At 40.9% G+C, this 288,358-nt stretch overlaps 3 protein-coding genes across 3 annotated transcripts in view; 2 read left to right on the forward strand and 1 right to left on the reverse strand.

The window, feature by feature from the left end:
* The first annotated feature begins 23,124 nt into the window (after positions 1-23,124).
* LOC149282158 (nuclear factor 1 A-type-like) lies at positions 23,125-161,284 on the forward strand. The gene is made up of 8 exons (XM_089498611.1): positions 23,125-23,151; positions 27,613-28,144; positions 99,791-99,856; positions 115,642-115,716; positions 126,376-126,493; positions 127,399-127,526; positions 151,744-151,922; positions 161,213-161,284. Exons 1-8 carry the CDS (start codon positions 23,125-23,127, stop codon positions 161,282-161,284), a joined length of 1,197 nt encoding a protein of 398 aa, XP_089354737.1.
* A 55,938-nt stretch (positions 161,285-217,222) lies between these two features.
* Positions 217,223-225,694, reverse strand: LOC149282159 (TM2 domain-containing protein 1-like). The gene is made up of 6 exons (XM_089498613.1): positions 225,666-225,694; positions 223,800-223,873; positions 222,337-222,445; positions 221,686-221,777; positions 220,762-220,835; positions 217,223-217,333 (listed from the first exon to the last, which is right to left on the reverse strand). Exons 1-6 carry the CDS (start codon positions 225,692-225,694, stop codon positions 217,223-217,225), a joined length of 489 nt encoding a protein of 162 aa, XP_089354739.1.
* Positions 225,695-230,232: 4,538 nt separating this feature from the next.
* LOC149282160 (inaD-like protein) overlaps positions 230,233-288,358 on the forward strand; it is a 69,042-nt gene continuing 10,916 nt past the window's right edge. Inside the window, exons 1-33 of the mRNA XM_089498592.1 lie at positions 230,233-230,285; positions 230,431-230,486; positions 230,569-230,750; positions 232,564-232,761; positions 235,728-235,867; positions 236,720-236,870; positions 238,038-238,166; positions 240,520-240,741; positions 240,998-241,097; positions 244,621-244,709; positions 244,993-245,134; positions 245,423-245,557; positions 248,507-248,580; positions 249,444-249,500; positions 249,770-249,904; positions 251,102-251,263; positions 252,925-253,053; positions 258,114-258,323; positions 260,334-260,615; positions 260,977-261,094; positions 261,242-261,374; positions 264,760-264,852; positions 265,537-265,714; positions 266,314-266,424; positions 267,250-267,315; positions 271,802-271,922; positions 279,275-279,471; positions 280,544-280,635; positions 284,618-284,690; positions 285,914-285,985; positions 286,545-286,607; positions 287,019-287,160; positions 288,048-288,169. Of these exons, the coding sequence (XP_089354718.1) occupies positions 230,233-230,285; positions 230,431-230,486; positions 230,569-230,750; positions 232,564-232,761; positions 235,728-235,867; positions 236,720-236,870; positions 238,038-238,166; positions 240,520-240,741; positions 240,998-241,097; positions 244,621-244,709; positions 244,993-245,134; positions 245,423-245,557; positions 248,507-248,580; positions 249,444-249,500; positions 249,770-249,904; positions 251,102-251,263; positions 252,925-253,053; positions 258,114-258,323; positions 260,334-260,615; positions 260,977-261,094; positions 261,242-261,374; positions 264,760-264,852; positions 265,537-265,714; positions 266,314-266,424; positions 267,250-267,315; positions 271,802-271,922; positions 279,275-279,471; positions 280,544-280,635; positions 284,618-284,690; positions 285,914-285,985; positions 286,545-286,607; positions 287,019-287,160; positions 288,048-288,169 (4,227 nt within the window). The remainder of the gene's footprint in view (positions 230,286-230,430; positions 230,487-230,568; positions 230,751-232,563; positions 232,762-235,727; positions 235,868-236,719; positions 236,871-238,037; positions 238,167-240,519; positions 240,742-240,997; positions 241,098-244,620; positions 244,710-244,992; positions 245,135-245,422; positions 245,558-248,506; positions 248,581-249,443; positions 249,501-249,769; positions 249,905-251,101; positions 251,264-252,924; positions 253,054-258,113; positions 258,324-260,333; positions 260,616-260,976; positions 261,095-261,241; positions 261,375-264,759; positions 264,853-265,536; positions 265,715-266,313; positions 266,425-267,249; positions 267,316-271,801; positions 271,923-279,274; positions 279,472-280,543; positions 280,636-284,617; positions 284,691-285,913; positions 285,986-286,544; positions 286,608-287,018; positions 287,161-288,047; positions 288,170-288,358) is intronic.

Here is a 288,358-nt window from a genome sequence, read left to right on the forward strand (position 1 = left end):
AAGGTTGCACCATGATATTGTATAATACATATTTACCGCTGGTTACGATGTAATTGTGCTCTGAGCCAATGAGCAGACGGGAGGTCCAGAGGGGCCTCCATAGTTTATCTCCACTTGGCGCTGCACAGGCTTAAAACACAGATTTCCAGCATATGACATCATATCCCGGTGTTCAGAAGACAGTGGGGGGCGATTGGACCAGCCTACTCGCAGAGGGGGTCTTGTAAAGTATTGTTACGTGACCCCATGGCAAAAGCATGACTGCTTGCCTAGTGTGTGCAAGCAGCTGGGAAGAAGACTGTAGGCAACATAAATGAGCAAAGGAGTGAGTATGTGTAAGTGTGTGTTAGCATGTGAATGTGTACGTGTTAGTGTGTGTTAGCATTAGTGTATTAGTGTGTGTGTTAGAGGGAGTGTGTGTTAGCATTAGTGTGTAAGTGTATGTTAGAGGGAGTGTGTGTTAGCGTTAGTGTGTAAGTGTGTGTTAGCATGTGAATGTGTACGTGTTAGTGTGTGTTAGCATTAGTGTATTAGTGTGTGTGTTAGAGGGAGTGTGTGTTAGCATTAGTGTGTAAGTGTATGTTAGAGGGAGTGTGTGTTAGCATTAGTGTGTTAGTGTGTGTTAGCATGTGAATGTGTACGTGTTAGTGTCTGTTAGAGGGAGTGTGTGTTAGCATTAGTGTATTAGTGTGTATGTTAGAGGGAGTGTGTGTTAGCATTAGTGTATTAGTGTGTATGTTAGAGGGAGTGTGTGTTAGCATTAGTGTATTAGTGTGTATGTTAGAGGGAGTGTGTGTTAGCATTAGTGTGTTAGTGTCTGTTAGAGGGAGTGTGTGTTAGCATTAGTGTATTAGTGTGTATGTTAGAGGGAGTGTGTGTTAGCATTAGTGTGTTAGTGTCTGTTAGAGGGAGTGTGTGTTAGCATTAGTGTATTAGTGTGTATGTTAGAGGGAGTGTGTGTTAGCATTAGTGTGTAAGTGTATGTTAGAGGGAGTGTGTGTTAGCATTAGTGTGTAAGTGTGTATGTTAGAGGGAGTGTGTGTTAGCATTAGTGTGTAAGTGTATGTTAGAGGGAGTGTGTGTTAGCATTAGTGTGTAAGTGTGTGTTAGAGGGAGTGTGTGTTAGCATTAGTGTGTTAGTTTGTGTTAGAGGGAGTGTGTGTTAGCATTAGTGTATTAGTGTGTATGTTAGAGGGAGTGTGTGTTAGCATTAGTGTGTAAGTGTATGTTAGAGGGAGTGTGTGTTAGCATTAGTGTGTAAGTGTGTGTTAGAGGGAGTGTGTGTTAGCATTAGTGTGTTAGTTTGTGTTAGAGGGAGTGTGTGTTAGCATTAGTGTATTAGTGTGTATGTTAGAGGGAGTGTGTGTTAGCATTAGTGTGTAAGTGTGTATTAGCGTGAATGTGTGTGTTAGTGTGTAGATTTGTGTAAGTGTGAGAGTGTGTTAATATCTGTGCCAGTGGGCTTGTTAGTTACTGGGGGTCAAGTGGCCAATGGGACTAGTTTCCTACAAAAATAAAAATAAAGTTTATTTCGGGTTATTTTCATTGTGAAGCGTTTAAGAATTTAATCAGTTCTGCATTCCACATTCCATGCGTGTTCGGTCGGAGAAATCCTTTCTTTAGGTTTGTAAGCATATGAAAGGTGGAGGAGAAAAACAGTCAAGTGGGGTCTCTGTGCCGAGTTTCCTGTCTCCTTTAATTAAAACAACAGAACAATGGGGGATCCTGAGATGGAAGTCCAGCCCAGATAAAGAGAATGAACCAAGCAGGGTTCCTATTTTCAGGATATCGTTTCCTTCATGCGTTACTTACAGATTAGCGAGTATCTGATCGCGCTCTCAGCCACGGACAGTCATTCTCACAAATGGCCACCTTAGACCGCAGTCATTCCTTCATACACGGCCAATTAATCCCAGTAATGGCTAACACGTTACAGTCACTCTCACCAGCCATTTCCATCCAATCTAGGATGCAGTCGCTCTAATATCCTTGGAATAAAAAAAAAAATAATAATAATAATAATTTAAAAAAAAATCTAAATAAAAAATCAAAAAACTATATATATATATATATTTATATTTATATATATATTTTATATATATATATATATATTTATACATATATATATATATGTATATATATATGGCTTTAACTTTAAATACCAGATGCCAACCTGGCTCATTTATTTATATAGCACCAGCAGACTCAGTAGCGCTGCACCTTACAGCTCATCTTTATTTTTCTGACTTGCATTGCGACGTCTTAGAAGTTGGAAAAGCAAATCCCGCCGATGCAGCCCTTTAAGCAAAAAATAGGATTTTTTTTTTGTTAGGAGGAAAAAAAAAAATGGCAATTTAAAGTCTAGCATCTTATTAGGAAAATGGACTAATTAGAGTAAATGGTTTGATTTCCCTGCCAGTTTCTGCGTGAAAAGGCTCTGCATAATTAATATTAAAATTGGTAACTCCGGAGGGAATGCGGCATAATTGCATACCATCTATAAACCGAAGGAACAAGTTAACTCTTAAAGGGACCCTATCACCTTCTGTGAATTTATAGAATAAAAAAAAAAAGAGTATACAAAGGTGACTACATTTTGTCAGCAGAATCAGGGGCAATTTCTGGTTTAGAGGGGCTCTGAGCAAAAACATTTAAGGGGTCCCCGAAGTAGCCGCTTAATCTCCTTCTATGGCAGCCCCACCAACGGATCCAAAAAAAAAATTGGGTGTATGTTTAACTTTAAGGCCATTGGCTGTCAAATGGCGAATGCGCAGCCGCCAGCTATAATGTGTTTTTATACTGGTGCAATCCGCTGCTCCAGTGTGGGGTGCTGTCGGCCAGTGACCTTCCGACATACGTGGGAACATCAGACAGTAGGCTAATCAGAACGCTCCCTCTCCTGGGGGAGTGACTTCATAAAGGGGTGGGGCTATACATGCACTGGGGCAGTCCTATCCACTTAAGGGGTGTGGATAGCCATAAGAGGGGATGGGCTTGTGGCAGATAGGAGTGGGAGGATAATTATACGAGGAGTGGGGGTCCCTGCCCCAGAGAACGTGGAGAGTGACTCAGAGACCCAGGGAAGCAGCACTTGACTCTGAGCTTCCGGGTCAAACTCAGACCTCTATAATATACATTTTTAAGCTGTAAATCTCCAAAATAATTACACCGATTGACAGACGAGTTAAACGAAGTTTTAATAAACAAATATAGTTGCTTTAAATGCTGGGACAGGCGCCGCTGCCCTTTAAATCTCGGCACGCGGGGGTCTGCAACACGTAGGGATAGGAAAACAAGACCAGGGATAGCGTTTGTGTATCGTGTACGATTACAACATGCGCGATCATGCAACAATACCCCAGAGTAGAAATAAAGCGTGCAACGTGTCCGGTATTGACTATGGCATCGCTCCAAAGAATAGGATTGGTAAAAAAAAACAACAAAGAACGGCAGCCTTGCAACCTCCCGCAAGTTCTTACGCCTTTTTTGTTTTTTAAAGTTGCGCTAAAACGTCACCGAGTGCCAGAAGCCGTAGTGTTTTGTTCCGCGTCCAAAACTTCAATAACTAATATTGACTTTAATTCCGAGTTTTGGATACCGTTTGTTCAGGGATGAAAGCTTCCTACCTTCCCGGCCTTAATCTGGCTTCTGTCTGCAATACGGCAAATACACTTATCTAGACAAACAGGCAAAATTACATTAAATGAACTTCAAATATGTCAACTTCGGATCAGGCAAGCCGTTTCCTTTCAAGGTTAGGGATATGTGAGGCTTGGGTGGGGGGGGCAGAAACATTTAAATACATAAAGGGATTTAACAAAGTACAGGAGGAAAGTTTATTTCAAAGGAGGAGAAACGTTACAACAAGAGACCGTAATTTAAAACTAAACGGTTAAGGGGTAAAGAAGTTTTGTTTTAAGAGGGTAGTAGATAAGTAGAACAGCCTACCAGCAGAAGTGGTAGAGGGTAATACAGTGAGGGGATTAAACATGCATGGGATAGACATACGGCTCCTGAATCTAAGATGAGACCAACGACTGATTAAGGTTTGAGTCTTTACAGCAGGAGAAACAGGCAACTAGACGGGGGCCAAATGGGGCCACTATCTCTATTATGAATAGAGGTCGTACACTATTTAGTCACGGCCACAACAATACAAACATAAAAATAGTTTCTTAGGCTGTATATTTTATTTTTATTTTTTTTCGTATCATTCAGTGTTTTTTTGAAAAAATTATCAATTTAAAATATAAAAGAAATATTAAAAATTATTTATTGAAATAAAAAAAAGACAAAATAAACCCTACCCTCACCTAACGCGCATCCTACAACAGTTATCTCGCTTTTAAGATAAAAAATGATCAAAACTTTAACCGAATACCAGGAAATGTCAGTGTTCTAAACACAAGAGATAAGTAAGGATTGTGTTATTCATTTGGTTGCTCATGGTGACGGTTCTTAATATAACATATGTTAAACTTTAATGCTGATAAAAGCAGAAATCGCCTTCATCTAATCATTTCGCTTTTTTTAACGCCTGTCAGTGGATGTCAGGGTTCGGGGGGGGGGGGGGGGGAATATATTTTAATTTGGATAGACAGGTTTAAGAGAATGAACGTGCGCGGCATTTGGCCTGCTTCTTTGCGTTGGCATTTTCTCCACCGTCTAAGAAGGATTGTCCACCTGGTTCCTTGATGAAAACTTTGGGGGGGGGGCAGGAAGCGGGCTTTGGGGGTATTTAGGACCTTGTGGGAATTTGACAACAGATTTGATCTCTCTCTGTAAGACCAGCTTCTTCATAGAAACATCTGGCATAAAAAATGGAGTACGAATGAACATTTTCCGTTACAGCCGGCCATACTTAATCTTGAATATCATTCTATGTATTTATTGTGATTGTTAGAGAAATAATCTCCTTTTATGTGTTTTTTACTTTGGATTTTCAAGCCATGAGTAAGCTAGAGAGCAGACCTTTGACCAGACATCTAATGGAACCTCAGTCCAAGACTCACGGGAAGCTGCCAAATACCCATGACCTGGCCGGACTCATTAGGCAGTGTGGAATGGGGTGCTGGGACAGTGGGCTGGGGTGGTAAGGAGGGCCGGGATAGTAAGGTGGGCTACGGTGGTCTGAAAGTCCGGTCGGGGTTGTTGGACTGGTCTGAAGCTTTGGGTTGGGGAGTTCTTGGGCAGAGGGCTTGTGCAGAGCTTTTGCCACATGGGTCAGGGTTGGAGGTTCCACGTTAACATCATTTCCACTTATGGAGGGGACAGGGCATTGCCACCAAAGCTCAAGCGCCCCCCTCACCTTGTACCACCTGAGGTAGCTGCCCCTCTTGCCCCACGAAAGCTACCCAACCGAGCTCCATTATCTCGCCACCAGCTGGATATGCCCAGCCGCACGCCATGTGAGCATAAAAACATAATATCAGGTCATTTGGCTGCTGGCCTTAAAGTGACAGAGCCACCTCGTCATCCCCTAGTCCAGCCCTGGTCCAGTAGCAGAAATGACCCACCTTGTTGCCACCCTCCACCCTTTACACCACATATTATTGGTTTAAATTAGAATAGTATAGTGGAATATCGTCTTAAATCCAGCACAATTAGATCTTCTGAGTTAAATTATTGTAAAAAACGCGCCAGTCCTCGGAGAACCGGAATCCGTCCTGATTAAACATGACTAACGATGACTAACGTTCTGGTCTCAAACGCATAACCAACAAACTTTTACAGATCATCTGTCAAAAACAGTCAGATCAAACACTTTCATTTGTTCTGTTACTCAGATTTGGCCGAATTGCATAATAATAATAACAGGAAAAAAAAAATCAGAAAGCACAAGAGACCTGAAAATCGGATAATAATGAAGTCTTTTTTAGAGTCAACATTGTGTCAAACTCCGGATCCTGCCAAGATGTTTTAGATTTTCCGTCCAAAATTAATCATTTGTCTCCAGCTAAAAATATATGTGTGTTCTAGAATTATTTTCAAATTACATGATAACAGTGATGACAAATTCCAATTTATTTTTTTTTGGTTTAAAAAAGCCAATTGCTCCAACAACAAAAAATCACGTTAACCCTTTGAGTCAATATTGTAATATTAATAATTCAATATTCATTCTTTAAACCTATTAAACAAAAAAAAAACTTAGCTTTGGGTGAATCTGCAGCTCCAGAGCTCCATTGCTATGCTGGCTCCTCGCGATCCCGTTTCAGTGCCGCTGATTGGCTACTTAAGGCAGCCAATCTCTGGCGGGAAAGAGCCCCTATCTAAATCAATGGGAGTACTTTCCCCTAACACGTCTCATTCCAGCTGCTCGCATGAATCCTCAGCCCACATATAACCTTAATGCATACTATCAACCCCACAACAATGCATATAGAAGCATGGGACCGGTCCGTCCTTATTGTTTTATATAGCGCCATCCTATTCCACAGCGTTGTAAAATAGTTAAACAGGAAGCAACAAGTAGTGCATCACATTATTCTTATTTATTGTTTTAAATAGCGCCAACAGACTCCGCAGCGCTGTACAAAGTCCAGACATAACAATTAGTATATAACGTAACAAGATGACAGACAGAAACAACAGCTGAGAAGGGCATAACACACATAACAATTTGGGTTTAAAGGAACGAAAGGCAATCTAAAATCAATGTCGGTGGCTCAGGATCCTCAGGATGCTAGTGGGAGATAAGTGGAACAGCCTCCCAGCAGATGTGGTAGAGAGTAATACAGTGAGGGGATTTAAACATGCATGGGATAGACATACGGCTCCTGAATCTAAGACAAGGCCAACGACTGATTAAGGTTTCGGTCTCTACAGCAGGAGATACGGCAGGTTAGACGGGGGCCAAATGGGGCCGATCTGCCGGCAGATTCTGTGTTTCTATATAATTTTTAATGTACCTTCACACTTTGCGCATGAAGACATACCAATAAATACGTTTAAGTGCGACAGAACAGCAGAGCTTTATGTTAGGGCATTTAGGGGAATATTCTGTGCAATAGCCGGTTTTATTCCCCAATTATCAGTCCTATAAGGTTTTATGCAATTATCCATTTCAAATATCATTGTTTTTTGCCATCTGGATCGCAGGATTTATTTGGGGAAACAGTTCTAGATCGCGGAGAGAGTTGGACTTGCGTAAAACCTGCGTTCCATCCAAATTATCCCTATAATCAGTGACAGGTGCATTCTATCAGGGCGCATTTAAATAGAACTCGTCTGGGCTTTTAATGGCTGCATTTACATTGGATAATTAACGTTCCGTATATAATTAAGACAATAATACAAATATTCTACGAGAGGAGGGGCATTAACGCGTGGTATTTGATGTAAAATGCAATTTCTTCTTTAAAGAAAGAATATTTCACTTCTCTTGTTTTAACCCTGTAAGTATCCTTCTAAAACTAAAATATCTGTAAATATAAATAAATAAAATATATATAAAAATAAATTATATATATATATAAAAATAAATAAAAATATATAATATATTTATATATAATATATATATATTTATATATATATATATACTTAGACCCACTTTGTAGGTTGATCTGTAGCATCGGCATCATATTAAAAATAGAGTTTATTTTGTTAGTTTGTTTTTTTTGTTTTGTTTTATATATTTAGATATTTATTTGATGCCCCCTGGTGGTCATAATGAGCAAAGGGTGGGGGTTTTTTTCTTACCTAAGTCAATCCGGTTGGGCCGATGATTGCTTCTTCGCAGCGACATACGTCCTTAAAACGCGGAGTGCTGGGATATGACATCATATCCCGGCACCCAGAGGAAGGACACACTGCAGAGCGGGTGTAAGGCTTAGGCGGGTGTTAGGCGAGGCTTAGGGCCACGCTGAATATTAACACGTTTTTTAAATAAGAGAAAGCTGTGCCATTGCATCTGAAGAAGAGACTTCTGAGGTCTCCCTATATTTATATATATATATATATTCACTGTATGGTTCTGTACAGGTCCTCAGTACCATATATTTTTCTATGAGTATAAAATCAAACATGGGGCATTTTTATTTTTTTTTACATTTACACAAGTGCGCTGCGCGGCGTTGTCGGAACAGAGCTGCTATTGAAATCTGACACTGATGAATGTGTAGGTCTGAGCCGGCTTTCTTGGAAAGGCTCAGTTCCCAGTAGTGTGAAATGTGTCATTTATTTTTTCTGGAAAGATCAATCACGTTCTCGTGTTTGTTGAAGTTTCAGTAAAATATAAGGGGATGTTTCACCCCATCCTAAAAAAAAAAAACCCTCATACATCTGAAGAGCTGGATGTAAATGCTTGTTGTTGACTATAAGATAGAAGCCACTATGCAAAGCCGACAAAATTAGCTATCACTAAGGCCAGGGCTGGCCATCTGGCAAATGCCACGCACCTTCCAGATCGGCCACGTGACCATAAATACATAGAGTGCGGCTGCGCTTATCTAGCCATCGGCTGCGCTCACGTCATCGGGCAGCTGCTGGCCTTAAAGTGCCAGCGTCGCCCCGTCATCACCTATCCGGCTCAATCCTTTGTTTGTAACCTCAAAAGGGATCTTTTATTTTAGTTATCTGAATACTCGCCTACCCATGATTCTTTGGCAACTTTATGCACGAGGTCTCTGATGTCATTGGCAGCAAGTGGGGTCCAATGTTGCATACCGAAGTCACTTAGGACGGCCATTTTTCTGTAGTACGTGGTGGCATGACATCATCGGAGAATGGCATAGGCAGCAAGAGATGCCCTACAAGTCAAAAAGCCAGAGTCAGAGTGGCTAGAGTGTTCTATTAATGTTGGTTTTGGTGCTTGGTTGTTGTTTGGTTGGATGGTTCTTCATTTCAGATGGTTGTAATTATTTTGGATTATTCTGCCCCCGGTGCTTGGCAGCCCCGATCTGTCGGCCCCTCTTAAATCCGCACACACTTTCTAGAGTAAGGGACGTTCCCAGGCCTGGGAGATCCGCAGCTGCTCCCTCTCCCCGTGCATGGCCGGAGTCTGCCAGCAGAAGTCTAGGTTGCCAGGCGGCTAATCCGGTTCTGATAGACATGACCACAATGTAGTATGTTCTGACTTTCCACCCCTGCTCCTTGAATTGAGTCCCCAGGGGTGGCCGGACCCTGTATTTGTGAATGTATTTCCTGCTGAATGAGATTTAGCAAATTATTTAGGTTGGGGTTTTTTTTTTTTTGCAAAGTATTTTGCTTGAACGCCTCGGAAGAAGGAATCTTGTAGGAATTTATTCTTTGCTTTTGAGCTGAGAGAATGTAAACAGAAGGTCTTCCGGAGCACCGTGTTAAAGAAGACTTTTAAAATGAATGTATAGCATTTAGAATTATACAATCTTTCTTCTTTCCTCAATGTATATTTATATATATATATATATATATATATATATATATATATATATATATATATATATTCATTATTTTGCTGGGATTAGGAAACTGGCACAATTCCTCCTGTGCTACTGCGCAGTCACCTAATGCAATGTTAGGTGACCCCACTACACTAGTAGGCCAGGTCTGTTTGAAGAATTTGGACCAACCCTGGGGGCAGTTGTCCTCCGGCCAGGGATGTATTTATCCTGTCCCAGGACAGCACTCCGAGCCCCCCCGCTCCACAGCTGCCTTCCTCACTGTGGAAAACCAAAGCTCCTTTTGAAATCATGTATGGAGGCCTCCATTGTATGAATTGGCCGGATAGGGAGATCAAAGATCTCCTTTGTAATCGGCCCATTGAGCAGCAGGACATCGTGGGGGCCTGATAACTGCCAACCTGGAACTTTTTTTTTTTTTTTACCAATGTGGCAAAGGGTGGCAAAACTAGCATATAAATTAATTTCCTTAAGTCTTAAAGACTTCTCCTGTTTCTTCCTCCCCTGAGCCAATCAGCACCCACCAAAGAAGGACAGGTGATGACCATGCAGATCCCGAGAAAAGGAAGTTACAATTGCTGCTCCTATAGGAAAGGTCAGGCTCAACTAATAAGCACTGATTGGCCTGCAATGATCATGTGACAAGTGCAACCACTAAGTATGAAAGGTATTCAGAGACATGGTACTGAGCCTGCCGCTTGATATATTGAGTTTGGAGGATGGGGAAAGATTCCTAACAGGAAAAAATGAACACCTGTTGGCTCCATAAATTAACTGGGATTAAGGGTTTTTTTGAGCAGTACATGCGTTTTCATAACTATGTTTGGTATCATGTTCTATCTGTATGTCTAAATGTATCTTTGTTATGTATTTGTGGACCACCCCATATTTAAATAAAAATATGCATGTGATTGGCATATGGCTACTGAATCTAAGACGAGACCAACAACTGATTAAGGTTTGAGTCTTTATAGCGGGAGAAACAAGCAGACTAGAGGGGCCAAATGGGGCCGATCTGCCAGCAAATTCTATGTTTCTATGACCTTTTACATTTTGAAAATGCCAATACCCCATTTTCCCTTAGTTGTGACTACAGAAAAGACCTTTGTCCGTCACTATCAGTTTCCAGTTTAAAAGCCCATGGCTATCCAACTAACAATATCCCTGCTTCCCTCTGTCTGGTGTAATGTCACTTTTTGCTCACTCATCCAAATCCCTTACAAACAGATGCCCAACCGGACTAATCATCTGTTCTGCAAAATATCTGCAAAATATCTGCAAAATCAGAAATTTAAACAGAAAGGGATTTTTTCCAAAGGAATCAACTATTTTAAATATTTTGCATTAAACAAAATGAGCCCACAACCCCTATATTATAATAAAAATTGACCTTTTTCCCAAAAAGCAATAACATTAAAACTACCCATAGGGAAGGAGACATGGGCCCTGATTTTCAGAGCTTGCACTCTATAAGGGGTTGATAATTAACTCAAAGGGAAATTAAAATATATAGAGGATCTGGGCTTTATAAGGTTTAACTTAAAGGTATATTAATTTAAACACATTTCTTGGATAACTGAGCAGCACATTTGATTTGGCACTCAAAGAGTTACTTTAAAGCTACCAAGAAGCCAGTGAAAGTGTTAATGAATATAACATGATATAAAAGTATAACATTCTAACTAGAATTGGTGTTCTATTCTAAAACCACCTCCAAACTCACCACATCAACAGAAATGTATAGAAAATTATGGACAAAAGGCGATTTGTACATTATAAAAGTATAAATATATCCTGTCCTTGTGAATATTTGTCCAGTTACAATCCATAAATTTGGATTTTATGACTAATTTTGAGTAACTACATTATTAATGTCAAAAACTACATTATTATGAACTACAACTATACATCTATAATAATGACTATATTTTTGTGAGACTAAAAAAATCAAATATATATATTCACATGCTTAGTTCAGAATAGATATTTTCAAAATGTGCTTTAAATAGTTAAATATTATATATTTTCATTAAAGCCCACTTCCCACACATAAAAGGGACCTCATCTGTCAGAGGGCAAGTTGCAAACTGGCATTCATGGGGTTAAATAAAAGTGTTATTATTATAGACAAATTGTCAGAGGTAACCAAGCTCATAAAATGCAAGATTTATCGTTTTGGGTTAATTTTATTTTTTAAACTATACTGTTATGTGTGCTTTGCAAATTATATATTGTGTTTATTATTATTTTATCACTCTATAACTCGGGTTTGTGTCATACCTTTGGTGAATATAAAAATACTAGTATAGTATTAAAAAAAAACAATAATATTAAAATAAACAACTGAAAATGTGCTTATAGTGAATTTACTTAAAATCTCATGTTAAAACAGCTAATTTCTAAAAATTATTTCTAAATTCCTTCTAAAACTGGCTCTAATATTTTTTTTTACAATAATTATTTTCCACTGAATTTTTATATAATATTTATGTATTAGGAATTATTCCCCAGCTATCACAGCACCAAGACTGGATGATTGTTATTTAAATGTCCAAATCGATAGATCCAATAGATGGAATTATTTAACTGAATATTAAATATTCTGACTGCATGAGAAATTTAAGGAAAATTAACAGTATTTATAAAATTACTGGTATTTGTTTGTTAAAATTGAGGCTCTTGGTATGGATGCTACTTTGTAAAATATTGCACCATTATTATTGTTCTGTGTCTGAGACTAAATTTTTTTAAAAAAATAGTAAAAAAATCATGGCCATTTGCCACTGAAGACATTGCTCCTATATTTTTTAAATAAAATTATTGGTGTTGAATCCACAGGTATTTTTGTTCCTAATAACTGAATGGAAGATTAGGGACTCTCTTCCCGACATCAGGTCACCATTCCACCACCACCAAATAAAAACCAAATTGTAAGGGAGACCATGAATATTATGTAATCTAATTAATATGGCACTTTTTTTTGCTGATCTAACCTTCTTTTATAAATGCATTGGTTGCATAAAAATATTTTTTGAAAAATAAATAAAAAAAATTATGAATAAACAGCCTATTGCCATTTGCAAGGGAAAAAAAATAACTATTTTTCCAGTAAATTTGAGTATTGTGCAGAAAATGTGCCTTGATGTTATTGTCTCTCAATTTCATTATTAAGAACATTTTAACATCACATTAAAATGTAAACACTTTACACTTGGGAATGTTGTTTAAATAGTTATTATTTTGAATTTTGAGGTGATTCGTCCTCTCTACAACTTGATGTGATTTAGATGTGATACAAACTATATAATGTCAAAACTTTTTCACACATCTAATAAAGAGATTTCATTAATTGTATTTTTTTTAAAAAAATGTATTTAAATAAATAATACAATATGTAAAAACAAATACAAATTCTCCTTAGGAAAAAGTTGAATTACAAACAAATAATAAGGGAAATGTAAATGTCTTATTATCTCCTTAATTACTGTTTTCAATAATCATTATATCAATAAAATACAAAATAATACATTAGTTTCCAAATGTATTAGTGTAAATTATATATATTTTTTAAAAAACCATAAATCTGATACACATTATTCTAAGTTACACAACACAAAAAAAAAACATACCTCGTGTTAACCATTTCGGTTCCAGAGTTGTGGATAACTCATTGATATCACCTCTTCTGGCACCAAAAGGGTTAACGCGTTAATATCAATATGTAGTTCTATACAGGACAAGAATCAATCTCTAAAGTTTGCCTGCTCCCCCCCGCCCAAAAAAAAATACTTGAAACTAAAAAAAAATGTTTCCAATGAATAATCAATGTATATATATATTTCTAAATCTTCCAAAATCAAAAGTACAAAAAGACAAAATTTGTGCGATATTTCATAGATTTTTTTTATGATGTCCTTTAAGACAAATATATTTATCCCTTAGAAGCAAATAACTCTGCTCTACCCCCAGCTATGAATTTTTATATATTAAATGAAGTCATCCTGGCATGACACAAAACAGCAGTTAATAAGGGTATTTAAGTGACTTAGGGAAGTGTCACAAAAATATCACCCACAGCTTGACTTTACAGCCTTATTATGTCTGAGTCATCAAGTGTCAACCACAGCACAAGAGAAGCCACGTGTGGCTGTTGTGGGCAGGTTACCTTAACCCTTTCAATGCTTAGGAGTGAGTGATGCACTGGATTCTGACAACCTAATATTTGTATGCCTCACCCTGCAATACTTCTTTAAGATTATATATATATATATATATATATATATATATATATATATATATATATATACATTTCTATGTAAAAATAAATAAAATAAAGAGAAAAATGATCAGTGCTAGAATAAAAAAAACATATGCTACCTGGAAATAAATAATGTTTAATATGTATGTATATATAATTTGGATACAAAATGTACTTTGCAATCTTCACTCAGGTCAGTCCTTTTTTTATAGCACAGAGCATTTAAAAATATAACATTACAATATAATTGTGGTTAATAAAAATACTTTTAAAATAGTTTTAAAAACACAAAATGGAGACAGTTGTTTAGCTGTATTCATTGTCACTGTTTACACAGAGACATTATTCACTAAAATTCCCAGAATGTTCATGAGACCCACGGTCATTTTAGATAGGAATGGCTTCAATTATCTTTTTTTCTCTGGAAAGATACCTAATGTATTTTTATATGATAAGTAGCATTTCATCAAACTGATCTGCATGTATCTTCCAAACACTGAAAACTATTTTTTTTTAAAAAAAATGCAGTTTGAAATTATTTATTTTGCAGTTTCAAAAAAATTATTATAAATTCAAATGTAAAAAAAAAAACAGGATTTTTTTTAAAAAATTTTGGTTGCTTAAAATCCCAGTGCATGGTTCTCCTAGTGCTGAATTTCCTTGAAGTCTTTCCTTCCTGAGAAGGGAATGGAGGGCTCCCAGCCTCCCAGCTCTAGGCGTCCAGCAGGGGGTGGAGGCTCCAGTGCATTCCTGGGGCAGATGACTGCAGTGTGTGGATATTGCAGTCTTTCTGCCCTTGGAAGCAGTCACTATCTGCTCTTGGATCTGCCTGTCTGCCCCCCCCCCTCCTCCCCTGTCCACCAGTGACTCACTGCAGAGCCTTTAGCCTGTCTGATCCAGCTATGGACACGCTGAACTGGGAGCACTGGGAAGCAGGACCTGATTTAAGGTGCAGGCACCAAGCTCTTATATCTTCAGAGGCTCTGGACTCCAGCTGAAGACAGCAACAGCAGGGGTAATCCAGCCTTGGATCAGCCACCAGGGATTCATCCTGCCCCAGGCATCTAAACCACAGAGGTGCATCTACCCCTGGACCTCTGGATTCTGATCTTGAGGGATCCCAATTCTTCTTTTCCTTCCTTTTATTTTTGTGCATTTACAGCTTCAGGCCAAGAGACTTTAGCAAGCTGCAATATGTATCTGTTCATTTTCCCTTTGACTTCCAGCAGGGGGAAGAAACATCAGCTTCTCTGTTTTTTCTTTAGATTTTGTCCAATTTTGGAATGGTTTTAAAAAAACCCTGAGAATATAGAATATTTTTCTTTTTTGTAAAAGTATCTGCAAGGTGAGCAATAATATTAAATATTCATAGATCCACAGGGGTGCTGGAAATTGGGCAGGAAGGCGTATGATGCCTATATCAATTTACAAATTTTAGATTGATTTATTTTTCTTAACCACTTGACTTAATTGAAGTCGATATGCTAAATTGTTTTAATAGGAAAGATTAATCCAATAATTATGGTGACATATTGATGATTCAAGAAGTCACTTGTGTCTTAAGCTGTTATTGATTGGATGCAGACATACTAGTAGACACATGCATAAAATCAATGAGTCATTTAAAAGTCTTTGGACTTTGAAATATTACAATCCAGATTGATATCCAGAACAAATATAAACATTTTTTAATATTTAATGAAATATAAATATTACCTTCATTTTTTTTGTTTGTTTTACATTGTGCTACATTAAAGGGCACAATTGCAATTGGATTTTTATTTAAATCGTATTAATATGCCCTAATATCACATATATTAAATATTTCCAATGACCTTACCTGCAGGGCTAGTTATTGGTGGAATAATTATTTTTTTATTTTATTTTTTTTACATTTTTGTAAGACTTATATGTGCAGAAGGAAAGTTTATTTTGGAGCATTGGTAAATCAATACTTTCTAGGAATGATCAAAAGTGAGGTTCACTTTATTATATCATATCAAAGTGAGGTTAACTTTATTATAATTATTTATTAAAATAATTACAAATTTACATTGAAAGCTCTAAATGACAAGATGTCTTAAAGAAAAACTAATATATGACATGTTTACAAGCTTTACAAGTACTCTAGCCAAGGTTATACATACGTAATTGCTTATGGGTATTTTAGGGGTTAATACTATTTTGAAGCAGTATGTAATTATGAGAATTATGAAAAGTAGAACGTTTTCACCATGATGTGTGGCTGAAAAAAAGTTTTATATAACACCAAAGGGATTTAACTCTTTTTGAGCTATAGTGTGCAAAGGCTGAATAAACGGACACAGTGATGGTATATTGAATGGATTGTAAACTCTGTAGGTCAGACTAATTAGAAATATGTTTGATTTCTGTACTCAGTGCTCCTAAATCACACCATGATGGGGGGTTATTCTGCAGGGTGTTCAGAATATGAGTGGCTATATAAATTACTATATGGGGGGTGCAGGGTCTAATTCAATATATATATACAGTAAAAATTAACCATTAAACCAATAAACTATTATTTTCCCATCATGTTCAGCATATTTTCAATAAAATGAGTGCAAGCCAAAGTTACAATGTGTCTTATTTGATCTTTGTGGGATTTGGGGGGGGGGGGGGTAACAGCAGAATTTGCAACATTCAATAATTACACTTGGAAGGACAAAGTGACATTAAGTATCTAACAGTCTAAGTGGGCCTAAAAAAATTTACTTTTTGTAAACATAGTAGTGCATTACAGCCAAAGTGTGATTGAAATGCTAGGAAATCAGATTTAACCCTTTAAGTGTCAAGAGTTGTGAACAGCGGTTCCAATAGTGTTATTGGTCTCTGGCAATCAAAGGGTTTAGTAAAGCACCTTCAGTAACAAGGACTGTGACAGTAGTAAAAAGGAGGCCTATTTTTTGTTGAGGGCGATAGGCATTTACCTAAAATAATATGTTACCTAAACGTGATCAAAAATGGATGAGGACTTTTAACTCTCTAGGTGCCAGCGGTAAGTGACAAGGTGCTAATTTTTTATAAACTTTCTCAGGGAGAAAATCTCCACTGATTTATAACATAAAATAAATAATAAAATAAAAAAATAATAAATAGAAATAATTATGTCCAATTAAGTGTTTGGTATCCAGATAGGCCTCACATGGACCTGGAGAATAACTATATATATATATATATATATATATATATAGTGTTCCAGTAACTGGTTTGTGTGTAAATAGGGAACTGGTGACATAGACTAACTCCAAGAAATGCTGATCTGACATTATCTGGCCTGTATGTAATTTTTCTTAGGTTTGTGGCACAAAAAGAGAATTAGAAAAAAAACCAGTAAATTAGTTCACATGAACTTTACCCTGTACGGCGCACTTGAATACATTTACTCTTCAAAACAAAGTTTAATAACAGATAATAATTCTATAAATTACATGTAAAATCACTATAAGAAGTCAGGATTATAAAACATGTGTACCAACCCAACCTAAAGCCGGCACATGTAACAACTCACATACAATAATTCAAAACTCTTCCAACATGAGGACTTCATATATGTCACTAAAATCTTATGTTTTTATTCCGGTCACAGTAGGATCTTCACAGGTCCTGGCAATGAATAGTGCTGCATTTAGGAAATTGCACTTAATTCTACAAGGTTTCCATTGCATTGAATAATATTGACTACTATTATTAATTGATTTATATTGCGCAATCATATTCCGCAGCGCTGTACCACATGTTGCCCTACCAATATAGATAACCTCTGATTTTTGTCACCTGTAAAAATGCGTCTGTTGCCCTTTTTCTGGTTATTAGTGGGTTAATAATTGTGTCATTGAAAATAAGAACATGTAAAAAAAATTATAATAAAAGGAATAATAATAAATCATGCTAACATTATTATCAATGTTATTGTTTTACTTATTTATTATTGTCATTAATTTATTATTATTTATTTTATTATTACTATAATTAATGTTAATAATAGTAGTATTACTGATAAGCGCTGCGTAAATTGTTGGCACTTTATAAATAAAAGATAATAATAATAATACATTTTACTATTATTAAATCACATAACAAAATGAATGATCACCATAATAATAGTAATGATATAAAAAAATATAAATAAAAATATAATAAAATAAATAATAATAATAAAATAACAATAGCAAAAAAGAATAATAATATGGTAACCTAAGTAAAAAGTCAGCAGAGAGGCTCCCCTCCCCCGGCGCTGCCGCAGAGCCCGGTGGCCGTCCTGCCGGTGGCACTGCCTGCCTGCCTGCCTGCCCCGGCCGGAGCTGCCATCCCCGGGCTCCCATTGGCCGAGCCGCTGCCCCGTGCCGCCGCCTCGCGCTGCGTGCAAACCATGCAAATCGCAGCGATTGCGGAAATACACCCGGACGAGAAGAGATCGCAACTAATGCAAAGTGTCCTGGAGCTCACGGGACTTGCGAACCGAACCCAGGCCGGATCCCTCTGCCCAGACCTATAGATCCCACCCTATATATATATATATATATATATACACATCTATATATCACCCCAGAGAGGAAGGCACTGCCAGCCTGCCAGCCCTTCCCAGCCTTAATAACCCCCAGGAAGCTGCGCTCCAGCCTCTCTGCCTCCCCGGGGCGCAGCGATCCCCACTTTCTTTAAGGGTGGAAAGCAGTGAAGCGATCCGAGCTGGCAGCCTAAAGCCCCCCATGTTCTGTGCCCCACATGCATGACTATGGTATGTGTTGGCTCTCAGTCTTATCTTTGCATTAAGTACGTGTGCAGGCATGGGCTGTGTGTCTGGGGCTGGAGGGGAGGGTGTGTGTGGGGGGCGCTCATTGTGTCTTTAAGACTTTTGCTGTGTTTAGGGGAATAAAATCCTAATGCAATGTGTTTGTCATGGGAAGGGTGGCTCTGCTCTGCTAACCACCCCCTTTGGTGCAATAAGGGTTAACCTGTGCTGCTGCAAGATAAGGGAGGGTTTCCTTTCTTTCCAGTGAATCTGGAGGAAAAAAGAGAGAGAGAGAGAGAGAGAGAGAAAGAAAAAAAAATAATAATGCTGATCTCAGCAGATTTTTGCTGGAACCAAGCCTTGGGGAGGGAAAAAAAAGTAAAAAAATAAATAAGTTGGGTCTCTCTGTACAAAGCTGCACTCCTCCTCCTCCACCTCCTCCTCTCTGCACACAAAGGAAATGTCTAAGCAGAGCAGGGTTTTAGCCAATCAGGACACAGGGAGCCTGTGATGGATGAGGCTCTTATCCAATCAGATGGTGTGGGGGGTGGATTCTGAGGCATGCCAGGATTGTGTGGCAGTGGGGGTGGGGAGGGGTTATGGGGCAGTGTCCTTGTTCTCTGCATGGGGTAACAGATTTGCCTAAAAAGTTCTAGTTTAAGTGGAATCTGAAGCAGATTTGTGTTCTGTTTGGAGTTTGTGATAAGTTTTTGTTATAGAAAGTGGAGGGTTTTTTTGGGGGGGGGGAGTGCTAAATGGGGAGGAATAAACAGAAACATTCCACAAGTTTCCATGGTGATAGCTTCACATTTAGAACTTTGCCCCTGGATAGTACTAAAGTTGGTGTGTGTGTGTGTGTGTGTATGTATGTGCTACATTGTATCCAGTGTTTATTGTTATTGTATAATAATCTTAATTGTTTAGGATTTATGTTACATGCAGGGACAGGCGGCCTGTGGGGCTATTTCCACAGTGTAATAGAATTCTGGAATTCCGGGGCAAAGTGATGCAGTCACCATAGCAACCAGTGGAATGTTCCTGCTGATTGGTTCACTTTCATTACTTTGCACCAGAATCGCTTTGTATAGATACCCAGCTTATGTATGTAATATATTTTATCCATATTATCAGGAGGGAGTGTCAGGGATCTTTACATTAGTTATAGCCCCAAAGAGGGGCAGAAACTACCCCAATTAGGGGGCAGCCCAGGATCTTCATGTCCAATAATCATCATTTTTGCTATAGTGTTTTCTCCAGTTTATATTTACGCAGAAAAACAATAATAATAATAATAATACATATTAATATTATAGTGTGTTATAAATTACTTTGTATCCCTGCAGAGCAAGGCTTTTAATTAACCCTTGCTTGGCAATACTTTATACAAGACCCATATGAAATTTGAGGGAAATACCTTTACTTTGCCTTTATATTCGTCCATAAGGGAGTCCGCATGTCACGCGCGATGTGATGCATTTCATGAAGATTCCTGCTTGTATATTTTTTTTTTTACCATTCTTTACTTTTGGTATATTCTCTTACATTATATTATTACATTTCCATAGTTGTGTTGTTGCTGACATTTTTATTTAATAATAACACACAATAATGAAATTTGATGTAGTCTACCTGTTCCATGGGGGGCCAAGAGACCCCCTTGATGTGGTTTGTTGGGTATAAAGGTAAAAAAAACAAATAAGTAAATTATATATACATATATATATATATATATATATATATATATATATATATATATATATATATATATATATATATATATATATATATATATATATATATATATATATATATATATATATATATATAGGGGTCAGGAGTGTGATGTGATATACTTGTGCATTCCAGAGGAAGTTTTGTGCATATGGTGGAGAGTAAATGCAGGTCTGGGCAGGATGCCAGGGGCAGTATGTATAACACAGCCTGGGAAGGAGACATTTCCACCGGGCATTCAAGGCGAAACCTCCACATGACTCCTGGCTGATATAACTTTGTATTTCCACTTTAACAGCTCAATAAAATGCTACTCTTTGTAGATGGGGATTGATCAGTCCTCTCTCTCTCTCTGTTCTTCCTCCATTCCCACCAGGCAATTTGTTTTCTTTTAACTTTTATGTAACCCTACAACCCGGGCTGGGCAACCGAGACCCATCCAGATGCACCAGGACTCGAACGCTCAACACTCTCAGCCAGCCACAGGTCGCTGTAGGTGCTATCCCTTGCTGCACTACCTAGTGCTTACATTGTGATTTTCCCCTGTAGTCCCATCATTGTTACAAGTCACCCCCCCCCCTCTTTTCTTTATTGGCTGAAACTACCCGTCTCGGGGGTAACAAACTACCCCCAAGTCCTTGTACAGGATCTGTCTGATCTATACCATTCTGCCCCAATTCATACTGGTCTGGGCTAAATCCTCAGCAAATTAGTACATTTACCCCTATAGGTAATTACGAGTATACCCGGGAAAGCAAGTCTGGGCTAATAATCACCTCTGGTATATATGGATATATACAGTATATATACAGTATATATATATATATATATATATATATATATATATATACAGTATATATATATATATATATGGAGGGAGGTATATTATCACGGTTATTTTCTTTTATACAAGCCCGAGGGTATATATAAAAAGTAAATAATTGCATATAAATAATTACTGCCCTTAAATTATTGAGATGTAATACAAGTGTATTTATATTTCATTGTACAGCGCTGCAGTATATGATGGTGCCATATAAATCAATAAATAATAATGTACCTCTAGTTCTATATCTGGACTCCATTAAGCGCATGTGATCTGGAAATCCATGTTCGTGTAATATATTACTGTTATGGATTGATTTATATAGCGCCATCATATTCTGCAGCGCTGTACAATGGTATAAATATATTATGGGTATAGTTTGTGCTGTTGGATGGGTGATGTTGGGCTTTTGTATATTTCAGGCCGTGATTTATTTGATATTTTTTTCTGTGGTTTGGACAAAAGACACAATTGAAGCCAAAAACAGTGTCTTGGAAACAAGGGGGGCTAAAGTTAAACTGGGGTTAATATATATATAATGTATATATATTTATATAGCGCCATTATATTCCGCAGTGATGTACAAAGTCATATACACGTTACTTACAGATACTTCTGTTTTTTTGTGGATGGTTATAGCCATATGTTACGTTTACAAACAAAGCAAAAAACTCTCTTAATCAACTCAAAATGTTCGCACTGAATATTTTATTGCACATTTTAAAAAGATGCAGCTTTATTTCTGACTCTGTGTCTGGTTTGCAATCCCCCAGCTGGGTGAATGATTTTTTTTTGTATTTTACCCGTTGTAACTAACTTTTTTTTTTTTAACAAAAATACCGGTATATTTTTTAAATGTGAGGAAAAAAAAATATTTTTTTTAATTATTAGTGTGAATTACCCAAGGGGCACATCTTAAATATTTATTTTATTATTATTGATAAGGGGGGGTATAACGATGATACTCTGGGCCCTGCTGATACATTATTATTTTATTTTTTTTAGAACCTTACAAATGTAATTTGTTTGGGAACTTTTGAGGTGTTTATCAGGATATTTAATTAAATATTTTGAGAAAGCTAATGGCCTGCGCATGAATCCAATGAGGGATGTGATAACAGCTGCTCCTTATCTCTTAGCTCTGACACTCAGGGGTATTTTGGGATACCATTACTAGGTGACAGACACCCTTTGTGAGCCAGAAGCCACTTTGAGCATTACCGCCCTTAATATCAGAGGCAATGCACCAAAAATTCTGCACCCTAGGGACAGGCATTCGTGTCCCAACTAACACCAGGGTGTTGCAAAATATTACATGGTCAGTGACTGGCGAAGTAATTTCCTTGTTAAAATAATAATAATAATAGCATTTCTGTACATTGCAAAAATAAACAAAAATACATAATATTATTATTATTAATATTACTTTTGCCAGACCTGTGGATAGGAGTGTGTGTCTGAATGTGTATGCGTGTGCTTTGTGTCTATAACAGTTTGCACACTTATGCCTTTTTAACCCTTGCAACCCCAGAGACATTCCCATCCTGGCACAGAGTTGGTTAAAGCTCCCTCTTCTCCATAGATAAAATCCCCCATGTCCCCCACACAGTCCTCTTGCCCCCTGATCCTCCCCTCTCCCCATATATACATACACACACAATATATATATATATTGTGAGTAATACGGGCTTTTTCCTGTATTGATCAGTCCTTTTTGCATGATTAGGCTGGAAGAAGAGGAGGGCAGGGACAGGGTGGGTGAGAGGGAGGAGGAGGAGTGGGGGGGGCAGTGGGTTGGATGGTGAGAGCCCCTTTGCAGGGATCTGGAAAGTTATTCGTGCCTATAGCCGGGGCAGAGCTCGGGGTGGCTGGCTGGCTGGCTGCGGAGCGCTGTAGGAGAGCCCCCGGAGCGCACACGGGACCCCCCCAGTGCATTGCGCAGTGTGGGGGGGGAACTGGGCGGGGCTAAAGTTCAGCTCATGGAGCCGCACAGCGCTGGCTGCACTTTGCAGAGTTGGAAATGTAAAAGCCAGAAGCCAGCTTGACAGTTTTTTTTCCCTCTCTCTCTCTCCCTCTCTCTTTCTGTCTCTCTCCCTTTTTCCCTTTTTTTCCCCCCAAACACCTCCAAACCACCAAAAAATCCCCCCCTACAATTCTGCCCTCACATCCAGCAGGCATGTACTCTCCGCTCTGTCTGACCCAGGTAAGCAGCTGAGGGGGGGGGGGGTTGAATGGGGCACAGGAAGGGGGGTCTGTGGCTTTAAGAAGAAGAAGAAGGGGGGAAAAAAAGTAAGTTTGTTTCCTTTGGCTGAATTCTTGTTCTTGCTCTGAGACCCGCGGAAGGCACATGGCTAATGGCGTCTTCCTATTAGATCTTTAAGGCTTTTTCTTAAAGGGATTTTTGTGTCTTCCTGCCCTGTGCAGGGGTTGGTGGTGGTGGTGGGGGGGGTTCATCTTTCTGCTTTCTCCCTGTGCCTTGGGGTCACTGGTTATTTTTTGTGGGGGCAGTGGCTGTGTTTCTGGAGGGTGTCAGGGCTGAGATACAGAGCAGATACTCAACACAACTATACAGCTGTGACTTTATTGGCATGCTAGGCTTGAAGCCACTCAGTGCCTGTCTTCCTCCCTTCTGGCACCCAGGGGGTTAAAGAACGTTGCCGCTTCCTTGGCTGCATTGTTGTTACAAAGTAGATACATTTAGTTCTGTTTGTTGTTATTTGCCAGATCAGATGTTTAACCCCTTCCACGCCCCTAGAGATCTATACTGCACACATATCCAGACACAATGACATTGGCAGTGACACCTAATTGAGTGTCATAACTTGGCTAAGGCCAAGTTGAGTTGTGACAGTGGCTGGCTGTAGTGTGAATGCCTGTGTTGGCTGTATAGTGAGTGTGCATGTGTGTGTAGTTGTTTGCAGTTCTGTCTGTATAGTGAGTGGGTGCTGAGCAGCGTGTGTTCTAGGTGTTCAGTCGGCTGCGTTTTGTGTGTTGCTGACCGTTGTGTACTTGGGTGTTGTACAGTCAGTTTGTGTGCTTGCTGTCGTTCGCTGTGTGTCGTACTTTGTGCATGCTGTGTTACGGGTGTCGCACTTAAGTGTGCAGCGTGTGTTGGGTTGTGGACGGTGCCTTTGTGGTGATTATTGTGCAGTGTGTAGCAGTGCCTTTTAATATATAGCAGTAGTTTGTTGGCGTAGAGTGTATCTGTGTGTGTGTGTGTGGAGGGGGGGCTGTCCTTGCTGTCTCTCTGTTCTCAGGGCAGTACAGAGCTGTCTCTCTCCCCCTCTGGTCGCCGACACTCACGCAGGGAATGACTGCTTCGTGCAACTTTTTTTACCAGGCTGATATCACACTTTGTGGCTCCAGATCCGTGGTACTTTGTTTTGTTTTTTTATGTCTTTGCGGCGGGCGCTGTGGGGTGACAACCAGGGTGTTGAAGGGGAAGCGGGGGTGGTAAGTGGCCATAGATCAGGGGCGAGATGGAAGCATTTTTGGCTAGATCACGAGAGTGCTTTCCTTCCCAATCCATGTGTCGGAATACAGTACTTATTGTGCTGTTTGCATTTCAGATTTCGCTGCATTTCCAGGCACCGAATGCATGCAGCGAAGTCACTTTTAAGCCACGTTTAGCCTTTACATGTTGTGTTACGTGGTTATCCGGCAAATTATCGTGTTCCCGTTAGGCAATAATTAATAAAAAAAAAAAATTGCAGAAGACACGTTTGGGACTTTTATACGGCTTGTCGGATTATGAAGAATACTGTAGGGGCTTTTATGCTAATCTTAAATATTAGGATTATTAGGTGCAGTTTTTGATTTAACCGTTTGTGTTAAAATACGTATTATTGCCCGATGCATCTTCTTAGAATTGTATTTGTCTTAGAATTGCTGAGCCTAAAAACAAAAGGAATTAAAAAAAAAAAAAAAGGTTTATAAACAGAGGGACTTTAGGCCCAAAACTGTAATGTGTGTGTATATGTATATGTGTATATATATATATATATATATATATATATATATATATATATATATATATACAGCCCTGTTTTGCATGGTAAAGTTACATCTGCTACTCGCTGCTTAAGATCATTACACATTTTTACCGTATTATGCGTTAAAAACGTTATCCATAGTTTTGTGTGTCTTTTTTTTCTGTATACTTTCTTTGTTACAAAGTTGTCCTAAAACATTATTTTTTTTTTTTTTTTTCTTTAAATACTGTAAGCTACTGCAGGAGGTTGAAAAATTGCTGGGTGTTGTTGAGCTTGGTGTGTATCGATCTCTCTCGGATTTCTGTCCAAGGGGGCTCGGGAAAAAAAAAAAAAGTTATACCGACTTTGCTTTGTAATTGAACATGTGCTGGTTTAAAAATCTGTTCGCTCAAAGCCAGCTTTGTGTAAACAGAAAGTCAAAATGAAAATTCAGAGTCAGATGTTAACGTGTAACTTTGATTTTTAAAAAGCTCAGCTGGAATGAACGTAATTATGAAAAAAAAAAAATTATAATAATAAAAAAATTATATATATATATATATATAATAAATATAATATTCTGGATCTCTTATTTCTTTTTAAATCAGTAATGGAGTCTTGATCTTGCCGACACAGGGGGGTTAAACTGATACATCGTTTTCATTCCTGGAACCGCACGTATTGCGTAGAAGGATTAATACGGTGTACAAAAGTACAAGAATGAGCCTTGTTCGCGAAGTAGGACTGGCTATTTAAAATATCGCCGGAACATCCTCTAATGGAGGCCGAAATCAGACCACATTCCGGCCTTTGACATCTTTAAAAATGAGCTTTAGAAAATCCAGCTAAATGTAAAATTTCTGCCGAAAAGTGAGCGTGAGAGAACTATTACAAAAAAATAAATTAAAAAAGAAAGTTGTTTCCCCTAGCGATTTGTAATTTTATCGTTAAGCGCTGTGTATAACGTTATTAACAGTAACTTTCTATCGGGAGCCTGTAGTGGCGCATGTGACGTGTCTGTCTAACATGCTTATCAAACGCTCATGGTTTCGATAGTACAGATATTAAGGCCGCCTGAAAGTGAGCTCTGTGCAGGCGTCTAGCCTCTGCCTCTGAATAATTAATGTGTAAGTTAGAACGTATAGTTTTTTTTTAACGTCACTTGTAAGTATAAATATTCAACATGATTCCTTTGCTCAAGAGTTAGTCTCCTAGAGAGAGGCCCAACAATTAGAGTAAATCAGTGGTTAAAAGGATAACGGGTACAAATCCTAATTTGTGTAAAAAAAAAAAAAATATTAGTTTAGGGGCTAAGAAAATCATAAATTCTAAGCTCAATATTTTTTTGTTGTAAAACACGTCAAATAATGTGTATTCCGCTAATAAGTGTATAACGTAATCATACATCAATTAAAGGTATACACCACTCTACAAAAACAAAAATACGTCATATAATTAATATTGAGCGAACGTCCCCGATTCTACTTCAGCCTCCTCCACGGTAACTTTTTTTAAATAGAAAGTTTGTTTTTTTGCACCAAAATTCAGTGTAGCGCGTGTACTGCTACATCTGTGTTATGTATACGGCAGCGTACCTGTGCATATTATATATATATTTTTTTTATTTATATTTGGAATTATAGAATTTTAATAAGATGGGATTTTAAAGTTATAGGGAAAAACTTTTTTGCGTCCTCGGTTGAGGTCTTTTATATTAAAAACTTTTTTGGGGGGTGAAGGTCTCCTTTTTATATACGACTTTTAAATGTTTATCTTGGGGGATGGGCTTTAATAATCTTACTTTTTTATATTCCCTAAGAATTGAAATTAATCTACACCAGTCTAGGAATCTTGTGATGTTGCATTTCGACACTTCAATAAAATTTTAAAAAATCAAACCGATAATGTTATTTTTTTTAATTTTTTTTCTGATCACTTGCGCCACACTGCACACTCTTTAAAAAAGTTTTTTTCGCAAATATATTGTTTGTTTATTTTAAAGTCTATAATTAGAACCTGTATAAGAGAATGATCCTTATACTTTATATGCTTAAAGCATTTTTGTCTTATTTTAATTATTTATTATATTTTTTATAACTATTTAGTTCTATGTTCCCTGTTACCCAGAAAAAAAAATATTAATAAATATTTAAATAATATTTTAAAAAAAAGCAGCCCCTCTGATATTGTTATCAGTGGCCCTCGATAAACTTTGAAAAGCGTCTTTCGCATTTGTTGCTGGGATCGTTTGCGTGCAAGCGATAGAAATATATATATATAGGAGATGTTGTAATGATTCCCAGGATCCCCCTGTAATAAAGGTTAGCAGTAGCTTTTATAGCAATCGTGAAAGTTTTACTACCCTATTGATTTGTGGGGATAAACTCATCTTGTATTGCATTTAGTCTGCTTCTGATTTCCATTTTTTTTAATATTGATTGTTGGCAAAAAAAACAAACAAAAAAACTAAACAAAAAAAAAACATGTGAATGACCAATAAAAGGCCAGATCAAGTACAAATTGAGATCCCCATTTCCATTTAAAATCTTTGTTGATAATTTTTTTTAAAAAAAATCTTGAAATATTTCTGTTCTTTAAGGGATATTTTTTTACTCGGATTTTACAGAATTAATAATAAAAAAAAAAAAATTGAATATCTAATTTTTTTTCTATTTTTTTTTTATTTGTTCTAGGATGAGTTCCATCCCTTCATTGAAGCACTTCTGCCGCATGTCCGAGCCTTTGCCTATACGTGGTTCAACCTGCAAGCCAGGAAGCGAAAATACTTCAAAAAACACGAAAAGCGCATGTCGAAGGAGGAAGAAAGGGCAGTGAAGGACGAGCTGCTGAGCGAAAAGCCGGAGGTTAAACAGAAATGGGCATCCAGGCTCCTGGCGAAGCTGAGGAAAGATATCAGGCCCGAGTACCGAGAGGATTTTGTACTCAGCGTTACAGGGAAAAAACCCGCGTGTTGTGTTTTGTCCAACCCCGACCAGAAGGGCAAGATGAGAAGAATCGACTGCCTCCGTCAGGCGGACAAAGTATGGAGGCTGGACCTTGTAATGGTGATTTTATTTAAAGGTATTCCACTCGAAAGTACTGATGGCGAACGACTCGTAAAGTCCCCTCAGTGCTCGAACCCCGGGCTTTGCGTTCAACCGCATCACATAGGAGTTTCCGTCAAGGAACTTGACCTGTATTTGGCATACTACGTGCACTCAGCAGGTAAGTGCACGCTCGCGCATACTTCAGCTTCGAGGCTTTATCTCTAGCGGTTTTCTTGTGTGTATAAGGCTTTGTGTTTATATATATATTTTTTCCCCATTTGTTTGAACCCGGAAAAAATATAGTTTGGGGCCCAAACTTGGCCACTTGCCGCGGATATTAGGCTCTACTTGGCGCGGTTTTTTGTCTACAAAAATTTCCGAAGCTCACTAGGGTTTATAGCGCCTTTCGCCACCATGACGCGTTCCGTGTCTCAGGTTGGGTCGAAGCTGTTTGTTGATGGCGGTGACCGTTAGAAAACAAAGCGGATTTCCGAGTAGGCAAAGTCTGCTAGTTGATCTTTTTGCAATTAGATGTCACCTTTAACAAAAATACGTCAAGAAGGACAGAGATTGTCGTAGACCGACCACGCGGTACTCGGTTTCCATTGGTGTATCCGATCAAAGACGAAAGTCAGACCCCATAGGGTATAAATATATAACATATATATATCTTGAATGGTTATGAATGTTCTTAGAAGCTTAGAACCCCTCCAGAACCTTGAACCATAAGGGTTCCCCACCTGTGTAGACAAAGACGGGTCCTGTAAGAGCTTAGTATTCTGATAAATAAGATGGAACATGGAACCCGTACGCATTAAGTAGCCGCGTTTAATATTTACATGCACTTTTGCAAATTACAAGTGAATCTGTGTCCTTATTAGCGTTTTGTCATTGCGTAGAGGCCATATTCCCGCTAATTCACAGATTATGCCGTCCGGCGGAATTTTAAACCTCTTACTAAGAATCCTCCGTCCATCAATTGATTCCAAAATGTATTTCATTCCTGTTGTCCCGTCCCCCCGAGCAGGTTTACGCGGCACTAGGGCCGGTTACATAGGAATCGCGGCATGGATTTGGGGACGCGAGGGACTGGGCCGGCTTCACGCGTTCTTTCGGCCTGGCGTTCTTTGGTCTCTCGTACTCTAGATTAAAGGACCGCGTCTTTTCGGCCTATTTCTAACTCTGTTTTAACGTGAAATGCGCGTGTATTATGTTTTTTTGTCCTCAAATCTCCTTCCGGAATCCCTTGTATACGTTCTAGAGCTGCATGCCATAATTAAGCGGAACGTTGGGTGCATGTGTGTATGTTTGTATGTGTATGTTATGTGTATGCGTTCCATGATCTAAAAAGCGTACAGGCCAACTTTAGTTAAACCTTTTATCTCCCCTGCCTTTGTGCATAATGTGTACTCATGTAGTTGTCAGTCTGGTTTTAAAAACTTTTTCAAAGTTTACATTTCATAAGGAAAAGTAAAATGCAAACTATGCGTCAGAAACCGATTAATCCGTTCTCAGATTTAACCCTTTGAGCCAAACAGGGCCTGGCACGTAGCTTCCTACTAGGCTCCAAAAAAAAAAAGGAATTTTTAATTTTTGGCGGTTTGGTAAAAACCGTTATACGAGAGATTATTATATTCTGCGTTTGTGCGTATATTGTATTAAAAAAAGCTACTTATTTCATGAAATTGCTTTGTTAAATATTTAAGTAAGATATATTGTGATCTCTGGTTTTTTTTGGGGGGGGGGGATTCTAGAATTTTTTAGTGACTTATCTTTCTAGATTGTAAACCAGTTTGACCTGGGTCCGCCCTACCTTTCTTTCCGTAAATCCAATGTTTTACGTGACGCGCTTCTTATGTCCCCATTGTACAGCGCTTTGGAAATGACGGCGCTATATAAGTCCACAGGCAATAATATAGATCAATAAGTAATAATAATGTTACGTGGAGTCAGCCCAAAAAAATAGCTGGGGAATACCGTTTGTACACAAAGTCCGATGTGGAATTATCCAATTTTTTTTTTATCAACTTTTGCGTTTTTTTAAAGAAATTCTTTCTATCAGACGACACCTGGAAACCTTTTTAGCGTGGAATACTCTCTTTACTTGTACGAAGGGTTAAAAACAGGCACGTGGCGGGTCACGTTTAAGATGTTAAGGTCTTGACTTCTTGACACCAGGCAGTTGACCTTTTAGATAAAGTTTAACCTTTGATCATTAGTAGTCAGTCAACCACAAACTTCTGGATTTTAGCAGCTGTGGTGTAACGTTTGGCTAATGCGGAGAGACTGTCGGGAGGACTCGCCATTAAAGTGGTTTCATTTTGTCTCTGATCAGATTTTGGAAGGCTGCTTGGATTAGCGGGCTGACAGATGGTTATATATTTCACAGAGTTGTGTATTCTGCCATCTAAGTTATAAACCGAAGCCCTGGTACAGCCTCCTCTTTTCCCAATATACCGAATGGGAATAAATCCACAGAAATCGCCAAATTCTGCACACTTTGGGATTTACAAATAAGTAGATTTTACCATATTGACTATATATATATATATATATATATATATACCAGTATGTGTATATATATATATATATATATATATATATATATATACAGTTTGTGCATGGTTTGTCTCTTGATACAATGTAACACATAAGCACAATATGATAAAACAATTCACTGCTTTTGGCCCTAATCAGTTGCAAACTAAAACGTAGCAATCGCAATGATTACAAGGATGACATCATTTTTTATTTTTTTATTTAAACGGGTAAAAAAAAAAAAGTTTGATTTGCTTTCGAGTCTGCATGAAGACGCTAACGGTGCCGGAATAGAACACGTTTAAATATTTGCTTGGCACGAGTAATCGTTGGACGCTCACGATTCCGATGCCCATGTTAACCAAAAAGCGTTTGATTTTAATTTTTTTTTTTTTTACCCCCCAGCAGAATATTCCTTTTGTCCTAATTAGAATTTTAGCCAAACAAATACCCCGTTGGCCGAGTCGTGCCGAATTCCGCGTTCTGTTAGTGCATCGCTTCTGCGTTTTCCTCTATATAATGATATTGCAAACAGTGATTGGGGATCGTCCAGATGGTCGTCCTGGCACAGGGTAGAGAAAATCCTGCTGCCGCCAAAGATCAGGTGGGATTTTAGTAATTTTTTTTATGAAATATCCTATTGCTATATTGATTGGACGTTGATTGGAATATTTCGATGGTCCGTGCAGCGCGGGGAGCGAGCTAAGAAAACTACATTTTGATTCTAATAAAAAAAAAAATTATTAAAAAAAATATATTTTTCCAAGGCTATAAACAAGTACTCTCAGTTCGTGATTATATATTTTTGTCCTTTTTCATTGTTTCTCTGAAATGATCAGAAAATTAGGAATTACCCCAAAAAAAGAATGAACACGGGTGTGAATTGATTTATTTGTGTTCTAGAACCAAGCCGTTCTAGCGCGCAGAGATGTGTTGGATTGTAACAGGTTTAGTGAAAACTTTATATAAACAGTTATTGGGGGTTTATTCACTAAGCAGTGAGGTGTGATGAAATGACCTGAAAGCAGAGACAGAGAGTTTTTCTTTAAAATAAAACACTCAATCTCAGTTAACGTTGTAGGTAGTTATCCTGTCGCTTCCCAGGGTATCCGCAAACCCTGTAACATGTATGAGCAGTACCGGTCTCATCGATACACCGGAGCGCTTTCATCCAATGCTTTTTAACGCTTTTGAGTTGTGTATGTAATGCGCAGCTTAGCAGTTGAACGCTCGGCTTCCCCTGGCACCGAAAGGGTAGAGGCCAAATGGCTTAACCCTTTAGTTACTCTACAGTTGAAGTGTTGGAATGCGTTATTCTTGTTCCTTCTGGCGCTGTAGGGGTTAATAAACCCCATACATTTTACATGGACCCGTCTCAGACGGATCTGAAACCTTTCCAGTTCTGCATCAAGGCCTCAGTGTCTTCTCTTTTGCTCGCGTGGATACGGCAGCCGTACTGTACGTGCGCGAGATAAACACGCAACTTGATGATATTCAATGAAATTTTTAAATTTTGGTAAAAAAAATAAATAAAAATATGTGCCGTCCGTGTATTAAGAAACAGACGTTCCTTGTGATTTGGAGCTGACGTAATCTTATTTTTTGCCTTTTTTATATCATCAGTTCAAGTTACCAAATCTGTTTTGCTCTCTATACCCACGAAATAGGAGGCTTGTGCAAAAAAAACCCCACTTTTTGCCGGCGTTTATTCCCAAGCTATTCCAGGTGAATTCGGTAGCTTTACCCCCGTTATGCCCCCAAATGTCTTTTCATCAGAGAATGTTTGTTTAACCAACACGGCGGCTTCGTAGATAATCTAAAAGCTGCGATAAAAAGTAACTGTAGATTTTTGAAACTTAAACGTGAACTTTTTTTATGGGATTTATAGCCATGTAGCATTTTTTATATTTCTAAATGATCGTATATGGAGCCACGGTGTCTGTTAGACATCGATTTTTTTTCTTAAGCAAAGTAAATCGCTGCAACTTTTATAAAAGACAAGATCCCTCTGAATTTTTTAAAAAAAAAACTTTAAAATGTATACTATTCTATAGACAGAATGTCTGACCTATAATCTCCAATTTTATTATTATTATTATGATTATTGTTATTCTGTATATATAGCTCCAACAATTTCCGCAGCACTTCTTATAGTCCATGCATTAAAAGGGTCTGCCGAAACTAGAACTGACCGACTGAAAAAGATCCCGGCTCACGAGCTTACAATCTATAGAGAATGGAGTATAGAAATACGTAGGGTATAGAGCTGCCAAGAAAGGCTTACTAGAATAGAATTTTAGTCTCTATCCGTTTAAAAAATACATGGAAACATAAAATTTTTAGAAAAAAAATGAAAATAATTTCTTGTTTTTAAACCGTTACAGAGAATAGCGTGCGGGGGGGGGAATATTGTGGACAAAAAAATGAGATTTGTAGTCAATGAACAGGTGTAAACAGGTATTCCTCTAGTTGGGGGTCTCTTTACTATACATCATCGATATGCGACACTCTGCTACTTACTACAACTGTTTCTTAAAGTATTTTTGACAATTCAGATTACCAAAATGAAGTTGAATCTCTTAATATATTTAAATTTGATGACCCAGCATAAACCTAACAACCTCACGGGTTGTGGTGGGTTTGTGCATCTGTTCCCGATTAACGCACAAACCGACTTACGGCATAACGTTAGCACGAGTAGTACACTGTCGTATCGTCATCAATGGGTAATCGATCATCTAAGCGTTATTGTTTAGCTTAATTTATGAAACCCCACAGACCGCGCTGTTGATGTTCCGAGTACATCATTGTATTAATCTCGCTTTCCGAATTTTCATTTTGCGTCTCATCGTTGCCTTTTAACGATCCGTTACATGATTATAGAGCGATTATAAACACAATAAAATCCACAGAGATTATGGACCCAATGCCGTAGTGTTTGAGGGACACGTAGCGTTATTCGCGAAATGGTTTATAATACTTGGCGATCGATTAGATCACATCTGCTGAACAGCTAGAACATAATTTTGTTCCTTGGTCCTTAGTCACGTTTATACCTTCTATTCCAAGATATTGGATACTTTTTGTTCGGACGTTTTCTTCGTTTTGTCCTGATGGTCACGCTCAACAAGTATTTATTTAAAAAATGGCAAAATATGTAGTCAGGGGCCCAATTCTTCCTAAATGTGACCTTCTCAGTTGGGTTGTCCATAGAATCGAAGAGAATTTTTATTCTCGGTAGAGTTGTCCATAGGATCGAAAAAATTGTTGCCCATAGGGTGGGTGAGGGAATCTTCTTTTGGTGAAGTTACCCACAGACTTGGCCCCTAGCTCATTCTGTACATAGATTTGCTCACAAGGATTGGAGACATTTTTTTTTCAGTCAGGTTGACCTCAATAACCCGAGAGAGATCTTTTTGTCCAACTGAGTTGTCTTTGAGGTTCATAATAATGGCGTACATTTTTGTACAGTTCTTGTACAGGTTTTACGAAGCCGTTCTTCTTTCTGTAGAATTCTCCACAAAAAGTGCAATTTATTTTTTTCTGAGATTTGACCCTCATATCTTGACCTTTCAAATACCGCCACACGTAAATTGTACACCTCTTCTCAAGGAAGACCTAAAAAGCTAATAACCCAAGAACAATCCCCGTCTTGGAGTTCCCTTCCTTCTCCTCTTCCCACCATAATGTCTGCCAGAACCATCAATTAGCAGCGTAACAATAGAGAAGAACTTAATGGGGAGAAATAATCACACTGAGAACAACAACTTAAGGTGCATCTCAAATACTTATAAGTATGGTTTTCTCCATTAAATAGTAACTGCTTATCTTTAAGTGGCAACCATGCCCCAACTTCTATGTTTAATCCAAGGATATTGATGGAATCAAAGACGTTACATTTTAATGCCATAAATATATTTTAGCAGTTATAAAAGAAATAATTTATAGAATATGTTTTTTGGACATAATCATTAACCTATCAACCCTGCCTTTTATTTTACATTTTGGGGGTTAATTGTCCAAATACCAAACTATTGGACATTCCCTGAACTCAGCTAAGTTTGACGAAGCTTGCATTTTGTTTCTGTAGATGGTTGCAAATTTTCTGTTGCAGAGAGGAGTTTCAAGTAACTTTCGAGAAAGAGCCCTTTGTAGTCGGTTGCTTCCAAACAACACCACTATTGTTAGGCTTCTGCCGGTCAAAATGTCGTCACCGCAATGCAGTCATTGTGCAAAAAAAAAAAAAATGGAAAATGTCATCCCAGAAAATTTTGTGTGCGTGACACTGTCCTCTTGTCCCGGCTATTTTAAAAACGCTGGAGAATATATTTCTTGGGTGGTATCAATCTCTTTGAAGGTTTGATGGTCATAGGGTTGGTATCAGTGGGCCACCTTTTAATGGCCCATTTTTGTAATATTTTTTTTTTGTAATAAATACAAAGGAAAGAAATGGAAACAAGTCTTTGAAAACTTGGTTATGCCCAAAAATTAACCTACGTCCTAGAGACTCCAACTCTAGAATGTTCCCAACTATTCATTCTTCTTACTACTTCCATAGTCGAAACACCAACGACCGATCTGTTTTTATAATATACAAGATACAAGATCATGAAGTCATAGTAGATAACTTGGTTTGTGCAGCGTGTTTTATATTTTGCTAGGGTCACAAGTTGTCTGAGGATGGTCGAGGTTGATCGCTAGCTGTTGGATTCCCCTACCTAATGGAGTAAAGGCCACCATAGATGTCTTCTAGGCTCAGTGTCCAAACATGAAATCCAGTATCGATGAAAAGGCTTGTGGAGATGAGTAGTGCAGTTGGGTTTATAGGTTAAATACCCACCCCAAAACCTGTTGAAGCCTCACCACAGCCGGGGGGGGGGGGGAAGTAATTTGGTTGAATATCCAAGAACCAAATGCTGGTGGAGCTTTTGGAAAAAAATAGACCTTTTTTTTTTTTTTTTTGGTGACACACAAGATGAGTAGACCGGGGTTAGAAGAGTTGGTTGACATTATAGGACAAATTGCCAAGTAATTGGCTTTTCATTGATTTCGTTTCATCTTTGCCCTAGCGGTGGTGTTATCCATAGGTGGACGAGATGCTCAAAAACAACACATTTAGGCTTTTTTCTTTACCATTCAAAAAAGGATATTGGGCTTTGTGTGAGTCGGGCAGTTTTGCGAGACAGTTGGAAGTCCAGTAAGAGAAGGGTGTGTATGTGTATGTGTGCGTTTGTGAGAGTGAAACAAGACAGCTGTGATGGTCTGTTGGGAATTTGAGTGCAGATGGCGGAACTGGGGGTCGAAGATAGAAATAGCGTTGCCGACTAAGTAAATAAATAAAAACAAATGATTGTAAACGTCTCAAAGTAATAATGCTGCATGAGGCATGGACAGGATACGTGTGGCTCTTAAGTCGCTGTCCTTTACAACTCCCATTACCCTCAGCAGCCCTATAGGTAGCTGTCCATACCATTCAGTTTAAAAAAAAATCCTCTAGCTGTTATTCCAATTCTTAACCCGGTTCATGGTTCGATATTTTGTAGCCGTTGAACCTTTTAGGAAATTCTACCACCTGCATATAATGATACCATATACACAGACGCGGAACATATGGCTGAACCAGTAAAATGATATGGGGTGTTTAGAGTGATTTTTCAATATGCTACGTAAGGGCGAGAGATTATGGACATTCCATTGTGGAACTGCACAAAATCACTTCTATTCCTAGTGATGCCCTTTGTACGATAATGCTGTTTATGCTTGGCTAGGCGGCTCCTCGTAATATTTTCTAGTAAAAGACACATTTTGGGGATGACCCTCCTCATATTCAGGTACGTATGGATTCTGTATTAATCTAGAAAATTAATTATTGTATCATACTATCCAGAGCCTAACCTGACCTAACCTACCCGCTGGAGTCCGTGAGCGTTCCCGCTGACGTTGCAGGACACCCCCGATTTAAAAGGGAAATGGGCTGGGAGTGGGGTGGGGTGTGTTGGGACCCCTCTCCCGTGACCCGGAGTCTCTGGGCGAAACCCGCAGTGTTCCCAGGTTCCCGTAAGACAGATGAGTGTACAGATTGAATAGGACGTGGGCAGAGGTTCACGCCAGTCCTGCTGGGTCTCACAAGATGTGTCTGTATGAGTGGTTTAAGGCATTATATTTTTTTTAACAATGAAAAAAATCATCAGGAAGAACAAAACATGCATGATAGCCATAATTTCGCTTCAAGAGTCGGGTACTGGAATGAAACAGCCTGCACTGCATTGATTGTCCCTCTACATTCTTTAAATGAGCAGATACATTTCTCGGAACACAAATCGTTAACTTTTTGAATCCAGATTTGAGGCCTTACTGTTTATTAGGACTACAAAAAAATTGCGTAACATTCCAAGCGTGTACCCTATTTAATTGAATACCTGTCGATCTAAAAAAAAAAAGTAAAAACATACCAAGAATTTCATGTTCCACTTAATTACGTGCAAGATTCCTAACTGACATTTACACCGTAACTGGTAACATTCTATGCAGTGCCGATGTTTTTTTTAATTTTCTTGATAAATGCATTATGTCGGTGATCACAGCTATCAAAGAAAGGAAGGTCGGCTTCAATCCATGAGGTTTCATCCCCTCTTTTCTGTGACCTCAAGACAGCCTCAAGGAGGCTACACAAAGACCAAGCTCCATCTCCTCTTTTAGGAACCTTCTTGCGGATCGTGTTAACTAACTTTATTTTATAATATATTTACGTTTTAAGATTCTTTAGGGAAATTCCAAAAGTTCACTCACACTTTGATTCAGTAACACGTGTCCGGGCGGTGAGAGATGTGTGTGGACTACATAGTAGATATTCTGATAACGCATTAATTCTAAAACACGGTCTAAGTCATAAGCATGATAAAACTCTTTATTGTTTGGTATCGTCGATGTGGATATATTGATTTGCCCAAAAGTAATACTGGGAGACGGTTTTGAGGGTAAGATACGATAGATAGTGGGAAGCCTCTGGTTTTCATTGATCTAGCATGGCAAAGAGATTCTGTAACAGCAGGCTGTTGTTGTGTCTGACCTTGAAAATGACCTGGAACAATGGCCCCTCTATTCACTAGTGTTCTGTGTCTGATAACAGCATTCCTTTGAACAGCAATCAGCCTCCCTATGCATTGCTGAATGTCTTCATCTAAACGGTATAGTGGGAGGGCGGATAATCTCACTGTTTAATTACTGTTTTGCACCTTAATGTATACCCCTGGGGTATTTCCATAACCCTGGCCCCTTATTTCTGAAACCAGGACACCTGAACTAATCATTTTTTTTATAAGCTAATGCATGTTTTATTAAAATTACACTTTGGTGGGGATCACAGAATTATTATCTAATGGCATATGAGGGTAACAAAAGTTCTCTTTTTATCTGTTATCTAATGCATGTTGGAGTTAATTTTGTGTGGACTCCATTGCATTTTACTGCATGCAAATCAGTGCAGGCATTCTTTAGTTATTGGGGTTAGAAAATTAGACTTCTGTCTCATGTAACTCCTCCCCCCGGCTGCCTCTTCTGAAAACAGGAAGTGTTCACAGGTACACTTCCTGCACACTTCCTCCTATTGAAGCCACTGAAGCAACAGCCAATAGAAATCTAATACTAGCAAAACATTAGTGGTTAAATAGCATACATGCGATTGGCTTCTGCTGCTGCTATTGAAGGCGTCCTACTGAACAAGTACAAGAATCATACTGAGGTACACTTCCTGGTTTCCGTGGAGGCGGCAGGGGGAGGAGTTACTTAGACAAAAGTCTCCTTTTCTAACTCCAGTAACTGAAGAATGCCTGCAGTAAAATGCAAAACTCACCCCATTATGCATTAAACATAATAAATAGGGCTGGGGCGCTCTTTTATTTTTAGGTTGTTTTTTTGCCAGAAATGTTTTTCAATAAATAAAAAAAAAATATTTTCCAGAAAATAATGCGGATTTCAAATTGAATTGCAAAACAAAGTCCACTTGTATTCCTAATTCAGAACGCCAATTATCAGTTAGCTCGTTATGATTGACTGAGAAATATGAAAAAATATTCCCCCCCCTTATCATTACAGATGGCAAATAGTTCTAGTAAGCAAAAAGTTAAAACATATCTAAAATAATCACAGAAACTTGCCTCCCTTTGCCTTTTCTTGCAATCATGAAATGTTTTTTTTTGGCGTAGATGGGGCATTTCTGTTCCCCATTATGCTGCGAGAAATGATTTACGTCCCAGGCTGCACCAAATCTTATAATTTTATTCTAGAAATGTGTTTTGGATATTCTCATACAATGGAACGGCCTCCATAGTTGTGACTTAAAAGTTGTACACTTTATTGTACTTGGTGCACACGGTGGGCTGAAATGTATTTAGAATGTAGGAGCCAGAATGATGATTTTAGAAGCCGGGTTGATTATTGTGGAATAGTTAGGAAAGGATATATAAAATGATTTAACAAAGTACAGGAGGAGAGGTTTATTTCCAAGAGGCCGTAATCTAAAACTAGAGGTCAGTGACTTCGATGGAATGTAAGGATGTTTTACTTTACTGGGGTGGGAGATAAGTGGAACAGCCTCCCAGCAGAGGAGAAACAGCCGGACTAGACGGGGGCCGAATGGGGCTTCATGAAGGGAATCGGCCAAATGATAGAAACAATGAGGTTTTTAGGAACACCTGAAATATATTATCTCATCTCAAGTCCTGGAAATAAAGCGCCGCTGTAACCAAAAATAAACTTTACATTAATCAACAGAGCATGAAAAACGTCCCCTGTGTTGCGTTAACGTCGTAATCTTGACATATGACGGTTTTATCAATATTTGCAAAAAAATATTTGCGCAAACATTTCCTGTCTCTCTGTGCTGAGACGATGACGGATCCCAGCATGCATCCGAATGCCAGTCTCTGATTGGCTGCCACGTAGCAGCTTCTTTGCATACAGTTTTGTAACATTATTATAACTGGTTTAGGAAACAGGAAACAGGAAGCAGGTTAAGATGATTTCCAGCAACTGCTGGCCAATGGCTCAAATTATTATTATTATTATTTATAATATTATTATTATTATAATTATAATAATATTATTTTCTGGCAAATTCTGTGTTTCTGTTTATGCAAAAAAAAAATAATATAATTTTAAGAGGATGAGGTTATTGTTTTATGTACATGAAGAAAATTATTGGCTGTCAATAATTACTTTCAGAGATACGAGGAACCGCCAGCACAGACTATATGTTCTAACTTCACAAGGAACCAAATTCTTTGCTTTAAGAGGAAAATAATTTATAGGCGCTACTTTCTTTTTTTTTTTTTTTTTTCTTCCCACAGCAAAGTATAGAATTATGTTTTAGTATTGATCCGCAGAGACGATTTGCATTTTATTCATACCATAAAAGTGCTTTTAATGGAGACATTCTGGTAATTGAATCTATACAATGTTTAACAATGGAACCATCATTTTTAATCCTCCTTTGGATTGCAGAATATTGAAACAATTTCCGAAACAATTGTAAATTTAGAGGTAACGATACTGTTTGCCTAAACTGCGTTCGATATTTTTTTTAATATTCCCCGCGTCGGGACGCCTTTAGAGGACGATCTGTATTTATTTGGTTAAAAAAAAAAAAGCTATGAGAAGAAATATTTCATTACATTCAGTACAGCAGGAGAAGTCAAAGTAGTTTTGCTAATTAAATTCAATTGCTATCCATTAGACCGGTGGAATGAGATGAATCCACCATACAGCTGACACAGCACAGGTATGCAATTTGGCTAAATGGTCTTTTTAGAGCCGCAGTAGAGATTTGACTTGTGCGTTTTAGTGACTTCGAATTTCCTCGCATAAAACGTCAAATAATAAATATTGCGATCTGAAGGGTAAAAGTGCCTGTACGGAATTCAGTCTATAAAAGACTAAATAATAATTGTGAATCACTATGAAAGTTTACATGGCAAGAAGATGACAGTACATATATATTGCATATAATTTTTTTATTATATTGATATATTTAGAAAATGTAATAATAGCCCAGCCGGGGCATGAATCTAGTTATATCACCGGCGGATAACACCGAGCGGATACGTTTGTCACCGATTACCCCTTGTATTTTATTCCTATTCTTATTGGCTATGATTCTTTCTTAAACAGCATTAAGCTGACATAGGCAATCGATGTCAATAGTAGACATGTTGGACGTGGAATTACACTCAAGGGGCCACAAACTTTACGCCAGGATGCCACGACAATACACACATACAAGGAAAATTTAACCCCAAAATGTTACTCGATTCCGACATTGAGGCCCGCTATCATACTGTGAAATAATAAAAAAAACATTATTTGTGGCAATAAAAAAAAAAATGTTCTTCCATTCTCCCAACGAGCTCCCCATATATTAAAACCGTTATTATGATTTGATTTCTTTAAACTTTTTTTGTGCATGATGATCTCAGACCGCGTTTCTCTCGCTTATTATTATAGCAGTGGGGAGACATTTTGTTTTGGGAGGACACGCCTCTTCCGCTTCCCCCCTCTGGAAATTACCACACTCTGGTGCTGCCTAGCGACGGCCTCAGGCCGCTTAATTATAGAGGAAATCCTAACCCATTAGTCAGTGAAATAACCCATGCTTTAACTAGGCCCAAATATTTGGACAGCCACGACTAATTTCAAATAAGACAAGGCCGTCCAAATATTTGGGCCTAATTAAACCACCGAAGGCCTGAGGTAAAACACCAGGGCCGTAGCGTGTAATCTGTAAAATTTTAGGGGCTTCTAAAAAATTTGATGACTATAGTTTGAAATTAATTAATAATTTTCCAGTTTTATTTTTAAGTGTAAAACACGTAAATGCATTAATAGTAACTTTGTGTTTTCTATTTTGGAGAACCTGTCCCGTTAGAATGTTTTTGTCTAGACTATGGAATGTTGAGGGTAATTTAATTTTAAGACAATTTACCTTTAAGTGTGTAAACGAGGGTTGTTTATTCAAATAAGGCCGGCGTGATTAATGTCAGGGGTTCCGTATTACCGAACTTTGATGTAGGCGCTCTTTGTGGAACCCGCATTCCCCGCTAGTTAGAGTGTGCGTGGAGTGCTTGCCGGCCCTATTCACCTCATTAGCATCTGAATTTCCATTCAGTGTTTAATGTCCGTTACAGCCGGAGCTCTTGGTTCTCGGGTTGTTTTTTTTTTCCTCCCCAATAAGCAGGTTGTAAAATGTCAGACTGTCACTTACAATATAAAAAAGCAAAAATGATGGTATTTGTAAAAATGTTATCACCTCATAAAAAAACTATTGTAAAGGCATGAAAGTGATCCCAGAATGCCGTGCCCGTAGGATTGAGTGAGTGCAGCTGCCGTAAGTAGCAGTCGTCTCGATTCCCACACATTTCACCAAAGGAGGGCCGAACACAAGTACAATTTAAGTTACAATTACTCTAATTAACATTCGATTTGCATAGATTTGCAAAGTCAGAAAAACAAAAAAAATTGCCTAACCCCTTTTGTCTGAAAGCAGGCCCCCCCCCCGTCCTAATAACATAGACTCTGCTCTCCATGGGTCTGGTGAAAACACACATATCCTTTTTGCAAAAAAACATGACTTTTTTAAAAAAAATAATATTTTAATTATTTTTACAAAAATGGCTTTTGTGGTTCCTTTCATAGAAAACCTTTAAAGATTTATTTAAAGGTAAATAAAGGGGTTAAAAAAATCCTTCTCGAGCATAAACCCCAGCGCTGCATACATTCAGAAAATCCTGCTGTTATCTTATTTTGTTCCAAAATAAACCCCCTTTATCTGCAGACCTGGAGGCCGCCGGTGCTGTCAGTCATGTGATATTTTGGGTCACTTTCCTGGCTCAAACACCACACTGAGCTGACGCTTTATGGCGATGCTAATGAAGTCCGTTCCTCCATAGACTTTCATTAGGCAGAGTGTCTGACTGGGTGATTAAGACCAGGCCGTACTCTTGTTTCCCACATTCTGTATGATAACGACTCAAGGTGCTTGCTTAGTAGATTGGGCCCAGATACTAAGTAAAAAATAAATGATGGGACCATTATGCGGTCCTATGCATGTTGCAATGGCAACATCCAGCTATAAGTCTTGTGCAAGAGTTCATCCATCTTTAAAACACCCAATAAATGGCATTTAACACGATTTAATACGCAAATGCAGCAAGACGAAACCAAATTCAAAAATGAAGATAAGGCTGCCCAAGAAAAGGAACGTCTTTGAACCAACGGAACTTCTTTTTTAGGGGTAGATGGTGCATCACAAATTTGAGAACGTGCCAAACGCAGAGCGTCCTGCGATGCGCTTCGTTGGGGGTTTTCTTTTAATTTTTGTTTTTTTTTGTTATTTCACATGCTGATTTGAATGTGTTTATTGTTTTTGTGCATGAGAGCATTCATAATGGGAATAAACAGTTTGTAACGGGATTTCACCGTCGCCTACTGTGAAAAAACTTCTTGCCGTTCTGTCTTTAAATTTCAAAATTACACAGGCTTTCATTTTAAATGTCACTTATTTATTATTATTATTTTTTTTCCCCATCAATCTTAAGAGTCGATGATTTGGTCCTTCATATTGTATGGGGCAACTGTAGCAGGCCACATGAGTCCTTTTAATGTAAAGTGGAACCATGCCAGTGGGCCTTCGCCTAGATGTCCTGGATATTATTCTCCCCTTTGGACTGTCTAATGCAAATGTCTTGGAAGATGTCAGTATTCGGGAAAACTTCTCATTTTAGTATGCATTTGTATGTATCCACTAGACAAACACCCTGACTTCTTATCATATTACCAGTGGTAAGCAATAGAATGGCTCGGTCTTAATCACCCAGCTGGACTCTCTGACTAATGAAAATCTATGGAGGAACAGACTTCATTAGCATCGCCATAAAGCATCAGTGTGGTGTTTGAGCGGGGAAAGTCACCCAAAATATCACATGACCGACAGCAACGACAGCTCCAGGCCTGCAGATAAAGGGAGTTTATTGGGACAAAATGAGATAAAAGCCGTTTTTTGTTCATGACTGACGCTCAAGGGGAATTTTTCTTTTCCGTAGGACTTTCCTGCATCCTAAAGGTTTCCAATTTATTATACTTTGTGCTCTTTATCCTCATTCTTAAAGCATGCAGCCCATGAAGAACCCTGCCTTTGAGGGTCATTCCACTTGTCTTATTTCGAGGCATTCCATAATTAATGGTGTGTATCACTAAGCAATACATAAAGTTGGTGGCAGGCAGCTGGTAGATCTCCCGATGTGTGTGAGTGCATCTTTGTCATGACTTGATTTGTGTCCAGTATACACGAGAAGAAGCTCAGAGAAACTTTAGACTGGAAAACTGAATTCAGCCAGTGGGAGAGGAGAACGGCGCCCTGCTTACTTCCCATTGGCTGCACAGTGTTCTTATTTGGAACACTAGTAAAATAAACTTTTACCCCAAACCTTTCATAGATTTGTTTCCTTACCCTTCATGTAGGTAAAGCAGAATTTGGTGCTAAAAACATCTTTCAAGCAATTAGTTTAATTCTTAAGGTTTAGCATATAAGTTAAAGTGCGTATCCTTATAATTATTATAGTGGCATCGAGCCACTTCTTCATGTAAAACCTGTTCTTCCCTTGTTGACATCTTCCTTCATCAGGTTTTAGTTTTTCCTAATGATCTTTTTTTCTCCAAAAGAAGACATATATTCAATATTTAACATTTTCTCTTTTATTTATATAAAAAAATGCAACTTTAAAACATTTTATGGCCTAATATTAGACGTGTAACATTTGTGACTGATATTAAGGGAATCAGAGCCATGCTACTCTTTGTGGAATAAATCCTGAAATTTGAACTTGTAGTGCCCACAAAAAAAAAAAAAAAGCATTGAATTTGTGTTTTCCTTAGAAACCTGAGCGAGAAATTAGGCAGCGACTTCACTGGTCAGATGGGAGCAGTAAAACTTTCCGTAGAAAATTCGTACTAAATTCATGGTAAAGGTTTCGTGTTTTTTTTTTTTTTCTTCTCTTTTATACTCTTTGTTTTGAGAACTCCAAGAGGGGGGGGGGGAATAAAATATCTTAATTTAGGTTAAATAAAAAGGCTGAGCTATCACGCTGTGTGCTGGTCTCAAGGAAAGCGGTCCTCGGATTTGGGAGCTCTGGTTTCATATATATATTTTAATCTGGAACCAGATATATGTGCAATTAGTCTGTAGCTACAAACTGTAATTCCATGCCGGGAAATAGCGTTTTAGATCTCAGAATATTTTGGGGGAGAATGGTTTTTTTTTTCAACAAACATTTTTATTACTTTTCCATAAACAAATAAGCAAAACGTTTTGGAGAGAAGAAGAAAGAAAAAGAAGAACCCCCAACCATGCTATCACCAATAAACCTAAACTGGGGAACCCTTCTCAACCCCCCCCCCCATTGTCCTTTATCCCCATTCCCAATTATTTTGGTGGCATATTGGTCGAATAGACGTAACATTTCCAACCAGTACCAGGCGATATATTTTAGGGACGTTTTTTACTTCCTATATTTTTTGTTCATTGTGGTTGTCCACACTTGTGTGTTTAGTGGTATCTTTTTATGTTTCGGGAAAGGAGAGGTGGTCAACCAGTCTGCGGCTGGACATGGTCTGGGGCCAAAACCGACCCCAGCCCGGCATACTGAGGCGCTCACAGTCCCATATCCTCGTGAACGTCTTTCTTGATGCTCCTCCTGTCCTGACGAGGTGAGCCAAGCCGTAAATGAGCTCACAGGTATAATGAGACGTGGGTGAAAAGTTTCTGCGTCCAGGTTACTTCGCGAGCGTTGTGACGTTTTTTACGTTATGTGACATTTACACACACAATGCTAAAGGAAGTAAAGGAAACCATCATCTGTGACGGGACGGCAGCGAGGGGATAGTCAAAGTTTCCACATTCCTCTTGTGGGCACCAATGTTCTTGGAGAAGATTAGCAAAAATGAGGAAAAAAAATATGGTGGTATTCACCAGTACGCCAATGGAAAGAAAATTAGTATTTTTGGTCAGGTCCCCTCCGCTGTGACTTTTAAAGAAAAGCACAGCACATTTTGTCTGTTTTATTTAATACACGGTAATATTTTAGAGCTTCGTGATCCAAGGAGGAATCTGGTTGCCTTTTGGGGTCAAGAATAGTTTTTTGCCCCCATGAGCGGCAAAATTTGACAAATCCTTCTGTTGGATCAAGAGTAAGAAGAATAGGTGGAAGGGTTGAACTTGACGGACTTGGGTCTTTTTTTTGTTCTGAATTACTGTGTTACTAAGTATCCAATTACTGGTAGCTGTCCGTCATTACCCCAGGTAAAAAAAAAAAAAAAAAGTGAATATCAGTCAAAAAGTTCCATAAACATCTTTAGGAATTGCTCATAAGTTTCTTTTTGCGCCATGTGCTGCATCTGAGCTATCGAAGGGTTAAATGACCCCCTACATGTCATTTCAGGGCTGGCGGGAAATTGGTTGATAGAAAGCAAGCTATTTTTTGGGAACTTTAGTCCTGGGAAAGCACTCTTACTGTTCACTGAGTAACTGTATCTCTTACTTGGCCGGGTTCCAAGCAGATGTCGAGTCTTGGAATGCTCCCATTCTACTTGTTCTTCGGGAAAGGTTCCTTTACAAGGAGTGCGTTTTCTTTTTTTTGCCCTGAATGTAGGTTCTGGTTAGAACTTCAAGAGTCAATAAGCCGATAAGTTGGAGAGATTCCTGTTTTTCAGGACTACCATAAAAAAATTAAAACAGTTTTGTTTATACAAAGGGGGTTATATATATGAAGCTGGTATCAGAATAATAATATGGTTTAAAAAATATTGCGCTGTTTTCCGTTTTAAAACAATTCTAATTTTTGCCCCATAATATAATGTTTTCAGGCAGCTGCATATCAGCCATTCTACTAAACACCCCTATTAATCACCTATAGAGAGACTCTGAAAGTCTATGGAGGAACAGACTTCATTAGCATTGCCATAAAGCATCAGCTCAGTGTGGTGTTTGAGCCGGGAAAGTCTCCCAAAATATCACATGACTGACAGCAACGGCGGCTCCAGGTCTGCAGATAAAGGGAGTTTATTGGGAAAAAATGAGACAAAATTAGGTCATTAGATTTGTCAAGATCGACCAACATTACTGTATACAGTCCTGAGGGGTTTTACTCTATACAGTGCTGGGGGGTTATATTACTGTATACACCACTGGGGAGTTATATTACTGTATACAGCACTGGGGGTTATATTATTGTATACAGCACTGGGGTGTTATATTACTGTATACAGCTCTGGGGGGCTTATTACTGAATACAGCACTGGGGTGTTATATTACTGTATACAGCTCTGGGGGGGTTATTACTGAATACAGCACTGGGGGTTATATTACTGTATACAGCTCTGGGGGCTTATTACTGAATACAGCACTGGGGGTTATATTACTGTATACAGCTCTGGGGGGCTTATTACTGAATACAGCACTGGGGGGGTTATATTACTGTATACAGCGCTGGGGACACCTTAATGTGATTCAGGGGGTTGCTCTTCGACCTGGTTTATATCAGACGGAACGCGCTGTGTCCAGGGTTTGCCGCCGAGCACTTTACTCACAGTATTGGTAAAAATCTGGCGTATTTGTTTCGGTTACGAGGTGCGCTGCATTTTAATAACTCAGTTGCTCCGAGTTCGAATGTCAGCGGGTCTTAGACAATAGAGGGCCTTTTGTTTTTGCGTTTTTCACTTGGCAAGAAGAACGCCGGCACTGCTGTTAATTTCCTGTCGATCTCTCATTCAGCTGCACAGCGAGGGCCAGGGAGCTATTGCTTTAAAAGTAAAAGAAAAAAAAAATAATAGTAATAAAATTCCCTCCGACCCAGGCAGGATATCCCGGTATACGTTTCACGTTCCTGTACAATTCAAAGAAAATTGTCCTTAAAGTACGGTTCAAAACGCTGAGTATATACATAGTTTAAATGCCCATTACCTTCGGAGTTCTCCTTCTTAACTACCGTTTATTATGGCTTCTTAATGGAGAAAAAAAAGACTACAAAACCAGATAGCAGATTTACACGGAGAAGGCAGGAAAAAAAGTTTTATTGTATTTTAACATTAAAAAAAAATAAATACATTTTTTTTTCCTTTCTGGGGATTCCTGAGCAGCTTAAGGAATTAAATGATCAGCTCAGTAATAATAATCCCTGCCCCCCCATTAATATTCAGTAAGGACATCCTTTGGCTGTGTAGTTATATATATGTTGCCCCCCTAGGAACCAAAACCCAATTAAAATAAATCAATTTAAATATATAGTTTAATAACTTGATAGAATTTTTATATTTACCTTTTTCATGTTGTTAGGACCCAGAATCCACCCATCCATCCCATTTAGAATCCTCCAACATTCCAAACGACCAAATATGGACATTTATTTTAGAGGGGTGTGGTCAGAGGCGTGGTAAGAAGGGTGGGGTTTTTACCAAGACTTTTTATATCACTTTGAGGTTGTAGGGATAGCGTAAATGTTTGCTAAATGGTCTTTTCGCCATAGCAACCAATGGAATGTTCCCGTCACTTGGGATTGAAAGAGTTCCTAAATGCTCTAATTACTAGACATCCCAAGAAATGAGTAGCCTTCTTGAGTTTTTAAAAAAAAACAACCCAAAAAAAACCTTTTGTAGCCAAAAAGTGAACGTTTTCGATCTTTCTCCCATAATCTAGCCCATGTATGACTCAAAAAGGCTTTTACGTATACTAACATACAAGATGGAAATTGGATTTCGAGAATTAAATTGCTTCTGAATTCTCTTTAGAGGAATGATAGGGTAGGAAAGGTGACCTTTTCTGAATATACTATGGATCCCGGTGAGGTTTGGTACTCCCGACTCTGTTTTCTGACTCAAAGTGCATGGGTCAAAATATCAATCCTGTAATGTATGATCGGTTAATGTGCTTTGTTTGAAGGGCCCGATATGGCCGAGTGCTTCCCGAATGTTCTGCTCCAGTAACTATCTTCTGAAAACTTTCTAAAATGAAAGGAATGCAGGTTTTTGCTCTGCGGCTACCGTGTGATCCGTAAGAACCGGAGTCAACCGATTCCAGCCTCGGTTTTTTTATTCATTAGCTGCAAGGATAAGCTTACAGTCAAACGTTCTTCTTGTTACTTACATTATTATATAGAATTATCTATTTAAAAGCCCTTGTTGGAACTTTAATTGAGTCTTGGTGGACAGAGGATTTGATTCCCAAAAATATACTATATTGTGGGTGTAAAATAGGTAATTAGTGTTATTGTCACATCCCCTCTTCCTTTACAGCAAAGATTGTTGAGCATAAACCCCAACGCTGTATACAGTAATAACGCCCCAGCGCTGTATACAGTAATATAATCCCCCAGCACTGTATACAGTAATATAATCCCCCAGCGCTGTATACAGTAATATAACCCCCAGCGCTGTATACAGTAATATAACCCCCAGCGCTGTATACAGTAATATAACCCCCCAGTGCTGTATACAGTAATATAACCCCCCAGCACTGTATACAGTAATATAACCCCCAGCGCTGTATAGAGTAATATAACCCCCCAGTGCTGTATACAGTAATATAACCCCCAGCACTGTATACAGTAATATAATCCCCCAGCGCTGTATACAGTAATATAACCCCCCAGCGCTGTATACAGTAATATAACCCCCAGTGCTGTATACAGTAATATAACCCCCAGCGCTGTATACAGTAATATAATCCCCCAGCGCTGTATACAGTATTATAACCCCCCAACACTGTATACAGTAATATAACCCCCAGCGCTGTATACAGTAATATACCCCCCAGCGCTGTATACAGTAATATAACCCCCAGCGCTGTATACAGTAATAACCCCCAGCACTGTATACAGTAATAACCCCCAGCGCTGTATACAGTAATATAACCCCCAGCGCTGTATACAGTAATATAACCCCCAGCGCTGTATACAGTAATATAACCCCCAGCGCTGTATACAGTAATATAACCCCCAGAGCTGTATACAGTAATATAACCCCCAGCACTGTATACAGTAATATAACCCCCAGCGCTGTATACAGTAATATACCCCCCCAGCGCTGTATACAGTAATATAACCCCCAGCGCTGTATACAGTAATATAACCCCCCAGCGCTGTATACAGTAATATAACCCCCAGCGCTGTATACAGTAATATAACCCCCCAGCGCTGTATACAGTAATATAACCCCCAGCGCTGTATACAGTAATATAACCCCCAGAGCTGTATACAGTAATATAAGGAGTTGCAGTGTTTAGTAGATCTGGGGGTCAGATAACAGAGCGAGAATCATACAAACGGCTGATATGCAGCTGCCTGAACACATTATATTATGGGGCAAAAACTAGCATTTTAAAATACAATATTTTGGAAAATGTATTTTTAATAAATGTATTATTTTTAATAGTTTTTAGCAAAACCCAGAACGTGAGACTCGCTATAAATTTGGCCCCCCCCCCCCCCCCGTAGTATCTGTAGAGACAAGCGGGATTCTAAGCGGAATTACGGATCCTTATTTTCACACCATAAAGCGCTGTCGGCTCTGTTTGCCAAAATATTTTAACTTGCGAATGATGTTTAGTAAACGAATTGAATGAAGTGTGAAAACAAAAGCCTGTAACCGACTCAGACAAAATCTTACATTTCTGGCCTAAAATAAAAGTCAATGATAAAAGTGCGTCGGGGGTTCCGATAATCGCTGTGTTTACGAATGACATTGCGCTCGCTGTAAGCCTTTGTGGCGTTGATACGTTGGGCTCTTCCCATTGATTAACTTAACCCCTTGTGTGCCGGACCCGTTATCACATACCGTTACTATACCTTGCGAGATCCATCATACGCTGGCACGTATATCATGTCGCAGATAAGAGCCTCGCCGCTTCTCTGTGTTGTGTCTCGCGTTGGGAAAGTGCGGACGCTGGCGAGTTTCTGAAGATATGTTGTGTATTCTGGAGCCGCGAGAGCAGAAAGCGGAACGATGACCGATAAAGCCGTGATTACGGTCCTCGCAAAGTTCAGGGGGAATGGATACAACCAAGCCTGACGCAGGATCCGAGTCCGTGTTGCTAAACGGAGAAAGGCGTCCCTGTGGTTCTTTACTGACTTTGGGTATGCGCGGTGGGAGCAGCCACTTTAACTTCCTGTTCTCATGATGTGCATGATTATTCCTCCCCACGCAGGCTCACTTTAAGGAGGAGAGATGTGATCCATTCATGCTAGTACAATTGCGAGTTTATAGAATTTGATATACACGTTTACGCTACCGTTCAAAAGTTTGGGGTCACTTAGAACTTTCCTGTTTTTTAAAGAAAAACAAATTTTGTCCATTAAAATAACATGAAATGGATCAGAAATCCAGCGCAGACGGGGTTAATGCTGTAAATGTCTATTGTAGATGGAAAAGGCTGAGTTTTAGTGGAATCTCATTATAGGGGTAAAGAGGCCCTTTATCACTCCCATCACTCCTGTGTTCCAGTGGCCCTTTATCACTCCCATCACTCCTGTGTTCCAATGGCCCTTTATCACTCCCATCACTCCTGTGTTCCAATGGCCCTTTATCACTCCCATCACTCCTGTGTTCCAGCGGCCCTTTATCACTCCCATCACTCCTGTGTTCCAATGGCCCTTTATCACTCCCATCACTCCTGTGTCCCAATGGCCCTTTATCCCTCCCATCACTCCTGTGTTCCAATGGCCCTTTATCCCTCCCATCACTCCTGTGTTCCAATGGCCCTTTATCAGTCCCATCACTCCTGCGTTCCAATGGCCCTTTATCACTCCCATCACTCCTGTGTCCCAATGGCACGTTGTGTTCGCTGATCCAAGTTTAAGTTTAAAAGGCTAATTGATGATTAGAAACCCTTTTGTAATTACGTTACAGACAGAAATGTCCTGGTTTTGCATGAAAACAGCTGAGTGACACCAAACCTTTGAGCAGCAGTTTATATTCCGTGTATCTTTGTGGTTGTTACATTGCATGCTCCACTTCTACCCTCTCTTAACCCTCAAAAGACTCAGCAATGTTTTACTTATGCCAGTGACAGTCAATAGTGGGTTAAAAAGCAAATGTCAAGCAATTGTTAACATTTAAACTGTTAAGTTATATATATATATATAAAATATATTCTTATGTTTTCTGTTTAAAAAATAAATAATGTGGATTTCAAGTTTAGAATTAGCATCTTTAAATGTAACGATGCTGGTGCTTTGGAGATATTTGCTCTCCTCTTTTTCCGCTGTGTTTTTTTAAACAGAGGGTCTACGGTCTCTTAAAAAATAGAGAAATAAATTAAAACAAAAACTCTGAAATATTTGTGGCTGCGGCTGATTTTGTGCCGTATTTATCAATAAATCAATGAGTAGAGGAGAAAAAAAGCAGGTCACCGCGAGGTCCGCTCGCCACCGATGGCTCCGTGGTCTATAGAAGGGTCTGTAGACGCAGATTATAACCAAAGGGTCAATCTTTAACTCTTGCAGGCCCACCAGGGGTTAACACACAAATAATTTCCTTTTGGATTAGAGATTGACATTATCTTTGAGCCCTAAACACCAAATAAACTTTGTAACGGTTAAAGCAAGTAGCCGTATGTCTATCTTATGCATGTTTATATCCCCTTCCTGTATTACCCTCTACCACTTCTGCTGGGAGGCTGTTGTACGTATCTACTACCATCTCCTAGTAACAGCCTCCCCTTTAAGCATCAGATTTCCCTGGCATACCCCGGAGCTGCTGTGTCTGTAGTGTATGCGAGTCGTCTTTATGTTGATTTTTTATGTAAGAATTTAATAAAAATTATATATAAAAAAGGATTTAAAGCGAGCGAAAGAATGGCGTTTGTACAGAAAATTGATGTTATTGATACAAGTTATCCCAACGTCCTTGACTTTGTAAAGTGGTTTCATTAGCATCGCATTCATGCGCGGCACAGAGTAGTTCATGTAATTAACTATGATGTCAAAGGATATTTGCTTATTGCATATGCAGCGGCGTTCTGCGCAGGGGCCGCGGGTTCTGCTGACACCGGAGGAATGTAAACATTTCTGGCCCGAGTAATACACTCAGTAATCTGATCAGAAAATGCAGATGAGCCCCACGCGCCCCACTTAGCCGACACTCGGATATTGAAGGAGGTGACCCTTGGCCCTGCTTTGAATTCGCCTGTTAGAGACTTACAAGGACCTCCGTCACGAGAGAGCCCCCCCCAGCATCATCACGATCAGAGCTGGAGAAGCCTCTTTATGTCACCAAATTGGGACAATTCCATAATTTGTTTTTTTTATATTTTCCTTCTAATCCAAAAAAAGGCTTCAAGAATAATGTATGTAATGGGCGTGCGTTTTTTTTTAATTCCTCCCCGGCAGCTCACTGAGGAACAAACAGCTATGTGGCCTCGGAATACGTTTCTTGCAATCGTGGTATACTTATAGAAACATAGAATGTGTCTGAAGACGAGAACCATTCGGCCCATCCGGCCGGCCCATCCGGTGTGAATGCTTTCCTTATCGTCTATCTATCCCATGCATGCTTAAACGCCTCCGCTGTACTAACCTCTACCACCTCTGCTTGGAGGCTCTTCCATGCATCCACTACCCTCTCAGTAAAGTAATATTTCCTGATATTACTTTTAATATTTGGCCTCCACATGTGAAAGTAAATATTTTTAATACCATATGGGGGGGGCTGCTTCCAATTTGGTGACGACGTATCTCTAAGTCCTCGCTGACGTTTCTAGGAACTCTCCAAGTTTGACCTGGGGTCTCGGGGTAACGAGCTGCCCCCCCTGGGTCTCCAGGCCTCCTTTCCTCTTTCCCTGTGGGCTACCGAGTGGCCACCTAATTCCCTACCTATTTAAGTTGAGCTAAGTTGATTGACACATGTCTGGCCCCACCTCCGCACAAAAGCCACTCCCCCAGAATGGCGAGAGCTGCAGGTAGTCTACGATCATTGATCTTGATGGCGTTGGCTTAGCCGCACTGTGAACAACTTGAACGTAATCTCTAATTGAATCACTTGGCTCGAGTCCAACGAAAAGAAAGAGTTTTTAAATAAATATGAATGAAAAATGTATACATTTTATAGATATTTTACTTTGTTGAGAGGGTGGTAGATAACTGGAACAGCCTCCCAGCAGAAGTGGTAGAGGGTATTAAACATGACTGGGATAGGCATACGTCTCTTGAATCTCAAACAAGACCAACGACTGAAGGGGCAGACTAGACGGGGGCCGAATGGGGCCGATCTGCGTCATAAAAAAACTGAATATTTTTGTATTTTGCAATTTGCACATTTTCAAGTATTTGCTCCACTCCAGTAATTCTGGATTACTCTACACGGTACGAGCCCTCAATCACTTCCAGACTGAAGAAGTGGAGTCAAGGAAAGGCTTAACTCTTTGAGAGCCGTTCCCTGCCTGCCCTCCACCTTTCGGAGTAACAAAAATAAAGTATCGCTGCCCTCTTTCCTTGTCTTTTGTTACATTTTTATATATTTACGGATCTTTGTGATAACATTAAATTGGACAGAATACACATGGAGGTAAAAGAGGACGGAGCGTTCACAGTGTGACGGGAGCCTGATGCTGGGATCCCCGACCCACGCATTTCTCACATAACTTCTTTACTACTTAAGGGATGCGGGAAGATTCTTTGATCCGCTAGTCAGTTGCTAACCGGCCCACAGAGCTGACATTTATATGTATATATATATATATATATATATATATAAGAAAATGTGTATATACTGTATGTGTAAATGTGTATATATATATATATATATATATATATATATATATTATGTGTATATATCTAAATATGTGTATATACTGTATGCGTATATGTGTATATATATATATATATTATGTGTATATATCTAAATATGTGTATATACTGTATGCGTATATGTGTATATATATATATTATGTGTATATATCTAAATATGTGTATATACTGTATGCGTATATGTGTGTATATATATATATATATATATATATTATGTGTATATATCTAAATATGTGTATATACTGTATGCGTATATGTGTATATATATATATATATTATGTGTATATATCTAAATATGTGTATATACTGTATGTATATATATATATATGTATGTATATATAAATATATATATATATGTGTGTGTGTATATATATATATATATATATATATATATATATATATATATATATATATATATATAGGAGTGAAAAATGCCGAAAACCTCATATTTCTTCATTAACGAAATATTTTTACGGCAGCTGGTAAAAATATGTCTTTAGCAAATTCCCCAAACTCTTGACCGTATACATTTGTGTCACAATGAATATATACATAGGCGAGGCTGCAAATTCTGGGATTAAAACAAGAATTTGAATGGCCGGGGGAGAAATTTGGTGTCTTAAATGTGTTATTTCATTTAAAATCTGGGGTGATCTATTCGGGCGGAATTCTTCCCACTGTACAACGCTAATGAATAGGATGGTGCTATACGAAATAATAAATAATGATAATAATAAAACATGCGCATTGGCTGTTAAGGTTGGATAGCTGTACGTTTCGGTTTTAAATTGAGTGAATTTTTCGGAATTTAGGGAGAGAATCACAAAAATAATTATATTTTAAAAATGTTAGATATTTAAAGTATTGTTAATTGTTGTTATATAACTTTATGTACTATTTCTTTTTGAGTTATCTTTTTTGAGTTACGAGATATTTAGTGTAATCTCAGCGAACCAAAAATTGCTTTTATTCATGTTTCGCGGAGGGCTTTTAAGAGCAATGAATTTTGAAACAGTAAGTGCCTGTGAGGTCAAACACTGCAAGGGTTAAGGTCTAAAAAACACTTTGAAATTGAACACTTTTTGGGTTGAATTAATATAATTTCTTCAAAGCTTTGAGTCCAGAAGTTTTCTTGGTCTTCCTAGATGTGTGAGACCACCCAAGAGCGCCAGGTTCCTACAACATCTTGGTTGTTCTTGAGGAGGACAGTAACAATAAAGATACTGTCTACCAATTCTAATTTGGAACGCGTTTTGGGGGTGAAACCTGCTGGTTTTTAGAGAGAATCACCGGACCCCAACAACTTCTGTGGAGCAAGGCATGGAAGATGTCTCCACACGTGTGTCCTTCTCCATATGGGTTTCTTAAGCGCGTGACCTTATGTGGCCATTCCCTGACCTTTGTTACTCATGGTTTGCTGGGTACAAAGCTAATTTATTGCTGTTTACCCCCCCCACCCCACCCCATCACCTATTAGAACCTAATCATATGGTCTATTGATCACGTGATTTATCGCTCGCCTAAAGAGATGGCAAGTCTTGTGGAATTCCGCAGTTCACCGCAGAGAACTTTGACCTATTATACAAACTGAAATAGTGAAACCGTCATTCAGTTACCGGTGACTCCAGCTGGTAGGTTTCCCGAAACCACAGGAGGGCAAAATCGGGGGCACTTTTTAAAAACCCACTTGACATCTATGCGCTTGTGTGCCACACGGCAGATCGCTGCGTATTACGGTTTCCCCCGGCCGCGGCGTCCTGTCATTGTTACGGTCGCTGTATGCATGGCATTACAGCGTGCTGTTTTGGTGTAAAAATCAGGCTATTCTGGCAATCATCGCAAGAAAACTATGTTTTTTTTTTCTTTTTCTGCATTGGTGGGAATCCAAAGATTGCGTGCGGTGGCCGCGATTCAGAAGGTATATTAGTTGACTTTTGTTATTATTTGTAAATCGCTCAATAAAAACAGCTAGAGGCACTCAAAAAAATAGAAATAGTGTTTCTTGTTTCTACGAGAACTGCCACGAGGTGTGATGGCGAAAGCTTTTGATGTATTTGTTCTGCTGCGATTTTGAAGCTTAGTAAATAGACTTTTAAATAAAGATCGGAAACGATGATTTTGTCAAGGTTTTGCTGAACTACAACTCATCGGGCCCACGTGGCAAATGCCTGCTGGGCCGGTGGCCATTAGGGCCACATAGTTGCCTTTACAGCAACAGTTCGGGACCAGCAGTGCGCGCCAAGAATGTTGCGAGAGCATGAAAATCATATGCGGCGGCAGCTGGCCATTAAATGGGAGGGCTGTAATCCAGCCCTGGAAGAAGGATGCTGGGAATTGTAGTTTGACCACAGCAAATCAAAACACGGTTGCTGACCTTGCTCCATTTATAATTCTTATCAACAGATGTGCATAAAATCATCTAAATGTCTAAAAAAAAAAAAAAAAACATTTTAAAAAAACAAATTCACAAAAAACAAACCAAATGAAAAAAGGTGATGCCGGCGTAAAATGTACCATCAATATTTTTCATTGTAAAGAGTAGTAGAAATTCAGTGCTAGATTGTAAGCTCATAAGCCAAGCCCTATTCTCCTAATGTATTGGTTCTTCTTAGACTGTAAATTCTACGTTTGTCAGACCCTTTAGATGTAGGGACTGCAAGAAATATTAATACTTATTAATATTAATAATGCTGTTGTCGATGGCTTAACTATATACCAATAGAAGGCACTGATTGGTTGTTTACGTAAAACTTTAAAGCTTCTTTAAAAGTTTCTGTGTTTTTAGCAATTTAACGAAAGAATAAAACGATTATTTGCCAAAAAAACTAGAGCGCGCAATTAATGTTTTATGTAAGCGGAATATCACGTTTAATATTGAAAATAGTTTTTTTTTATAGTTTCAAAATATTTGATATGAAAAAAATCCCCAAATGAATTCCATCTCCTGTATTTTATGGCTGGCATTTGATTAGATCCGAGTAAATTACGAAGCGTGAGAGCCGTGGATTTTTGGGATAAGTTCCAATGGTTTTGCCCTCGGTGTGTAAAGAAGGTGTTTTGCTACAAAGTGTCGCACTGCGTGTAAATATTATAGTTTGGCTGTTACAGAGAACACTCCCGACGTTTCCACGAACGCAGCGCACCGACAGATCCATCTTCCCGCTCACAAAGAATTTTGTCGGGTTTTCCCAGCGTTGCAATCTTTCATGGCGTTAGCGTGAGCGGCGGGTAAGACTCATTGCTGGTCATTTTTGGCCGGCTTCGAGGTCCCTGCCCCTCTTCTTTTGCTATTATAGATACGTTATTTAGTCATTTAATAAGAATTATAATAGTTAATAATTATGGCCTGTTCATGGTGTTTTTTTCGACGTGTAGTGTTAGCTTTATAAAATGCACTGTTCTAACTTAAAGCAAATGTCTTTACCGCTGCAGGGTATTGTTTACTCTTTGTGAATTATAATTAGAGCAGCAGAAGTCCTTTGTACATAAGATGTTATAGTCCGTTACCCTTCAGTCCGTGGCTCTCCCTGCTGTTTGAGGTTATATCTGAGTGTTATCAATGCTTACTAGGGCCGAATTAATTACAGATATCCGGTACAAACATTAGGCAGTTCACATATTGGCCGATAGGCCGTGTGATTTTGGGACCTAGATTTTGTATTAATGGATGGTTCCAGCACAGATTTTATTGACAAGGGGCCTAATTGTCGAAAGCCTTTTCACGGCAATGATCGCCACAACTAAAATGAAGAAAAAAAATCTGCAATTTCTACACATTTTCTGATTCCTTGCCTTGATAGAATTTCAATTTAAAAAAACAATTTTGCTGTATGCTGGAGGCAGCCATTTTTTTATGCGCTCCGCACTTCCTGGTTTGTCTCATAGCAACTTCCTGCTAAGGAGCTGCACAGGGAGCAAACCATTATTGCCAGTTTTAAGGAAACTACTGTATAATTTGATATATTCTGTTACAAAAACCCCGCTGCCCAAAAAAAATGTAAATGTTACAGTAGAGCTTTAATGAAAATATTATTTGCTTTGATGCCTTTGATATTATAAATAAAATCTTTATTGGAGAAATTATTATAAATAAATAAAACACTATAAATTAAAATATAACCAGATAAATGTGGGGTAATAATGACGGGTGTGATGAGCTAAATTACATTGTAACAACTGAGGCTCGTTGGGGGGGGGGGGATCTTTTTAGAGCAGATGTTTCCAGTAATATATTTAAGATGAAGGAATTGATACACGTCAAGACGCCCGCTTGATTGACGCAAGCTGTAATTTGCACCTTGCGTATTTACCCCAGCTGAACATTTGGCAGCAGCTCGATCCATTTGGATGTTAAATGTAGAGAGAATCGGGGGCACTTTTACGTAGCTTGATCCAGGCCCTCGGTTTGTCTTGGTTTCTATAGAAGCGGAGATTAGTAAGGAATGCGGAGTCTGGAATTGCGGCAACTCTGGGGTAGAACGTGGTATGGTTTAAATTATCCCCAAAGCAAGAAAAAGAGCATCACTCCCAGTAATATTTTGGAGGATCGCAGCCGAGAAGCTGGCCGGCTGGCTGTGGGTTTTTATTTTTCGTAGCGTACGACCGCCCTACTTTCCCGTTTCTTAACACAGGGAGACGTTCCGGGCTGGTTAAGACCAACCACACAGCTACTCGACTGACCACAAAGAGGAAGTTTGGCGGAGAATCTGCAGGATTAATGGCCGCTGTCTGTTAAACCACCACAATGGCGAAAGTTCCTAGGAGGATCTTTCTCACCGAGTTCTTTTGAAGACCGACTTCCCGCAGCCCGATCCTGTCACGCCGTACGACTATTAAAGCAGTTTGTTCGGTTCTAGAGTAGGAAGCGGATTGCTGAGGCGTACGAGTGAGACTTTTTTTTTTACTTAATTTTCTGAGCCTCATATAGTCTGGACCGGTTCGGGGGCATTTAATTGAATGGCACATAATTAGTCTATTATTATTATAATTAATTTTTTTTAGTAACGGTGTCCTGATTATCTTAATTTATTGCTATTTTTCTAGATAGCAGAGGAGATCTGGCAAGGGTGTTAGGGTGCTAATTGCCCCCTGAGCCCTTCAGCTTTTTTATTTTTTTCGTTTTACTTGCAGTTCCGCATACAGCCACCAGGGCTACAATAACAAGAGCTTTAGGAGGAACTCAGTCATTGACTGTATGCTTTCTGTGTTCCTTTGGAATAGCATCCCAGGTTAAATGTGGCCAGCTCATGTTCATCCCCGCAGAAGGTAAAATAAATCCCTCTTGGGTTGATGGTTCTAGAAGATCATCCTGGAGAACTTGGCCGGTCATTGAGAATTGAAGAACGTTCTATGTTAGATAAGGTTCTACTTTGTTGTTTATTCTTTTTTAATATTTGTCTAAGGTTCGCTTTGATTTATTCATATCCCCCCCAAAAAAGGATTCATAGGAATGTATCAATTCATAAGCCCTTCTTTTATAATGTGAACCAAATCTCAATCCATGCATGGGATCGGCAAACGGCTCCTGAATCTAAGACGAGACCAACGACTGATTAAGGTTTGAGTCTTTACAGCAGGAGAAACGGGCGACTAGACGGGGGCCGGATCGGGCCGACCTGCCAGCAGGTTCTGTGCCCCTCCACACTTCATGTTCTGTACTATTAAACGTTCCTATTAACTATTACAATTCGGTAACATCTCATTATGGGCAGAGATGCTAACCTTCCAGCCGGGGCGCTTAGAACCCGGTCGACTGAAAACCGAAAAAGGCAATGCTGTTTCACGCGAGCGCCGCGGACGCCGTCTGCAGTAATGAAGCTACAAACATTAAATGCAATTACCAGAAGTGCGTTGTAAAAACGTAATTATTTTTACATTTGTTCCGTGGAGCGACATCAGAATTAATTTTTGAATGAATATGCTGGGAGACCTAATTTATTGTCATTACCAAATGAGTCTGTTATTGTAATGTTCCCTCGTTTGAAGCCGTCGGGTTTATCTGCGCCACTTAAAATGGGATTTAAAGATTTGTAATGGCAGGAGCCATTTGCAAAACGGCACGGGGAGGAAAAAAAAATATGGGGGAAGCTTCCGAGGATTGCGATGTCTCTCCGAGTCATTAGCGGATTATCACTTCCACTCGGTGGAATCCTCCAGCACTTGGTATTAACGGGTGGTCTGACCTGTAACTAGCGGTCGCCGGATATAACTTAATCAAATTTGCTAATAAATGTATAGATCAAAAGCTAGTTTGAGCTAAAAATACGCCCCGGTCAGATGAGCTTTGAACCTTTTCGCTCGTTCTTGTCGTTTTTCGATCCAATAACGAACATTTCAAAGAACGGAACCGCCGGCTGGAATTTTTTTTTCGATCGATACATTTTTACTTTTTTGTGATATTAATGTAACTTTCATCCGCAAACAAAGTATTTTGTAACCGTCGAGAGCCTGCTTTAAATAGGACGGCAGACCCTGCTGGAACGTCGGGTGGGGGGTTGGGGGCCTCGAAATGTTCCCATTTTTCATTTTCTGGGAAATAGCTAACATTTTTCTGTGGAAGTCATACAGTTTAGTAGCTAAGGGATTAGGGAGGTTCATAGTTCATCGCAGCGAGAAACTAAGCAGAAATACCATTGTTAACATATTGAACCCTGTAGGAGAACGTAAGGGAGAGTGCGTGGATGCTTTAAGTCCTAGTAAACCCACACCAGTAATTGAATCTATCGATCATTGTCACGGATTTCCAATCTTCGACGCCTTAGCGTTAGTTCTCCAGAATGTTCCACGGCACTCCCAGTACTACCCACCCAAGAAGCACCGACGTAATGTCGGTGGATCAGCATTTGTTAAATAAGATGTACGGCGACATAAGCATGGAAGGCCGTGGAGGTCTCTTCTTTAGAAGTAAGTCTTAGTTGGTAACATAAGGACGTTTTACTTTATCGAGAGGCTGGAGGAAAATTAGAGCAGCCTCCCAGCAGAAGTGGTAAAGGGTAATACAGCGAGGGGATTAGACATGCATGGGATAGACATACTGCTCCTGAATCTAAGACGAGACCAACGACTGATTAAGGTTTGAGTCTTTACAGCTGGAGAAACGGGCGACTAGACGGGGGCCGGATGGGGCCGATCTGCCGGCAGGTTCTGTGTTTCTATCAGAAGTCTTTTTTATGACTTAAAAGGGGACCTCTGAGGTCTTGAAAGCTCTATTTCTTACTCTATGGTCGATGGCACTTTTAAAGTGCCCACAAACTTCATTTTTATACTTAGTGTCTCAGTATTTATACCCCTCTAGAGGTTGTCGAGGCAGGTAGCTCTAGAACGTGAATGAGACTCCACTAGAATGTAAACAGCCAGAAAGTTTCATTCAGAAAAAAATCACAGATTCTGGAAACCGATCAAGTAGCTGCGGGTTAGAAAGGGCAAAAACACTAATTTTTTTACCCCTCATATTTTGAAATAAAAACAAACATCTATCGCTCCCTCTTCTCCTTCCCTCTTTTCTCTCTCTCCCTCTTCTCTCTTCCTATTCTTACTCCCTCTTCTCCCTCTCTCTTTTTTTCTTCCCCCTCTCTTTTCTTTCTTCTTCTCTCGCCCTCTCTTTTCTCTCCCCCTCTCTTCTCTCTCCCCCTCTCTTCTCTCTCTCCCTCTTTTCTCTCCCTATTCTTACTCCCTCTTCTCTCTCCCTCTTCTCTCTTTCCCCCCTCTCTTTTCTTTCTCCTTCTTCTCTCTCCCTCTCTTTTATCTCCCCCTCTCTTTCACTCTCTTTCTCACTCTCTCTCTCTCCCTCTCTTCTCTGTCTCCCTCTTTTCTCTCTCTTTTCTTTCTCCCTCTTCTCTCCTCATCTTCTCTCTCCATATTCTTTCTCCTTCTTCTCTCCCCTCTCTTTTTCTCTCTGTAACTCACATCATGCCCAGCCGACCAGTTGCAGTTCAGCACTGCAGATCATGCAGGTAGGTTTTAGGTAACATTAACCCCGACACATGGAGACGGCCAAGCGCCTGCTCCTCAGCCGCTTCTTTAAGAGAAATGCGGACGACTATATAGCGCCGGCAGATTCTGTAGCGCCGTTATAATAGAGAGAATTAAAAATGAAACATTTAAACATTCTGAAAGTCCTGCCAATATGTGAATATATTTATTTTTTATTTATCCCCCCCCCCCCCGTGGCACGGTGCCCGCAGTTTAAGCTATGCAGGGGGTTAATGTTACAAAGCCATCTGCAATTTTGCTTTAATCTCAGTTCTTTCCTCTATCCAAAAAAACAGAGCCCCTGCAATAATAGAACCAGATCCTTCCTACATATCCCTTAACAGCGGGGATCCAGTGAGAACATTGTGAGAGTCGCGCATGCACCTCCACATAGGACAGAAATGCTTACAGGGGATTAAACTATTCCTACCCCTTTAGTATTTCGCCGGTTTTGTGTTGAGTGAAAGGAGCAATTTCACATGAAAAGAGCTGTCTGTCTGCCCCTCTGTCTCTACATACACATCTATGTATTAACCCATGCGCTCCCAAACCACCGTGAAGTGCCCACGTTTTTACCCCCACCAAAGTTTAAAAAAAAGAAAAAAAAAGCTTATTTCAGATTTAATGAGAAAATTTTGAAATCTTTGGGAAATCCTGCTGTACCACATTGGAATTGTTTTCTGATTATTATTATTATTTATTTTATGTTTATTATTATTTATTTATTTTTGATTTATAATTTTAATATTATTTTTTTAATATGTTTAATTTTTTGTTTAAGCAAATACTTTTTTTCTTTAAATGAATGCAATTGAAATGTTATGAATACGAACTCAGATAATAATAAAATCGCCGGTTTATAGTGTTTTTTTAGTGTTTTTTTTTTTTTAGTGTTTTTTGGCCCCGGTTTTAACTGGGTTTCTATACCCTTATGGAATGAGACTGTTTAAGGAAGATCAAACATATTGATAGGGCTGGGTCTAGCCAATAAGGAATGGCATCTCAGTGGTCTTTGGCTCCCATTTGCGGGACACTGCATTCTAAGTTAGAATGTTCACTTTTAGACCCCGCCCACTTGTAAAGGTTCATGCCTCTTTTGTATCGCAGTATTATTATGGCTTAAGTGATGTCATTTTACTCCTCCGATGACTTATAAGGATAAATGATTGTTACTCAGCTGTAAGGCTTGTCTTGCAAAGTTAAAATTTAAGCTAGAAGACGGAGGAGTGCATTACGAGTAAATATAAATAATTTAGCAAAGTCTATGAAAGGAAGAGTGATCGACACCAACGAGTGCAGAGGGAAGAGAGATAAAGTATCAATCAAACTGCAGTAGACGTCAGTCATTGAGCATCTGATCAATCATCTATCAGGAATTCACGTTGGACAGACTAATTGTTTTATCAATTATTGATGTTTTATTGAGAGATTTATGTTAAACAAAACACAATTTAAATAGAGCAATCCGTCAGACTGTCAGAAGACTCCTCTCCAAAAACTTCAGCTTAAACAGCTCGGGTTAAGTATTATGGGGGGGGGGGGCACTACTACAGTATGACATCCCAAAAGACAAAGGCTGTGATGATATGAAAAGTAGAATTAAAGGGACAGCTCTGGTGCCAATTTATATATATATATATATATATATATATATATATTAACTGACATGAGTTCTTTAAATAAATAGAATTGCAGAATTTAATTTATAAAGCCGTTTCCTGCTGTTTTTATAAACATTATCGGGGCTTTTAGGGCTGTAAAACCCTGTTATACCCTCATACCCAACAAACTTACTGAGTTCCTTGAAAAGAGGGGAGGCCTGGGAAGGAAAGAGGGACACGTGGATTTGAAGCCCAAAGAGGGACTTCCCAAACTGAACTGGGACACCGGGTTAGTACGGGGAAACTCAGGGGAGTGGCGTTGGACACGCCCACTTCCCCTCTAACAAAGGTGTCCTGTGATGTCATATCCCGGCACTCTACCTTTTAAAGACATAAGCGCTGGCGGCCAGTCTAGGCCAGAATACGCCACTGTACCCGACAGAATAGGCTTTTGCCCCGTCATCCCAATTTGTCCTTTTTTGGGATCTTTCAGTGTGCCGAGAGTGCCTGAGTGTTGTCGGAGTTGCTTGAAGCAGACGGGCTGCGCTGAGCCAATCGTACAGACCTGTGACTCTACTCTTCATTTTGAAGTCATTAGCCCTTTAAACAGAATTCCCAACCAAGGCTTTACATTTTTCGACGTGCAATTTCATGTTTTATTGATCGACTCTATTTAATGATTTTGAAACATTATCGTCCGCCGACCATCTGAAATGTATTTATTTATATAATCCCAGCGCTGGATAGACAGGGAAGCGAAAGAGGCCATCACTGGTTTACACAAGGTCACCCGGGAAGAATACGTTGCCATAAATTGTTTATACTCTTGGCCTTGATTGTATATTCCACTTAAGACTCGGGGCTTTGCTCTGATTTGATTTGGAGTTCCTGAAAGTTTCACAAAGTTCTTTTATTTTATTTTTTTTCTTATGTAACCGGAATGTTTAGGTCTGAGATCTAGAAGCGAGTGGGAAGGCGTGTAATGGGAATGTGCATTTTAACCCTTTATGGGGTGGCTGTGGATATTTTTAAGTGAAAAACCATGAAGTCCAGCATTCTAGTGAAAGGGGTGTTATGGGGGCAATTTTTGCGGCGGGAGGCAGCTGCTCAGCAGGGCCGTGCATGCCATGTTACGCGGCTCGGCAGCCGTAGAGCCCCAGCGTTCGCCACCTGCGCCAGGCACTGCAAGAGAAAGCGAGTGTGTGTGAATGTCATATACTTAAACATTTTTGTATCAATGCCCCTGTTATTTAGAGCTGCTCTACATTCACCCCCAAAACGTAAAAATCTTAAAACATTTTTTATTATTATTCAAATTAAATCTTAAATTTATTTTTTTTACGAATTAAGCATAGAAAAAAATATAATAATAATAATAAAAAAATAATGTAATTATTCCCGACCCCGATAAAATGTGATATTACCCAGATGAGGTGTGTGAACCAAAGTACCCCGAATTATAGTAATAAACGCATTCCCCACTTAAAAGGCAGCGATTTGGTCTCGCCATGAGAACGCCGCGTAATTCCCTCACTGCCAGACAATGCACTTTGCTGTTTATAAGCTCTAATTTGCCTTGGCATACAATTAATGCCCTGAACTGTGGCACTTTTCACACATACATATTTAATTACAACAGCTGAACAAATTACATATTTATGATGTAGGAAGGGGTTTGCCAGACGTATTCATTGGCGATGCATGCAGGTACAAGGTTCCCATCTGCAGGAGCATCTGGGCTCCAAGAGCTGACAATTATCCATTGTGTCTGGTTAAACCTGGAAGAGAACAGGCTCGGGATTAATCACTTCATCGCCTATAGCTGGGCATGTAAATGACCGGCTATTCTACGGCATGTGGGAAAAGGCAACCGGCGGCGGTTGGTTTGGGCATATTATTCCCCGGCTGGTACGAAACCTGAGATTTTCCCAGTAAATTAAGGGAATCCCCGGGGGGGGGGGGGATAGAGAAAAAAAAAAAAGAATTGTACAGAGCTGTGGATTATGATGGTGCTTTATAAATCTATAACAAAACATAACAAAAAGGGATTGTGTGCCACGTTTGGGGAATAAAAAGGTAATTTTAGCCCCAATTTCGCTGCCTCAATTTTTTGCACATTATCCCCCCCCCCTATAAAAATTTAGAAAAATAAGTAGTTACCTTAGTTAGAATCAGAATGATATTATTCATCATGTTAAAGCAAAATGATAACTTTCTAGTATATATTTATTATTATTTGTTGATTTATATAGCGCCATCATATTCCCCAGCAATGTACAACATATAAACAGCACATAGCACGTCTAGATTGTAAGCTTCTTAGACCAAGGTCCTCCTTACCTTTTGTCTCTGTAAGTCCAAATTGTTATGTGATGTCCTGTTGTACAGCGCTTTGGAATATGATGGCGCTATATAACTCAATAAATAATAATAGCGCATCATATTACAGTTTGGGCTTCCAGAAACAAAAAGGCAAGGAGCTTGCAATCTATACTCCAATTAAACAGATGCTTCAGCCCCCCCTCTTGCATTACCCCTATCCACTAGCTTTAAATTATTACAGTATTTTTATTATTATTATTATGTTTTATAATTGTTATATTTTTATGTATTTTAGTCTGTTATTTTTTCTGTAAAAAAGAATAAATTTAGTGACGTTAGAATACGAGGGGCGAAGGACCATTAAAATGTAAAAAAAAACCTTTAAATTAATAATATTACTGGTTCCCAAAAGCTTTCTAAATTTGAAAGCAATCAATATTTTTTTACAGCTGTCATTCCGTCTGAAACCCTTTTTTATGACGGAAGTTGATTTCTATAGATTTCGGATATTTATTACACGCTGAGATGTTTAAGAACAATTAGTGTAAATTACTTTCGAGCAAAATATGTTATCCTTTTTCATTTTACGACGGCGTTTATGGTCAAAGCGTTAATACTAGAAACGTTGTTGCCTGTATATGTACATGAAGCTGGCATCCCTACTCGTCCGAAGCGTAATAATTATCAAATGTATAAAAAATAGAGATTTTTTTTTTGCTTAACATCCGTCGAAATTTCACATTCGCCATCGCAAATAATTTCACGAGGAAAGAGAGAAGCTGCAATTAAGTTTGTTCATAAAAATGTAGGAATGTCATCATTTATCTTCCTTGTTAACTTGCTGATACGCATTCTGTGGAATGATGACCGGATACGAGATGATTCATTACGGGGTTAATAAGAGTTAGAATCTCGGTAATTTAAAAACACTGTGTTAATTAAGAACGTTTAATCTTGTATTTTTTAAAGGTCTTCAGCAGATTCTACGATATTTCATTTCTACCTAGCTGCTTTGGAACTCGTTCATTCATTCACGGCATCCAACATATTAATATTAAAAAGTTAAATAAAAATAAATAAAATACACAAACAGCCTTTCCTGGAGTAGGTATTGGATTAGAAATAACTCTATGATATAGCCCAAAATGCCATAAGGGTGCTTTCCCCCTGGTATTCAAAGGGTTAAAAGCTTGCAGCACCTAAAGGGGGTCTTTAAATTCTCAGAGCCTCTCGCCCCAAAAAGTGTGCATCGTATTCCCTGATAGGTGTATCGTTTTGAGTGTCTTTAGCAGTAAACCTGTTTCGTGGTATCTTGCATTTTAAGGGTTAAATAAAATGATTAATTGCCGCCCATAAAGCACGTATAAATTCACTATATTCTGTGAAACTCGTAAAATGTCTAGATTCGTTTCCCATTCAGTGCGAGAAAGAGATTCGGAGTAGTAACTCTCTCGACTATTTTTAATTTAGAACCTGACTATGGACCTTAGATTTTTTGGTAGAAAAGGTGCGGCGAAGTAATGAAGAAAATAATTACGTCTTCATTCTTTCGCTTTTGATCGTCTTTGGTGGAATGACGGTATTCACCAGAATTCGCTCCCAGAAACAACCTTTTCTCTAGATCCGCATCATCAGAACATAGTCTCGTTTTTAAGAACTTTGCTTCTTCTCTAAAGTTCTGGCTAAGCCAACTCTTTCCGAATAGACTGGGCGTCTCGCGAACTTTCTACAGATGGGAGAATTGGGAGAGAAAGAGCGAATCTCTGACTCTGTAATCACAGTTCAGATGTCTCGCACCAGACGCTGACATTTTTGTCACTTATATCTTGGCTTCTGTCGATGTCAGACTTGTAAAAAAGAAAATAAAAAAATCCAAAAATAAGTGAAGATGTGATTTCCAGAATCATTTCAACAAACGTAATGCCATTTTTTATTTTTAGAATTTTTTTATCGTACGGAATCATAAGAATTTGCATAAATAATTTTTGTAAGAAACGTATTCCTTGTTTAATGGAATCAACGTGTATGTCTCAATATTTCATTTCACTTGGTAAATCCAGGGGATCCTATGACATATTCAGTCATTTTTAATGTTCAGACCCCCAGGCTTCTATTGGTGGGGTTGTTGCCATGTCTGCCAATGAAATCACACCATCCGAATGACATACCCCCCAACAGGGAGTCCTTTTCCGGGTAGCTGCCCCTCTGTCCCGCAGATCGTGGACAGGTTAGGCCGTCTGTTGCCTCCCAGATCTCCATCGCAGCTGCCATGTGGTCTCGGCGCAACGTTCTTGCGCTGAGCGACTCAAGGTGGCTCTCTGTGTAAGGCTGAAGGGTGACCACTCCTCTAGCCCCACCCACTTCCAGTGCAGCCTGCCTCCTTCTGGCCCTGGGCCCCACCCCCCACAAAAACAGGTGTTCGGATTTTTGGTACGGATTGGGCTCTAGTCAAGAATACGGATCTACTCTAGAATACGGATTAACTCTAGAATACGGATAATAATTTGGGTCTGAAGTTTGTATTATTAGGATTTTCTCATGATCAGAGCAAATCGGTAAAGATAAAGTCTCCCCAGGACCCTAATAAACTACCGGACCCCCTAACTGCTAAAACACGGGTCCCCCATAAACTTTGGGCCCTGGGACCCTCGCTGGGTCAATGTTAAGGTAGTACTTGATTAAAACAATATAAATCCTTCAAATAATCACATGGATGATAATATCCATTGTGCCGTAAAAACAGACAAAAATACACCTCACGGGTTGAGGCGCCTTTATATAAAAGTATAAATATCATTTATTTTTAGAGAACAGCCGTTAAAACGAGCAGCGGGATTTATATTTTTCTGTAATTGTCAGATCTGCGGCATCAGAGCTAATCTGTCTGATGGTTCCTGACAATCTCGCTGGCAGAAGGAAACCTCATCGTGGTTAATTCCGTCTTGTTCAGAACGGGAACAGAACATTCCTGGGTGATCCTCTTTCGCATGATTCATGCCTCTCGGAAGCCGGGCTTGATACGATTAGGGTGGACTTCTGAGGTCTAAATCGGGGCTGGCGGACTGGTGACATCACAGTGGTTTATTGTTGTGACAATGTAACAGAGGCCAACATGTGATTATCTGCTGGGTTTTCACCGACAATCTGTGCGTTACCGGAAATTTATTAAGATGTCATTAGGTGGAGAGGTTTCTTTCAAGCAGTAGGTATCTCCTAAACCAAGCCCGGTGCAGCACCACCAGTCACCCTCACCCCACCGCCGTCCTTACCGCCGAGTCCTACATGACGCCATAGTGCGGAGCTCCGTCTCCCTGGACCTGCTGTCCCAGACCTGGGCAATAATAAACCTGTTTCTTAGATATTTCGGGGATCAGAAGGGAGATTGGGGTCTTATTCCTCAGGCAACTCAGACCACCGAATGCGGATGTTTGCGAGTCCCTGCTGAGAATCCACAGCGCCCAGTAGAAACATAGTATCAGCCAGTAGGCAGCCGTATGGTCCATCTGGTACCTTCTTGACTTCAGAAGGTGGAGCGGGGGTTTTAGAGAGCGAATGGGGTCCATGTTGTGGCTGGTTATGACCACCGGAGTGATACATATTAGATACATGTTAGACAACAGTTCTTATTGTCTTTTAAGTTATAACATCCTGTTCTTGGCCCTCGTGTGTCTCCGTTAGAAGGGATTTTAGGTTGGATTCACCTGAATTAAGGTAATCTGTGATGCTGTCCGTTTACGAAGAGACCGTGAAGCCTTTCGGAATGATATTTTTCGAACCATAAATTGAAATTATAAAAAGAAAACGCACGTGACTGTTCCTTTAAGAAGAAGCAGAACGTTGGCCTCTGAGCCGCATTCCGCTGGTTCCTAACTTCCTTCCTGCGTTTGTTCCAAGAGATTGCGACGTGCGGCTAACACCTCGGGCATCGTGGAGGTGAAGCGCCGTCCGGAGTGCGCGCTACAAAATAATCACAATAAAAAAACACTGTGTTTGTGGATTGATTTACGTCCGACGGGGACTCGAAGGAACATATTTAGAGTTAATGGTTAGCGGATAGCTTCCAGTTCTGCTGTGTTCATATATATATAGTTTTTTCCTCCCCGTTTTCTGGAGTTCTTTGCCAGAGAAGCCTGCAGCATGTTCCACCTCAGTACGTTGCAGCGATTTTGGCATTAAGTCGCTTTGCCGGGTTAGGCCGGTTTTTGTGGCCGGTTGCCACGGAGCTAGTAGCTTTTACAAGGTGGGGGCCGGTCGGCTTTGATTATTTGTTGCCATTCGTATATTTGGCCGGAGTCTGGAGTAAACGCTCTCGTTTTTTTGGATGTCGGTTTGCTGTTGTGTCTGGCAGCCACGGAAATATTGAACTTTAGCCAGGGTACAGAAGGGACTATTTATACATCGGAGCGCGGCGTTCGACTGGCCGGGGGCCCTTTAAGCGAAAGATCTGTTTGCGCTAGGGCCAAAAAGGACATGGCCCCGTTCAATCGCTCGCATGACACAGCGGAGCCCGACACGTCTGGCCGCGGCCATGTTAACCGTCCGTCCGGGGTGCGTGTGCCTTTAAACGCGCGGTCGGAGAGAGAGAGAGAGAGAGGGGGGATTTCCTGTTCTCCACTCCGGCGGCTTTCGTTTCTGTCGGGAGCGCTACGGTTAATGTTTTCCCTGGAACGCAGTCAAGTTTTTGACAGTGCCTGAGTGTATGCCGAGCTGTGAAATCAAGACAGAGAGTTTGTAAGAAATCTGTTTCTACTCAAATCAAGCTAAGGTTTATAAAACTCCAGCAGGGGGAAGAAGAAAAAAAAAAAAAATTGGGGAGGAAAAAAGGAGAAAAAAAGAAAACGTTACAAAAAAAAAAAGGTTCTCGGCTTCTTTCCCTCTACGCGCTCCATGTCCGCCATTTTAGGAATTCAACAAAAGGCGAAGCTTTTTAGTTCCTTACATGGCGGCTGTATCTACAGCAGTTCTGGCCAATCGTATAAACAGTGCCAAGTCACGTGACTTGCCACGAACGCACTCCCAGCCCTTTCCTTGTTCCTAAAAACTTTTCCTTACCTTCACAGATGGCTCTTTTTTTTTATTATTATTATTTTTTGTATTTTTTTTTACCTTGTTTTCCGACGCCAGATGCTCCTCGCTGAAGTTGTCTGCCTGACTGGCGTTTTATCCACCGAGTTATTTTAGTAGGTAAAAAAAAAAAACAAGAAAAAAAAAACCCACCTCTCCGAGCGCTTGAACTGTGTACGGTCTTTATGTTAAAATGGATTTCCCTTCTTGGCCACGGTCCAGAAGCAAGAAGCCGGACAAGAATAGCGCCTCTTCGCAAAAACACTGGTGGACTGGAACACTCATGGATTTGGATCCTGACCAAACCAGCCGAACGGGTGCCAAAATTCTACAAAATAGCACGTTATTGTGTAATGGGATGATCGCGATAATTATAGCACCCGGCTAGGTGTATCTTTAACCCTGGCGGCCCTAAGGAAGGCGCGCAACGCTTCTTATACGTCCCTCCGGCACTGAAAGAGTTAATAGTAGTGAAAGGCATTATTATTAATAAAAAAAATTGAAATAAAGCTTTGGAATAGAAATAGAAGATTTTTTATATAAATTTCTTTTTTACTGGTTTTTTTTTTCGTAGGTGTTTATTCTGTAAGAATGTTATTTTACAAAATTCCTACACAGGTATCTTTGACGGGTAAAAAAGGGGACAATCCGGTGTCCTTGACGGCCTCGCCGACGAAGAATGCATATAGATGTACTTTTGGAAAAATGTTATATGCATTTTTGAACCTGTAAAAAAAAGAAATAAAATGAATCACGGATTTTTAGGAGAAGGTCCAGAGCCGCAGCTTCCCCTCTACGGTCCCAATTATCACGCCAACGCTGGAAGAAGTCAGTGGCCGGAAAGTACTTTCGGGGTTTGTGTGTGAGTGTCAGGGTGTGTGTGTGTGTGTGTTCGCGCGCTCATTAGACTCCCTGGAACTCTCACGAGTTTGTGAGTATTGTGCAAAGATGAGTTTGGCCAAACATGTCATTTGCAAGCTGAAGAGCTGAGAGAGAGTGTGTGTATATTATATTATATATATATACAATTATATATATATATATATATATATAATATTATATTATATTGTGTATATATATATATATATATTCTAAAAATATTTAATTCTAAAAATATGAAATCAAGAGTTAAGTCATACTACATGTTTTAGACATACATATTTTGGGTGACTTTCCACACTGGGCTGATGCTTTATGGCAATGCTAATGAAGTCCTTTCTTCTATTGACTTTCATTAGTCAGAGAGTCCAGCTGGGTTATTGAGACTGAGCCATTCTATTGTTCCCCACAGGCAGTATGATAAGGAGTCGGGGGGTTTAGTAGATCGGGGATCAGATAACAGAGCGAGAATCATACAAATGGCTGATATGCAGCTGCCTGAAAACATTTTATTATGCAGCTTACAATTAATCAGAACTGATAGGGTTAAAACAATAACCCGAGGATAAAATATATGTGTTCCTTTTACATATTCCACGTACTTTCGAACGTCTCAAGAAGTTTCAAACAATTAAAAACCTGCACTGCTGGAATAAATGTTTTTCAATGAATTACAAACTTATCTTACTTAAAAAAATAATCTAAAAATATTTCTTTTTTTTTTTTTTGTAAAGTATTTCTTTTTCCTGGTTTTTAAAATTTATTGTCATGTCAGAAGTCTGGCCTGGCCTCGAGCAGTCAACACGAGCGGTATTAGAGTTTCAAAACCCCAATTAAAAATCTGCCACGGGACATTTTATGTTTTAGACCCGGAAAGATATACAGTTACGCATGTAATGGGATTTTTTTTTCTTTTTTTGGTAGTGGCGGTTTGGAGAGGGGCTGATATAGACTACTCGCAAAAAGTTAAAGTAAGCGAATAGGATCAAGCATGTCAAGATGTTTTTTTTCTGTAAAGGAAATTAATTTGTTTCCCCCCCCGCTTTTGATTTCAATAACGCACCTTCGAGCAGTAAATGTCTCATAAAGCGTGCCGCCTCATGTGAACTTGGCAGGGGTCTGGCAACGCAAAACCCGCTATGTGTTTTCTGTATGGGTTTGAGCGCCGGGCGAGTGTTTTAATGTTGAAGTTATTTTTTATTTTTATCATATCGCCCAAGTTCCCCTGTTCAATAGAGACAGTCCCTCTTTGGAATCCAAAGGGCCCTCTGGGGCTGTTTGCTTTCAAAATAAGTCAGTTCAGTTGAAGTAATGGTGACTGGTGGCAAAACTTTTCCTCCAATCCCCTCCATGACCTTCCAAAGGTGCCAGAATCAATCTTACATCAAAGGGGAGGAGTAATGTAATGGGGAGGGATCATAAAAATTCTTAATTATTATCGTTATTATCTTTATTATTAAAGATTCTGATAAAAGGATGCTAGGGTGGCTGTTTCTATGGTAAACACATAAGAGAGGTAACACTCTGAAAAGGAGTACCTTTTCGCACCTGCATCCTTCTGACGTTGTGATGATGTCACTGCTTCATTGTGATGATGTCACCTCTTCTTTTTTCTTCTGTGGCAAAGTGCCAGTGACCCCGTGGAGGGCACAGAGGCTCATATTTCTTAGATGCCCCTTTCAGCTTTCATTGAGCAAGCATGAGAGAAAAGCAGTAGAAAAATAAAAACTTTTTAGAAAGTTTTCAACCAAAACCCCCCAAAACACGAGCGCTGCGTTTCTTGGTTTAGACACAAGATGCAGTGTTTATAGAAAAACACCCAAGAAACCGTCTACATAGCCATGAATGATGCTCGGAATTTCCTACACAGATGTATCAAGTTTATTTTACTTAGTAAAAGCTAAGGGTGGCGTTCCTCGGTGACTCAGGGCGAAGCACCTGGTCACTCTGCGCCGTGTATATTTTTAGAGTCCCGGGTTTATTTTACATATATTGGTGGCAGCAGCTGCTCTTACGGCATTTTCCACTTGGCCGGCGATTGTTTTCGTTGGGCTCAGTCGCTTGACCGAGAAGGGGCTGAACCTGTTTGGAAGATAATGCGGGGGGGGTGCAGATAAGCCCCCCGGGGTCCGCAGCGATTGTGTGTATGGCCGGTGGCCTCCCTGTCAGGGAACTTGCGTTTTCGACAAAAACCACAAGCATAGTTTCCTCTAACCGCAGGAAGCCAAATCCGCTCCTCTCTCCCAGCTGGCAGCGAGCACCGCTCTCCGTCTGCAACTGCAAAGTCATTCCACTGAAAAGTGGGGAGAGCGGTGATTTACTCAGCATTACGCGATTAAAAAGTTATATTTCTTTGTGGAGCTAATGATTCCAGCAAGTTATTTACTTCTAGATATCCAACAAGGAGCTCTAACTGTTTTTGTCTATTTCTGTCTTTCCTTATCTCTTTTTTCTCCCCTTATTTTTACTTTCTCCTTTTTCCCATTGTTCTCTCGTTCAGCGTTTTTCCTTTCCTGATTTCCCTCTCTCTCCATCTTACTCTCTCCCTCCTTCCTCTCTATCTCTATAGTTTGTTCTCTGTTTTTTTTTCCTTTGCTCTCTCTTTCATTTTCGGTCTCTCTTTCATTTTTGTTTTATTCCTCTTTTTTAGTCTCTTCTACACTTTTAGTTAATAACATTCTTTCGGTTTTCTTCCTCCCTCTCTGTTACTCTCTCTTTATCCCTCACTGTCTCTTTCATTTTTACTCTGTCAGTTTATTTTCCCCCTCTTTTTCAGTCTCTTCTTCCCTCACCTTTTCACCCAACACTTTCAGTCTGTAACATTGTTTCTTTCTCTCTCTCTCTTTCTCTCCCTGTCTCGCTTTCTGTTTCTCTCTCTTTTTTTTTTTTTTTACACTCTCCCTCCCTCTGTACATCGTTTTCAGTCTTTCTTTCCGTTTTTTCCCTCTCTCCTACCCTCACCTTTTCACCCAACACTTTCCGTCTGTAATATGAGAAGGAGTGTGAGACATAGTACCAATTACGCAGTTACGTCTGACCCACAAACTGTGCTTTTGGAGACTTGCGATCCCGTTATAGGCCTTCCTGGATTCTGGGTCTATAGACTCGTTTTATTGGAGTGTTTTGATTTGCAATTTGTATTTAGCCAAAGTAAGTGATATTCCCAAAAGCAGGGGGGGAAAAAGTGGATTTCTCAGGGAACAGAAACAAACCCCAAAATAAATATATATATATATATATATATATATATATATATATATATATATATAATCCGCCTCTCCTGATTATGAGGGTATGTCGCAGGTCCTCGGCGCATGCACCGCCTGAGCGATCAGATTTGGGGATTAGACTAAGGATGTGCAATCAATGACTTTCCATCTGTGTTACAACTTTCATCATTCCTACTTTTCCTGGAAACAGAACACTTAACCTTAAGAAATGGGAACATTCTGTATACTGGCGTACATAAATACCTAAAAACTTACTGCAAATGATTTCAAAACGCATATATTTTTTTGGTGGGGGGTAGCGTTTTCCCTAGAAAATCAGAATGCCATCCGTGTATCAAGGAACCCCTAGAATCGACGGCTCGCCATTATTTCCATACCACGTTACGGAATGATTCCGTTTCTCCAGGTGCGTTCTGACGTTCTCGATTCTGCGACCCGGAGGCGCGAGGGCCAATTAATTACAAAGTATCTCTTTAATTCTTCACCTGCGGCGTTACGCAACAATACCGCGGACAATAAAAACCTTTACGCACGGAACAAAGGCGGTTATTATTTCTGTTCCGGCTTTTCGCTAACGCCTGGCGCTGATCTGGAAGGAGTACCGTAAGGGTCCGCTTGTAGGTTCTCCGTCTTAAGGATGGATTAGCGTCTATCACACCATCAACGCCAGGACTTAAATCCCATTTTACGGTTTCTTCGAGAACATCTGGAGTTTAAAACCAGGAACCTGTGTAAGACCAACAGATCTACTAACACCCCCCCACACACACCCCAACCTTTTTGTTAAAGCCCTGATGACCATGTGTTTTATATCCCTTCCCCCCACCATCTTTTTGTCCCATACGGGAATCTTTATTCAGTTCTCGATCACCTGGTGGAAATTATTAACATCTCCGAATAAAACCGAGACAGGAAGCGGTGTATACGGCTGAGCGCATGGAGGGCCTTTTCTTTCCACTACGGGTTCTCATGCCTGTTTAATCTTCCCTAATTATTTCCATATGTTAAAGATGAAAAAAAAAAAAACGTGGCCTATTCTGTCGTCACGATTGGTCACGACGAAGAGAAACGATGTGGAGAGGTAGTTGTGGGGGCTACGAAAACCGGGAATAAATCGGGACACCTGCCCGAGTACATAGAAATGGTGCATATTTGCCGTTGCCGTGGTTATACGCTTAACGGACGAGCGCTTTGATTTATGCGATGAAATATATTCAGTGGTATCGTTCGGGAAAGGCTAACTCTGTTATTTCTCTGGTAGACGTTAAAAACGAGCCGGAGTGATCCCCATTTCCATAATTTTCCACGTGGAAGAGCTATAATTCATTTCAGTAAGTTCATAGGTCTTTGCCAAGAATCTTCTTTTTTTTTTTTTTTGGTACATTAAAACCCAAACTTTGGATAAGGACCAAGTAGTCTATCGTTTTTTTTTTCTTCCTTCCCCCATATCTCAGAGTCTCTCGGTGATCAGGTCAAGTTTTTATATTAATATTATTTTTTTTTTAATTATTCTATAGATCCTTTTTAACATATAGAGTATGTTGAATATGTATCGAAGCTCTTGTAAATTATTTCGAGCCCGCTTTCGCTTGTCCTTGAGGATTCTCATCCATTCTCTTTGCTAAACGCACAATGGGTTTATTGACCTTTTCACGTAATAACTAATTTTTTTTTCTTTTCGACTTTACCAAATGGGTTGATGCCATCGTCAAAATAATTTAATATCCGCACAAGACAAACCTGTTATGGAATGCCTTCAATGAGTACTTAATTTAGTTTTTACACACCAATCACGCCAAGGTTACGCAACGTTCCCCCCATTGCAACAATAGAGTGTCCTGTATTACCCTACGGCATAAATAACATAAATAACCCCAAATCTGCATTTTTATTTTATTTGCTAAACTCTGTTTCTTAAATTTATTATTTGTAACCGATTCCTACTTAATATCCTATCGGTGTTTATGCGGTTTCGTTGATATATTATGTTTTCTCCTTGTAAGTTCTTACAGAGAACTTCATGGGGGGGGGTGGAGAGGAAGAGGTTAAATTGGCAGAAGTGAGCTGGTTTCAATTAGCCGCCATGTGTACGTTGAGAATTTACAATACCTTACATAACTTTTTCCTTCGTTTAAATGTTCCAGAGACAAGCAGAACGTTTACTGTAGCTCAATGAACAGTATGGCTCCTTTGTTGTAAGCGTGTGTACGTATGCGCGTGTGTGTGTATATGTAATAATTTAAGTTATAAACATATTTCTGGAAGGCTTGTGGATTCCGCCATGCCTTGGACTACATACCTCAAAAATCAGGCTTTCATTCAAGGAGTACATCTGTTATTTGCCTTTGGAAGTCTAAGGTTCATTTAGGACAGGAAGCCGCCCGCAGCGACGTCACATTTTCCACTATATGCTTTTGGCAGACGAGGCCGCTCTGTATGTATTGTAGCCTCACCTACCTCGAAACGAGTCATGGTTGGTCACGAAAAAAAGACGGGAAAGAAACCGAGGAGGGGGGGATGATGAACGGCAGCGGTCTAGATTATCGCTTCTAAATTATTGATGTCGTGTGGAACTATGATGTCATCTTGCCTCGCAAACCTGCATACCCTCGGAAGACTTTTTTCTTAGACCCAGGGCTCTTCTGAAGCTTTTATTCCCTCGATTGAGATCTCCCTGAGATTGGGGTAAAATCCCTGAGACTCGGGGGCAAATCCCAGCAGTTCCCAGGTATGCAAGTTCGTACGCGGTATATAGACCACCCTTCTTCTTATGTGAGAACTTTGAGTGCTTTATACAGCCCTGAACACATCATTATAAAATATCATTTTATATAGTTTTATCGATTCCCTAAACCTTTCCTGAAAATAATTATTTAATGATGTAATTTACGGCTCATTCATAATTTATGCAGGGAAGACTTAATGATCATGTGACTAAAAAAAAAATCTAGAAAGCTTCTTTATTGTTTGGGATTCAAATGACAGATCTGGCAATTTTTTGTTTAAGTGGAACAGCACCTTCAAACAGAATTTTTTTTTTCTTTTCGTTTTTGAGTCAAAAGATATTCTGTGGGGGTTTTTTTTTTAACCCAATTCCTCCACCTCGCCATTATTAAAATAAATAAATAAGAAATTGCGGGTTGATGTTGAACCATCTCCTCGGTAGACCGACGTTCCCGTCTCCGACAGCGTATCCGAGCTCCGTCAGCCTGTTTCTACTTTGCGGCGACGCGTTTGGAGGGCCGCTGCTTAATTGGAACCCTCTTTAAAACAAAAGTCCCACAAATGAAAACATTGTTACCGCTGGAACGTCTTCCCATTAGGGCAGGAACGTGACACATACGGGCTCGTTTAATTACAGCGTTACCCATTATAAGAATGGAAAGGCTGCAAACGGCGGCTTTTATGGAATCAGAGCGATAGTTTGTGTTTATCTTGGTTTGGCAAGTTAAGTCGTGTTTAATAGTTGGCTTCGACGTAAGAGACTGCGGTTTGCGGACAATGCCTCCGCACCCACTTATTTGCTGTTGTTCAGTTAGCGAGCAGTAATCGCGTTGCATAAATGATTAATGTGCGCATTGTTACACGGTTACCTTGGATTCCGAAGGGCTTTACGCGTTGGCTCGTACCGAAGAATTTTATTTAAAGGGGCCATTTAATGCCCCTGTCGCCGCTATTAAAGACAGATGCATTGGAAAGTACTCTGTGAGCACTTACCTGGCCTAGAAGTTGCAGCCCTGCTGCTGCAGCTGCCCTCCTGCTCCGTGGTCTGACATTTTCTTGACACTGATTGGCTCCTTGAAGCAGCCTATCAGAAGCAGGAAAGTGCTCCCACAAATATTGGAATCAAATAGCAGGTCTTGCATTGCATTATTTTGCCTAAAGGTTTTATCACCTAAAAACAACACATGTTTTAAGAAGCATCTATGGCAACAGCCAATAAGTGCCTGCTTTGTGTGTCACATGACAATTAAGTGTCAATTGTGTATTTTGGTACTAATTCACACATTTTATGTGTGTGTGTGTGTATGTGTGTATCTCTCTCTCTCTTTCTCTCTCTCTCTCTCTCTCTCTCTCTCTATATATATATAGATATATATAGATATATATAGATATATTGTAATCACTATGGTAACCAGTGAAACATACATATTAATTGCTCTTTAAGCAATTTGCCCCAGATTAGCTCTTCATATCACTTAGGCTAGGTTTCCACTTGGGTTTTTGTCCTGCATTATTTTCTTGATGAAAAACGCCAAGAAAACTCCCACTGCATTCTCCTGCGTTTTGGTGTTTTTTTTCTGGAGTTTTTTCTGGCGTTTTAGCCTTTCTGTGGAAATTGCTTTTTTGACCTTAGGCAGTTTTTCCAGCCTTTACACGTTGGAATTGTCACCCAGCTAAAAGGCATTCGGATAAATGGCGAGTATCTGCCCCCTGATGTCATTTCCTTGGTAGAGTTCTACGCCCCGGCGGACCCTTTTGTCTCTTTTCTGTGGTTTGTAAGGCGTGCTTTATTCCGAATGTCTGCTCCTCTAGGAAGATTGGCCCCAAATGATGCTGCAAATAGTTTGCTGTTGCTTTTGGCGCGCAGGATCCAGTTGATGCGTCGCGTATGTTTGTTTGTAATGGGATGTTTGTTCCAAATGGTGTAGAATTCAATATGAACTTTGTTTTGTGTGAAACTGTTTGTTTCCCGCCTATTTCTCGTAGGACGCACAGATACCGGGTCCATCCTCTGCATTGTAACTGGAAAAAAACGCCATAAAAAACGCCAAGGCAATAAACCCACATGGCTTTTTCATGGCGTTTTTTCTCTCCCATAGACTTCTATTGGAGAAAAACTCCAGAGCGTCAACACGCTGCGATTCTGAAAAACTGCCGCAGAGCCCAAAAAAGCAGAAAAACGCCAAAGAGGACTAAAAAACGCCAAACAGAAAAACGTGGATATGGCATCGTGCGATTTCCTATTGAAGAACAGCTAACATCTGGCTGCAGCGTTTTTTCACAAAAAAAACAATTGGAAACCTAGCCTTATAGACTAAGGGATTTAATGTTTTAAATCTTGATATTGTCAATTGTGCATAAAAAGAACATTTGTAATAATTTTTAATAATAAAAGTTATGAGGATTTTTTTTTTTTACTAACAAAACAAGTTCTGGATTTTTTTTTATTTTTTTTTTGTGTGCATACAATCCAGAAAGTCCGTTTTCATTGTTTCTGTCCTTTCATTGCTTTCTGCATAGCTCTGGGAATTCGTTTCTGTTGAGGACGGACACCTGTCTTGTTAAAGCCGATAATGAATCATAGACACTTGTACCTGGGGTTTGTCCGAGTGGGCCGGTTGTTTGTCTTGTCACATTGTTCTGCAAAAGGACATAAAGAGATCAATTCGGATTTGTTTAAACAAGTGCCTGTTACCGTCTCAAATCAGCATTTTCCCACGTACCCCTTCCTTTGTTGTTTTATTCCATGCCCATATAACTGGGGGTTAATTACACATTAATTCATTAATTACACTACTGTTCAAAAGTTTGGGGTCACTCAGCTGTTTCCATGGAAAACAAGGACATTTCTCACCGCAACAAGATTGCCAAAGGGTTTTCTAACCATCAATTAGCCTTTAGACTTAAACTTGGATCAGCGAACACAACATGCCATTGGAACACAGGAGTGATGGGAGTGATAAAGGGCCATTGGAACACAGGAGTGATGGGAGTGATAAAGGGCCATTGGAACACAGGAGTGATGGGAGTGATAAAGGGCCATTGGAACACAGGAGTGATGGTAGTGATAAAGGGCCATTGGGACCCAGGAGTGATGGGAGTGATAAAGGGCCATTGGAACCCAGGAGTGTTGGGAGCGATAAAGGGCCATTGGAACACAGGAGTGATGGGAGTGATAAAGGGCCATTGGAACACAGGAGTGATGGTAGTGATAAAGGGCCATTGGGACCCAGGAGTGATGGGAGTGATAAAGGGCCATTGGAACCCAGGAGTGATGGGAGTGATAAAGGGCCATTGGAACACAGGAGTGTTGGGAGCGATAAAGGGCCATTGGAACACAGGAGTGATGGGAGTGATAAAGGGCCTCGGTACGTCTATGAAGAGATTTCATTAAAAATCAGCCATTTCCAGCTACAATAGTCATTTACAACATTAACCCCATCTGTGCTGGATTTCTGACATTGTGTCTGGTGCTTTATATTTAAAAATGTTATATGTTGTGGGAATGTCAACATTACAAAACGCACAAATTAATAATATAGATGTGCCTTTAATATTCATATAATGGTGATTAAAAAATTTCTGGAAATGCAGGAACCATCTTTGCCACCATTTGATTTTAAGTGAGCATCAGGAATATTGAATGATTTCTTTGAAAAGTTACAATTTCCCAAACGTCCAATAAACTGTGTTAATATTGCATTCATTAAAAGCATCGTCTATATAGCACGTTCCAAAATGTCATCAAGGAATTTTACAGCCTATGGAGTTCATTTTTATTAGTTTTTTTTTATATATAAATATATATGTTTATATATAATTACATTTAATGAAGGAGTTGTAGGCAAAGCCAAAGGTTTGATTTTGATTAATATATATAAGGGTGCTTCAGAGTTAATTTTAACTCATCAATTGCAGTGCATTCTGGGAGATTTAGTGTTCACAACGCGGCCAGGAAGGCTTCGTCATGAGTGTATTGGGGCGTAGGCTATGCCTATGGGTAGCCATTTGTGGCTCGTAAGAAGAGCTTTGGCTGCTGGGCCTTCGTTGTAATATCCAGACACCTACATTTGGGTTAATTCTGTATTAGAATTCTGCATGACAGTGAGGTTTTTACAAAGGTGGGTCATTTAAATGCCCTAAATCAGAGCCGTTACACCCGTCCTTTTTTAAACAGGGATTAACGTTTCCCATTTTTTGGCAGAAAATGTGGAGATTTTTTCTTTTTTTTTTTTTTTTTTTTTTTTTTTTTTACACTTTTCGGTGCCATGAAACTAAATTACAGAAAAAATCAGGAAAAATGACAATAGCCCTGAAAAATAGGAGAGTCACATAAGATTAAATAATAGTTTACTCTGCGAATGTGAGGCTGCGACCTTTCATCTGCTGATGGATCGCTCGGGGTAAAGGTGTTGGCATTGTCTTGTAATTTTATTATACCCCTCCCTGACGAATAAATAGACCTCAAGGGCCTAAAACGAAACAGACTTGAAAAACTCCTGTGTTTCAATGGCCCTTTATCACTCCCATCACTCCTGTGTTCCAGTGGCCCTTTATCACTCCCATCACTCCTGGGTTCCAATGACCCTTTATCACTCCCATCACTCCTGGGTTCCAATGACCCTTTATCACTCCCATCACTCCTGTGTTCCAATGGCCCTTTATCACTCCCATCACTCCTGTGTTCCAATGGCACGTTGTGTTCGCTGATCCAAGTTTAAGTGTAAAAGGCTAACTGATGGTTAGAAAAAACTTTAGTAATTATGTTACAGCCAGAAATGTCTTTGTTTTCCATGAAAACAGCCGAGTGACCCCAAACCTTGTAACAGTTGTGTATGTTTGTTCTGTTCCGTTCGGACGCATGTACATGAGATGAAGGGCTGGGTTTCCTAAATCTGAGTAAATTAAACAAAGACTGTTGCAAGAGAAAAAAAAAAGAATGCTTTTTTGTTGGAAAAGTCCTTTTGCTGGATTTATTTTATTGATCATCAAGATTATATTTAATTTCTGGGGTGTTCCTAACTTTGCGACAACTCTATGTCATGGTTTATACCGAGACTATCATTTCACTGAAACTTTTTAATAATTTCAGCCGTTGGCCAGCAGTTGCTCAGTGCCAAGCTATGCCCACGCTGATAATGAACACCTCTCCCTTGATGACAGATCGGCCCCATTCGGCCCCCATCTAGTCGCCCGTTTCTCCTGCTGTAAAGACTCAAACCTTAATCAGTCGTTGGTCTCGTCTTAGATTCAGGAGCCGTATGTCTATCCTGTGCATGTTTAATACCCTCACTGTATTACTCTCTACCACTTCTGCTGGGAGGCTGTTCCAGCTAGGTAATTTTTTTTATCTGCTTCCATCTATGGGCCGACAAGCTTAATGTTTTTTCTATCATCGTAACGCTGTCCTTTCCGGCGCGGAAGGGGTTAGCCATCTAAGAAGGCTTAATGGGAAGCACAAAGCACTGGGAGCCATATGCAGTGGGCATTAAGCCAGCTGGTTACCAATATGCCCGGACCACCTGGCTCAACACGCAGCCAAGTATACCGTTCTCAGCAGCCTGTGCTAACCTTCAGAGGGTTTTTTTTGTGTGTTTCTGTAAAGCCCTAATAATGGCACCGCGTGCCTCCCGTGCCAGCCTTGCGTGCCCAGACAGACAGACGGACTGCGGATCGGCCCCTCTGCAGACATCTCCCCCGGCACCCACTTTAAACGGATTCCCCTTTTGTCTCGGGAGAGTTCGTCTTTGCAGCAGGAGGCTAAACTCTTTATCACAAGCAGCAGCAGAAGAGACCCCCGGCTGGCTGTCTGGGAGTTGGGGGTGAGGGGGGAGCTGTAACCCTATGATTGCCGGAGGGGTGGGCAGCATTGGCGGAAATGATTACGTAATAAACGTAACATTGTTATTATAAACATACAATGTTTATCCCCTTTGTTACATTTCCCAAAACGTTTATTGGAATGTTAGGGCAAGAGGTCATAATGTGTAAGTAGAGGCTCAGATGGAATTTAAGGAAGGTTTACTTTACTGAGAAGGTGGTGGATAAGGGGAACAGCCTCCCAGCAGAAGTGGTAGAGGGTAATACAGTGAGGGTATTAAACATGCATGGGATAGACATACGGCTCCTGAATCTAAGACGAGACCAACGACTGATTAAGGTTTGAGTCGTTATAGCAGGAGAAACGGGCAGACTAGATCCATGGAACAGGCAATCTTATAAGAAGGCCGCGTTTGGGGAGGAATAAAAGGGGTCTCGTTGAGGAATGAAATTCTCCTGAAATGTTATCTTATCGGATAACCATATTTTTATCTTAACATCAAAAAAAGGCCGCTTGTGGGACGAAGTCAGGTCATGGTGGAAGTCGGTGACTTAATCAGCTCCCGCAACAGATTGTCTGCCTTCAGCTTAAATTATCCTGGGCAGACATCCTGGCTGGTTGCAGCAGAAGCCTCTTAAGGCTCGAGCCTGAGAAGGCCAGTTTTTTGGCAGCCAATAAGTCAACAGCGGAAAAAAAAAAGAGGAGAGAGAGAAAGAAATTCTAGCTTTTCCCATCTTCTCCTCCAAAGACTCCTTCACGCGGGAAAATCAATAGCGGGATCGATAGAAGGTTTTGTGTTGTTCGGCGTATAACAGGAGAGACCTCTTTACAAACAGCAACCGGGTGGAGAGGGTACAGGTGGAATTATTTGTCTTTTTTACATATATTTTCTTTTAAATTTAAACCCTGCCCAATATTTTAAGAGGTGATTATAATATTATTATTATTATTATTAATTATTGTTTATTATTATTATTATTATTATTATCAATATTATTATATTTTTTTTATATACCGCCAACAATTCCCGCAGTGCTTCTTACAGTCCCTACATTCAAAGGGTCTGACAAAACTAGAACCGACAGACTGAGACGGCCCGATAGATTAGGGAAAGAGGGCCCGGCTCGGAAGAGCTTACGATCTAGAGGATTACGGTATATATAGTAATAATGATCGGCATGCAGTGAGAGGAATTCTCTTCATGCCTCCAGAGAAATAAACATATAAATGCACACCCAAAAATCTACACAAAAGTTTTTCAGGCAGCTGCATATTAGTAATTTGCATGAGTTCTCAATTTGTTATCTGAATAGAATGGTTTGGTCTTAATCACTCAATTGGACACTAAGATTAATGAAAGTCTATGGAGTGACGGACTTTATTAGCATTGCCATAAAGCATCAGCTCTGTTTGTGGTGCTTTTATTTACTCCGGAGCCTTATGAGCCGCGTAACTAGATACATACAGGTGACCTTTAGGGGGTGTGGTTAGAGGAGTGGCTGGGGGTGGGGCATTTGTATATCTGAGTTTAATGTATAAAGCCGTCTCCTGCTGTTTCTATACACATTATCGGGGCTTTTAGGGCTGTAGAATCCTGCGATACCCTCATACCCAGCAAACATTCTGAGCTCCTAGAAAAGAGGGGCATCAGGGGAGGAAAAAGGGGCATCAGGGGAAGAAAGAAGGGCACATAGGAAGAGTGAAGCCATTTTCCCGGCTGTATATCAGCCTCAAACTGCTAATTTTAAATAGAAGCGCTGCGCTTTTCCATATCAATCATACTCTATTAATTGAAAGGACGGGGTCTAATCTCATAAAGAAACAGGCAAACTCTTGGCTTTTCTCTAAAGTAAAAATATATCACTCATGTCATCCATTACTGTGCTATAATTATGGTAAGTGAAGCCAAGCGGGATCGATACAGCAATACATCAATACATATCGTCCGTTAGAGTACCGCAGTATACGTCACCCGGCCGCATATACCCCCCGTGAAAACATATATATTTATATATCTAGCCGTACAGAGGTTTCACCCTGATTTATTTCGCTACAATATTTCTTCCTGAGTATTGTCAGTTCAATTATGGTTAAATTCATTTATTTTGCTCACACTCAAAATTAACCACAATCAATCCATTAATTTCATAAATTATTCTCCCGAATGAAAAGAAAAGGAGAAAATTCCAATCATTTGATGCCGCCGTTAATTCCGACCTCAAGGTCAGGAACCCCTTAATAGTTTAAAGTTTATGATAATGAATGTTCATCTTTATCGAAAGAATGTGACCTATCATATCACAAATATTGCTGTAGGCTCCATAACCAAAAATGCTTAATTGTAAAACCAAAATTATTTAATTTTGTACCTTGCATCTAAATAATATAAATATATATATATATAATATATAAATATACCTGTGTATATATATATATATATATATAATATACATATATTATATATATATATATTATAATATATATATTATAATATATAAATATACATATATATATATATATATATATACATATATTATATATATATATTATAATATATATGTTATAATATAGAAATAAACCGGTATATAATATATATATATATATATATATATAAAGTGGCATTTTCTTGGCGGGTTAAGGAGACTCTTCAAAGCCACCCGTGGCTACAAAAAGAAACCAAAGATCAATGTATTTTTTTTAAATGTTATTTAAACATTATTAACCATATTATTAAACCTTATAAATCCCGACTTAATTCATTTTTGTAGAATGAAGGGTTAAATTGTTTAAATTTCACTGTGTTTTGATACTTTGTGACAATTTTTGCATTTGACAAATTATTTTTTTTTATCCAGGCCCAAGTCTTAAGGGACCTTTTTTTTATTTATTTTTTTTAGATTAAAATTTTATTTTTAAGATCTAAAACCTAGTTTCAGTACCAAAAAAAATCTACCAAAAAAAAGTTATATTATAATTTTGGTTATATTTTTCACTTTTAATTTTTTATTTTATGTCCGATCAAGGGATACAGATCCCGGTTGCGAAAAGTAAACAAAAGATTTTTTTATTTATCTAATTTTTTTGTTTACAGAACAGAATCTTCTGCCAGTTTTGTTTCATCAGATTTTTTTTTTTCCATCGTGTGATGGCTTTAACCCAGTTCATTTACTTTGGAGCAGCGACCGCTGCTAACGATGCGTTTTTTTTATTTTTTTTACGTTTACAAATCCCGTGTACTGACCGTTGGGTGTTTTTAAATGGAAAAGTTATAAAAATATTTTAGATATAAATAAAGAAAACCACAAATTCAATAAAACGCCGTAGATCTTTAAACAGGCGGAGATTTCATACTAAAAGATTTATACGTGAAAATTCCTCATTCAAAGCTTCGTATGTAACAGAATCCAAAAAAATATGAGGTTTTGTTAAAAAAAAAGTGTTTTACGTTTTATAACCTTATATATGATATCATTAATGGGTTAATTAACCTGTGATGATCTGGCTTTAAATCTGCATGTTATGGATGCCTATTAAATAATATAAAATACTCTTTAGAACATATATGTGGAAGGCTTATCCTTAAATTTGCCCAAAGCCTGGGTTTATTTTTGAATTTGCCCTATATTTAACCGGCATCTCGCTTGAACGGAGTCAGACGCTTCCGTGAGGCTGCCAGATGAATTCCCAAAATGGTTGCCAAGCTATAAGATGGCTGCCAAGGTCCGTACACGGCGAGCGCGTCCAGAGCGATGACCAACTTCTCTTCGTTTGTCTGTCAATTATTCCAAACGAGGAAGGTGCAGGACTTGGCATCGGCGAGTTGGCACGAAGACTCGCGGTGTCATCCAGAGACTGAGGCAGTTAGTGAGTTCGATTTGCTTCAAAGTACTTGGCAAAGGAACATTTGGGGAAATACGGAGCGAGAGGCGAAAATAGTCAGCGTCTCAGAACATGTCGTCTGCCGCCTGCTCCAACCGGTGAACGGCGCGTAAAGAGTAAACCGGTTCTCCCGGTTCCGGAGCATTGAAACAATATATATATACATATAGTTCTGAAGAAGAGTGTTCGCTGGTCTACTGGTTTTTCCAGATCTGTTTAGTGAAGAATTAAACCAAAAATGTAAAAGCAAATTAAGCCGCGGCACTGGTTTAATGTTAATGCAATATTATACTTTCATTAGTCAGAGAGTCTGGCTGGGTGGTAAGACTGAGCCATTCTATTGCTCCCCACAGGCAGTGTGATAAGGAGTCGGGGTGTTTAGTAGATCGGGGCTCAGATAACGGAGCGAGAATCATACAAATGGCTGATATGCAGCTGCCGGAAAACATTATATTATGAAAAAAACCCTAACTATTTGTAATCTGATACTAATAATAATAAACAAAAGAGATGATAAGATTCTATTGTTGAATGTGTTTGGAACCTTTAGGTAAGAAATTCCCACCCAAGAATTAACATACCGGGGAATTGTGATCGGGGAGAATGGAGTTTGCCCATTCTCAACCACAATAACATTTTTAGTCTTGAAGGTTTTTATTTTTATATTTTACACTATATTGATTGCACTCTTGTTGTGGTTATATGATGACACGCTGTAGTTCATCATTTTTTATGGACTTTAGTACATATATTTCTATTTCTATTTCTAAAAAAAACCCACTTAAAATATAGATTGATGATCATGATCAGAATAGTCTTGATTACGCATTTTGACCGCTTATTCTCATATTGAATAAAAGGATAATACAGCCATGTGTGCTAATTACGTGCATTCACAATGCTGCCCCCTAGAGGAGAGGTAGAGTAGTGAGCTGAGCACCTCCCAGTCCTATCCATTGGCTACTTATAAAACTAAAGGGGAGGTGCTTATCGTACATACAAATGATGTCTCTTAAAGCTACTGGGAGGCTTGGTGAGGGATTTTACTTCTTCTAAAAATATTGGGGAAAATAATAAAACCAAAAAAAAGAAATTCTGTTCTGCCAGCACTGACAAGCCTCATATGTGTTGCTACTTTCTGGCAGTTATTAGGTTAACCTTTCGATGTCAGGAAATAATGCAGATGGAGACAATTTGCTTCTGAAAATCCTGTGCAAAAAAAAAAAAAAAAGATAAAAGCCGGGGCATTTAGAGGTCATCTCATGTGAAAATAACGCTTATCACTCTGTAACCCTCCAACAGTTATGGAATCGTTGTATACATAATATGTTATAGATCTCAAGTTTCCCTATTTATTCTGATCAGTCCCCAAACCCCTGCACCCCTCCTCTCTGCCCTGAAGCCCCTCTTTTCTAGGAGCTGGGAATGTTTGCTGGGTATGAGGGTATCGCAGGGCTCTACAGCCCTAAAAGCCCCGATAATGTGTATAGAAACAGCAGGGAACGGCTTTATAAATAAAATAAAACACATTATTCATCTAAAATAGGGGCAAGATAAAAAAAAAAGTAATAACTCTTTTTTGACCATTTAGAAGGTTGAGGAATATGTATATTTAATATATATATATATAATGTTTATTATTGTAGATTTTAAGGATTAAAGTGGCCCCTTTTTAATTAAAATTTAAGTTTCAATTAACATTTAAACACAATACCCAGAAACCAGATACATCAATAGAAGAGCAAAAAGTTCTAGATATTTTACATGCATGAAATTAGATATTATGCGATCCCCTTAGTATCTTTACCATTCTTTTTGGTTTTAAATCAGACACCCTTAACAGCCGTGACATTTTTTTCCCCCTTTAAATAATAGGTTATTTAACAAAAAAAAAGTTAGTTTAATGTATCTGTTTTGTTGCTGACTGCTGGGATAATCGTGGCGTTCCGTGGCTTGGCAAAAGTACGGGGTCTCCTCCGAGGCCGCTTGCCAAAGCCTTTGAAGGGGTTGAGGTGGATTCTCTGCCAAAATGAGTCACCACTTCTTTTTTTTTTTTGTATTTAGTGTCCCTCTGCCAAAGCCTAAGACGCTTTCTATTTTCATTCTTATGGAGACTTCCCTTCCCACATTGTGGTTTTTCTTTCGCGGCCAGGCCACTTCTTTTGCCAGGGTAGGTGAGAGAGTGCGGCTTTAAGTCAAATGGCTAAAGCGGAGCCAAGACTCGGGGTTAGCCGTTCCTCCGCAAGCTGTTTCCGTTAATGAACATCTGAGCTCAGACCTGGACGACGCATACGGGGCTATTTTTCACTTTTACTGGACAAAAGTGACCCGAAATAATAATAGTAATAATAAAAAAAAATACATAAAGAGCGAACGTGTCAACAGGAAATTCAAGACAAGTCAAACGAACACAAAGTAACATTTTCTTTTTGGTGACCACTGAAAAAAAAAACTTTATTACCGGATAACTCGGAGTAGAAGCCAGATGTTTTTTTTAGTTATGTTCTCCAAGAAGTAAGAAAAGGAAATTAAAATAAAAAAAGCAACTCTATTGAAATGACTTATTTTTTTTTTTTTGATTCTATATGAAACTTGCTGATTCCAAAAATGCTGAACGCTCTTTGCTGGGTATGAGGGGATCGCAGGGTTCTACAGCCCTAAAAGCCCCAATAATGTGTATAGAAACAGCAGGAAATGGCTTTATAAATTAAATAATGTAAATAACCCCCCGTTCTTCTTTTTCTAAGTTCCTTACTCTGCTATGAATAGGTCACAAAGTCACAAAAAAGTCCTGATAAAGTCTCGCTCTCAGCCCCGCCTCTAACCACACCCCTAAACAAAAATGTCCTTCTTTGGTCGTTTGAAAGTTTGGGGAGTACACACATATGCCCTACAACATCTTGTTTCGGATTTTTTTACATAAGGATAGGTTTATTTAGTGAATATAAATGGTTCTAGTCAATAAATTAGTTTTTTTCTCTCTACCACTAACTGGTTAATTTTAAGAAATGCTACTTAAAGAGCGGTCTCCTCCGTATCGTCTGTTTCCTGCGCCGACTCTGCTTCTTTGTTCTTCTGCTGTATTCCTGTCCATCTGTATCCTGTCCGAAGGCTCAGCTGTTGTCATCGTCGGCACAATCTCTCTTTTGATGTTTGGATAAATATCAACACACTTGGGGTATCTGCAGGAAAGGAAGTGACATCATGTACTTTTAACCAAATTGGCTGGTTTGTTTTGGGGGGGGGGGTTACAGCTCCCATATCTTTAAGTCCGATCAAGTCAGGCATTGTGGTTGAGCCCTCAGTGGTTGACCCAACTCTACCCTTAACCATCGGGCTTAAAGCCAAGCCAGTGCAGCCCACGTGGTATGTCGTACACCGTGCTGCGTTTTCTTCTTAGTTAGAATATGATGTCATATCCCAGTTGGTGGCAGTGGAGGATGGTCGTGGGGTCGGCCGGGGCAGTCCCGATGCAGCACCCAATCTCAATACACCAGTGCCCCCCAAATCGTAAATGTCTCTGACCCAGTGACGTATTCTGGCCTAGGGCAACCAGGCTCCCTGACGATCCACGGGCCAGTTAGAGTAGAGATTGCCCCCCGATTACTGGCCCATAAACCCACTCAATGTCGGGAAATGACATAATCTGGAGCGGCTGGCGGCCTCTGCTCTGACGTGTAAGATACTTTTAGTCCTTGGTACCTTCGCTGCCTCTCTACAGACCCGGGCAACCGGCCGGCAACCAGTTGGCGCACAAAGCTTGGCGTTGGTAATTAATACGTTACTCGGCTAAAGAAATTTTTATGGACTGGAGTATGGATTTAATAAACAGAATAATTACACCATTCTGTTCCTTTAAATCACGGAGGTTTGATGTATAAAGGACAAGCATTAAGGTTTCTCAAGATTATGAAGGTTTTAATTAACATTTTCTGGAAACCCGGCCAAATAAAAGCTCCCCGTTTTGCTAGCGGTACCTTTTTAGCTTTCTGTTATAGTCCTTTTTTATTTTTTTTACTAGGTTGTCATAGCCCAAACTGCTATAATCTAATGATTTAAATGCTACGGAGCTCTGGAATCCACGGTTCATCCCAGCGGAACTAAAAAGGGGGTTCGCGCTTCCTTATTTGTTTCCAAACAGCCGTCGTGTTTGTTTTTTTTGGAGGGGGGTGATTTATTCGGCGTCGGTAATTGGGAGTGCGGTAAAGCACTGGAGTCGGAACAATCTCCAAATCCTTTTTTGTGTCTTAAAAGCCGCTCATCAAAAAGAGACAAACCCTAAAAAAAAATGTGACTGCTCACTTTTAAAGCGTCCTAACACATGGTTTGGGGCATAGAGCTGACCCCGCAACATCTGAGTCTCAAAGAAACTGTGGGAAATGCCAGATTTATGGCCGTATGGGTGGCTGGTGGAAGCTTTTCATATTTTTCTCTTCTTTCGCAGTCCTCTGTCGGGGACGACGGAGACTTTTGGGGATAGGTGTTAGCCAGATCCCAACAAAGCAGAAGGAATCGGTGTCCCGTCTATCCCTTGGGATCCACTCCAGTAAACAGCCTCCGGGTCTCTCTCTCTCGGTACTTCAAACGAGTGAAAGGAGACAGCATGTTGTCACAAATATCATTTGTTTGAGGTCACCTGCTGCTCCGGTTTCTCACGCCAGTCGATGAATCCTTCTGTGTTAATTACAATTCACAGCGAGCAGAAAGCGCGGACTCCTTTTTTTTTTTCTTTTTTCTTTTCTTCTTTCAAACAGGATTCCCACAGCCGGGATCCCAATAAAGCGTCATCGGGAACCATTCAATTATTTAACAAGAGGAAAAAGAACCGGCCGTCAACAAGTTTTAACCGTAATAAAAATCCGTTAACCTACCAAAAAGTGGCAGAAACGACGCAGAATGTGCCGGCCCCACTCGGCCCCCGTCTAGTCGCCCGTTTCCCCTGCTGTAAAGACTCAAACCTTAATCCGTCGTTGGTCTCGTCTTAGATTCAGGAGCCGTATGTCTATCCCGTGCGTTCTTCCTCCCGTGCGGTTCCTTTATAAGTCGCCCGCGCTGTAACTATGTTTCAATTGTTATTATCTTGCGTGTTATAGCCTCATACGTGTTATCGAGTCCAACCGCCTAAACATGTCTACGGGTCCCAAAGTACCTTCTGCCGTGAGTTGTTCAGTAACCGTAACGATCTCGCCGCCGGATAAATGTATCGTTGCGTCCGGAAACAAGATAGTAGCCAAATAAATTGCGGTTTTTTTTAAGGACCCGGAACCGTCGCTGTTCCGCCGCCTCGACAATGACTTGTGAAGTCTCGTGACACTTTATATTATTATTTCCAAACCGGCATGTGTTTCCGATTGAGTCGGCAGACTTTCTTTATTACGCGGTCGCTCCCATGAGATGAACTTGGCTCGGAGGGGGAATTGCGTTCTTAAGACGGCGGATGGAAAGATGGACGATGACACACGGGATCCGGACCTTGAAAATGATGAATGCTTCGTTAACGTGCGCACTCAATGCTTCACCACGGAGCCGTTCATAATTACGTATAAAACTAGGGCGTAAGGTGCCCTTTAAATGAGGTTTTAGTTAATTACCAATGATTTTTATTCATTTTTTAAATTTAAGTGTTATTTTTTCATTATTTATTAAGTGATTTTTGTTTATGAGCTTTGGCATAAAAATAACTATTTTAAGGGACACTCCAGGACTCAGCAACAATGAATCCATATTACAGATCCTTCTGTACTTCCTAAGGACTTCCTGGTTCGGTAACAGAGACAGGAAGTTTAGAATGTTGGGGAATGTTACTTCCTCCGGCCGTCATGGTTTATTTGATACTAATGTCTTAAAGTGTTGGATTATGTTCCGTCATTACCTTTTCCTAAAAAAAAATGGCGGTCATAGTTGTGGGTTGGCTGGGGTGGGGCTACAAAAGGGGCGGTCCTTCAAAAGGGGGTGGAGTCACTCCAGGAAGCCCGCACTTCACTCTTTGGACGTTGGCGTCGCGGGAGACACCGGCACACATGCCTGCTCCTTACTCACCCCGACACAAAACTTATGCCAGCACCGGCAACCCTATCCATAACGCTCCTTTAGCACAGGTGGGATGTCTCTGAACGGATATATATATATATATAAAGCTTGAACGTAAAACTAATCGTGACACTGGTTTTGATATATCTCAGGATCTGAGCATTTATCGAGGTGCCTCCAATCGATCGATGTCTGTAACGCTCCTTGTTATTGCTTCACGCCGCGCAGCCGTTCATCTCCGAGACCTTTAATTAATGGAAAAGAAAAGGCAGAAATTCTTGACAGTTTTCATTAAAGTCACGGCCAAAACGTCGGTTATAATTAGTGTTTTTACTCTGGGTATATAGTTTAATTCAGTTAATAACGAAACGTCTCATTAGTCTTGATACATCTTAATAGAAACATAGAACCTGCCAGCAGATCGGCCCCCGTCTAGTCGCCCGTTTCTCCTGCTGTAAAGACTCAAACCTTAGTCAGTCGTTGGTCTCGTCTTAGATTCAGGAGCCGTATGTCTATCCCATGCATGTTTAGTCCCCTCGCTGTAGTCTACCACTTCTGCTGGGAGGCTGTTCTACTTTTCTACCACTCGCTCAGTACTTTACATACGGAGCCAAACATTGGGAGCCGAGGATTATGGTCCAAAAGGATAAACCTGCAAAAAAAGTTGGGTTTTTTTCCATTTTTGGGATTATGCATAATTTATTGATGAATCTAATTCATCTGTTCATATAAACCGGAATCATACATGTCCGGTCAGGACCCGGCGGATACTGGAGTCGTTTCAGGAGCTGGCTGAGCATGATGGGAGTTTACGTCCCGGGGGAGCTGGTCATAAATTTACTGAATCTATGCTTTCCCAGTTTATATTTTTATTTATCGGTCTTCGGAACGCGAACCCCGGTTTACAAAAGTCCGAGCTTCGGCGTAACGATGAGCGATGGTTTACGGGCCGCGTCTCTGCGCGCCCCGCCGCGGTAAATCACCCCGTAACCATAACGATACTGTCTGAAAAGTCTCAGCGGCGTGAAATCCCGGCCTTTAGTTCTTTTGTGGTGATTATTATTGCCGGTAAAATGCTTCATATTCCCATAAATCCTCAGGAAGTGCTGAAGAGAAAAAAAGATGGGGGCGATTTCTGCGAACCGATGACTCTGCAGAACGAGGGCCGACACTCGGCAGCGGAATTATTCCACTCCTCGTCTAACACCACGTCCTTCTCCGGATGGGTCACGTCTCCCACCGGGGTCCCTCGCTCACGTCTTCTCCTGCAACACGCGCAGAAATATTCTCCGATTCTCTGTAATACGGCTTCTTCTGACCGGTCGGTCGCTTGAGACCGGAGACCGGCCCGAGGAATTAGCAAAGACCTCCGTTGATTTTACTTCTCCCTCGTCGATCAGGGGAGATCAGAGGGTCTCCCCAACTGGCCCCTGATCCCCACTGTGGCGGCCACCAGGGACAGTCCCTACTGGGTCTAGATAGTTGGCAGCTATATATGTAAATCACTAAGAGGCCGATCAAATGATCCAGCTTCCGACCGGCTGAGCCGCACCGGTTAAAGGGGTCCTGCCTTGCTCAGGGTACATTTAGAACCAACTGTGTGTACAGTTAAGATTGCATCTGAAGAAGAGGCCTCTGAGGTCTTAAAAGCTTCTAGGATTTTTAAGTTTTTGTGAATATCTGCCCACTAAATATCACAAACTTTACAAAACTCCAACATCAATTCCTGGCTACCATTAAAGAGTTAATATCAGCATATGGCCCGTGCCTCCTTATCTCATTTTAAAAAAAAATTAAAAATGTAAAGGCATTTTTTTAATTGGTTTTTCTAAAATGAAGCTGAACTTGTGATAATTGTTTTATTTATTTTTTTTAAATGCTAAATTTTCTTAGCAAAGGAGTTTGATTTGCTCATCGAAATATTCCCCGGCCTCGTCACAATATACCTCTCTCTATATATTTTAGATCGTGAAAGTGTTAACGTGTTAACGTTAAGTGTTAGCGGGCCCCGGAAATGATACAAATACTGGAACGTTTGCTCTGAATTAACCGTTTTAAACATTCGAGAGCGTCTTTAACTGGGAAGCGGTTCACGGCTATCACACTTTCTTTCAATTAATGTGAAATAACGGCGCGCCGCGCATGTCCGGAGAGCCAAACGCTCGTATCTGGAAATTGTCCGATGAATTTAAATGGCGGTTTAACGCGCCGAATATCTTTGCATAAATCACCATTGTGATGTTTTTTCCTGTAAGAGGATATCGAGTTATAGTAATAACGTCCAGCTTATGATTTGTAATTTCGGTAATACTCCCGGCAGCGGAGGTTTTAATTCACCTCTTTAGAACGTACGTAACTCATAGCTGCCAGGTGTCCCGATTTACCAAAGACAAGTCCCTCTTTGGGACCCAAATCCCTTTCTATGTGGAAGGAAGAGTTGAAATGTCCAGAATCCAATCTTTCATATTTTTAAGTTCCTAGCAACTGTATCCATTCGACCTCGATTCTGTTACCCTGTCTCACATAAGACTGCATACCTTCCAAGTGTCCCTGTTTAGCCTGGCCAGTCCCTCTGAGTTCCTCCTTCCTCCCCTGATGCCCATCTTTTTCTAGGAGCTCAGAGTGTTTGCAGGGCAGGAGGATATTACAGGGTTCTACAGCCCTAAAAGCCCTAATAATGTGTATAGAAATGAAATTATTATTATTATTATTATTATCCTTTATTTATATAGCGCCAACAGTTTACGCAGCGCTTAATACAATACATAAATTAAAGGGAAATGACAAGACAAGAATTGACAGACTAAGACAAACCGATACATTTGGTGGAGAGAGCCCTGCTCGCAAGCTTACAATCTAGAGATTCCGTGGATAAAATTCTTTATTCTGCCCCAAAATGTATAGAATTTCCAGTTCTAGATGCGTGACGTTGTGCTGAGTATTTTATAAACAGTGATGTGACGTTTGGTCTTTTCTTGTCCCAAAGCAAATCAATCAATCTTCCCAGAGATGTATTATTTTACGCGATTTAAGTAAATGGCACTTCACCTTTAATTTTTAAGAATCTAGAAGATTGAAACAAAAAGCTTCTGAGCGGCTGAGGAACACGGAGTGAAACGAGTCGGGGGCTCTTTGCGTTTGCTTCTCATTTCATTAAACAGTCTTTTTATTCGATGGTATAACCTGCGCGACCTCCGACGTGCCGTAACCCTTTCAGTGCCAGAATAAACGGACGTTATAGCGTAGGGCACACAAAAAAACTGTCTGCTCGCTCCCTTGGCGTTTTTATTTTCCTTTTATAACCTGTGATAAAATAAATGAATAAATACATTTGTAATTAATACCAATTTACAAAAGTTTGGGGAATTTCCAGGAGAATTAACAGAATTATTTTCTGCCTGTCCCTTTAAAGGGTTAAACCTCCGTAAAACAAGGAAGTCTATCTTTTTTTTTTTGCTTGGTTGAATCACTAAATCTTCAAGAGGCTTAAACATTCTAAAAGTAATTGATATATCAGCCGGATCTCAGGTGTTGCGAGGAGACAGGCATTCGCAGCCACCATGCACTTTTGAACTCCTTTTTTTTTTTTTTTTTTCTTCCTTCTTGATGGACTTTCAAGATTTCCAATTTTTTTTTTTAGACAATTTTATTCTTTTCTTACGGTTTCCATGTTTTCGTCGGCGCAGGCGATGATACCGTTTGGTTATTACATTCAGAATAGAAACATTTTATTATGTTTATAAACATAAGATGAGAAACATTGTAACATTCTAGAATGTCGCATTCTATCTAAAGCACAGAATTCCATTTTTTTTTTTTTCGAGCGCCCCGGCTTGACCCACCTGTGCCGAAGAATCCAGCGGGGGCTCTTCTTGCTTCCTTCCCTTTCCGGCTTTACCCCGGTCTCAGACAGTCGTCGTTATCTTGGTCGGAAAGGTCATGCCCAAATTGAATAAAAGGAATGCAGTGTGTTCCTGGGCGATGCACAAAAGGCAGTATTGACTTTCTTAATCCAGTTTGCGGAGGGGCGAGAGAATTAAATTAGATACCTAAGCAAAAGAAATCATGAGCCCTTCGACTAAAGATAAGAAGACGGCTTGTATTTTTCCTTTGCCGTGAGCTCAGGACTCCGGATTTTGCAGGTGTGTCACACGATCCGCGGCCTCCATTGATCAAAACCCTTGCCAATGCATATTTAATTAGCAAAGGGGCCGTGGATACATTATTGCTGCATTCAGTCCCATATTGAATGTACTGGCGGATTCTGCCAACCCGGCCGCCATCTCCCCCCTTCAGCCAACCCAAACCCCCTCCCCCCCCCCCCCCCCGGCTCGTTGTTTGGGGAGATTCTGCATTTTGTCTGAGAATCTAAAAGTTTCTTTTTTTTTTAGGTCACTGATGCATGGCGTTTTACTGAGTGGCATACAAACAAGTGAAAACCGTGTTTATTTAGTCTGGAAAAAGCATTGGAACAAATTAGATTTCACTCTTTTTTGAGGGGGATTTTTTTCTCTCGTTGGAAAGAAAGAAAAGGAAAAAAAAAATAGAAAATTCTGTATTTTTAAAGAAAAAAACATGTATATGGTCCAATTTTAAATTTAGCCGGATTGCTGGTGGCTGTTTAAATTTTAATATTGAATTTTTAATATAAAACTCAAATCTTCCTGCTGGGGTGTTTATATAATATTTATTGCACCAGTTAATAACAATAATAATAATAACAAGTTATTGGCATTTTTATAATTGGTACCTGAAGATCATTTTCTCTTAGTAAATCGGTAATAACAGAATAGTCTTCCGTCAACTTTTTTGAGTTAAAACTGTGCTGGGACAGGGAGACAAAATCAGGGGCTGCCCACGTAAACTCGGGATAGGTGGCACGTGTGCTATAGGTCTCATCATGATACAAAGATGATTTTCTAAATATACTGGCGCTGCTATTTGTAGGAAAGATTTTTTAGAACAGGGAAATTAATATTAAGTAAAAATTCTAATGAAGTCCGTTCCACCATAGACTTTCATTGGGCAGAGAGTCCTGGTGGTGATTAAGACTGAGGCATTCTATTGTTTCCCACAGGCAGTATGATAAGGAGTCGGGGGGTGTTGTCTAGTAGATCGGGGCTCAGATAACAGAGCGAGATAATTGTTTTATATTAAAATGTTGGAATAACTGTGAGCACCAAGAAGATTAAGGCGATAAAGGAGCTTTCGGGGATTCTTACGCTCATACTGGTGGTTTAGCAGAATTTAATGGTTTGGATGAAACACAAAGTATTCTGTGCTAAGTGATTATATTGATTTAATGGAAATGCTTCCAATATCGGTATGCTGTTTACATTAATTATGTATGGGCGGATATTAATTTATTCGCCTGATTACCCCGTGTGATTGGCTGCCTGCGTTGCTTTACACACATAGACCTCCAGAGGATACAAAAATAAAAGTGCGCTCCGTATATATATATTTATTTCTGTGTATAGAACGCATTATGTCACCGAAGCAACCTTTTCATTTACCGCATGGAATCATTAATTTATTTAAAGGCTGTCGGGGAGAAAAGCAGGAGATTTCACACCGAGAACCTCTTATTTCCCCCCCCCCCCCCCCCCCCCCCCTTGATCCTGTTCTCATGAACACAAAGTACGGGAGGGAAGTTTGTTTCAAAAGAGGGAAAATGTTAGAATAAAGAGACCAGAATAAAAAACTAGAGGGTCAGAGGATTAGATGGAATGGAAGGAAGCTTTACTGAGAGGAGTGGTAGGTAAGCGGAACAGCCTCCCAGCAGAAGTGGTAGTGAGGGAATTTAAACACGCATGACCTTAGTAGGTCATTTTATTTAACCCTTTGTGCTTGCCTTCTCTATTCGTCGTAACAATCACTGGACGGTCCTTTAATACATGACTTTTTTTTATATATTTTCAGATTCAAGTCAGTCAGACAGTCCTAGTCAGCCGAGTGAGGCCGATATAAAGGACGAGCCGGCAAACGGTAAGTCAACTCAGTCTAACTTTGCTTCTATAAATGGAATGTTTGAAATATTAATACAAAAGTCTAAGAAAATTAGCGATAAAAAAAAAAAAAAAGAACAGGATTTCTTCTTTAAATCAGAAATTCCAGAAAACACTTAGTTACATTAAAACACATTTTATGATTTTTCTCTCTTTGTTTTTCATATATATTTATATATATATATAATATTTTTTTATTATTATTATTATTTATTTTTTTTATTCTTTACACACAGAGCCAAATTTCTCAGAATTAAACTGAAGCCGATTTGGTAAATTATTCTATAAAAATGTGGATAATTTGTAACTCTCAAAAAAAAAAAAAAATATCTGATCTGAGGAGAAGTCCTTTGATTTAATTTTCGATGTGAGCTCTTCTTGTTAGTCGAATTTGCCTGTCAAGTAATCAGATTTTCCCAGAACTGCCTGCAAAACGTTCTTTGTTTTTTTTTGCAGATCTTAAATATTATCAGTCGGTACTAATTTTAATCCTTTTAAGTCATTTGTCCTAAACCGCGGTGTGATTTATCGCCTGTCACATGTGTTGCTGTCATTATTTCTCGACGCGTGGATTAAGATTTGGGCTTTTGGGCAGAAATTTGCATGATATAGGTTTATCGATGGGGGCAATAATTTCTATACATGTCGGAAAACAGGGAGGGACCCCAATAAAAGTGTCCGAATCGTTTTTGGTCCATTTGTATGTTTTTTCATGCTCTGAAGGGTGTTGAGGACTCATGGACCCCCTCCACAAAAAATGAAGTGTTAGAGCCATACTTGGGAATTCTCCAAGTTTTGCCCCGAGACTCCGGGTTCGGTGTCGCTACTCCGGGTCGCCACGGAGATACTCTAGGTCGCGGGAGCTACTTTGTGGAGCACCCCATTCCCCGCCCACTTCCCCTCTTACCATAACGATTTCCTGTGTGTGTGGGACCACCCACCGAGGTTAACGGGACCGCCCACCGATGTCAGGGGGACCGCCCACCAAGGCCAGCAAACAATATGAAGAGTCGCCGCTTGGTTCCGGTTGCCGCCATGTTCCAAAACCAACACGAATGTTTCTTTTTACGAGGAAAAAAAAAAAACGTCCGACTCCTGCTGGGTCTGGGAGCACACTGGACATTCATTCTTTGCGAACATGCGCAGCTCGGCGCACCGAACCCGGCGCACAGAACCCGGCTGGCCCTTTCTAACGCAGACCCTGAGCTCCCTAATCGAGGAGACTGTAAGGTTTTTCGTCGCATTCCATACCAGGTTATTTATAGCAGGGAATGTCCAGAATTCATAAGCCTTTGGATATCATGAGAGCTTTCCAAGTAAATAGCGAGCCGGGTGTCGCAGAGAACATGCGCGGCATTAACGGCCAGAGCCCTGAATGAACAGACTTACCCATACAATAGAGAGAGTGCCAGAGACGGAGTCCGCTCTGCGGCCGTGGGGTCGTACAAGTGAAAGACGCCTATTGAGGTGGCATCTTGTGGCACGGCAGGATTCCTGCGGTGGGCTTCGTTAGGTTGATGATGTGGCTCATATAGGGACAGTTTAATGTCACTGGCAGCTGCAGCTCTGATGCTGCAGTTGCCAACCTCCACTATGGTCCATGGTCTATGGTGATTATTGCTGCCACTGCTCTGTTGCCTGAAACAGCCAATCAGTGGCAGAAAAACACTCTCATGGAGAGTTCGCGGAGCCGGTGCTGGCGCCAACACGGCATATAGCTTGGGGGGGGGGGGCAGAAGAAGGGGTAAATGCAACGGGGAGGATTCTGCACAATCTGCCCGGTGCATTTGCAAGGAAGATGCCACGAACATTTAAAGGGACCACGCAGCTATGCTTTGTATTAAAGAGCCCCTTTCAGAGTTGAAGGACGCCCCTGTGTCTGACCTCCCCATGCGCGGCATCAGGGAGATCGCAGACGTTTGATTTGAGTTTTTTTGTTATCATTTTTATCATCGCCAGACTCTGACCTCAGACCTTTTTTACTAGTGCAAGACAGTGATACAATGTAACTCGCAGATCACAACCGCGTTTCATGTTTATTATTAGTTTCTTTTAACCCATAGTTTGCAGTTTGTGTAATTGCTAGAAATCTCGCCCCCGCTGCACATCGTCCCAGCGGAGTATTATAACTTATCGGTGAGCAGTGCCGGGGATCCGACCCGGAAACGCCCGCCGCACGTTTCAAACATTTACAGCGCTGAGGCCACACCCAGGAAAAATAGGCCCACAGCGCCCACTATAGGCCACAGATGGTAAATGCAGCTTAGCATTTTCTGTTCAGATGGTCTGCTGAGCTAAAAACGCTGCTATTAACTTAAAAACATAAAATCTGCTGGCAGATCGGCCCCATTCGGCCCGTCTAGTCCTGCTGTAAAGACTCAAACCTTAATCAGTCGTTGGTCTCGTCTTAGATTCAGGAGCCGTATGCCTACCCCATGCATGTTTAATACCCTCACTGTATTACCCTCTACCACCCCCAGCGCTGTATACAGTAATATAACCCCCCAGCGCTGTATACAGTAATATAACCCCCCAGCGCTGTATACAGTAATATAACCCCCAGCGCTGTATACATTAATACCTCCTAGCGCTGTATACAGTAATATAACCCCCCAGCGTTGTATACATTAATACCTCCTAGCTCTGTATACAGTAATAACCCCCAGCGCTGTATACAGTAGTATAACCCCCAGCGCTGTATACAGTAGTATACCCCCCCAACGCTGTATACAGTAATAACCCCCAGCACTGTATGCAGTAATGTCTGTCGATGTTGACAAAAACCATTTTTTTCTCATTTTTTCCCAATAAACTCCCTTTATTTGCAGATCTGGAGCCGCCGTTGCTGTCAGTCATGTGATATTTTGGGTGACTTTCCCGGCTCAAACACCACACTGAGCTGATGCTTTATGGCGATGCTAATGAAGTCCGTTCCTCCATAGACTTTCCTTAGTCAGGGTGTCTGTCTGGGTGATTAAGACTGAGCCATTCTATTGCTCCCCACAGGCAGTATGATAAGGAGTCGGGGTGTTTAGTAGATCGGGGCTCAGATAACAGAGCGAGAATTATACAAACGGCTGATATGCCGCTGCCTGAAAACTTTATAATAATACGGAAAGCAGCGCGGTATTTTTGAAAGCGTATTTTTAATCTGATATCAGGGATAAGGAGGTTTGGTGGGAGATCCGCGTTAAAGAACCCCGCACCCCAAACATAAAGCTCTTTTGTTCTTTTTACCATTACCTCGCCGCTCACTAAACGGGTTTTACTGCTTTTCATTTAAAAGACTGAACTTGCGAGTGCGTCTCTGAAATTCCTTTCAGCTTTTTATGATTGCCATAAACTCTCATTCTTAAGAACAACGTTCTAAACAGGGACAGCGCACTTTTAATTTAGAGACCCATCGTCCGTGAATGCGCTGCTTCGGGGATATTTGGTTTAGGACAAAAAAAAAAACATACGTTTTTAGCAAAAATTCACAGATTTGGAAACTTTAACGGATTTGTCCATACAGGTGGATGGCGAGGAGGAATAAAAAGAAGAAAAAGTGCTTAGCCAGCTGAGCCTCTTAAAGGGACGCTCCAGCCGTCATATAATAGCTGAGGGGTCCCTTTAAATTTTATGCGGTCCTCATTGTAGATGTTTGGGGGGGGATTCTGTAGAATTGGGTCAGCTAATACGTTAAATACTTACTGCCAAGGAGCTCCGCGTCTGGCTTGGGGAGAACTGAAGGAGCTTCAAGCAGCCAATTAGTGGTGTCAATCGTCAGGTGACATTGTAGGCATTCCGCTGCAGCTCTGAAGATGCAGCTTCTCTTTAAAGTAAGCATTTATAATATAAATATAATTATATATATATATATATATAAATATAATTCTAATATATATATATAAATAACATTCTAAATAATGCATATTAAGTTACTCGCAAAGTACTTTAATGTGCATTCTTCTTTGGCGAGGACATTAAACTGTCCCTTTAAATCAGAACATTTTTTATACGTGTCAGGATCTGCTGAGAAATAACCTGCGGACGAGTCGCTGCTTTTTCGGAACGGATTCCTCCAAATCCACAGCAGAGAAAGACTTGAAACCGTAGAATGTTATATCCGAGCAGGAGAACTCGCATGATTTCAACAATTATTTGTTTGCGGTCGGCAGTTCGCTCCGATAACCGCTACCTTTGTACAGAGCTTTTCTACGTAGAAACCTCAGTGTTTAAAGGGGGGTACGACGAAAAAAAATATTTGCGTCCTTAAGCATAACCCCCAGCGCTGTTTTTGTAATAACCCCCAGCGCTGTATACATTAATATAACCCCCTGGCGCTGTATACAGTAATATAACCCCCCCAGCGCTGTATACAGTAATATAACCCCCAGCGCTGTATACAGTAATATAACCCCCAGCACTGTATACAGTAATATACCCCCCAGCGCTGTATACAGTAATATAACCCCCAGTGCTGTATACAGTAATATAACCCCCAGCGCTGTATACAGTAATATAACCCCCAGCGCTGTATACAGTAATATAACCCCCCCAGCGCTGTATACAGTAATATAACCCCCCCAGCGCTGCATACAGTAATAACCCCCAGCGCTGTATACAGTAATATACCCCCCAGCGCTGTATACAGTAATATAACCCCCAGCGCTGTATACAGTAATATAACCCCCAGTGCTGTATACAGTAATATAACCCCCAGCCCGGTATACAGTAATATAACCCCCTGGCGCTGTATACAGTAATATAACCCCCCCAGCGCTGTATACAGTAATATAACCCCCAGCGCTGTATACAGTAATATAACCCCCAGCACTGTATACAGTAATATACCCCCCAGCGCTGTATACAGTAATATAACCCCCAGCGCTGTATACAGTAATATAACCCCCAGCGCTGTATACAGTAATATAACCCCCAGCGCTGTATACAGTAATATAACCCCCAGCGCTGTATACATTAATATAACCCCCTGGCGCTGTATACAGTAATATAACCCCCCCAGCGCTGTATACAGTAATATAACCCCCAGCGCTGTATACAGTAATATAACCCCCAGCACTGTATACAGTAATATACCCCCCAGCGCTGTATACAGTAATATAACCCCCAGTGCTGTATACAGTAATATAACCCCCAGCGCTGTATACAGTAATATAACCCCCAGCGCTGTATACAGTAATATAACCCCCCCAGCGCTGTATACAGTAATATAACCCCCCCAGCGCTGCATACAGTAATAACCCCCAGCGCTGTATACAGTAATATACCCCCCAGCGCTGTATACAGTAATATAACCCCCAGCGCTGTATACAGTAATATAACCCCCAGTGCTGTATACAGTAATATAACCCCCAGCACTGTATACAGTAATATAACCCCCCTAGCGCTGTATACAGTAATATAACCCCCAGCGCTGTATACAGTAATATAACCCCCAGCTCTGTATACAGTAATATAACCCCCAGCACTGTATACAGTAATATAACCCCCAGCACTGTATACAGTAATATAACCCCCAGCTCTGTATACAGTAATATAACCCCCAGCACTGTATACAGTAATATAACCCCCCCTAGCGCTGTATACAGTAATGTCGGTTGGTATTGACAAAAACCTGGTTTTGGGTGACTTCCCCGGCACAAACACCACACTGAGCTGATGCTTTATGGCGATGCTAATGAAGTCCGTTCCTCCATAGACTTTCATTAGTCAGAGAGTCCAGCTGGGTGATTGAGACTGATCCATTCTATTGTTCCCCACAGGCAGTATGATAAGGAGTCGGGGTGTTTAGTAGATTGAGGGTCACATAACAGAGCGAGAATTATATTATGGGGCAAAAACTAGAACTACAAAGGGAATCTCAATAGGTAGAACTCCATGGTTTCTTTTAGCTCAGAGCAAAGTGTTGTGCATCCCAGAAACACACAGATTTCCTGAACAATATTTGATGGGTTAAATTTTTTTAAACTTAAAAATATATATATATTACCTCTGGGAGATTCTGCAGCTCCACAGCTGCAGCTCCCTGTCCGCCGCAGTCTGTCATTACACGCCACTGAGTGGCTGCTTGAATCTCCTGCACAGCAAATAGCTTGGGGGGGGGGGGGTTTATATGGGGTGATTCTGCAGACCCCCCCCTCTATGCATTTACAAGAAGGACTTCAGAAAAATTTAAAGGGACCCCTGGCCTCTCGGCTGTTGTATGCATTAAAGTGAATATTCTGTCCCTTTAAATGGAGGAATCTTATTGGTTGCTAATATCGCTTTAATTCATATCTAAACTCTGTAAAACCTCTGAAACTGATGGGGGGGGGGGAGAAAAGCTTTTTATGGTTTTAAGACCATTTTTTTTTTTTTGCCCGTTGCATTAAAAAACAGTTCTTCATGCATTGCAAATTTCACGAGAGGAAATAGCACATCCTATAAATGGATTCAGGGCGTAATTGGATAGTATATTCGAGATGGAGCTCATATATAATTATGAGAATTTATACGCTATGTTAATATTAAGGTCAAGTATGTTGTTAGAAGTAAAATATTGGAACGTGGTTGGCAATAACCTTTAATATCTGTAAATCACGCGCAGAAATCTCTTCTATGCGTAGCTCGCCATCATTTTTTTTTCTTTCTCTAAAGATATTAGAGATCGGTCTGGATAGAAGAAAGTACCGATTGAGTTTATTCAGCTCATTCGGCCCCTGTGCTGGTTTCAGAATTCAGTGGAAAGTTGATAAATTGTTGCTTTTTAGTTTGTTGGGGTTTTTTTTTTACTTGATTTTGAAATTAGCTGCTTTGATAAGTGATTTTATGGGGAGAAAATCACGATAGCCTAGAACATGCTCATAAAAAAGTGGCATTATAGCGCAAGCTTAAATGTAATCGAAATGAAAGATATAATATCTTTCTACGGCTAACACGGTACCAACTCTCATATAATATCTTCTGGAATAGAATGTTACGTTACTGAGAGGGTGGTAGATAAGTGGGACAGCCCCCCAGCAGAAGTGGTAGAGGGTAATACGGTGAGGGGATTAAACATGCATGGGATAGGTCTGAGTCCTTACAGCAGGGAATGCGGGCGACTAGACGGGAGCCGAATGGGGCCGATCTGCCGGCAGGTTCTATGTTTCTAGAAAACGTATATTTCTTGAAGAATGGTGTGGCCAAAAAATTACTTTTTTTATTCATTCTGGCAAATTTATTATTATTTTTTATTAAATCTTGTAGCCTCAATCTTCCAATCAGGTGGATCTTTTTTTGCGCTTCCATTTTTTGCCCCGTCTTCCACGGACATCAGTTTTTGTTTTTTTTAAATATTCTTTTTGCGTTTAACCCCCTGAGTGCCAAAGGACGAAGCCGATCATTGAGTTGCTGATATACAGAATGGGCGCGGGATGGACGCGCTTTAGTGTGGCTCCATTTTTCTTCCAGCCGGCATTACCTCCATAAATGCATCTCCTAAGTAACGGTTTAAGTGGTGAAGCTGTGCGGAGTTTATTATTAAATACTTTGAAGTGTGGAGAGGGGAGGAAAAAAAAAAAACACAAGACATCTTCAATCTCGTTTAATGATCCTGGCGCCGTCTTCGGTTTGAATGCCTGAAGCCTTCTGGGTCGCAGTGGTCTGAGATCTTGTTCGATGAAAGGGGTTTATTCACTAACCCGGGATCCACAGGGGAAATGTAGCTTTAACACCTGAACGTCACTCTGCGTTATGAACGTCCGACCTCAGCGAGCATCTCCTGGGTCCGACAACCCAGCCAGCCCTGTATAATGTATAGTTAATATGGGGAGATTTCTGTACACTTTACAGGGCCGGCTCACCCCAGTGCTCTATAATTATTATTTCAATCATGTTGAAAAAAAAATGTTATGTCCTTTGTTTCTCCTCAACTTGAACAATTCAGGGATTTTTTTCCTAAGATGTTGGTGCGTTATCATATCTCCCATGTGTCCTGGCTTTCATAAGACAGTCCCGATTTTCAGGCACTGTCTTGGGTAGCTGCACATTGTCCCACTTTTGCAGGCAGTGGTGAGCATGGAGGGGTTGAGGAGATTATCTGATTTTCCTTGACCTGCCCAAGGAGCTTTAAAATGTACGGAGGTCTCTGCTGCTGCCTGCTCCCGACTCGGATAATGCCTACTTCTGACTCAGGTCCTGCCCCTCCTCACCTTCCAGCCACGCCCCCAATGCGGAACCTAACATATTAAGAGGGGTATGCGTTACTGTGTATTTTGTGTGCTGTCTGTAAAATCCACCTCCATTTTCACCTCCTTGCGTGAAAATGGAATGTTGGCGTTTCAGAAGGTTACCTTGCTTTTTGTCTTTGTAGCAAAAAAAACCCAAAATAAACAATCTTCGTTGGTATTCTGAAAAGCACAATCTATCTCCGTTCCTAGTTTTGCTTACGGTTGCACTTTTGTCCAGTTACTAAAATCTGTATCTACGCCGATAAACTCAATAAATGAGGCTTTCTTCCATTGAGTGATTCCACTCCAGATGAACGGGTCTTCCGAGGTCCGCTCAATAGATGCGTCGGCGTTGGCGCGGAGTAATGGAGAGATGAGGGGAAGCCTAATGTTCAAAGAAAAAAAAAAACCAAAGGAAAGAAAGAAAGGGTGCCGGACACCTTGTGAGAAGTAGATGAGTAGATAAAACACTTGCCTTTCACTGCTGGATACATAATTCAGGGGCAACTTAATGCTGAAAGCGAAATGCGCTTGTGGTTGGAGTCGGGTTGTTAATGCACGTTTCCACTCTTAATGGAGGATTGCATACAGAGTTTGTTCGTCAGCAGAGCTTTACATAAATATCAGATCCGTGTCGGGAATTATTAGAGATTGGAGATTTCAGATACATTAACGGGCAAACACAGGAATTCTGTCGAGTCTCTCACGTCAGCGCAAAAATAGGAAATTATCCCAATTGCAGAATTCGGCGCTAGTAAATTTTTTTTTTTTTGAATAAATAAAATATTTTAACAACATATACCGTATATATTTTTTTTTTGCTCGTCAAGTTTAGCTGTTCTGGACATTGATCTTATGGGATCTGTGGCAAAATATGGCAAAGCCAGCATAATCTGATCAATTTCCTTTGGCGACGTTGTGAACCTTCTTCTTTCCCTGCCCTTACAAAGGCTGCCCGGTCCAATCAGCCGCAATCAGCAACTTAACGATAGAGATAACTTAATTCAGATCCAGAGGCCAGGAAGTTGAGCTGACTGCTCACATTTTATACACGTAAGGTGGGTTTCTTACATATTTTAATCACGGGTTTATTTAGTGTATAGAATCGTAAAATTATCCAGAGCCTTATTTGTCTACAGATGGTATGGTCCATCAGGTTCCCACTGAGTGGAATCCTTCAGGATAACCCTATAAGTTGTTTTGGTTCGATCCACCCACGTTCCTGTGAGGAGATCCAGGAAGACCCGTCTGCCGGCAGGTATTCAAGGTTCTTCGGCCGACACCTGCAGAAGTCTGAATAATGGATTCAATTTAAAGCGTAGTTTTGGGTAACATTCCATTTCTGTGAAGAAACCAAATCACAGGTTGAAAGTTTGGACTCCTCTCTCGAGAACAAAGCCGATGACGTGATGGTGATTGGAAATAAAAATATTTATTATCTGTCATTAATGTCTTCAGAAGAATGTGGGAAGAAAATCAGAGATTATTATGCTGGGAAGAATGTTAGTAGTTCCAAAAAATATATATATATATATATTTTTTTTTTCTTAGAACAACAAAGATTTCCCTGAACAATTGCGTAAATATTTCTTTCTGTATAAAACACAATTTCGACAGCCAGAAAACATTCTTGCAAAAAAAAAATATATATATACAATGGAAGCAGCCATCATAACTGTTCTCGGGATCATCAGGATTATCTCTCCCCTATTGTTAAGTTACTGATTGTTTTTGATTGGTCCAGCCTGCCTTTGTAGGAAGGGCGGGGAGGGGGACTCGAGGACAGGATGGTGATTGGATAATGTTAATTCATCTTCCTGTTGCGGGTCTCAGATTCCGTAGAGTAAACTTTTAAGCTAAATAGTGACTGAAAAAAGGGACAATTTACCGGTAGTTTTGAGAATTTAACAATTCCAAAAGATTTGGTAACAAAATTTCCCTTTTTTAATTCCGCTCTAAGAATTTGGTGATTTAAGGGAAGTTTTCTGTGATTTTACTGGAAAATGTAAAATCTGAAATCTCTTTACAAACATTCGGTGCTTCCCCCCCCCCCCCGTTCTGTAATGAAGCCAATAATAAAACAATTAAGAGGAGCGTCGTTTTCCATCGTTTTCCATACGTTATTGATGTATCGTCTCCTTATAGCCGTTTGTTTATGCATGGTCGGGTTATTTTTGTTTAGTCTTCTGAATGGCGAGTTCCCGTCTCAGATGTGGTTTAACATATGACTCAATCCCTCATTAGCCAGGTATCTGGTTTCCCGAGCCGCCCCGGGTGATGTTAGGTCATTCCCGCTACAGGCAACGTAAAGAAGACGTTGCTTCGTATTTCTACATCGTTACTGAAACATAAATATTTGGGATGGCAAAGAGTGTATGTGTGGGGGGGTGGGTTCTCTAGACATGTCAGATATCCCCGCCAGACACATACGCAATCTATATATCTGTTTAAATTCCCCTAGTGTTGCCAGATGTATTGTGTTACATACACAGGCCAGTAACGCGGTCCCCGGCCCGGCCCGTGAAAGCCGTTATTCACTTCGGAGATTTATCACTCAGCTGTCGAGGGGTATTTTGCGTATTGTTTGGTGTAAATTACACAGATCCGACATATGATGTGTCCATCTGTCCCAAACTCTCTGGATATGTGTTTTTATGAGGCGAGAATGTCTAACAGGTGCCTCTTTTTGTTTTTTGGGTCACATTAGTTATGAAAATTATCTTTTACCCCAAGCGAGTGGTGAACCGGGGAGAAAAATCTGGAAAATTCAATGCTTTACCGGGTTTTTTTTTTATATGAAGCTAATATTGGACTCACTATTAGCATTTCTTGAGCAGGAAGCTGTGTCGAAACACAACAGGAAGTGAAGAGTGTTCACCTTAAATAATTCCCCCGCACCGTGCTGGCCTTTGACAATCTGCTAGGTGCAAAAATCTGATGCCTAATGTTATATTTATAATAAATCAATGAGTTCTGGATTTATTAGTTTTGTATTAGTGTATGCTTTCTCCTGTTTGTGTGTTTAAGTGCGATACAAAGAGGCAACAGGCTCCATTTCTGAACCAAATCGGCTTTTTTTTATGGTCTTAAACAGTTTACTTGAACCTTTTCTCAAATGGTATTGATGTGTGAGTATATATATATATATTTTTTTTTTATATATATTTTATTTTATTTTTTTTACCCTTTCCTGCCCTTTTGCAATATTATAATGGTGAAACCATAAACGGGTCTCGTGTTTCGCAGCGCACATTCTTGTTATAGCCGGAATCTACAGAACGGTTCTCGCCGTTATGAGATAAAGTTCAGGGAAAGTTCAGCTCAGCCTGTCCAGATTTTTAATGTCTGCCCGATACACGGCACGTCATCTCCAGAAAATCGACACGTTATGGATATAAAATCAGAATGTGAGTCAACCCAAAAGCTACAGATGACAGAGTGTGTGTGTGGGGGGGGGGGCTTGATTTATTTTGTTTGACTAAAAGTCAAGAGGTGAAGGTGACAAAGTAGGCAGAAGAACATCAACCATCTGTCCAACAAAGTCAATGCCACTTGGAAGTCAACCTGGTCCACGTTGGCGACCCGTTCTCCGCTGGATGATCTCAATTCTCAAACCCTTTATTTTATCGTCGTTTCTTATATTGACGTTTATATCAGTTAACGAAGAACCAACAACCCAACAGGGCATTTTATTTACCCCGTTTAATTTATAAAGCTGTTTCTATACACATTATCGGGGCTTTCAGGGCTGTAGAACCCTGCGATACCCTCATACCCAGCAAAAATTCCGAGCTCCTAGACAAGAGATACATCTGAGTGTAGGATGCCAATGAGGGGCTGTCACTCCTAATCAGGGGCACTTGGCAGGTATGGCGAGTAACTCAGTATCTCCATTTAAGATCCATATAGTAATGTATGGGTTTCGTTACTGCAGAGACGTGCGTCTTGTAACAACAGGCAGCCATAGACTATTAAAAGCCAATATTGTGGTGTAACAGTCATCGTGATTTAGTGTCTGACCCCATTCCCTGCTTTAACTAAAACCTCTTAGCGCTTCTATCACTGGGTCGATTTTTCACTCTATTCTTCTTTTTACATTTTTTTCCCTACTTTTCATGTCCATAACTTTTATAATTGTCACTTGTTTGGCAGAGCATCCTTGGCAACAACCAAGGAAAACATCTAAAATTTCTCAGCACCGTCCAGGTCTACGCTTTGCCAAATTCACATTCAGCGCAGAGAAGAGATATTGGTCAAAGGGAATCAAAATAAGCCTTTCTGTTCCTGACTTTTAAATTATAACATTTTCTTCATTTTTTTTGGGGGGGGGGGTTAGGATCCAGTCAGGATCATATTGTATGGAATTCATGATCGAAATTGTAACTCTTATAGATCACATAACAATGGTTATTTCTTTGGCTTTTCATTTACTTTTCATATTCCCCGTCTTTAGCCTGAAGGGTAAGAAGTAGAGAAACATTTCCATTTTTTTTCCATTCTGTTTTTATTTTGTTTGAATTCTAAAAATCAATTCTATAAATCAAAATCCTGAAATTCACAGCGGAATTTTCTGAATTCCCATACATTGCCTGGGAGTAGATATTTATTTCCAAAATATATATATTTTACCAAAACTACGTGAAGCGTGTTGAATCTCCTCTGTTTTGTTTTTTTTTGTTCTTTTCATGTTTTTTGGATTTTTCAAGCAGAATTTGCTCAGAGTCAGTTTTATTTTATTCTTCTCCGAATGTGTGCTCAACACAAATTTGATCGACGATCTTAACTTTGTTATTTGGGAAATAAAGTTTGAGTGTTTGCCATGTACAACGCTGCCTCTCCCTCCACCGCTAAGGGCCGTGCCGTAGAATGATTTAGAGATCTTGGTGGAGTTTCCAAGCTAACGTCTCGCCTTCGGGTTCAGCTGATATATTGGCGGACTGGAACGTGGGCGCGGATTCTGTTAGTTTGGGGCATTTGCAAAAAAATTTACAGATTCCATTGAAACTCTACATTTCAGCCTTGTTAATTAGTCTTGAGTTTTAGGCTTTTTTTAATTAACTCTTTGGGTGATGAAGGTTGAGAGATACATTGTTGCGGCTGCGTCTCATCATGAGTAACTCTGCTGAGTTGAGGGACCCTAACATGCTACTCGGGTCTTATTCCAGTCCTAATCTAGTTCTGCTTTTGGACCTTTTTTATTTTAACCCTTTAGAGGCTTTAGTGACCCCAGAATGTCCACATGGACCCCATATGGTACTGTCGATGGTTTATTACACATAACAAAAGTTGCTATTTAATATTTAAATATAAAATACCGGTACTTCTCCCACTTTATGTTATTCTTCTTCTTTTGGGAAGATGCTCCATCTCTTCCATTGAAGCTGATTCAGGTTCAGGTGGCCTTTGTAAGTTACAAACAATGATGTATTTTGGCACCAGGTTGACTAAGCTTAGGGTGGCCGGACCAAGGAGGCAGCAGCCCTTCTGCTGCTGCTGCTCATTGGGGCCATATACAAGAGAGATCTCTAATTAAACCAGTTCACATGCTAGTTTTGCCACATTTTGCCATAAGTCCCCAAGTGAAATAACCCATACAGGTGGCTGGTCGAGGGGGTGACTGCTTCTCTGCCAGGACTCAGTGACCCGGTTACAAGGGAGATTTCTAATTAACCTCATCATAATATGCCATCGATCTCAACATCCCTAAAGTAAAACAGGATTTACTTGCAAATTATTACCAAGTATGGTGGATATATGTAATATATAATATATATATGTAATATATAAGCAGGCATATTTTACTGTTCGATATTACTGATATATATAGATTTGATGCTTTATGTTAGTTTGGGGACCCTGGATTTGATGGGTGGAAGTGTTTTATCAATGACATGGGCAAACTTTTCTCTGTGACCTTGTGTAGGTTGGCAAAACATCCATTATTTCACCCTATTACCCCGTCAATCGGTGGGTTGGATTGCGAAGCTCTTTGTAGGAGACCACGGATCCGTGTGCCACATTCAGTTAGGCTCGCTTCCACTGCTTGTTCTTCAAATCCTACATAATCTCTCGGGGTCACAGGGCAGTCATCCGTGTATAAAGGTTATGCTGATTTCTGTTGTCAAATGCTGCCCTCTACGTTCTCCCCCCCCCCCAAAAAAGAGATCTAGCCCAAAATTGTGTTACATCAGTTTCATTGCTTTTTAGTAACGTGGCTTGCCCTGCATGGGTTAATTCATTATTATTTATTATTGGAGAGAGAACTTCAACTGTTTGGGGTCAGGTAGAAATGTCCTTGTTTTGAAAGAAAGGCATATTTTTACTAAAATAACATGAAATGGATTAGAAATCCAGCGCAGAAGGGGTTAATGTTGTAAACGACTAATATAGCTGATCTTTAATGGAATCTCTTCATAGGTGTTCAGAGGCCCTTTATCACTCCCCTCACTCCTTTATCACTCCCATCACTCCTGTGTTCCAATGGCCCTTTATCACTCCCATCACTCATGTGTTCCAATGGCCCTTTATCACTCCCATCACTCCTGTGTTCCAATGGCCCTTTATCACTCCCATCACGCCTGTGTTCCAATGGCCCTTTATCACTCCCATCACTCCTGTGTTCCAATGGCCCTTTATCACTCCCATCACTCCTGTGTTCCAATGGCCCTTTATCACTCCCATCACTCCTGTGTTCCAATGGCCCTTTATCACTCCCATCACTCCTGTGTTCCAATGGCCCTTTATCACTCCCATCACTCCTGTGTTCCAACGGCCCTTTATCACTCCCATCACGCCTGCGTTCCAATGGCACGTTGTGTTCGCTGATCTAATTGATGGTTAGAAAACCCTTATATATATATTTACAGTTAATACGTGATAAATAAGTATATGGAGAAGTATTTTATAATATATATATAAACACTGAATTAAAGATTTACGGATTTGTAAAGTTCTTAAAGATGTTTCTCTTCTCCTTTGGCGATTTCCCCAGCGTGGATCGTAATATATAGCGCCGGGCCGTCGCGAAGGGCTTTAAGAAAGGATGACACAAGGTGTGTTAGGAAGGCAGAGTGTTTAAGGCGGTTGTTTTACGCTCTTGTGTCGGCACGAGCCGAGCGTTACCGGCTGCCGTTGTAGGATTTCCCGAGGACTCCTCTGCCTCGTGGGTTTTTTGGATCCTGGTTTCTGGATAATCCCCGTCAGATGTGAAGGACTTTAAATCTTTCAAAGAACTTTGTGCTCCTTGAGGAGACCTGGACACCGAGTTTTTTTTTTTTTTTTATCCATTAAGTCATCTTGAGGAGGTTATCCAAGGTAACGAGTTATTAAAACCCGGGCGCCTGTTCTAGATTTGCCGTTGGGTTGTTTGGGTTTTAAGGAATCTTCCAGGTGCAGATAACTTTTTTTTAATGTTTCGTTTCTCCAAACCGCACGATGTCTGCGAAGCTTTTCTTCGGTTGCGTTTATAGATCCGATCCATTTATAAAATCGATAACCTTTAGGCAGATGAAGCGTAACCGACATGAGCAGTAAAATATTAAAAGGCTTCCTCTTCTTCTTCTCGTTTCAGGACATTCGGGATTCCAAGACAGTTTTGTCACGTCAGGCGTGTTCAGTGTCACGGAGCTGGTCAGAGTATCGCAGAGTAAGTACAAACCCCATCGAAACATGGAGACATCGAGTGTGACCGCCGATAGGAACCATTCGTCCCATCTAGTCCGCTGTAAAGATTCAGGAGCCATATGCCGATCCCATTCATGTTTAAACTCCCTCACTGTATTAGCCTCTACCACTTCTGCTGGGAGGCTGTTCCACGTATCCACCACCCTCTCAGATAGAACTTCCTTACATTCCATCTAAACCTCTGACCCTCTCGTTTTAGATGATGGCCTCTTTATTCTAACATTTCTCCTCCTTTGGAATTAACGTCCCTCCTGTACTTTGTTAAATCCCTTTATGTATTTAAATGTCCCCCTTCCATCCCCTCTCTCTCTCTCCCAAGACGGACATATTGAGATCCCTTAGTCTTTCCTAAACCATTCACCGTTTTAGTTGCCCACCTCGGAACTCTCTCCGAAATGTCCGTATCCTTCAGGAGACGGGGGGTTCTCCAGAACGTCCCCCAATCCTCTAGGTAAGGACCGTTAAGCTGCTCTGTGGTGCACAGAACCAAAACGTATTTCGTGTTGATGTCCCTTTAATCCCGGGGAGTTCGTGACCTCTACGCACACGCTTCAGAACGGTAAAATCGGATTTTTTTTTGGTTTCCACAATAAACGCTCTTCTTTGCTTCTGTGGTTTTATAAAATTTTTGTATTTAGCTGAACTCGGCAGAAATGCCTCACCGCAGCATGTAAAACACAATCTGAGGTTGAAGTGAAAGTAAAGTAGTTGTACAGGGGGTATGCTCATAAAGCAAAGGGGTCTGGATGCCCCCCGGTTACAAAATCCAGCCCCTTCAATCATTCCCCAACACCATTTTCATCTGTTTCTTTTTTAGTGGCTTCTTGAAAATTTTATACTTTGGGGTCACTAAGAAATGTCCTTTTTGGCAGAAACACACATTTTGTCCATTCAAATAACATGAAATGAATCAGAAATCCAGTGCAGGCGGGGTTAATGCTGTAAATGACTATTGTAGCCGGCTGATTTTTTATGGAATCTCTTCATAGGTGTACAGAGGCCCTTTATCACTCCCATCACTCCTTTATCACTCCCATCACTCCTTTATCACTCCCATCACTCCTGTGTTCTAATGGCCCTTTATCACTCCCATCACTCCTGTGTTCCAATGGCCCTTTATCACTCCCATCTCTCCTGTGTTCCAATGGCCCTTTATCACTCCCATCACTCCTGTGTTCCAATGGCCCTTTATCACTCCCATCACTCCTGTGTTCCAATGGCCCTTTATCACTCCCATCACTCCTGTGTTCTAATGGCAATTTATCACTCCCATCACTCCTGTGTTCCAATGGCACGTTGTGTTCGCTGATCCAAGTTTAAGTTTAAAAGGCTAGATGATTAGCAATTTCATTGGTTTCCATGAAAACAGCCCAGTGACCCCAAACTTTTGAATGGTAATGTACATATCTTCGGTTGAAAAAATACTAAATAGGAGCCCAAAAATCTAATAGCCAAGTGACAGAACGAAGATTTTTTTCTATTTTAATAACATTGGGAAATCTAGTCCTTTTCAGTTATGGCTGGCCAAACGCAGGGACTTTTTCGGTTTAGCCCCCCCCCGGCTTTTTTTGTTAGGAAGTCGTGTTCTGAGGCACCTGGCTGCGCAGGCATAATTCTCCGGAACGGGGACGGACTACTTGGCTTTAAACCGTATAAATCTTCGCTTGTTCGATTCTGCGTTCCCTTCATCCGAAGCCTTGGTGGGTAAAATAATTCGGGTTTGACCTTTAGAGGATGCTTAATGTCGTCGGCGTGAGTGACACAGCGCCGGCTGATCATTACCAACCTGTCAATATTCACTATGAGCAAAGAATTAATAGCACCTTTCCCATCCGGCCCAATTGATCAAGCCCCCATTGATCGCTCTTTGCCAGAATATATGACGGACGGCCCAAGCGTTTGAAGGTTCAGAGCAGCTATCAATGTCGTTTGCGCCGTATTTCAGCTGGAGAAACCAAAAACTACCAGCCTTGGATTATTATTAGCACCAAAACTTTGTGTTCTTTGCAAAAACAACAATTAGAAAAAACTTCAAAACTAAGTATAAATATTTCTGCTTCTGTCCATAAGATAGGGTAGAATTAAGTGAAAAAAGGATATTTTGATGCTTTTGCAAAATGTATCTTGATCTTTGGTAAATATGATAGTTTTCGCATATTATTTAAGTATAATTCGTAGCTAAAAAGTCTATACACCTTTAAACATTCATTCTCATCTTTTTATTAGCGGTAAATATGATACATTTATACTTTTAGTACTAGATTAAACTATCTACCAGACGAGGTGGACTCTGATTGGCTAAAATATCCATCTCGCTACTAAGTATTCAAGTAAAAATGTATTTTGTATCGGTTTGTCTTAGTCTTAGTCGATTATAGCCGTTTCAGACCCCTCGAATATATGTATTGTATGATGTGCAAGTAAATTGTTGGAGCTACATAGAAATAAAAGATGATAAAAATGGTAAAAAAAAAAAGTAATTATTATAATTGTAATGATAATAATAATTGTGGTATCCATGACCCCTGTCCTATGGAGTCCACTTTCCGCCGTTGTATTCTTTCTTTAAACACCCCTGGTTTCCATGGTAAAGGAACAATTGGATTATCGGTTGACCCGGATATCAGAATTCTACCCGCTTGTCTTGAGTGCCAAAGGTTTACGATACAGCAAAGCGATGGGAAAAGATAATCCACTGATACTCCGATGGATGGAAGAACTGTAGAGGTGCAGAGTTGGGAAAGTCAAGGGGAACGTCCATCCTCTGCCCCCAACACCAGCTGTCGACGGCAGCTTTCACCAACAAGGTGGAGAAACGAAGACTGAGTCCAAAACCATGTTCCGTGCCTTTCGGACCAACGTAAAGAACTAAAAGTGAAGCATGCGCAGCCGGTTCTAGACACTGCTCTAGAGAATGCTCTATTGTAATACTAGGACGGGTGAGGACGTCCGGAGAAGGATTTTCCAGCTGCTTAGCACTTTCAAGCAGCGCCGTAAGGGTTAAAGACTTCAGAATCTTAAATCCCTCTCTTGCGCAAGCGGGGTCACACCAGGATAAGCTAGAGGCAGATCACATTTGGTTCCTATTTAATGGGTTTGTGCTACGGATTTGTCTTTTGTTCTTTGACTCAGCAATCCCTGAGACATTATTCAGATGTGCGGCGAAAGGTCAGTAAAGTGCGACCTCAGCATCACATGACCTTCACTTAAGAGACGATCCTCGGGATCCACGGAACTATCAAAGACTGGATCTAGAACCTCTTTAGCTGCCTGGTCTAGTGGCCGTACGTATACCTTAGCTCAGTGCTAGCCGACCCCATGTGTGGCCCTTAATGTACTTTTTTTAGGGCCTCCAGCTTGCTTGGGAACTCCTTAAAGGAGAAATACACCACCATGCCCAAAGTTTTTTTTTAATAAAGCTTTAAGAATCTAAGTAATACCTACATAATCCTTTAAATCCTCTTAGAACTCTATTTTTACTCACTATGAGCTTTTACATTAATGCTCGCCTTCCTACAATCCTCTCTCTTTACCATCTTCCATTGTGACCTGGAAGCTTCCCACCTTGACTATTGCAACGCTCTCCCCAGCAGTCTATTCAAAGTAGCCTTACTCGACGCTCTTCTTCTGCTTCCCCGCTCTGTGAAGCCACCACTATTACATGAGTCCTAACATACAAAGCCCTCTATAATACTGCTCCCCAAACGTTTCTGCCCTCGTAACAAGATACTCCCCTCGATCTTTACGTTCTTCCCTGGGGCTAAGCGTTTTCTCCTCTCTTATCACCCCTTCCTTTTCCTGCTTATAAGATTTAATTGCCTAAAAAGCCGCAAATATAGTATGTGTGGTCATAAAAAGCACCAATTGGCAGCCTCGGATATAACCAAAGCAGTGTAGGATAGGAAGGAGTCAGCTCCAGACCCTGAGAATCTGCCCCTTTACCCTGGGATTGGGGCAAAGACCCCCAAAGTTCAGGATAAAACCCAGAGAGTTCACAGGTATGCCCGTCCCATGCATGTTTAAATACCCTCGCTGTGTTTAAGCGTGAACCTGTAACCTGTAAGAATAATTCCTACAAGTGTATAATCCTTAATGAGATACATTGTATCGGGAAATTACTCTTCGGTCTGATATGTGCCGCTACAAATAGGGGGGGGGGGATTCGTGTCTGGATATTAGCGAGAAAAAAAAGGCATTATAATAAAAAAAAAAAATCCCTTGCAGCCTGGGAATGAGCCATTGCAGTGACCTTGTCTTTTGAATGCCATTACACAATTCACCGGCAGTCCACTCAAACCTTGATCTCGATCAATATTCTATTAAAGCAGCCCAGAAAAAACTCTCTATAAAGTTAGCGGTTTAGCCGTGTTTATAAATGGAACGTGGCATAATTAGACGCTCAATAGAAGCCGAAATGAACACCGACGCGTTTCATATCCGTTGCCTTCCGCACAAAGAACTTTAGAACTAAAACAATAAGTTACCGTTTGTTTTCGCGAAATAAACCCTATTTTCACCCAATATTGCTTGATTTCACCAACCTCAGTATTTTTATCTACTTTGGAGACATAAAATAAAAAAGTTTATTAGCAACGGATAAATGTTTCTTCCGAACGCCTCATTTATTACATGTTTGAAAATATTCTAATAATAAAATTAATGCGAGATTTCTAAAAAAAAACAAAACATATATTTTTTTTCACCTGGTTTTATGGCAGAGTTTTATTTTAATCCTCGAGTAAATCAAACTTCGTAGCGATTCAGAGAAGGGAAAACACCATCTGGCTCTTTTTTTTTTTATTTATTGGATTTTCCCCCGTTCTTCATTTAATAAATTTGCAAAATTGCACACGAAAATTAGATTAGAGTTATTTTCGGTATTTTTTTTATTTTTTTTTGCCGGAATGGATTAATTACAGACGGACGAGCTGCGCGGTTTGCAAATAATATTGGGATCTTTAAATAATAACTAAGAAAAATATGTATAAATATAATTTAAAAAAAGATAATCCTGGTTATCCATTAATTGAAGTCAGCAGCAAAGCCGAGTGGTTACTGGAAAGCTATAATAACTGTTAACTCTTTGTATGCCAGGGGCCAGTGAGAAATCTGTTGATTACTCGAAATGTAATTAAATTAATTATATTTAAGTCATTGATTTATATTTAATAAATTATGTTATCATTAAATATACATACATAGGAACTCCCCTGGTTTGACCCGGAGTCTCCGGGTCACTTTCCGCTTTCTCCGAGGAGGGGAGCCGCGTTTGGCCCCCATCCACTTCCCTTCCTTCTCCTGGCTGATATTAAGGCTATGTCGCCTACCCCGGCTCCCATGTGTGGCTACCCCAGGTCCAGGATCCTCCATGCGTTTAATAAGAGGACACCACGGAAATTTAGCACAGCTATCGTATGAATCGGCGTGAGTATGGCCGATGGAGTGTCCCTTTAATCCTTTGTTGTATGTCGCATGGTTATTACTGCCAAAATGAGTTTGTAAGACCCTCCATGATATTGATACCCCAGACTGGGGGGTTTCCCGCTGTAAACTTGGGAATTAAGACCCCCCCTAATAACACTTCTGCCGCTCGACTAATTATAGAGCCCTGCATTGTGACGCGTCCGTCCCTTGTTTGATCTTTGAGTGAACTTTTGAGGTCTCTGTATCAAATGACCACTTAACGTGGTATCAGAACGAAGCCTTCATTCCGCAGAGGTGCCGGGAAACTATTAACCATGTAAAGGAGGACGCAACTGCCCCCGCAGCTCCGTCTCCCGCAGCTCCGTCTCCCGCGTGTCTACCCGGCGAGCGGTACCTAGCACCGATCGCTTGCAGAAGAACAAACACCTCTGGTTATTTTGACTTCGCTCCGTCAGACTTTATTCGCAGTAGCTAAGCTTATAGTTGAAGTGGAGGGGCTTTGTGTAGTCCTGCTAAAGGTAAGGGTTAATTTTGTCCTCTCATTCTGGAAGTTAAAGGGGTGCAAAATGCCCTCCCGTTACCTGGACCAAGGCTAGTAGACCCCCGTAGACCCCCATTCTCCAAGACCTAACATACACAATAAAACTCTGGGTCGTTCCGCCCAAAAACCTTCCGAGTTTCAAATGAATGGATTAAAAATTATGCTGCAAATCTTCCAAAAATGTATTTAATATTGTCCACCCCCCCCTTGAGATAAGTATTCAGGGGATCACAGGAGGAAGCGGGGGCACAAAGCGAGTATTCTATAGTCTGTATATAAATCCATCTATTACCTGTGTTAAATAATAGAATTGCTCTGTCTCAGTCACTAAGCAGGACCAGGGTTTTGTCACAATCAACCAACATTACTGTATACAGAGCTGGGGGGTAATATTACTGTATACAGCGCTGGGGGTTATATTACTGTATACAGCGCTGGGGGTTATTACTGTATACAGTGCTGGGGGTTATATTACTGTATACAGCGCTGGGGGGTTATATTACTGTATACAGCGCTGGGGGTTATATTACTGTATACAGCACTGGGGGTTATTACTGTATACAGCGCTGGGGGTTATATTACTGTATACAGCGCTGGGGGGTTATATTACTGTATACAGCGCTGGGGGGTTATATTACTGTATACAGTGCTGGGGTTATATTACTGTATACAGCGCTGGGGGGTTATATTACTGTATACAGCGCTGGGGGTTATATTACTGTATACAGCGCTGGGGGTTATATTACTGTATACAGCGCTGGGGGGTTATATTACTGTATACAGCGCTGGGGGGTTATATTACTGTATACAGCGCTGAGGGGTTATATTACTGTATACAGCGCTGGGGGTTATATTACTGTATACAGCGCTGGGGGGTTATATTACTGTATACAGCTCCGGGGGTTATATTACTGTATACAGCGCTGGGGGTTATATTACTGTATACAGCGCTGGGGGGTTATTACTGTATACAGTGCTGGGGGTTATATTACTGTATACAGTGCTGGGGGTTATATTACTGTATACAATGTAGGGCTGCAACTAACGATTATTTTAATAATCGATTAGTTGGCCGATTATTTTTTCGATTAATCGATTAATCGGATAAAAAAAAACAATATGCAAATTTTTCGTTTATTTAAAATAATTTAATGAACTGGATGTTAAAAAACAACTTAAAATTTACATTAACATTCTTATTTTGTTATGATGTAATAAAAAACAATATTTTCAAAGTACAAGAACCCAAACACAATATTTATGAAACAAAATAACCCCAAACATTCTGAAAAGAGGTGGACTATTACTGTTCAAGAAACTTTGCCCCAGCCCTGGCACTTTGCACCCAGCACTCTGCACCCAGCACTTTGCACCCAGCACTCAGCACTTTGCACCCAGCACTTTGCACCCAGCACTTTGCACCCAGCACTTTGCACCCAGCACTGGCACTTTGCACCCAGCACTTTGCCCCAGCCCTGGCACTTTGCACCCAGCACTTTGCACCCAGCACTTTGCCCCAGCCCTGGCACTTTGCACCCAGCCCTGGCACTTTGCACCCAGCCCTGGCACTTTGCACCCAGCACTTTGCACTGTGCCCCTGCACCCAGTCTCCAACTCTGCCCTGCACCCAGCCCTGCCCCCACACTCACACCCTGCCCCCACACTCACACCCTGCACCCACACTCACACCCTGCCCTGCATCCCCACCCCCACTCTGCCCTACACCCAGTCTCCCACTCTGCCCTGCACCCACACTCACACCCTGCATCCCCACCCCCACTCTGCCCTGCACCCAGTCTCCTGCCCTGCCCCCACACTCACACTCTGCCCTGCATCCCCACCCCCACTCTGCCCTGCACTCAGTCTCCTACCCTGGCCTGCCCCCCCACCCCCGCGAACCGCTCTGTGCGAATGGAGCCACTCGCACAGAGCCACTCGCACAGAGCGATTCGCACAGACATGAAGAATACTTACCTCCGGAACGCGTGACATCCGTCACGCAACTAAAAGAAGGCGGAGACTGCAGAGCATGTAGCAGAAGCGGGGAACGCTCGCGGAGGTAAGTAAAAGGAGCCGAGTGCTCCAACAACGAATCGATCACTCGATTAATCGATAACGGAAATCGTCGACGATTTCCGTTATCGATTATTATCGATTTTATCGATTCGTTGTTTCAGCCCTAATACAATGTGTTTTTTTCCATGTGACTTCACATTTAATGCATGTTTAAAGGGCCATTTTACGTAAGAACGTCTCATTGTTGGAGAAACGTCTCATTCTGTTGGGTTTCCTGCGGGAAGCGTCGGCGGATTGAAGAAGCTGCCATAAACTGGAAGCAGATCTTGTGATCCATTAGTAATTCTTTTGGTGCTTTTCATATTTAAGCCGTCCGGTGCCTCAACAGATTTATTTATCTCCGGCTTGGGCTTCATGCGATGAAGAAATCAGGTTTATTTGGTTGCGGGAATGTTTCATTTCTTGGTACGAGTTTAAAAATATCAGTTCAACGTCTCTATCGATTCCTGTCTGAACCTGGAATGAGATGTTCTCTTTGCCGCTTGCTACAGCTGCTGACTTTCCCATAGTCATAAATCTTACGGATTATGGAAATTTACATAATTTAATTAAATGTCACCTTCTTAGTGCGTGTCAGTAACAGGAGAGAAAAGCCGGAAGAATGAGTCTGTGGTGCCTACTGCGTGGATGACCTCCGAAAGCCCCAACATTTTCCGAGGGGATACAACCAATTTACTGTGGTCAATGAAATGGTTAACGAACCACCGTGCAAGTTACTATCCCATGATCAAATTTGGTTTGATAAGATTGATACCAAAGTATGTTCGTAATAGACCCTATTGTTGACCAAGGACCACTTCTCCTGGGTGGCTCTTCCACTTATCTCCCACCCTCTCAGTAAAGTAAAACTTCCTTCTATTTCATCTAAGCCCCGGACCTTCTTGTTTTAGATGATGTCCTCTTGTTCTAACATTTCTCCTACTTTGTAATAAACTTCCAACCGTCTCCAAAATGTCAAAATCCTTCTGGAGATGAGGTCTCCGGATCTGGAGAGAACCCAGGACCGAGAGCCACCCTACGTGAGTGCCGGGATCCACAGGGATCGCTGTGGATTATGGGAATTGTAGTTCAGGAGCAAGTGTGGCTCTACAGGTGGATTAAAACTATAAACCCGGAATGGCGATGCGGCTTACTCTAGAGCTTCTTACGGTTCTAATGTAGCTATAGAGTTGCCCGTCCTTGTTACATAGTCTACAAGGAGATACTAAGTAGCCATAGTCTAAAGAAGGGTAATGATTAATGTCGCGGAGAAAGGATCTGTTCTTACACAACAAACAAATAAAAATAGGCAGCATTTGTAGGTAACGGGCAGGTATAGTAAAATAATCAATCAGTTACATTGTTGCACGAAGCGTCATAAAACATCAATCAAGAAAAAAAGCATAGTGTTTCCAATGCTGGGACAATTAACCCTTTTGCCGCCCTGGTTGTTAGAGGGTTAATTGCGATTTGCTGAGGAAGCCTTGTAGTAGACACTGCAGAAACCCAGCGTGATTGATTTCCATTCAAGTCAGACTGACTGCAACGTGGTCATTTTTCTCAGCCATAACTGCCGGTACTGCAGCAGTCTGCTATCCGCAGGGTGTCTGAATTATAGCACTCGCTGTCCGTATTACCTTTTACACAAATTACAACATCGCTTTCTTTTTTTTTTTTTTCATGCAAATTCATCACTTTTACTACCTTTTTGAATCATCTATCAAAAAAAAATGGGGGGGGGGATTATTAATTTTAATTTATATATTTTTGTTATTTTATTTATTTTTTCATAGAAAACCACACAAAGGCTAAACATATCTTTACAAAAGTAGCGGATTCACGTGGAAAAGTCCCCTATTCATTAAGTAGGGGTTCCTCTGTAATAGGGGGGGTTCACTTTGTACTTTTTAACCCTTCGTTTCTGGAATAATGCAAGTATTGGATATGTGTTTTATTCTGGAGGTTATCAGTTTTTTGGGAGTTAGAATTAGAAGTTTCTGTATGTTACCCGTGTTTCCAACGTTTGCATTAAAGTATGATTAAGAAAAGACGGGATCCTCTCTTACAACACCCCTGACCAATAAATAGCAGAAATAAAAACACCCAACAAATTACTTTATATCTATATTCTTAATATTGTGCTGTTTCCTTTTTTAAACCAGTTATAGTTTTTGCCCCATAATATAATGTTTTCAGGCATATCAGCCATTTGTTTGATTCTCGCTGTTATCTGATTCCCGATCTACTAAACAAACCCCCCGACTCCTTATCATACTGCCTGTGGGGAACAATAGAGAGGCTCGGTCTTAATCACCAATCGGACTCTCTGACTATAGAAAGTCTATGGCAGGGCGGACTTTATTAGCATTGCCATGTTTTTTTCTCTACATGCTTGTATGAAATAGTAAATAACTGTCCCCTCTGCAGCTGGGGAAACACGATTACGGTATTGGATTAAATATAAAACTAATTTTATCCCCATAAAACTTTACAGCACTGATTACCAGTCTGATTGTAACCGGTTTAGAATGCTCTGCTTTATTGATGTAACCTGTTTTACAATTTTATTTATTTTTCTGTTTTATTTTTTTTCCCCCCTAGCACCCATAGCCGCTGGGACGGGTCCCAATTTCCCCATTTCGGAGTTGGATAGTTCTACATATTACAGTATGAGCCCAGGAGCGATGAGACGGTCACTCCCCAGCACCTCATCTACCAGGTAACCAGCAGAGTCTGTACCGGTCTAGACCCCCCTAACATGCTTTGTTCCTTTAATGTTTCCAATAATACAAAATATTTTATTATTATTACAATTTTAGATTTTTTTGAATATTTCTGTGTATAACAGTTCTTTGTTAACATATGCAGAGCTTTACAGTGGGTTCCTTGATGTAAAGAAGAGACCTCTGAGGTCACATGTTTTTTTTTTTATGTTGTCCCAATAAAATTTTCAGCTAAAAACTCAATTTTCTCTTGGGCTAATAATAGCTATTTTTGGTGGGGGTTTTTTAAAATACATTTTTGCCTACAATTAAATTGGGGCAGCCCCTGTAAGTATTTAATTGGTTTCAGAAGTGAGCAGGGATTGGGTGAAGTGGAAGTTTGCAAACCTTTTTTCCTTCGGTAGTAAGCCTAACACACTGCCATATGCATATACTTATTTTGCTTAATGTGAAATTCTTCTCCATTTCTGCAGTACACGCTTGCCCTTACAACTTAGGGCCGAGCATATAAACGTATCCCTAAGAAAAAAAATGTTACTTCCAGAAAATTAGAGACCCGGGTAGACTTAGTTCTTGAGATGGCCGTAATGAAGGCTAAATCTCCCCCCTCCTCGAAAATATTCACAAAGGGAGGATAATGGGAATGAGCAGGAGATCCTCCCACTGGGAAGCTGTATAATGCAAAAGAACATCGACGAAACACGGAAAAGTCAATACCATTCAACACTTTGAGTGCTCTGACCCTCTCGTTGCTGTGTCATCTGTCTCTTTATGCTGGTCATGATATCAGAGCTGTCCTCCTTTACATTGTTTGGAATGTTGTTTTGGAGGCTCGGGGATCCCTGTCATTAATGGTCAGAAAAATAGGGTCTATTTCTGCTTTTTTCTCCCTTTCTTTAAGTTCCACAAAGCGACTGAAGTCCGTGGAAGACGAGATGGACAGCCCCGGGGAAGAGCCGTTCTACACGAACCAGGGCCGTTCCCCGGGCAGCGGCAGTCAGACAGGCGGATGGCACGATGTGGAACCAGGTAATGATCGGCAAGGCCGGTGCTCACCATCCCTGTCTGTTTAAAATCAGAGAGTCCTTAAGGTCCTAAAAACCCCAAAACGATGATATTCACAGTTAGAGAACATTGTTAAACGTTCTCTTAACAGGCGACCCCCCATTTTTTGGTAGCTCTATGAATAACATGTGTGCTCAAGAGTTTTTTTTGATTCCCACTCTAATCAGTCTGCTTTCCCAGCCTTTGTGTGCGTTAAACACTGATAGTTAGGAGCCGGTTTTAGGTAGGCTTGGGAACTAAGCCAACGAGCGCCCTCTGCCCATGGGCATTTGGTCTTCCATGCTAGACATTCATAACTGGTATTAATATTTTTGGAATGCGTTGCGTATCAATCCCGATAATCCGACAGTTTATGGTCTTCTTCTACTTTACTCAAAAGATAAAAGAATCCAAGGCTTGGCCCCCCTCTTGCCTAAAACCGGCCCTATCATAGCATACCTAGTATCCTTGTTGTGTTTCTATGCTATTTATATATTTGCTGTTGTAAAGAATGACATTTCTCACTCATCTTGTTGTGACATTTGTTGTGCGTTTGTTGAAACATCACCTGTTATCTATAAGTGGTGGATGCTTTGTGTCTCGACACCTCCGGCGAGATAACTCCGATGCCGAGAATAATTAAAACTGGGAGATGTTCTCCACGCAGACAAAGCTTAAGTAGGAACATTTACAGAGGTCTTCCAAAGTAACCTTGTTCAATGGAAACACCACAAAACTTAGCGGAAGATCCTCATGGTGGCTTCACTACTCCATAGTGGCCCTCACAATATGGATTGTCCTCTCAGATGCCATAAAATGTACTCATAGGTCTGCGCATGTTTAGTGTCTTCCCGCTATGTTGTAAATGACCTCCAATGAGTCCAAGTGGAAAACTTGAACTTGGTTCCCTGTACAGCACCTTCTGGAATCTTAATTTCTCTTTCGAAAGAGAATCGGCCAACGGGTCCAATGAGCGAGTCCCAAGGCTATCCCAGCTCCAAGGTTCTAAATCATTCTGCTCCTCAATTTAAACCTGGCCCGATGTCTACATTGTATCATGTTCCTTGTGAATATAGAATTAGTTTCTGGGGTCTTGTTCCACACGAGGCGAGACCAGGAACAGATGTTTCTGTCCAGATTAACGTTTGGATTCATGGTACGGATTAAGAATCCATGGGATAAACACAAATCCATGTTCCCAAGATTGTAATAGAGACCCTGCCGCCAAATGTAAATAGGCAAGTTGCCTTCGTTATGTCCGTGTTTAAGAATCTAGAACGAGTAACAATTGTGTGAATTATGTATCGTCCACCATTTTGCAAAAAAAAATCTACACTTGGTATAAAAAAAAACATTAAATATGAACATTTATCAGACATAAATTGCATAATCCACCCTGCGTAATATTACTGTGGAAGTACCTTCTCTGGTCTAAGCCTCACCCGTATTTTATCTCGGCGTCCTTCCCCAACGCATTTCATTTTCAACATGGAAGACGTCCATAAGAGGATAAGGAAAATGACAGGTAAGAGCAAATCAATGCAAAAAAAAAAAAATTACATCTTATTTTTTGGCCTTTAATTTGGAATTAGCATAAAACCATTATTCCCATATGAATTCTGTTTGGTTGCTTTTTTTTATTATTTTTTTTACATTTTATTTCTGGAGAAAATGTTTCGGCACGCTCGTCTCAATGCTTCTGCAAATGTCTCCGTGTAATAAATATTTATATATCCCCAGCATGGGTGCGGTTGGCGACTTTGAGTAATAAGAAGGATTGTGCTTTGTTGTCGTATTTTGCATTAAATATTTAAAATATATATATTTTAAAAAGAAATCTGAAAATTCATCCTGTTAACACGCACATTGTGATCACTTGTATTGTTTTTCCAAGGACGAGTGGGGATGGGGGCAGAGGAGGGACATAATATATTGGTTTATTTTATTATGTAATTTATTATGTTATGTTTTTCATACGGGGTAGCAACCAAAACCTTTTTTTTTTTTGGAATCTTTAGGTTAATAATAAAAATAAAAAAAACACCAGCTCTTTCCAGACAGAGTTGGACCAAATTGGAATTATTATAATTTTTTATTATTATTTATTATTTTTTTACATTAAAGCAGCGCTGTGACCTGTTACAAGGATAAAAATGAATTTAAATAATTAAAATCATGGGGAAAAGTGGAGGAAGCTTTAGCCATAAGGGGGGGGTAATCCGTTTTAATGCCATGGTTTTGGAATGAGACGTCCGACAAGCTCATATAGGTGTGATGGTCAGGTGCCGACGTACTTTGGTCATATAATGCATTTTCAAAGGGACAATCAGGGTCGCTTTTGGCCTTCAAGTTTATCGCCGAAGTCCGTAGACAGGGGATTCTGAGTTAAGCTCCGGAGAAAAGGACTGGGTGACTGTGTGAATTCACTAATAATGCTTGTGCATGCGCCAGTTACCCGTTACTGAACCGTTTCGTTTATCGGCTACCGCCGTAAAGTGACTGTAAAAACACCCAGCGATCCGGTAAAAAAAAGGAGATCTTGAATACTTCTTTAAAGTGAATGTATGTAAAGGTATTATTCTATGTCCGCCTCTAGCGGAGGATTATAGGAATTGTAGTCTGCATGTTGCTTGCACCTTGATTGATGGGGAGGAATTATAAATACAGGGTACAGGAAGCAGGGTAAGGAAATATGTGAGTCCGTGCGTGTTATGTCACATATTCCAGATGTTGGATGACTCACGGAGTCGGGGTGTACGAGGGGTGTTATGAGGTCATCGCGCTGCAGGATAAACAGTCCTCCCGAAACACAATGTCTTGCCCTAAGTCTCAGACGCTTCTATATGAACTACCAGTTTTTCTGTGTTAACCATTGAATGCCCGTGGCGACGGCATTGTCACCCCGTGTCCCGATCGAAAGAGAATATTGTTTAACCCCCACCTGCTTCATATTTTTAGTATCGGATTACAAATACAGTTTCAGAAATATTGCGCTGTTTTCTTTTAAAGCAGTTCGAGTTTTTTGCCCCATAATATGTTTTCAGGCTCCGTTTCTGATCTACTAGACAAACCCCCTGACTCCTGACTCATACTGCCCGTGGTTAACACCACTCAGCCTGACAATATAATGACTCAGTCTTAATCACCCAATGTGACATCTGACTAATGAAATTCTATGGAGGAACGGACTTCATTAGCATCGCCATAAAGCATCAGCTCAGTGTGGTGTTTGAGCCGGGAAAGTCACCCAAAATATCACATGACTGACAGCAACGGCGGCTCCAGGTCTGCAGATAAAGGGAGTTTATTGGAACAAAATGAGATAAAACCAGGTTTTTGTCACCAACTGACATTACTGTATACGGTGCTGGGGGTTATCTACACTTCCTCTCCCTGCCACCCCCCCATTATCTACCCTTCCTCTCACCACCCCCCCCTGTACTTACCTTTCAGAAGTCCTGCGGTGAGTCTCCCTGCTCGGTCTGGGTGCCGGCTTTTAATGCTGAGCGCCGGAAATGACGTCATCTTCCAGCGCTCAACATTACAAACCTAGAGAAAGGGGTGCCCTCTCGCTCTCTTCTCGACTTTAAAAAAAAAAAAAAAAAAAAGGGCTTGGGGCGGCAAAGTGCGGCCCCTTCAAAAGTGCCGTCTGGAGCGGTTGCCCCACTCGGCTTCATTGTCGGGCCGGCCCTGGCTGGGGGTTATATTACTGTACACAGCGCTGGGGGGTTATATTACTGTATACAGCGCTGGGGGTTATATTACTGTATACAGTGCTGGGGGTTATATTACTGTATACAGCGCTGGGGGTTATATTACTGTATACAGCACTGGGGGGTTATATTACTGTATACAGCGCTGGGGGGTTATATTACTGTACACAGCGCTGGGGGTTATATTACTGTATACAGCACTGGGGGGTTATATTACTGTATACAGCGCTGGGGGGTTATATTACTGTACACAGCGCTGGGGGTTATATTACTGTATACAGTGCTGGGGGTTATATTACTGTATACAGAGCTGGAGGTTATATTACTGTATACAGCGCTGGGTGTTATATTACTGTATACAGCGCTGGGGGTTATATTACTGTATACAGCGCTGGGGGTTATTACTGTACACAGCGCTGGGGTTATATTACTGTATACAGCGCTGGGGGGTTATATTACTGTACACAGCACTGGGGGTTATATTACTGTATACAGCCCTGGGGGGGTTATATTACTTTACACAGCGCTGGGGGTTATATTACTGTATACAGCGCTGGGGGTTATATTACTGTACACAGCGCTGGGGGTTATATTACTGTATACAGCGCTGGGGGTTATATTACTGTATACAGCGCTGGGGGATTATATTACTGTATACAGCGCTGGGGGTTATATTACTGTATACAGCGATGGGGGTTATATTACTGTATACAGCGCTGGGGGTTATATTACTGTACACAGCGCTGGGGGTTATATTACTGTATACAGCGCTGGGGGGTTATTACTGTAGACAGAGCTGGGGTATTTTCCACGGCACTTCCTCTTTAAATTTCTACCTTCTGCCCATAAGCTGGCACTAAATTGAACCAAAGAAGAAAACAGAACCCCAGCCCGTGGCGCTGATATGATTTTCGTGGGGGGGGGTATATAGGGAGGAGGAGAGCGGCCGTGTAACCGAATCTCAGAATGACCTCATTGGTAACAGATGCAGCTCGTGAGGTTTGGACACAAAGCAGAGTGAGTGAGAATTCTAAACGTGTAAAAGAAGGAAGGGAGGCTTCGGGTTTACCTGGAGAATTCACCTTCTCGTGTGCTGCTCCCCGGACCTGCGCGGCACACAAAGTGACAGCTTGCAGCCCTACGGGGCCACAGAACAAAAGCTCTCGCTTTCACGAGACGTCCTAGAAAAGGAAACCAGATGCCGCCCGTTTATGAAAAACGTATTTGTTCTGAGGTTCTAAACACAAGAGCGTCTGCATTTCAGCATCCGTCACAATCCGTCTCCCAGTTAATAACGTTCTGCGTTTTCTCCGCAAGCGCTAAGGTTAGGGAGGCAACTTTAGGCTTGGAGTCAACATCTGCAAAGTTTTCTTATCGTTTGGTATTTTAAGCTTACTTTTGGTAAACATGGGTTTGTTTAACTTTGTAATGTAAGGAAGTTTTACTTTACTGAGTGGGTGGTAGATAAGTGGAACAGCCTCCCAGCAGAAGGGGTAGAGGGTAATACAGTGAGGGTATTAAACATGCATGGGATAGACATACGGCTCTTGAATCTAAGACGAGACCAGCGACTGATTAAATCTTACCCGTAAACCCTATGTGATTTGAGATTAACATGACCTCATATGCAAATGAGTGGGTATATCTGTATTTGCATATGAGGACAGCTTCATTTGAAATAGCTAAGGGAATGTTTAAGATTACGTGATGTTTATTCTCAATACAAATAAGCTGCATATAGTAGTAATAGTCAGATATAAAAAGGAGCATAGATACTAAAATTAAACGTCGCGGATACATTTGGAGCGTAATTATACTCCACACGTCTCGTAAGTGTTGACATGAAGGCCTCACACATTTTCACTGAGTCTTCACTAATTCCAACATGATCTAACGTGTTCTCCTCGAGGCGCTTGGCACAGATTATTATTTTTTTTCTGAAAAATACAGACAGAAAAAAATCCAAGAGAGGTCGGAGTGAACCGGAGTTGTAACGTGGATTTTCGCCCCGCGTTATCCGGTCTTTATCCTAGGGAAGGCTATCCAGGGCACTCCGTCTTCTGTGGGAGTGGCCTCTTAAAGGGGTGGGGCTAGCCCTAGACATCCTTAAGCGGATGAGAGTAGACAGGAAGTGGGCGGGGAACAAGTGTGGCCAAACACCACTCCCCTCCCTGTAGAAAGCCTAACCTGTGACCCCAGTACCTGGGGAAGAAGGAGGCTTCACCAGGAGACTCCACGTCTCACCAGTATAGTGCCAGGCGGAAGTACGCCATGGAGTTTCGCAAAGTCCTCCATAGGGTGAACGGACCGTATGGGGTGATCAGGGATTTTCATTTTCTCTGGTCCATTGAACAATGGCGCTGCAGGGAACCTGAGATCCTAAATAGGTGGTTGGCTGCTCTTCTTAGTTGGCCTCGGCCAGAATATGCCACCAGAGATCCAGGTGGTGGTCATAGGCGTCCTCGCAATGATCACGTTGATGGAATATATAACTTTTAGTTAACAGTCATGTCGATTGGACCTTCTGGGAGCTTGGGATTTGGTGGAACATCTTCATATGTACCCATTGACTCTGAGAACCTTTAGAATGTCTCCGGTCAAGACAAGAGAACACTAGAAGACTAAAGAAACACAAAACCACCATTATTTTTTCTTCTACTCTTCTTCTCCAAGAGGTTCTGTAGCAACTCCAAGGTGGACCTCCATTCCCATCTCTTACATTTAACCTACAATGGGGGAAAAAAGCATCTAAATGTCCAATTAAACCGACCCTGGCCCTAAGAAAGGATTTTGAGCCAAGTCTGAACGTTATCGGCTTTAAAACAACTCAGATTTTTTTGCCCCCCCCCCTTCCACTTTAGTCTTTTGCTTGTCTCTGCTTTTGTGTGTTTAACCCAAACTTTCGGATATTCCGCAGAGCATGCCGGTCATACCAGCCGATACGATATCTCATGAAGAAATATTTTTTTTGGTGATAGGGGCGAGAGTTAAGAAAACACCGAGGGTTTTACTAATTGAACAGCTAAATTGGGTCTGCCTGTCATAGAACTGTCAGCCTGCGTGACGGAAAGCAGAGAGACGGGGCCTAATCTGGGGCCCGATAAGTATTTAGCGTAATTAGGCATACACTGTGCCTTTTGTTGGCCGCGTTATTAATCACGGAGCATAATAGAACGCTGAACATCTCTCCCTTTTCCTCGCTATCATTCATGTAGGATCCATTTTGCAGAAAGCACTTTACCTAGTAATGCGCGCCGTGAAGTAAACATGACCTCGTCGATCAGTCCCCTGAGGCTGGTTGATTTAAATTTATTTCGGAGGTAATACGAGTTTATGGACGCCGTAAGGGTTGGATACGGTAAACGACGAGAATGCCATCGAAAGACGGAAGGGGGTTTCATTCAAAAGGCTTCTAACCTGAAATTTTAAAATATATATTTATATATAATTGGAGTATATGAAAATCTAAATCCGTTTGTCCCTCACAGGCATCCTGAGAATTTAAATTTAATTATTTTCCCCTATTTTTGTTCTTGTGAACCTCTAGATTCTGGGTAGGGCTGGCCATATATAGGGGCTATCCCCAGACAGCTTTCAGTGGGAGGGAACAGGGCGGAGAATATGGCAAAGTGGGCGTGGAATAGGCAAAACGTGAGGGCGGTGGGCGTAGTAACACACCAGGCCGCTGCACGGGACCCAGGGAAGTAGGGCTTCACCAGAGACTCTGGGTCTAGCCCAGGGAGCAGCACCCCCTTTTCCTCCCCAGCATTATGTAGCTTTAAGGGTATACATTTTAAGATATATATATATTTTTTGTCTCTTTTTTGGGAGTCGAGACTACTAATAAACCCACTTATTGCGAAACGTGTCAGGCCTTGTTGGCTTTTCTCGCAGGCTCGTTTATTAAGGCATTTCATGTTTTATGGATTAACGAAATGTAAAATAATTTTGCACATTGCGGCTTTTTAAATAATTTGATTTCCTTCTGCTGGATTCTATTTTTTGACTTTTTTGAGAGGAGGATACAATTAGCATAAAACACAGTTCTTTTTGCTCAATTCCATGCTACACAGAACACGTAGGGGGAAAAAACATTCTGCCCGTGCATTATTCAGAACTCCTAAATTCCAAATATTTAATCCTAAAAACAAAGGTGAAAATGGAAAATCTCCTTTTCCTGTCACAGGGATTTCCCAGGAATATTTTTCCCTGAACTCTTTCAACTCTTGAAAAGCGACATTTGTGTCCAACAGCGCTTTATATAATAAAAAATGCTACCCGTTGCAGTAATATCTTCTCCCCAATGTTCAGACGAATGAACATGCGGAACCCGTAACGTTTTAGGTCTTTTAGGGGGAAAAAAAATTGGTGAAAAATATTGCCCTCTTTCAGTGTATCTCAGCACCTTGTTGTCCGAAGATGAAGAACGTCCAAAACAAAAAAAAAACATGAATAATACGAGAATTTGTTCTTTTATCTCAAAATCAGAGCCCGAGCGCGTCTTCGCGTACCTTCTCGATGTCTAAAAGGCCTTTCAAGGAGAGGAATGGGGGCTTTAGTGACAGATGACAGGCAACTTAAGTAACAGGCCGAGGTTAAATCGGTTTATTTGTTGAGCGGAGAAGAGAACGCGGACAAAAGAAAGAGAAATTCTTTGTCATAATAAGGTTTTCAGAGAAAATGCTGACTGTGCCGAGCGCCGAATCCCGCTGACAGGACCTTTTGTAGTGTTCTTACATGATTTCACAGTTCAGGCAATTTTAGGTATTGAAAATATACCTCTTCTATTTTATTATTATTTTTTTATATTTTTTTGGAAGTGCCCCCTCTCGCACCCCGGCCCATAACATCTCCCTTGCTTTACTCTGGACTTTCTCGTCACGCTTTCCCCATCTGCGTTCTGTGAAATACCTGTCACATGAAATTATTGTTTACACGGAGCAGTCTCAACGCCGGTCGGGTTATGGTTAGTTAATGGGGGGGGGGGGTTTGTGGTTAAGCGAGATGGCAGATTTTGAGAACGGCTTTAGTGTACGGAATGTCAAAACACATCAAAACGCTCCGTTCCGCTAACATGCCGTGGCGTTACGGAGTTAAATAAAGAAATCTTTATTCTTTGGCACCAATAATAGGCTTCCTTGACAGCTGATTGTAATGGGACACATGTCCTGTCTGTAATCGTAATGTAAACATGACGTCTACACGCAAAACACGGTACGTGTGGATTGGCCAAGGGTTACCAGATGGCTTCTTTAACGAGAGAGAGAAAAAAAAACTATGGAGAACCACAAGAATTTTAACCCAGTCCCGCCATATTCGGTTAAACCTGGCCATCAAGAAAGGTTGGAACCTGAAATCATCAAGAGCTGAGAAGATGTCCGTTTAATTCCGCGTAGGTTCCGAATCAAACCCCGAGCATTCCAAGGTATTTCTGGATCTACGAACGTCATCTCAAGCTGGGATCCTCTAGAACTTGGGTTCCCAACCAGGACCTAGTAAATTTTAGTTGGCTCGTTGGCTGTCATCAAGTAGCTCTACTTCCACCCCAACCAGGAGAGACGAGTGTTCCTCAACTTTCGGAAATAAATACAACGTATAAAATGAAGAAACTATATCTTTAATGCCTAATTATTACATTTTCAATAGTTTTTTTGTAGTAGTTCTTGATACTTTTCATTAATCATCAGAAGTTTTGGAAAGTTTTGGAGAACCACAAAGGTAGAAGCTTTATTTCGCCCCACGGTTCCTCTCTGCCCTTTTTACCGACGCCGAGAGTCCCGCTACAAAATCAGGGCCCCCCTCAAATTTCAACGTGCAATAAACCCAAAACAAAGACATTTCTCCTTAAAATGTGATATGAGACTTTCCGGGGGGGGGGGGGGGTTGGGGGCATAGTTAGCTATTTCGAATCTATTTCAGACGACTCTTACAGATCTGACAAATCGCACGGCTCCTCATAAAACCCAAAATGAAGAATTAGGATGAAGCAATTAGTGTTTCTGCATTTTAAAAGGTAAACGGCAGCTGCTAAAAAAAAAAAAAAAAAGCAGTATTGAATATTTGTCACTCTTAATTAATTCTTTTTTTGTTCCCTGTTTGCATTACTTAGTATTAGTCCTGCGTTGTCATCAATTTTCATTAAATTGATTGGTGTGTAGGGCAGGCAGTCTGCAGATAAGATGCCGCTCAATCGCTCTCGCTGTTACATCTCAACATATTGTCCTGCCATCAATCTATCCGCCTTTTCTGTTTAACCCTTAACGTTTCAAGGGCCGTGCTCTGGTTAAATTAACCCCCCTTACGGCAATAGCTACATTTATTAAAACTTTTTAGAGTGTTTTTTTTATTATTTTTTTTATTTACCAGCGAGACAGGTAAAAAGATTATTTTATCACCCAAAATATGTGGCAGGAGTTGACGAAACTAGCATTAGGGGTAAAACAAATCCACTTTTTTTCCGTCCTGAAGTCCTCTTCCTTCTCCGATCGCCCACCTTTACAAAGACCGCCAGCTTCCATATCCAAACAAATGGGGAGGAATAACTTTAGCGGGGAGGAATAACCTTTCATATCTGGAGTACAGGACATTAAGATTGTTGCTCTCATGGGAAACTACATCCTGACACTTTTTAGATTGAGATAATTTATACTAGGATATTAGAAATGGGGGAAGAAAAACAAGTGTTATCCAATAAGAAATGTGCAGAGATTATCCGCAAGCGGCAGGTGCTTTTGTTTGCGTTTTTCTTGGGGTTTTTTTGCATAATTTATCATTTATTGATGATTCTCGTCTTCTGAGGCTCAGGTCATGGCTTCACATAGTCCACGCCTTTAAGGTTAGTGGTCGAGGTGGGGAAAATACATTGATGATTTCCTTTCTGTATTAATGACGTTATCCCCTTGGCTTTCTCCCCCAACCTGGCCTTGTGCAGATATATAACGTTTATAACCTGATGGATCCGCAGCTGGGTTTTTTTCACAGTACGATCTATACTTGTTTCTGTGATGGTGGGAAATTCATGTCCCATCAACATATGATGTTCCTTGGAACCAACATAGTCGTGTCCCGTTGTGAGATAACTTTTTGGGGCTTATTGAACTGTTTTCCGTGTCTGTTACTTGGCCAAATACAGAGGAGATTTGGATTCTTCAGTTGTTGCCTTCCGTCAGTGCTAATATCAGCTTTCTAGAGGTTTATTTATTACCAGAGTATTTAATGTGGTAGAACATTGGATGAGGGGTCAGTTAGACGGTACAGAACCCTGGAGAGAAGACACAGTAGGGGTTAAATGTTGCTGTGTGGGGTAATTGGAAAGATGATAGTGGAATACTTGGGGCAGATGCTGGAATGTTAGGAAAGTGTCGCATTTTAGCCACAAATACTACAGGTTTAAACATTGGTATCTTTAAGAAAAATGAAGAAGAGTTGGAGCAGACGTGGCGTGGGGCGGATACTTGGGTGCTCACTTTAGACCAACAGAGCAGTCATTCGTCATTAAAACTCTAGAGTACCCTCTAGAGGGCCATAAGAGTCACTTATCGCCCTAAATACTAAACCAAACAAGAAGACTGCAGTTTCGCACTAAAATTCAGTTTTTCAAGCAATTTCCCTACAGTTGGCTGAGCTTAATGGGAGTTGCTTTCCGAAAACAGCCAGAAAGAAACTGTTTTCCAACCCCACCCCGTCCTACAAATGACTTAGATGTGTTTTTAATCCAAACTTTTAATTTAATTGGAGTATATTCATATTTCACCCACCCCCTCCCCCCTCGTTTTTTGTTTCTTTTTATTATTTCAAATTTAAGCAATTACATTGTGTATCCGAACAAATGCGCTGACTCTCGGGAACGTTCCGCGCATACGTTATCCTGCTCATAACATAATGGACTCATTTGCTAGAGAGGGTGTCTGAGAAGCTTTTGTGTGACAATGTATCACACGGATAGGAGGTTGGCGAAGTGCATACGCGGCAGGATTACCCGCAGTTGGTCCCCACCGTGCAATCCATTGATTTCTCCACCGCCATGCAGCTCTCTGACGCAATCCTGGCGCTCGCAGTCTGCCTTCGACACCGATCGTGCATGCCCTGGAATGCCAAGCCGCATTACATTGTTTCACGCAGCACCCCCACTCTGATGTCCACTTAATGTTTTAAATAATATTTTTTTTTTAAAAATGGCAAATCCAATGCAATGTATTTTTCAATTTTTTTTAAAAGATTTTTTAATTTTCTTGCCACGTCCAGAAGAAAAAAAAAAAAAACAACGGCTTTTTAACTCGTTAGACATTTTCATCAACTAAAATAATAGGCTGTTTCTTTAGATGGTCTATTGCAGATCGATACAGACCCAAAAAGAGTAGATTTTAGCGCTAATTTGCGATCGGGAGGCCCCTCTTAAAGCTGAAAATCCTATCTTTTTCTATCATAGATTTTGTGCTGTTGAGTAAACCTTGGGCTTTATTTAGAATTATATATAATATGTTAAATATGTTATATACGCTTCTGGTTCTGCAGATAAAGACGACCCAAGGAACCAAAAAATAAATAAATGCTTAATTTCGTCTCCCATCATCAGATGAAATGCAGACCCCATAACCAGCCAAAGGGCCATGGGAGTTGTAGTTCATCAACTTCTGGAGCAAGTTGGCTTTCTTTTGATACAATTATAAAATATATACTTTTAAACCGCAGTTGAAGCAAAATATATATTTTTTTAATTTGATTTTCAAATTAACAAAAAAATAAAAAAAAAACATTATACGTGGCATCAGCGATCACGGTTCATTCCATGACTGTTCTCAAATCATCGAATGTGTCTCTGTTTCTTTGTTTTGCATGCAAACTGGATTTCTTACCGTACTAACTCTTTTTGTGTTAATTTGGTTTTACTATCTGAGGGCCACGGACCTTTGGGGGCCACATTCAACATGCACTGTGATTACTGAATGATATTAATTGCTTTTGCTCTGACTAACGCTATCTGTTCTTCCTCTCCCTCTTAACTCGCAATGATAACGCCGAGCGGTAATGGGTGTCTGTTTATTGTCAGTTTTTAAGCCTTGACTAGCGCTCTACTAAATATAACCGAGAGAGAGAGAGAGAGAGAGAGGGAGAGCGAGAGGGAGAGAGAGTCCAAAGTCCAGCAACGTTTTGGTGTAGAAGTGGCTAAAAAGAAAAAAGAAAAAAAACAATTAAAATAAATTAATTTATTATAGGTCTGACCAAATGAGTCTATGTCACTAGCCTGGAAAGGGTTAACAGAAAAGTGAGGTCACGTTTGTACCGTTTGTTAACTGTTTCCAGGGAGATAGACAAAAAAACTATGGTTTTTTTTTTCAAACCCTCGTTGTTTGATTTAATTATAACATGGAAAGTGAATTTAGCTTCCTTTTTAATTTTGCATTACGTTCTGAATAATGTGAGGCTAGAGCCGTCTTCTTCTGTTCCGGCATTGGATGTCCTCGCTTTACGGCAGTAGTCACCGAGTGATAGAAGTAGTCACCAGGAGAGCAAGTCGTGCATGGATTGGCATAACTTTAGGGTTCTTTCCTTCGTTATTTTTCTTTAATAAAATGGACCTAGTTTAATGTAATGTAGTTAATTAGAGATAAGAGCCTCAGTGCTAATAATAATAATACATTTTGTAGGGAAATATCCTAATATTACCCCTTTTGAGAATATACAAATAATAGCTTTTTAAAGCATTCATAATAATAATAATTACTATTTTTAACCTAGTTAGATAGGAGACGCCACCAAAAGTGTAATTTCCCTGCGTGATACAGTGTAGCGGATGGAGCAATAGAAGCTCTTCCAAGAAGAGATTCACACAAGGCTTGTCATCCCAACTGACCATTAAACCGTGCGATACCTAAAAACTGACAATAAGCCAGCTTACTAAACCTTTGTGCTCAATAATTATTCCTCTTGAGTTCTGGCTCTGTGATACTCAACCTTTTTTTTTTAAAATTCTAAAATATATACATAAAAAATATTATTAATTATAGTCATTTGGAGCTTTCAGCCTCCCCCCCAAGGTTAAAAGTTACAAGCGGGGGGGGGGGGAGTTATAACCGTCATACGTAGCGGTGATTCTGCAATAAGCGAACAAGTTCATTAAAATGTGATAATAGCCTAAAAAAACATCCTTTTTCATCAAATATATGTATCAGACCTTGGCGCTGATCCAGTATTTAGTACCGAGTCGGGGCTTTAATCGTTGGTCCCGTTAATGAATCCCGGCTCGGTCAGGGCAGAGGACGCTGGTGGCCCGGGCCACCCAGAGGTTGAGTATCATGGAATGAACCTGCTTTTGCACCCTCGTTCACAATGCTTAGGCTTTGGTTCCATGACTGAGCATTATTAAATTGCACTTATCAATCATTCTTACCAGGAATGCCATCGCCTACCACATTAAAGAAGGCAGAGAAGTCTGGTTTCAGCAGCCCCTCTCCTTCGCAGACCTCTTCCCTTGGAACAGCATTTACACAGCACCATCGAGCTGTCATTACGGGACCCAGAGGTGAGGCCTTACCCGAGGAGCCCCTCTCCCTTACCCCTAGCCTTAAACTAAAAGCTTCATACCGCCAAACCACCCGAGTCCCTTCTACTAGTCTCGTGATCGGCGGAGAACGTAGAACGCAGGGGCTCTGCCTCCCTCCTCGTTCATGGCTAGAACGGCTGTATCGATGTCTGGATACCCTAAATACTCAACGGCTCGATTCTCGGTGATTCTCCACCAAAATTCTGGATTCTCCTGCAAATGTCCCCTGAAATGTGTGTTGCATGAAATGTAGTTATTTTCAGCTGTTTGAGTGAATTCTGGAATCTTGTATTTTTGTCTATTACTTTGGCTAAAGTTTTTTTTAATTCTATGTTTTATTTTCATTTTTGTTTTTGCTTTTTTTTGTTATTTTTTTAAATATATATATATATTTTATTTTTTGTATTTATTCTGGCAGTACTTTGCCTCTTGATTATAGCAGACCCGGGCAACAGTTTTTTTTTTTTTTGTCTTGCATATCTTCCATAATTTACCATACTAAAAAAAAAAAAAAAAAAAAAAAAAAGTACTTTCGCCATTCACTTAATTAATGGCGTGTATCATATCCATGAATATTTTATTCAATGGGTTTTTGAAGTACCCCAAGACAGCACAACGGAGGGTAATAATGGATGGATGTAGCGTCGGTCAAACTTGTGGGCTTTTACTTTTATTTTAATGAGCGAGATTGTGTGGATAAAATGATCAATGTGCTTAATATTAAATGGAATGCTTCAGTACTTTTATTATTACCCGACACTCGGTCCTGGAGGGATCCAACTGCGTTATAAGCTTAACCACAGAAGAAATTGGTAGTCGCTCGGTAGTACTTGGGGTTTGTATATATTTGTTTTTTATTATTTTTATTTTTTTTCTCATTAACTCTGGGCCGAGCAACCAAAGTTTCCCCGCAATTCCCTAAATAAATGATAAATTAAATTCAATTAATCTAAATAAAATATCTAAATAAATTATATTAGGTTATTAAAACCAATTTTTTTTCGGTAAGATCGTAGCTTTGCCAAGGTTTAGAAAAATACTTTTTTTTTTTTTACGGGAGAAGCTGCCTGGGGTCGAGCAAAATTCAAAGAATTATAGCAGAAAGGCTCTAGGGGGTCTTTACTGACGTTATAACTGTATATACCACTAATTTAGGTGTCGCTAACTAAATAGCGACCCCTTCTCCATGAGCATTAAAGCTTTCAAGCAGAGCCCTCGTTACCTAACGTATCGATTTGTCTAGTTTTCTCCGAATTTTATTACATTTTTATTTATTTTAATTTATATTTATATATTTTTATTTTTCTATGTATTTTTTGTGGATTTATTTATTATTTAGCATCATTCATTTGGTTTACGCGTTTTTAGCGGGTTTTTTTTTTTGGTTTTTTTAAACTATACATCTTTGCTACTTCCGCCAATTATTTTCCTTTCTGTTTTGTTAAACCTTTTCTTTTGATCCTCTGCCTTGCTTTATGGTCGGAGAGACACCGCGATCTATAGGAGTCGGCTCATGGCGGTGTATGTTTTCGGCAGCAGTAAAGTGATGCAGCGCTCAGGCGACCTTATTAAAGTGATTAAAGTTGGCTTTCGCAAGCCGACAAACGCAAACCAGAGTAGAAATAACCTTAAAACGGGGTGTTTTCCAGAAATCTCATTCGATTTGGCGTGTGGTTACAAATATATTTTAACGCCATCTTTCCAAAGATCTGAAAAGCGAACCGCATTCTCCGCACGATGCGCGTTCTCTCTCTCTCTCCTTAAGACGGCATCGCTTTTAACTGAGACCTGGTTGTTAGCCGTGAGCGGAGACTTTGTACAGATGCCCTGTGAGGCCAAGGAAATGAAGTCACTCGGCCCGAGAGGGGAGTCTGATTAGCAGGCGTAAGCGTGACTGTGTGTAAACAATGGGCCAGGAAGCCCCGCTAGACTCCTCTATGGTGGTCTGGCCGCATGTAATCAGCGGGTGCCGCACATAAATAAGACACTCGCTAATCTGAAGAATCCAACCTGGGAAAACATTGTTCCTTTAGCAGCTGGAGCTGCTGCTGCTGCTGCTGATCGAATGTCAAATATTATTTTTTTCCCTGTTTTTGGACTCTTTCCCCCCGTGTTTTCACCATAAGAATTTCACATGTTCGGCCGTGGCGGCCAGATGAGATGAACGAAGGTGTGACCGGTAATGGAACCTTTACCGGCGGCGCTCTGCGTTCTATGAGAATCGTGTGAAATAATGATAAGCAACTTAAAAGAGTTGCTTAAAAGAACAAAAACACTGAACTTATTATTTACCTAATTTTTTTTAACTAAATATGAGCGAAGGGGCACATTTGTAGAAATACATCATTTATATATATAAAAAAAAAACTTAAATTTTTGTTCCACTCCTTTTTTTATTTTTGCAATTACTTCCCATTTCTTCATTGCTTCAAATTCGATTGGTGCTTTTTTCCTGCTAGATCACAGCTGAAAGAAACCCCTGCTTGAACACAGGTGACTCCATTTAGAATATCTAACCTCTTGGGAATAATGGGGTGTTATCGATCCTTTTGGCTGCCACCATTAGGAAGTCACTGCAACATAAGCTTTGTAATGGGCTGTGAAAGGGTTAATATTAAAAGTGTCTCAGGGTCTGATTATCAATTATTTTAATGTAAATTTTTCAATGTAAATTTTTACTCGTTTTACTTAAATGACGTAAAAGAACTATACCCCCCCCCCTCGATTGCTGGATTTCTATTAAAATTATAAAACAAGATTAGAAAAAAGTAGAAAGTAAGCAGCCAATCAGGAAGAAGGAGAATGCTGCAATCTGGGAAATATGTTCTGAAAAGTAGCTGAACTATCTAATCAGATGTTACTTTTTACTTTTTTATCTAAAATAACTTTAAATTGGGGGGGCATTTAAGTTCAGCAGATGGGGTGGTTTTGACCCTTTTATTATAGCGCCAATGATTCCCACAGCATTTCTTACAGTCCCTACATTCAAAAGGTTTCAGAAAACTAGAACTGACCGACTAGGACGAGTGGATACAACAGTTAACGAGGGCTCGGCTCACAAGCTAACAATCCAGAGGGAATGGGGAGTAGAAAAACATTACTATTATTTATTGGTTTATATAGCGCCATCCTATTCCGCCGCGCTGTACAATCGGTGAACAGGACATAACAAATAGTACGTAACATAACAATTACACTTATAGAAACCACATACGGTATAAGGAGGGAAGGGGAGACCCTCGCCTCATAGATGGGTCATCAGGTATGGGGCGCTATGAGACCCTTCCGTGTCTTGAATGCGGAGCCAATAAATGTTTTTATATATAAATTCCTGTAACATAAGATAAATAGACCTCTAAATTCAATAGAAACCTTTATAAAAGGTTTAACCCTTTCAGTGCGGGTATGCCTAAACAACGCATCCTTCATTCTTCCGGTGCCAAAGTCGTCTTCCCGAAACGCGAAAGCCTGAAGTGAGGTGCCCGGCATTGTATGAAGTACGTTAACCGGTTAAAATTCACGTTAAATTGTGATAGTAGAACCTATATGGATCGCGCCCTATAGTCCAACGCGTTTCACAGAGGTTTTTTACTTTCTTCTTTTGAACTAACATCGGGTCCCGTAAAGAGCCGTCGGAAAGCTAGCACCTGCCAGCAATAAAGCTGGCATTTATATTTGTGGAAATCAGCTTTTTCTTCAGATGACCACAAACAGTAAAAAAAAAAAATTATATATATATATATATATATATATATATATATATATATATATATACAATCTCTAAATCAGCGCACACACATCAAATAGATTATAAACTCTCATGACTGTAGTTAAAACTACTTAAAAACACCTTTCTAAGATGACAAAATTGGAGTTTTAGTCACATTATATGGCCATATTATGCTAAGCCCACCACTACGCCAAAGTACTCCAATGTAGGTGGGTCCTAACCTAAATACTGTTGCTTATATATATATATATATACAATAAAAAATAATAAAAAATAAATATATTTTCGCATGGATCTGTTTTCATGCTAAGTATCAGTTTCGGTTCTCTTGGAGTGGAACGGGCCATTCGCAGAGCTGGAAAGGGTTAAAGAGCCTGCGTCTCCTATGCTGTTCCGCAAGCCGTCTGTGGGCCTCTGGCGCCTAAAATCTTTATCTGCGTGTGTGGCGGGATGATCTATCTGACAGCTTCTCCGATAAAGCCGCCATGTACTTAGCCGCCCCGCTCGCTGTGCTTGGCTTTCTCGGTAAAGGGTGTACGCGATTTCCCCAGAGTTCCAACCGGCAACCGGATTCCCGGATGAGTTTATTTTGTTACCCCCTTTTTTTATATATTTAAAAAAAAAAAAAATATTAACCATTTCTGGTTTTGGAACCCGAGAATCAAGCTAAGTTAAAAAGTGGCTTTTTTAGATATTTATTTAGAGGGCGGAGAGCTTGCCTCCGAGTCCGTGCCACCTCCGTGCCACTCCGTTTCATCTCTAACATAAGCGAGGCTTCTGGTTGTCTTTGTTATCGAACGTTCTATATTCTATAATATTTTCTAGGAGTCTTCTACGCTCCGGACGATAAACCCTTTGAGGGTCCGAGTGACGGGATAATCATTTCAGTTCTTACAGGGATGAGCAGCACATCCGAGAACTTTACTCAACGAGTCGGGTGAAATTTAGTAAGAAAAGGAGAGATTATAAAAAGTGACAATATTATAAGTTACATTGTTACAAAAGTCAGTGGAAACAGGAGGATATCTTGAGTGGGTATTAATTGGCGCTCCCGAGTTACCTAGATTGTAAGCTCTTTGAGCCGGGCCCTCCTCACCTGTTTCTGTTAGTCAAATTGTTATGTTATATGTTATGTCCTGTCCACCCTATTGTACAGCGCTACGGAATCTGATGGCGCTATAACGAACAATAAAAATAAATTAAGAACTAGGGTTTACAGAAAACACTTTCTGTCTTACTCCACCTGGGTTGTGGATCCAAATTATTTTCTATCGAGTCCTTACAGCAGGAAAAGGGGGCCGACCAGAAGGGCCGAACGGGGGCCGATCTACCCTCAAATCCTATGGGGAATCAATCCCTATCGACGGAGATTTTGGTATCTATATACAAAAGGGTTACTCCCATCCATTTATTCCGTTCCATGGAGTCGCAGGGTTAATGAAGCCTCGCTATGCCATCTTTAAGAGGCAGAATGCTGCTTTCCAATTCGTTACTTCCTTGGGATTGCCTTAAAGTGGCCGTTTTGCCTGCAAGCCCTGCTTGTTCTTGCTGAGACATCACTTTTCCAACGCGGCGGGATCGCATGCGCTTTATAAAGCCCCAAATATTCTCTTTTAATCAATACGCATTACGCTTTCCTGCGGAAGCCGATTACACGTCCCTCGGATTAGCCCTTTTTGGTAAATGATGGAACGCGGCGTTGAATGAATTATGTTCTAATGATGTTTTCCCTAATGTGGCGTACGAGGCGGGCGCGTACAGACTTCCAGAGCAATTTGGATTCCCGCGAGCGCGCATGGACTCCGAAGCAAATATCTCCCCGAGGCATGTTTGCTTTCAGAAGCAAATGTTATTTACCATTTATGATCTAAAAAAAACCAAAAAATCTCCCGGCTCCTATATGCTTTATGTACGTTTTATCAACAAGTGTCCGCTTTAGAAGAAGCGGAGGTGCCAGACTCTGCTCCAGGCGTCTCCCATCGCCTCCGCGGACCGCGTGAGTCCCTCGGTGTCTCTTTTGCCGCATTCACTAACTCCAGGAACAAGAATTATTTTATATAAAAATATATATATATATATATATAAAAAATATAATCCAACTTTAGTTACCTTTTTCATTACAAGCCCAGGACAAGGATCGTTAGTCTTTGCCGTTTTCATCTATTTAGAGAATGTCACCTTGATAACCAACTCACCAAAGCGCATCGCTGGTCTTTTAAAAATGTAAATTTATGAAGTCCCGAGCTTTGCCTGAATCCGGATAACGAAACGCGTGGAAGCTGTAGGAACATTAATGGGGAAAGGATCCATCTCTCCGCGCCGTGTCCCGTTCTACGCGTGCCCGGGGCATTTAGAAGAAAAATAATGGCTTTTATTTACATTACTTATTTCATAAACCCATTCCTGCTGTTTCTATACACATTATCGGGGCTTTTAGGGCCGTAGAACCCTGCGATCCCCTCATACCCAGCAAACACTCTGAGCTCGGAGAAAGGAGGGGAGGAAAGATGGACCGTTCTTCAGGGCAAGCTGGCTGGACGGGCGTTTGGCTTCTTAATTATGTAAGCGTGGCAGCCTCTCAAATCCATAGAAACATAGAATCTGCCGGCAGATCGGCCCCCGTCTAGTCGCCCGTTTCTCCCGCTGTAAAGACTCAAACCTTAGTCAGTCATTGGTCTCGTCTTAGATTCAGGAGCCGTATGCCCATCCCATGCATGTTTAATACCCTCACTGTATTACCCTCTACTGGGAGGCTGTTCCACTTTACCTTTCAAAGGCTTCTAATAAAGAACAATGTATTGTTTTAATTAACTGTTGAGGTGCTGCTCTGGTAATTGTTAGAGTGAGAGATTGCCTGCGGAAAAAAGTGCAATTAAATAAAAGCCACGACGCGAATAATCACAGCTCCCCCGTAAATGCCGGAGATTTTCAGCGGAAGCGAGGAAATATTTAAGGTTTTTCTTTATTTGCCTGTAAATGGGAGGATTTGGGTTTGCGGAGTCTCTAAATGAACTGGATGCGCTCGTGCTGGGAATACGTTCCAAAGGCCAACGATCGCCCCGCTTCGCCTTGCGCAAGAGTTCAATAATTACTGGGAGAGAATATAACTAAACACTCCATTACAATAATAATTTGCGCACGGATAGATGGAAGGGACGCCCCGCTGGGTTAATTTCGCATTCCTGCTGCATGCGCATCCAAAGGCAGCTTAATTGAGCAATCTCGTTAACGCGGCCTGCGAATGAAGATCGTTCCGTGCAAAATGTTTCTTTACCTGACCCGCTAAATACCTTTCATATGAGATGCGTCAATAAAACCTCACCGGGGTTCCCTATCATATAATGACAGATCGGCCCCATCCGGCCCCCGTCTAGTCTGCCCGTTTCTCCTGCAGTAAAGACTCAAACCTTAATCAGTGGTTCGTCTTGTCTTAGATTCAGGAGCCGTATCCCTATCCCATGCATGTTTAATACCCTTGCTGTATTACCCTCTACCACTTCTGCTGGGAGGCTGTTCCACTTATCTACCACCCTCTCAGTAAAGTAACTCAGCAGGGGGGGGGGAGAAAAGGGGCATGGCCCTTTAAGAAATATTCTTGAAATGAAATGTTGTGACGAACCCAGCTGGATTAATTAGTTACCTTTCTTAATGGCTTTCTGTTAATTGTGCTTTTTTTTTCGCGTCTCCGTACCGCACAGAGTCGGCGGATCCCGTATGATGAGCTGCTAACTAATGGCTGCCATTACGGTATTCCCAGCAGGTGCGGAAACAGAGAATGTTTGAGTAGCTGCTTTGATCGTAGAGTCCAACGAAGTAGAAAAATTATTGTTTAGCGTCCGCCGATTATATTTTACATCACGCGCCGGGGGGGGGGGGGTCCAGCCTCCCCTAATAAGTTCTTCATACCCCCCCCCGATAAACACAGCGTTTAAAACTCTCCCCCCCATCAGCGGCATCAGTGACGCCGCCAATTAGCACTTTAATACGGTCAATGATAAATACGCTTAACGGGGTGGGGGGGGTTAGCGTGTGATCCCAGGTTATGCGACCCATCCAACACTGGGTAAAACCCACGCACCTCTGCTAATAATAAAATAAATTAATAATAATAATAATGGGTTAATACGGATGAAATGTGACGTTTTTGGGAATAGTTTCTCATGTAATTGCGCGCTGCCGTTCCTTCTGACGGAGAAACGAAGGATGAATATTCCGTCCGGATTACGGGGTTTTAGTGCAAAGCGATCGGTTTGTCAAAGGAGGGATTTATTAATTAACAGCTAAATTACTTTTAAAGGGGAAGTACGACCCCCATCCAACGGGGGGGGGGCATGGAGCTGCTGTTGGTATATACTGTGTATATATATAGCGCCATCATGTGTGTGTGTGTGTATATATATATATATGTATATATGTCTGTGTATGTGTGTATATACCGTGTGTGTATATATATAGATATATAGTGTATAATTTAGTATTTATTAAGCGCTAACATATTCAGCAGCGCAGTACAACTTAAGTATTAATTATTATAATTATAATTAAGTATTAATACATCATAAATACACAGTTACACAGACAGATACAGCATGAGTTGAGGACCCTGTCTGCCGGTGAGCCGTCGTCTAGCCTTATGACACCTAATACAAAGTTCCTGGCTAGAATATTTGGGCTCCTGAGCTGACGATCTGTTTCCAGGCGTTATCAGCGGGTATTCCGATACGTCTGTAGCAGCCGCATTGATGTCCATTTTACCAGGAGCTGCAGAAATCCGAAAAATATTTATTCTTCTTTTCTTTTTCCTTCCAAAATTGATATTATGGCAAGAACATACAAAAGCGGCCTTTTTTAACACTTTGCTTTCTGATTATTTTGGGGGGTTGGTCGCCCGCTGTTTCCCAGAGAACGTTGTTAAAGTAAAACAAATAATTGTCATGGCCGGGGCTGTTCGTCCAGACGAAGTCCTGCATTATGTATCGTCTCCCCCATCTCCTTTTTACCTCCGCTTGTGAACCTCATCGCTCTAAAGCTTACATCTCGCTGAGTCGGCACAGAGAGAGACGACATCAAAGAACTCGTCCACCGGTGGGGACCCGTTCATCATTAAAAAGAAATGAGCTGTGGACTCGGCTTTGCAGGGAAGAGGTTAAAAGGAAGCCCTATAGACAGTTTGGTTGCTTTTCTGAAACTGCATAAGTAAGGAAGTTTTACTTTACTGAGAGGGTGGTAGATACAGGGAACTGCCTCCCAGCAGAAGTGGTAGAGGGTAATACAGTGAGGGTATTAAACATGCATGGGATAGGCATACGGCTCCTGAATCTAAGACGAGACCAACGACTGATTAAGCAGGAGAAACGGGCCGACTAGACGGGGGGCCGATCTGCTGACAAATTCTATGTACCTTCTGCATGCCGTTAAAAATGTATAACGTCTGCTGGAAATATTGTAGCAGATTCTGTTAACGCCGTATAAAAAAATCACTGTAGTTCTATTATTCCAGACTGAATGAGAAGAGCGGAGTATGAAGGGTTTGTGGTATCGCTTTTGATGTCTTTACTTACTTTTTAGAAGAATTCTCTCTCTTGTGTGGATGACAAATAATTGTGTTTTTTTACTAAAGTAATTTTTCATCATAAAAAGCATGTGTTAATTTAAAAAAAAAAAAAAAAAAAAGTTCCCTTTTTGATAACTTCAAATATTGTGACAATGGTACATTCCAAAGCAATAAATATTGTGTATTGACTATGACAGTTTTTCCCAGATAATCGCTTTTTAATAAGTTTTGTAAAAATGTACAGATTAAAAGTGCTGAAGAAACGATATCGTGATTTATCACATTCATAGACCGTATGAGTACAAACTTTCATGCACGTTTTGGGTCTTAAAATTGGAACTTTGTCAAAATGTTTCCAGCTGAATGGAACCTCACGTGTCCCTCACACACTGATCAGAATTGTATCATTTTGGATTTCATTTGCATTTTTTTCCTGTATTTCTAGCTTTTTAAGCAGGATTTTCATGGTTATATTTTCCGTTTGTTGACATTGTGTTGTCCACGATGAGATAGAAGCCTCAAAAAGTATACTTGGGGTGTCTCTGTTTAAAGGGATTGCGGCCGGAGATGGACGAGTGACCGGGATGTGGTGTCTGTTTGAGTTTTTTGAGACCTTGAAGGTTCCATAACACGTTCTTCTTTCTTCTTCTTGTCTCTTACAGCGAGTCCACACGCTCCTCCATCCACCCTTCACTTTCCGACGTCGCCCATTATCCAGCAGCCCGGGCCGTACTTCTCTCACCCAGCCATCCGCTATCACCCGCAGGAGACTCTGAAAGAGTTTGTCCAACTTGTGTGCCCTGACGCTGGTCAGCAGGCTGGACAGGTGGGGTTCCTAAACGTAAGGAAACCGTTTTTACTACTAAAAGTATGGTTTATCACAGTGCTGTGGTTAAATAATGCATGATTCTGGGTTTTTGTTTGGTATTTGTGGCTTGAAAAATGAATCCGTCTCCTTTAGAATAGACAGGGATGATCTTCCTCCGTTCTGGATAATGTCCTCCAGGATGTCCCCTCCGGTTCATAAGAACTCCTGGTCTACTGGGAACTGCGGGAATTCTGTTTCTGTACATGTTGGGTCGAGATGCAAATGTCTGTGTTTTTCTCTGCCTTGGGAGTAGGAGATGAAGGGGTTTTGTGTCTTCCTCACGGTGGGCTTTTCTAACCCCCCCGTAGCACTACTATCGAGGGGTAGCCGATGGCGGAGGGGGACCCCTTTGGAAAACATTAGGTAGACTTCTGTTTTCCAGATTTCCCCTGAAAGCAGGCAAGTCGATTGGTGACGTTTATCGTTTGGTCTTGCAGTTTTTACTCGTTTCCCCCACAAATTGTCCATCTATTTGTGGGCACGGCCACTAAACGCATTTTCGAAACATTTTAAAATGAATGGACCTTTTGTCAAACCTGTAAAGCTCAATGTATTCTTCCCGGTTAAACATTTTTAAATGAATAAATATGGATTATATTAAATTGATTTGTTAAAAAAATAAATAATGCTTTGTTAGCTGAGCCCAATCTACTATAAAACACCCCGACTCGTTATCATACCGCCTGTGGGAAACAATAGAATGGCTCAGTCTTAATCACCCATTTGGACTCTCTGACTAATGAGAGTCCATGGAGGAACGGACTTCATTAGCATTGCCATAAAGCATCAGCTCAGTGTGGTGTCTGAGCCGGAAAAGTCACCCAAAATATCACATGACTGACAGCAACGGCTGGTTAGACTTTCATTAGTCAGAGTGTCTGGCTGGGTGATTAAGACTGAGCCATTCTATTGTTTCCCACAGGCAGTATGATAAGGAGTCGGGGTGTTTAGTAGATCGGGGCACAGATAACAGAGCGAGAATCATACAAACGGCTGATATGCAGCTGCCTGAAAACTACAACTGTACCAGAACACACGTGTCAGAGCTGATAAAGTGAAAGAGATTTCCACCTCCATAAATGAACGAACCGCTTTATCTCATAAAAAGTTAAACACCCGGATAAGCGGAACGTAGCTGGGGACGGGATGTTTATTCTACGCTACAGGATACAAAACAAAAACAACCATTTAGTGGGTGCATTCGGATCCTTCTTTCCTCTACTTTTTATATTTATGTAAGCTGCGATTTAATTAGAATAACGAGCTTTCATTACGGTATAAACGGAACTGAACCCTTCGCTGTGGATACAATTCTTATCTCTTATTTGGGTTGATAGGATGCGTATTTATACATTTACGTTACATTTCTTTCTTCCTAATCATGTCTGCCAGAAATCCACTTATAATTGCGCTTTCAGTATAGCTAGAAAAGCCACTAAGTGGCCCACTGTCTGAGTGAGAGGAGTGGGCGGGGTTTACAAAGACAAGATGGCTGTGCACACGCAGTGATTTTAAATTATTAGTATTTTTTTTTGTTTAATAAATGTGGCTTTTATGTTTGTACATCACGGCTGCGTTATTAAAACTAAGAAACAGGCAGGAAAAACATACTTTTAAATATCCTGCTTAACAAATCTTTGATTTATTCTATAGCACCGAATTCTTAAAACAGTTTGTACCCAGTTTCAGGGTGAATGTGCAGATTCTCAGCCTTAATTATATCTGGGCATTCCGATTGGTGCTTTTCTCACTGCGCTATCGCAGCTGGCATCCCTGCTTGAATACAGGTGACTTCATTCAGAATATCTTTACCTCCTGACAAGTCTTGGTTTCCATAAGGAAAGTTATTAGAGCCATTTGCTGCTCCAATTAGCGAGATCATCCAATGGAATCTCTGGGATAGGCTATTAAAGGCTACACGCACATATATACAGTATATATATATATATATATATATATATATACATTGTTACAAGATGATATTCAGAGCTATAAGTTGTCTGTAAATTGCCGTGTTTTCTGCTTTTCATGTTACATGTTTTTGTCATCTTCCGCACACGCATCGCAGATGATTAACCAGGGCCTTTTGCTTCTTATTTTGATAGCCCAACGGTAGCAGCCAAGGCAAAGTGCACAATCCATTCCTCCCTGCTCCCATGTTGCCACCGCCGCCTCCGCCTCCGATGGCAAGGCCTGTACCGCTGCCAGTGCAGGACACAAAGCCTCCGACGTCTACGTCCACCGATGGAGGATCCGCCTCTCCCACGTCACCGAGTGAGTAGCGATCCCGTCGCGAGATGCCGCCGCCGATTGGTGGTCTGTCACAGCGCCAGAAAGATCATGGCGTCTGAACTATGCATTGAAAACATTGGTCGCGTTAATGCGGATGAATGACAATTTAATTCAATGTAGAGGAATTAAATTCTCATTCATCCGCATTGATGCGCCAAATGTTTTCAATGCATAATGTTATTATAGGGCCTATAAACCCGGAGTGAAGGCTCTTACATATTATAAAAGCACTCAAGCTTTTGAGACCTCAGAGGTCTCATCTTCAGATAAATTCTCAACTTCAAGACTCCATCTTCTATTGGGCCAACATGGCCATATCTGTTTTTCTTGTTACATTCTACGCTGTAAATAACCCAATATTGGGTAATGCTGGGGTTAACCAATTAAAATAAATAATACTTCTGTGTTAAACCCCCCCCCCGATGTGTATACCACGGTAGCAGCCATCTTAACTTCACATTCTAAGGATCTGCAAGATTTTTCCTCCCCAATATGCTCTGCCCTATTGTTGCTATTACTGCTGGTTGGTGGTGGTCCGTGCGACCCTTGATAAAGAGTGAGGAGAGGCGAAAGGGAGGGAACTTAGGATAGGAAATCAAATGGAAATGGCTAGCTGTGCCACATTTTGCCACGGATCTCAGCTTCCACATCTAAAATTAGACATTCAGAGTCTTAGATGAAATGTAAGAAAGTTTTACTTTACTGAAAGGGTGGTAGATAAGCGGAACAGCCTCCCAGCAGAAGTGGTAGAGGGTAATACGAGGGGATTTAAACATGCATGGGATAGACATAAGGCTCCTGAATCATGCCCATCCCCCGTGACGGTGAAACTCTTTGGATCTTCTCTTCTATGAAGTTTCTTGGTCAGGTTTAAACTTAATGTCCTTTGGCTCGGTTCGCATCATTTATTTAGTAGCCTCCAAACCCCCCAAAGCTTTCATATTCCCTCCATCCGTGTAACGCGGCCGGAATTTATTAGCAGAAATACGCTGGGTTAAACCTGCAGAGAAGATCTTTTTTTTTTTCCCCCAAAGTAGAAATGAAAATAATAAAAAAAAAAAACTGACTTCAAAGACGAAGAAAGAAGCGTTTGTTGGGGAGAAAAAAAATCTTTTGTGATCCGTCCTGCGGGGAAACTGAACAAAAGTCCTTATTGTTTCTACGGAAAAACAGAAAGGGCCCTGTTCACGATCCTCGGGGGTTCGGGGTGCAAAGTAACATTAGTAACATTGTAACGCTGCGCCCCAAAACAACTAAATTGGACCCCCCCGCCCCCTGGTGTCATTTTGCTACATTCTTATAAAAATGTTGATTATTTCATAGAAACAGAGATCGGCCCCATTCGGCCCCCCATCTAGTCGCCCGTTTCTCCTGCTGTAAAGACTCAAACCTTAATCAGTCGTTGGTCTCGTCTTAGATTCAGGAGCCGTATGTCTATCCCATGCATGTTTAATACCCTCACTGTATTACCCTCTACCACCTCTGCCGGGAGGCTGTTCCACGTTGCATGAAAAGTTGTTTGAATGCTAGATGTTTCAATCACTGGCTGCCCAAAGTCCATCGAGACATAGCGTTTGGTAGCAGACAGGAGCTCTCTGGCAGATCCAGTCTTCATATTTGTCTCCTGCTTTGAACATCAACCGTTGCTTAGTCCTCAGCCTTGTCTTTGGTCTCAGCAGCCTTATTCTTGGCTCACAGCTCTTTAAAATCTGTACTAACCAGCAACAATGCTTTTAGACTTAGATGTAATTTAAGGAACTGTCACTTCTCTGAGAGTGTGGTAGATAAATGGAACAGCCTCCCAGCAGAAGTGGTAGAGGGTAACACAGTGAGGGCATTAAACATGCATGGGATCGGCATACGGCTCCTGAATCTAAGACAAGACCAACGACCGTTAAGGTTTGAGTCTTTACAGCAGGAGAAACGGGCGACTAGACGGGGGCCGGATGGGGCCAATCTGCAGGCAGCTTCTGTGTTTCTATGTAAGCACTTCATTGTAAAATTGATCCTGCCTGTAAATCAGGGTGAGAGGGTAACCCGGGCGTCTGTCACCTAATTATCCGTTCCTTTTCTTGCTATGAGCCGTTGCACGTTTCTCCCATCCGTGTCAAGGTGGCGCATGTTCAGCTCTCTGGGTCTCCGTTCCGTGGAAGTTGTTGGATGGAATGAACGCACGTTGTGATGATGTATTAAGTAGTGTTTTGGCCGCCGCATCACACGTTGAGAGCTGTGGTTTCATGTTATAAAAAGCCCCCGTATGCAGCCTCTTTAATGTAACATATTATCGAGGAATATTATTATTGGAATAATGTAGCGAGGGTCAAACACACAATTCATTAATTTGTGTTACTCTAATGAGACACAAACTAAAAAAAAAATCACAACAAAAACCTTCACATAATTTCTTATATTTAATTCTATTAGCCAGTTAGGCCTTGACTTATATATATATTAGTGCTTTTTTCTTTTTTTAAGAATTCCTTTTTATAAAATATTTGCACATGGCTTTAGTTTGTACACCAAAAAATTCAATATATTACCTAAAATGAAACGGCACAAATTATTGTAATTACTTTTACGGATATAATTAAAAATTCCAAAACTGAAAACATTCTGCTCGAAATTACAAAATTTGAAGACATTTTCAGTTTTTATTATAATTTCTCTTAATGTTAACCAGTTAGTCACCGGGCTAGAAAGCAGCGGGAAACACGTTACTTTCATGTATGTAAATGTAGATATGGAACGTAACATTCGAATGTCCTTTTTAACCATGTGTCCCATTGGCATGTGTTGATCTTTGTGATTCTTTGAGGCTGAAAGGGTTAAACCACTCATTATTATTATTTTTTAATTTCCAAAGAATATTTTCTCACCCTTAAAGCAAAGTTTTCTTTTACCCCATGAGCTTCCTCTTTATTCCAGACCCTCTTTTATCGATACATTCCGTGAAACTTTTATTTTGTTTTTCCCCGTGCCTTCTCAATAGCCGCGTCTTTTTTTTCCGCCGCGTCTCTTGTAATTCCCATCTTGTTCAGCGATACCGAAGTAGACGGCTGCGATCGGTGAGCCTTTTATTACTCCGTTGCTGAGACACCAGATCCAACAGAACAACTATGGAGCCAAACTGGTGCGTTCCGCGCCAAACGACGCAGTAAAAAGTTTGTGGAGTTATGAATAAGTTATAGTAATTAATGTAAAGCTTGTGTTGTCTGATTACAGGAAGCTCTCAGAATAAAAGCTATGTGAGAGCCGATAAAAGACGTCTCAGGATTTTTTCTATGCACGCTCTGTGTTTTAGTACCCAAAGGACCTTCCATCCTGGCGCTGAGAGTGATATTCTGATACATTCTTAAACATGTTTCTGCCGGTGTCAGAGGCGTGTTAGTGTTTTCCGGAAGGAGCCGCCTTCCTGTTAGATTAAGAAAAGACCCTACGCTATCTGCGATTACAAATCTTTAGTGTTTTTGTTTATTGTAGATTTTTTTTACAGGACATTTTTCGCAGGGAGTTTATTTTTTGGAATCTTCCTTTTTTCTGCTTGACGTGTTTCCATGTCACTGTTACTGTTGAGCGGCATACAGGGTTTTTTTTGTTCATATTTCAGGGTCACCCCCACCCCATCGTGACATAGGCACTAAAACCTCCACTGTGGATGTCTAACCATCTTTGTTAATTTGCTTTCCGCCCCACGTGTCACCATCCTTCTAGAACCACGCCATTGGCATCAGACCCCATGGGCGTATGCTGCCCTAAAACCCTCCCATACGTTGGCGTCAGACATTCCTCCACAAAAGTTTTATTCCCCACCACCTTGGCTTTATCTTCCCAAAATCTTAGGATAATAAGCCATAGTTCATGGGTAACAGTAAAGCTCATACTTGGTTTTCATGACTCGTCCCAAGCTTGATGGAAAATAAAAAATGGAGACAAAATTCGAAGAAAAGGCAAAAAAAACCCACAAGAGACAAAAAAAGATCTTCAGTGATGTTCATCGCCATCTGAGGAAATGAAGGACCCTGGTGGGGCTTCCCTGTTGGAGGGTTCAATGTTGTCAAGTTGGAGGCCAACTCCCCCCTTAGTGAGTAGACCCCAACATGCCTTTTTTCTATGTAAGCCCCTGTATGTATAAGGAGAAGAGCCCGCTCGGACGCATAAACCAGCTGGCTGTGTTTCTCTAGATTTACTCTTCTTGTCCGTGTAGTGAATGGTTTTGGGGTCAATAAGAACTCTCTGTCACCTTTGTCTACCAGACCTACATGAGAAAAAGTCAGGTGTCCTATCGTGGTGAAACGTAGTTAAAGGTCCACCTGCTAGATATCCATACGTTCTTCTTGCTGAAAATCCATACATCCTCTCGATTTATCCAACTTCTTCTTCTAAAACCCCCGGGGGAGCGTGCCATCTCCCTCACAACGAGTCTTTGTTAGAACATTCCATTGGGCCGTGAAGCAGAACTTCCTTCTAATGTTGCCCGGTCCTTCCCGAAGAGATTGGAAGCCGCAGAGCTGCTTCATCAACAAACGTCTTAAAGGAAATTGTTTTGTAGAGTCACAGATCCAAGCTCCCTCCCGGCTCCAATAATAAGGGGACAATTTCCTTTGGCAATTATCTGCAGTCTCTCTTCTGACCTAGAGAGATCTTAGATCACAATATTCTTTTTCTTCTGCCTTGAGAGCTTCATTTCTGTAAATTTTATGAATCTGGTAAACAAGCCGTCGACGATATTATGCTTGAAAAAGCGCTATGTGGTCTGCTGCTCTGTTTTGGGTATAAAAACCCCGGGTTGAGGGTTTATCCCCGTAAAGTGAAAGGCATAAAGTTACATTGTAACCAGTGTTATATCAGCCATATGAAATGATTAGCCTACTTAGTACTAAATAGTACCCCGGGCAAAATAGATGGTTTTTGTTGAGAAGATAACATTTCTCATTTCCATAAAAAAAAAAAAAATGGGATTTTTTTTTGGAGCAAATCACAATTTCTTGAGTGCCCAAAATGCCCAAAGCATAATGAGTTTCACAACAGGCAGACTGAAATGCATTGCCCTCTTTACGTTGAAGGTTCCGCCACCACATGTACCGACCAAAATAAAAAAATAGGTCATCAGCGAACAGCCAGAAGCCTCTAATCTGGAGACCTTTGACCTCCTCTGTGTCTCGAAACATCGAAAAACATTTTTAGATCAAACCTGAAACGAAATCATTCATTTTTCATTCGTAGCCATATCATGCCTTGGCAGAGGACAAGAGTAACATTCATTGCCAATCTAGGGAGTCGAATTGGAAGATCTTGGAACCACCAAGCCCTAATTAGCATCCATGGCCTCTGGCATAGTATGCAAATCAAGCCGTGGCCTCCCGAGCAGAATTTGTTTGCCAGAAAAGTTACTAAAAAAAAAACTTGCCGGTACAATATATCGGGGCTCACATTGTGTTTCAAAACATTTTTTAATATAATTTTGGTTGCCACCAGGGCCGGCCCAAGGCAAAATGCCGCCTGGGGCGAATTTTAAAATGCCGCCCCCCCCCCTTATCTACCCTTCCTCTCCCTCCGTCCCTGCCGCCCCCCCCATTATCTACCCTTCCTCCCCCCCCCCCCCTGTACTTACCTTTTTAGCAGTCCTGCGGCGAGTCTCCCTGTCGGAAATCTTCCGGCACTCAGCATTACAAGCCGGCACCGAGACTGAACAGGGAGACTCGCCGCAGAGGAGAGAATGAGGGCGCCGAGCGGGTACTGACCGCTTGGTAAGCGAAAACCACTCGGCGCCCCTTTCTCTCTCTTTCGCTTTTAAAAAAAAAAAAGTGCCGCCTGGAGCGGTTGCCCCACTCGGCTCCATTGTCGGCTCCATTGTCGGGCCGGCCCTGGTTGCCACGGTCCCTGAATTAAGATTTGGCCAACATGTGATGGATGCCAACGAGCAGAAGAGAGAGCAAGAACTCCGCTGGCATCTGCTCAGCTGCCTTATGGGAAATCCAACCCTGCCCTGTATGTAAATCAATGCCCCGGTACAACTTACAAAATGTAAATCGCTTGCCACGGAAAGGTCCTCTGATCCTGCGAGCCGCAGAAAAATGCAGCAATAACGCGGTTATTAGTACACTTTAGGCGGCGCGCGTCCATGCCGGTTCGGAGAGGTTCTCGGCACCTTGGACTCTTTCCAAGTTTGCAATAAAGGTTTGAACTTTAAATTGATTGTCGTGTCCTCCGCATCATTCTGAAAGTGCAGCCTTCTCAGAGACTCACGAGGCTTCTCTTTTATGTAATTTCAGTCCCTTTTAATAGCGAGACTGCGGTGTGCGGACTTAATTTATCGGGATAACCGGACTAAAAAACATAAAATACAAACCGCCGCATTGTATGTTAGGCTGAAACCAGCAACGGATCAAGTCAAGTCTTCTTTTTACATTTTTTTTGTTAAATATGGTTGATATTTTCAGCAGAAATGCCCCGAACTATTTATGAACAAAAGGATTTGGAATCTTCTGTAATAATTCGATTCCCAAAGCAGTTTTTTTGTATATTTGAACTTTTTCCCTTTTTTTTTTTTTAAATAGAGATGATATTCTATATTGTAAAATTTTGAATTCTTCCCAAACATTATCAAATTATTCGCTGTCTATAAAAAAAAAACATTTTTACTGTCGCTTTTACTGTAAATTTTTATGTTGCTCGATTTAAAAAAAATAAATAAAAATAAATAGTTGAATTCGTTATTAAACTTTTTAACCCCTCCAAACAAAAGAAAATGTATACATGCCGTGGTTGATTGGCAGCTGTAAACTTGTCATTATAGAACACATTCCGTTTCTTGATACATCGTAGAATGTTCATTATGATCGTATGTTACACGTGGGGTAGGAAAGACATTGTGGGCAAAATGCGAGTTGGAAAACTAGCAAATTTGTTGGTTTTTTTTAAAATAAAATTGGCATAATTCTCTATTATAATCCCTTTTTTTTTGCACGCAGCCTACTCAACGCCCAGCACTTCCCCTGCAAACAGATTCGTCAGCGTTGGACCACGGGATCCAAGCTTTGTAAATATCCCACAACAGACACAGGTGGGTGATCCGGAACGTTTCTTTATTCCTTTGCTGCCGTGGCATACAATCCAGAACTATTTATTCTGTGTAGATAGGAAGAATGTTATATAAAAAAATAATGTATCAACTATATTAAAAAACCCAGTCTTGCCAGTTCTTTCCATAGATTCTTTTGTTTATTTTTTTGTATATTGTTAGGGAGGTTTTTTTTTGGTTTTTTTTTACAAAAAAGTTATTTTTTTACTGGATAGTTCACGCTCACACATCACTGCTTCATGACACGCAGTCACCATCCCCCGTGATGGCGTCTTAATTGTACTTAAAAGGAAAATGACAGAGAACGTGCCCAATTGCTGATATTCCACCCGATATATCGTTGAGTAATGTTTTTACTTGCCTCTCTCCCTCCGTGGTTCTATTTAAAGCTAGGAGAATATTTTAGCTATCCCAAGTATTGCAATGCTTGGCAAGGACCTGTACCTTTTGACATAAAACCACAGGTGGGGGACTCGGCTCCTCATAAATCACTTGATTTGGGTCCCAGAGATAACCTCTCAATGTTCCTTTTATTTGTTTTGTGCGGTTAAATGGGTTCTTTATGTTCAATATATACAATAGTAGGATATTTCTAGCCTTCCTGAAATACCAGCTCATTAAGGATCCTGTTGCTTCCACTCCTGTCTGATACAGCGTTGGGGAGGTTCACAAAGTCTCATAAAGTGACACCTCTTATATATTAATATTTATCATATCATACAAAATTAATCACCTCATCCAAAATGGCGGAACGCATGCCCTACTGAAGTGTCTATAAAAGCCGTTCATTCCAAGTATACCTAGCATTATGCCACCAGCTCCATTTCAGCCGACGCACCTGTCATACTCTTGCAGGACCTTTACAAATCACTCCAGGTGTCTTCCTGTGACATCATGAATAAAAAAAACCCATTTTTTTATATGATTATATGGTCCAAACCAAGTTCTCAAGGTCAGAGAAAACTCGAGGGGCAGATTACTAAATTGATACTAGTTGGGTGCCAAAATCTCGTAACGCTTCTTGGTTGGCGGCTCTCGGAAACTACTTCAGACCTCCACGTTTTAATTTAGATTTTGAGAAACTCCCCATGGTGTAACATGGATAAATATCTGATTTCTCTCAATAATGTATTAATTCTGTTTACTGGAGTCCACTCTTTTCACCCAAAACGTAATCCCATCTCAGTCTCTCAGCCCATGCAGAGATTGGTGCCTAATGGATTTCCAAGCGCCCTCCCAACCCAAGTTTAGCTACCCCAAGGGGAACAATGGGGGCCGAACTCTGGGAATAGGGAATAGCTCCATGACTAATGATTCTGACATTGTTCTAGGTACAAAGTGTAGTGTTGAGGCAGCAACCACCAGCGCAAAGCTCTCCAAGAATACCAACTTCCTTGACACTGAAAATGCCTAGTATTATATAAAAAATATTTTCCAAAACCTTGATTCTTCCATCATTCCGTCGTTGTGTTTTTAGGGATTCCATCCTTCGGTAAGAGAGGTGGAAGAGAGTCTTGCGCAGGTTATAACTTTGCTGAAAGCGTCCATTAAGTGTCTCTTCTTATGATGGTGATTTAAGAATCTGGCTTTGATATAGAGCCCTTTTTTTTAAATGTAAGTTCCAAGAGCCGCTGTACGAGGATCCCGGTCAGGGGTTATAATTTAGTGAAGTACCAGAGGGGCGTTTAGTATTCCTAAAGCCTTTTATCCCACTCTAAAACAAGATATGCCCGTTGCCTTGATATATGATCTCTACTTGTGTTGCTTCTTATCATCCGCAAATCCGCCTCGATGAGAGCGCGCGAGGGAACGCAGGGAACTCTCCATTAACGATGATCTTATCCATTCATCAGTCAAGGACATGGCTGCTCGTTTTATTTGCTGTGTCTTGAATAAAGGTGGTTAGTTGTTTTTTTCTTCAAGGTGTAAGCGCTACGGCCCCAAAACCACACTAGCAGACTTTTCCACTAGTTTTGTTTTTATTTATTTATTTTTTACATTTTAACGTTTATTATTACAATTTTATTTATTATTTACAATTGTCTCTTGGGAATTGGGTATAGGGCACATAGAGGGTATATATAAAAAAATAAAATATATATATATATATATATATATATACACACAGAGAATATGATTTTTTTTAATAAAAATTTAAAAAGAAAAATGCTATTAATTAAAAATTGCAAAACAATGTAAATCATATCAAACTTAAAATAAATCAAATTGATGCAAATCATTTCAAATCAGTTGTTCAGGAGCAACCCCTACTCCAGACAACCGATATTTCTATATCGATTCCGCCATGACGACTTTGCCTGAGGGTAACATATCCAAAACTGACTATGTGTAACATATATATATATATATATATATATATATATATATATGTATATATATATATATATATATAAACAAGCAGCAGAATGGGACATACTCTCCATAACCATTTGACTCTCCAAAATTAGCATTTTTATTTTTGATCAACATCAACTTGTGCTGAACATTTTCTTCCTTATTGTATAGAATTTCTAAAAATAAAATATATAAGATAGATGATAACATGGCGGAGCGAGTGTCCATTGGTCTTATCACTTCCTGTGCACGAGAGAGCGATGTAACTCCCAACAGGAAGTGAAGAGAACAAAATGGCACCTTGTGTGTTTTGTTTTATCAATACAGGGAAACCTAAACATTTTTATTAACACCATTTATAAACCCATTCCTGCTGTTTCTCTACACATTATCGGGGCTTTTAGGGCTGCAGAACCCTGCGATACCCTCATACCCAGGAAACATTCTGACCTCCTAGAAAAGAGGGGGCATCAGGGGAGGAGAGAGGCGCATAATGGATTTGGGGCTCAAAAAGTTACTGGCCCTCATATATATAGGCAGAGAGCGTGAGGTTGTGCATCATTACCCTATACTGGGATATATTGGGATTATTACAAGGCTGTCGGACCACCATGCCAACAGGCTCCAAATGAATGTCCGTTGCTGTAAAGGGTTAAACGTCTCTCTTTTTTTGGCGTTTGTTTTACCTTATATTCTCCTTCCCCATTTAGCGGCCGGTCACATCCATAACAGATAATGGTGTATCAAATTAGTCCTCCATGCTACTGCATCAGTCTGCCAATCGATATATTGACCCCGTCTGTCAGGGAGCTCGGCGCGGTAACTGTTTCATCCGAGAAGAAAAAAAAAAGCCAGAACGTGTCCAAATAATGCAAAATAAATAAATAAAATATGATGCGCATCTCCTGGTCTGTTTTAGTTCTGCGTGTTTATGCGTTTACGCCGCAGAGAGCTCGGCGCTCTTAAGTTAATCAGCTGAGTGTTCATTATTTATCGCGGGCGCGTTAAAAAGCCGGCAACACTGAAAACATTGATCGGAGGCGATTCGGTCCAAAGCGCCATCTGTATTCCTCCCCTTACCCCTGAAGTGCTTCAGGGTACCATCAAATAATATTTGCTTGATTGACAGTAGAGAACCCACCCCGTCGATACAATTGATTTCTTTTTTTATAACGAGACGTGCGTTGGAACATTAATCACCGGCGCGCACCTTTTGTACAAATTTAATTCCACGATCCCGACCCGCTAATTATATTGTATAACTGGCGTAGGTCCATGTGGACATCTGCCCTAGCCAGAAGTTGAACAATTAATTGCATTTTTTTAAGCTTAATTAAGGGCTTCTCCATTTATATATATTTATTTTTTTAGGAAAAAAGCTATAAAACTATATAAAGCTATAAAGAGGATTCTGTAGGAATCTATTACAAAAAAACCCACAGAAATTTATTGAACTCATTTATTAACTTTATTTAATTTAAAATACTTTCTATGTATCTTAAGTATACAAGTTCTTCAACCTTAAATGGAATGTTAATGGAATGAATAGAATGCTGCCGATAAATAATGGTGTTTTCTCTCCATTAAAAATTAATTATTAATTTTTTATTTTGTATATTTTGGTAGCAAATACATGGATCAAAAGACATTTTGTAGCGAAAGAAGATTTGTTCAGCGGGTGGATCGGACTGATCCTTGTAAATACTACTTCAGTATATCCGGCGCTAAACCGTCTGTGTCATGATAATGATGATAACGTAACTTCTATACATTTCTGTACAGTTTGGCTTCTATAATGTATGGATCAAAAATTGCTGGAGCCAAGAATAAAAGACTCGTTGATGGACAGATGTGAGATATGTTCTCAAAAAGAATTTTGAGGATATAAAATTGTGCCTTTTTGTAGTAAGAACGGGGGGGGGGGGAATTCTTCCAGGTTCGTTTCAGAAAGCGTATTTTTTTATACATTTACGCTGCGTCTTTGAATGTTTTTATAACTAACGTAACCCCGTATCTGGAAATTGTTCCGGAATTCTTCCGAGGCTTTCTGGCCTGAAATGAACCGTGTGGCGCGTAGTGATGGGGGATTCAGCCGCGATATTGTACTGCATCGAATCCGATACCTTAAAGGGACGCTCCAGTCGCCCTATGCGTTAGTTAGAAGTGGAATGTATCTCGTATCTATTCATTAAAACTGGAAAATCTTTCATCAAGGATTTTATAACAAAGTGTTGGGGAGGCCGCAGTAATATACGCCGTATATTTATGTCCAGCTGTTAACCCTCTCCGGTACAGTGGACTTTTGCTGCCATCTCTGATAAAGAAGGCTGTCGGGATTGTCGTGTGTTCTTTCACCCCGTTCGTGTCAGCTGCCTCTTTTCACCGCAGTAGAACCAGGGAACTTTTTGATTCAGGAGTCGGGAAATTGAACCAAAAGCTTTAGAATGTTGGAGAAAGTTCTGCAGGTTCTGGTTTGGGAAAGTTCTGCGGGTTCTGCGAATGTTTGAGAAAGCTCTGCGGGTTCTGGGAATGTTTGAGAAAGCTCTGCGGGTTCTGGGAATGTTTGAGAAAGCTCTGCGGGTTCTGGGAATGTTGGAGAAAGTTCTGCGGGTTCTGGGAATGTTGGAGAAAGCTCTGCGGGTTCTGGGAATGTTGGAGAAAGCTCTGCGGGTTCTGGGAATGTTTGAGAAAGCTCTGCGGGTTCTGGGAATGTTTGAGAAAGCTCTGCGGGTTCTGGGAATGTTGGAGAAAGTTCTGCGGGTTCTGGGAATGTTGGAGAAAGCTCTGCGGGTTCTGGGAATGTTGGAGAAAGCTCTTCGGGTTCTGGGATTGTTTGAGAAAGCTCTGCGGGTTCTGCAAATGTTTGAGAAAGCTCTGCAGGTTCTGGGAATGTTTGAGAAAGCTCTGCGGGTTCTGGGAATGTTTGAGAAAGCTCTGCGGGTTCTGGGAATGTTTGAGAAAGCTCTGCGGGTTCTGGGAATGTTTGAGAAAGCTCTGCGGGTTCTGGGAATGTTTGAGAAAGCTCTGCGGGTTCTGGGAATGTTTGAGAAAGCTGTGTGTTTCTATAAAACAAAAGGAATTATGACATCGTTATGAAAGAAAAGCCTACGATGAGAATGAAGTCATTTCTTCGATGACCCTTTCTTAGAGTATCATCATAAGGTGGTCTACATTTTTATCATCGCATTATTTGGTAAAAGCCGCACTTGGGGGGAAAAAAAACATTCAAGATATCTGGAAACATTAAAATTCAAAATACATGTTTTTAAGAAAACGTCCGAACATCATTGTCCGTTAATCTCTTCCGCAAACTTTTTCTAACTGTATTTAGAATTAGCAGAAAAATTAAATAAAAGAAAAGCGTTTTTTGGGGGGTTTTTTTTATAAATCTTTTCTGTGTTCTAATGAAGAACGTCAACTCTGAAGAATGCCCCCCCTCCGCCCCGGCCTGTGTGTAACGGCTGCCGTCTCTCTTTTTTTTTCCCATGAAAAAGCAGGAAACTAGCTGTCCTCTGTAAAAAGATTTACAAAATGTAATCATTGTTGAAATATTCCCTTTGAACTGCCTTGACCACGGGGGTCTCTGCCTCCCCAAAGCCTGTTTTCTTTAGAACACCCTTACACCCTCCTGAGGAAGTTCAGGTACTCTTGTAGCGCGTCGGCTTTGAAGTCTTCAATGAATGAAAGAAAAAAGGAGGAATGAAAAGGCAACTGGTGATCAAGCAGAAAAAATACTCTTTAAGCCGACGGAATAGCCGGGTTAACATATCCTAAGCTGCTTTTAGAGAGGTTTTTTTTTTATTTTATTATTCCCCCCCTCGCGTTTTCCTGTGCTTTGTGTACAGTGGCGTTGTATAACATAAAAAGTCTCTGATCTATGTTGTATGCCCCCCCAAAAAAGGGGGGGGGTTTGCCCACTTTCTGTTTGGGCTTTTTTTTTTTCAACTCCTCCGTCTACCCAAAAAGCTTCCAGAATCCAGAGACATGTAGATAACATTATTATTTTTATTATTATTTTTTATGAAGCGCTAACATATTCCGCAGCGCGGTACAATTTAAATACAGGGTGCTTAACACATACAAATATACATTTAAGCAAATAGATGGAATAGGAGTTGTGGGCCATGTCCATGAGCTGCCATTGCCACTGCTTATGGCACAAAAATCTAATGTTCCTGGCAAAAAAGGGGGTTTCTGAGGACCCCGACTCGTGAGTTTACAATCTAAAAGGAATTATGTGGGTGAGGGGCAGAATATATACAATAACATACATAATATATACAATAATCCATAAAAAGAGGGAATTCATCCTTTGAATCCCAAAGACGCATTAGGACACGTTAAGTGGGTGGTAGGGAGGTTTTTGTCTCAATGGCAAAGATGAGAATTAAATTAAGAGAATGAGCTGAGAAAGTAAACTTTTTTTATATAGATAGTATAAAAAAATAAAATAAACAACCTTCTACTTTATCAAGCTAATGGGACCATGCATAATTAATATATAAATGTTAAGAGCAGCAGACGGGCACTTTGCCGAGGATTACATTTCAAATATTCGGCTCTGATAAAACGTCTGGTCTCGATACTCTGGCTGGAAAAAGGAATTCAGCCTTGAATCTTTCCCAGTCTCCTAAACCTTTAATCCGCTTGTCCTGGGAATCCGAAGGCACGAAGCCCACGCTTCAGGACACTGCTTTGTGTGGCGGGGAACATCTGGGTCCAGCTGTGGCAGCGGCCGGCCGTTTGCGTGGAAGCAGCGAATGGTTACAGTGTGGGAATCTTCAGGAGAAGACCCCGGAGAGGACCCCAGACATCAGGCCAAAGAGGACCCCAGACATCGGGCGGAGAGGACCCCAGACATCGGGCGGAGAGGACCCCAGACATCGGGCGGAGAGGACCCCAGACATCGGGCGGAGAGGACCCCAGACATCGGGCCGAGGAGGACCCCAGACATCGGGCCGGAGAGGACCCCAGACATCGGGCGGAGAGGACCCCAGACATCGTTCCGGAGAGGACCCCAGACATCGGGCCGGAGAGGGCCCCAGACATCGTTCCGGAGAGGACCCCAGACATCGGGCGGAGAGGACCCCAGATATCGGGCCGGGGAGGACCCCAGACATCAGGCCAAAGAGGACCCCAGACATCGGGCCGGGGAGGACCCCAGACATCGGGCCGGAGAGGACCGACAGGTGAAACATCTGGCTCGCTTGGACAGCTTGTACAAATAAGACTCCAAAAAGTTTTGTGTCCATTTATTTTGAATGTCCGAACGTAGGGAGGTCTCCTCAGTTTTCAAAGTCGGGGCACATGTACGTTGACCAATTTTGGGAATATCCTATTGAAAGGTCACGTTCCCTTTGTCCTGTGACCAGCCGAGCTCTCCGTGGCTAGTATTCCTGGCATGGCTGACTATATGGGTCATCTTTTGCAGAATAAAGATTAGCAAAATAAATAAAAGCAGTTTCAGATTAACTCTCTCTCTCCTTCTCATTTTCTCTTCCTCTCCTTCTCTCTTTCTCTTTCTCTGTCTCTCTTCCTTTCCCCCCCTCTCTCTCTCTCGCTCTCTTCCTTCCCTTCCTTCCCCTCTCTCTCTCTCTCTCTCTCTCTCTCTCTCTCTCTCTCTCTCTCTGAACCTTGGCTCATCTCTCCACTTTGCTTTATGCCCAAAGACTCTTCACCCTTGTAACCCTCTGACATCTGTCATGTAGAATTTCAATGTCTGCCGTCGCAAGATCGCATTTAGAGTTCTTTGTATATTTTTTATTTCTTTAGCAGCAGCAGGTGTACATAGAACTCTTGGCCGATAATCATGGGATAGAGGAAGGCGCTTTGGACGTCCTCAAGGGGTAGAAAAAAAAATGTAAGAAAAAATAAATTGGACAGAATATTAAGCAATATGAACTGCGGCTTTGTGGGAGTAATGTTTCCCCACAGATCGTAAACTGATTTAACAGCAGAAACATCGGCTTTAAGAGTGTTAGAATTTACATGTCCTCGAATAACTTCCCCACTCAAGCCCAGTGTCTCACGCTGTCCGAAATTCCACTTTAATAATCTGCTTCGCAATGTTAAACTCTCCTTTTTTTTTTTTGACTTTGTAATTTGAAAAACAGGGACTGTGAGTTTGCAGAACCCTCACGGTCTACCTTAATACAATATCTTCTTACAAGATTTTGTATCGAGAAGCACTCTGGGCTATTGTGGTGTGATACATTGTAACAATGTGACAAGTTAGTGGTCTGGTGTTGGATTGTTACAATGTATCAACTCATCAATCCACTCTGCGTTATAAAGGACCAATCACTGTCGGCTTCTCCTGCGGTAAATGCTCAGTTATATAACCCTATATAATGTGGTTAAGTCGGTGAGAAGCCACGCAGTCACCCCACCGGTTGAACGATGCATTATGCAGGGCCAGCTCAGCTCTTCTTGCAGGTTAAGCTCATCGGGACTGACCCTTCCTAATGCATAAAATGTATTAAATAAACCTCTGAGTGTCACTGTATCTCATACAGAAGTGCAGTTATGGCTGAGACAGAATTGCTTTTTTGATGGACAGTGAAGATACAGACAAACTATGTTGTAGGATACGATCAGTTACAGTCAGGGGTGTAATTGTTGAGATCTGCCCTAGGTCTGACTCCCTAGCCGTCCCAGGACTTACTTTCATGGCTGCCGTCCTTTATTACTTACTCAGCCCCCAGTATAATGTAAAATCCCTGTGCTCTGCCTCATAAGGAGACACAACATCAGGTACAGGGTTAAGGAGCCTTGGCCGGCATCGACCGATCGGGAAGCTCAGAAATGTCCTTTATAACTGGCCTATTGAGCAACAGCAACCGGGAGGACATGATCGCTCAATAAGCCAGAGGGGCTACGACTCTAGGCCAAGGCTCGAGTTTCAAATATTCTATGCCGATCAGAGCTTGGTATATAAAGTCTTTCTTTAGCGCCTCATCTGGGCTTTGGTGCAGAGATCCTATAGAGTGTGAGCTCTTATGAGCAAGTACCTTATCTCCTTCTATCGGCATGTTCTCCACCCGTGTAGTCCCTGGTGATTAGCAAAATGCATGGCGATGCAGAGTATGGGGGACCCATAGACCAAGACCACCGTTTCATCCCGAATCCACGATTCCCGGTACAAATGATGAAATTGTCAGCGCTGGCTCTACATTAGCGTGTATTTTAGCGAGCTGCCTCCAGCAGACAGCTGTGTCGGTTTTGTGAAGTTCCCGTTTAGGATTCAGCTGACTATATATTGTTTATGGTTCATAAACTCTTACTACTGTCCTCCGACACCAGCAGATCAGAGCTTTCGGCTTTCACGGCGCAGTAAATTAGGAGGAGGGTTGGGATGCTACTCCTCTGAGGACAGTAAAAAAAAATAAAATAAGAGCGTTCGGCTTGCAATGGTTAATGGTATTTTATAACAGCATTCTGAGCGGAGCTGTTTTGCATTACATGAGGCCAATACCTTAGAGATGACACACATCTGCACGCACTTTGTGAAGCCCTTAGTCAGCACTTTCCGACCTGATGAGATTACTTCTTCATTTGACTGGAGAAGGAGTAGGGTAGATGCCGCACAATCCTTCTTGATGTTTCACCTTGAGAACGAAATGAGGACAACATAACAATCTTCAAGATGAAAAGGGCGTGTGACAGACACTTTGCGTTTTAACCGTGATGCAGTCAGGAAATGCATCCACGTGTCCTACAGACCGTAAGCTCTTGGGGCCACCAAAGTTCATCTGAAAAATATATAAGGGCATGTGCACTAGGAACCAAGAAAAGTGAGTTAAGCACTTAAAACCAAGCTAAGCTTAAGTGGCCATGATGGGTTCACCATGGAAGAGTGGCATGGAATGGGGACTCATCACCAACAGACGAGGTCCGGCGGTGGTCCCCATCCACCGTCCTCGGCTCCCCGGAGACAGCACTAATCTAGAAGATAATGGTGGGTGCTGCTGAGATGTACTGAATGTGTTCTTTAGATTCTGATGTAGACATCAACACAAATTGACAGCGGTGTTTAGATGATCCAAGCTGAATTGGCAAAATCATGGCAAAACCATAAGAAATAAAATAAATATCCCCTCCCAATTATTTGATAATAAATATAATTGCTCTACTGATAATGTGTCGGTATATACGGTATATAAGAGAAGTATAGTTCCTATGTTCTAGAGCATTTTGTTTCTGAGTCTCTCAATGCATTGGTTGTTCACGGGGCTCCTTATAACACAAAGGGGTTTTTTTTTTCTCAAATATTTTTCCTTTTTTTTTTCATTTATAAAGACCAAATAAAAACATGTTCTTTAACAAACTTCACTATCCCGAAAATAAGTTAGAAGAACAGCGAATCCGCACAAAATAGCCTCCGTGCCGCTCGGGAACCCGCATGCGCAGACGGAGTTCACGCAGTTCAAATCAAAGGATATTGTTTAAAGTTTGGGCGTTTTAAATAAGCAAACAGAACGGGTCGGAGTGAGGTAATGTTGTACGATTGCTTGGACAGATTTCAGCTTAAACCAAACATCAGCTCATTACTCACCTGGAATAGCCTTCTGCCGGGCAGGCGTTATATTTTCGGTCCTTTTTAATCATCTTTCACCAAAATATATTAAGTGAGCGAGTTTCGCTAAAGAATAAAATAACCCCCACGCCGACAAAGAGTACGGAAGTCAGAGAACGATCAACGATCAATAGAATTCTAGCACAGACAAAATATCTTTAAGGGTAAAAGCTACGTATAGAAATTTTAGTTATTTATATAGATTTGTTTTTACTTTGGGGCTTTTTGGGAACAAAAAGAAGGTTCTGGAGAAAAAGAACTTCCTATACTCTACTATCGTATAAGAAAATGTACTGGCTAGTATGATAAAAATATAAAAATTTACACGAAGAATAATTTCTTCCTCCTTTGATCAAAATGGTTTTTCTTCACCATTTTTAGCCATTTTTTTCAGATTTTTTGCTGTTTTACTGAATAATACGCCCTTGACTTACCCTCGTCGTAATTTTTTTCTTTCCTTGTGTGTTTGCATGTATATTGCACACGATTCCCAAATTAGCCTGTTTCCTGCGCATGTGCAGACCCTTTAATGTGGTGGGAGACCCTACTATATAGCAGGAAATGGCATCGCTCGGGTCTTCGATACATAACCAGATTTGCACGTAAAAAAAATCTCATATTCTGTAATTTAGAAAAATAAATGTGATTACGTTTCCTCTTTCAGCCATAAAGTACAAAAAAAGGGCAGCTTAGATTTTTTGTTTCTTGATGTCCGTGTAAAGCGGCAGTTAAAATTTGCGTGGCGTGACTTCTCCAGAACCGTTACATTTCTTCTTTTCATTCTATAAATTAGTCAAAGTATATATCTCGCGCTCAAAAAAAAAATGAAACATTTATTGAAATTTTAACATCCCTAAAAATCTCAAAAAAATTGCCGTTTAATAGTTTTCACGCTTATTTTAAGCGTGTCGGGATTCTGGAACTTGGAATGTTAAAACCAGGAGTAGAATTCACCGTTTCTAATGGATACGTTGTTACGATACAGTAACCAGAATCCAGATTGCTATGAAATGCATGCGAAACCACATGGATTGCCCAGATTCCAAACCGTAACATTTTAAGGAAAATATCCATAAAAAAAAAAAAAATTATCCATTTAAAAAAAAATAAAATCTTTTTTTTATTTTTAAACGTTTAACCAGTTTGTGGCGTGCATTTGTTTCCCTTGATATCCTAACCGCAAAAGGATTAGGAGGTTTAGGGTTAAACCGATTGCGGACAGATTACATATTAAAGTACACGCTAACTGTAATACCGTATTGCGTGTCGGTGGAGGAGGGGGCGACCCCGTGCCCGCAGACCCTAGCAAGGACTCTCTTAAGGAGCAGAAAGAAAGTTTGAGAGCCTTATCCCTAGACAAAGACGCAGAGCGCAGCTAAAACAAAAAACCCAGACTCAGCACATTCTATTGATTAAAAACTAACCTTTAAAGTAACTCTCGGAGTGTGCGGTTAGCATTTAAATTTAAACATGTCATGAAGTTGATTTGTGTTACTCAATAGCAACTCCAGACCCGTAAAATTCACATCATTTTTTTTCTGTAAGTCATTCCCTTTAGCAGCTAAAGTATTTTTATTTTTTAATTTTTTTTAAATCAATGGTGTAAAAAAAAAAAATACAAAAAAAAAAAAAGGGCGATTCTAGATTTGTTCCATTTGTTCCTGCACTTTCCCATGCAAAAAAAAAAATAACCTTTTTAAAAGAAAAAAAAAGTGGGGAAAAGTACAACACAATAATTAGTCCTTTGTCTACGTTTCTCGAGCGCCCGGGGAAAGACATTAATTAAATGTACTTTTTTTTTTTTTTTTGGAGTGCGGGGGGTCCAACTCCCAGGGTCGGCCGTAAATTAGGCAGGGTAAATACTTCAATGCGTTTGCAGTGGGCTTGCTACGTCAGAACCAAGGGGACGATTGGTAGGAGGAGAGGGGGGGGGAGGCTTTCTTTATGATGACGGTCACGTCTGAGGCTGTCTGGTTGCTTGTAGCAACCAGACATGATGTAACACCAGGATGAACTTGAACTTGGGGGGGATGAGAAGGGAACAATAGACCGGAGTGATCAATAAAGCCTATTTCAGTGAAGGATTACTGAACTGCTCTGGGGTAACCTTGTCTGCACGGCTCAGACGGAATAGTAAGATGTGCAAAGAAACTTTGTGTTCTGTGAAGGAGCGTAAAGGAAAGCGCTTGCTGCAGATGGCTGCTTACGCGGTGCCTGCTCTGGGAACGTGTCGGGATGGGCTGTACCCACCGCCGTGTTCAAACAGTACAGCCGGACCCCTCATTATCCGACTCCTCTTTAAATCCACTTCTTCCCCTAAGGGGTTAAGTTTAAGACTTCCAGGTGCTCCTTCACCTGCTCTGCTTAGTTGTAAGTTTTATAACCAAATGGCGCATCAGAACCCTCATTCCTAGTTTTATATATAAAGCCCCGACCCTTTTCTACCAATAATTCTTTGGTCATACAAAATGTTGCCTTGTTTATATTTTTTCAGGGGCTGCTTAATTGCCGTGTGACACAATAGCAGGCATTGATTGGCTGTTGATGTTCGAAACTGCAAATAAACTTTTGGAAAGTTTCTGCGTTTTTTGGGGGAAATTAAACCTTCACTGGAAAGAAGAAAATGACAGATCTGCTAAAGGTTTATTTGTTTAGTACCCTGGAGTGTGAAAATAATGTTTTCTGTAAATGGAAGGGCACTTTTAAAAGACTTTAAAAATGACGGCAGACCTTGGAATAAGCCCCAGCAGTTTCACCCTGGAACGCTTTGCTTTCACGGGTGCAAATGTCTACCCCGTAAAATCTTTATCACTTGCCCATATGTACTGTGGAAGGCAGGCACCTTCTGGCCCAAGGGGCAACCTAAACTCCCCATCCACTTCTGTCCACCCTCGGTAACTAACACATGCATTAGCACGGACATATTTACCCACTCACACACACATACACACTCTTATCACACCTCCACTCACACACAACTACACTCTATTACACCTTTGCACCATCACACCTCCACGTCATCACTCCTGCACAGGCTTCTCCGATGCCTTCTTTTTTTATTTCTTATCAGACATTCACGTTTCTAGTATATGGAAAATTTCTATTTCTATTTCGCAAAATATTTCACAGGATTTTTCTTTCTCTTTTTTTTCCCTTTTTGATGACTTTCCAACTTTATGTAAAGAAGATACATCTTACTAGTGTTCCTTATTTCATCACTTCATTTATTTGGTCATAAATACAGATTCGATTCGTCTCCCGATAACTTATACTGTACATTAGAAATAATTAGTTGGGTTTTTTTTTTCCAGGCCAAAATGAAAATGGTTTATGTAAATGTTAATTACCCGTTTCTGGATTATTGTAGAATTCATTAAATGAATTATTTGCATTAGGACGGGTTTCTATATTTAAGAATCCTGCCGTAATAATGAACTTTTTTAATATGTTCCTCTATATTTAATGGCAAATATATTTTAGATAAAAGCGGAGATTTTTTTGCCTTGCTGCAGTCACAGAATTTTAACGAATTTCATTCGATACGGAGAATCGACAATATAGTTATTATTATTTATTGCTTTGTATCTATGACCTCATTCTGTCTCACCCTCCCATGCTCCTAATAGATTGTAAGCTCCTCTGCCCTAGTCTATCTTATATATTAATAAATATAACGCAATGTAATATGCATGCGTTGCAAAGAGTTTCCCAGGGGTGGGATGATGGCATCTGTGCGGAATGGATGTAACACCAGGGGTATCGCTGGAAAATTGGTATCTGCCCAACAAGTGTCTGTCAAGAAGGATTTCTGTGTATCCCTGGATGCTGACAGTATGCTTAGGCATTAAGCTGCATGCTGGAACAGTGTGGTGTTTGAACCAAATATAAAAATATATCTCACAAAGGTTCGTCTACATTAAAAGGTATTTATTATAAGGTAACAACACAGCAAACACATTTATCTCATATACACGCATAGCCAAACCCCACAGGACAACAACCCCTTTTTTTTATCTCTCTCTCTATACATATAACAATTCCCTTCAACACAATTTGATCTCACCCAATGTTAAGCCTCCAGATCCGATAATAGCTCACTGCCGGGAGCTCACTCTCACCACATCCACCATGGAGGAAAAGGAAAAAGAACTGAAAGAGTCCATGTGTGGTATTATATTATATACCCTTCATTTGACGTCACATCCTGTTTCATCACTTCCTTTAGTGAACTGTGGGAGGGAAGGATTCTAAGAACGCCCACCTTAACCTAATCCCTTTGTTTATGGGGACAAGACAAGTTACCACAAACAGTAGCTCACAGATTTTAAGGGAACAGCCCCACTGAAGACGAATGTATATTAACAATTCTTGCTACTGATTGGCTGCTTGGAGCAGCCAATCAGTGTCAGGAAAGCTCTCCCGTTGGAATCAATGGAACTCATTTTGAAACATGGGGTCCGAATAGACCCCGTTCCTACAGGGTTCGCCAAGCCAGCACTGGAGCTCATTGGTTGTAAGTCTACTACATACGTGGCATTCCGGTACGGAATATAGCTGGGGAGAGCGGGCAAAAGGGGCAAATACATATGGGGAGATTCCGCAGCAGCCCCCAGGTATTTGAAAGGGGGGTACCAGCAAAAATGAAAGGGACCATGCAACTATTATATGCATTATCTAATATAAAGGGCCAGTGCCAGTTAAGTCAGGATTTCAAATTACCGAAAACAAGAACAGGAATAGGTTTGGGTTTTTTTTAAGAAAAAATTCCGATTATTAATGTTTATGTATTTGTGTTTTTTTCACAGTCCTGGTACCTGGGATAAAAAAAAAAATCGCAGTTTCCCATCAACCACCTGACAGACCACCGGCGCCTTCCCGTCTCTGTAACAAAGTAGCAAGTCGCTTCAACACGGCGCGTTTACTTCAAGACATCGGAAGGGGAAAACAAAGTCAGCAAACAGCAAACCTTCAGAAAAAAAAAATTCTTACGAGGTCGCATGGCAATGACCATAAATATTTAGCCTTATTTTATTTGATTTTTTTTTTTTTCTAATTATAATTTTTTTCTCAACTTGGGGACAGAGGAAAATTCTCCTTCTTGGACGGAAAAGGTTGGGCTTGCATCATTTGACTTGTTTCATTGGTAGAAAATGCATTAGGTGATGCTGTGTAGCCTTAGTCTGAGGTTATATACCGACGTGCTCTAAGACACTTTCCTAATGAAGCCCACATTTTTTCTCGAGATGCTTCATGAGACGTTGTTGAAGGGGAGGCCCCTTATGGAAAAAAAAACAATAGCGAGAACATTTTTTACTAAATTTCAAGCACTCTTAAACTTGCAAATTTACGTATTTTATGTAAATCGGGAGCTGATATTTTCACATGAGCCTCAATTTTTTTTTCTGGCGGCGACATATTTTTTTTTTTTTGGTAAAAGAGGAATTTAATTCCTGCAACTTCTTCCCAGAAAAAGAATCTCAAAACTATAGAGATATCAGTTGAATGATTAAGAGGCAGAGATACATCGCCGACATCCTCCATGTTTTCTTGTATATATGCAGAATACTGATTGACAAGAAATGGTTAAAAAAAAAACACACAAGAATGTGTTACAACAACTAGGACAAACAGCACTTTTAAAAAAAAAAAAATATTTTAATTTTTTTCCCCAAAAATGTTTTTTTTTTAATTTCACGCCCCCCTTTGGAAGTGATTTTTTTTTTGGTTGACAAGATGACACTAGGAAGTTTTGTGATGCTTGACATATCGAATTCAAAACGGACGCCCTTCCTCTCTGACACGGAGTAGCCATATTCATGATCGGGAAACGGTTGACATCTATTTCCAATCGAGTCACAGAGCAAAAAAAAACTGCTACTGTTAAAAATGTAAAAAAAAAAAATGCTGCACTTATAAATAAGCTTTTTTTTTTGTCTGAAACAAATTTTCAACAATTCAACAGAAACACAGCGATGATGGGAGGATGGTCTGTTTTGACAGAAACTGACGGAAACAATCGTACTTGGATTGAGTAAAGTGCAATTTCATTGGATAGGTAAATATCTTTGTAAGATAGAGATTGTTGAAAATTCTATTTTTTTTTTCTTTTCAAGTCCTGTCACCCCAGGACTCTAAATTACGGGGTTAAAAAAAAAAAAACAGCCTTGCAAAAGAAAGGGGAGCTATTTTTGCTTTTTATGTTTTTTATTGTTAAACGTGTATCCCTTAAAAACAAGGAAAATGTAAAAAAAAAATACAAAAAAAATTATATATATATATAAAACATTATGGTGCTTTTACCACAATATGTTAACTACATTAAATGCTAAGTAATCATTTTTTTTTCTGTTATCAAAGCACATAACTAAAATTGAAATCATATTATCGATTAATTTTATAAGCTAAAGTCACTATTAGTGGAATATGCCAATTCAGACAATTGCTACTTTTCCAGACGCATAGGATTTCGCCAGGCTTGCCGTCACCTTTAGGACTGTCCGGCTGATACCCACGAAATTTTCAAATATTTTTTAAATTTAAAATTTAAATTTAAAATACGTGTGCCTTGGACGAAAGGCACACGCGGTGATCTGGGGTTTAAGCACTTGCTGAACAAAATACAATTGGATCGTAACCTTTGTGTATTTTACGTACCTATAAAAAAAAAAAATGTTAAAAAATAACAAAAAAACCCCAAAAGGTTCAAAAAAACAACACAGGAAATAAACTAAATACGAGTGATTTTTTTTTTCTACCAGACGGCGGAGCGTTTCTTTGCTTCGCATGCAACTTCAAGAAAGGTTCCTATACTATATATATATATATTATATACTTTCTGTTTGGATGGTCTGCCAATCAGGAGAAAATGTTTCTGCATGTTCTAGCTGTAGTTACTGATTTTTATATACTTAAAGTAGAATAAGTAAAGTGCATTAAGACAAAACATTTTAATCCCTATTCCAGGCACCTGCCTTTTTACCCCACTATGCTACCAGTATAGCATCAGCTTGCTCTTAAGGTAGCCAAAAAGTTATACTATGTTCGGCCCCGTAAAAGGGCTTTTGCTACTGTCCTATACAATCAAATAAATGATATTGTTGGGAAGACAATTTGTTCCTCATCTTTTATTTTTGCATTTTTTTTTCTTTTATATTGCTTTTAATATTTTTTTTTTCTGTTCTTCTTAACACTTTTGGGCGTTGGGGGTAGGAGGGCATATAACGTCATAGCGCCACCCCACCCTCCCCCAATTCCCAAATGTTTTAATTTGCACGCAAATGAATAAAATTCCATATTAATGTGCCTTGCCCTGGATAGCGATTATTTGTGGAATTATTGCACATGTTCCTATATTATATAGATAGCAGGGGATAGGGTTCTTCCCCGTTCACTCATTATAAAAAAACAAACACTTATTTTGTTTTTCTCGTAAATTTTTTACCTATCGTCCGACATTGCAGGCTTCACCGTGTAGGTAAATGTTTTAGTTGTATCCCACCAATAGCCGTAGCGTGTTTAGTCTTGTAGTGTCTGTGCTGTTATGCGTAGGAGATCAGTATTTTGGGGAAATTTTTTGCTGCGTCGTGAAATTTGATTTTCAGTCTTCCTTTAATATTTTTTTTATTTTTTTTCCCCTGATCAATGAAAATATGCAATACCTGCTTTTATTGTGTAGCTAAAGCTTAGCGAATTATTAGATTTATTTTATTGTTGTTTTTTTTTGACCAAAGTTGGTGCTGCACTTGACGCAGTGTTCTTAGGTATTAAGTCATGTAACTTTGTGACTACGAATGCACATGCAGGACGAGGCCTCTTAGAAATGCAGTTAGACTGTGAAAACACTAAGCTTGAGCCTGCTTTGAGCAAATTTTTTTTTTGTTTTTTTTTGGGGTTTTGTGTTACAACTGTTCCTATCACAAACAAGCCTTAAAAACAAAAAAAAACAAAAACATTTCCTTCGAATTCCCACACCCCATTTTTTATTAGCAAGAGAGCAATCAACTCACATTCAACAGAAAGAGGTTACCATGCCCATTTTTATATGCACGTTTTTAAACTTCCAAGTTGTGGAGAAAAAGAAAAAAAAAGAAAAGCGTAAATTGTTTACTGGTTCTATTTAAGAAGAAAAAAAAATGTTTTTGGATTTTTTCATATGTGTCTAATACGTGGTGGAGTAGCTGTAACGTGTGATTGTTTGTGAATGTTGTCCAACTCCAGTTGTAGCTATAGCGCCCCCTACCTTATTTTTTTTTTTAGCACTTAGCTGGGCATTACCTTTTTGACATATGTGCACTAACAGCTGCTTGCAGTGCTTCACAGTGAAGGGAAACGAAAGACAGCCATGTTGTCAGGGCCTTGCCTTAACTCAAGGCGATACCAGTAAATTGGTTGTATATACAATACACATGCACCCTTTTATAAACCATACAAAACAAGCAATAGTTTGGGCAGGTTTTTTTAACATTTTTTTTTTTTTTTTATCTTTTTTGTTTTGTTTTGTTTTGTTTTTTTTGTTAAGTGAGTGTGTTTTCAACACGGCTGCAATCAGAAAGAACACACTGCCCACTCAGACATATAATTTCTACGTTGTATAGTTTTAATGATTACACTGATTTAACCTACCCAATTTTATAATGCAAGACTTTTGTAATGTTGTTTAAATGCGAAAAAAAAAATTGCTGTTGATTTAGCTTAGCGGAAGTTCAGGTTGTTAACCTAAAATTTTATCTTTTTTTTTTTAAAAAAAAACATTTTTTATTAATAATTTTCGAATTTTTCTTTGGGAACTGGATTAAAGTTAAAACTCTCCCGTTTCCTTGTTGTGTGTATTTACCCACAGTCATTTTTTTATCTTTTTTTTTCTGTTAGCGGTTTAGCATGTTCCTGTACTTGTAAAGTATAGCTCACTGAATATCTGTTGTAAATGGATATTACTGGTGATTTCGCACTAAGTTTTATGGGTTCCGAACGAACTTACAGATAAAAAAAGGGCAATTATTTTAACTAGGAAGGCCTGTTAAACATAAAACACGTATTCAATGAAATTTACCCCAGGAGAACATGTATATCGCTAATATTTTAATTTAAAGAACAAACATAGATTTCATTGAAAAAAATTTGAAATTATTTGACAAACCTACAGTGCATGCTGGGTGTGCAGCTTCAGATCAGCTCCAGCACTCACATTCGCAATAAAACGAAGAATAGATTTCCAATATGACTACATTTAAAAAATATATATATATTATTTTTATTCCCAGGGACAGGTAACCTCGGTCACTTCAGCTGCTGTTTGCTCCAATTACCTTCAGGGCAAAATTTACCTAAACCGAATTTTATTCCTTAGTATTTTTTTAGCAGTATTCAACCAAGAGGGAAAAAAGGTACAATTAAAAAAGAAAATGGCGCCTTAATGGCGTCTAATCTCCCCTTTCTCACTTAATAATGAGCAGCCATGTATTAGAAAAATGATAAATGATCAGATGATGGAATAAAAAAATAGGATCTCCAAGAACACAGAGTTCTGTCTTTTGGCTTTTAGGAGAAAACCTAAAAATTTCATTTTTAATGATTGAATTGCCCCATAGGTTGCTATAAGTGTTGCAGTTGTTTGAGTTCCACGTTGTAAAGGGGTACATTAATAAACAGGATAGTTTGAAGTCATCTTGGATTAAATCATTGATGATGGGAAGATGGGGTACTAAAGCTGCATATCCATCGCCTGTTAACTTAGTTACAGTTAACAAAAATACAAGTTACATTGAGACACAACCTTTCCTAACATTTTATTGACACACAAAAACAACCTGTTACCAATCCTCCCCCACAAAATCTATTGCTAGAACCGATAGCTTTTATTTTATTTTGTATTTTTCTTAAAAAATGTAATTAATATTTTATTTAGCAGCGTGCCTCTGGGAAAAAATATCTTGCTTTGTATTGCGTTTGATTTTCTGATACGATTAAATGGCCTCTATGGAACAAAAAATAAAATTGTATCCTGCGTGGCGGTGCATTGAGAGTTCAGTGGCGCCCAACCAGACGCATTCAGGTTACGGGAGGGTATTTCGATGTCGGCATTCGCCCCCTCCGGCAGGGCTTCCTCTGGCACAGAGGCCAACCCGTGTTTCTCACCCATTTATTTTAGACGACACCACTAATTACCCCGTAAGCAGCTCGTGGCTTCGTTTGTTACGACCCGTAGTCAAACCAGATAGCTGCACAAAGAGATCGGCCAAGCCAAGTTTACAAATTGCTAATATTGCCGACTGTCCTCGAGGTTCTGATGACCTGGCGAAGCGACATTACCGAGGCAATTTCAGCATGAATACTTCAAATTTATTTATTTACATTTTTTTTTATTTGCTTATCAATAAACCGGTGGGATGAACATTGCTTTTAATGCATAGCAAGGTAACATTGAGGCTGATCCATTACCTGTGTGTCATTTATTCTGAAATATCTGATGCTAATACATGACATGGTGCTAAAAATAAATAAAGCCTGGCTGTATGATATAAATGTGACATTTTGGGCTACATTCATTCTGCTTTTTTTCTCCAATATAAATGTGTAGCAGTGTTTATCTGCATGAGAACTATGCACTAAGTATCCAGAAAAAAAGATCAATTATGGCAACTTTTTTGGGTATTCTTTTATTTTATTTTTTTTATTTTTATTTTTTTTATTCAATCCTTGCCTTTTTTTTTTTTTTCAATCGTTGTTACAAATGCCAGCTTTAGGACAGAAAGAATTATATGAAAACCAGCATAATACCTGATATATAATAAAAAAAAAGTAGTGCCTGTGAATTCTGTATTATATTTGCTCTTCTGAAATAAGTTTTTTTTACACCAGTAGCCTTTGCAGTCTGTCAGGATCCTCTGATGTAAAATAAGAATACATATATTGCATGCTGTTCCATAACGCTTAGCGAGGTGTATGAAATATTACTCAAATTATGTTAGTCTTTTTTTTTTTTTTTCTGACTTGGTTCTTGCCGGATAGGTTTTTTTTCGAGGTTTATCTTCATCAAGAACGCAAAATCTGTCTTTCTAGAATTTTTTTTGATTTTTTTTTTTTTAGGAGGGTGGGTTTCAGTATTTTGGAGCTATTCATTTACATAAACTCAGTATTACTTGTGTATTTTTTTAAGGGTAAGCATAAACTTTCTGCTGAAAAAAAAAATGGCAGAAAAAAGTTATCTGTTTATTTCAATATTATTATTTTTGTGATTTGTTAAATTTTAAAGATCCCGGATAAATTGTGTCTAATCCAACCTGAGTAGTGTTTGTTGTTCACATACATGAAATAAACAGTTAGCGAATGCTTACCCTTCCTTCACACCAGACCTCCGTGTATTAAATATACAAAAAATGTGGCTGTTTGATTTCACGCACAGTTTCCTTATAAATATTTTCTTTTATTTCTTTGAATGAATTGTGTACATCCTTGGGCCTGATTCATGAAATATCTGAACATATCTATTTTTACGCAATGCATTATTATTTTTAGTGCATACACACACACGCAGTTTATTATTACACCCAACTATGCAAAAAAAAAAAACTGTAAATACAACAGCACTAACCATTCGGTTAATTCGGGTGTACGGAAAATAGAATTCTAGCAGAGCCATTTATCAAAAATCAAAGCAGGTGATTGGATGGGGTGTGATGACATCGTTTATATTACTATATGAGGTTTTTGTTCATCTGAACCTAGTGTATTATTTTTTGTATCAATTCTTTGAGAACAAAAAATTGAAAAATTTCATGAAAAATTAAATTTTGTGAAATCAAACAATAAGGACACAGCTCAGTATTCGGGGAGCATAATGTTAATTCAAAGAAATAATAACGGCTAATTTTTAATTAAATACAAAGCTGTCCGAGTGCATTTGGAAATTTATTTTTTTTTAGAAATGACTTGGTATGGGGCTTTTTAGCAAATCGTGGGAAAAAATGCATCCACTGTTTTATTGCTTTTTTTTTCTTTTTATTTCTCGCAATCCTGCGCACTTCACGAGACAAAGTGTAGCACCCAAAGGGGTACTTGACCACACAAACCCTTGTTATTTGTGTTTAAATAATGAATTGTCCCATAATGGATGTTTTTTAAGCACTTGTGCCCATGTTAATACAGTCATTTCATGAATCAGGCTGGTTGTGACTAGAACCTTGTGTTGATTTTCATGGTGATATCATTTTTACCGTGTTCTGTGAAAATTTGTAATTGGTTGAACATCACTGTGGGAATCCATTCTTATACTAAACTAAATCTCTGCAGGTTTATTTTTTTTTTCTTGAGCTGGTGTGGATTAGTTTAACTCTTGTATTCAACCGTTATTGCTGCCACCTTTCACGTTACAAATCAGTTACTGGAAGCAAATACTGCATTTCCTATGCAACAAAAAAGGAAAATAAAATAAAATGCTAATGCTAAAATTGTCTTGGTGTTTATTTCTGAGTGCCTGGGTATAAATCACTGGTAAGACTTCGTTATCCTGAGCAAGTCTTGGTACCTTAAAAAACGACATTATGGAGTTGGAGGCGGCTACAAAATGAATAGGAGCGATGGAACGTCTTAAAAAAGGCTAAAAAGGTTAGTTTACACTAGAACAAATGTCGTATTAAAAGATATATGATGTCATTATAGAAATTCAGAAGGGGCAATACCAGCTGCTCTCTGATGACCTGTTCATTATTAGGACTGTGCCAAGAACAAGAGGCCGTCCTTTCAAGGAAGGATTTTCACCTAAAGCACGGGTTCTTTACAGTAAGAGCAGTGACGATATGGATTCCGCTACCTACAGACACTGTGCTATCAGATCCATTAGATATTAAATATGGACTGGGGAGTATATAATATATAAAATGAGGAATATACAGGGATATAATGGGTTATAATGACGGGATTAGTTATACGGGACGGAGAGTATATAATATATACTATGAGGAATATACAGGGATATAACGGGTTATAAGGACGGGATTAGTTATACGGCCAGTAAGTATATAATATATAATATAAGGGATATACAGGATATAACGGGTTATAAGGACGGGATTAGTTATTTGGCCGGAGAGTATATAATATATAATATGAGGAATATACAGGGATATAATGGGTTATAAGGACGGGATTAGTTATACAGCCGGAGACTATATAATATATAATATGAGGAATATACAGGATATAACAGGTTATAAGGACGGGATTAGTTATGCGGCCGGAGAGTATATAATATATAATATTAGGAATATACAGGGATATAATGGGTTATAAGGACGGGATTAGTTATTTGGCCGGAGAGTATATAATATATAATATGAGGAATAGACAGGATATAACGGGTTATAAAGACGGGATTAGTTATACGGCCGGAGAGTATATAATATATAATATGAGGAATATACAGGATATAACGGGTTATAAGGACGGGATTAGTTATACGGCCGGAGAGTATATAATATATAATATGAGGAATATACAGTATATAACGGGTTATAAGGACGGGATTAGTTATACGGCCGGAGAGTATATAATATATAATATGAGGGATATACAGGGATATAACGGGTTATAAGGACGGGATTAGTTATACGGCCAGAGAGTATATAATATATAATATGAGGAATATACAGGATATAACAAGTTATAAGGACGGGATTAGTTATACGGCCGGAGAGTATATAATATATAATATGAGGAATATACAGGATATAACGGGTTATAAGGACGGGATTAGTTATATGGCCGGAGAGTATATAATATATAATATGAGGAATATACAGGGATATAACGAGTTATAAGGACGGGATTAGTTATATGGCCGGAGAGTATATAATATATAATATGAGGAATATACAGGATATAACGGGTTATAAGGACGGGATTAGTTATACGGCCGGAGAGTATATAATATATAATATGAGGAATATACAGGGATATAACGGGTTATAAGGACGGGATTAGTTATACGGCCGGAGAGTATATAATATATAATATGAGGAATATACAGGGATATAACGGGTTATAAGGAGAGGGTTGGTTATAGTTTGTTGATCCAGTGAGAAATCAGAGGCCATTTTGGAGTCAAGAAGGATTTTTTCTTCTTCTGGATCACCACTATTTTAACACCATTTTATCATCAGTAATAAAAACATTGACGATGGATCATTTGTGTTACTGCATTGGCGGTTTATACATCAAAATTTACTTTTTAAGTCCATCAAAATATTTAATCACTCTGACTTTGCTCTGCATTATGAAGGGCCTTTTCCTGCTGAAGGGCTGAGCTGCCCTGTACAATGCACAATTAAATCGAATATATCATTTAACAGATTTAACTACATTATACAGGCCACCTTTGGATTTATAGCCAGGTTGCTAAAATTTGTCATGATTAATGTGCATCCCCAACGCTTGGTGAATAAACAGCTGGGTGGCTGAACTCCCAGGGTTAATGTGAGGAGGTACTGAAGACCTGAACTAGAGCACCTGGCCTTTAAGTGTCACCTTTTCAGGGGCTTGGTGGCATACGAGGTGGGTTCACCAGAGTCTCATCCTCAATGGGCCATAGCGAGATCGGGTCACGGTGTTTGATTTCACTGGGGCAAATGGTCTCTGTAGTGGGCTCGTTATAACTTTGGTCCTCTTTCTTCTTCCTTTTCTATATGAGCCACAAAGATCACCATGAAAAGAAAAGTAAAATAATTTATTTATAAAGGTAGAGACTGACTTTTTCCGCCCCCCCCCCCCCGAGAATTTCATGCTGTAATCCTGATCTATGTTTCACTTTTAAAGCTCTTAACATTCTGCTATTTATGCAGAAACATTTTTTTCAGGATACTTTCCATAATATTTGGAGTTCCGTTTTGAGCTGTATGCGCTTCCTTCTTTCTTCTGTTTTGTACTCATTAGGCTCACCGTGATATTTTTTTTAGGAACAGGGATAGGCACGGACATCGTTCATGGCGGACATTTTTAAAGTTACTGGACTTTCCTTTTATTTTCTTATTTAAAATATTACTAAATAGCTTCTCTAGGCTAAAAATGTTTACAAAGGGCCAAAACACAAATAGATTGTCAAGCTATACACTTTAACATGCTTGCCTATGCAGGGACACATAAACACACATATTCACACATAGACACACAAACATCCTAGCATACACTTAACAATTCAAACACACACTTATTCACCCTTACACAGACACACTAAGAAGGGAGAGAACTACAGGGAACTGATTAGATGATGCCGTCTCTGCCACAAGCTGGCATAGATCTAGTGAACCAGTCCCTTTTAAAACAAATATTTGAAAGAGTAGTGTTAATAAATTACGTTAGTTATGCTAAAAGCTGTGACGGCGACACTTCCCCTTTAAACGTCTCTTCCTCGTGAATCTCTTGCTACAATGTAAGTGTATCTGGCAATATGGGAATAATAAGATTGTATAAACATTATTAAGGTAATAGGATGGTCTAACGTATTTTAACTGCCAAAGACAAGCCAAGATTAGGATATTTATTGTTGAAGGCCCTCCGTGGCACGGTATTAATTGTTGAGTGTTTTGATGGGTAGTTAGCACCCAGGTATTAATGAAAATAGCAGCACTTCATTTTGAAATTAACTACACGGCCATTCAGCAGCAAGGACTGATAAATTGCGGCAATAAATTTGTGACGGAGATTTATACAATCGTAAGTCATACCGCGGTCTGTAGGCGCTCGCAGACGTAGCAATGGACCGTAACTCACGAAACGCATTGTCTGCGAGGGGACAAAAAAAAAAGCTTTATTAAAATTCTCTGGTGTATTCTTTAGAATGTGGTTCACCTTTACGAAATGGCATTCGATATGCTTTTCATAGTCCGCTATAGCTCCGTCTTCCACGTGCAGTCTTTATATGTACTAATGGCCATACGGCCCCAAACCAATCATTCTTAAAGATCGACGGTAACCGACAGACAGCTCCAGTAGGGTTGGAGCCGAGCCAGACCTGGGAGCCGGCACAGGGGCTGAAACGATGCCCCCCACAACATGGGTACCTGTGGGTGACTCCAAGAATGGACCCATCGACAGAGGCGGAAGGGCACATTAACTGCTCTCCTCAAGGGCACGCTCCTACCTATCGCTGAATGTATACATTATAAAATTTTATACAGACTTGAGTCCTTTGTTTCAAACAGATGCTTAGAAACACATTCTGCATCTGGAGGTACCGGATCTTGTACTTCTTGAGACTCCCAACTGTCCTCCCCAGTGGTAACATTGCTGGATGATCGGCCGCATTCGGCCCCCGTCTAGTCGCCCGTTTCTCCTGCTGTAAAGACTCAAACCTTAATCGTTGGTCTCGTCTTAGATTCAGGAGCCGTATGTCTATCCCGCGCATGTTTAAATCCCCTCACTGTATTTGGTGTGAGAGAATGCTCCATTTATTTAAATAATACCACTTCTAGGAGGGTCTTGTTTGCGAACCAAGGAATTATTTTTTCCCTTTTCTTTTAGCTTTCAGTCCATCTGGAATAATTTATACACCATTCCTGCTAATGGCAAACAGGTTTGTGCAATGGGTTACTATGGTGATAACACCCCTTTTGTATAAATAACCTCCAACACGGGCCTGTTTTTAAGAATGGTGTAAAAACTACAAACGTCTACACCCTGTTTTCTAAGTATCAGCTCCTTTTTTTATTATTAATTTATAATTCTTCATTATACACATACTAACATCGTTCCACATATATGGGTTTGTCTTATTTAAGAATAATTAAAAAAAATGTCGGTTTTTGGGAAGGTTTCGTGGCGGGGATTAACCTTTCTTTGACGGCGTTCGGTTCAGACGGACCAAGTTGATTCCTGGTTAATTTTGGGTAATAATCCGATTACTTTGCCGCATGTCACGATGCAGTGAGATCGACATTAACGTTATTTATAGAGGCCGTTACGCGTGGGCTTTCAAGATCGTAAAAGTTACATTTTAGGATGAGAATTCCCTTTTTATAATCCCATGAAAGGTATTTTGTTGTGGTGACAATTCAAGTACAAAAAAGCCTGCAATAAATTAGCGGGATGGAAATTATTTTTATAGCCACAGTCGTAGTGAGCTGAGGCCAGAGTTAAGAGAAGATAACTGATACTTTATGCTTGAAAAATATGTTAATTACCACAATTGAACGGAACAAGGAATGCATTCTTAGTCAGTTTCTAATCCTCACGAGAGCATTAATGCCGTAAGTAGAGTTTATTGAGAGTGTCTATCAAAGTATTAGTCTAGACATGGAGCGGGCACCAGCGCAAGTTTGCCTGGGCAAATGTATGGCCATTTCTTATTTTACGTTAAGCTGCAGAGATGGCGAGTTTGGGTGAACTATGGAGTTTATTCACTAACCTGAGAATTTAAACATTTTAGGTCTTTGACGTTACAGAGCATTATAAAGGGTTGACCCCAGGGAACTGGCCATGCCCTGTATAATGTATAGTTACATCAGTGAGATACCCTGTATAATGTATAGCTAAATCAGTGAGATGCCCTGTATAATGTATAGTTAAATCAGTGAGATGCTTCTGTATAATGTATAGCTAAATCAGTGAGCCTGCCCTGTATAATGTATAGTTAAATAAGTGAGATGCTTCTGTATAATGTATAGTTAAATTGGTGAGCCGGCCCCTGTATAATGTATAGTTAAATAGATGAGATACCCTGTATAATGTATAGTTAAATCAGTGAGATGCCCTGTATAATGTATAGTTAAATCAGTGAGATACCCTGTATAATGTATAGTTAAATAGATGAGATACCCTGTATAATGTGTAGTTAAAGCAGTGAGCTGGCCCTGTATCATTTCATATAACCAAAACCTCTCATTTATATTATGTTTATATATTTGTTGCCAACTTTATTAGGGTGAGAAGCGCAGACAGTTTTTGTTTTTTGGCCTAGTTAAATCTGAGAAACCACTTTAAAGAAATCTCCCTGCATTAGCTATACATTATACAGGGCTGGTCCTTCATAACACACACCAATACCAGGCTTTTCTATGACCTGCCTTTGATCTGAGTTCATGCTGTTCCTACATTAAACTGGTTTTCCCTCTGTTTTGATCCTTTTTGTGCCTCCTCCAGGGTTAATGGATACGGGAATATCCATGGGAATACACATGGTTTAGGGGTTCAACCCGTAATGGAGGGTGTTTGCCCTTCGCGTAACCTTGAACACCGCTCAGCTCCAGCTAGTAGACCCTGACCTGATCCAGCTCCCTTAGTCATGATGGCAAAACAGAAGGACTTTTTCCGCAGTTCACTTAGCAATTTTATTTCAGAGTTACCGTTTCCCCCAAACGATATTTTTGCTGCATCGGCATCATCGGCCCCTCTATTCCATGATAGAATACGTCACTCATTAACACAACCAGATGAAATCTAGTGCATGATATGTCTTTAGACCCATTTTGGTTGGATCTGATTACTTTGTGGTGGATCACGACAAGCGTCCTGACATGAATTCCATTTCCAAACTTCATCAACGATCTGCTGGAATTCTTTACCCACCCAAAGCTCAGATTTAGCAACAAAGACGAGCTCTTTGGTTCCGTTTAAGAATCGGCCTTCTATCGGTCTCCGTTTGCCCTTCTAATAATCTGTCCCAATCTTCGCTGAGCAGAAGTCATTTCAATCAGAAGACTTTTTCCTGCATCGCTAACGAACTTCCCAGCTTTTTTATTTCCGCGCAGTATTAAGCTACTCGTTGACGAGGGGACCCGACCCCCCCGCAGGGACTCCGGCTAGAAGGAAAAAAAAATCTGTAACAAAATCCAACACGGTCCATTTTTCAGCCTCGAGGCTGTGACCGTCTTCCACGCGATGTACTTCAATTCTCTCAAGAGGCACGGAAGAAAAGGTCTTGGGTTTCGCCGAGAGAGGCGATACAGGCCGGTATCACAAAGCGTCTCGGATACTCTATGTAAATAATTCACACTGTGATTCAATACTGCAAGATTTCATCTGCGCAATTCCCTGTCTGTCTCCGATAAGAAAGCTCGTCTTTGCTTTGACCGGCGTACAGCAAACCCCTGCTTCGCGATAACTCACGACGAGTCTACCCGAGATAGGGTCTTAACGCCCCAAAAGGGGGAAACGATCCGGTTCCTTGCGTATATTTCACAAGGGGCTTCTAGAATGTGAAAGAAGTTTCCTTTACATCTGCCCCAAGCGCACCAAAGTCCCCTTATTTATAAACATGACAAATTTAATCGAAGCAGACAGGTACTTGAATTATTGATCGCGAGATATTTAAGCTAAAGTACACATCTATCAGTATATGCGAGGAGACAGCCGACAGATTTATGATGCCCCGGTCCTGGTGACTACCCTGTAGCCGACGTTTATATTAATTACAGCCCACACATTAGTTGCTGTAGAATTTGTTGCGCGTGTTTATATTACACATTTCAAATATTGTTTGAGCAGCTAGAACATGTTTTCGATGGCGCATTAATACACCGGTAGATTTAGTGGAAAAAATGTGCATTAGGATACAATACACAGGGGAGAAATACATTCCCCGCTTGTTAGTCCTCGTTTAGAAGTGACAGAGCCGCGGAAATGTTTCCATCGTAACTACGGCGGTCAAATCAGGCTGGATGGCGACTGTTACTATGTATGAAAGAATGAGATTAGAGTTATACGGAATACAAAACAGACAACTTATGGTTTCATATACAATATATATATATGTATGGAATCATTATCATGGGACTCAGAGGTTTCATTGCACCATCTTGGCGTCTCCTATGTTGGAAATCAGTAACGGTCCAGGTTATGGTGAATCCGATCACAGAGTTGTTTCGACCATGAAATGCCCAAAATCTTCCGAACCAAGATGCTGATCGTATACCCATTTTTAGGTCACAGGGTTCTGCTTCTGAGACAAAAAAGGGCAAAATATGTCCCTGTTACTTAAACAGAAACTCCTTCCACATTTTATTATTTCTAGTATCCCATTAAGAATAGGTTTTCAAAATTACTGCGCTGGTTTCTTTTTAACCCAGTGGTAGTTTTTGCCCCATAATATAACGTTTTCAGGCAGCTGCATATCAGCCGTTTGTATGATTCTCGTTCTGTTATCTGAGCCCCAATCTACTAATCACTACGACTTCTTATCATACTGCCTGTGGGGAACAATAGAATGGCTCAGTTTTAATTACCAAGCCAGACACTCTGACTAATGAAAGTCTATGGAGGAACGGGCTTCATTGGTATTGCCATATAGCATCAGCTCAGTGTGGTGATTGACAGCTAAAACGTGAGATACTTCCGAGCAGTCAACAACGACTGACATTACTGTATACAGCGCTGGGGGGTTATATTACTGTATACAGCGCTGGGGGGTTATATAACTGTATACAGTGCTGGGGGTTATATTACTGTATACAGCGCTGGGGGTTATATTACTGTATACAGCGCTGGGGGGTTATTACTGTATACAGCGCTGGGGTTATATTACTGTATACAGCGCTGGGGGGTTATATTACTGTATACAGCGTTGGGGTTTATGCTCTAGCAGAAAAGTTTTTTTTTCCCATGACATTTCCCCTTTAAAAGTCCCTAGTGGGTTGCTTCTTCAGTTTTCAGGATGATGAATGAGACAACATACTAATTCCAGTATTTCACCCAGCCATTCAAGGGGTATCAAGAGCACCAACCCTGTAAATGGACAATTCATAAAGAAATGTAATTCTCCCCTCCGTTGCAAAATGCCTGAATCAGACAAAATAATCTTCCATGGAAAGGTTTCCCAGGCGTGAAATAAAAACTGCTTTACTTTTCATATTTTACTTCATTTTTTTGCTAATCTACCAAATCACAACGGATGTTGGAAAATCCGTGAAGTGAATGTTCATGCAACCCAAGCCGCCATGGACCGAAAAATTGGGAAATTCCTTTTTTTTTTTTAATGCCGTTTCCAGTATGCAAAAACAATATCCATGTCCCAAAGGCGTAGATGAAATTTTATATTCCATAAAATAACTATGAAAATATTAGTTTTCAGAGATTTACCCTCTATCGGGGTATCAGGTTACCTCTCTCTGAACCTTAACACATAGGAGCAAATATAAATAACGGATTTTGAGTATTAAATTAATTGCGCCATCTTTACGGAACACCTGGGTTTCCTCTCATCTTAAACTTCGGCAAAGAGTTTGTTGAAACCAGTTTGTTCTTAAATTGTTTGTAATGGGATCGGGGTCCTGCCAAATGCTGAAATATAGAGGGTTTATAAAGAAATATTTTAAAGAAAATGGCCCTCCTGATAATATTGTATTCTATGGTATCCCTGCCATCTCTGTTGTGACACCAACCATGGTAGTTCCCCGAATGCCCGGCTTCTCTTGGACCACAGAGATCTAAGCCATCTGCTCATTGGCAGGAGCTTTATAAATGGCTTCGTGAATGCATTGCTCATTGGACGGCATGGCTGTATGATGGCATGGTTGTAGGTCATTGGCTGTCATGCCCTGACCCAATGCCGCTCCTCTGATACCCTGGATCAAGAGTCTAAAAAGTGAAATGTATAATGTATGTCATTTTGTTTTCCAAATCGTGATGGTTGGGAAGAATGGTAACTACTACACCAAAAAAAAAGAGAATTATATTTCATGGAACAAGAGCATAAATTAACACAACATCTTGGCACAAATGCAGTGTTAAAAAAAATTGCAAATGGTTTCATGCAGGGATACATTTTCTTTTTATGTTTTGGGGATTTTTTGTACCGCGGTCGTTGAAGGTTCTCATAGTAGGTAACATGGTACGGTGGAACTGGAACCAACAGTTTTTGGGGTGCCTACATTCCCCTAGGTATTATGTGGGTTCTCCAGCAGCCTATCTTGGGTGGTTTGTGTGACTGAGCTGGAGACCCAACTGCTCATGATGTCACATGCAGCTTAACCCACATTACATGAGCAATGTCATAAGGTGTGATGTACCATTACATTCTTTGTGGCAGTTCCAAGACACAAGTCCTTCTGTTGAGGCTGTGGGCAACTATGCTATTCCATCCAAGCCCTGACTGGCCATGGGATACACCGGTGCGCTATCGATCCCCCCTTCTGTATCCAATCCTGTTCCTGAGTGTTCTCCAGCCTGCTGGATACATCCATATGTCACAAAGGTCTAAGTCCCTGATGTAAGAGTGTAACGTGGCTGGGTCAACACCAAGAATGGGAATTCGATTGGTGTTGCCAAAACACCAAGCTTGTAGGCCATTTATGGCTCCCACAGTTTATATATTTTATTTCAAGTTGCAATCATGAACACAGAGGAGTATGAAGATCGCTACCTATATGAAACTGAATATTATAACACAATGAGCTGTGATATAAAACTGGATCATAAATTCCCGACAAATCAACTCTATGACCTACAGAGATGATGTCTCTTTCATATATGACGATAATTTATATGAGACGTTGTCATGTGAGCGTCTCTCCATGGGTATATTATACAAAGCTGTCTTACTGTAAAGTTATTTATCACATGTGAAAGGCTCGTGGTTTCTGGGATTTAAAAGCATTGCCTTTTGTGTTTTAATATAAACCATTGTTAGGAGGACGTGAAAAAGTGGGACAGAGAGCAGAGCTGTTCCCATCTCGAGTGACCTGTGTTTTGTTACAGAACGTTCCATGTAATTTATTTTATCAGCTATCAGAAAGCAAAAAAAAAAGTACAGCCCTGGAATAAAGATACATTAAGGGTATATATTATTGGATAACAGATGGGAAGGCTAGATCAGAAAAAGGTAAGGATTTTATAGGATGATACTTGTCTTTCCACAAGATTATTCCAAATATACATTGAAATCTGCTGAAGAAACCAGATGGCTGTTCCACGAACCCCTTTGTCTCAGGGTTTTTGTCTCAGTCATGTTTGATTCCATTGTTAGAAGCATCTGATCAGTGAGTCACTCAAATAGAATCTTTTGCAATACTGTATTAAAGGTGTCTTTTACTGTAACCATGTGTGTATGGGGTATACCTCCCAACCCACCCATAAAAGCGAGACAGAGGCAGAGCTTGGCGGCAGGGTCCGGGGCAAGAAGGGTTTGCAGGGTACCTTTGGCCTATATATCTCAACACTCTGATTCACCCAACAATGAGGGAACACGAATGTGAGGGAGAACACGGTAAGCAGGGGAGCTTTGGGGCTGTCCGTGGGGAGAGCTCTGGGGTGGACTGACATTTTACCTTTGTTTATTTTACAAAATCATCCCAAGGAAACTCAATGTTACCTCTCACTCTGCTTACACTCAGGACCTGATGGTTTGTGGACATTGTATTAGTCCTATCAGCCACCGGGGATTTTGCCACGCTGATAGGTATTTCTCTAACCTTTGCTCTGTAGCCCGTTTACTGGTGTTCTCCACCTGTTTACACACCTGTCTGTTACTCATTGGGGCCAATTATCAGGCCAATAAATATCTGGGTGTCAGACTCCAGTGCCCTTGTGTAGTTCCTGTATGCTCCTTTGACCTGGATTAGCCTGTCTACCCTGCCTTTGTCCTGTGTATGACCTTGTTCCTGACCATGACTCCTGCCTGGTTACCCTTTTTATTGCCTCCTTCACCTTGGGGGGGTTTCTCCTGTTGTCTGGGCACACAACTCGTTGCTTTGGGTCTTGAGGCCTGGTGTTCCTTTGGTGGATCATCGAGGTCCAGGAGCTATGGTTTTGGTGAAGAATTCCATTGAGGATCTACTACCCTCCGACCCTTGGTGTGCATATCCGATTCATAACACTTAAGAGGACAAAGTAGGGCTAAGATTGCCCTACTTTAAACATTCTACTGCCCAACGTGAAGAGGGAACTCTTTCCCCAGCACACAACTTCTACAGGTGGTAAAATGTCAAAGAAACGAACCATCAAGAATCTGGCAAAAGACTCATTCCAATTCTCACCTGCGTTTTCAACATCTTTAAGTCATCATTGGCCAACTTCCTTTAAAAGGGTTGCAAACAAGCACATCACGGTACAAAATTACCTGAACCCATAAGGCGTTCTGGAACAGTTGGAGTCCTGCTCTTCTGAGCTCACGACCTACAAGCTTTCAAGAGCTTCTTCGGTTGTAAAGAAGTCTTGGAACCGTATGCGACACCACTTCTTAACCTAAGAACGACAGTCCAAGGTATGGCAAACCTCCTTGGACTATTTCCTTTTAGGGATCAAAATCATCTAACATCACTTTATTTATAGCCTGGATTATCATTTGTCTGGAGTGGGACTGCAAATATCAGACTTGCAAATATAATGTAAAAAATGGACATTACCCCCCCTTTTAGGTTGCCCCTGTAAGTGCTTTGAATTATTTATTTTAAATACATTCCATAAGGATACCATAAGTGTGCTGGAACACAGGTCTCCCATTCAAATATGTTTTGGGATTTCTCATGAAGATCATTAAACTAAGAATTATGGCGATAAACAGGTTTCAGCAAAACTTATTTACGGACAAAAGCTATTCACGGTTTATGGATCCGAACGGGAAGACATCCATACGTGAAACAGACACTACTTAGGATTAAATATGTGATACCAACATAGTACTTAAGTGTATTACTAATGTCTGCTTAACAGCGCCATGTATATTTAATGTTAAAACACTCTTCGGGTGTGTGTATCAATTAACATTTAGATAGACAACCATGTTTTGTAATTACAACTTATTGATTTTTTATTTTTTTTTACTACATGTATTTAAGAAAAAGCTGACGGTCCAAAAATGTATGCGGCTTTACAGAACGTGGTCACGAAGCAGACCTGGTGGACGAGTAATTCTGGACAAGCCAGTTGGCCTTTCTAGTCTGCCTATTTATTTTTCTTCCTTATGATAGCTTACCGTGTGTAAATGCCCCTCTTTCCTCCCCTTATGCCCCTCTTTCCTCCCCTGATGCCACTCTTTCCTCCCCTGATGCCCCTCTTGTCTAGGAGCTCGGAATGTTTGCTGGGTATGAGGGTATCACAGGATTCTACAGCCCTAAAAACCCCAATAATGTGTATAGAAACAAGAACTGGGTTTATAAATTACATTAAGTGAATAAAAGGCATTATTCTTCTTCTAAATACCCTTTTTAGTTACCTAAAAAAAGGTAAAACCCCACCCTGACCCCGCCTCAAACCACACCCTCTAAGACAAGTGATCTAAATTCGTTTATCATACCTCCTCCACCCTCTTGACTTCCAGATGGGCATCCGAGACATAAACGGACACGTACTTTTTCAGTGCTTTTAATATTTTAAAAGAATTACTGGAATTTCTCACCTTAGACTTTTTCTAAATATTATTTTCTATCCTCAAAACTTTAATGCAAAGACCTGAAGTCAACGTCTCAAAGACTACGCCAAGGACCGATTAAGGTTTGAGTCTTTACAGCAAGAAAAATTAGCGACTAGACGGGGGCCGAATGGGGCCGATGTGCCGGCAAATTCCATGTTAACTTGATTGACCCTCTATTTTTTGCTATTCTTGGCCTGCAAGCCAAAGGGTTCAGTAAGACCTCCGACATCACATTTCAACCCATATTGTGGTTTAGTGAATAAGACCCTAATTGTACCAAAGTATAAAAAAATGGCAAATTTTGCTCTGCTGTCTCTGGCTGATTAGATGACTATATCATCCCAAAAACAAATGTTAAATGAAGTCGTTAGCAGTATTAGGACTGTAATTGGCAGTATCAGCTTCTGGGAACTTGGCACAAACACCCTGCTTCTTCTCTGCTTAGAAGTGACAGCAAAATTACACATTCATTTTAATTGGGGGGAATGTGGAATATTTCATCGTACAGCTCATTCAGCAAACTTTAGAAAGGAAAGCAGAAAGCCGTGTAAGAGGGCGAACGGATGTATAATTTAGGATTTACCTCCTTTTTATCTTCTCGGTATTCCTGCTGACGAAGCGAAATCAGACAATCTGCGATAGTAAATGTGCGATTTCTTTAACCTATGTTTCCTGCTAGTAAAATTTCCAGTGATGTATGACTGTTTATCGTCGCAAATACACATAATCATTTTTTATGGTGGGGTCCCTGGGATCTGCGCGCAACGAGGCCAACTTCACGTCAGACTCTCGACGTATTTTCCCACGGAGGTTTGTGGTACATGCGAGAATATTTTAACTGCGGACGGCTATGAGAATTGAGACTGTAGCCAAGGTGCTAACCTCAAAAAAAAGCTAGAAAGTCGTCCTTATAGGTCAAATTAAGTTAATCAGATTGCTACTTTCCATCTGCTATTACTTTCCAAAAGCCTTTTAACCACGTACCACGTATTTTTAGGAGAAGCTGCAGCTCCAGAGTTTTTTTATGCACAACAGATTGTTTGCTTAAATCAAAAACAATACAATATGAGGGTTTTGTTAAACCCCCCCCCCCCCCGCAGGAACCCTTGCTGAGCCTACGCTGGTGGTGAACACGTCACATAGACATCCCAAGTAGCTGACGGATAGGGAAAGGGGCAGAATCTGTCCGCGCACGTTTAAGGGACCATACAGTTATCGTATGCATTAACGAACATATGATGGCTGGAGCGTCCCTTTAATAGTTGTTAGGAACGCATTGTGCACAATTATCTATTTAGAACAGTAAAAGGTGCATATTTTGATAAGTTTACTTTTCCCCCCCAAATGGCTATAAAATGATTTTTTTTAACCTTGGACATTCTCTAAGTACTTAGAACGGGCAAATTTAGTCGAGGAGACTCATCTGGGTCCCCCATTGCCTCTCATCTATGAAAGAATCGTAATACGCCTTTCAGTAAGTTGTATATGAAATTCATGGGGGTTCCACAAATTGTCTGGAGCCGCCCTTGCAAATTAAACCCCCTTTAAAATCAATCAGGGATTTTAGAGCTCCCTACCCTCCAACCATTGAACTCATAATTCTTTACCTTGACCACAATGACCTCCTTGCCCATGAAGAGCGCATGGTGCACAAACCATCGTCCCCATTGGGTCCACCAGGGCTGTATGCCTATATATATTTATATATATATTTCTACAAAGGCTGGGTCCTTCATTGGCAAAACTTCTTCATGTTTATTTGAATTTTTTAATCACCAAGAATGGCCACCATGGAACTGGATCCCCCGAAGATACCCTTCTCTATCAGACATTGATACCAGTGGTCCTTCCTTTTGGGAGGGAAGAATAATATAAATTAGGGGAGTGTAGCCCCTAAAGATGAAGACTGGGGGATCTGGTGGCTGCCGTGGCCCCTACAGGCTCTAGCACCTTTTTCCACTGGTTTTTGTTCTCACATTGAAGAGAAAAAAATAGGCTATATTTCAATATAAAACACTCTTATACATTGCCCCCACACTGTACTTTTTTTCTTTAAAAAGTAAAATTAAAGCCTTTGTAAAATAGTATTTTTTTGTTTAAAAATGAGTCCAACACAGTTAATAATTATAGATTTTAGTTCCATACGAATTAATATATTTCTGCTATAAGAAAATGTAGTAAGAAAATGAGTTAGAAGAAGGGTGAGTTTTGACACCAGAATTGAGGGCATTCTGCGTCTTTTAGTTAAAAGTAAATGAATGTGACTTAAATATAGAATTCCTATTGGATAAGAGGCTGTTTAGTGTTCTAGAACGCAGGTGACTGGCAGGTCTGCATTATAAATGCTTGAGGTAACTAAAAGAAACGTAAATGTTATACAGTTATTGATTTTTTTTGTTCCCTGAGCCTGCAAATTAGAGAAAAAAAAAGTAAAACTAAAACTCACCAGTCCAGCTACATATTTTAATTAAAACCCAAATAAATCATTTTAGTTGCTGCACTTGCATATATACAAAGAAAAAAATGGCACGTTTTCAAACACTTGTCAGCGCTTAGCGAGTAATAAATCACGGGGGGAAAAAACATTTAAAAAAAAGACTTGGAAAAAGAATTGGAAACAGATTCTCGGGACAACATTATCCAATTATATGGGATTGTGGGGGTATTTCAGGATCGTAGGGAATGGAGGCGAGGAAACTCTGCAAACGCAGCTATCGGCCTGATAATCCTTAATGTTAAATTCCAAATCCAGAGGAGACGTCTCATTAAAAGAATTCCCCTGAGCATGAACCCCCCAGCGCTGTATACAGTAATATAACCCCCAGCGCTGTATACAGTAATATAACCCCCCAGCGCTGTATACAGTAATATAACCCCCCAGCACTGTATACAGTAATATAACCCCCCAGCGCTGTATACAGTAATATAACCCCCAGCGCTGTATACAGTAATATAACCCCCCAGCGCTGTATACAGTAATATAACCCCCCAGCACTGTATACAGTAATATAACCCCCCAGCGCTGTATACAGTAATATAACCCCCCAGCGCTGTATACAGTAATATAACCCCCAGCGCTGTATACAGTAATATAACCCCCCAGCGCTGTATACAGTAATATAACCCCCAGCGCTGTATACAGTAATATAACCCTCAGCGCTGTATACAGCAATATAACCCCCAGCGCTGTATACAGTAATATAACCCCCAGCGCTGTATACAGTAATATAACCCCCAGTGCTGTATACAGTAATATAACCCCCCAGCGCTGTATACAGTAATATAACCCCCAGTGCTGTATACAGTAATATAACCCCCCAGCGCTGTATACAGTAATATAACCCCCAGCGCTGTATACAGTAATATAACCCCCCCCAGCGCTGTATACAGTAATATAACCCCCAGCGCTGTATACAGTAATATAACCCCCAGCGCTGTATACACTAATATAACCCCCCAGCGCTGTATACAGTAATATACCCCAGCACTGTATACAGTAATATAACCCCCAGTGCTGTATACAGTAATATAACCCCCAGCGCTGTATACAGTAATATAACCCCCAGCGCTGTATACAGTAATATAACCCCCAGCACTGTATACAGTAATATAACCCCCAGCGCTGTATACAGTAATATAACCCCCAGCGCTGTATACAGTAATATAACCCCCCAGCGCTGTATACAGTAATATAACCCCCAGCGCTGTATACAGTAATATAACCCCCCAGCGCTGTATACAGTAATATAACCCCCAGCGCTGTATACAGTAATATAACCCCCAGCGCTGTATACAGTAATATAACCCCCAGCGCTGTATACAGTAATATAACCCCCAGCGCTGTATACAGTAATATAACCCCCAGCGCTGTATACAGTAATATAACCCCCAGCGCTGTATACAGTAATATAACCCCCCAGCGCTGTATACAGTAATATAACCCCCAGCGCTGTATACAGTAATATAACCCCCCAGCGCTGTATACAGTAATATAACCCCCCAGCGCTGTATACAGTAATATAACCCCCCAGCGCTGTATACAGTAATATAACCCCCCAGCACTGTATACAGTAATATAACCCCCCAGCGCTGTATACAGTAATATAACCCCCAGCGCTGTATACAGTAATATAACCCCCCAGCGCTGTATACAGTAATATAACCCCCCAGCACTGTATACAGTAATATAACCCCCCAGCGCTGTATACAGTAATATAACCCCCCAGCGCTGTATACAGTAATATAACCCCCAGCGCTGTATACAGTAATATAACCCCCCAGCGCTGTATACAGTAATATAACCCCCAGCGCTGTATACAGTAATATAACCCTCAGCGCTGTATACAGCAATATAACCCCCAGCGCTGTATACAGTAATATAACCCCCAGCGCTGTATACAGTAATATAACCCCCAGTGCTGTATACAGTAATATAACCCCCCAGCGCTGTATACAGTAATATAACCCCCAGTGCTGTATACAGTAATATAACCCCCCAGCGCTGTATACAGTAATATAACCCCCAGCGCTGTATACAGTAATATAACCCCCCCCAGCGCTGTATACAGTAATATAACCCCCAGCGCTGTATACAGTAATATAACCCCCAGCGCTGTATACACTAATATAACCCCCCAGCGCTGTATACAGTAATATAACCCCAGCACTGTATACAGTAATATAACCCCCAGTGCTGTATACAGTAATATAACCCCCAGCGCTGTATACAGTAATATAACCCCCAGCGCTGTATACAGTAATATAACCCCCAGCACTGTATACAGTAATATAACCCCCAGCGCTGTATACAGTAATATAACCCCCAGCGCTGTATACAGTAATATAACCCCCCAGCGCTGTATACAGTAATATAACCCCCAGCGCTGTATACAGTAATATAACCCCCCAGCGCTGTATACAGTAATATAACCCCCAGCGCTGTATACAGTAATATAACCCCCAGCGCTGTATACAGTAATATAACCCCCAGCGCTGTATACAGTAATATAACCCCCAGCGCTGTATACAGTAATATAACCCCCAGCACTGTATACAGTAATATAACCCCCAGCGCTGTATACAGTAATATAACCCCCAGTGCTGTATACAGTAATATAACCCCCCAGCGCTGTATACAGTAATATAACCCCCAGCGCTGTATACAGTAATATAACCCCCCAGCGCTGTATACAGTAATATAACCCCCAGCGCTGTATACAGTAATATAACCCCCCAGCGCTGTATACAGTAATATAACCCCCAGCGCTGTATACAGTAATATAACCCCCCAGCGTTGTATACAGTAATATAACCCCCAGCGCTGTATACAGTAATATAACCCCCCAGCACTGTATACAGTAATATAACCCCTCAGCGCTGTATACAGTAATATAACCCCCAGCGCTGTATACAGTAATATAACCCCAGCGCTGTATACAGTAATATAACCCCCAGCGCTGTATACAGTAATGTAACCCTCAGCGCTGTATACAGTAATATAACCCCCAGCGCTGTATACAGTAATCTAACCCCCAGCGCTGTATACAGTAATATAACCCCCAGCGCTGTATACAATAATATAACCCCCAGCGCTGTATACAGTAATATAACCCCAGCGCTATATACAATAATTTAACCCCCAGCGCTGTATACAGTAATATAACCCCCAGCGCTGTATACAGTAATATAACCCCCCAGGGCTGTATACAGTAATATAACCCCCAGCGCTGTATACAGTAATATAACCCCAGCACTGTACACAGTAATATATTCCCCCAGCGCTGTATACAGTAATATAACCCCCCAGCGCTGTATACAGTAATATAACCCCCAGCGCTGTATACAGTAATATAACCCCCCAGCGCTGTATACAGTAATATAACCCCCAGCGCTGTATACAGTAATATAACCCCCCAGCGCTGTATACAGTAATATAACCCCCCAGCGCTGTATACAGTAATATAACCCCCAGCGCTGTATACAGTAATACAACCCCCAGCACTGTATACAGTAATACCCCCCCGCGCTGTATACAGTAATATAACCCCCCAGCGCTGTATACAGTAATATAACCCCCAGCGCTGTATACAGTAATATAACCCCCCAGCGCTGTATACAGTAATATAACCCCCAGCGCTGTATACAGTAATATAACCCCCCAGCGCTGTATACAGTAATATAACCCCCAGCGCTGTATACAGTAATACAACCCCCAGCACTGTATACAGTAATACCCCCCCGCGCTGTATACAGTAATATAACCCCCCAGCGCTGTATACAGTAATATAACCCCCAGCGCTGTATACAGTAATATAACCCCCCAGCGCTGTATACAGTAATATAACCCCCAGCGCTGTATACAGTAATATAACCCCCCAGCGCTGTATACAGTAATATAACCCCCAGCGCTGTATACAGTAATACAACCCCCAGCACTGTATACAGTAATACCCCCCCGCGCTGTATACAGTAATATAACTCCCCAGCGCTGTATACAGTAATACCCCCCAGTGCTGTATACAGTAAAGTCAGTCGGTGTTGACTAAAAACCTGGTTTTATATCATTTTTACCCAGTAAATGACCTTTATCTGCAGACCTAGTGCCGCCATTCTTGTCACATGTGATATTTTGGGTGACTTTCCCGCTTCACACATCACACTGAGTTGATACTTTATGGCGAGGCTAATGAAGTCTGTGATAAGTGAAAACACCTCCCAGCAGAAGTGGTAGAGGGTAATACAGTGAGGGGATTAAACATGCATGGGACAGACATACGGCTCCTGAATCTAAGACGAGACCAACGCCTGATTAAGGTTTGAGTCTTTACAGCAGGAGAAACGGACGACTAGACGGGGGCAAATGGCAAATTCTAGCTTAGTATGCTGCTTGTTGATCGTCTCTGGGACCCATATGCCTCTGTTGGTTGGGAAGTTTTTCTACGTGGATTAACGTGGCACCAACTCTTGAAACTACTGATCTTTTTCGAGGACAATTTCTGTTTACAAAAAACCGTAGGGCAACACGTATAAAATGAATCACGCTATATGAACCCAGTTTGGACAAGCAGCTGTGTTTTATGCCTAAGTAGTAAAACGTTCCAAACACCTCTGCTATTCTATAACTGCTGTAGTGCTGGCTGACCCTTCGCTGGATGCTTCATGGAGGTGTGAGCAATATAACACGTTAGGATGGGACATCGGGGTGGAAGCCAAGATCCTTCAGTGTCTGCATTTGTGCCAAGGCATGAATGAGAAGTGAAGTGTCAGGGAAAAGTCAGCAGGAATCCCCTGAGTCTGCTATGTTTATATAACAGATGGATGGGTTATTGGATATGTTTACTGGGATTGTTTATCTATGGAATCGGGAAAGAAGAGGGAAGTACCAAGGGCAACCGTGACCGATATAACTTGGGCGTTTAATGGACGCTCTCAAAAATCTTTTCATCGTTACTGAGAAAAGGTTTGACAACGTTCTTAATGACACGGGTTGGTCCAACAGCTGACTACCAACGTTTGCTACAATTCTACATGTAAATAATTCTAAATGATTGCACTATGGCTATGGGGCGTCATAACTAGGGTGAAAGTGCAAGGTTCCAAATAAGATTAGATTAAATCTGGATCTTTGAGAACAACTTTGATGTTTAAAAAGACACAGGATGGTGAAGAGCCATCAAATTCTATGTTTTTACGTTTATAAAGTACAAGAAGGTAGGAAGTATGCAAGACCCGCGCGCTACCTCTAGACCCAGAATTGTATTATTTGTAATAAGTGCAACATCCATAATGCATTTTATTTCTTTTGGTGCCAAAGGGTTGTCCACCACCTTACGCAGTCTTGATTTTATGAATTTAGACCCAATTCAATTCTTCAGAGCGTTCTTCTGTCCAGAGGTAAAAATATTTATCCATTTGCTACCATATTGATTATCATGACGACAAAAAAGGTCATAGGTCATTAGCAAAGGAAAACCTGTTAGGGAAATTCAATTGCAAACAAATCGCCTAAATGAGGTTCTACATGCCTATGAACATCCTGGTGACCATGATGTTATTAAAATGTTGCCCTCAACCCATATGATTCACATGTTTTTTTTGGCTGAGCTACTTTGTAACAAGGTGTGCAAAGTATACAAAAATCCTGATTTGGTTTCCTTGTCTGTATTAAGCCTCCATGCACCCTTCCAAGGAGGTTACCTTCATTTTTGACCATCATTCTTGGTTGCTGAATACTTAGTTTTAACAATACTGTTAAACAATACTGTTAAAACCCCGACTGTTGAAGCAGGCGACAGGCTTAGTGAAAGATGATTGGGCAAATTCCCCATATGCCCCAAGGATTTTTGCAAGCCCTTCACAAAAAACATGGTAGATAGATGCCTTTTCTACCCCAGCTTTATGGTCTTTGTGATAGCTCTGGCTGAGTCAATGGTGGACTAAGCCCAATCACTGCATTGGCCAAGCTCTTCAGGAGGACCATGGACTAAAGCCAGACCCGAGATGTCTAAAAAAAAATCCCTCCTCTTCTCCCATTTGTTGAGACCTTTCTTTAGAACAGCCAGTGGATGACACCATTTTAAGTCCACTTCAATGACCCTTAACCAAAGCCAACGCAAATCTACCTTGGCTTCTGTCAATATGCTGATAGGGGCTGTTTTTTCTGCTGAGAAGACCCAGGTCATGGAAACCTGTGCGTTGAAGGTTTGGTCTGTGTACGATCCGTGGTCAGGATGTAGCACGTAGCAGTAATAATGGAACGGACCCAACTAGGATATGAACATCAACCAATAAATCAAAAGTGGCAGCAGGGGGTGCAGCTGCTTCCACCATTCAGATTATAAATAGACTCCCTGCCACGTCTCTGCCACGTTCATCTTGCGTTACACATACTTCCTCCCTGTTTATAACATGCTAAGTTATACGTTTTTAGCATAATTCCATTTCAGAATGATCTAACTTCAATAATATTTCGAAACGTTATTTACCCTGCGAATCCTAATTAATTGCACATACCCAAACACCATTAACTCTACCAGTGCCAATGGGGGGGGGGACACATAGTAAATCTTATATATTGACAAATAATTTTTTCATTCGTTTCTGTCCTCAGAATGTCTAATCGTTTAAAAACAGAAGCTTTTATGAAGCTTGTTTTCAGTTTCTATGGGAAAACTTGTCACTCGCCATCACATGACCACTAGGCATTCCCTGAGAAATTTTCACTGAAGCTAAAAGGTACATGATGTGAATAAGGCCAGATTAAGGTGTTTGGGCCCTTGGTGCAGAAACAGGCCCCTTCTTTATTCTCGTCAATAGAAATAAAATCTAATTAATGAAACATAAAATATATGAATATAATTAAATAATGAATGTGAAATAAGACACAAAATGGACTCCACGTTCTTTTATGATTCTTTCGCAATCTGTTGATATTAAGCGTTGGCACCTGTGCAAATAGGCACTGCGCATGTGAAGCCAATAAAGTGCCAATATGTTGCGACATTGGGCATGACTGTTGGCAGGTGGCATATAACTCCTGGTCAAGACTGTTCCATCCATATCAGGATAATTGGCAAAAAATATATAATGTGGGGCACAACAAAATATTACATATACCACACAACACAAGGGGTATCAAAAAAACCCGCCATCATCACTTCAAGTAACTTCCTGGGGCCCGCAGTCCCCTCACCAGCAGGGCATAAGCTCCTGCGCAGCCTGTGACTCGGCACAAAATGGAGGGAAAGAAGTGCAGAGAAGGAAGAGACTATGTGCCCTAAAGCCCTCCCCCCTGCCTGCGTGCCGACGGATGCTGCTGTGGAGCGGCTCCGCTCTGGTGGTGTTTGATGGCTCCTCACATTACCCCGGGGCTCACAGGCCACACAGGTTATAGCAGCTCAGGCCTACAATAGTACATGGGGCTCAGGGCCCCTTACCATACCGGGGCCCTGGAGCGATTGCAGCCTGCGCCCCTTGGTTAATCTGGTCCTGTTTTTGGAACAGTCCGAGCCTTCAGATGCACTGGGAAACCATAACAACCAGAGATCTCCCCCTAATATAGCAATTGCCCCCTAGGATAGGACTGGGTTACTTATAAGGCCTGTGATGAAAGTACTGCTGGTTTAGAGATACCGTAGAGGTAAAATGGAGCGGCGTAACCACAGAGTACTTCACTTGCATTGCTTTTTTCTGGACTACTTTTTGATGTCACAGGTTCATCGAATGACCTCATTCTGTTAGTCTCGGGGCTGATGCCCCAAAATGGGTTACCAGACCTCCACGGTGTCTCACGCTTAGAGTAGGGGAGACTTCATTGCTTTTCAGTAAATAACCAGAAAGTTTGGGTGGACTGTTCCTTTAAGTGCAGTTACTTTGGTTACTAGGATGGGGGCCCCGTAGCCGGGTCCTGGGCTCCGGCCGGTTGTTACTAAGCCCGAATCCTGTATCCAAGTACACGTCCAATAGCCAAGAGTCGCTCTTGTAACTAAGTTTAGATCCTGTAGTTAAGCACAGGCCCTGCACTGAAATATTTCTTTATGATGAACACAAGACCTTACAAATCCATCTTTGACAAGACGCCAGTAACATAAGAAACGACTGACATGGACTTTACTGGCATTCAAATAGTTAACATACTGCCATCTAGTGGAAAAATGGCAGAACAAGATGGTCTGCCAAGGAGACGCTGCTATTTTACATAACCTAATAACCAAACTGGTGACTTAATCAGTCCTCGGCCTCGTCCTCATGGTTCAGGAGCCATATGCCTGCCCCATGCAAGTTTAAATTCCCTCACTGTATTAGTCTCTGCTACATCTGCCAGGAGGCTGTTCCACTTATCTACCACCATCTCAATAAGGTAAAACTTTGGTGCTGATACAATATAGGACAAAATAGCCTTATTAAGTCAGTTAATTTGGAATAAAAAGGCGTGGGAATGCTTATTTGTCTTAAGTCTCATCTTTGCCAATAATGGCATCAGTCTAAGTGGCAGGGTGCCCGGCTACACTGCTCCCCTGGTGACCACTGCCCCTGGCAGGCATTGAGATTCATGCCTTGTGGATCCCAGATCCCCCCCTATGTACCCCACAAGTGGCATGGGGAACACCAGGCACTGGCTTTACTACAGGGGTGGCAGCAGACGGGGCCTGTGCCTCTAGGGGGCCCCGATGCGACCTTCTTCCTGTCTCCTCGTATCGGTTGAAAATTGTTTAGAAACAAGGTGTGTGTGAGCATGGATGTGTAAGTGGGGTGACATGGAGTGTGTGTATTAGTGAGTATGAGTAAGTGTGAGTAGTTTATGTGTTTACATATGTTTTTAAGTTAAAAGGAGGTGGGGCAAGGGGCAAAGAAGGCAGACTACCTGTTGAAGTTGGGGGTCCTGGGGGGAATTTTCGCATCAGGGCCCGGTGGTTTTCTAGTCGCGCCCCTGACACCAGGTCATGTTTGCCCCATATATCAACTCAGAGTGAACAAGCAATAGAGGAGGACGCCGGGGACTTTACCTTCATTTTGAATTTGCTCTCAGTTTATTCATATCGTTTTTATTATTTGTGTTAGAGACGAGATCCCGACAAACCTTCTCACTTAAGGTTCCCAGAAGACTTCAGCGAGACCTTCCTCTTCTCCCTTCTGCCCGCCGCTCCGCAGGACCACGACATGACTCTTATACACATTGTATCATTGTGCCCCCAGAACATAGTAACTAGAATTCCACAAAAGAATGTTCTACAGATCCTACCAAAGCCTTCTCTTTCTACGATGTCTTCTGCCTTATAGCCTGGAGCGGTATTTAAGTGAAGGTATATACGTTACAGGATTGCGGCTGCATTACCATCTGTAACATTCATCTACCTTTCTCATATTACGGTGATCCCTACATGACCCTGTTACCTCACGGCGATTTCCTCTAATTTTTTTTTAAGTATAATAACGCTAGCGATTTCTGCGGATTTTCCCCCGTACGAGGCGACCTGCCGTTATAGGATTTCACTTCCATTACAAATGCATTTATTTATCTGGAGAACGCTGGGATTTAGCTTTAGCGAGAATATCTCTTTGGTCCCGCCGGAGTTCTGCCGTAATAACGGAATCCATTGCTTTGTTTATCTCCAAACCACAACTATGAATAGAGGGGATATTTCAACTTTCACCGCAAAACTCTCTCGATATATTTTCCCCGCTGCATGGCGGTGGAGAAAAACGTGTGATATGACCTCGCTGATTCTGCAAACATTAAAAGGGAAATAATGGCCAATTTTTTGTTTGTTTTTTTGTGTGTTTGTTATACCCAACAGCTGTGGAGGAAGGGGAGAGCAAGGGATAGCAGAATGGAGGGGTGTTCTGTTATAAGGGAGGAGGGAGGCCAGGTGGGGTCCACAGGAGAACATCAAACTTCAAAACCAATACCAGGCTCGCTCGACCCAGCTTGTTATTTGGGGAGGTAAACTGAAAATATAAAACTTAACTTTTAATATATATATATAAAATACCGGTAATATATATTTAACGAAAAAACACAACATTGTATGTATAAATAAACAATAGGTAAAGGGTGTCCTCCCAAATAATCCTCCTTCCACACCAATCAGCTGGTGCTTGTTGAGTAAACCTATGGCGGCAACGATTCCTCAAAAATAATAACCATACAACAATCGAAATGTCCAAAATTCCAGCGCCCTACCCCTAAGGTATGGATCCGTTATTACATCGCTTGCCAAGGAGCTGAATCGGTGGGACTACCCACTACTGAAGCAATTTAAAGCCCTCTCTGGACACCATTAATGAGGCACCCGTGGCAGGAGCGGTGCTCAACCCTAAGGTTTGGTCAGAACCTGGCAATATGCACAAAAAATATAAGAAAGAGAATCCTAAAAAGCATCAAAGGAATGTACATATTAGTGGTTTTTTATGGCATTCGCTGAATTCTATGTGTTATGTATTTATTGGTCATTATTATTCTAGCTGAAACCCAGGAATCTGAATATGTATGACTTTCAGGTTGTGCGCTCCCCTTTTTTGTGTGTTTTTCCTCAAGGCCATTCCTTTAGCATTCTGTTGGGGACTATAGTGTCTCATTGGGGTCGCTTTGGCAGGTAAAGTCGTAAATGTATCGACCTCAAAAACAACTTTGGACAAAACCCACAGTCCTAAAAGAAGGGAACTTTTTATTTTTTTTCACCCAAAGTTGACCTCATTCAATTCTTAACTTTCAAAGGTCAAACGGGGTCTTGTCACATTGTTATCTGACGCATTTATTAATTAAACATACTGCTTTATTTTTTTTTTCTATGCACAAGAAGGATCCTAGCAAGGTTGGAGTAAAAATTTAATGGACCACCACAGGGACTGCATCAGCTCGGAGTGAAAATTAATAATTAATTCCAAAGTTAAATTTTTATTATGAAATCAATGGACTCAGGTCTGCCTGAAAATATCTGGCATTCAGATGAGGAGTCCGACGGTTCTTTTTGATGTGTTCCCGCTTTGATAGCAAATGTATTTTTTTTTTATGTGGGGAACACAGAGGCCGTAGGGGCGTACAACATTAACTTATGGGGTATATGAGACAGGCTATTAACCCCTTAAAGACAATGGGTGGTCCCTTAACCGATTGAAAACAATGCATTTTGAGCCCGTACATGTACAGGCTTTGTCATTAAGGGGTTAAAGGTTCTGTTCTACTTACTATGGGGAATTTCAATGAGTTAAAAGCTAATTGAAGCTTTATAAACATTGTTCCAAGTACCACCAAATGCCTAAACCCTTCCAAAAAATAATATATATTTAATTAGGTGTGATTTTGCGTCTTTCGTCGCTTTTTCAGGGAACGCTTAATTGTCATGTGACATGAAAGCAGGGCTTTAGGTTGTTGCTACAGAAATCTGATTAAATCTGATTAAACAATAAAAAAAAGACATCTTGAGATTTTTTTCTTAGCTTTTTTTAATGGAATGAGATTGACCCATACATGGTGACTATAGAGGTCCACGAGCCACCTCCTGGACAACAACGATCTAGAGAATAATTAAAGCTTTATAGGCGATGTAATTGTACTGGGAATTTTAAATTTGAATGCGCAATAAGTTTTAAGGAAGGGAATCTATGACTACGGCTGGAATAATTATTCCAAGCACTTCTTCATTTAATGTCAGAAGCCACCACGCTTCAGCAGACGCCCTTTATTCAAAAATTCCTTTATCATTTAACGTTATTACAATAGACGTAGCCTATACACTTAGAGTGACAAGGACTATTTCCTTAATTACTGTACTTAGATAATAGCATTCGTTGTGGCAGTTCCAGTGAAATTCAATCAAGCAAGATTCGATACAAAAAAAAGCTGATTTGCCAAAAAAGAGCTTTAGCATAAGTGCCTGGAGTCACATTCTATTTTCTTTAGAAGGTAAAGGTATCTGCAACGCTTAGCACTTTTCGGAACTTTCTGTGCGGAGGATTCATTTCTTTTTTTAATACGGGAACGGAGTATGGGCAGAAACAAAAATGATATTTTAAGTCATCTGTAACGTAAAGTGGACCTGTCGCTTTCCATATCCTACGTGGGGCGGGTAAACAAGGTCAAAGAAACGTTGTATCCGTGTTCACAGGTTAAAATAACCTGTTGTGTATAAAATCCACCTTCCCAACGTCCATGATAGCCGCCATCTTAACTTATTAATACAAGAGTTGTATGATGAGTCCCCTCCATGAAGTGGCTCTTCCCTTACGACTGGCTCCGGCAGAATGAGTAAGAAAAAAGGAGCGGAGTTTAAATAAGTAATTTAATTGAACATTATTGTGAAGTTTATTGTCTACAACTATTCCCAAGTCCTTGTCATTTAATGATTACACGTGGACATTTTTTTCTTTTCCCCAAATGCATAACATTACATTTGTCAATATTACATCTCATCTGCCACATGGCTGCCCAGTCCTCCAAAAATCTCCTTGCCTTACTCACTGTAAGATCATTAACAAAGACATTTAAAAGGCGGTGGGCCTAGGACAGAACCCTGAGGTCCTTCACTTACCACTTTTAATGCACTTACTACTTTTAATGAACTGATAGTTCCTTTAAATTTCTGTGCGGTCCCTGTTGTAAATGAATCGGGGGGGGTTCTGCAAAATCCTTCCACCTTTGGTGCTGGAGATCTCTGGTGCTGGAGACCCAGCGATCAACAGAGGTTACTAAAGATGCCATGGAATACATCATGAGACAAAGCTACCGCTGGGTCTAATGAGCGAGCAAGGAGGAAGAGACAATGCCCCGTCCTACTAGACCACAATTATTTTGGACACGTCGCCATTACTTAGTATGGAAAACAAGAAGAAACCAGACATCTGACAAGCTTACAATCTATAAAATGGTTTAATCCATCCTCTTATAGATTGTAAGCTTGTTAGAACAGGGCCCTCCTAACCATTTATTTCCGTCAGTCCAGATCGTTAGGGTTATGCTCTACTTATGTCCTATGGACCCATTGTACAGCGCTATGGAATATAATGGCGCTAAATAAATAAATAATACACCAAGAAATACATGTAAACACAGAGTTTTTTCGGTTTAATGTATTTTTTGTTTTTGGTGGTGGGTCTGTATTAAACCGTATTTATGAAAGAGATGGCTGTTTCAACACAAATGAAGAGATAAACAGAGGAAGAAAAAGTTATTTTTTTTGGGGGGGGGGTCAATTAAACAAAAACTTGTTCATCCGCCAAAAAAAGAATCCAAACCGCTCACTGCATTCATTCCATGTTAGAAAAGAAACGATTTCTGTTAGACTGTTGTGAGATAATTACGGAGCTGTAAGCCCGTGAATGAAAACGCGAAGGACAGCGAGGTAACTCTTTCCAGGGACCGATATTTATTCTTCATACCGAGAGGTGAGCCAGATCACGGACAACCTTTACCACTGGAAGCCACTTATCATCACACGTTTGCCTGATTCTTCACCCACACTGAACCAATTAGATGAGCGCGTTTCGTCATTCTCCATGAGTTGAGATAAGTTTCCGAGCGCGGAATGCTGCGGTAATTAGATTTTGATCAAACACACATGGCTCATAACTCCGCTCGGGTATTTAAAAGCTGTGAACTGTTCCGAGGGTTTTTCATATTAAACGTCTTGCCAAAAGGACAGGATGTACTTGTATCCAACGAGGAGGAGCGCGGCTGTTAATATACAATATGTTATACTTGCGTTTGCGAAATGCGTCGAGGGGTGCGTGGTTCCAGATGTCAAACAAATACATTCTTAACGCGTTTCACATATTTTGCGCTGTGCGTGTCAGCGATACAGTTCTCTGCGTATCAGTCCATGGAAACATTTAACGGGGGGGAAAAAAACAAATAAAACCGCACAGGAAGAAAACGTTCAATTAAGAAAGAACCGTGGGGCTTATCTATATATATATTGAGCTATGGCCCCCACGCACATGCGCAGATACGCGACACTTATGCGTGATACAGTTCCTTTACCAAAGTCACACGTAACTAACTTAGCAGCATTTTGCAAGAAAAAGTAAGTGAACCCTTTGGAATTAGATGGGATTCTGCATTAATTGTTCATAAGTACAACCTATTCGGCTACTAATAAATCTCTGATAATCTATCGTGCCTTTAATGAACGCACCCATTAAACATTCTCAGCGGGGGAGGAAAAAGTAAGTGAAGCCTTGGATTTAATAACCAGTCGGACCTCCTTTGGCAGAAATAACCTCTAACGAGGGTTTCCGGTAGCTGCAGTTCCGACCCGCGCAGCGTCCAGGAGGAACGTCAGGACGTTCTTCCTCACAGAGCTGCTTAAGGTCGGCAGTTTTCCTTACATGTCGGTGAGAACGGCTCTCTTGAGACCATTCCACAAGATCTCTGATAGGTTAAGGTCTGGGCTCTAACTGGGCTGCTCCAAAAGACGAATGTTCTGTTCTTTAACCCCTTAAGGACAATGGGCGGTCCCTAAACCCATTGAAAACAATGCATTTTGCGCCCGTACATGTACAGGCTGTGTCATTAAGGGGTTAAAACCATGTAGTAGATTTCGTTTGATCCGTTCATAAAATGTGTTTGGAGAATCAAAGTGCTCTTTAGCAAACATCAATGGCGAGCAGCGGCTTCCTCCATGGCTCCATGCCGCCATGTTTTGAGGATGGTAGACTCATGAACAGAGATGCTTACCGGCTCCAATGATTCCTTCAAGCTTTTAGCTGTTACTCTGGGGTTATTTTACCTCTGATGGAGACAAACTCTTTCAGATTACTTTGTAACTTTTCCCAGCTTTAGGCAAACCAACCATTCTTGATTGTAGGTCTTCTGAGATTTCCATGTCGTGAGGCATGTGTCACATCGGCAGATGCTTTATGGGATCAGCAAACTCAAAATATATTTTTTTTTTTATGTATCTCTAAAACAAAACTTCCAATCCCGTTTCATTGATCCGACTCTTCACTTTTGTTGAAGTGATTAGCGTAGGAGAATGTTTCAATGATTCAATATGGACAAGAATGCAATCATTTCTGTTTTATTAGTTAGTTTGTTCTTCGTGGCAATTTAGATGAAGATAATATATTTAAAAACATTTAGATATAAATGCTGGTAATCTCACTTACTTTTTCTTGCCACTGTATTTGTATAATGTTATCAATTGTACAGCACTACGGAATTTGATGGCGCTATATAAAACAATAAATAATAATGATAATCATATCGCCTCTAAGATGGCTTTTTTGAAGGGTACACAAACACTAATGCCTGAAATCCGAGAAAAATCAAGGATTTACCAAATAGACAAAAGTAAAAAGCCACAAACCTCGTGTCGCTAGCCTGACGCCATGGCAACTTGCTTCATTTGATGCCCCAGGTAAGAAAAAAATAAAATAAAAGTAAATGTTTAGGAAAAGAATGGAAAACTTACTCGGTAGGATGACTGTGTGACCTACTGAAACGTTTGTAGAAAATACAGTAGTTTAGTCAACAGGGTTCTATAGGACTAGTTAATTTAGGACATCGCTTATACCAGAGCAAAGGGGGGGGGGGGGGGATTCCTATGAAGTCCTCACTTGAAAAATCTTAGGGATATTTTGACACTCTACTTAATTCAATTTATACTCCCACATAAAAGGTTTTCCCAACCACAACTAGCTTGCTACTCTCTCCAAACCGATGCAGCGATCAATACTTTCTATTATTATGACCGATTAAAATGCACTTTTGATGCTTCGAGTGCTGACTGCACAGGATTATCCAGACACATTTGAGCGTGCGGTTCAGTGCTTTACCTCCATACCTCCCGACGCACATTCGTTACATATTCATCAAGGATAAAAGACGCAGAGAATCGCTAATCACTTGCGACGTTTCCTTAAGGTGCAGAAACGCTGCTTGTTAAACCAAGACACAGCAAAAAATACAGTATATGATTATTAAAAAAAAAAAAAGCACGTGTATAAAGTGGAAAAAATTCTGTATAATCATTTATCGCACATTGTGTGTAAAATGTTACGTTATAAACACAATCGGTTTTTACGCTGTTGGCTATGAATGGGTGTAAACTAACAGAAAATAGAAAGCATAGTGTTTAATATTTCAATAAAATATATGGCTCCTGTATCAGACTTCGAGGCAACAAGCATAACAGCCACGAAATAAAACTATTTAAATACGAAAAAAATTAAGTAATTTTTCTACTGGAACAGATCAGTTTTATACATCAGACTTTTTATTGTATTTTCTTTTGTTTCAGTTTAAATGTATATACACATCAGAGACCCAGCGTATCCTTTTCCTTCTCTAATTTAATTGAGAATAGATTTTCTGACGAAAAAAAAAAAAAAAAAAAAAAAGTACAATATTTTTCTTACATGCTGTCATTTACAATATTTACATATTTACAGGTAGGAAGGAGTTGAAACATCTGCATTACAATTGTGTAAAGATGTATTTTCAAAGAATTTCCGATTTAACTTCATTCTCCGTGGGACCTTTATAATAAAAAAAAAAAATAAAAAATAAAAAAAAATTAAAAAATACAAAATGTTTACTGAAATACAACTGTACAACTGATCAAACAATACAATGGAATTAACTATATTCTGCAAACTTTGTATCCAGAAATGATTCTCAAGCCGTGGACTAACACATTGGCCCCAAGTAGTTCCTGAGCTACGAATGCAATTGTTTGTAAAGCTCTGTAAGATTAGCCGCGCAACATTTTTTCGATTCTGAATTTTCTATGGTTAAAAAAAAAATATATATATAAAATTGAAAAGTAAAGTAAAGTGTTGGCAAGCGCTGGCCGCGCCGTCTGTCTGTCTTAGTAACTCTTACGTATACGATATTTCGAAACACTCCTCACGCGTTCCAAATCAATACAATGTTCTCCTGATATCTAAGGGTGGAAAATAATTTTGCTTCGGCGATACAAATAGTCTGAAACCTAATTCATTCCTTATGTTTCAGTCTGCCGGCCCTTGGCAGATCCTGATAACACTGTGATAGATTAAAAGCAATGTGCTGTTCTAAGCCTAGCAAGCAAGCAAGATTTTATTTATTTTTTTGAAGCTCGGATCTATTTGTCGGATGCAACTTCAGTCAGCATTTTCCCTACGTAAGAATAGCCCCAGGTTTTAAACTTACTTGTATGTTACGGGTACAGCTGGGTTTTTCGAAAGGTCTCGTTGTTTATGCCAAGACGGACCAGCCTCGCTCCGTAGTAATCGATGATATAACTCGATCCATCAGAGGGTCCGACGATCTGAAAAGAATAAGTTTCTCGGTAAATAAAGACTTTTTATCACAAATGATAAGGCAGAGTTCTATTTTGTTTCCTGATGGAATTTTCAGACAGGGTGAAGGTATCTATCCAGTTTTCTGTTGCTGTCCAACTGGGATACATAACCGCCCCGATGATCTCATGAGTCGTAGCTGAGACCAGGGGGCCAAATGATCCCCCCTTTACCAACTCAAGCAAGACGTGAGTGACTTGAAGGTGACCATATGATCTAGCTGAGAAAGCAGCGTGTAACCTGTAATCCGCAAGCTGCTTTCTCAAGTTTTTGGCTTCTTCAGAAGATGTCGAGATTATAGCGGCACTTTTAAAAACAGAAGGGTGAGTGTTAGAGGATCTGTTAAATTGGAGGTAGGAAGCCAAAGATCCTGTTGATTCCTTGACTGTTCATAAAATGCCCTCAATGGAGTAAACTAAGGCGGCTCTTAAAACTTTCTGTCTAGTGTCTAATGTCGTGCCAACAAAGAGAAGTATAAGTACTATAACAAAACGTGGGCATTATTCTCTTTAAAAATAAATAATTAAAAATGAAGCCCTGATGAGGACTTGATTTATTTATACAGATAATCACAGCATCTGGGGCGAATACAACAAAACTTAATTTAAAAAAATAAACTGTGAAAATAGGAAAAGAATGAGTTACAACTAAACTTTTTATTAATTACCTCCAAGAAAAAAAAAAAAAGAGACAGATAAAATAAGCAAATATGATTTAGCAAACATTCCTGTATCTGAATCTTTATAAAGGAGAGTTATTATAACAAATGATTGAATTTGTCTTGTTGCATATGTGCTGTCCGAAATGTTAATTTGTAAAAACAAAATTTTTTTTTAAAATTGTAAGCTGTAAAAAATAAAAAAATAATGAAAAAACAAAGACTTTAAACAAACAAGATAAAAGATGACTGATCAGTAGGGAGGCTTTTGGAATTTTTTTCTTTATTTGATATTGAAAGATTTATTGGAAAACGTTGGCAGTTGGATGTAAAATAAAAAAAACTTTTTTTTTTTTTTAATCCACACACTCGGGTGATGAATCGGTAAAATATAAAGGTTCGCTTAATTGTGTATTAGAAACTGACACAGAATCTACGAGTTGCAGTTCGTGGCAAAAATAAATAAAAAAAATATATATATATGAATGAACATTTTAATTGATTAAATCAGTTTCAGGCTGGATGTGGCGACTCAACAAGTGTTCTGAGCACAAGATTATTTAATATCCTTTGTAGGATGTAAAACTTCGGGTACATTTATGGACTCTTCATAACTCATTCCAAAACATATAAACTTGGTGAGCGTTCAACCGCACTCCCACACCAAAAATATAAAGGGAATATTTGCTATTAAGCTGCAATGAGGTCACGGAAATTACACTGGATACAAATTAAAATCTTACTTATAGACGCTTAACCCTTTGAGGGAATTCAGAAAAAAAATCAGGCCGTGGAGACAAAACTAGTCTAGAACGTCACAGACACATTTGGGAATGAACCACGAGGGAAAGGTTGCCAAAGAACCTCAGGACCTAAAAAAAAGTCCTTTATTGAAAATATGATTGCCTTTTACTGTTTGTCAATCACTAAATGTTTAAGATGCTTAGTAAAAAAAAAAAAAAAAAAAAAAAAAAAAGGGGCTGAAATTCAGGGAAGCTGAAATCTGGGGCATTAAGTTGCAGAACTAGCGTTATCTAATCAGTTTCACGCGCTGGAGTTCTCTCCCGTCTTCTCACCAACCCTTACAAAGGCTGCCTGAAACAGTTTTGTTTTACTTTACTGAGAGTGTAGTAAATAAGTGGCACAGCCTCCCAGCAGAAGTGGTACAGGTTTATACAGTGGGGGAATTTTAAACATGCATAGGTTTGAGTCTTTACAGCAGGACTAGACGGGCCGATCTGCCGACAAATTTTATGCAACCGGATGGCGATAGGTTAATGGGGAGAAATAATGAAAATAACATGTAAGGCGAGTTCTAAGTTCAGGTATATTGCTTATTGCTGTTGGTATACAGCCTGGGAAATGTCCCAGATTTACCTTAATTATAAACCTTAAGAACCAGAGAATATTTAGAATGTAAAGTCTCTACATTATCTCCATCAGATGAAAAAGAATTCACCATCAGCATGGCTTAAAAGCTTGTAAAAGTGAAAGAATGTTTTTTTTTCCCTACAAAATAAAGTGTTCTGGGGAACATCCTAAAGTCCATATTATGACTTATTGAATTATATAGAGCCGTCATATTCTGCAGCGCTGTACAATGGGTAAAAAAAATAGAATGTCAGGAATTTTCGAAAAATAAATATCTTGCTATAAATAAATTCCAACAGGCAACACAAAGTGAATGAAATTAGATAAAAAAGTGAATTCGTTTTATCCGCAGCTGCTGGTGGAAGGTAAAGGGGTCAGCCAACAAAAACAGAGGTTATCCCCTATTACGAATAAAGGCCGGGCAGAAGGTGATTAATTTGACGATGCCGGGTTTTCTTTAAATCCCGATTTAAATGACCTCGCCGTTAACCAGATCCCTTTTGTGATAACCGGTCGCTAACATCATTTAGTTGAAGAAATCACCTCTCTTGATCCAATTAAATACTTACATCTGGTAACAGCAATGACCTCAAAAAAGGGGACTTTGATCTGTGCTGAAGCCGAGCCAAAACGTATCGCTCTTCCATGTATCTAAACGGACCGAAATGTGTCCTGTAAACGAACCCTGCGATGGAAAATATTCACTTTCCCCAAAAGAGGAGGGGGGTTTTCCTCCCACATGCGCAGAAGAATGCCGGGTAACAGTACGAGAAGAGTATTTTTCTAATAGACCTACCCGGGAGATTTCAGGGTATTCCTTGGAGGTTCCGAGAATCACAACAGATGAACAGTCAACCCATTGTACAGCGCTACGGAATTTGATGGCGCTATATAAAACAATAAATAATAATAACCAGAGCTTCCCGGTCAGCCTGTTGCCTCGAGTGTCAATATGTGGGAGTCCCATCCAATAAAAGAGAGGGATTGCTCCTGAGGACCCACTTATGTATAAATCGTAGTTGCTGCGGATCTTTTGTCTTCTTTTGTTGGTTATTCCGTCATGGTGAGACGCCATCCAAACCAGTATCTATATAAAGCATCTTCATAAAAGGGATACCGGCGTGAAACGTGGTCGGGGGGCAACTTTGAGCCCTTTTTACCTTGAGCCGTGCACATGCACAGCATTCTAGGCACTTGCCAGACTGATGATCACCACTCAATAGGTGTCCTTGTTTTATCTGGCAGGCTGAAGAACAAAGATTTTTACAGCCCCCCCAAAAAATAAAAATGCTACTTTAATTTAAGACACATTTAAGACAAGCAAGAGATCTGCTTCAATGCTTTAAGGTGACTGTGCCGGCAACTCACCTGCATGGAGATAAGAATAAAGTCAAGCAGGCTTCCGATCCCACAGAAACCCACCGTGCAAAATTTCAGCATTCCTAGGAAAAAAGACACAGAACGACACATTACGGAGCCATCCGCCAACAAGGAGCTTACAATCTACAAATTACTTTGTATAAAAATAATTCGGAACCAATTGAAAGAGCAAAGTATTTCATTGTCGATTATAGCACACACTCCCCCCCCCCTAATTTAGGCGGTGCGGCTTATAATGGGGGTTTAGATATATTTAGGATGGCTAGAGGTGAGTTTTTACCTCTCCTGCGGTGGTTTCTGCCGCCTCCCTTGCGCTCGGCGTTTCCCCAACATTCTCCGCTGTGTGCTTCCATGTCTCCTTTCCTGCGGCTCAGCTTCCTCTAGCTCTGCTTTCTTGGTCCGCTTCTCCCTGGTGTCAGCTCTGCTGACCAGGCCTCCCGGAGCGCTTCAGTAAAAGTGCGGAGTTTCAATGCACCCTCTCTCCTCCAAATGAAGAAACAGCGAGAGGCTGCCCCCCATGGCTCCTCCCTTTTGTAGAAGTTTCTTGGCCTCTCTTTCTCCATGAATCCGTCTGCATTATTCTGGCTTCTTGGAGCACTTTGCAAAAAGGGCAGAGCAATGGAGTGCACCGCGGGGACAGCCTCTCCTATAGGCAAGGGTCCCGCTCTTTTGTGGAAGCGCTCCGGAAGGCCTGGTCAAGGAAGCTGATACCGGGAAGAAGCAGGCGAAGAAAGAAGACCAAGAAGAGGCAAGAAAAGAAGTGGCGCCGTAGAAAAGGAGACACAGAAGTGGTCTGCAGAGAAGGTAACGTAAAATTACTTTTGCACCCAAAGATTTATACCGGTATATATATCATCTCAAAAATAGCCTTTATTTTAAGGAATGGGACATAACGCCAGTTCAATAACTCACCAAGCGCTGGGTATCCTAGGTAAAATCTATCGGCTCCCAGCCACCCAAGGAATAAGGATAAGGCCACGGCTACTTTGTAAGAGTAACCATTTCTACAATAAATCAAACAATGCATTTATAATTAGTGCCAATATCAAAAAAACATTTATTTTTGTTAATATAAACTGTCAATTTTTATAGTACCTCACTTTAAAAAAAGAAAAAACAAACAACGATCATTTCAATGATTTGTTGACTACCGTATATGACATCATAAGACCGTTGTGCACTTATTTCATCATTTCTCTTCTCTCTCTACCTTTCCTTTTTTCTCTCGATCTCCCCGTCACTTTCTCTTTTCTTTCTAATCCTCTTTCTCATCTCCCCACCTTGATGTAACTATATGACAGATGCAACATGCCCCCTCCAGCATTGTCAACCTCGTGCCCAACCCAAACCGCTCACACACAGCACCCCAGCCTCCGCACTCTATTTGTACCTTTAAAGTCCTAAAAATAGTTTATGGTTAGTCTATTTTTTTATTTAATTAAATATAAAGTTCAACAGCATACTTAAGTACGCTGCCCACACACATGCACACTGAAATGCAAGACAAGGTGAACGTCGAGTTTATGCAGCTACTTATTTTCAAAAGAAGAACTTGGCGCTTACACATTGCGGCAGGGGAAGGGCTTAAAGAATCCGATTTCTTTTCCTGTGAAGTTTGACACGTTCCCGGCATAATCTTTACATGAGATGGCAGGTGCCGGAAAACAAGGTGCTTAAAAAAAGAAAAAAGAAAGCAACAAAACTGGTTACGTTTGAGCCCGATCTACTTTGTTATAGAAATTAGGAGAACAGCACTGCATAATAATTCATAATTAATTCCGGTAGAGGTCTCAATTTATGTCACAAGATGATGTGTATTCATGGAAGAACCAAAGACGCAAGAATCCCGCTTGTTCTGCTCTGTCAGCCACCTCCGCCATCAAATGTATAGATCAAATTTAATTGCCCTCACCTCTTTAGAAGTCACTTACACGGCAAGACAAAATAAGTTCCAAATAGATTTATTCCAGCATTCAAAAGTTTGGGGTCATTGAGCTGTTTGCATAGAAAATTATCTCTGTAACATAATTGAAAAAAGGGGTTTCCTAACAATCAATTAGCCTTTTAAACTTGGATCAGCGAACACAACGTGCCATTGGAACACAGGAGTGATGGGAGTGATAAAGGGACCATTGGAACACAGGAGTGATGGGAGTGATAAAGGGCCATTGGAACACAGGAGTGATAAAGGGGCCATTGGAACACAGGAGTGATAAAGGGCCATTGGAACACAGAAATTACGGGAGTGATAAAGGGCCATTGGAACACAGGAGTGATGGGAGTGATAAAGGGCCATTGGAACACAGGAGTGATGGGAGTGATAAAGGGCCATTGGAACACAGGAGTGATAAAGGGCCATTGGAACACAGGAATTATGGGAGTGATAAAGGGCCATTGGAACACAGGAGTGATGGGAGTGATAAAGGGCCATTGGAACACAGGTGCAATGGGAGTGATAAAGGGCCACTGGAACACAGGTGCGATAGGAGTGATAAAGGGCCATTGGAACACAGGAGTGATGGGAGTGATAAAGGGCCATTGGAACACAGAAGTGATGGGAGTGATAAAGGGACATTGGAACACAGGAGTGATGGGAGTGATAAAGGGCCATTGGAACACAGGTGCGATGGGAGTGATAAAAGAGTGATATAGGTCATCATGTATTGAGTGATATTTTTTAATCACTTTAACCCCCTTAAGGACAAAGGGCGGTCCCTAAACCCATTGAAAACAATGCATTTTGAGCCCGTACATGTACGTGCTTTGTCATTAAGGGGTTAACAATATCATCCTGGAAAAATCTCACACATAATTCTCACCTTTTCCCTATTTGAAGCCACGGGAAGAGGGTGCTTTTTGTAAACAAGCGCAAAAAAAAACCATGACCCCCTTATGTTAAGTTCTAAATCAAGCACACATATGATCCGTCAGTGCTTATTATACCCAAGATCTCACTTTACATGAAGAATTCAGGTACCAGACTATTTTATGAGAACAGAGACAGACACAATCATAAAAACACTCACCATAAGCTGTAGAATTTGAACATCGAACCGGTTCTTGAGTAACGGGATTAATTTCAGGATTGGTACAAATATATGTACAAGGAATTAAGGATAAATTGTAAAGGTTTTGTGAGGCACACAATAATATTAGACGAACAAGTGTAGGAATGTACGATATAAAAACACGGTTAATCAAGGCACACAGTGACGCTACTGCATATCAAACGGTACTGTGCAATATTACATACTAAAATAATAAATATGATATTAAAATAACTGAATATGTGCATTAAGATTTTTCCACCTGGGGCTGCTCACAGTCTATACATCAATTCAGTCGCGTTACAATGTAAAACCCCCTTTTACTTAATACAGAGTCTTAAACACGTCGCTCAATTTAGGCTAATGACGTTTCAAAAAACGTTTAAAAAATATATATATATACGCACCCATTAAACGTTGGGGGTCACTGAGCTGTTTTCATGGGAACCAAGGACATTTTTGACTGTAACATAATTACAAAAGGGTTTTCTAACCATCAATTAGCCTTTAAAACTTAAATCAGTGAACACAACGTGCCATTGGAACACAGGAGTGATGGGAGCGATAAAGGGCCATTGGAACACGGGAGTGATGGGAGTGATAAAGGGTCATTGGGACACAGGAGTGATGGGAGTGATAAAGGGCCATTGGAACACAGGAGTGATGGGAGTGATAAAGGGCCATTGGAACACAGGAGTGATGGGAGTGATAAAGGGCCATTGGAACACAGGAGTGATGGGAGTGATAAAGGGCCATTGGAACACAGGAGTGATGGGAGTGATAAAGGGCCATTGGAACACAGGAGTGATGGGAGCGATAAAGGGCCATTGGAACACAGGAGTGATGGGAGCGATAAAGGGCCATTGGAACACAGGAGTGATGGGAGCGATAAAGGGTCATTGGGACACAGGAGTGATGGGAGTGATAAAGGGCCATTGGAACACAGGAGTGATGGGAGTGATAAAGGGCCATTGGAACACAGGAGTGATGGGAGTGATAAAGGGCCATTGGAACACAGGAGTGATGGGAGTGATAAAGGGCCATTGGAACACAGGAGTGATGGGAGTGATAAAGGGCCATTGGAACACAGGAGTGATGGGAGTGATAAAGGGTCATTGGAACACAGGAGTGATGGGAGTGATAAAGGGTCATTGGGACACAGGAGTGATGGGAGTGATAAAGGGTCATTGGGACACAGGAGTGATGGGAGTGATAAAGGGTCATTGGGACACAGGAGTGATGGGAGTGATAAAGGGCCATTGGAACACAGGAGTGATGGGAGTGATAAAGGGCCATTGGGACACAGGAGTGATGGGAGTGATAAAGGGCCATTGGGACACAGGAGTGATGGGAGTGATAAAGGGCCTCTGTACGCCTATAAAGAGATTCTATTAAAAATCAGCCGTTTACAACATTAACCCCTTCTGTGATGGATTTTAATGGACAAAATTTTCTTTTCCTATAAAAAACAAGGGCATTTCTAAGTGACCCCAAACCTGTGAACAGCAGTGTATATAAATCCTTAAAATTAGGGACGGTGCCTCTTCTGGAAACCAATATACTTCCCGTGATAATAATGCCCTTCTGTTATTACTGAACATGAACTTGTTTTTACATGCCTTTCTGTAAAATATCAATTATGTGGCAAATCCTAAATACATACAATTGCTTGTTTATGTTAACATATTATATATTATATATACATTATCGGTATCCCTTTATCTACCAACTCGATGATATAGATAGACACAGATGACATCTATATGTATCGATCCCTATTATCTGCACCCAGACACTGAATGATATATAGATATATATCTAGACCACATCTTTCCTTCAGGATATTGCCCCAGTCGCAGCTCGTTGCATTTCATTACCCCATCGTCAGCGACCACAAGGTAACAACAAACCCAGACCACTGCCGGTAACAAGAACGATGCCATCCTGGAAGGCGCCATCTTGGAGTTGGCAAAACAAACCAAGAAGGCGGGACACTTTGCCTTTTTTTTGTCACATGACAGGATGTTACTCCGTGCAGCCATATTGAGAGTGGCAAATCGCGCTGCTGCGCACTTCTTGTCACGTGGTACAGCCGACCCAGTGGTATCATCTCCCGCTGTGTGCGAAGAAAGGTTTAGCTGTGGGAGATGTATGGAATGTGTGTTAATGTATAAGTAAAGAAACATCTTTTATTGTTAAATTTGTTAATGCATTACACAAGGCCCTGGCAAAGCAAGCACTCATAGGGTTAAAATGCTTGCTAGGCTCCTAAAAAGAACCCAAAAAGTATTAATATTATTATTATTATGGAGCAGGTCTCAGCTAATTTATTTAGTACGTCAGTGAAAATGACCTTTTGCTATTAATTAACACAGCATTAATTTGTGTTTAAAGTGTTTATTCTGGGTCAGCGCTTAAGCCCACTTGCTACTTTTTGTTATTTGCTTGCCATCTAGCCCTATGGTAATTTTACATAAAGATCTTGGCCGGAATGACGGGCATATGAGGGTCCCACTTGTGAGCTTACAATCTAAGGGAAATACATAGTTTTGTTCCCTTGTGTACTCTGTCCAGAGAGACTGGTGAGAAAAGAAAGAGAGCTGCGTGCTGAAGCAGAAAATATAATCCTTCCATAGCCCATCGCACAGATTCCCTAATGGTGGCAGCCAAATGGATCTGATAAAGGTCTGTGAAAACCACGACTTGTCAGGAAATAAAGATATTGTGAATGGGGTCATCTGTACTCAAGCAGGGATTCCAGCTGTGATATGAGATGCTCGGATATCATTAGATCAGAGAGTATGAATGAGTCGGCTGTAGTCTTTGCGACCACGAGAACGAGCTAAAAACCCTAAGACTTCCCATGAATGATAAGGGGGAAAGGACAGAGAGGGGCTCTACTAGAAGGAGAAGAGAGAGAACGGTTGGAAGCGACGTCAGGTATGGGAAGAAGGGTAAAACGATGGTGTAAGAGATTGGAGGAAAGGATAAAGAAGGACGATGCCATGTGAATAAAAGGAGGAAGGGTAACCCCCCATATACATCGTATATCACCATAATTGGGAACTCTGCCGGTTCGCCTCAGACCCCATATGATAGCCGAGTAACCCTGTATATTATCATTTTCTCCTCCTTGCAAACGCATAGAAGGATTCTTTAAAATCCCCTCTAAACAGTCACCCCCCAACATATATCTCATACTTGCCAAAGTCCACTCACACTATACTCACCCCCAGCCAGCTCCAGAGTGTGCACGTGCAGAGAGCCTTTCCATTGGTTTGCACGGGAGACGTTTCATGACACTGACTGGCTGTTTATAAACCCGAAAAAGAAGGGATGAAGTAAATGGTAACACTATATCAAAGCTTTATTTCAGCAACTATTAAAAAGCTTCCGGGGAATCTTAACAAAGTTATACGATAACCTATAAAATTAGGGATATGGGAAGCACTTTTATGGCTGACCGCAGCTAAAATTATAATGCCGCTCGATTAAAATGAAGCAGAGCACAGAATTTATTTATCACTTCGGCTATCATCATCATCAGCTACTTGAAAAAGCATTCTTGAAAAAGTAAAACAAATAAATGAATAAACAATTTACTTTAGGTAGAAGCTGCAGCTCCAGATCCGAAGCAGCCAATCAATGAAAAGAAAGCGCTCCCATTGAAATCAGTGAAAGCTCTTCACACACTTGTGCATGGGGGGGGGGGGGTCTCGCGACTTCCACCGAGCTAGAACCGGAGCTGAAATTGCCTGCACCATAAAAAGCTGGGGGGCACAAGAAGAGACAAATGCATATGGGGGGGTTTCTGCATAATGCAGAAGGTGTCAACTTCAATTATATGCCTTTTATGCATCCAAAGAAAATTACTATTTCAATGTGAATATTTTGCTTGAATATTTACATTATAAGGGAATAAACTTCTGTAATTTGTCATTTGGAGAGACAATACAATGACACTATATAAAAGGAAACAGCAGGCAGGAAAAGTGGAAATTATTTTGGGAATCAATTCACATTATAAGATTTTTACTAAATGTTTAGCAATTTTGCATTTATAGAGCACCAGCAAATTCTGCAGCATTGATGATCATTCTCTCTACCTTTTTTTTTTAATATATATATATGTATATACACACACCTATATATATATATCTATATCTCTCTATATAAAATATGTTGGTGTTTTTAACATCTCCGATATATAACGGATTCATTTAAAATTCTAAATATTTTTTTTAAAGTACTTTTTTTTAACCGACATGCATATACCGTATTTTTCAGAGCGTTTGCTCTGGAAAAAACCTCGTCTTATAATCGAGCGAATACGGTATATATGGTATATAGGTTATATTTTATAGCTCAATATAAAAATATAAAAAACGATTTAGTTTTTAGGTTTAATCCATTCTTTATAGTGGATCTTCTAAGCACCAACATATCACAAAACAGAAAGTGCAAAGGTTCAGTTTATTGGGGGAAAAAATACTATTTTCCCTATTTTCAGCCTCAACCTGTAAACCTTTTTTTTTTTTACCTAACTCGTATACGTCATCACTCTGTGTGTGCGTTTTGTTACCTTTCAATAAAGTTTGTTTAAAGAAAAAAAGAGCAAGCCAAAGTGCAGCTGCCAGGAGCTTGGAGTGATTGGGAAGAGCTGGGATCGAGGTATGTGCAGATCCCAGGCAGGGGAGGCAGAAGCCCCTGACACTCAGCTGCACCCTGCAGGGGCTTTTACAGCTTCAGCACCAGCCCAAGGGGGGCAACTCCTGCATAAGGTCACCCACCCCACCCCGGCCCTTTAAGGAACCTGGATGCATATGTTGCAACATAGTGTCATTCTCAATAAAACAGGAAGTGGATCCTTACCTGAAATCCCAGCATTTCCTCTCATTTTATAGGAATTTAATCGACAAAGTATCTAAATCCCATCCAGAATGTGTTTAAAAAAAACACTCAGTTTTGTAATAGAGTCGGTTCTTACATTAAAATCTGGTATTTATAGATTTACCTGTTCTTACCAATAATGGGGTGTCTTGGGAAATGCCGGTGGTGATTTTTTAATTTCTTGGGTTTTTTTGAGCGCAAATAAGTGCGTTAAAAGTTTTTTAATCCCCCCCTTCGAGACAAAAATTACTTTTTTTTGAGGTCGGACATCGGGTGGGGATATAAAAACACCTGAAGCAGAACGAGTGACGGAAAAAATAAAGGTGCGACCAACAAGATCTGACATGGCCGGTGCCTAAAAAAATAAATAATATCAGGTATAATTTTGCTCGGGTAGGAAATAAATAGCGAATTAGAGTTAATCTGAGAATATTATAGCGGCCAAAATCTATAGAGTGTTACTTAAGGTGGATACTTATTTAGCACATCGCTTGTTAATAAATATTATGCAGCATATATATATATATTTATTTTTATTTTTTTAAATTAGTGAAATTTCCTGAAGCAGCATCTTCAGTAATACTTAACCCTTTGCGTTCCAGGCGTCTGAATCAAAATGCACATCCTTCTGAGACCTTTAGGGTATTAGGTTACATAAAGTGGAGCGAGCGTTGTATAGTTTTTTTTTTTATACTTAGCTGGGTCCGGCGGTCCCGGCGTTCCAAATATTCAGGCCTTTAACTGAAACTCGACTCCTTGATATGACGTCGCGTAGAGAAACAATTTTATATAATTTATTGAGTTGTAGTAAATGTACGGTTGCCCCTGATAACAGCTCTGGTAGATATAAAGACGTTTATGTCTCCAGAATGGAGCTGCGTTAAAAAATGCTCATAAAAGATATGGTTATGCCTTATGAATTGTTTCTATGCACAGAACTGTTTCAAGATAAATATTTGTATATTTTTGTAATGTTGTATAAATAGTCCATCGGGACTAGAGGATTACTTGTTTTTCTATTACGCTTTGTTTATTAAACAGCATCTTTCATGGGGAATTAGGCAAAAAAATCTTTAAAAAAAACAAACACCTGGATTCAGTGTTTAAAGGAGCAAAAAATAAAATTAAGGTTTTAGTCCCTACAAGGAATGGTTCATGAAAGATAATTTCAACCTATCTACTTAGATCACTAATCTTCTATCTACTGGGATGGCGAAATTACCAATGAAGTAAAAAATGCCCATTTTTTTTTTTTATCATGTTTTCCAAAGTATTTATAACATTGGATGGTGGTTGTTTTTTGTAGATCTTAACCAATTTAATACTAGGAGTGTGCTGAGTACTGGGTCGGTGGTTTAAACAGGCGGTATGGCATTTAACTGTAATAAAATCGATTGAAAATTGTGGAGCAGCCTCCCAGCAGAAGTGGTAGAGGGTAATACAGTGAGGGGATTTAAACATGGGATAGACATACGGCTCCTGAATCTAAGACAAGACCAACAGCAGGAGAAACAGGTCGAATATGCGGGCCGAATGTATATTCGACGTGAAATCGTGTATTTTTCCATGTCAGATGTATGTTGTAAGGACTAGCACCATTTAGTCCAGAGGGCACGTCCAATCACGGAGCTCGATTTGAGATGTGACTATTCTTGACTCGTTAACCAGCAAGTCGTTGGATCAAAAACGGATTGACTGTCTTTTAATGTCTTTTTTGCAGAAAATTTGTTGTTGAGGACGCCAAAGGTGTAAAAAACGCAGAGATGCTTGAAGCAGGTATGTTTCTCATTACCTCGGGCATCCAACTGCAATCAGCGTTATACAAGCGAGGATACTGATCCATCGTGTTTTATCGTAGGTGCTGTCACTATAGACAAGCAAGAAGTGCTACAGATAGCGGATCGTCTGCAACAAAAACTCAAAGACAGAGGAGACTCTGCCCACCACGAGACGCTCTGTCTGTTACGGGATACCTTGAAAAGCCCCCTGTTTAACCAGATACTAACTGTGCAGCAGTCTATCAAACACTTAAAGGAACAAGTGAGTATATTTTTAAGCATTCATTAACGCACTAGAGTGAACAAATATTCTATGTATATATGTCATGGCACTGAATATTTTGTCGAGTAGCTCATATTCTGCTTGTGACAATGTGGATCTGATTACGGTATGTGCAAAGTAAAAAAACAAAAAAGGCAGAAAAAAACATTGGAAAATGCTGTTTGTTGTTCAGCGTTAGTGCGGATTTCCTCTGACTTACTATCAAAATAAATAAATCCCGGTAATTTAATTTTTGGAAAATAAAATGTATTTGCAAGTATTTTCATATAATTTAAGAAATTATTTATTTTTCATGAATTCACTGCATTTTACTGCTTGCAAATCGGCGCAGGCATTCTTTAGTTATTGGAAGTAAAATTAGTTTTATTAGTTCATCCCCAAGCTGCCTCTGTTGAAAACGGGAAGCATTCGCCAGTACACTTCCTGCACATGCTCAGTAGCGCTTCGACTGAAGTCAATCGGGGCTCAGTCTTTTTTTTTTTTTTTTTTGTTAGTTTAAGTACGTAAGGTTGGATTCTTACAACAAGGTTTAATCAAGGTAAAACATTGATCCTCCTGAGGGTAATGGGATTTATCGTCCCTACCTTCACCGGAAATCTGCAGCTACTGGTTCTCCACCAAACATCAGCGGTCTCTTGTGTATTGTCTTACGGCCCCCGGCCTCACCTCCATTCTGTTTGTAGCGTACATTTAGACAATGATGGTCATTTTGTGCGGTATGTTGGTTCGGAGAATATCAGTTTTCTCAGCTGAAAGGGATACTCTGTAATAATAAGGTGTTGTCAGAAAAGCTATTTTAGGAAGGCACCCTTTCCTCTGGTTGCTCAGATAATTGCCTCCTGCTTGCGTGCGGGTGTAACAGTAGAGATCACACAGATGATATATTACAGGCCGGCGCTCTATAATACTTTAATGTTCCTTTCCGCAATATTTTCCCGTTCCAATCACTGCATTAAGGTGAGGGATGATTCATGAGAATGGATCTCTTATACTCGCTGTGTAATAATGCTGTGTTTGAAAGAAAGGATAACTAAAAGAAAAAGAGTGAAATAATGCTAAAAGAGAGGAAAAAAAGAAAAAAACCCAAAACATTAAAATTAAAACAAACTTTGACCGCTTGTGATTTTGTAACTAAACCCAGCATTAGAAACATCATTCTTAGACTTTCCGCAGAAGTAATATTTTAATTATGTAGAATTTTGCCCCATTCATCATTTTTGCTGGGAACACTTTATTATCACGTGATACAAATTAAATAAAGTCCCGCCCCCAGCCACTCCTTTAGCCTCATGCTAAACACAGATGTCCCTTTTTTGCCGCACATTTAAGTGCTGTCCCTTTAAGTGTTTTCCATGATTAATTAAGTAAAATAAATATCTTAAATGCTGAACCATTTGTCAAATTGTTAAACAGTGGTGACCATATTGAAGAATTAAGTAAAGTTAATAAAAGGAATTTTTCCGTGTACCATTTACTGCTCGTTTTTGAAAGAATTGCAAATTTTGTCCATTAAAATAACATGAAATGGATCAGAAATCCAGCACAGACGGGGTTAATAATGTAAATGACGATTGTAGCTGGAAACGGCTGTCTTTTAATGGAATGGGCAAAATGTGCTTTTCTTTCAAAAACAAGGACAGTTCTAAGTGACCCCAAAGTGTTCGAACAACGGTGTAAATAGGCATTCTTTGTGATATTTCGGTTTCTGTGAAATCTGCTTGTATTTTAGTAAGTTTGAGAAACAAAGTTTTTCATTCGATTTCGCCTGCCTCGACCTTTTCTATTTCCTTAGCTGAACCGCATGCCAGCTGACCGCTCCGCAGAATTCGATTTCACCAAGACGGGTTTATTAGTATTTGAAGCGGATCCTTCCGTGCGACTCAGCAACAAGAACAACTCTGCGTCCTTCGACAACTTTGTTTCGTCCAGATTAGTCGGTCCTACCTTTAAAGGAGATGAATTTAGCCAGAAACTCCAACAGATGGCAAAGGTAAGAGGAAGTGCGGCCCCCCAACAGAAGGGAATACGATTCTTGTTCAACCAAGTCCAAGAACCAGGAAAAAGAACTTTAAAGTTTTCACGTAACCGCGTCACTCCCTCGATTATTATTATTACTACGTATCGATGAGTTTGAAGTCCCAGGATTTAGTTCTTGCCCTGCCTTTGGATTTGCAGTCCTCACCGCTGAAACCTTTTGGCTGAGGGCATAAACCTGCATTCCCCTCTTAATCAGGGGAAAAAAAGTGGTGTAGGGACATCTTTGGCACCTAATGAAACCTTTAAGAATATTTTATGTCTTTGCGCCTTTAAGTGGATCTCCAGCCATCATATTCACTTTATTGCATATGATCTCTGTGTTGTCCCCCTTACAAATGCATTGGGGGGGGGTTCTGTTTAGATCCCCCCCCGTGCTCATGGTGGGAAAGGGATCCTATTGATCTTTATGGGAGTGCTTTCCTGGCATCCATTGGCTGCTTCAATCAGTGGGAAGAATTATGGGACCATGAGTGGGGAGGGCAGCAGCAGAGCTGCAGCTTCTGTCTCAAGTGCTTTTGTCAGTTCTGTTTTTGAAGAGTTTGTATTAAAGTACTCATCGCTAAAGTTACGCTCATCATTAATCTGTCCTTTTAATTTGTATAATGAGCAGCAGGCCATGCGGAGGCTGCCGTGGAATCCACTGCAACTGTAAAAAAAAAAATTAAAAAAAATCTTTTTTTTTTTTTTTTTTTTTTTTTTTTTATGTGACCACGTCAGCCTGTCTCTATACCATGTACATATACATGTATGTTAAAACGTGTCTCTCTGGCACATTACCTCCCTCGAGCCGGTTACGATGCGTCCCGACTGCAGGCTGTACTGTAAATGTTGTCATTAGATTTTGTTACAAGAACCTTTGTGTTTTTGGATCGCCTGCGCAAGCAACTGATATCCTGTTGGCTTTAAGAAAAGTCGTCCAACGCGGGATTATATTTAAAGCGCTGGCTCGTTTACCGTACTTTCGTTTGTGAAAGCGCCTGGAAGCGTGAGTTATGATAACAAACCTCTGCAAAATGATTACTGTACTGGGACTTTTATGTTTCTCATTAAATTCTATTTTTTTTTTCTGTGCCTGAGCCGAGCATCGGTGTGACCTCAGGGCAGCGGATCTCCTGTCTGCTTACCTCTCTTTTTATAGCGTGCTTTGTATTCTTTTTAAGAAGAACGGAACCAGGCAGCCGGTTGTCCAGGGGAGATTAAAGACCACCTAATTAAAAAATGGCCTTAATGAGGAACAAAACCATTTTTTTTAATTACCTGATTTTTACCTGACTGTGATGCTCATTAGGGGTTTTTTTCCTTGAAGCAGAAGAGCAGAAAAGTTCCATTAAGTTTTGCAGGGCGTCCCGTTGTCCCCGTTGTCCCCGTTGTCCCCGTTTCCCGCATGATTTTTTTCCCACCCGGACCTCCGAAAGCCTGAGTTGGCGAGTTTTTCTTTTTTTTCAACAATAATCGGCTTGACGCCGTTCTCGGTGTGTTCTTGCATGCTGCATCACGTGCCAGTCACCCAATCCGTGCCAGTCACCCAATCCGTGCCGTGGTTTTGGCTTCCAAAAGTCTTCAAGCCCATGAGTTAGCTTCTCAAATAGCAAGAAGTTATGGGTAGGCGAGCACTCGATTAAAACATAGAGGTAGATAATAAAGTTACTATTAATGAGACTTTTTGTGACAAATATTACATACGTGATCCTTACACCCATAAGACACTCACTAAAGGATATACTAGTATGGTGGGAGATCCCCTTTAGTTTCGTGCCCCTGCACTCGGATACCCTAAGCCAATGCCATCAAAGAGCCCAGTAGACCCAATGCGTTTCCCCATGCGTTTAGAGAAGACATATGGATCTAGATGCGTTTGCCCCAACTACAACTTCTTAAAGTTCAAAAGTTTGGGGTCTCTCAGAAACGTCCTTGTTTTTGAAAGGAAATTCCGTCCATTAAAATAACATGAAATGTTTGTTATATATGACTATTGGGAGGCCCTTTATCACGCCCATCACTCCTGTGTTCCAACGGCCCTTTATCACTCCCATCGCTCCTGTGTTCCAATAGCCCTTTATCACTCCCATCACTCCTGTGTTCCAATGGCCATTTATCACTCCCATCACTCCTGTGTTCCAATGACCCTTTATCACTCCCATCACTCCTGTGTTCCAACGGCCCTTTATCACTCCTGTGTTCCAATGGCCCTTTATCACTCCCATCACTCCTGTGTTCCAATGGCCCTTTATCACTCCCATCACTCCTGTGTTCCAATGGCCCTTTATCACTCCCATCACTCCTGTGTTCCAATGGCCCTTTATCACTCCCATCACTCCTGTGTTCCAATGGCACGTTGTGTTCGCTGATCCAAGTTTAAGTTTAAAAGGCTAATTGATGGTTAGAAAAGCCTTTTGCAATTATGTTACGGCCAGAAATGTCCTTGTTTCCCATAAAAACAGCTCAGTGACCCCAAACTTTTGAACAGTAGTATATATATTTATATAATGTGTGTGTGTGTGTATATATATATATATATATATATATATCTCTGTATAATAAATCTCTCTTGGTACGTTCATTATTTTCCAAGCTGTGCGTCTATACATTGCCAAGCAGCTTTCCGTTGGGTCTTTCGTCCACGCAGGGTCCTGGCTTCCAAGTTATTTAGCGGGAGAATGAAGTGTGAAAATAACTCTGAAACTCCCCGAGGATTCTGTTCGCTGAGCTGGCTGCATGCGGTGCTCGCAGATTCAATGAAAGTAATGAAGTGAGATCCTCCACAGAATTAATTTATTAGCAAAGCGCCGCGTTCGTTCTCTCTAACAGGAGATAAATTTTCCCCCGGGTTCCCCGGGTCTCATTGGAGGAGATTGAGCGCGTTGGCAGAGACAATAAACTCAACAAATCAAAAATTCTATTTGTTTCGTTCTTCATTAGGGCAGGAAAATTGAATATATTGATATAGAAAAGCCTTCCGTAGGAGGCTTGGGTTTCAGCGTCATTGCCATGAAGAATCCCACCGCGGGAGACGGCGGGGTCTTCATCAAAGAGGTCCAACCAGGAAGCATAGCAGACAGGTACAATCCCAAAGTATTTTGTCTTCTTTTTTTTCTTTTGTTTATGTAACTTTGACAGATTCCCATCATTTAGTGAACACAGCCCTCCATATATTAGCGTTATAGAAAACGTATGGGAGGCAAATTGACTTGGCTAATGTACCGCGACCACGTTCTGCAGCTTTTGTGCCTAACGGGTGCCTTTAGTAACGTGAATAATTATCTGCCGGGTCAATCAAGGCAACTTTCTTATTCACATTGGTCATGGATACCAGATGGTGAAATATTCCCGTCATTTTTTTTTTTTTCGGGAACCGATATGAAAAGAGCGGAAGGTTCCAGAATCCAGTTATATATATTTTTTTTATTTAAAGAAAAAAAAAGGCAATTTATGTGTTTTTAATAAAAAATATTTAAGATATTCTAGAGCGGTTTGCTCTATTCCAAGGATAAAAATTACATTTTGGGGCACAAACCTTGGTGATGATGATTTCATTATGACACTGGAATATAAAAAAAGTAATTTAAGAATTTAAAGTATTTATCATTAAGTTGTCAGGGGCATGCTAACGAACCCTACACTGTTCAGAGTTGGGGAAAACCATTATATTTATGACGGTTTAAGGCAATGATATTTGTAATGATATTCCTTTTGTTTTTGCATATTTTTATCGCCTTTATGTATTTGTTTTGGGATAAGCCTGTGATACACCTGTTATAGGTAAAGCTGTTATATTTAAAGGTGAGGTTTGCCTGGAGGACCTCACTGGAACGTCTCAGAAGTATTATTTTCCGATCTCCCCTCGACTGTCATAGTTCCACCCCTAGAACATTTTATGTATCTTTCATTTTTTTGTTTTGTATCCTTTATAGGGATGGACGGCTTAAAAAGGGTGACCAGATCCTGGCCATTAACTATACTCCATTGGACATGAATGTCTCCCACCAGGAAGCGATCACTTTGCTTCAGCAGTCATCAGGTTCCATCTATCTAGTGATGGCGAAGCAACCTCTTCCAAGCGAGGTAGAAACACAAGTCCGTCACATGGAGCAGTCTGTAAGTATCGAAGCTTAGAATCTTTTCCGCAATCAAAAGGACAGCGCAGAGTGCCATTTGTATCATGGACTTCAGTGAAGTCTTTGAGTGACGGCTCTTAGAGACCATATCCGCCCCATATCTAGATTCCAGTGAAATCTGGCGGTCCCGGAAGCTGAAGGAACCTGCCAGATAGAGCTGGATGTCCAACTGGGCTACCTTATTGTTGAACTCGTACTCGCAAACGGCCCAGGGTACACTCTGGACGCAGCCCGTCAACCATAGCCATTTTTTATTTTTTTTAACCGTTTTCACTGATGTTTGGGTGCCCCCAACTAATATTACCGATGTTATGCGTTGCCGACCAGAACCAAAGAGTCTGGCTTATTCTGCGGATCCGCCAGATACGTGGTCTATGGTTTAAGAATCTATCATCTAGATTATTGAAGGTCCGTTCCAGCCTTTCCCCCGGGGGACGGCTAGGAATTCATAACACACGGAGAAGTTTGTGAGAGTAAATATTTCAGTGACCCCCGCAGACAAAACTTGTAAGAAAACGCTCTTTCAGGCGCTTTATAAAAGGGTCGCGCATGCATTTTTTTTTTTAAACATATTTTTTTTTAGAAGTTGTAAGGTCTCGTTGCAGATGATACTGCTCAAGAGGCAGCACTTTTTCTTTATGTTTTTTTTAACATATGGGGAATAACATACATCTCAATTTAAGGACAAGGGCATCTGAATCCTCTGTTAGAAGAAAATGAGTAATTTAATTTCTAAGTGGACCCATCAGCACAGTTAATCAGACCGTCCTGGGGCTGACGGGAAGCCTCTGCTGCGTTTGTACAGCGGATGAGTAGCATATGTAGATTTCAAGGGTGGGCAATTAATGAAATGAAGAATGGAAAATGTTTTCGAGGCTAATGGATGCCATATGGACTGACCACAGGCTCTGCCTCCGAAGCGTTCGACGCGGAACGTTCCACATTCAGCGTTTCCCATTACTTTGATGGAAATGTAACAAATAAATCATTATTAAACAAAACTAAACACCATTTATTTTGAAACGTTTGCGTCCGCGGAGCGCGTCCATGGCCGCTAATAAATATGACAGCTGGAACTCGCCAGAATTAAAAAAAAATAATTTCTCATTTGCAGGTCTGCTGGGGCCACGTGGAAGAGATTGAACTCGTTAACGACGGTTCCGGGTTAGGATTTGGAATCGTTGGTGGAAAAGCCAGTGGTGTGATTGTGAGGACGATTCTGCCTGGGGGATTAGCCGATCGGGTAATTTCTTCTCCTATTCTATATTATCAGGAGTGCTCTGAATTATTCTGATTTATACACTAGCCTTTAAAAGTTTGGGGTCACTGAGCTGTTTTCGTGGAAGTGATGGGAGTGATAAAGGGCCATTGGGACACAGAAGTGATGGGAGTGATAAAGGGCCTTTAGAACACAGGAGTGATGGGAGTGATAAAGGGCCATTGGGACAGAGAAGTGATGGGAGTGATAAAGGGCCATTGAACACAGGAGTGATGGGAGTGATAAAGGGCCATTGGAACACAGGAGTGATGGGTGTGATAAAGGGCCTATGAAGAGATTCCATTAAAAATCAGCTGTTTCCAGCTACAATAATCATTTAACCCCGTCTGTGCTGGATTTCTGATCCATTTCATGTTATTTTAAAGGACGAAATGTGCTTTTCTTTTAAAAACAAGGAGATTTCTAAGTGACCCCAAACTTTTAAACAGTAGTGTATGTAACGATAATGCACCGAAAGCATCTGCTCTTCGTTTTGTTATACGTTGCACCAAGAGGTCTTTAGATGAACTTGCGATAAAGCACCAGACGGGTCATACAACATATTATTACAAAAAATCGAGTATTGGGGAAAAATAAAAAAAAAATTAGATACATTTACTCGAACAGGTCCAACATGCTGGGAAGATCGCCTCTCGCTGTGTACGACGTTACCGATTCCTTGGTTACCTCGTTTGGTAACTATTGTAACAAACACTACTCCTGGATGAATGTGAACGGAGACGCTGATTTACGAGGTCACATAAGGCCAATGTGGGGATTATGGAACATTTATAATCACATCTAGCAATTCGGACCAGGAATTCTATCACTCTCCCCCATCATCCACATTTATGTTCTATTTTCCAAGTCAAATTCTTTAAAATAATATCGACTGTAGCCCTCAATCAAAGAGTCATGTGATGTATAATACATAAAAAACATAGAATCTGCCAGCAGATCGGCCCCATTCGGCCCCCGTCTAGTTGCCCGTTTCTCCTGCTGTAAAGATTCAAGCCTTAATCAGCCGTTGGTCTCGTCTTAGATTCAGGAGCCGTATGTCTATCCCATGCGTGTTTAATACCCTCACTGTATTACCCTGTAACACTTCTGCTGGGAGGCTGTTCCACTTATCTACCACCCTCTCAGTAAATACTCACATGTCAAGATACTTTTCCAAATCCTACATGTTACGGTTTTATAGTTTATGATTATTTTTTGCCAATACGTTATCTCTCGCCTACGGTTAAGTTGCTGTTTTTTTTTATATTTTTTTTCTTTTCTTTTTAAATCCGGTCTTAATCGTTTTTTCCTGGATCGGAATCAAAACTATTTTCTGGAACCATACATTGTATCTAAAGTTTTGATGGCGTATATTAGCCGTTGCTATAATTCCTCCCAGTCGTGGAGCGACCTTTTGCCTTCTTTTTTTTTTCACTTAAACTTCATCGGCTGTAAATGAGCTCATATACTATCTGTTTCTGGAATTTAAAGGGGTTTATGGCTGGTTAATTGCGAAAATAAATAGAAACCATCAATTTAACACGGGAGATAAATAAAGAATTTAAGCTTGCAAGAAAATTGGAATGTAATTAAAAAGCAGTGTCCGACACCGGGGGGGGGGGGGGGGGGGCTGCTTTTTTTGGCTGAACTCATAGAGAATTAATACTTCGATTAATACCAAGTATAACGTAAGACTTAATGAAGGACAATAACCCTGCTGTGTGGGAGTTTGTAAAACTGATCCAAATCACGGGGTTTAATAGGCTTGTTGAAAAACTGCCCATAAACAATGTTTTTAAATGAAAATTACAATTTTTTTTTTAAGGTACTTAGAACGGGTTGGCCCATACGTATAGAAACATAGAATCTGCCGGAAGATCGGCCCCCGTCTAGTCGTCCGTTTCTCCTGCTGTAAAGTCTCAAACCTTAATCAGTCGTTGGTCTCGTCTTAGATTCAGGATCCGTATGTCTATCCCATGCGTGTTTAATACCTTCATTGTATTACCCTCTACCACTTCTGCTGGGAGACTGTTCCACTTATCAGCCACTCTCTTAGCAAACAGCAGTTTGGGGGCAAAGTTTTAAATGTTGAGCAATCCCCATGGTGCCAGCAGCACATGTAGCAGTTTGCGACAGATTTGCTGTTTAGGAAATTAACTTAGAGTATGTATCAGGAGCGATTCTGGTAACATGTGGTGAAGTTACCAAGGCAACCAGCAGAATGCTTTTATTAAATGCTCATTTATTAATTTAATAATGTATTTATTAAAGAATGAAAACCAGGATACATTCTGAGATTTACAATAATGATGGTTTTAATTATTTCACGATTATTAAGGATGGAAGATTACGGACAGGAGACCACATCTTGCAGATCGGGGACACCGACGTCCAGGGAATGTCGAGTGATCAAGTTGCTCAGGTCTTGAGAAACTGTGGGAATTCAGTTCGGATGGTTGTAGCCAGAGATCCCGTCGGGAAAACCATGGTGAAGCCCCCAGCACCCGCCACCTTGCCGGTGGGCTCTCTGCCTCCGCGGGAGACGCAAAGCGGCCACATTGTGAGTACAAATCTTCATGATATCCTTCAAGAAAAAGTTACCAGTATCAGAGTAAAAATAGGTTTTCCGACATATTGTGCTGTTTTTGTTCTTAAACCCGATCTCTGTTCGATCTGCTGCCCGCATGTCCATGAAGACCCTCTAGGGTGCCCACATACACACACAATAATAATACCACGGCCCCTCGCGTTTCGTGACCCCGCTGAGCTCCTGTACAGTACAGCTACTAAATAAAAAATCCAATTTATTTTTATAGGAAAACCTTGATCATGACACCTATGACATCACTCTCACGAAGAAAGAAGGTCAAAGCTTAGGGATAACGGTGGTTGGTCTTACAGAAGCTGCTAAAGGAGGTGAGATTGTAAAGAATGTATCTAGTTTTGTAACCAGATGTACTAATTAGTGAAAGTCAGGAACATTAATTGGTTTTTTTGAGGGGGGGCAGGGATTTGCGTTATTTTATTTATTTGGTTAAAATGTTAAATAATTTTTTGATTAACATAGACGTGAACGTTCATATACTTGTTACCCTTTGAACCATATTGCTGATATTTAGATCTGTTTTAGCCTGCTACAAAAGAAGTGCCCTTTAGTACCCAGCCAACCCCCAAAACGAAAGTGCCCGCTTTTGAGCATTTAAAATTGAGAGGTATAAGGCTTATTTCTTCCTTATTTTCTAATAAACCTGCTGATACAACATTATCTGGGCCCGAAATTGTTGTCATGATTGGGAGGATCTTGCGATTATGGCTGTAATCCAGCCAACAGATAAAAGGTAAGCCCACTTTGTGGTCCGGCTGCTCTTGTGGGTTAGTGCGGGGAGAGCGATCCGCCACGTTCATCGCTAGATTCTAAGAGGCTGCCTCCGAATAGGAGTGCTTAGGTAAGTTTGGTTAACGTACTGTGTGTGTGTTTGTGTCTGAGTGCAGTGTGTGTTGCTGAGAGTGGTGTGTGTGTTGCTGAGAGTGGTGTGTGTGTTGCTGAGAGTGGTGTGTGTGTTGCTGAGAGTGGTGTGTGTGTGTCTGGAGCTGAGTGCGGTGTGTGGTTGCTGAGTGCGGTGTGTGGTTGCTGAGTGCGGTGTGTGTGGTTGCTGTGTGCGGTGTGTGGTTGCTGTGTGCGGTGTGTGGTTGCTGTGTGCGGTGTGTGTGGTTGCTGAGTGCGGTGTGTGTGGTTGCTGAGTGCGGTGTGTGTGGTTGCTGAGTGCGGTGTGTGTGGTTGCTGAGTGCGGTGTGTGTGGTTGCTGAGTGCGGTGTGTGTGGTTGCTGAGTGCGGTGTGTGTGGTTGCTGAGTGCGGTGTGGTTGCTGAGTGCGGTGTGTGGTTGCTGAGTGGTGTGTGTGGTTGCTGTGTGCGGTGTGTGGTTGCTGTGTGCGGTGTGTGGTTGCTGAGTGCGGTGTGTGGTTGCTGTGTGCGGTGTGTGGTTGCTGTGTGCGGTGTGTGGTTGCTGTGTGCGGTGTGTGGTTGCTGAGTGCGGTGTGTGGTTGCTGAGTGCGGTGTGTGGTTGCTGAGTGCGGTGTGTGGTTGCTGAGTGCGGTGTGTGGTTGCTGAGTGCGGTGTGTGGTTGCTGTGTGCGGTGTGTGGTTGCTGTGTGCGGTGTGTGGTTGCTGTGTGCGGTGTGTGGTTGCTGTGTGCGGTGTGTGGTTGCTGTGTGCGGTGTGTGTGGTTGCTGAGTGCGGTGTGTGTGGTTGCTGAGTGCGGTGTGTGTGCTTGCTGAGTGCGGTGTGTGGTTGCTGAGTGCGGTGTGTGGTTGCTGTGTGCGGTGTGTGGTTGCTGTGTGCGGTGTGTGGTTGCTGTGTGCGGTGTGTGGTTGCTGAGTGCGGTGTGTGGTTGCTGAGTGCGGTGTGTGGTTGCTGAGTGCGGTGTGTGGTTGCTGAGTGCGGTGTGTGGTTGCTGTGTGCGGTGTGTGGTTGCTGTGTGCGGTGTGTGGTTGCTGTGTGCGGTGTGTGGTTGCTGTGTGCGGTGTGTGGTTGCTGAGTGCGGTGTGTGGTTGCTGAGTGCGGTGTGTGGTTGCTGTGTGCGGTGTGTGGTTGCTGTGTGCGGTGTGTGGTTGCGGTGTGTGGTTGCTGTGTGCGGTGTGTGTGGTTGCTGTGTGCGGTGTGTGTGGTTGCTGAGTGCGGTGTGTGGTTGCTGTGTGCGGTGTGTGGTTGCTGTGTGCGGTGTGTGGTTGCTGAGTGCGGTGTGTGGTTGCTGTGTGCGGTGTGTGGTTGCTGTGTGCGGTGTGTGGTTGCTGTGTGCGGTGTGTGGTTGCTGTGTGCGGTGTGTGGTTGCTGTGTGCGGTGTGTGGTTGCTGTGTGCGGTGTGTGGTTGCTGAGTGCGGTGTGTGGTTGCTGAGTGCGGTGTGTGGTTGCTGAGTGCGGTGTGTGGTTGCTGAGTGCGGTGCGGTTGCTGAGTGCGGTGCGGTTGCTGAGTGCGGTGCGGTTGCTGAGTGCGGTGTGGTTGCTGTGTGCGGTGTGGTTGCTGTGTGCGGTGTGTGGTTGCTGTGTGCGGTGTGTGGTTGCTGTGTGCGGTGTGTGGTTGCTGAGTGCGGTGTGGTTGCTGAGTGCGGTGTGTGGTTGCTGAGTGCGGTGTGGTTGCTGAGTGCGGTGTGTGGTTGCTGAGTGCGGTGTGTGGTTGCTGTGTGCGGTGTGTGGTTGCTGAGTGCGGTGTGGTTGCTGAGTGCGGTGCGGTTGCTGAGTGCGGTGTGTGGTTGCTGAGTGCGGTGTGGTTGCTGAGTGCGGTGTGGTTGCTGAGTGCGGTGTGTGGTTGCTGTGTGCGGTGTGTGGTTGCTGAGTGCGGTGTGGTTGCTGAGTGCGGTGCGGTTGCTGAGTGTCCTTTGATTTGATTAAGAATAAAAACAAATGAATCAAAAAGGAAACAAAAATTTGAATCTATTTTGGTCCATGTGCACGGGCCTAATTGTGGTGTTTCTGTAAAATGTAAGCCCTTCGGAGGCTTTCAGTGCAACTTGTATTAAAACAGATTTTAGGAACTGTTACTTTAGAGGGTGGTACATAAATGGAACAGCCTACCAGCCGAAGTGGTAGAGGTTAATACAGTGAGGACTTAGGTTTAAAAGATGCATGGGATCAGACGAGACCAACGACTGATTAAGGTTTGAGTCTTTACAGCAGGAGAAACGAGCAGACTAGACGGGGGCCGAATGGGGCCGATCCGCCGGCAGGTTCTGTGTTTCCATCTGTGATTGAGACTCTGGGAAGGGCTTTCTGAGTTTGACCAACATCGCCACGAAACAGTATTCTGTGTGCTGTAAATCTAGGTGTTTGAATATTATTTAGATTACTGCTTCGTTTATTCAATGTTATTTTTTAAAAATACGTAAAAATTGTGGATTTTTGTCCAGCAGTCCCTCCTAAGCTTGTGTACGTTGAGCCAGACCACAATAAAATACAAATATAAAAAAAAAAATTAACAAAACATACATGACCGATTAGGCTCTGGGTTACGAGGTCAGCCGTGTGATGTCATGCCGGACAGATTCAATCATTATACTGAAATAGTCGAGGGTACAGATATTTTCTCTGCACTATTGAACGTTAAATTACTTTTTCTTTTAATTTTTATCCCCCCCCCCATGACGTTGAAGCAGAACGTTCGATGTAAGGCAGGTATGCCGGTTTTCATTTCTCGTTGTCACCTGTCCTTTGAGATGCCTGCGGTACAGCCCTGTCCACCTCTCATGTCGGCAGCTCGTCCCTTCCTACGTCATGTTATCTTCTTCCCACTGCATGATGGGAGTTACCTGTGTGCCGTAACCAACCTACATACTCATATCAACGTGGCTGGAATCCCTGAATGCCTAACCTCCGACATACTAACTGTCTGCTTGGATCATCCCACGCCAAATACTGACATTAAACGTCCTTTTCCGGTTTTTTTAGGCTCGTCTGGAATTTTCGTGAAGAGTATTATACCGGGCAGCGCCGCGGAGCACAGTGGATGCATCCAGGTCCGCGACCGGATAGTGGCCGTGAGTAAAACGGGAATCGGTTATGTTCCTTCTCGTGTCTTAAATGGAGGTAGAATATAATTACTATTATTATTATATTAGTACTATTGCAAGCCATTGTATAGAATAAAATGTTTAAATGTGCTGGTTGCTCCCTTATTAGGGTAACGTATAGATTATTATTATTATTATTATTAATATTAAAATGATGTATATTGCCCGAAATGCTGATTGCAAGCTGGTGTATAGTCCAAGAGTTTAAATGTTTTAGAGATGCTTAGAGGCCGTATCACTTACACCGCAGGTCGATGGCATCAACATCCAGGGCTTCTCCAATCAAGACGTCGTCACGGCGCTGAGAAATACCGGCCAAACCGTCCGTCTCACGCTGTCGCGCAACAAAATTCCCATTGATTCCTTCCCCCAAGAAAGATCCCCCGCCGCCGGTAAGCATTTCTGCTCTGTTAGTCAGGGTCCGGTGTGGTTCTGTACCGGAAAGTTCTGAAATATCCTGACAAATAATACCAGGGTCCAAGAAACCTAAAACCGGTGCTCATTTTTTTGGAGCAACCTGAACCTCCATCAAGCTAATCATTCTCTCTGTTGGCTACTACATTTTATTTAAACATCTCATCGCCATGTGTTGTTCTCTATGTTTCGGAATCGTATTCGCTCACCAATCGTTCTTTGTATGAAGGAACCAAACCTCCCTACTTTTTTCTTCTTTAATCCAGAATTTGTGTCGGGATTACCGCCGCCACCGCTGCCCCCCGTGCCCCCAATAGCTGAAATGAAGAAGATTCCGGGAGAGCCGGCGTCTCCGGGAATTCAGGAGCTTGTGGATAATTACCGGAATGAACTGAGAACAGGTATTGTCATCCTTTTTATGTTAAACATTATTCAGCCGCGGCCATTCTTTGCCATTCATCTGTATATATATATATATATTTTTTTTTAATGTTCCTCTTCTCCACTTTGGCCTTCGGGGGGCTCCTTTGATCGCCCCGTAAAATAAATTCTCCCTCCTCGCATCTTCTCTTTATTTTATTTGTTCTGCAGGCAGAGATCTGGGGCAGGGTTGGTTCAGGGGGCAGCAGGGTAATTGCCTCCCGTGCCAGTCCTTCAAATATGGCCGGTCAGATATGGCTTTTTTTTCCCCCTTTGGGCTCAGAATTATTATTTATTTATTTATTATTTCTAAAAGATTTCAGAAGACAAAACCTGGGTTTATCTCATTTTTTTATTCAGAAAGATTGAGACCGGAATTGGGGGAAAAAACATATTTTAAAGTCTGCAGATCACTGAATGGGAAGTTTGGGTGAAAAAGTTTCAGTTCACCTGATGAAAGATGAGATTTGTATCAGTTTGTAGTGAAATTAGGCGAAACTTCCTCCTCCTTCCTGCGACTTTACAAATGCTGTCCGAACCAATCAAAAACAAGGGAGAGAGAACTTAATGGGGAGGAATAATCATGCAGATCCTGAGAACAAGAAGTTAAGACGAGCTGCTTCCACGGTGTGCATATAATACAGATCTCTAAACTTAAAAAAAAATGTCAAATGTGGCATATAATTCTAATAATACACTAATTAAAACATAACACACTTGCTGCTACATTAAACAATTACTTACAATTTAGCCTTTGCCCTTTTAACTGTTTCAGCACAGAATTTGACGGGGAGACTTTGGTTGCGCCTCTTCTTTTAAAAGCGTTTACATCTTCACGTAGCGCATGAGTTATAATAACTGCAGGAGTTATGTGATCGTGCCGGGGACATCCAACAGCTGCTATCGTAAATCGTACAGATATTATAGGTTGTAAGCTTGTTGAGTCCTCTTTCCATGTATCGCTTCGTCTACTTCTAGTTTTGTCAGACCCTTTGAATGTAGGGACTGTAAGAAGCGCTGCGGGAATTGCTGGTTCTATATAAATAAAAAGATAATAATATAAAATATTATTGTCGGTGCGATATAAATTAAAGGTAATTATTGCAATATTATTTTTATTATTAATTAAAATATTGTAATATATATAATCTTTTATATATAACCAATAATAATTTGAATGTATAATCTTGTTTATTATTATTATATTTTATTTAGATACAAATAACATAAAAATGCTAATAACGGTGATATAATAGCATAAATTACAGTGAATATTATTTTTTATTTGGTGCAAATAATTTATTGTAATATTGTTTTTTTCCTTTTACCTCTTTTCCATTCAGTATTTATTTTATAATTTATTTTTTTTAATCACGCCCCCCTTTGAACCTTTTAAACTTTAACGTAAGAATGCCACGGCAGACAGCGACTCGCTGGGTATGTCAGGTGCTTAGGCGGCCGTGCCACCTCAAATGAGCAGCGTCCTCGGGACCATACTGTAAATGAAGAAAAAAAGAAGCAAAAAAATCTTTTATAAGGGCGCTTGAGCTCTGACAAGTTAAATATTCCTTAAGTAGGAACATAATATCGGAACTAAGCTTCTGACTTGGGTCAAACGAGGGACAGCCAGCAACCGCATGCCATCCAAGCTGTCAAAGCGACGTATTAATTCGGAGAAGGCAGTATGACAGCCGTGTAAGAAAGCCGAAAAGATAGAAATGTCAAGATAGTTTGAGCTCGCACGGAAGACTGGTTTAGAACTGGAGCTTATATCACGGATCAAGTTACTCACTGGCCTAATTAAAGCAGACAAGCTTTTATACCTGCCAAGCGTATAAATAATGTCCGCCATTGCGATCTTCTGATCGGGCCCCTTCTCCGACGTTTATTTCCCAAAAGGGAGAGTGCAGCTGGAAGGGGATGATTGCCTAAATCACACCACAATTCACTTTTAACCTAATGAAATGTAAACTTTTTTTTTTTCTTTTTTCATTTTTGTCCCAAATGTAAAAGCCAAGGACAATAAGGACTTAAAAACTGTGAGATCTATTAAAAAAAAAAACCGAGGAGCAATTAAGCAGGTGATTTGGGATTGGAACCCGTTGTACAGACACGGAGTGTAAATGGATGAATGCAAGCGTTCGTAGATTCGAGATTAATTGACATACCCGGAAACTTCCCAGGGTTTGGCTGAGATCTCCGTCTCTGCGGAGCGAGGCAGGGAGCGGGGATAGCAACGTTTATACGTTAAACGCATGGGAAATGGGTGAGGAGGGAATTGGCCTGGAGGTTGAAGATGCCAACCCTGGTCTCCAGGAAAGCACACAGAGACTCGGGGCCAAACCCCGCAAGGTCCCAGGTATTTAGAAAAATAAATAATAAAGTCTGGCCGGGATGTGAGGTCGGCAACAGAAATCATGCGTCCGGCGTGAGAGACCAGGGGCTTACGAAGTATCGACACGCAAGCACCAGTGTCCACGACGAGGCTCGCGGGAGCTCTTGGTACTCGAAGGGGTAGACAGAACGTAACGATTAGGATATAACATAATTCAACGGGTGAGGAGGGCTTTCCTGTACTAAGGAGAGCTAAAGTTATAAGGATTTAAGGGATATTTTATCCTAAGGATACAACCGTCCTAAATAGTTTAACAAACGTAGCTGTATAAAGCGGAACATCTCTGTGAGTCATGTTAGGCTGGCATACCTCCCAACTGTCCCGGTTTTTATACCCGTCAGTATCTCTTTAGGACCCAAAATCTTTGATGCCCCTCTTTCCTACCCCTTTTGTAGCCGAGCGTAGTTTGCCAGATGTGACCATACTGCAGTTTTCTGTTTTTTTCCTCTCCAAAAGCAGATTTCTGGATTTGTGGATTGTCCGACAATATAATAATATTTAATATCTTTTAATTTTATTTTTTTTATCGGCTCAGCTCCGGTTTCCCCTGAATTCGAAGCATTGAAAGCCAAGTGGGAGAAAAGTCTGGGACCGGATTATCTTGTCATGGTATAGAATTGAAAAAAAATATATATGTATACATTTTAAGCCTTTTTTTCCGGTTGGATTCCATCGCTGCATTAATGATGTCTTTGTTGCAAGTGTATTTTCAGAACATTGTTTCTGTAGGTGTAAATACCGACCTGTAAAAAAAAAAAAAAGGCAAAGAATTTAAGGTGCTGGATACACTTTAAAATGAAATTCCTATGAAGTTTATTTGCAGTTCATTCAGTAGAACGTCAGGATGGGTATTGGATCGTATGTTTCATTGGGTTATCAGTGTGATAAGTCTTTCTCCATTTTAATATTCAGTTTGAAAGGACGAGACAGCCTCTGGTAGAATGTTGTAGGAGACATTATTTAAAGAGCGTCAGAGTTCACTAATCTTTAATGTATATTTTTACTCGAATCATGGGCTGGATGTATTGAAAGCAAAAGGTAAAAGCCTAGAGTTCTTCTGCCATGGTCCACTCCAACTTTCTTGGTCCTCCTTCAAAGACTTCGGGAATCAATCTTACTTCTATTCAAAATCAAGACTCCAGTGAACTCTTCTTTTTCAGCTTGAGTGTACGCCGAATTCTGGAGGGGCAGAATGTTGGCCCTATGCAATGCACGGGGTATCGGCAGAATAGGCATTGCCAGGGAATTTCAGGGGTTGGGGTATCTCCTCTTGACGTCTACCGTAGACGCCCAGACCTATCCCTTCCAAAAAAAAAACTATGGCTATGAGGATGCATGTATTGTATGGGTGCCATTTGACTGCAAGAGTTAATAGATGCATGGTAACGAAAGTCTTAAGGGTATATCTTGGTGGAAATGCATTCAGATTTTCTGAAATCCCTCACTCTCTCGTTTTCAAATTAAACAATTAGGTCGTTGATTTAGATGCCAAGATCGAAGACGACGCGGAACTTCAGAAATACTCCAAGGTGCGTGGTTTTACCATAAAAAGGACCCACACGTCGAGAGCGGTTAGAATGCAATGATTTATAGACAATTCCAAATTTTATAAAATACTCTTTAATTTGACTTTTTCACAATAAGTAGAGGGTTGGGGAAGGGCTACTCTCTTGTCCCTTTAACGCTGGTTCTCATGATGGGTAACATTGCACGTTCTTGTTTTTTCATTGCAACTTTTTAAGCGTTTCAATTAAAATTAGCATTTCCACCTGAAAATTGTGCTTTGGTTTCCCAAAAGCTGCTACCTATCCACACCATGAGGCTGGGAGTGGAGCTCGACTCGTTTGATGGCCATCACTATATTTCCACCATCGCCCCAGAAGGTCCAGTAGCAAAACTCGGGATTTTGCAACCAGAAGATGAACTCTTAGAGGTAAATTATACTTAACGACGAGGCTTAATGACCATGAAAAGAGAGGTTACAACAAATGTTATTTTATCATAGAGCTTATCAACAGAAATACACTTTTTTAGAACAGCAAAAAAAAAAAAAGAAAAACATATTTTCATTCTCCTCACGTTCATTTTGACCTAAAGAGCTGAACTACCATGTCAGTACTCCATGTACACATAATTTAATAACCTCCAAAAGGCTGTTGAATCTGCTTTTGTACAAAATGTAATCATGTTCTGGAAAAATTACATTTTTTTTTAAAGGAAACTAAAAAAAAAAAAGAATATATATGAAAAGTCAAGACGTGGTATTGTTTAAACCAACGCAGACAGCGATCGTAAAAAGTTTGATTTCCAGTCTTCTAGTATTTCTGCGCTGGATAGCCGCTACACCCAAAAAACACACACGCGCCTCTCTTTATATTTAAAGGTTCAAGGTTTTTAAATCAAATCTATTTTCTAAAATAATAAATAAAAACATATAAAATAATAATAATAATAATATATTTATTATTATTATTATTATTATTTTTATTTATTTTTATGGCTCCAACAATTCCACAGCACTTTTTACAGTCCCTACATTCAAAGGGTCTGACAAAACCAGACCTAACAGACTAAAAGGAACCGATGAAGGAAAGAGGGCCTAATCTTACAGTCTGTAAGGGTAGTTCGCCTGACTTTTTAAGTTTAATGAAAAGTTTTGAAGATTGGACAGAATTATTATTTTTTTATCTGCAGTCAGATTCTGCGTTTCTAACAATTATTCCAGTGACTCTTGTTGGAAAGAAATCTCAGTTTTTGCCCCGTTGCATTTAAAGCTGTAGAAAAGTAACGGGGCCCTTGAGCAATTAAAAAAAAAAAAAAATATCTAAGAATTTATTATGCTGTTAAAAACATTTTTTTTAACAATTTGTTAAGGTTCCGAATGAATAACATTCTAATTTTGACTTTCACTGGTTACAGTCTAACCCTCCAGACCTGTCCTAATCACACCTAAAGCCGCAGTCTTTTTACCGTCTCTGTAAAGATTCCCCTCGTATTTATGTGAATTTAAGAACAATACAACTCGAACCCGATACCGGTGTGGGAATTTCCTACATGGAACCTTTTGCGTTTGTAGATCATGGTGTTGCGCTCCTTTCCAATACCTTAGATTCCCGTTCTTTGATTCCAGGTGAACCGGGTACAGCTTTATGGCAAATCCCGGCGCGAGGCTGTCTCGTTCCTCAAAGAAGTCCCTCCGCCCTTCACGTTAGTTTGTTGCCGGCGTTTGGTTGACGACGAAAACGGATCGTTTGCCGAGGATCCAAACGTGCTTGACGTTGAAGATGAGAAGGTGAGGTATCCTACGGCAGGATCTCCAACTGTAATTAACATTGTCTCATTAGTAGTGCTGGAGTTGGAGCTCCTCTAATGGGTGCTTAGCGGGGGCTGAGGGAATTTGTTAAACCCGGGAGCTTCAATGTCCTGCTGAGTGCAGCTGAACTCGGCAGCTTCATGTATAATGTATGTTGACCTTCCAACCTTTGACCACCTCCACCATCTTCATCCTCACCAACCTTTTGCTTCTCTCCTCCGGTATGTTTCGTCTCCCACTTCATACTTTTTTTCCCCACCATCAATCTCCCCCTTCCAACATCCATCCTTCCCCCTTTTTTGGACACCAGCCCTTTTCTCCATCCCCACATTTTGTTTCATCTCCGACCTTCTACTTTTACCCTCTTCCTATCCTCCTTTCCATCATCCAGCCTTTTTTCTCTTCTCTTGATTTCCATCTCTTTTCTCCATCCCCACCCGCCAACCTTTTGCTTCCCTCCCCTGAGCGTTTTTCATCTCTAACCTCCTTCATTTCTCTCCTCCCTATCATCACTCCAATATCCATCCTTTTTCCCCTTCTCTTCTCCTCCAGCCCTCCCTGCCCTATCATTTTTCCCCTTTTACCCCCTTCTCTATCCACCCCTCCAACATCCACCATTTTTCCTTTTTCTTGGCCTCTGTCCCCACTCTCCATTCATCAGCCTTTTTCATACCCCACCAACTACTCTTCTACATGTGCTTTTTCTCATATCACCATATTAGAGAGGAGACACCGCGTTCCATCCTTTAGGTTTAGGATGGCACGGTTTAGGGTTTTTTTTTTGCTATGAACCATTTTGAAATTATTATTTGTGGTTTACTCCATTGTTGAGGTTTCCGGTCACTTTTCTTTTTTTATTTTTACGCTCAGCGTGAAGACGACAGGGTTCGGGTCTCCAAGACGAGAAGTGACACGGACTATGAAAAGGTAATAAAACAGAGTCTTGGGATTTTATGATCAGCGCGTATTGATTTCCTTATTACAGCTTCACTTAATAAGCAATTCAGATGGAAACGTCCATAAAATAAAACTCATAGATCAGCTTCTTTAATGAAATTGCTCTTTTCCGAGCGTTAAACTGACATTTGTCACTCTGCTGTGAATTTATCACCCGTTGGCAGAATCCATGCGCTGCCGGGGCCGCCGAGCAGAATCTACGGTTTACCCGGCAGGTCAGCTGGACTTTGGGCGTCTTTCGCAATATAAAGACTACTCTTCATAAACCCCTCTCTTTATTTCTCTATTAACATTCTGATCTCTTTATTTTATATTTGATGGCGCGCTTTCCTGCCTCTGGCTGTTTCTAGCGGCCCACAGAAATATTGGCCCACAGAGGAGGCATTCCGCTGCATCTCTCAAGCTGCAGCTTCTCTTAAAACATATAAATATCACATACAGATGTTTTCCTTATTGCTTTAGTGTCATGATTTTCAGGCAAAGTATTTAGGAAATGAGTTTATGACGTTCTTATATTATATTGTTTTATGTTTCATACAGGGTCCTCCCTGCGCTGTTTGCCTTCATACAATGCAAGCAGTTATGTGTTTTTTATATTCTGGGATGACAACATTTATTTTATTGGTGGTCCGATGGTTTGTGTATTCGTGAACTAACGCAAATAAACCTTTTGGTTGTTTTAGGTGACGCCGGCTGTAGACTTGGCCACCGATGAAGATGATGGAGAGCTGGCCATGTGGTCATCAGAAGTGAAAGTGGTGGAACTTGAGAAGGACGGCAGGGGGCTAGGATTTAGCATATTGGACTACCAGGTACATTTTACTGTCATTGTGGTGATTTAAGATGGTAGATGCCTAATCAGATAAGATCCCTGAATGGAAAGGGTTATTGGTCACGTTTAATCCAAACCGCATCATTTTAAAGTGGTTTGAAGGTAGAATTTGAAGGTAGAAGGGCCCAATTGGCCCCTCGAGTTTCCCTGTTAATTCCTTTTGTATTTTCACTTTTTTAAATGTATTTCGTTACTTAATGGCCCATGGTGTCTAGACATGTTTGACAGGCTTGCTGGAAAGGTGCTAAACCTGTCCACCATGGGACCAGGAGTGAGCGTAAACGTTACTGTATGTGCAACCAGACACATGATGTCAGCGCGATGTCAAAAGTCTCACTTAAAATGCGCGTCTATTTTATGCCATAAAGCCGCATACTTTGCTTCCAGATCCGATGTTTCCATGGGATGCATTTAATCAAAATGTGCTATTTTTCACTTTTCTTTATACAACAGTCACATATTTTTTTTAAATGTAGCATTTTTAACTTGTCACTTATATATTTTTGTTGTCAAACAATGGTTACGGTTAACCCCTTGTAGAAGGCTCTATTATTATTTTTTTTTATTATTATTGTTGTTATTCGCTTTGTTGTGTTTTTATTTTTTATTAAAAAAAATGATTCAAACTGATGGTCTATAAAAAGAAAAAAAAGTAACCCATAACATATCTCCATTCCGTCCATTCCGAACCCAAAATTTCTCCCACTTCCTAATAATCACACGTTTTATTTTTTAATCTTGCACTTAATTCATCCGTCTTGTCAGAATTGTGGATTTAAAACTTCCACGAACTTATTTCGATGCCCTATCTTTACAAATTCTTTTTTTTTTCCTCTCTTCCGTTCCTCCATTTTTTTTTTATTTATTTATTCCTCCGCTCCCGACTATAAAATAAACGTGATATATCTGCTGCCAGTGGCGTTTTAAAGCATGACATTACATTTCAAAGTTATTGCCCATAAACATGATTGCCATTCATGCAGGAGCCGGAGCCCGGGGCGACAAATGGACTCTGCGTGCCATCATTCATCTCGGGGAATTGTCTGATTTGCTGATCGCATTCAAATTTATTCGTGAACTTTCGCAAATACACATGTAATTATAGAGCGGTGCGGAGCTACAATGCTGCATTATAACAACGGAGGGGTCTTTATCTTTATCGAGGATATACCCGCGCATTAACATAACAACCGTTTACGGCTCTTTTGTATCGGAGATAATGGATTATAACATCGGGATCTTTCTGCTCTTGCGTTGACTCGAGGAATATGTTTTACTTGCCGCTTTGAGCAGTTTTTAAATTTAACTCCTAAAGTGCTACTACCCCTGAACCTGTACCGCCAAAACATTAGGGATACTCCATCAGTCATATACACTTTAAGGCCTACGATAGCTGGGTAGTCCCTTTAACTTGCCATGTGGTCCCCATGCAGAATCCCCCATATGCATTTTTCTTCCCCCCCCCCCCGTTTTCTTGGCTTGGAGGGGATGTATTTGGCTGAACACATTTCCCGTGGCCTGTGCCCACGTGGTGTACTCACCACCATTCAGCTCCAGCGCTGGCTGAGAGTGTTCAAAGGGGTCTGATGAGACCCTCTTCACGAGCATGCACAGAAAGCGCTTCCATTCGTTTCAGTGGTTTCTTGCCACCGATTGGCTGGTTTGACCGAAAACTGGACCACAGAGAGGGGGCTTTGTGCTGCAGCTTCTACTAAATATAAGTGTTTTTTTTTTTCCTATGGGTTTAATGAATTCGTATTGAAGTCACTACAAAGCACTTTAGAGACTTCCTGGGAGACTTGACTGTCCCTTTAAAGCGATACTTAGGTAGCAGCGCGAGAGGGGAACGGGGAGCGCGCGAGAGGCGAAAAGGGGAGCGCGCGAGAGGCGAAAAGGGGAGCGCGCGAGAGGCGAAAAGGGGAGCGCGCGAGAGGCGAAAAGGGGAGCGCGCGAGAGGCGAAAAGGGGAGCGTGACCCAGAGACCCTGGGAAGCAGCACTTCACCGGGAGACCCTGGGCCAAATCTAGAGAGTTTCCAGGCACAAACAGAAATATATTTAGGGAAAAGGGCTGCCACGCCTGCTCTATTTAAATAAACATTATTTAAATGATTGCGCAGAATCTGTTGGCAGCACACGGGTGGATCAGGCAGGGGGTGATTCAGATGGGCAGGGAATGAGACCCTTACCCTGACTGGTGGAGATTGTCTAGTCTCCAGTATCTCCATTGGTAGGGTGTAAATGGGCAAATTAACCCTTTATCCTCACGGGTAGGGTATGTTTGGGAGAATGAACCCTTTACCCTTATGGGTAGGGTATAGCTGGGACAATGAGCCACTTACCTCCATAGGTAGGGTACAACTGGGAGAATTACCCCCCTGGCCCCGAACTTAACCGCACCGAAAGCCAGGTTGTTTTCAACGCTTTAAACTATGACAGTTACAGCGGGTGTAATAGCGCCGCGCGTTCCCGATTTTAATATTTCATAGATCCGAGCTCACACCTTCCGTATCTCCTCTCGCGATTCATCTCAGGAGCCTCTCAATTAGCAAATAGATTTACTAGACCAACAACCCTTTCCAGCAGAAACGGAGTGAGGTTCCTTTCCAAAACGCCTTCCAGATATTTTCTCGCGCTTTTTTTTTTTTAATTGGCTGCGGAGTGGATATCGGGTTCGGAATCGCGTACACGCAGTTACCCAATTTGTAAGGAATTTTCAGAGGAAGTCGGCTTAATAAACCCAGCAGCTTATCTCCCCCACGTACAGGTTTGATAATTGCCATCTGTGCGGTTTTTTTTTGGGGGGGGGAATGTAAAATCTATCATGGAAATCCTTGGCTACGGGTCAATAAATAGCAAGATCTTTTCGTTTCTTATTATACTGTAAATTCCAAGCTCGCTCCCCCAGTCTAACCGCTCACCATCGCTCGTTGTTTTAGGAAACCGTTTATTTGACCCGGGTTATATCGGAGCCGCGTGCCTAGAATTCCACCTGCGCTCTCTGATTTCCCAACGTTGGCAAGAAAGTAACGAAAAGCTCTGTTTCACGTAGAGAATTTTGACCCCCGTTCTGGGACATAACGCGTCAGAAAACTGCATTAAAGAACGCCATTGAAACGGGCAAATAATTCGGTGTCGGTGTAAATAGATGGCTGAATCTCGTTACCGTCAAACCTTAATCAGTCGTTGGTCTCGTCTTAGATTCAGGAGCCGTATGTCTATCCCACGCATGTTTTAATCCCCTCACCGTATTACCCTCTACCACTTCTGCTGGGAGACTGCTCCACTTATTTACCACCCTCTCAGTGAATCCCTACATTACAGCTAAGCCTCAAAGAACCATTTAAGAGAAGAACCATGCCTGTCCATCTTCTATAGACTTCTTCTATGCAATGAAACAAGTTCTTCTTGTGTTCTTCTTTTTTTTTTTTTTATATCCCCATCCACCCGGACACCCAGCTCTGTGTCTACTGCTCACCCCCCCTCCCCCCACCAGCATTAAGCAGTTTTTTTTGTGACGGCAACTCTTTGAGTTTCTAAGTCTCTGTCGAGCGCACCCAGCAGAGTCTTATAACAAAGCATAAGAACATATTCTTCAAGAAAAGTGTGTCCTTCACCGGTTTTTTTGCTGATCGCATCACAAACGTGACGGCTGCTGCAACCACATTTGTTTGGGAATTATTGATCTTTACTGCCCTCTCTTGGCCAATACCCATATATCTTCACCGCGAGAATATTCCGGCGCTGTCCTGAATCAGCAAATACTCTTAAGTTCTCCATCAACCTAATGGATCAATTCCGTCTACCGCGCGGCGCGGCTGTAGGCAGCACTTTATTGTTTTATTTTTTTCCAGGCTGCATTTGGGGAGGAAGAGCAGAGGAATCTGTAATAAGCAATACTAGAATCCCGTTTTCTGAGACCTTGCTTGTAATTAAGAAATTTATTGGAAATAACTCAAGATTATTTCACACGGACAATGCTTATAGGCGTTCTAGAGCCCTCCCTGGCAGTCGAAACACAGGCAATCTAGAACGTGTCCGGAATGACCTTGGGCGGAGTCCTCGGCCGTGGTATCCAGGTTCCTGCATCTCCTGTGTTTTTATTTCTCTCACCTCGATATTTTATTCCATTTTCTATGACGGACGTTCTTTTAGAACGTTACAAATGTTTCCGGTTTTATTATTATAGTTGTTGGATGTAATGGGTTTTTGAGGGACGCTCCCGAGCTCCGTCATTGAAGAACGCGTACGGGGGGGCTTTCTGCGCATGCACACTGGGGGTCTTGTGAAACCCCCTAGAACGCCTGTAAAAAGACAACACTGGAGCTGGCTGGCAGTGACTGCAGCGCATGTGCAGAGTGGCCTACGGGAGATGTTTTCGACCAACTCTGGAGGCCAATTATCCGCTGGGTGGGGAAAGAGGGCAAATTCTTGAGGGTGGGATTCTTCCGAGTCCCCCTCTGCACGGAACAAGTATTAATTAAAGGGGACCCTTGCTTTATGCATATAACGGTAGCAAAACAAGATTATACAGAGACTGCTTACTAAAAGAAGTAAAACTGATTAGTGGTGTTTGGATCAGAGCTGACAGTTGTCCCCAAGTATCCAGGAGCAGTCCTGCTGTAAGCAGATATGTCCCCTTTGTCAGTGTCCTGCTTCGCTGTTTAGTACACGCAGTGTCCCGCGGCCTGGCAGACGCTATAAACGCGCAGGACGTACATGCAACGAACAGTTTTTGTCCGGAACCAAAAAAACAGGAACATGGAAGAGAAAACGGTGCATCTGCTCTTGGATCTCAGTTGCCGGTTGCATTATGCATGCGCAAGCAAAATTATAAGCAATATCTCCACATCAAGCAGATACTGGCGTTTCCTCTCCGTTCCGTCTCCGTTACTTTCTCTTGTTTTCATGGCGCCCTCAGATATTTTTTGTTCCGGTTCCACGCCAGCCACGGAAAAGGCATCGCGGTTGGGTCGTAGCGCGTTTGATCTGGACGAGGTTGATATCTAACGCACCGTTTGTGCTTTTGGCTCCATCTTCAGGATCCTTTAGACCCTGCGCAGACCGTCATCGTTATCCAGTCTCTGGTATCCGGTGGGGTGGCCGAGGAGAGCGGCCAGATCTTACCCGGCGACCGATTGGTCTTCGTTAACGACCATTACATGGACAACGTCACGCTGGACGACGCGGTGGAGATACTAACGTCCGCTCCGCGCGGAAACACTCACCTGGGCATCTGCAAACCACTGGTGGTAAGAACTCCCGGGGAGCAGAAAAAGAGCTTAAAGTAGCTTCTAATCTGTGTTTAAAAAATAAAAATAAATAATATCTTCTATTTCTAGCAACAGGATCAATTCCAATTGATTTAAACCAATTTAAATTTACGATTTCTATAAATGCCGTAATAAATTTGGGGGGAACCCACGACTTTGCAAATTCTCAAACTTTCATTCAATTTCAACACTTTTATATATCTTTTTTTTTTTTATCGAAAATTTATTGGCATCGAACCCTCCTCATTTAGCCCAAAATTTGGTTTCTTTATTTCCAGACTGAATTCAAAGAAGAAACTGGAATGTTTATTGAAAATGAACCCGAAGAATCCCCAGAGCTCATTAATACAGATTCAAGAGCAGAAAGTTATGTTTTCCATGTAAGGGCCGAGATTCTTATTTTTAAAAAAATGTAGTAGCCAATTAATTAAAGAGATAATTGAAAAAAAAAAAAAAAAAAGAAATAATATTAATAAAAAAATATTTATATACCGTAATAAAAAAATAAATTAACTATACATATAATTGCCATTCTGAGCTACTTTGTCATGAACAATATTATTAACCTTATTATTAATATTATTAATCTTTAAATTAAAATCGTATGTTCCCGGGTCGCATTTGTGCCAGACATGCGCTGAGTGCTGCTAGGTGTAAAAATATTTCAATATAAAACCCCAAAAAATATTAATCTAGTGTGAAACCCAAAAAGAAAGACCCCGTTTACCTTCTAGACCATCGTTTGTTGAAATACCCAAAAAGAAACATTTTTTTTTTTGTGAATAAAATTAACGCCACATGGAAACAAACCAACCGAGGACAATTTATTAGTAGGATACCGGCTGACGTCACGTGACTTATTCGCTAAGCGTTACGTTGACGTTGCAGAGCTTTTATTTCACCGAATTATGTGTAGATTATATTTGTAGATATAGGTTAACCCTTCGTAACTCGAGGTGGAGAGTGACAGCATCTCTCCGGGAACGATAATACATTCCATTCGCTACGAGACGGGGATTCAGCAACTTCCAGTCCGGTGTAGAGCCCTGCGCGGGACTACTTTTTTAATCCCGCTCCCGCGGTTTTTAATCCCGCTCCCGCAATGTGGGTGTGCCGCTCCCGCCCGCTCCCGCCACATTTGTGGCCAATCCCGCCCGCTCCCGCCACATTTGTGGCCAATCATGCCCGCCTCCTTACCTGATTTCCCGCGCGGCTGCCCTCGAGTTGTTCCCTCACGGCGTCTCTTCTCTTGCTCCGCCCAGGAACAAGGCGGAGTCACAGGAAGTGACGTCACATCACGTGACTCCGTTTTGTTCCTGGGCGGAGCAAGCTAGGAGACACTGTAAGGGAGCAGCAAAAAGGCAGCCTTGCGGGACTGCGCGGGATTACCGGGACCCGCAGGTACAGTGCCTGACCGCCCGCTTCCCTCCGCAACCCCAGCAAGACCGCCCGCGCCCGCGCCTCCCAGTGCAGTCCTCTAGTCCGGTGACATTATGAAAACTTTTTTTTTTTTTTTTGTAGATACATTTCTTGTAGGTTTTAGTTTTCATGGACTCTCCACTGATTGGTTCCTCCAGCCATATGCTCTGTCCTTGTCCCCCGTAACCGTCTATAAAGTTATCATGCTTAAGCATTTAAAGGGACAGTGAGATGAGATGCTATGTCTTGCTTTGAATGTATTAAATTGTCAACGTGATCAAAGCAGAAACCACTTCTTACTGAAACCCCACAAACCTCTGAAGGCTCCTCTGCGCTCTTATCCATCCGGTCCTTGTCTCGAGAATAATTCTGAGGTGTGTCTGGGGTGCTCCCCGTTAGTATAACTCCGAGGGGCTCTTTTTCATTGTTGGGTTTATGACGATCCCATGGCCCTTTACTGACCACTTCACCTCCGTCTTGGTGGAGCAAAATGGGCCTTTAATTGGGCCACCCGACGCGGTGTCTCGCTATGTAACCTTGCATATAATTCAGGCTTACTTTCCTTCTCAGCCAAAATATGATGTGTTGATTCAAGAGGAGCTGGTCGATGAACCGTCGTTGGTGATGGGAAGAGTCTTTAATAGATCATACGATGACCGCGAGCCTGTACGGGACTCGTGGGAAATGCATGAGCTGGAGGGGTTTGTTGAAGAGCGAGAGATGCTTGTGGATGAGGTTTATCCGGAACAGGAAGGTTCCCGTCCAGAAGATGATTCCATTCTGCATTACGGAGGAATTCTACCTTCGCTGAGACAGGAGCCTGGCTACGATCGGCCGTGGGAGGAGGAGGCCGTACGTATTGTGCTAATCAAATAAAAATGATAATAAATGATAAATAATTTTATAACTAATTTATAAATATTATTATTATTATTTAGTTCAATTCTTATAACTACCTGAGTGCACTTACTGTGTAATTCCTTCCCGTGAAAGGCAATAGAAAAATAATCCTGGTACGAACTGTAAATATTTTATTTTGCAACCAAGTAAATATGGTGTTCTAATTCTAGAAGCCACCTGGGGGAAGCCATTTTTTTCCCTCTTGTGCTTTAATATAAGTGCTTCCTATGAGGGATACCCAATTTATTGGTACAGACAAAAGTTATTCACATGTTTGTAGACATGTAGAAAAATTCTGGTTTTATGTTTCAAGTTTGCAGAAGACCGGGGCACAGGAGGGCAATTCTCCGATCGCATTGTAAGGGAGAATAACAGGTGGGATGAGGAGCACTTGAACCTGAACACTGCAACGGAGGAGGCTCAACGCGAAGGTATGACGGATCAGATGATATAATGTATCAATGTTTTACCCTAAACCAAGAAAATGGCGTTCCCCCTATGATTACAAAAAATTTAATTTATTTATTGATTTTGTAATTCTTGTGTGTTTATACATTTACCCGTTTGACTGATATTAGGTCGCGTTAGGAGCCTCAAAGAACCTGAAATCATTTTTGATCCAGACAGTATAGCGTTACAAGCCGGCATTGCGAAGGAGAAGAGTCATCCCGTGCGACAAGAAATGCCGCGTACCCAGATATGGTCACCCAGGTACGTGGAATTTATCCAGCGGGGGTTACAGGGGTATTAGTGGACCGCGGCGCTGGATGCTGTCTCATTTGGGTCAGTTTTTAATGTCCTGTAAGCCAAGGGTGTTGGTCGACCAGAGTCTTTACCAAGGAAGCGAGGGGTACACATGGTGTATTTACTCAGCGTCGAGCGCTCTCGCCTCCTCCTAAATCTAAACGTCTTCTAGTTCCTTTCTTCTTCTCATGAATACACTAGACATAACCTGCCATCCAAAAGTTTGGGGTCACTTAAAAATGTCCTTGGTTTTAAAAGAAAAGCAAATTCTGGCCACTAAAAAAAACCATGAAGTGGATCAGAAATCCAGCCCAGACGGGGTTAATGTTGTAAATGACTATTGTGGCTGGAAATGGCTGATTTCATAGGCGTACAGAGGCCCTTTATCACTCCCATCACTCCTGTGTTCCAATGGCCCTTTATCACTCCCATCACTCCTGTGTTCCAATGGCCCTTTATCACTCCCATCACTCCTGTGTTCCAATGGCCCTTTATCACTCCCATCACTCCTGTGTTCCAATGGCCCTTTATCACTCCCATCACTCCTGTGTTCCAATGGCCCTTTATCACTCCCATCACTCCTGTGTTCCAATGGCCCTTTATCACTCCCATCACTCCTGTGTTCCAACGGCCCTTTATCACTCCCATCACTCCTGTGTTCCAATGGCACGTTGTGTTCGCTGATCCAAGTTTACGTTTAAAAGGCTAATTGATGATTAGAAGCCCTTTTTGGGATTATGTTACAGACAGAAATTTCCTTGTTTCCCATGAAAACAAAAGTTTGGGGTCACTCAGACCCCAAACTTTTGAACGGTGTGTTACCGCGTGATATTCCTGGTTTAATGGAATACGCACTTTGTTTCCTATTAATACAGATCAACAGATAAAATCAAAAGGCTGGAGTGAGAGAAAGGGCACTCACACTTAATCAAGGAGAGCTTAACTAAATCACTCTTAGATTCCCTTTTGGAGTTCAGGAGTGGAAATCCACGCCGTGAGACGCTTGCTAATTCTTTCAATGGACCTTCTTCCCAAAAGCACCCCAATCCTGTTAAAAACACGTCGGCAGATCAGACCCATCCACCTGCGATAAAGCCTCAAACTCTGTTCCTTTTTAATCTCAGAAAGACATTAATGGGGCGAGCGGCGGCTCTCGTAGTCATTTCGATTTGAGAAAAACTTTATTTATGCCCGAAAGATCAGATCCAAAATTAGAAAAGCCTTGAATTATGTGCATTAAATAATAAGCATTGATTTTTTTTTTTTTCGAAAGCGAGCAATAAAAATCCCGTTGTGCTTTTTGGGTGTTTAAAGAAAAAATATTCCTGTATATATTTTACTCGACGCGCTTAAAGCCCCCGACCGGCCGCGACCTCTGAAAATAACGCCGCTCAACGCATCGACGTTTTTAATAGGACCGAGTTTTTTTTATTACCAATTTCGGGCTGAAAATGGACTTGGCCTGTTTTCAATTTACAAATTGAGGTGAAGGATTAAACCGTTTTAATATCAGCCTCATTAGGAGCTGCGGCTCACGTTGAGGGGGGGGGGCCCTCAACGAGCGCCTGAATCTCCTTACAGAAAAAAAGGAAATTCAGAAACTTTTTTGGGGGAAAAAATCCATATTATAGCGAAACTAGATTTGTCGACCCAAAAGCTTAATCTTTGGGGGGGTTTTTTGTGCCGTAAAACATAGAACCTGTTGGCAGATCGGCCCCATTCGGCCCCCGTCTAGTCGCCCGTTTCTCCTGCTGTAAAGACTCAAACCTTAATCAGTCGTTGGTCTCGTCTTAGATTCAGGAGCCGTATGTCTATCCCGTGCATGTCTAATACCCTCACTGTATTACCCTCTACCACTTCTGCTGGGAGGTTGTTCCACTTATCTACCACCATCTCTGCAAAGTAAAACTTCCATACATCCCATCTCTGACCCTCTAGTTTTAGTCTCTTGTTGTAACATTTCTTCTCCTTTGAAATAAACTTCCCTCCCGTACTTGAACTCCCTTTTATGTATTTAAATGTCTTATTCCCCCCTTTATGTAGTTTTAAAGGTTTACAATCAGCCAATCAGAAAGCAGAGGTGAGGTGCATGCTGGGTCATGTTTAACGCACAAGAAACAGATAACGCCGGTGGGAATTTTCCTTTAATATACCGTTTATCGTAACCTATTCATCGTTTATTCGGCTCTATTACTTCGTATACATTTTTAAGGTAATATGGCTGGAATCGCCCGTCGGCCCGGATGCCGTCGCCTGGGTTTTTTTTTTTATTATTTCTAGGTTCATAAAAAAGACATAAAAGCTTAAAATGTTTTCTTTTCGATAATTTTAGAACGCGTATAATTTGATTGCGATATAATTAGCCGAGCGCTCGTGACTATATAATGGAATGATGAATCGGTTTGGTGAAGAGTAGCGTGAAGCGCCATTAACGCTTCTTTCCAATCAGCTTTTTACGGTCCCGGATCCTCCGGGTAGCGATCAGATTTTTTTATTATATGTATATTTTTTATCGGTTTAGCAGCCGAAGATTTTGCGCAGAAACATACATTTTGTGCTTAGAAAGTCAGGTCATTTTATTAACCCCCGTGACCATTAAAACGCCTTGGAATTCATGGAGTTGGAACTTAACGATCTTGGCGTGTGGGGAACAGGGGGTCACGTGACCACGATACAGATAATATTTGTCGGGGAGGACATAAAAATGGCTGCCCTTGTTAGTCTGAATGATGGTTTCTCTTAGGCTCCTCGTTTCTTTGCCCTGTCAGTTTTTTGATGTAGCCCCTCTTGGCAACGCATGGGGGGGGGATTCTGCAGAATCCCACCATATGAACACATCTCCTGCTGCCTGCGTACTCTCCACCAATCCAGCGCTGGCTCGGCGGGGGTCTTACACGACCCCTGGTTGGCGTGCGCCCGAAAATATTCTCATTGATTTCGAGGGGAGCACTTTCTTGCCATGGATTGTCTGCTTTATACGCGGTCTTTGTTGGTGGGACGCTAAACTATCGCTTAAACTCCCTGTTCTCATGATCTGCTGGATTATTCCTCCCCATTGTGGAAAGGGGAGTTCAGAATGGGAGTTGTGGGAAGTTATGCGAATCTTCAGCAGAAAACAACTTCTAGAAGTTTTGTTTCCTTTTTCTGTAAAGTTTTATGGGACTTTATTTCATTTTGCCGGTTATGATTATAGCCTTTTTTCCCTTTTGTTAAGCTTACCCCGCTTTATTACGGTTTTTTTTAATACTTTTCAAGGAAATGCTTCATTTAAGTGTAATTAGTAATATCAGAGCCTTCATTTATAAGGAAATTCTTGGTATTTTAAATACGGTTTCTTTTAATGTTTCCGCAGATATTCCAGCGCTAGCACGAGCGAATTACCGGAGAGAGAGGAGGGCGAGGGCGAGGAGACGCCAACGTTCAGCCACTGGGGGGCGCCTCGCGCGTACGTTACCTTCCTGTTTCCCGTCCCACCTGGGTGTCACGGTTTAACCCCTTCATGATACAGGGGTTGTCATTTTTAGCGTATCTTTGTTCCCTCGTGACTCCCCTTTTCTGCGTTTAGTGACCCCCCAGAAATTATATATTGGGCTTTCTCTTAATAACTCATATAGTTATTAAAAAAACACATTTTCAATTTCTTCCCACTAGGTTAGGCCCCACTGATCACAAAAAAATCCTAGTTTATGTTCAACAATAATTCCCTGCATTTGTTTTTTTTTTAAATATATTTTATTGGGTCGTATTTACATTAGTGTTAAAAGTAGCGTTATATTTTACACTATTTTTCCTTATCTTTGAACTTTGGATCGGGGCAAGAAATTTTTTTTTATTTAGATTTCCAATTGAAGGGGCACAAGGTGTTTGGGACATATTTACATTTTTTACATTTTGACATTTAATTTTTAGTTATTTCTACATTTTTTTAATTTTATATTTTTTTATGGGAAGATACCTTTTTTTTTTTTAATTTTATTTATTTTTCATTTATTTGTAACTATTACATCCTTGTCACCTAGGGTTTTTTTTTCCAAGGAGGTAATAGTACGTCCAATGTCACGAAGGGGTTAAATATATAAGTGTTACAGATTCTCAGAGCAGTTTACCTTTTTTTGTGGTTGTTATCTAGTGTTGAAATTTGGAAAGAACCCAACGTTTCCCTGGGGATCAGTATCGTCGGGGGACAGACCATCATAACCCGGCTGAAGAACGGGGAAGAGCTCAAGGGGATATTTATCAAACAAGTTTTGGAGGACAGCCCTGCCGGGAGAGCAAATGCTTTGAAAACTGGAGATAAAATATTAGAGGTGGGTTCTGAAAGTGTTATTATGTTACTGTACAGTTGAAAAATGGAGTACTAGACCTAGATGAGGTTCAGTGGCAGCTAACGCTTAAGGAACAATAAATTAAAAATATAAAATATAAAAATGCAACAGTGGTTTCCAGTTCCAACTCCTAAAATCTTATTGTGCTTCAAAAGTTCGTATACACCAAGCTGAACAGTCCATTTAGGAAACCATATTTGTCCCGCAAAAATACGCATTAATAGAAGCGTAAAACATATTTTCTTAATCACTCATATTCTCATTCACTCACTCTTACTCACGCTTTCTCATTCTTGTTGAGATTTGCCCCCTGAAGTACTTTTATATTCATTGTTCAAAGCTGAAAAAGAATATACTTATGTCATGAAGAAGCTGCAGCTCCATAGCTGCGGCTTCCCAAATGCATAAGGGGGCCTCTGCAGAATCCCCCCCCCCCCGGTGCATTTGCAAAGAACATCTAAGGAAAAGAACATCTAAGCTACCATATGCATTCAAGTGTGAAGGGTAGCTGGAGTATCGCTTTTACAATATTAATTCTGGTTAAACTCCTTTGACTGACTTCCGTTTTATGTGATTCCCAGGTCTCGGGTGTTGATTTGAGGAGCGCGACTCACGACGAAGCTGTCGAAGCGATAAAAAATTCCGGAAATCCAGTGGTTTTTGTCATTCAGAGTTTATCGAACACCCCGAGGGTAAGATGTCTTTATATCGGGGGTTCACCTCTGCCGCAGGGTCACGTTTCAGAGATAGAGAAATGGGTTTCCCACACCGAAGGCATCCACCTTCCTCCCGTTCTTCGTATCGGCGGACTAGAGGCGTCCAGATATCGCCAACAATTCATTCTTCTGAACCCCAAGTGCTTTAGTAACATTTGGAGAATACTCGGCCCCGCCGTATGGTTAAACTATACACTGTTGGTGACACTTCAGCTGGTAGTTTTCTACTACATTACCTCTTAATTGTATCATTCTTTTTTTTTTGTTTAATGCTATTTTGGTTTTGTTAGTTTTTTGTTAAAAATCTCCCAAATCTTGTTAATGAATCGTTTTACGTGGATTCTTCTTTTGTAATCTCATACCCCAATCTCTTTTTTTATAAGTGTCACATTGAAATCAAGTTTTTAAAAATATTTTGTTTTTAACCCAGTTTGTAGTTTTTGCCCCATAATATAATGTATTCAGCCAGCTGCATATCAGCCATTTGTATGATTCTCGCTCTGTTATCTGACCCCCGATCTACTAAACACCCCGACTCCTTATCATACTGCCTGTGGGGAACAATAGAATGGCTCAGTCTTAATCACCAAGAGGACCCCATGACACTTGAAAGAGCTTTATTGGCAATGCCATAAAGTTTGAGTGGGAAAAGTCACTCACAGGGGTGTAAGTATACTTTATATTTCATAAGGTTTAGTTAAAACTCGCTTTTCTTTAACCTTTTGAATGCCAAAATCTATCTTAAAGTATTTAGCTTTGATAACACGAGCCTTTGATAAATTCCTTTGTGTTTCCTTTCAGTTAATTTCCACGGGACAACCAAAGGTATTGAAACGTAGCAACACGAGCCAGGACGTACCTGAAAAGGTGAGACGTTTCCAAACTTCATTTCAATAATAAATTCTGCTTTTTTTTTTTTTGACCTCTGTTTAGTTAAAAATGTAAAGTTTAAGTTTAGTTTCCTATATTTAGAAAACTCTGTGATGTCTTTTGCTTTCATTCATTTTATGACACCGTACCATGGTTATCACCACGCTGCATTTCAGTTGACCCCTAAAAATATATCCCCTTTGTGAGTAATGGCTTTGTGATTTACAGTTTGAACCAGTCATAGGTGCCAAGTGTCACTTAACTGCAGGGGGGGGTCTAGGGTTTGTGGCAGCCGGGAGCGATATTTCTTTAGCGCACCCCTAACTATAACTCACGCTTACACCATACATTTACTATCTCACTCACCTCACCAACTACAGACTGACCCCCGACACTCCATAACACACACGGAGACACCAAATACTAACACACATGCATTCATGCTAATGCCACCCACTCACACACACGCTGACACACACACACTCATGCTAACACCATACAGTAAAAAGTACACTGCTGCTCTCATCACTACTGCCCCGAAGTTAGGTAATGCATGTTACGGATCGCTGCTTGGTGCCCCGGTCTCGCGCCTGCTTAGCGGTGAATAAATTGGTCGCCCCGCAAGTCCAGGGCTGTTTATGACCTGGTACAAAATATTTATCGTTACTTTGTAGCTGTTTTACCGACGCTCTTAATCACCAAGAGAGAATAATTATACATCCAAAGCATTCACGTCTCCTAATCGTTTGCGGAGAAGCATTTAGGAAACATCTCCAGATGGCGCTTACTTTTACGTAAATAAGATTTTATTCAATTAAGTTATTTCTCGATGTGTAACGTTGAGATTCTGAATACGCAATTAACCAGCAATTACGGCGCCTAATCAGACCCCTCGATTGTTTGACACGGAACGCTCAGCGGGTTTGTTTGTGCAAAGACGTTCCGGACCCGACACCGATTGTTCCGTGCCGCCATCGGTGGTGTTGTGTTTTGCTCTCATTCATTCGCCCCCATATGGTTTGTCATAATAACAACTTAACGTATCCGACGCTTGAACGCACGTCATCTCATACATGTGGGACGAAGCCATTCTTAACTAACCCGACCTTGTCGAGAGCCGAACAATTCAGCCTTCAAAGAGTCTGCAGAGGAGATGGAAATTATAACTCGTTATTTACAGAAAGGTACGAATTCACTCAGCGGATTAACTCATTAACCGGGGTCTGCAGGTTAGAGGGTCCAAATTTCAAAGCTCTGGAGAGCCGAAGTAGAGGGACGGACGGCTTTAAAAAATAATTAGGAAAAACGAAGGCATCTCAAAATGTCCGGCTTGGAGGAGAGAAGAGAGAGAGAGACGGGACGGGAGAGAGACATTTAAACACCTAAGGGGATATAACACAGTACAGAAGGGAAAGTTTGTTTCAGAGAAGGAGAAATGTAGGAACAAGGGACCGTAATCTAAAACTAGAGGGTCAGAGGCTTAGAGGGTGGCAGATAAGTGGAGCAGCCTCCCAGCAGAAGTGGTAGAGGGTAATACAGTGAGGGCATTAAACATGCATGGGATAGACATACGGCTCCTGAATCTAACACGTGCCAAGACTGCTTAAAAAATCATGAGCAGTGAGAATAATAACCGTCTCAATAACTTATTTTTTGTGGATACTTTGTTGCCGAAATACAGGCCAGTTTATTGTATAGTGTATCCTCTAGACCAGACCTGGGCAAAGCACGGCCCGCGGGCCACATCCGGCCCGCTGAATAGCTCGGACCGGCCCGCAAGGAGTGTCCTGGTGACTCACCAATGAGTCCGGTGTCCCCCCCCCGCCCCGGTCACTTACCTTAAACTCCTGTGTTGGAAGCGTTTGTCTCGGGTGCCGGCATATGACGTCAGACGCCGGCGATCAGCAGTGAAGCGCCGGCACCCGAGACAAACGCCTCACGCTTCCAACACAGGAGTTTAAGGTAAGTGACCGGGGCGGGGGGGGAGATCCTGAGAAGGGGGGGTTAGGGAGTTAGAGGGGAGATACTGAGAAGGGGGGGTTAGGGAGTTAGAGGGGAGATACTGAGAAGGGGGGTTAGGGAGGGAGGTCTTACTGTGTGTGTGTGTCTTACTGTGTTTGTGTGTGTGTGTCTTACTGTGTGTGTGTGTATCTTACTGTGTCTGTGTGTGTCTTACTGTGTCTGTGTGTGTCTTACTGTGTCTGTGTGTCTCACTGTGTCTGTGTGTGTCTTACTGTGTCTGTGTGTGTCTCACTGTGTCTGTGTGTGTCTCACTGTGTCTGTGTGTGTCTTACTGTGTCTGTGTGTGTCTTACTGTGTCTGTGTGTGTCTTACTGTGTCTGTGTGTCTCACTGTGTCTGTGTGTGTCTTACTGTGTCTGTGTGTGTCTTACTGTGTCTGTGTGTGTCTCACTGTGTCTGTGTGTGTCTTACTGTGTCTGTGTGTGTCTTACTGTGTCTGTGTGTGTCTCACTGTGTCTGTGTGTGTCTTACTGTGTCTGTGTGTGTCTTACTGTGTCTGTGTGTGTCTCACTGTGTCTGTGTGTGTCTTACTGTGTCTGTGTGTGTCTTACTGTGTCTGTGTGTCTTACTGCGTGTGTCTTACTGTGTCTGTGTGTCTCACTGTGTCTGTGTGTATCTTACTGTGTCTGTGTGTGTCTCACTGTGTCTGTGTGTATCTTACTGTGTCTGTGTGTGTCTCACTGTGTCTGTGTGTGTCTCACTGTGTCTGTGTGTGTCTTACTGTGTCTGTGTGTGTCTTACTGTGTCTGTGTGTGTCTTACTGCGTGTGTCTTACTGTGTTCATAGCTTATTCAGTTATTGTAATAAATATTTTAGCCCATTTTTTAGCTCAAAATATTTTTTCCTTTTTTTTCTCCTCTAAAATCTAGGTGCGTCTTATCAGCAGGTGCGTCTTATAGAGCGAAAAATACGGTATGCACTCCGAAGCCTTGTTCATTTTGTTCACTTCTGTGCTGTGCTAATAGTTATTCAGGCCTTACTTATTCAAGCACCTCTACCAATGACGTAGGCTTGAATAACTTTATTAAACAGCACATAAGTTAACAAAATGGACAAGGCTTCGGAGTTTGTAGTTTGTAGAGGTCTGGCCCTCTAAAACCATTCCAATTTCTCATGTGGCCCCATGGGAAAATTAATTGCCCACCCCTGCTCTAGACTGTAAGCTCTTTGAGCCGGGCCCTCCTCACCTGTTGTCTGTGTTAGTCAAATTGTTATGTTATATACTACTTATAATGTCCTATCCACCCATTGTACAGAGCTACGGAATTTGATATAAAAAACAATGAATAATAATAATAATAATAGTGCCCGGAGTGCTCAACCTCCATAGGTAGCGCATTCCACGGCTCTTACAGTAAAGAGTCTACTTCTTTGTTTATGATGGAACCGGGGCTCCTCTAATCTTGATAAGTGGCCTATAAGCCCCGCAGTGGACGTCTCTCGCACCGTCTCCCCGATGTGCCCGTATTCCTGAAATAGTTCTATATTATTCCGTTTTTTTTCATCTTACACCCCCCCCCTCGATTTCCTTATTTTTATTTATTATTGTTATAGCATTTATCCTCCCAAATGACCAGGATGTCCACTTTCTCCCCAAATTTGTTCTGCTCGCATAAAAGCGCATTACGAGCAATTTGTGCTAATGCCGATCTTTCCTGCGCCCTGAGTGCATTCCGCTATTAGCAGTTATGGGATAAAGTGCATAATTTAATAAAAGCGCTCTATTTTGTTCCAAAGACGGCTACTAATAGCTAATTTATGTCTCCTGAAATACAAAACCAACACATTTTGTGCTCTTCTTGTAAAGTACACAATGTTGAATCCTTTTGACGCTCGTCTGTCCTACTGCGCTCGCTGCCTTCAGCTATGTGAGGTAATGACAGATTCATCTTTTTTCATCTTTTTTTTTTGTGCTAAATTTGCTATTTTTCTTGGCGTGTTTTTATGGAGTAAACATCTTCCCAATTAACCTTTTTATAACCTGTATCCTTATTTTTTGCTTTATTATTTTTTTTATTCTAATTTACACATGGATGTTTTCATATTTATGGTCATTATCCTATTTATTTTTGTCAAATTTTAATGCGCAATTTATTAGTAAAATCGTTACTAGGGGTAGAAGTTGAGAATTTATTTAAAAATACCTTTTTTTTTTTTTTTTTCTTGTTTAAGATGATTGCTAAATCCTTGCATCTGCTGTCCGAGAAGAGGATGTTATAATAAGTCGGCGTTCTTTTTTTTTTTTTGGGGGGGGGGTGCGCTGTCTTTCATCTCACAATACAGGAACAATTTACAGATTATTTGGAATATTAAATTCATTAATCTTTGAAAAGCAAATTTTTTTTATTTTTTTAATCAACTGGTATATCTGATATATTATATTATATATACATATATATATATATATTATAATAAAAATAATTTTTTATTATTCTGAGCATATTTTGTATGCCCCCCCCCAGAGCCCCTCTCCAGTACCTGTTCCCGGAGGACCTCCACCTCCCATGAAACTCCCTCCACCTTACAAAGAGCGCGCCGGTTCTCCGACATTGGAACCTGATGCAGAAGCAGACGACAGTGACGGTAAAATTCTAAATTACTTTTTTTATTTATTTATTTATTTTTTTTAATATGATTTTGCCAAGGGGGGAAAAGTGTATTTATATTTCATGTATTTTAAAGTAGGGTCACTAAGCGATAAGATGCAGCGGTGTTTAAAGCAAAGATCTTTTTTAGAGTGGAAATATATATTCTTACTCTGGACAGCGTGTTTGTACCTTTAAAGTTTCACGGCCCCCGTCTAGTCTCCCATTTCTCTTGCTGTAAAGACTCAAACCTTAATCAGTCGTTGGTCTCGTCTTAGATTCAGGAGCCGTATGTCTATCCCACGCATGTTTAATCCCCTCGCTGTATTACCCTCTACCACTTCTGCTGTGAGGCTGATCCACTTACCTACCACTCTCTCACCGGTTGTAACATGGTTTTCTTTCCATACCTTATGTGGGTGACAGGTTTTCTCTACTTTATGTTTCAATTATTTTATTTTGTTTATCATGTGTCGGTTGGACGGTTCTTTTGAAAAGGTTGCATAGCAAAAAGTATGGTAATTTTTGCAGATATTATTTTGCTTTGTTTAAACTCTTATGTGCTAACCATATAAAAATTCCATGTTTTGCTTATTCTCTAAAATAAAAAAAATCTAAAAATGCAGTTAATTTCAAACATTGTACATGGCACAATATAAAAAAATTAAATAAAATGTATAATATCTGTGTATAGTGATATACTGTATATTCAAGATTATCCATCTCGGCTATTTCTGAGAAAAGTTATTCCTCCTTTCACCATTAGGTGGCAGCAGTGATTACCTTTTAAATCTAATTCCCCAAAACCTATGCTCAGCGGATCTAAGCTAAATAACTGGCAACGTATATTACCGTATTTGCTCGATTATAAGACAAGGTTTTTTTCAGAGCAAATGCTCTGAAAAATACCCCTCGTCTTCTAATCGGGGTCGTCTTCTAATCAGACCTCAAATAGAGGTCTGATTATGAGACTAAGATCCAGATCCCCCGCACCGCTGCAGGGGACCTGGATCCTCCTGTCCCCCCCCCCCACACTTACTTACCGGTGCTTCCTGCTGTATTGCCGGGGCAGCGGGTTGACGTCTACGCGATCCGCGTAGACAACGTCCGCTGCAGCCGGAAGGAGGTGTGGCTAGCAGCGGGGGTTGTCTGCGTCCGTCGCGGATACCTTCCCCGACTGTCAGAAATCAGAGTTCCCCGCACAGGTGCCGGAACTCTGATCTCTGACAGCCGGGAAAGGTATCCGCGACGGACGCAGACAACCCCCCGCTGCCAACTCCACCTCCTTCCGGCTGCAGCGGAAGGAGACGTCAACCCGCTGCCCCGGCAATACAGCAGGAATTTGGAAGCACCGGTAAGTGTGTGTGCGTGTGTGTGTTAAATGGGGGACATAGGGCATTTCTGGAATGCCTTATACCCCTATATGCCACTCTGGCACTTAGGGGGTTAAAAGGCATATTATGGGGCAGAGTGGCATATAGGGAGTTATAAGGCATTTCAGGAAGCAGAGTGGCGTTAAGGGGGCATTTAATAGAGCACTCTGCCTCCTGAAATGCCTTATAGAGTGCTCTATACAATGCCTTTTAACTCCCTTAATGCCACTGCTTCCTGAAATGCCTTATACCTCCCTATATGCCACTCTGCCCCATAATATGCATTTTAACCCCCTAAATGCCAGAATGGGATATAGGGGTATAAGGCATTTCTGGAGGCAGAGTGGCACATAGGGGGTCAAAAGGCATACCATGGGGCACAGTGGCATATAGAGGGTTAAAAGGCATATCATGGGCCACAGTGCCATATTGGTGTGGCAAGCCTGGGGGCAGATGTGCGTAACTGGGGGACAGGTTGGAAAATACAAGGAAATAAAAACAAAAAAAATATTTTTCTCAATCATAGCTTTTATTTAAAAAAATAGTTTACATGAATTAACATTTACTGGTAAAACTTTTTTCCTTTAGGGTCGTCTTATATTCAGGCTTTTTCTTTTTTTCCTAAGTTAATATTCAGATTTTGGGGGGTCGTCTTATAATCAGGGTCGTCTTATAATCGAGCAAATACGGTATTTACATTTTCTGCTTCAATAGATGCTGTTCAAAAGTTTGGGGACTCTTGTTTTTTTTGGGGGGAAAAGAAAATCTTGTCCATTTAAATAACATGAAATGGATCAGAAATCCAGCGCAGACGGGGTTAATGTTGTAAATGACTATTGTAGCTGGAAACGGCTGATTTTTAATGCAATCTCTTCATAGGCGTACAGAGGCCCTTTATCACTCCCATCACTCCTGTGTTCCAATAGCCCTTTATCACTCCCATCACTCCTGTGTTCCGAAGGCCCTTTATCACTCCCATCACTCCTGTGTTCCGAAGGCCCTTTATCACTCCCATCACTCCTGGGTTCCAATGGCCCTTTATCACTCCCATCACTCCTGTGTTCCAAAGGCCCTTTATCACTCCCATCACTCCTGGGTTCCAATGGCCCTTTATCACTCCCATCACTCCTGGGTTCCAATGGCCCTTTATCATTCCCATCACTCCTGTGTTCCAATGGCCCTTTATCACTCCCATCACTCCTGTGTTCCAATGGCCCTTTATCACTCCCATCACTCCTGTGTTCCAATGGCTCTTTATCACTCCCATCACTCCTGTGTTCCAATGGCCCTTTATCACTCCCATCACTCCTGTGTTCCAATGGCCCTTTATCACTCCCATCACTCCTTTATCACTCCCATCACTCCTGTGTTCCAATGGCCCTTTATCACTCCCATCACTCCTGTGTTCCAATGGCCCTTTATCACTCCCATCACTCCCGTGTTCCAATGGCCCTTTATCACTCCCATCACTCCTGTGTTCCAATGGCACGTTGTTTTCACTGTTCCGTTTAAGTTTAAAAGGCTAATTGGTGGTTAGAAAACCCTTTTGCAATTTTGTTACGGCCAGAAATTTCCTCGTTTTCCATGAAAACAGCTCAGTGACCCCAAACTTTTGAACAACGGTGTATATAAAAATGTTCCCCCCAAAAATTTCCAGAACAGAGTATAAAAGCAGGTTTCGCTGCTTCTATATGAAATAGGTTATCTGTCGTTATACATTTATCATACATAACTTGCAAAGCCACTGTCTGAATTACTAAACTTGGGGTCAAATTATTCCTTTTTCACATTAATGCAAAGAAATCTCTCTTTTTCCTTATAAACGTACTTTTTTTTTTTTTCTTTTTTTTCTTTTTACAAGCCTTAGGGCTGGGGCTCTGGGTTTATCAGCCCTCTGGGGGTATAGCCTTGATGTATGGCTGGGATAGGTGTTGATGATGTCATATTAATGTTTAATACCAAGACCGTATTACTAAAAATCTACTTTATTATTTTTTAAATGTCTTTAAATGGGCGTGGGGTGAAGTACAGCGCTGTGGCATATGATGGCGCTATATAAATCAGTAGGTAATAATAGTTGGGGGATCTGATAAAATAATTTGGCTCCCGCGCCGCGTTGCAGTAATCCCCCGGGGGGCTTTAAACGACGTCGAAGAGGATCATAAGCCGGTGCAGCGTGCAGTCGGCGGGTATCGTTTAAGACGCGGCGTCTCCGGGACGGAGATCCAGCCCCACTTCCCACCGGCGCGTCTCGTCTGCCGGCAGATGTGACTCTCAGCCCGCGCCGGGCTTAAAAAGAGAGAGGGAAAAAAAGAAATCAGCGTGATTGACGATAACCCATAGCAGCAGCGCAACGTCCGCTCCCGGGGAGGAATAAATGACAGGCCCAAGGTCGTCCGCGGAAACAGAAGCAGAGTAATGTTTTGCGGGGCGCGAATCTTTTTTCGCCTCCGTCAGCAGAAGGCGTTGGATGAAACGCGTTTGATCGTAAGCGATGGTGCAAGGAGGATTTCCAGGTAAGGAAAATAAAAAAAATAGAGAGATTTCGATTTTATTTTTTTTTATTTTCTGGGATAATTTGTCGGAATTTGGGGAGATTATAAAAAAAAAAAAAAGCTTTAATGTAACAAGAAAGGACGATGCGCTTGTCGGATACTAATCACAACGTCGCGTGTTCAGCTCTGTCACAGGCTGATGGGAGGATTGTTTGTTTCTTTTGTGTTTATTTTAAATATTTGGTCATTTTGTGTCCCTTTGTGTCATTTTTCGCGATTATCTCGCCGTGCGCTCAGCGGACGGATAATATCACATGATATGCACTATATATATCATTATAATATATAATAAGTATTACTTCAAGCAATAAACATGAGATAAAACATAACAGGACTTAACTAACGTGAAATGGGTAAAAAGTTATCGGAAATTATCCCATTATTATCGATTATATTTTAATAATTATTTGCGGCCCCACTCGGCCCATTTCTCCTGCTGTAAAGACTCAAACCTTAATCAGTCGTTGGTCTCGTCTTAGATTCAGGAGCCGTATGTCTATCCCATGCGTGTTTAATACCCTCACTGTATTACCCCCTACCACTTCTGCTGGGAGGCTCTTCCACTTATGAACCACCGTCTCAGTAAAGTAAAAAAACAAGCATACATGTTTTTCTAATGAAAGGAACCTTTGCAGGTGATTAATTGTTTAAAAAGTAACATATCGATTTGTTGTTGATTCGTAAAAAAACCCCCCAAAACGTACGTTTTCAATTTGCTGTAACCGCCGCGGTTTTTAGTTCACCCAGCACGGCCCGCGGGTCCCGATCATTCTGTACTTTTTCAGACAGCCATCAATAATTCACAGACTTCATGTTTTAATAAATCCTCTGCGCAAAAAGAACAAAAAAAGGTCTGCAATGGCGTTTGTGGAGGTTTATTACGCTTTAACGTTACTCTGCATCGTGTATCTCAGCGCGGGGGGGGGGGTCTGTATTTTATATATATATATATATATATATATATATATATATATATATATATATATATATATATGCAGCTTACGGACCCCGGAACTTTCTTCTTGAGCGGACCCTGGGACCCTTGAAATATTAACCCTTTAATAGCCCATCAGGAAGATTCTATGTGCTGGCTCGCCAAATATGTCATTATTGAAACAAATGGTTAATTGAGTCACCTGCATTCAAGCAGGGATATCAACGAAAACATACTGGGAGCAAAAGCACCAATTGGAAGTCTTATATATGACCGCAGCGGGGAGAATAGGAAGGAGTCAGGCTGTGAGACCCCCAGAGTCTGCCCCTGAGATTGGAGCAAAATCTGAGTCAGGGGCAGACCCTGAGAGTTCCCACATACGGCAATAAACATATTTATGTGTTAGAAACCTGTATGCCGTGTGAGCAGCCGCCTTAACGTCCTGTTCTCAGGATCTGTGTGATTTTTCCTCCCCGTTGTGATTTTGTCTCCCCCGTTGAGTTGCTGATTGTTGTTGATTGGCTCAGGCCTTTGTAAGGGTGTGGGGGGGGGTGTCAGGGCAGAAAATTGATTGGATAATGTTTTGCCAAATTATGACGCAGATCAATGCTTCCCTGAGAGATAATAGTCCATTAATCATGATCCAAACACGGCATTTAACACACGGATGTACAACTGACACTCATTGGCTGCCTCAACCTTCCACCACTAAGGGGTGTTCTGCTGCAGCTTTGAGGCTGCAGTTTCACTCTAAAGTTTATGGGTTTGGGGGGTGATATTATCCATTTATTTAAGAACATCTGAGCCCGGCCCTGCGGCCTTTGCTGACTATAATCATCCAGTCCTGGCGTTGCGGGAGGCTCTGATGGTTTAATGAGACTATCCGGCTGGCGGAGATCACGCTCTGCGCTATCCTTTCCGTTTGCAGCCCGCTCCCCCCTCTCCCCGTTACCGACTCCCTGTAACGTCGCATTAACCTTTCTCATTTGCTAAGCCATTGACATTCAGCCCGCGGCTCAGAGCCGGCCCGTCGGACGTGGCTGACGTCACCCTGACTTCAATTTATAAAGAATTAGTCAATAATGCAAAAAAAGCAGCAGCAAAAAAATAATGTCCTCCCTTAGGCTGGGTTAATTAACGTAAGTGATCAATTGAGATATCCGGGGACAGAATTAATTCTGTGCCACCTCCTGCCGATCACTCCCAGCCGAGCGCAGGTATATCCGAGCTTCAGATTGGAAGAGTCTTATTGTAGCAGACGGTGATCTCCTCCTTTAAAGATGTATCTTTGTGTCCTGCCCAGTACTGAATTGTCTGTAGGTAACAGAGAGGGTGATAGATTTTAACAAGAGGGTGGTAGATAAGTGGAACAGCCTCCCAGCAGAGGTGGTAGAGGGTAATACAGTGAGGGTATTAAACATGCATGGGATAGACATACGGCTCCTGAATCTAAGACGAGACCAACGACTGATTAAGGTTTGAGTCTTTAAAGCAGGAGAAACGGGCGACAAGACGGGGGCCGAACAGGGCCGATCTGTTCTCTATGCAAATGTGGCATTTGTTGCATTATTATTTTTTATGTAATGGATTCATATAGTCCGCAGCGCTTCTCGGGAGCGCGTCTCACCTTAAACAATAAGAAGATCAAAGAATCTATCGGTTGCCAAGCGAAGATTCTGCTAGCGGTTTGTATTTTCTGTCCTCCCCACGGGGTAATTGGCCAGCGCAGCAGTTTAAACGAGACCAACGAGTCCTCTGCGTCCAGCGGGAGTCACGGGGAATACAGCAGATACGGAGGGCCTGTGCGGCGCTCAGTAATACGGCGCATGCAGCCAGGGTAATAATTTAAAGAGCAGTAAATGGGCAACTTTCACCCATTTACCCTCCAGGTCCGGCTCCGACCGCAGTGTTACCAACCCACAGCTGCACTCCGTCTCATAGTTTCATCATTTTTGGTTAATTCTTCAGTAATCGCTAAAATTCCATCATATAGAAGTATATTTATTCTCAGAAATACTTAGTTTCTGTTATGTTTCTTTTATGTTACGTGTTATTATTATTATTATTATTATTATTATTATTATTTTTTTTTTTATTTTTTTTCATTTTATATATATATATTTATTTTTTTTGTAAACATTTTTGAGGTTTGTGTATTAAGTAAAATTCTGGTTCCAAGTGATAAAGGTGGTGAAATCACCATAGCAACCGATGGAACGTTTGTGATTCACCTTTAAAACTTTGAACCAGAATTGCCCTTTATACAAAACTTGTAACCTCTTATTAGGATAAAAATGGCAGCTTTGGAAGAGCCTGGCTGTCCCAGACTGAATTTTTTTATTATTATAATTTTTTTATATTACTTATTGATTTATGTAGCGCCACCATATTCCGCAGCGCTGTACACTTCTGCACAAAACCACGTTATATAATAAAAAAAAAAAGGCATTTTACAGAGTTTTATAACAGCTGTTCTGTTCTTTGGCAGAGAGGATCCGGCAGCGGTACGCCGAGCTCCCCGGCGAGTTGCTTATCGTTGAACTGGAGAAGGATCGGAACGGACTGGGACTGAGTCTGGCGGGGAACAAAGACCGCTCTACCATGAGTATCTTTGTGGTGGCCGTTAATCCGGAGGGACCCGCCGGAAGAGATGGCCGCATTCTCGTAGGAGATGAGCTCCTAGAGGTAAGAGTGTGTTTCTGTGCGTGCGCGCCATCATCGGGGGTCTAGTAATCGGACAAGCAACCTAGACTAGAGTGTAAGCTCACTTGCTCTGTTGAGCTCAAGAGCTGGAGCGGGGAAATGAATGGGGAGGGGATTTGAGTAAATCCTTCCATGAATTGACAAAGGGAACAAAGAAAAGGGGACTCTCTGCCATTCTGTGCATAAAAAGCCATATTATGGCTTGTTACAGGGTCACCGTACCCAAGGCCGGGTCCCCCTGTTTGAGGGCTGAGGAATCACCAGTCAGTCCCTCATACGGATCGCACTCAGCTATCCACGGATCATCCAGACCACCATTCGTAGTAAACCAAGAAGAACTCTCTTTATTACAAACACACAGAACTTTATACAATCTCAATGCAATGTGTACCGAACCCAACCCCCAATCCCATCAGCCACATCCCATCACAAATCCCATCAGTATACAGGGGATGTATCAGGTGAGGGGATTACAGAATACAATGGGTTTCCCCACCTGTGTTATCCCCCCTGTAGTGCGGGGGCCGTCTGGGCAGACAGGGCTGTGCTGGCTGATTAAGAGCCCCAGCCAGATTATAGGATCGTCTCTTTGAAGGCTGGGGCTGAATCCACATCAGTCTCTGGGCCGGTTACACCATAAACACAATATAATATATTACCGGGTCACGGTATACAGAACCGGACACAAAAGCGCTCCGTGACCCGGCTAAACTTCATATGACACATGAGCCAGCTAGCCTGGCCCTGTCACATGGCTGGAATATAATTATTATTTATTTTTATTGTTCTAATTATTTATTTTTCTTATTATTTATTTTTATGATTAATTGTTATTATTTATTGTTGTTATTATTTACTTTTATTATTATTTGTATTATTTATTTATTTATTTTCATTGTTATTTTATGGCACTTGGTAGGATTCATGGATCCATTTGTTCTCTTGTATATATATATATATTACTTGTGGCATCCCAGCAAAACCCAGAAATCACTAAATTCCAAAGTGTAAGCGAGGTCACATCCCTGACTAATAGAAATATGCTGTCTTATAGCTGAACAACCAAGTCCTGTTTGGAAAAAGCCACCAAAACGCGTCGGCGATCATCAAAGCGGCCCCCTCGAAGATGAAACTGGTGCTTATAAGGTAAGGTTCTTGCAAGGTCCTATCCATTGTTATGATAGATTTATTGTATATAGCGCCATCATATTCCGCAGGGATGTACAATAGGCAGAAGAAAACGAGTAGCGCATCACAGAACACACAATATGAATAAGGAAGTCCGTTCTCGGCGTCCTTAATGATTTTTTTTTTACTTGATGTTTTAAGTTTGATGTTCTAACATTTTATATGCTTCAGTACGTTTCTAAAGGCATTTAATATCAGATTTCATTCGTTTCAAGGCTTTGTGTATATTATTTATTAAAATTAAATGTCTACCTTCTGTGTCAGAGATTAAATATTAAAAAATCTGTGAGATCAGAAAACCGAATTTAGTGATTAAATCAATGACAACATAGCAAAACAGCAGCTTCCGGGTATTAAAAAAAAGATTTATTGTGAATATATTTTAAAGGAGAAGTAGCGTGAAAACTCCTTGAGCATAACCCCCAGCGCTGTATACAGTAATATAACCCCCCAGCGCTGTATACATGTTACAGGGTCACCGTACCCAAGGCTGGGTACCCCTGTTTGAGGGCTGAGGAATCACCAGTCAGTCCCTCATACGGATAGCACTCAGCTATCCACGGATCATCCAGACCACCATTCGTAGTAAACCAAGAAGAACTCTCTTTATTACAAACACACAGAACTTTATACAATCTCAATGCAATGTGTACCGAACCCAACCCCCAATCCCATCAGCCACATCCCATCACAAATCCCATCAGTATACAGGGGATGTATCAGGTGAGGGGATTACAGAATACAATGGGTTCCCCCACCTGTGTTATCCCCCCTGTAGTGCGGGTGCCGGCTGGGCAGACAGGGCTGTGCTGGCTGATTAAGAGCCCCAGCCAGATTATAGGATCGTCTCTTTGAAGGCTGGGGCTGAATCCACATCAGTCTCTGGGCCGGTTACACAATAAACACAATATAATATATTACCGGGTCACAGTATACAGAACCGGACACAAAAGTGCTCCGTGACCCGGCTAAACTTCATATGACACATGAGCCAGCTAGCCTGGCCCTGTCACAATACAGTAATATAACCCCCCCAGCGCTGTATACAGTAATATAACACCCAGCGCTGTATACAGTAATATAACCCCCCAGCGCTGTATACAGTAATATAACCCCCCAGCGCTGTATACAGTAATATAACCCCCAGCGCTGTATACAGTAATATAACCCCCAGCGCTGTATACAGTAATATAACCCCCAGCGCTGTATACAGTAATATAACCCCCAGCGCTGTATACAGTAATATAACCCCCAGCGCTGTATACAGTAATATAACCCCCAGCGCTGTATACAGTAATATAACCCCCAGCGCTGTATACAGTAATATAACCCCCAGCGCTGTATACAGTAATATAACCCCCAGCGCTGTATACAGTAATATAATCCCCCAGCGCTGTATACAGTAATATAACCCCCAGCGCTGTATACAGTAATATAACCCCCAGCGCTGTATACAGTAATATAACCCCCAGCGCGGTATACAGTAACATAACCCCCAGCGCTGTATACAGTAATATAACCCCCAGCGCTGTATACAGTAATATAACCCCCAGTGCTGTATACAGTAATATAACCCCCAGCGCTGTATACAGTAATATAACCCCCAGCGCTGTATACAGTAATATAACCCCCAGCGCTGTATACAGTAATATAACCCCCAGTGCTGTATACAGTAATATAACCCCCAGCGCTGTATACAGTAATATAACCCCCAGCGCTGTATACAGTAATATACCCCCAGCGCTGTATACAGTAATATAACCCCCAGCGCTGTATACAGTAATATAACCCCCAGCGCTGTATACAGTAATATATCCCCCAGCGCTGTATACAGTAATATAATCCCCCAGCGCTGTATACAGTAATATAACCCCCAGCGCTGTATACAGTAATATAACCCCCAGCGCTGTATACAGTAACATAACCCCCAGCGCTGTATACAGTAATATAATCCCCCAGCGCTGTATACAGTAATATAACCCCCAGCGCTGTATACAGTAATATAACCCCCAGCGCTGTATACAGTAATATAACCCCCAGCGCTGTATACAGTAATATAACCCCCAGTGCTGTATACAGTAATATAACCCCCAGCGCTGTATACAGTAATATAACCCCCAGCGCTGTATACAGTAATATAACCCCCAGCGCTGTATACAGTAATATAACCCCCAGCGCTGTATACAGTAATATACCCCCAGCGCTGTATACAGTAATATAACCCCCAGCGCTGTATACAGTAATATAACCCCCAGCGCTGTATACAGTAATATAACCCCCAGCGCTGTATACAGTAATATAATCCCCCAGCGCTGTATACAGTAATATAATCCCCCAGCGCTGTATACAGTAATATAACCCCCAGCGCTGTATACAGTAATATAACCCCCAGCGCTGTATACAGTAACATAACCCCCAGCGCTGTATACAGTAACATAACCCCCAGCGCTGTATACAGTAATATAATCCCCCAGCGCTGTATACAGTAACATAACCCCCAGCGCTGTATACAGTAATATAATCCCCCAGCGCTGTATACAGTAATATAACCCCCAGCGCTGTATACAGTAATATAACCCCCAGCGCTGTATACAGTAATACAACACCCAGCGCTGTATACAGTAATATAACCCCCAGCGCTGTATACAGTAATATAACCCCCAGCGCTGTATACAGTAATATAACCCCCAGCGCTGTATACAGTAATATAACCCCCAGCGCTGTATACAGTAATATAACACCCAGTGCTGTATACAGTAATATAACCCCAGCGCTGTATACAGTAATATAACCCCCAGCGCTGTATACAGTAATATAACCCCCAGTGCTGTATACAGTAATAGTGTTTGGGGAGAGGGTTTTGCTGTAATGTGGAGTTGATTAAGTTTTCCCGGCGTCTCAGTCGATGTTCCGTGTAACAAATTCATTTTCCTCTCTGTGAGTTCGGCGCGAGGCCCCTTCCAGCTCCTGTTTGATTTTGGTCGGGTTTGTCGGCTGTAAAATTGCGCGGCGTCCTCACGCGCGGCCTTAAAAAGTGTGGCTAAAAAATGTGCAGGATATCGGCGCGTTACATAGAGGTCGTGCAGAGAAGTTTAAATCGGCTTTACTGCATGTGATCGCTCAGGACCCCCTTCACATCTTCGTTTTGTCCCCCTTAGAAGTGCATTGAGGGTTCAATTACCCCTCGCCCCGTGCGCATGTACTGAAATAAAAAATATATTTTATGTGCAATCATTTAACATTTTTTATTCTTTTCTTAAGAGGGAAGTAAGGAGTACGCGGGGCAGACACCTAAATAATCCGACAATCTATATAATTCCTTAACAGAAAAATCTGGAATTACTTCATATTTTACTTTTACGGCGGTGTTACAAAAAAAAAAGTCAAGATTAACAACATACAAATTCAGAGGACAATCCAATTAAAGACATACTGCTGCTGACAGAGAAGCTGACCTTGATCACATGAGCTTACAATCTATTAGAGTCTGGCATTTGCAGTAGTGTGTGATGGGATTTTAATTTTCGCTTTAACCGGGGGGGGGGGGTTCATGCGTGGAAAGGGCTCCCATTGGTTTCAATGGAAGTGCTTTCCTGCCACCCATTGACTACTTCAAGTAGCTAATTACAGAGGACGAGGGCAGCAGCAGGGCTGCAGTTTCCGCATTAGTTAAGTGTACTTTTAACATGCATTGTGTCGAAGGGTCGTCCCTCTTAACGTTCTTGAAGTTGGATCCCCGCTTGCTTAGTTTCCTCCTAAATTACTGGCATCCTAAAGAAAAAAATGAAGATTTTATTAATTTCCCAAAATACCTTAAAACGAGGAGCCTTTGAAACGTATAAATAAACCGAGCCTTTCCGGAACGTTCCGAGCACAAAGCCGATTGAGGAAAGTTCCCATTAAAGTGATTTCTACGCATTTAATGTGAATATTTTAACAGGAATAAAGATGCCGTTCTGCAGATGGCCATTAATCCGCCGCCGTTACCGGCCGGCCCCCCGTTATATGATCAGGTGAGAGAACGCAGCGTTCCGGTCGCTCTCTTTTCTTCCCTTTTTTCTTTCTTTTTCGTCTCAACGTTTTTAACCTTCATTTAACCTTCGCTCGCTGGGAGATTTCTGCCGAAAATGCCTCCGAACAGCTGCTTCAATTCAGATACACCGGGCCGTTCAAAAGTTTGGGGTCACTGAGCTGTTTTCATGGGAAACGAGGACATTTCTGTCTGTAACCTAATTACAAAAAGGGTTTTCTAACCATCAATTATCCTTTTAAATTTAAACTTGGATCAGCGAATACATCGTGACATTGGAACACAGGAGTGATGGGAGTGATAAAGCGGCATTGGAACACAGGAGGGATGGGAGTGATAAAGGGCCATTGGAACACAGGAGTGATGGGAGTGATAAAAGGCCGTTGGAACACAGGAGTGATGGGAGTGATAAAGGCCCTTTGGAACACAGGAGTGATGGGAGTGATAAAGGGCTGTTGGAACCCAGGAGTGATGGGAGTGATAAAGGGCCATTGGAACACAGGAGTGATGGGAGTGATAAAGGGCCATTGGAGCACAGGAGTGATGGGAGTGATAAAGGGCCATTGGAGCACAGGAGTGATGGGAGTGATAAAGGGCCTCTGTACGCCTGTGAAGAGATTCCATTAAAAATCAGCCGTTTCCGGCTACAATAGTCATTTACAGCATTAACCCCGTCTGCGCTGGATTTCAGATCCATTAAAATAACATGAAATGGAATCCGAAATCCAAATTTCCTTTCTTTCAAAAACAAGGACTTTTCTAAGTGACCCCAAACCTTTAGAATGGAGTTTAAAGATTATATATATGGCAGATAACCATTTGGAGCATCTCGTCTGCCTTCGCCAAACTTAGATCAGTCCTTGACTCGTCTTAGATTCAGGAGCCGTATGTCTATCCCATGCATGTTTAATACCCTCGCTGTATTACCCTTTACCACTTCTGCTGGGAGGCTATTCTTTTTATCTACCACCATCCCAGTAACTTTTCTTTTTTTTTTTTTTTTTTTTTAACTGTGTTAATATTTTAAAAATGATAAAAAAAAATATTAAGGATTAATTCCACATCCTGGGCTTTGTTCCCAAGTTACCCGGCGAGTTAATAAAATCGTATCGCTGCTGGGAAAACGTAATCGTCCTCGTCTCCTCGTTCTCTGCTGGCGGCCGTATTAACAGCTGCCGGGGATAATAACACAATCTCCATTTCCAGGAGACGGCCGGACCGGAAATTTCCAACAGAGGAGACGACGCCGGCATCGGGGATCTCATAACAGAGGCTGAGGTGAGGAGCGGCGGGAGTCTCCTTCTTATAATAGAAATCTATTGCACATAAAGTATTACCCCTGGAGCCAGGGAGAGCGGTAAACACAACAGCGTTATAGAGAAAGACGGTGAAGATCGGCCCCATCCGGCCCCCGTCTAGGACCCTGTTTCTCCTGCTGTAAAGACTCAAACCTTAATCAGTCCTAGGAGCCGTATGTCTATCCCATGCATGTTTTTAATACCCTCACTGTATTACCCTCTACCACTTCTGCTGGGAGGTAGTTCCACTTATCTACCACACTCTCAGTAAAGTCAAAAAAAAGAAAAAGTGTCTTTGTGTTTCATTATCATCCAGGAGATGAGAGAGGGCCGCTGTATCTAGGAACAGTGATTGCTCTCAGGCCCCCTGGGACTGCTACATGTCACTCAGTCACAGCTGGGGGTGGGGGGGGCAGAGTAATCTTCAGCTGTCGCCGGACACGGTGGACTGATTGTAGCCACCAAGTGTCTCGAGCCGCTCTGCTGCAGTTCAGAAGATGCAGCTTTGTTTTTATAAAATCCCACGTGTTTTATTGCAGGAAAATAAAATCAGATTTAAGGAGCAGGTGCTGGACCCTGCCGAAAATAACGTGCTGGACCAGGTATGACGGGCTGCGTGTAAACATGTTGGTCACGTATGTGTAAGCTTCAATGTCCAATCAATGCATGGGGAGCAGATGTGGTAAAGGCACGGAGTAAGATTCAGGCGTCAGACGGTATTTACTCCAACCCCCAGCACTCTCATCCAGCGTCTCTCACACAGTATACACGAAAGAGGTTTATTGAACATTTCTGGTGTGATTACAATGGTGCAGTTGTCATAGCAATCAGTGGAACGTTTGGGTTGACTTTTGGATCAGGGTTGCTCGTGTATACGTGATTCTGCGATACATCTTTCTTATTATTATTATTTATTGATTGATTGATATAGCGCCATCGTATTCTGCGGCGCGGTACAACGCCATTGCTGCAGATACACTGTTACAGGCTGTTTCTCTGTTTTTCTTTTCTAGATTGTGAGCCAGCTGAAGCAATCCACAGTGAGCAGTAATGTCCCGTTCCTGCCCCAGGACGTACGCCGGGCACCGGATCCTTCATACGCGGCAGCGGAACCCGAGATAGTCAGCCAGAGTACGATCTCTTCGCTGCCCCCGTGTAACCGCTGCTTCTCTTACATGACAAACATATACATTTACATATAAAATCATCATATACCTGGCTTCATTCCAACCCCAGGTGCTTCTGCAGGAAGAGCTGAGCCGGCCCCTGTATAGTGTATAGTTACATCAGTGAGCCGGCCCCTGTATAATGTATAGTTTAATCAGTGAGCCGGCCTCTGTATAATGTATGGTTTAATCAGTGAGCCGGCCTCTGTATAATGTATGGTTTAATCAGTGAGCCGGCCCCTGTATAATGTATAGTTTAATCAGTGAGCCGGCCCCTGTATAATGTATAGTTTAATCAGTGAGCCGGCCTCTGTATAATGTATAGATAAATCAGTGAGCCGGCCCCTGTATAATGTATAGTTTAATCAGTGAGCCGGCCTCTGTATAATGTATAGTTTAATCAGTGAGCGGGCCCCTGTATAATGTATAGTTTAATCAGTGAGCCGGCCTCTGTATAATGTGTAGTTTAATCAGTGAGCCGGCCTCTGTATAATGTATAGTTTAATCAGTGAGCCGGCCCCTGTATAATGTATAGTCACATCAGCGAGCCAGCCCCCCTGTGTCATGTATAGTTTAATCAGTGAGCCGGCCCCTGTATAATGTATAGTTAAATCAGTGAGCTGGCCCCCTGTATAATGTATAGATAAATCAGTGAGCTGGCCCCCTGTATAATGTATAGATAAATCAGTGAGCTGGCCCCCTGTATAATGTATAGATAAATCAGTGAGCCAGCCCTGTTTAGTAGTTTAGTAAAGACCTCCCTCGTTGATATATTTGTAGCCGTAATGTATATAGATAGATACACTGTATAGATATATATTTCCGTATAGACAGATATTTAAGTCTCTGTAATTGACACAGATGTCTCCTGTTTAGGGAACGTCTCCTTCGATCCCGCGACGTGTCCCGTTATTCCGGGCCAAGAAATGACTATCGAGATCTCCAAGGGCCGCTCGGGCCTCGGGCTCAGTATCGTGGGTGGAAAAGACACGCCGCTTGTAAGAATGCGTTATGTACATAGAGACGCCTTCCGCCACGTGAAAAAAACGTGCCGCGGACTCCTCGGTCTCCTCACGGACTGCGCTGCGGGTCTGTAGCGCGTTTCTGACGAGGTCCTAAACCTCGTGTTAGAGCCCTGCGCGGGACTACTTTTTTAATCCCGCTCCCGCCCGCTCCCGCAGTTTTTA

The sequence above is a fragment of the Sceloporus occidentalis genome, unplaced genomic scaffold (assembly GCF_023333645.1).
Source record: "Sceloporus occidentalis isolate IW3139 unplaced genomic scaffold, rSceOcc1.0.p SCAF_122, whole genome shotgun sequence".
In the NCBI taxonomy this organism is placed as follows: Eukaryota; Metazoa; Chordata; class Lepidosauria; order Squamata; family Phrynosomatidae; genus Sceloporus; species Sceloporus occidentalis.

Excerpts from the sequence above, each read along its gene's own strand:
- LOC149282158 (XM_089498611.1), top strand. The coding sequence starts at position 23,125 with ATGTACTCTCCGCTCTGTCTGACCCAG. Across the intron at positions 23,152-27,612 it reads CTCCGCTCTGTCTGACCCAG|GATGAGTTCCATCCCTTCAT; the intron begins GTAAGCAGCTGA and ends TATTTGTTCTAG. Across the intron at positions 115,717-126,375 it reads GCTGGTCAGAGTATCGCAGA|CACCCATAGCCGCTGGGACG; the intron begins GTAAGTACAAAC and ends TTTCCCCCCTAG.
- LOC149282159 (XM_089498613.1), bottom strand. The coding sequence starts at position 225,694 with ATGAAATGCAACGAGCTGCGACTGGGGCA. Across the intron at positions 220,836-221,685 it reads CCTAGGATACCCAGCGCTTG|GAATGCTGAAATTTTGCACG; the intron begins GTGAGTTATTGA and ends CTTTTTTCCTAG. Across the intron at positions 217,334-220,761 it reads TTATTCTTATCTCCATGCAG|ATCGTCGGACCCTCTGATGG; the intron begins GTGAGTTGCCGG and ends TATTCTTTTCAG.